Source organism: Columba livia, chromosome 3, assembly GCF_036013475.1.
Source record: "Columba livia isolate bColLiv1 breed racing homer chromosome 3, bColLiv1.pat.W.v2, whole genome shotgun sequence".
NCBI lineage: Eukaryota > Metazoa > Chordata > Aves > Columbiformes > Columbidae > Columba > Columba livia.
In genome coordinates, this window is record NC_088604.1 from 63,631,264 (window position 1) to 63,918,476 (window position 287,213).

The 287,213-nt window shown below is 42.4% G+C and overlaps 9 protein-coding genes and 2 long non-coding RNA genes across 27 annotated transcripts in view; 6 read left to right on the plus strand and 5 right to left on the minus strand.

Annotated features, from left to right (window-relative positions):
* Window positions 1-4,441: 4,441 nt before the first annotated feature.
* LTV1 (LTV1 ribosome biogenesis factor) lies at window positions 4,442-14,570 on the plus strand. Its single transcript, XM_005507679.3, has 11 exons — window positions 4,442-4,826; window positions 6,337-6,468; window positions 6,973-7,161; window positions 8,209-8,296; window positions 9,218-9,338; window positions 10,114-10,363; window positions 11,079-11,206; window positions 12,164-12,303; window positions 12,573-12,625; window positions 13,251-13,451; window positions 14,065-14,570. The coding sequence occupies exons 1-11, from the start codon at window positions 4,824-4,826 to the stop codon at window positions 14,176-14,178; spliced, it is 1,419 nt and encodes a 472-aa protein (XP_005507736.1). The 5' UTR covers window positions 4,442-4,823; the 3' UTR covers window positions 14,179-14,570.
* Window positions 14,571-14,784: 214 nt separating this feature from the next.
* On the plus strand, window positions 14,785-28,511 carry ZC2HC1B (zinc finger C2HC-type containing 1B). 4 transcript variants are annotated; one of them, XR_010471411.1, is made up of 9 exons: window positions 14,785-15,883; window positions 17,218-17,282; window positions 19,290-19,409; window positions 20,633-20,771; window positions 22,788-22,974; window positions 23,667-23,772; window positions 24,598-24,676; window positions 25,583-25,641; window positions 26,264-28,511. XR_010471411.1 is itself a non-coding variant. In XM_021294751.2 (9 exons), the coding sequence occupies exons 1-8, from the start codon at window positions 15,847-15,849 to the stop codon at window positions 25,599-25,601; spliced, it is 690 nt and encodes a 229-aa protein (XP_021150426.2). In that variant the 5' UTR covers window positions 14,785-15,846; the 3' UTR covers window positions 25,602-25,641; window positions 26,264-28,511. The 4 variants fall into 4 exon arrangements, 2 of the variants coding, with proteins under 2 accessions (XP_021150426.2, XP_021150425.2); XM_021294751.2 differs by having other exon boundaries at window positions 22,788-22,912; XR_010471410.1 differs by lacking the exon at window positions 25,583-25,641.
* Window positions 28,512-30,796: 2,285 nt separating this feature from the next.
* Window positions 30,797-78,651, minus strand: PLAGL1 (PLAG1 like zinc finger 1). Of its 8 annotated transcripts, none has more exons than XM_065057262.1 (9): window positions 78,450-78,651; window positions 64,573-64,683; window positions 57,678-57,720; window positions 42,278-42,433; window positions 41,137-41,249; window positions 38,699-38,848; window positions 35,490-35,609; window positions 33,430-33,926; window positions 30,797-33,059 (listed from the first exon to the last, which is right to left on the minus strand). In XM_065057262.1, the coding sequence occupies exons 3-9, from the start codon at window positions 57,694-57,696 to the stop codon at window positions 31,787-31,789; spliced, it is 2,328 nt and encodes a 775-aa protein (XP_064913334.1). In that variant the 5' UTR covers window positions 57,697-57,720; window positions 64,573-64,683; window positions 78,450-78,651; the 3' UTR covers window positions 30,797-31,786. The 8 variants fall into 8 exon arrangements, with proteins under 8 accessions (XP_064913334.1, XP_064913333.1, XP_064913332.1 ...); XM_065057261.1 differs by having other exon boundaries at window positions 78,422-78,651; XM_065057260.1 differs by lacking the exon at window positions 64,573-64,683 and having other exon boundaries at window positions 78,422-78,651.
* Window positions 78,652-81,201: 2,550 nt separating this feature from the next.
* RSPH3 (radial spoke head 3) lies at window positions 81,202-92,646 on the minus strand. The gene is made up of 9 exons (XM_065057267.1): window positions 92,344-92,646; window positions 92,019-92,106; window positions 90,751-90,892; window positions 89,299-89,444; window positions 88,490-88,693; window positions 87,324-87,486; window positions 86,171-86,257; window positions 83,618-83,887; window positions 81,202-81,507 (listed from the first exon to the last, which is right to left on the minus strand). The coding sequence occupies exons 1-8, from the start codon at window positions 92,472-92,474 to the stop codon at window positions 83,625-83,627; spliced, it is 1,224 nt and encodes a 407-aa protein (XP_064913339.1). The 5' UTR covers window positions 92,475-92,646; the 3' UTR covers window positions 81,202-81,507; window positions 83,618-83,624.
* A 10,675-nt stretch (window positions 92,647-103,321) lies between these two features.
* Window positions 103,322-156,827, minus strand: TAGAP (T cell activation RhoGTPase activating protein). The gene is made up of 12 exons (XM_065057268.1): window positions 156,672-156,827; window positions 147,641-147,729; window positions 111,729-111,770; window positions 111,206-111,290; window positions 111,042-111,095; window positions 110,407-110,473; window positions 108,754-108,923; window positions 107,804-107,965; window positions 107,200-107,309; window positions 106,299-106,494; window positions 105,671-105,788; window positions 103,322-105,526 (listed from the first exon to the last, which is right to left on the minus strand). The coding sequence occupies exons 1-12, from the start codon at window positions 156,747-156,749 to the stop codon at window positions 104,349-104,351; spliced, it is 2,349 nt and encodes a 782-aa protein (XP_064913340.1). The 5' UTR covers window positions 156,750-156,827; the 3' UTR covers window positions 103,322-104,348.
* Window positions 156,828-167,415: 10,588 nt separating this feature from the next.
* LOC135579236 (uncharacterized) lies at window positions 167,416-171,056 on the plus strand. Its single transcript, XR_010471952.1, has 3 exons — window positions 167,416-167,585; window positions 168,690-168,809; window positions 170,437-171,056. It is a non-coding gene; the product is annotated as an uncharacterized LOC135579236 (long non-coding RNA).
* A 6,358-nt stretch (window positions 171,057-177,414) lies between these two features.
* On the plus strand, window positions 177,415-188,196 carry LOC135579067 (uncharacterized). The gene is made up of 3 exons (XR_010471413.1): window positions 177,415-177,538; window positions 180,316-180,389; window positions 188,074-188,196. It is a non-coding gene; the product is annotated as an uncharacterized LOC135579067 (long non-coding RNA).
* A 3,851-nt stretch (window positions 188,197-192,047) lies between these two features.
* EZR (ezrin) lies at window positions 192,048-230,048 on the plus strand. 4 transcript variants are annotated; one of them, XM_065057274.1, is made up of 14 exons: window positions 192,048-192,424; window positions 193,117-193,204; window positions 210,724-210,807; window positions 215,340-215,435; window positions 216,252-216,526; window positions 217,343-217,426; window positions 218,063-218,209; window positions 221,387-221,483; window positions 224,605-224,768; window positions 225,681-225,811; window positions 226,492-226,652; window positions 226,984-227,076; window positions 228,016-228,267; window positions 228,608-230,048. In XM_065057274.1, exons 2-14 carry the CDS (start codon window positions 193,193-193,195, stop codon window positions 228,770-228,772), a joined length of 1,761 nt encoding a protein of 586 aa, XP_064913346.1. In that variant the 5' UTR covers window positions 192,048-192,424; window positions 193,117-193,192; the 3' UTR covers window positions 228,773-230,048. The 4 variants fall into 4 exon arrangements, with proteins under 4 accessions (XP_064913346.1, XP_064913347.1, XP_064913344.1 ...); XM_065057275.1 differs by lacking the exon at window positions 192,048-192,424 and adding an exon at window positions 192,559-192,586; XM_065057272.1 differs by lacking the exon at window positions 192,048-192,424 and adding an exon at window positions 192,678-192,992.
* On the minus strand, window positions 224,113-261,536 carry SYTL3 (synaptotagmin like 3). 2 transcript variants are annotated; one of them, XM_065057271.1, is made up of 18 exons: window positions 261,402-261,536; window positions 261,122-261,237; window positions 257,532-258,081; window positions 255,897-256,112; window positions 253,254-253,318; window positions 250,565-250,616; window positions 249,139-249,205; window positions 248,099-248,171; window positions 244,598-244,722; window positions 241,019-241,162; window positions 238,120-238,298; window positions 235,817-235,919; window positions 234,754-234,924; window positions 234,433-234,532; window positions 233,170-233,278; window positions 232,075-232,280; window positions 230,783-230,890; window positions 229,564-230,688 (listed from the first exon to the last, which is right to left on the minus strand). In XM_065057271.1, the coding sequence occupies exons 3-18, from the start codon at window positions 257,639-257,641 to the stop codon at window positions 230,615-230,617; spliced, it is 1,902 nt and encodes a 633-aa protein (XP_064913343.1). In that variant the 5' UTR covers window positions 257,642-258,081; window positions 261,122-261,237; window positions 261,402-261,536; the 3' UTR covers window positions 229,564-230,614. The 2 variants fall into 2 exon arrangements, with proteins under 2 accessions (XP_064913341.1, XP_064913343.1); XM_065057269.1 differs by lacking the exons at window positions 229,564-230,688; window positions 261,122-261,237; window positions 261,402-261,536 and adding an exon at window positions 224,113-224,360 and having other exon boundaries at window positions 257,532-257,836.
* Window positions 261,537-264,180: 2,644 nt separating this feature from the next.
* Window positions 264,181-269,640, plus strand: DYNLT1 (dynein light chain Tctex-type 1). Its single transcript, XM_065057278.1, has 5 exons — window positions 264,181-264,320; window positions 267,283-267,324; window positions 268,505-268,628; window positions 268,845-268,922; window positions 269,219-269,640. The coding sequence occupies exons 1-5, from the start codon at window positions 264,294-264,296 to the stop codon at window positions 269,287-269,289; spliced, it is 342 nt and encodes a 113-aa protein (XP_064913350.1). The 5' UTR covers window positions 264,181-264,293; the 3' UTR covers window positions 269,290-269,640.
* A 3,052-nt stretch (window positions 269,641-272,692) lies between these two features.
* TMEM181 (transmembrane protein 181) overlaps window positions 272,693-287,213 on the minus strand; it is a 38,706-nt gene continuing 24,185 nt past the window's right edge. For 2 of the 3 annotated variants that reach the window (XM_065057276.1, XM_065057277.1), the window contains exons 8-17: window positions 286,520-286,619; window positions 283,349-283,479; window positions 282,688-282,779; window positions 281,786-281,843; window positions 281,001-281,103; window positions 280,852-280,903; window positions 280,095-280,177; window positions 278,889-278,978; window positions 277,399-277,465; window positions 272,693-276,608 (exon numbers count right to left, since the gene is read on the minus strand). In XM_065057276.1, the coding sequence (XP_064913348.1) occupies window positions 276,530-276,608; window positions 277,399-277,465; window positions 278,889-278,978; window positions 280,095-280,177; window positions 280,852-280,903; window positions 281,001-281,103; window positions 281,786-281,843; window positions 282,688-282,779; window positions 283,349-283,479; window positions 286,520-286,619 (855 nt within the window). In that variant the 3' untranslated portion in view covers window positions 272,693-276,529. Of the gene's footprint in view, window positions 276,609-277,398; window positions 277,466-278,888; window positions 278,979-280,086; window positions 280,178-280,851; window positions 280,904-281,000; window positions 281,104-281,785; window positions 281,844-282,687; window positions 282,780-283,348; window positions 283,480-286,519; window positions 286,620-287,213 lie in introns of all 3 variants that reach the window. The other variant, XR_010471412.1, reaches the window with a different exon arrangement.

The following is a 287,213-nucleotide window of genomic DNA, read 5'->3' on the forward strand; positions in this document are numbered from 1 at the left end:
AAAAATGTATCTGAAACATTATCAGCTTAGACTTGCTGGCATTTAAAAATGTACCTTCCACATGTTTAATGACTTTCAAAAGATGTGAGGCTGTGGAGAATCAATACCAATAACTTTTCGGCTTATGCAGTGTGTATTTTACATAGCAATTATAAAATGAATGCCAATACTTCTATTTTGGCAGCTTGACTTAGTGTGATTGAATATGGTAACTATAAAGAAGTGGCTGATCCGATATTGCATTTTACACAGGTGTATTGATACTAATATCTATGAAAGTAAATAACTGGAATTATTACAAATTAATGATAGCTGCTTCTTGGTGTTTTATCTGTACTGTAGTATATACCGAGATATATGTACACACAAAAAATACATTCCAATATTGTCATCTGAAAAACAAAATATTATCTTTTTATACAGTACATATATTATGCTTGTTTTATGGTGTTTTTATTTAACAAGCAAAAAAACAAGTGTGCTGCGTAGTTGTACAGTACTGTAGGGTACTCTGCTGTGCACAGTTCCAAGTGCCTTAGACAACTGTTTAGCTCTTTAAATTACAGATATATATGAATGAATATATATATATATAAAACACTAAAAAAATGAAGAAAATCATCTGAATAAAATTGTTCAGAAAATCTTTACAGAAGATATTTTGTTCTTGCATGTCTAGCAAGTACGTGTGTACAACGGAGTTAACTTCAGAGAGCCATTACTTGTTGGTAAGTGGCCTCCAGAGACTGAATTAAAAGTCTCTCTGCTTGGAAATGAGATGAAGGAAGGTTCTTGAAATCTTCCTTTGAATTTTGGGAGTGCTTCAAATACATCTGGATGTCCTCTTGTGGGTGGTATATTCATGCAGAGGTGTGTTCAAAGATATGATAGTTACTTCAAAAATACAAAGTTGGTGTTGTAGCTCAGTGGTTCAGAGACCTAATTTATGCTCCCAGTTTCTCAAATGTTTTCATCAGCAAGAAGTGGTTTTCCCTAGTTTTGGTTTCATTGACAGCAGATTTGCATCACAATTACACCTACTGCACATGACCTGCACAGCTGAGAGTTCAATCTAGTCTGCAGCATGCCTGCCAATCTTTTAACATTATGAAGTCACTGACAATAACTTTTGCTTTTTAAGTACTAATAACTTCTGCTTTGCAAGTACTAGAAGAAAAATTATTAGCACAAATTTCCTCACATGGAAGACAAGTTGTTGATTACGTTAAGGAAATGCGTGCTTCCAGCATATTATTTTTCAAGTGGCTGTCTAGACAGTGAGACCATTCCAATACCGATGATTCTTCTTCTGTAAGCATAGAAGAAGCAGTTAGCGACCTGAGTGCTTTTGCCCTCAGTCTCTGTAGAAGCTCTTCGCTGAGTTGAACCTGCAGCATCTCAGCAGAGTACACTGGGATGGTTTGCCTTGTAAGGCTTAGGTGAAATTAGCTTAAGTGGAGTCTCCATTTGAGCAACTCTCTCATACACATTTCACATACACGTGATACTAAATTTTGAATGTTGATATATTGTAAATCAGTTGGAAGATTACTCACCCTTAGATATCCACAAAGGAAGCAATATGATGCTTACTGCTAATTCCTCAATCTTAAAACTAATCTCCAGATTACTGTTGGCATACTTTATCAATCTTCTGTGATAAGGGAGCCTGCTGTTTTAATCGCAATGTGAACACATAGATCCTTCCCCTTAAATGTTTTGAATGTAAACACGGTGGGGATGCGAGTTGAAGCAAGACAGAAAACCCTGAGACTTAAAATATTGAGCAGGTAAATTTAATTTACACATATGAAACAGATTATTAGCAAGAGCTGAAAGCAAAAGCTAGTTTTTCCCACTTCCAGACTGACTTGATGCTCCTAGACCAGAGTTGGGGTATATGGAGTGACAGAACTGGATGTACTCACAGTACTATCCTCTGTCACTATGTTTGCCCCTGCATCAGATAAAGGATGGACTTTGAACTTCTGTGGATGCGAGAGCTACCTCAGGGACCTGGAGGCAATAAGGAGCAATCTAATCTACTTTGTTACTCCACAGCTAAAAGTTAAGCACTGTATTTTTAACAGTGAGGTGATTCTGCTCTCGGTTGCTTTGTGAAAAGCTAGCTCTGCTACTCCACCTGTCACCGGCTTTGCAGTATAGTCATACTATAGGAGGCGCAGTCCTGAAAAATCCATTTACAGCACAAAGTCAAAGGCTGCTAACCTTCCTGTACCATGAGGTGTGTACTACAACTTTCAGATGGTTGACAGCAACAAGATACTCACCATGTACTTTTAGGAAGCAAGAGGAAAGGAAGGTCTAACCTTTGCACAGATATGTGAAGAGATAACTAGAATCCTCTTGAGTACAAGAGTTATTTCAACTGATGGAGCAGATCAGTTTGTGCACTTCCATGAGAGTGATGTGACACACCTTGATGGTAAAGAAGCAAGACTTCAGAAGACAATAGCTAGAAGACTGAAAATCTGGACTCTTTCAGAGCTTTAGTGACACCTACTGAATAACAATGAAATCCACTAAAATATGCTTAAAATTAATATTTTAGAGTATACACATACATATATATTTAACTGCATATATATCCACATAATATGTGGATAATTCTCTTGTAATTTTCAGTAACAACCTTTCTATAGTTGCTATTGTCTATATACACACACAAGAACTGCTCCCTTCTGTACTTTATGCTTTCATTTGTGAAATGCAACAAGATGGGTTTACATCATATTCCTAAAATATCAAGCATACTTTTTTTTTTTCTTAGCAAGGAGCGTGTACTTGTGTGTCTGTGTGTTTGTGCACAGGCATGCTATACGGCATAGGTGTAATTTATAGAGCTACAGTGTCACATCACAAGAACTCATGTATGGCGAAACACTGTTAGGTATTATTTACACCTGAGCCTTCAAATTCAGCCTGGATATGATTTTGCTCAGGGCCAGACTGTGAAGTTGTGTGTCAGAGACCCCTGCAGCACTGTTAGTTGAAGAGGCCAGGAGGTGAGTACTGCTGGGCCTCCTGTCTCATACAGGTTCTTTGTACAAGTGTATTGTATCTTATTGCAGTACCTGAGCACTTCTTATTGCAGTGAGTGAAATGATCAACATCACAGAATCACAGAATGTCAGAAACTGGAAGGGACCTCAAAAGATCATCTAGTCCAATCCCCTCGCCAGAGCAGGAACACTTAGATGAGGTTACACAGGAAGGCGTCCAGGCAGGTTTTGAATGTCTCCAGAGAAGGAGACTCCACAACCTCCCTGGGCAGCCTGTTCCAGTGCTCTGTCACCCTCATCGAGAAGAAGTTTCTTCTCAAATTTAAGTGGAATCTCTTGTGTTTCAGTTTGAACCCATTACCCCTTGTCCTATCATTGCTTGTAATCGACAAGAGCCTGGTTCTGTCCTCGTGACACTCTCTATATATTTATAAACATTAATGAGGTCACCCATCAGTTTCCTCTTCTCCAGGCTAAAGAGACCCAGCTCCCTCAGCCTTTCTTCATAAGGGAGATGCTCCACTCCCTTCATCATCTTTGTCGCCCCACGCTGGACTCTCTCCAGCAGTTCCCTGTCCTTCTTGAACTGAGGGAACCAGAACTGGACACAATATTCCAGATGTGGTCTCACCAGGGCAGAGTAGAGGGGCAGGAGAACCCCTCTCGACCTGCTAACGACACCCCTTCTAATACACCCCATCACGTAACCTTCTCTCATCTCCTTCGTTTGGACGGGCGAGACATGCAGCAGTGAGCCCGGCCGCCCTAGGACGCCCTGGGGACTCTGTGCGGAGCCCGGGGCAGGATGGGGAAGACTCCGTGCTGCTGGCAGCACTGGCGGCCTCGGAGTGTCGCGCTGCGCAGCCGAAGCACAAGGCGGCTCCGCCGAGGGCCGGTGAGCAGGAAGAACCGCGACGGCGGCGGTCAGAGGCGGTAACAGGCTGAGGGCTGAGGGAGACACCAACAGGTGGCTGCAAACTCTCAGAGATGCTCTTCTCTCCAGCGCAGCACCCCCTCCACCGCACCGCTCCCCCGGGCTGGGCGCTGTCCCGCCTCCCCAGTCCCCACACGGAACCCACGGCCAGCGCTGCCTCACGTCGCCTGAAGGCAGGCGCTCGCTCGCTCGCTCGCTCCCTCCCCTCGCCCCGCCCCGCCCCGCCCCGCCCCGCCCCGCCCCCAGCCCGGGGGCAGGGGGCACCACGGCCCGGCGGCCGCGCCCCCACCCGCCTCCCCCCCCAGCTGAGCGGACAGTGGCACGTCCCGCAGACCCCACCACGGCCTCTCAGGCGCCCGCCACGCCCCTAACGGCCGCCCCTGGTAGCGGGGTCAGGGGGCGGGGCTCCGAGCCCTAAGCTGCACTCCCTGAGCGAGCCCCGCCCCGCCGCCTCACGGCCTGCGAGAGACGGCCGAGCCACTGCGCACGCGTGTTGCCCTTTGCCCCTTCCACAGCGTTCTTCCATTGCGGCCCGTCGGTGAGCGGAACCATTCTCCACTAACTGGGGGGGGAGAAAGTGGGAAAATATGCCTTCGGAGGGTTGGAGGAAGTACCCTGCTTGCGCACACGGAGCCTCTCCCTTAGTAAAATACTATTTAAGTCTGAGAAAACTCTCGTTGGTTTTGTTACTAAGGAAAAAAATAAGCCCTGTCCAGACTGGCAGCCTGTCGCTTTCCCCCCGCTGGTCACTGGTTTATCCCAAGAGGAAGGCCGCAGCTCCGCGGTGCTGAGGGCCGGTCCACGTGAGAGTTCGCAGGGCCGGGGGCGCCGGTAGCGGCTTTTCCCCTCCCCCCTGCCATCGCGCCATGGTGAGGACTGGGAGGAGGAGGAGGAGGAGGAGGGGGGCAGGGGATAGGGCGGCCGACAGCGACTCGGTCACTGTCGTGCCCGTCCCTTTTCCCCCAGTGTCTGGGTGGAAATCGGGCCGTTTCCGTAGGGGGGTTTGGAGGGCAAGAACGGCCCCTCACCTGTCCGGGCCCGACTTGCGGACGTGCGGCGGGCAGCGGGAGGGGTCGGCGGGCCGGGGAGGAAGCAGGCGGCGGCGGGGTGGGGGCAGCGGGGCTGAGGGGCGGCCTGGGCCGCCCGGGCGGGAGCGGCGGAGGCGTGTGCCGGCAGCCGCGGGGACGGGCGGGCAGGTTCCTGCTCGGCGTCGCGGTGTTACGGGCACCTCGCTTGTAGCGTCGGTCGGCAGCTAGTCTGTTCATGGCGGCGGCGTGTTGTCTGCTTCTAGAACTTAGTGTTTCCTTCCGCGGTTGCTCCAAGCATAAGATTTGAAAGCGCAGTTTGGAGTAGAAACCCAAAACTCAAGACATATGGTGGCAGTTGATATGCTCTGAACTTTGATATAACAAAGGTTATAAAGGAAAAGTTTAGGTTGGACATTAGGAAAAGGTTCTTCACCCAGAGGGTGGTGGAGCACTGGAACAGGCTCCCCAGGGAGAGGTTACGGCCCCAAACCCTCTTCAGGAAGAGACTGGACAACGCCCTCAGACACATGGTGTGAGCTGTGGGGTTGTCCTGTGCAGGGACAGGAGCTGGACTCGATGATCCTTGTGGGTCTCTTCCAACTCAGGACATTCTATGATTCTAACGCAGTATGCAATGCTGTATGCCTACAGTTACCAGGTGAAGAAGTTAGGTTACATCCATAGAGTAGTTTCTAGGTTAAATATACCTGCTATTAACACATTTCGGTGTAAGTAAAGCCAGAAATTTTGGTAAAAGTCTTTCCCCAAGTCAGATGTGCTAACTTGTAAGAAAGATTTTCACCCAGTTAAGAATACTTCAGGTTTTTGCTGATCCAGAATGCAGATATATTTTCAATGTTAGAGCTGTGTCTGTGCATTGGTGCAGTTGATAGTTTTCATGGTTGAAACGAATTACCAGTGTAGGATTATCTATCTAAACAGTTTTCAAGAAGCTGGGTGTGTCTAGGTGTATTTCCTTACCTCAGTTCCCTGTGTTTCTTGGATGAAGTTTGTTTCAGATTCGACTAAGGGTTTAGAAAGTAGTTACTTTGAAATTCTTTTTTAGGATTGTATGTCCGTGTGTATGTGTTATAATCGAATATTTACTGTAGCAATGCATTGCCATTTTGCAACAGAATACAGCTACATATGCTATTAGAACATATGAAATGGCTGTTGTGTGGGGGGTGAGAAGAGTCAAGCTACCACTAGTCTCTTCTCCTTTGTCTCTAAGTATATAAAACATTGCCTTAAAAGGAATACAGTAGCATGCTCCAGGCGAAAGATTCTTTTAAAAGTGCATTTAATATTTCAGTTTTTAAATTATGATTAACCAAATGTCCTTTTGCAGCCTCACAGGAAAAAGAAACCCTTCATAGACAAGAAGAAAGCGGTAACGTTTCACTTAGTGCACAGAAGTCAGAGGGATCCACTTGCTGCTGATGACACTGCACCCCAGAGAGTTCTGCTTCCCACACAGAAAGTAAATACTCACTTCTAATATTGAGATAAAAAATGAGATTAAAAAATGCTGCAGGAGAGGAAAAACAGCGGGTGTGCAATCATACAATTCAAAAACATAGCCTGAGAGAAGGTAGTTTTTAGTCCACCTTATTACAAAGAAGGGGATGTTATAGGGAATTTGATAGTTGTGAGTTAGTATCTGATGGGTTGAGGAGTGACTGACTAGTATTAGGGATATAAACATATTAAAAAAAAAAAATAATTGCCTGACCCACACTGAAAAAACAGGCTTTGTTAGTTTTTCTGCTTATGGAAAACATTGTTGAAGGTTCTGCTCAGACAGCAACCCCACACTGAACCAGGTGGTTACAACATGCTGATTGGCTATGGTTAGGGTAATGAGTAGAGAGGACTACAAGGACGTAAGAATTCAGTCATTCTCAATAGATGAGTTACTTTTCTTTTCGGTAATAAGTTTTAAATGGGCTAAGTAACTAAATATATTTCTTTTTACAATTCTAAGGGCCATGAGGAGCAAAGGAGGGAAGAGCAGCGGAAGTATGGAGTCTTCTTTGATGATGACTATGACTATTTGCAACATCTGAAAGAAGCCTCTGGTCCCTCTGAGCTTGTCCCTTCTCTGCGTGGACAGCAAAGCAGAATTGTTGTCACAAGTGAGGGGCATATAGAAGATGAAATTCAGCGAGTTCCAGTAAGTAGTATTTTTGCTCATAATAATCTTATGCTGTTTTATGGAGTTCAGCATCCTATGGACACATTAAGCATATTCAACAAGTGTTATCATGTCTGATCCATATATATATGATCCTTGTGACCCACTATCAGACTTCCCTACAAATAAAACCAAGAGTTGACAAGTCAAAGTTTATTGATGAACAGTACTTTGCTAGCACAGTGTTAAAAGCACTTTGTGGACCCATGACAAGCTTTTCTTGAAAGAGGTAGCTTACAAAGGTGTTTGTTTGAACAAGCCTTGTGGTTTTTCTGGCATTGGCATTTGTTTTTAAGATTTTTAAAACTTTTGAATGCTCTGAAAGTTATATATATACCAGATCGTATTACTAGTACACCATGTTTTTAAAGTGAAGTGAAACAACCCAAAGGGAATAAAACTAAACTTTTCAATTGGTGGCGTAACTTATTGAATTTCCATTCCAACATGATGTAGCATAAGGAAATTCCACAAGTAGTTTCAAGCAAGGAATTATGAAATTGCTAGTCAGTCACTTTTAATTGTGGGAGTTTGGTTCAAGCAAGTACTGTAATTTTAGTTGAAACCCAATATTCTTAGTCAGAAATACCTTTCAGGTACAGTTCAGTGATACTACATAAGATTTAAGGTTATTTTGGATGTGGGTTTTAGTAAGCTTGTAATAAGCCTTTCAATAAAGGACTAATTTTAAATGTGTGCTAGTGTTCTCCAGAACAAAAAATAAATTATAAATTTCATTGTGTTTGCTGCACAACCATTCTCTAAAAAGCTTCAGACCTGCCAGAATACTGTCCCTATACCTGGAGAATATTGATATGAGGATTAATGCTGCCAACACTTGACCCAGCTTTCATTGTGTAACTTTGAAAATATGCCACCAATGAATATTAAGACGAGTGCTACTTTAAGTAGCTCGCACAGAGGTTTTTTTGGTCACATGCTTATCTGCACATTTTTGTTAATGTGAGTTCAAATGAGAAACTGAGAATATATTGTGATGTTGGCTTTTTGTTTCTTTTTATAAAGGCTCCATCTATTAAGTTGCCTTCTTCAGTATTTGCCACAGAGTTTGAAGAGGTTGTGGGCTTGTTGAATAAAGCTGCTCCTGTTTCAGGTATCCTTAACTCTTACCTTTCTGCAACGTGAGTTGCCATGTAGGTACTAGATGTAATTATGGCTTTGATTACAGTGTCGTATTAGTTTTGGTTTAGAACAGGCTCAATAACAGACTTAAATAATGATGTATAAGAGACCTGTGTTTCAATTGAGAACTTTTTCTGTGATGCACTAATAATAGTTTTTTAGCTTTGCTTGGGCAGGCGGAATCCACGAGCTCTTACTTTTGTGTAGTAAATATAAACTAATAATGGGGGAAAACCATATATAACACTATTGATTTATTACTTCATCTGTTTGAATGGAAGTCTGGAACTGGATTTTCACTCTCAAAATTTACCTTCTTTTCCATTGTTGAGTGATATTTACTTCATTAATATTATTTGGTTGTTACAGGCTGTAAGGACACTTTCATTATCTGTGCTTGCACTGAACACGTTCACTTTACAGCTATCTTTTATAACAGGAACTAATTGTGGTAGTTCTCTCTGTTCTGACAGAAGGATGCTAAAAAAACTTCTGTTAATTGCTGCAGAGAGACATTTTCTGACTTTTTGTAATGTAGAGAATTTTAGGGGCTGGGAGCTCAGGTTGGCAGTTGGTCATACACTACTTTAACTTGGATATTTTTTCTTCAACAATATTCTAAGTAGATTATATTAAAACTTATTTATGAAAGCTTCAGACCTCTGGGGAACATTCTTTTCTGGATGAGGAAAATTGACAAGAGACTGGTGACTTGCCCTGGCTTGTATCAAATGTAGAAGTATTACTGGGGAATTTTGTGATTCTTAGGTTTAATCTTTCCTTAAGTGCAAATTAACAGTCTAGTCAGATTGTTTTTTATCCAGGAAAGTAGCTTCATAATGTCAGGAGAATGTAGGTATTTATGTTTTGGTTTGTTTGTTTAACTTTCTAGGACCACGGCTAGATTTTGATCCTGATATTGTTGCAGCTCTCGATGATGATTTTGACTTTGACAATCCAGAAAATATCCTGGAAGATGATTTTGTTCTGCAAGCAAATGAACCACAGAAAGGGTACATAGAGCTTTAGAACTGTTTGGCATATGTAAATAGGAATGATGCTATTTGTTGTTTCAGGTGGTGGTGTAGAAAGCAAGAATAGTTTCAGATTTCAAATTGAATACTTAGCTGTGGTAAAGGAAAAAAGTATTACCTTGCGTTATATAGGTGGTATCTTACAAACTCAGATTTTCATGTGTTGTCCAAGAGATGGGTTTCATATGTTAGTTTGAGCTCATGGATTATATGTATTTGTTTACACATGCAGTGTATGGAACTATTTAAAACATTGACATCTATCACATGTAGAATACATCAGTAATAATATTAATGAAGGCCAATGGCTGTTTCCAGAACCTTTACAAACACTTCATGTGATACCCCATCATGTATTATTTCTTTAGGTTTTGGTATCATTCTCATCATTCTACAAACAATGAGAAATTTTGCTAGTTCTAATGCTCAGGACTGCAGCTAGTGTTTTTCTTTTTCCACTTAGACGTGTATGGTTGAATGTAAACATAACCTCACTTCCAGTGCACAGGTGTGTGATCCAGCAGTTACCAGAAACGTTTTCAGCTTTCAGACGAAAGTAGCACTATGCTGACTTTGGCAATACCATTACTACTAAACTTGTTTTTCTTTTACTGGCTTGAAAATAGTCACTTTTTATCTTTGCTTCTCGAGATTTAAATACATTATTGTCAAATAGTTTCAGATAATCCAGCATTGGTCAGAGCTGTGAAAAGGTCCATGTATTATTCTAAAACGATTTTATACTTATGTTCAGGGGATCAGATGCTGAGGATGAAGATGAGTGGGAAGATGTGGACGATGACAGTGATGAAAAGGATAGTTGCAGTAATGGTAACAACTATGATTCAGATGGTCCTTTATCAGATGATGGGTTTAATGGACAGACAAAAGAATTTCTTTTTATGCAAGAAGAAACCAGGAGTCGTTTCACTGAATATTCTATGACATCTTCAGTAATGAGAAGGAATGAGCAGCTAACCTTGTTGGATGACAGATTTGAGAAGGTGAGGCAGCTCAAGAATGTAGCTGTTAAACATAAGGGTGTTCAATGCTTCTTTGTCTTTTGATGCCTTTTATAAAGTGGTGTCCTGTATGCCTGTGCAAACTCCTACTGCCTGCAGTAGTCAGGGCATCAAACAGCTGTTCTTTGCACATATTCCGCATTTAATATTGTGTGCACTGAGTGGCTTTTTTGGTGTTGCAGAGTTATTTGCTATTAAAAGGCTTAACACTGATATAGTTAAAATTATTTTCATCACGGTAATGAACATTCATAGTTGGAGTTATACTTTTGTCTGAGAGGCTCAGTTCAAAGCAGCAAATCATGTACAAGTGCCTGGTAAAGACTCACTTCTTTTGCCCTTTCTCCCCACTGCACCAGGTGTACATTCGTGAAATGATGTCAGACCAGTGAAAATATGGTGTAACGTTTGTCCCGAGCAGTGACAGGCTTTTTAGTGTGCAGATTGAAATAATGCATCAGAGTAAGAAACTTTTTCCAGAAGCTGATTTACATATTATTAAAAGATAATTTTGTCATTCCTATGCTGAAAGAATACTGATAGTAAGGAGGAAATCCTACTGCAGATGTGTTTGACAATTTTTCAGCAAATGAGAGGAAAGAAGAGGAGGGCAAATAGAAATGTGTAGATTTTTAATCTGTCAAGCAGGTGCATGATAAATGTGATCTGGCTACAGATATCCACTCCTTTATTTTAGTTTTTTGAACAATTTGATGAAGATGAAATTGGAGCCTTGGACAACGTGGAATTAGAAGGTTATATTAACACAGACAATGCTCGGCTGCAGGAGGTTCTGAACGATTACTTCAAAGAGAAAGCAAAGGAGTATGTATTCCCAGAAGTACTGCTTCACATAAGTAGTTATGTAATTTTGTGTTTATATTGAAAATTTGAGTATGTTATTTCCAGTTCAGGTACTCAAAGATTACACCCCACAATAAAAGCAGCTACGTATGACTATTAACTGTTTTTTAATGCCAGTGAATGTCAGTCTTAGCTTATGAGATTATAAACTTAAGTGGAGGCATTTTGTTGGTTTTTATGAGATTATGCTCCTTTTGTATAATTGTATTGAACTTAGTATAAGTAATATCTAGAGGCATTCTTCCTTTCACTTTTTAGTGTAACTTACCTTTCTCCTTATATGTTTACTTTTTTTTTTTTTTTTTAACAGACTCTGTGGCTAAGTATATTCTATGCTGCTGGTATGCAGTTTATTCCACTCTATACCTAGTTACATGATAATAAACCTGCAGGTGACTGTTGCATGGGTACCGCTCTTCAGAGCACTGCAAAAATCGGTGCTTATAAAGTAACCCTGTGTCATTGTAAGACTTTGTTTTAAAGCAGGTGTTATTATCCCAAACTTAAATGACTAAATATTCCCGTGTTAGTCTTGTGTTTCCTGATGGAAAGATATGGTAATGTGTCCCTCATAGTGAAAGATGCTACTGCTCAGTAGCAGAGTATATAATCACCTCTAGAGCTGTCTTGCTTATGGACTAAAAAGTATACTCTCTTCTCCTGACATTCAGTCACAAATATTGTGTGACCTATGTTTTTGAAATACACAAATAACTTCTTTTTTAACTATGTCTCTTTTCCTAATGTTTTGGTTTATTTGGGGATTGCTTACTTAAGGAAACTTATTTTTGCTGCAAGTTTCATTAGGAAAAGCTGGGTTTGGTTTGGGGTTTTACTGAGGCAACACTGGATTTACGTAATTACACATTTTCAAGAAAAGATAAACCTTATTTTTTTCTTCCCTGGACTTCTTCCAAGTTGTGTGAAATTGGATGCTCTTGAACCCTGTGAAGATGTAGACTCTCCTGTGGATGAAGAAAGTGAAGAAGAAAAGGAAGAAATCGTAACTGTAGTTATTGAGGAACCAAAAGAAAAGTGGGATTGTGAATCCATTTTGAGTAAGTATTTTGGAATTCACTTGTTTGTTCCTAGGATTTCGAAGTAAATGATAGGTGATCTCAGGACTTTGCTGTTTTAGGTAAAATGGTTTATGTTTCTGGATCACAGCAGCAGGAATTCTTGCTAGATAGAACTACTGCATTTGTGGGGATAACATAATTCTTCCCATTTTATATCTTCAGAAACTAAATAGTAGTAGAATTAATAATAAATTTGCCTAATTTCTATTTGCAAGCTTTTCTTCACTACTTTTTTCTTTGTGACCTAGGTACATATTCAAACTTATATAATCACCCAACACTTATTAAGGAGCCATCAAAGGTAAAATCGTTAAACTTATTCTAAGTAACAACCTGGCTTGGGAGGGTTTGAGACAAAAGGGTTTTCTCAATATCTGTCTTTAAAACAAGGAGAGAGCAGAAAAGAGGTTTAGGGAGGGTGCTAGCCTCTGGTATTACTTCTTCACTGAAGGAGGGTTTAGATGTATTTTCTTCTATTAGAAGGAAAATGGACTAAATTCAAAATTTCTGTAATAGCGAGGCAGAAAGATGGAGAACAAGGAACTTGCTTTCTTGTTATCTGTATCTTGTTCCCCATCATTAGAGCACAACTTGATGTTCTGGATGTGTGAGATTTTAAAAGGAAACCTTTTTCTTGAAAGCTTATAAAGGAATATTAAGTGACTGCTTAAGTTCTTTTTTCAGTAGTATTTAAATAAAAGGGAGAAACTTGTTCTGGAAGGGCACATTCTGTTCACGGGTGTGCTTGATTTCTTACTTTGGAATTAATGTGCATTCTTCTGAGGGAAGAAAATAGTATGAGGAAACTTACATGTTTCTTACTGCTAAATCTGAATCGCATGTTTTTATACTGATAGGGCAGTGCAATGTGCATGTCTTGAAGAGAAAGCTGGGGACTGTTAATACATATGTGCTCTCTATTTTAGCCCAAACCAATAAAAATTTCCCAGAAGACCGGAATTCCCCTACACATCTTGCCTCAGAAGGGTCTTACTGCTAAGCAGATTGAACGCATGCAAATGATCAACAGCAGTGACCTGCCAAAAGCATCAACACAGCCCCGTTCCAAAGATGAGAGCAAAGAGGATCGCAAGGCTAGAAAACAGGCAATAAAAGAGGAGCGAAAGGTACAGCTTGTTTTAGATAAAACTCTGCAAAAACGTGTTATATTATCTGAGTTCTGTCTTAATGAACTTTCTTTAAAGCTCATTTGTTCTTGTGTGTGGAAATTAATAGGAAAAGCTTGCTGTTCTTGAAGGACTAATTATTGCTTCTTTAAAAAAAATCTACTGGAAAGAAAGTTAACTTCAGAGTTTTGCCATCTCAATTTCCAGTATGGAAATTTTTGTCTGTTATTGTGGCCACTGTTACATAAATAACTTCAAAAGGAGCCCTCCTATTTCCTGATTATCTAGGGAAGAAAAAAAACACCCAGTTGTGATGTTTCAGGTCGCACAAAGTGAAATGTCTCTGAAAGAAATGTGGAAAGTCTAATTGGCCATGATGATACACTGGTTTTTCTATTTAGCAACAGAAATTGCCAGGATCTTAGAAGCTTCAGCTAATTTGAGATAATAATCCCAGAGGTATTCATATTAATTTGACTGCTAATAATTAGTGCCATAAATAATAGCGTTGTCTAGGTTGCTGCTGTTTTTATGATCTATAACTGTTAATTAGAATGGTTTCTTTTTGTGCTTTATGCCGATTTTATGAATTTGTAATTATTTGTATGCACAGGAACGCAGGATGGAGAAGAAAGCCAACAAGCTAGCCTTCAAAGTGGAGAAAACAAGGCAAGAAAAAGAGCTGCTCAATCTGAAACAAAACGTTCAAGGACTGAAACTGTCTTGACGAAGCTGAAGAACTTACTGTGGAAACCTCCTTAAGTTTTCATTTGTACTGAGAGGGGAACTGCTAACTCACAGCTTTGCCAGTCCTGCTCAGTGGGGCTTATTCAGATGTTACTGTTAAAAGAACCAGTAACTTGTCATCCTTTCTGAAATGAGGTTATACATAAAACAGTGTTATTAGTGATGTCTATTCTGTCACGAGTGACGTAGCAACTGTTGGAAAGTTTCATTAGAGTAGGAATGTATTACAATTTAAAAAAATATTTTTCTTACAAGCTGTCAGTGGACAAAGTTTTATATATATATTTGTTGAATGTATTCAACAAGTCAGCAGAATCCTACAGATTTGATCTGATTAGATTATTCTATTAAATTATTTCAGTTTACAAAACATTTATGTCTCCTCTCCCTTATACTGATGGTTAAATACAGTGCCTTGATATAGCATGGTTTTGTAAGTCAAGGAGTTTTCACTTGCTTCTTAGTTATTTTCTGGGTTGATTATTTATTGTTTGGATACTATTATGAAAGATGTAAAATAACCTTTTGTAAAAGACATGTCTGAAAAGCTGTAGTGTAGCCAGATGTCCCTGTTACCTAACCTGAGTTCTACATTTTCTAGCAAATCTGTTACAACAAGTTTTGCAGGTGCAGTAATCCATGACCCTGACTGTTGCAATTGAAATGAGCTTTGCTGAAAGTACTTGGTCTGATAATTAGAAACATACTGTATGTTGCAGATAGCCATTTTCTTTATTTTTCCTGAAATATTATTATTCCAGTCCTGTATTCAGTTTGGTTTCATTGAAACAAAAGCTTACGACCCACCACAGTTGCTGCAATGACTTTCTGAAGATGAGCAGAGGGCCAGTATCTTTAGGCTTGGTGTGATCTTAAATTTCTGCACTGTGCATGTGAATTATTCTGATAGTGACCAGTCCACACATGAGAATGGAATGAATCGGATTTGTAGTCAGTCCTCCTGTATTACTAAGAAACCCTCAGCTTTAGGTCTTTAGGACTATAGACTGAGGAATCTTTTGCCTTTGGGTTAAAAGTTAACCACTTTACTGGTAAGGAACGCAATAACCAACACATCAGTAGAGTGGCTTGACTGCTACTACGTTCAAGGCATCTTAAATATTCCTTTAATAGTTTTGTGAATACTAGGTGGAGATAAGCTAACAGAAGGACTGATGAGGCCTTTTAATGTACAGAAACAATTCGAAGTACTTGTTTTTATTGGTAAGGGCTTTAATAATATATTTAAATTTATAAAGTAACATGGTTTTGGGAGAAGGAAATAACCAGGCATTTAAGTCCACAGGTCTCTTCATCACTGCTCAGAAAACGAAAGTGTCAATACAATATTCACATCTAGGTTAAGCCTTCATTTTCTAAAATTGTTCAAGAGTCTGTCCTAACTAAATCAGTAGACTAGTCTGTAAGATTAGAAAAAGTTTCAGGGTTTTCATTGAGCTGCTAGCTTTACTAGTTTCCGTCAGTTTCACAGGCTTAAGCAGAGTCTGCATGTGTCATAATCGTTGATTATGTAATTGCTGATGCGTGGTAATGTGAAGTGTGAGTTTTTGAATATGAGGACTGACCACCTCGTCCTCATGGCTCCTGACAACAACACAGAAGAAATTTGAGAAACTACTAAATCAAGATGAGTCTGGTACCAGGAATGGAGTTAAATGAAGCAAGTGAGTAAGAGGTGCTGTTCAGTGATTTGGGTGAAATGTGATACTTGTGATTTACTGAAACGGAAAATCTTTAGTAATAAAACAGTGCACATATTCTTTACTAGTCCTTAACTCACGTGCTGTTGTACTAAGTACCTAAACTTTTGTGACAAATTTTCCTTTTTCCTGATTTCTCATTGCTGATTCAGTAATACTGTGCTTCTATGCAAATGCCTTTAAAAAAAAATAAGTCAAAACTATGAGGGGATGAGAACAGAATAAAAAAGATGGTGGAGAAAAAGGAGGATGCTTGAAAAGAAGAGTATAGTCCAGACTTAGCACAGGCACACGCAAAGATGTTGCTCAGTAACAAAAGTGGAAAGACATTGAAACAGAGGCAATAGAATAAGAGAAAAAGCTTATAAAAATGCTTTGTTCCTCTACGCTTGTAATCCATGAAATGCTGTAGTAACCTTAATTCTGTGCCTTGGAGTATGATAAAATCTAAGGAAAAGGTAAGAAAAGCAGTTACACATCTGCTTCTGCTCAGCAAGACAAGGATTTCTTTTGTTTCTGAGGAGCAGGTAAGGAACACTGAAATGAGAAATCTTTGACTGTATAGGTTACAACTCTCATGAAAAGAGCTCTTTGTTTTTATTCAAGCTGTTTTTGTTTAATAAAGTAATGTCCCTGCTCTGAAATGAGAATATGTGACTGCCATTGGAGTCAGGCTAAAAACTACTTTCCATGTAACTTAAAAACCTAGTTTTTCAAAAATACTGATTTTTAAACAAAAAAATACCCACAACTTTGATACCTACAAAGTAAGATCATCTTGGAATGCTGTGCAGCGTGTCATGGAAACGTTCTGTCTGAAGAATGAAGATTGTGTCACACTTGGTGTGCCGCTTTCTGGGATGGCGGTGGTTCACCCTGAGCCATCAGTGGGCATGGCTGGTTCCTGATGACTGGCAAAGAAAAGGGAATAAATCTAGGTGCAGGCTGCCTGCTCTTGCTTTCCAGCCCCTGCCCTCTCTGAATTTAGGCAGCAATTAACCTGAATACTCATCTATCATCTTGCTCAACCATGATGTCATTGTGAAAGGATATATCTGAACAGTCATTAAAAACAAAAAGCTGTCTGTCATAGTAAAGGAGAGCTTATGCTTCACAGGAACAAGATAAATAAGGTAGTTCTGCAGAAGGGAGCCCTGTCACGTGGCTGTAGATGTACATCCCTTTCTGACAACGAAATCCTGTTTCAGCAAGGGCTTGATCCAAATGCTGACTTTGCTGTAGTTGAGTTGTCCTGTAATGTGTAACTGAGCCTCTTGCATGGTTTGAATTTTACACAGCTGCCCGAAGTCAAGATCTGATTCCCTGTACAACCTGTGGAAGACGCTTCGCCCAAGATGTCCTGGTAAAAAACCCACTTTTTTTTTAATGGGAATGCAATTGCGTTTAGCTGGAAGAGGTGGCAAGCACTGGAGGAGGAGGGGGTGGCTGCTAGAGGAGAAATGGGTTGAAGATGTTGAAAAGAGCAAAGATTTAGTAGCTGCTTTCATTAGTAAACCTGATTAGAGAATTAATGAATATGGACAGAAATATTGTGGCTTAATCTGCAATCTTGTACTGTCTTAATTTACCTGATTGTCCAAAACCAGATGTTTACTATATATGGCATTTAAAGTAACATGTTGTCTCTTGGTGAGACATGAATTACTGACCTGAAGCTTCCTTTGTGTCCCAGGTTTCTAGGCAGAATTTGTTATTTCAGGCTTCCTGGGAAAAACAGACTAATAAACCATCTGATAAGTAGGCCCTTTGACAGCGTAATGTGAGCACCAGGCTCTGTTCCAAAGCTGCTGAAGTGAATGAAAAGATTCCCCCTGACCTCCCTGATCCCCGGATTACAGACTAAATGGGTGGTTGCACAGCTTGCCTGGCACAACCCAACTGGTGGGGTTTTCTGCAAGGGGGGGTGCTCTGCCTGCACCCCTCCCTCCTCAGTTTGTATTACTGATCCTGTGTCTCTGTGGTGGATCAGATCAGCCCTACAACAGAACAAAAAACAAAGAAAAATACACTGGGATGAAGTTGGAACTACCCCATGTTAGTTCTACATTTGGTATCTCTGATCAGATACACAGAGAACATGGTGGTTTGATGTACCAAAATTGTTTGAAAACATAGCTATCTTTTTTGGGGGGTGGGAAGGTTCTTGACACTATGACTAACGTAAGAGACAAGTCCTGTAGTGCCTTCCTGTGCCCTGACGATGCAGGACTGATATGCCCTTGGATGGGCAAGACAGGGGATCTGCTCCCCTCTCAGTCCTGCAGAGGAATCCTCCTCTCCGGTTTGCTGTCAAAAATGTCTAGAAACAGAAGATAAGGACCTGAAGCACAGGAGTAGAAAGGTCCAAAGAGAAACAAGAATGTAGAAATGTGTGTTGTGGTAGGAGGAGATCCTTCTTGGCCCAGCTGAGCCATAAACAAAAAGCCTTCCTCAGGCAGCAGCTTAATTCCTATGGGGAGAGAGTGGATGGCGTAGAAAAATTAATGAGAAGATCAAGAACAATAACTGAGAACAGTAAAGGGGGAGTAAGCAAAGGAAGATAGGAACAGACTCTTTGCCAGCTGTGGATGGGCTCAAATAGATATTGTCTACAGCACAAGGGGGAGGACATAGCCTGGCCCTTGCTTTCACTGTGTTCCTCACAAAGGAGACTGATCATCCTGTTGTAGAAGAGTGATGTGGATGCTAAAATCTGGGACGCTTCTGAATCTTAAAGCCTCCTTTGTTGTGAGGCACATCTCTTCCACAAATTCAGCATTGGCTATCTGCCTACCTAAAATTTCTGTGTGCTTTCAGCTGCAGGTGGTATCCCTACTTTTCCTTCTGAATTGTCAGGTTGTGTGTGCTGGTGAGCAGCTGCTCCCTTCCAGACAGGGGATGTCACTGTTTCAGTGGTGTTGATGGGATGAACGGTGCTGCTGTTTGTCAGGAGAGCCCCTAGTCTGGAATACTTATCTAAACTCAAAGAGCTAATAATGTAAATATTTGCCCCTGGAACGGGATCAGTCTGTTCTCCACCTTGACCAAGAAAGAAAGAAAAACGGAGGGGAGAAATCCAGTGGGACTGTTCCTATTCACAGAGTCAGTGTGTTCTTCTCTGCAATTCTGCTGACCTCCAGCACGTTGCTGAGCAGAACAAACTGGAAATGGCTTCTATGTCTTATTTGTGTTGAACTGCAGCTGTTCTTGGACAGCTTTTCAAAGTTTTGCCAATCTCCTTTGGGAGTTAAGCTGAACCTGAAATAAATACTTCTTCAGTGCCTTGCTCCTGAACAGAAATAATTTTAAAGCCTGTGTAAGGATTTATCATTAACAAAGCATGACTTTAGCACATTTCTTTGCATCCCAGCTGAGACACAATCCAATATGCAAGAAAGTCTTCAACAAGAAGCGCAAGCCCTTCAACTCTTCGAAACAGAGACTGCAGGGAACAGAAATCACCACTGTGAGGAGGCAGCTCCCACAAAAGGTATAGTTAAAATTGAAGCATGTGTGTTATCTCGATATGAAGTCTTTCATTCAGTAACGCTATCGTTTCCTCTGGGGACAAAACCTGGATATTGTGGATGAGTTTCACACATGTGCTTGACTCAGTGCCAAATTCTTTCCTGCCCCTCCCTGTGCTGCTAGTATTTGAGAATATTTCTCTGTTCAGAAGCCAAAGCAGTAGGTATCATGACTACTCTGGGCACATCAGTGTCTCTGCTCTTCTAGGAAATGTTCATTTTAAAGGCTATGAATCAGAGAATCATTTAGGTAGGAAAAGCCCTTTAAGACCATCAAGTCCAAACACTAACCCAGCACTGCCAAGTCCACCTCTAAACCATGTCCCTGAGTGCCACCTCCACAGGTCTTTTAAACACCTCCAGGGATGGTGATGCAACCTCTTCCATGGGCAGCCTGTTCCAATGCTTGACAACTCCTTTGATGAAGAAATTTTTCCTAATATCAACTCTGACACACCCCTGACACAGTTTGAGGCCGTTTCCTCTTGTCCTATCAAGACTTCCATGTAAGTCCTGACAGCTCCTTTTTCACGTAAATTTGCAAGAGTATGATCCGAGATGGTTTGGTACATAAATGTCCCAGGTTGAACCTGAGAGCTGTTAGTAGCACCAAATCTTCCATGGATCAAGCTACGGAGTTTCATAGCTGTTGAACTCAAGGGGTTTAAAAATGTATTTAAATTTAACAACTTATTTACAGAGCTGGAGGGAGGGGAGACTTAAGGTCTCCTGAGGAGGGTAATACACATGTATATATACATGTATAATTTTACTCAGAGATGCCAAATCACAGCTGATCTGGCATCCGTGCAGGCTGCTGTTATAAAATGTCATTTGAAGTCAGTTGTGGAATGGAACAGAAACGCACAAAGGTTTAAAGCAAGAAGAAGAATCTGACGAGGGAAGGTGTTGGTCACAGTATCTTTTCTATTCCCTCTTAAGCACCCTTTGGTCTGACATGACCAGAGAGTTTGTTTGAAGGCATTATTCTTTCGTCCATCTTCTGCTGCTGTCAATAGACAGCAAAGGGCTAAATCAGCTTTCCTACACCTTCCAAAAATGCAAGTTTCTTTTGTTGGTAACATTTTTCCTTTCCCTTGGAGAGGAAGAACCTTCACTTCAAGATTTTTCTCCATCCCTTGCAAGAAGGAAATACAGTTTGTGTCCTCCTTTGTTTCCATTACAGAATCAGCCACAGAAAAAATCTAACTGGAGGCAGCACCATGAGGATTTTATTAATGCTATTAGATCAGCCAAGCAAGTCACAAAAGCTCTGAAGGAGGGCCGCCCCCTTCCACCTCCTCCACCACCAAGCATCAATCCAGGTTTGTGGTCATGTTTATCTTATTACTGATCTTGTACTGATCAGTGCAGTGCAGTGAACTCTTATTATTCACAGCTGGGCTTCAGTTTTGCACCCCCCAGCACAACACAACATGAACATTAATTCCCTCTGTACTCTCTGTTTTTCAGCTGTATTTCTTGGCTTAAATTGAGTAGGAGTGCAGTGCAGAGGTGATGGGGAAGAAAACTAAATACTTTTTAAATTTAAAGGCAGCAAGTTTGGCATTTGATATTACTGCTTTTCAGGGAGAGTCGAGGTGCCTGTTTTCTAGTCCAGGCTGTACCGTGCTATAACAGAAGGTGAAGTGCATCCCTCACCATTCAAAACAACTCTAGTGCACATAAGTTTTCCCATCCCCATGTGGTGGCTTTTCCACTGTCCCCCACCCAACTGTGCAGATAGGGGAAGTCAGTCAGAAAAATATGTGTCTGGTTTACTACTAATACCAGGTGTGGTCTCTGAACAGAGCTCACTGTGTTAGAAGATACAGATCCAAAAAGATGCACATAGAGCAACTATTTCTCATGATTAAGTGATTTATGAAACATGGAAGCAATCTTGGAAAAGGTCTTGGAATCCTGCCTGTGTTAGGAAGGTAGAGGGCAGGAGAGGAAGGGGGGGGGCTCTCTGGGCTCACTTCCAGAGCAGGAATTTGTGACTGATGAAGGCAAAAACAGCTGCCATGATTCCAGCCTTTCTCCCCTTCCGGAGTACGGCAATGCCGTGTAAGCAGCAGGACCCATCTTCCTTCCTTGATTGGGGTCAAGCTCTTCTCTGAATTTCCACTGCTGCATACTTTAATGACCCTGTTATTTCTAGCCTGACTCTAAGGGCATACCCCTCCCTTTCATTCTCCCTTTTGGAGGAAACTAACTTGTGCAAGAGCTGCTGTAGTTGTGGAGAAAGGAACCGGAGAACTGCTTTTTAGGGAAGACAAATCCCTGAGGAGGCTAGTGAGGATGTATATCCTAAATGACAGGATGGGAAAGAAAGAAGATAGATTGTGGGGAGGAGAGAGAGATATTACTCTTCCCTCTCTTCCTCCTCCAAATAGAGCCCAAAGCTTCCCATTCTACCCTGAAGTGCCAGGTACCCTGCCGGCCCCCTGAAGCCAGGCATCTGCTCTGCCTCCTCCTCCCATCCTCTGCATTCAGAACCATTTTGCCCACTTTGCTGGTCCAGGGCTGGCTTTTGGGGGCTGCTTGGGCCATCTTTGCTGGGCCATTATTGAGAGAAATTATTTGTCAAGATGTTGTATCTGTGATATTAGGATAAGGACACTTGGGATGCTCTTGTAAAAGGCATAGGATGGGGAGGAAAGGTCTGAGAATGTCAAGGGCAGTGTGAGGGCTGAATGTGGCTGTGTTGACTCTGAACACTCTTCATTGAGACGAGTAGGACTGTGCCAGTGCTTAAAGCTGCTGAATAGCTTTTAGCTGAAATCAGGACTATAACACTGTCAAAAACAACTCTAGGAAGGACTGCTCTGTGTTTTTCATGATGCTGCTTCACACCCAGAAACCAGGCTCTTGGATGTACCTCAGCTGGCAGGACACAACTTCTTAAGTGGTGTTTTACCAAATAGCAATCTCAATGACCAGTCTTCAAAAGCAGTCTAAAATAGTGGGGTTTGACTACTCTAGGAATTTTCAAATAATGCTTTTTCTGCAGACTTGTTAATTGTGAGGCTGGGCATGGGAATAGGACGAAGATAGTAAAACCTGCTTTTACTAATCCCCGGGGATTTATTTCTGAAAGCAATTATTGTTTGCTAGGTTAATACCGTACGCGTGTATTTCACGATCCAAAGTGCTTCTCTAGAGGAGATTTTTGTAGTTCTCCTTAGTTTGTATTTTGGAGCTGATGGGAACTCACCATGGTCACCTGCTGATGGAGCCAGTTTTTGAACTTCATCTTGAGCGCTCCAGTAAAGCAGAGCAATTCTTCTCCTATAGTGTATAAACCATGACACAAGTTGTTCCTTTCTTATGGCCAGACTATATTCAGTGCCCACACTGCTCAAGAAGATTTAATGAGGCTGCAGCACAGAGGCACATAAAGTTTTGTGAAGAACAAGCTATCCGCCGTGCCTTCGCCGCTAAGACCACCAGACAGGCTTTGGTAAGGCAACACAGTCACACTTGTCTTGTCCTGGAGGCAGATTTGCCAATCTGTAATTTATGGTGAGTAAAGATCAATATAAAACTTGAGATTCCAAGAAAGTTGATAAACTCTTGAGATAAGTGCTGGACATTAGCTAGGAGTTCCCTGAAACTGGAGCCCTTTGATCTAAAAAACGACAGAATATGATAATATGAAAAAGTTGGACAACGATTTTTTCAGACTCTTCTGCAATTAGATTCCTGGGTAACAGCTGTAGGGAAGCAGAAACCTGGCAGCTTTTGCAATAGAGAGAAAGTTCTTCCTGATTGTTAGGGCTCCCTGCGGTTTGCAGGTTTGCTGTGCCCTGGAAATGTGCAGCTGATTTACTCCCTGGTCACTAGACGCAAGGCCAAAGGGCTAAGCCCCTTCGGGAAATCAGAAAAGTGGAGTTGATTGGTAGTATCTTTAAGTGAGCTCCTATTCTATTACAGAAAAAAAAAATGTAAACAGTTCCTTTAGGAGAGGTGTTGTTTTTTTTTTTTTTTTTTTTTTTGGTTGGTTGGTTTTGTTTGTTTGTTTTTGTTTTGTTTTGTTTTGTTTTTTAAGATATTTTAAAATCTTATTACTCTTTTACCTATTTTGGACAGGCAAATTGCTTCCAAGTGGTAAGGGTGCACCTTTTTCCTGCTCCTTCCTGGCACTGCTTCCACAGTGATTTTGTGCTCATAAGCTCCTTGCTAGAGTTAAGTGCAGATTGTGCATCTTTTACTAGGGCAAGCAACCAGTGGCTCAGAGGAAACCCCCAACCTTAACACCTACTGTGTTATCACTTCAGAAGAGAGTACAAGAAGGTGCCCATACAGACAAACCTAAGCCAGGTAACAAGTTAATTTAGTGATATTTATGTTTTTCTTATAACAAGCTCTGATGTATTTGAGGTGGGGGCAGCATTTTCAAAGCAGATTCTAAGCTTTGGAATCCACTTTTCTGATAAAGTTTGAAATTTTTAAAATATTTTTTACAAGTCCAGACCTTGACATGAAATCCTAAGTTCACTTCCATACAATACTTGTTAGAAATGAAAAGGGTCAAAAACTTCCAAGTGAATGTTGTTGATACTGAATGGCCTTCCAGATCATTATCCTGATTCATTGTGCTGAGTGTGCACACAGAAGTTTTCATGTGGGCTGTCAGGAGGGGCTTCTTAGCCTTTTCAATTAGAGGTCCTCAAACAGAAGTGTCTATATAGACCTAAAATATGGAGTCTGTGTATGAGGTTCCTTCTGCCCCATCAAGGACTCTGTCACCTTTAATCTTTGATGTGAAGATTTCTTCCATTTGTATCTTAAGTCCATTTAGATGAAGCATCAAGCTTTTGTATGTTGTTTACTCCACGTGACTTTCCCCCTGTTGATTCAGCCTTAAAATTAACACCACCACATGCCTAGAACAGCTCCCTCTAAGCCAGATACCATGTAGTATGTAGCACTCATTAGTACCAGTAATCATGACCAGTGTTCGTCTACGTTTAGAAGATGTTTTATAAAGTTATTTTAATGGTTATTTGTAGTGTAACCTGTGAATGATAACACATACTGCTCTCCGCATCAGTATCTTTGATCCCTGCATTTCTGCATTTTATGTTGAACTCATGTAGGTTATCATTTTTATGGCTTCTTTTTTTTTTTTTTTTTGATTTGCAGAGACCTCTCCAGGAATACTGCAGAAAACCAGAAAAGCTTCAGATGTACCTCCTGGAAAAAAGGCTTCAGGAGAGTCTGGGTAAGAAATAAATCTTTATTTCAACATTCTAACATAAGAGGACCTCATTTGCTTTTGTGTATATACAATTTCCTGTTGCAGTGTTTGTAGTATGAACTTCTTTGTATTAATTAAAGCAATCAATTGCACTGGAAATTTTTGCAGAGCTCCTCATGTCCCCAGCATAGGCTGCTGAGAAGATTCATTTTGGTGTTAAATGTTGTTTGGTTTAGAGCAACTCCAATTCAAGTAGGCAGTGACTGTGTCCTGCATTAACAGCCATCTTGGGAGGATTTGTTTCTTGATAATGCAAACCTCTCTAGCAGGTCATGTCCTCTCAGGTTGTGCTTCTGTTGTACAAGTGAGGAAGACATCAGTGTTTGTTTCAATAATCACTATGTCAGGTTGACAGTGTGGAGGTTCTTCCTTCTCCCTAGTGTTAACTTTCCTAGACAATGATGTTTGGTTCCTCTACTCTTCAGACAATGCAATCAGGGTTGCTCCCATCTTGGGCCACACAGAGCTGTGTCAGAGCAGCAAGAAGGCCTTCCAGCTCCTGCTTGATGTGGTCGTGGTGCTGTCATACAAGGGGATGGCTCAAATGATCAGCATCTCACACCCCTGTGAGATGCATACCACTGCAGAAAATGAGATCCTGGCAGAGAATGTGGCCAAGATGGATTCCCTGTAGCTGGCAAGCCTGGGAGATGAGCTTCTAAGGATGCTCAGAATGTGAGATAAACAGTAATATGCACAGAACAGTCTGTTGCAGAAGCTCACATTCAAAGTCTTTGCTGGCTCCTATGTGGAGTTTTGCTGTCCTTGTTTGCTGCTGGTCAGTGACTAAGTACCTTCAACTGTGGGGAAATCTGCAAAGTGTTCAGTCCACTGTGCCATCAACTCTACCTACCTGCTTGATTTTGCCAGCTACAGGACAAACTGTTGACAGTACCCAGTGGTCTCATCTGGTGTTCTCCACTCCCCAGGTAACCATGACTCATTACATTGTTAACAGTCACAAGTAACCAAGCAGCATCTTGCATGCCAGCAACAAGGATTTATTGATACCATCACCATTCTCCAAGTTTAGCCACTGAACTCTGAAACTCAGGGCTTGACAGACTTGGAGCGGAGATGCCTCTTTCCCTAGTGACACTGGCGAGTCCAGGTATCACTGGGGTTGCAGTTGCAGACAGTTTACAGAGGCTTGGGATAGTCTCTGCCTGCAGCAGGTCCCCAGGACAGACATCCGCGCTAGCGTCCAAAATATAGGAGAGAGTCCTGTATGTCCCCGGGAACGGTGGAAGTGACTGGCCTGGGTGCGCTTGTAGGTGCTGGGCTGTTGGCAACTGCTCCATTTTTCATAAAACTTAAGCTTCGCAGATGCTTTACAGAGCACTTTTAGCTGAGAAACCAGGCAAGAGAAACTGGCTTTGAGTGGTGCAAATAAATGTTTTCATCCTTAATGTGCCTTTAAATCGCTTCTGGGGTGAGCTCCTCCATCACCTTTACTAGGGATCGAGGTTTAATCTTCTTAAGTAAAATGGAGTAAAATATAAAAGCAAATTGTATATAAATAGCAACTATATGACTTGGTGCTGCTTTCAGATCGCAAATGAGCAACAGAAGATAACAGTGGCTGGTCTGCAAGGCTGTGTTATGGTTTTCTTCTGAAGCACTACAGAAGACCTTAAACAACACAATTTTCCAGCACCTCTTCCACCCCAAGTGCTACAGCTGCCACATTCAATAAAATAAGCAAACTGAAATCCACCATTTTTCCCCTTGATCCCCTGTTTACTTGTGTCAGCTGCCAAAATTTAATTAAATGATTGCGTCTGTGGGGATGGATGTTGCCCATGGTTCATTCAATGCTTTTAACAAAATGTAGGAAGATCCAGAATCATATGACTTTTTCCCCTAATGTTTTGCTTGATACATTGAACAAAATGAAGGAACATTTTTTGAATTTTGTGTATATATTTAATAGAATCTCCCAGTAAACAACAAATGATAGTGATTTGTAAGTGATAAATGCCATGTATGCTGTGCATCAGCTTCAAAGCACTTCAAGTGCAGACTAAAACCAAATCTCATTCTTATCACAGAAACATAGAATGGTTTGGGTTGGAAGGGACATTCAAAGGTCATCTAGTCCAACTCCCCCTGCCATGAGCAGGGACATCTTCAACCAGATCAGGTTTCTCAGAGCCCTGTCCAGCCTGGCCTGGGATGTCTCCAGGGATGGGGCATCTACCACCTCTCTGGGCAACCTGGGCCAGTGTTTCACCACCCTCAGTGGTGAAATTTCTTCCTCATATCCAGCCTGCATCTCCCCTCTGTTAATTTAAAACCATTACCCCTCATCCTATCACAACAGGTCCTGCTAAAATGTTTCTCCCCATCTTTCTTGTCAGCCCCTTTAGGTTCTAGAGGTCTGCAATAAGGTCTTCCCAGACCCTTCTCCAGGCTGAACAACCCCTTTCAGCCTGTCCTCATAGGAGAGATGCTCCAGCCTTCTGCTCATGGCCGTTCTTCAGAGTCAGCTCTTCACACTCCATCCACCTCTTGATGTAGCCAGCCACCCCTCCACCCTTCCTTCCTCACCTGTGCTTTCTGAACAGCCTGTAGCCATCGATCACTGCACTCCAGTCATGGGATTTGTCCCACCAAGTTTCAATAATGGCAACCAAGTCGTAGCTTTCTAGCAGCATGGTGGCTTCCAACTCCTCCTGTTTGTTTCCTATGCTGTGTGCATTGGTGTAGAGGCACTTCAGCTGAGCTGTTGGTCACGTCACCTTCTTAGAGGAACACCCCTTAGTTCCTTTGAGTTATTTCATTGGTGTTTCCTTGTTGGCTTGTATTACTCTCCCACTAAAAACCTCAATTGCTTTTACAAATTGATGGCTAAGATAGAAATATTGTGGAGGCGTATCCTTTTCTTATTTTTTTGGCCATCTGATTTATTACCTTGGATCACTTTGCATAAACTTTCAATGTTGCACTATGTTGGGGTTGTTTGTTTGATTTTTTTGATTTTTTTTTTTTTTTAGCTCAACAAATCTTTCAATTATAATCCATACGGAATGTTCTTGCATAGTAAATGTTTATAGAGTAAATGAAGATGAAAAGTAGTTGGAAACAGCAATAATAAATATCAGACTTTACAAAGTGTAATTAAACTCTACTCTAGGCTGTAGCTAATGGTGTTTAGATATAGAAAGGATAACACTGAAGCAAGTGTAACTCCTACAGCTAGACTGTCTTAGAAACAATGCACATAAAATCAGCCCAAATATATTAAAATGGAGCTTATTGGCCTTTTTTTCAAACCAGGAAGGAGGTCCAGGGCAGGGGCAGGAGGGAGAACCAAACCAACCCCATGCCAAACTGTCTTGTTCAATGTTATCACAGCTGTTTTCTTTTATACCTTAGTAAATGAACCCTCAAAAGTTAAAGCAAATGTTGTGTTTGGGGTCCCCCCCCTTATTTCTCTGTGTGTAGAGCTGTTTGGTATGGATTCAACAGTTCATTTTTCAGTGCCCTACAGAAAACATAACTATAGGGACAGGAATGATGTATTCAAGAAGAGTACTTTAAAATTCTGCTAGCAGAAAAATGAATCAGTCATTAATATATGGAACTTACCATCCTATTTTAGACTGGCTGGGAAAAAACTCTTGAAAATTAGCAACAACTCATTGGTTAAGAAAATAGAGAGTCCCAACAGGAACAGTCGGTAAATAAAACCAAAGTAAAATTAAATGAAACATGGCTTCTGATAGGGGGTGGGAACAGTGCAGGAGTGTAGTTTTAGCTCCTCAACATTTTTTCAGCAGGTTTACATGATTTCTTTTTTTTTTCTTTTCATAAAATGAGTACACTTTTTTTTGTTTTTGATATGAGAGCAAATGCTAAGTTTCTCTATTTTTACAGTATCATTTCATTATAGTTATTCTGTTGTTTAGCTGCCACATATCACACTGGTTTATAACTCCTAGTTACATAGGATAAGCATCTCTCACCAATGCATCTTTCCATGTTTCAGAAGATGCTGAGGTCAGGCAGCACCTCTCTCTTGGCAGCTCAGAGCTACAGTCTGGCACCTTAAAAAAGTGGGAGCCCATCTGGCTCAGTGTTTGCATAATGTTTTCTTTTTAACATCACATTTTAATCCAAAGACAAATAATCCAGTAATTAGTTACATCTCCTATAGAAGCACAAACCAAAATGACAAACTGTCTATTAACAATATATGATCTGGCAGTGCTACAGAATTTGTGGGTTTGCTTTTTTTTTTTTTCCCCAAGTACATAGGCTTGGAGCAAGGCAAGTGGACACAATTGGCATGAACAATGAAAACAATTCAATATGTGAACAAATACACACACCTTTCCAAGTCCGGATGGAAATACAAGCCTAGCTGTAGAATGTGCATGTAACACTGTTCGTAACCTTTTCCCTGTTCTGGAACTTGCCATTTCAATAACTGCTAACTGGGCATGACAATGCAGCACCTGCTCTTCCTCCTGCTGTTGTTATTACAAGAATTATCTTAAAATTCCTTCTGGTTTGCCTTATGTAAAAAATTTTCTTAACACAAAATACCCTCAACAGTGTATCTGAAGAACACATTCTCACATTGACTGAACTAATACGACCTTTACTTAATCCAAGTACTGATAAACTTTTAAGTATATTCAGCTTGTTGTAGTTGTACAGTGTCATTGTAGTTCATTAACAGCAAAACAGCAATCATTTAAAAACATTTTATATTTGAAGCTGTCTCAAAATATTCCTGTGACTAATGGTGGAGAAGAAAATGAGCTCACTCAGGGTTTGAGAATTTACTCTGTTTTAGCTGCAACAGGATCCATTAGTAATTGCATCATCCACTAAAACGAGGATTATTTTTTTTTATAAGCATGGGTTAGTCAATAAAGTAAACTGTGTTTTTTTGATGGAGATGTGACTTTTGCAATTTCTGCTAGTTTAAACACTAGGTTGTTAGGAAATAGACTGCTTTAGCTTATTGAATTATTTGCTATACTGCTTTTTATAGAACTTTTTTAGAAACTGCTTATATAGAACTTGCTCAGCATAAGTACCTAAGTTTGCATAGGCTGCAAGTTGTGAGCTTTCAAACTTTCTGCCTTGTTAAGCAAAAAGGCCCCCAAAGTCTGTTCAAAGAAGAAGACAAGGGAGCTTCTGATTATCAGCAGAAGATGTATCCCTAGATAAAAGTAAAGAAACAGAACAGCAAGTCTAAAAGAAGATGAGATACAGAAGAATGTTTCGACTATTGTCAAGGACTTATTTATCTCCCCAGCTGCAGGTGTAAAATAGCAACTGATGGACAGGACCTAGTATTGACATCCAGTTAAGTAAAAGACAAACAACTACCCACAGAGATAAGAAACAGCCCACCAGATGAAAATTAAGAGATCCACTGAAGAATGGGGAGCCCCCAAACTCTGATTTTACAATTGGCCCAAATTGATGCACAAGGGATAGGAAGCTTAGATTTACAATCGCCCGGGATTTTCCTTGCTCAGGGTCCCTCTTCCAGAGGCACGCAGCTCAAGCTTCTCTCCATGCTATGCTTTAGAAATTATTTATTTATTTAAGAAAAACTTCTGGAATCTGTATCTGCGTGTCTGCTTCTGGAAATCTAGGAAAAAAACAACTTTCCTAACAAGGCGCTAGGACTGTCACACCAAAACACCCTCAACTGGAAATGTACACGGATAGTTTGCTCCAGGAAACAAACGTAAGTCCCCATGGTTCTGGTCTGAAAGAAACAAAGGCTGGAAGTCCAACTGCAGCTGTCCCAAGGCTACTGAGATAAACCCCTGCAATTAAAATGGCCTCAATCACACCCACTAATTTCAGGTGACACTTGGGAGGCAGGTTCATAACCTGGTTTTGAACAGGGCCAAGCATGAGCTCATCACCACAACCCTTCTGCATATGGACATGCCCCCACAGAGGTCTCACCTGATCGCAGGCTCCCCTGGGCAGGCTGCCTGGCCACAGGTGGCCTTCTGTGAAGGGATCCACATTTCGGCTGGCTATGACGAATAATCATTTTCCAGACTAAACAAAGGCCACTTTTATCAACAGAAGTTGAATAAAGGCCTCTTCGGTAGGAAACATTATTTTTTTATTGAGTGTTAAATGAATCAACTTGTTGACCCAATGGGATAACATATGCTTAAATTTAAGCAAATGCTTAAGTGCTTTACTAGAGTGAAAGCCCACTGTCTGATACCTTGCCAGATCCAGCTCTAAGTGAAAATTAATGTTTTGCTTTAACCTTTGAGACAATTCACTTCCCATTCTGAAAACTGCACATGTACAAGACATCAGTTCTTAAACAGTCATGCAGAAGTGGTAGTTATTTCCAGCCCGAAAGAAAAAAAATACATGAAATACACACAGCTGAAGTGCACCTCAGAAAACAAAAATCTAGTTAAATGTAATCACGAAAGTGATCTTCTTCATTTATAAAAAAGTGAAACAGGAGGTAAGATTTACTCTTGGAATGATTCTGATTTAAATTAAAAACTCATAAAGTTCAGTAATTAAGTGCTTAACAGAAATCTATGTGATGTTGATAAATCGTTCATTACATTTGCCATGTGTATAAATTCGCTGTGATTTATGTCTCATTAAAATTATTTTTCCTGTGATTTCCCCCTTCTTCCCATTCACCCTAACCCTATTTCTCCTACTGCAGTAGCCATAGTTTTTTTGTGCCTGTTATGATCCTTTGCTGTCATTGAAGATATTTATTCAGTTGTTTGCCTGAAAGGTAAGAAACAAAAATAGAGAAGGTGTTGAGGGAAATGTTAGTTCTACTATTGTCATATGCTAAAAAACTAATAGTAGTATGAAAAATAGAGCTTCTCGTTTATTAACATCCTGAATTTAACTACCATGTTCATAATGTGCTTTGAAAACATTTGTGGCAGTTTTTCTTAAAAAAAAAACAAAACCAAAAAACCAAAACAAAACAACCAAAAAACCCAAACCAAAACTACCCCATCCTAACAGATTTAAGTAAGAAGCACAGTCTTTAAAAAGAAGGGGAAAAAAACCCGAAACAAACAAGCAACCCCATGGTGATAATTATTTGAAGGCATGGTGAAAATGAGGCAATGTTACAGAATTTGTAGTGGATGGAAAGGAACGAGGAAGATGGTGCAGCTGGTTTATGGCCATCCCACCAGTTGCTAGCTGAAGACCTTGCTGTTGGCCAATGCCATTCAGCCTGTGTGATGGATCCTCGGGACCAAGTGCCATTGTCATGTCCCCAGTAGTGTTCTGGTTGTCACTTGGTGGGAGCTGCCAGAAACTCATCACATGAGTGAGATCCATGAAAGGCAGGCTCGTAGTTTCAGCTGCTGCCTCTGTCTCCTTGTGCATTGGGTACTTGTTAGTATCCCCTACAGGCCCTGAGGAAGCTTCTTCCAGACTGATTTTGTGGAGAGACTGAGGTTCTGGTAACGGCAGGACCTCAGGAAGTTGCATGTTATAACCTTTAACATCCACTTTTATCGGTAGAGTCTTGAGGGATCCTGCTGCAAATGAGGTAGAACTAGGGTCATATTTATTAGGCTGCTGAAGGTTCAGGTTGGCAGGAACGGCTGTGGAGCATGGTGTGGGATGGACAGCTGGAAGGCTGTCTGCACAGCCCATCCTTGGCAAATGAGAAGGTTCCAGAGGAAGAGCGGTTTGTAAGCTTGGCTGGGAATGAAGATGTGAACAGTTGTATTCCTCCGATTCTGAACTATTCAAAATCCCATTCTGCGCGGAGACCCTTTCAGGAAAAGGGGACAGTATGCTAGCATCTTCCTTCAGTCTGAATGGGAAAAGCTGGTCAAGGAGACCCACTGAGTCACCATTCTGCAACCTGCTCTTCAGCAGTTCTTGCGGATGAGTCTTCCTAGTGTGGCGAGTCAAGTGGTCCTTCCGCCCAAACCTCTGGGCACAAAACTGGCACAGAAAGTCTTTGCAGCCTGTGTGAACTACCATGTGCCGTCGCACGTCTTTACGGGTGTAGAAGTGACGCTCACAGTGGTCACACTTGTGTTTCTTTTCCTTGGTATTGCCAGTTGGTTTTCCTGCATGGCTTTTGAGGTGTTCCAACAAAACTTCAGTACCGCCAAACTCCTGGGCACATACCCTACAGGTAAGGTCCCCACTGGTGGCTGCATGAAGAGCCAAGTGTCTCTTATAGCCTAGCTTGGTGTTGTACTTCTTGCCACACTCTTCGCACTTGAAGGCCATCTTGTTAGGGTCATGAGTCTGAAGGTGATTCTTTAGATGGTCTTTCCTGTGAAAGGTCTTTTCGCAGTACCCACACTGGTGAGATTTCTGTGGAGAATGAGTGGCTGAGTGCCTAAGACCGAAAAAAAAATATATATATATTTGCATTTACATTCACTCTAGGACACAGTGCAACTTCAAGACGTGAAAACACCAGCACTCTTGAGGGAAGGCATTTTCACAAGTTCTCAGATTATCAGTAAAAGGGGGCAAAGTGTTAAGCATAAAGCGTAGAGTAGGTTAAAAGTGCTCAACATAATCTTTTTGAGTAGCCCCCGTAATTGAGGGAGATCAGTTTTTCTCCAATTCTACCAAAACAGGAATAATAAAAACTGAAACTTGGGGATTAACTGCCACTAGGACACTCAAGAGGAAAAAGATGTTCTTGGCTTTTTTTCCCCACCCACCCACCCACCAGAAAAGGAGCGCCTTCAGAGCTGTACCTGAGCAGTTTATATTTGGAAATGAAGGCTTTTGTGCATCCGTGCTGTGAACACTTGTAGGGGCGCTCCCCTTTGTGCGCGTAAGTGTGGACTGTGAGCTTGTCAATGGAATCAAATATCTTCCCGCAGAGCCGGCAAGGGTAACTGTCTGGCTGCTTCACTTCTCTTCCCTTCAACAATGAAGACCGGCCATTTCTCCATTTAGGTATAAACCTCACAAGAGCATCACAAGTGCTTCCAGAGCCAGCGCAGCCAAGCTTCGCAGCAGAGGAACAGGAAATGGTCCCGTAGCACTGGGCAATGCTTTTGCCTAATGCTGCTCCTCTTAGTTTCCCTTTCAGTTTGCTTTTTGTTTTTACAGGTCCCAGTTTATTTGGTGATCTGAACCTGGTGGTAAGGACTCGGTCTTTATGGATGCACTCGTGAGATTCTAGCAGAGCAAAAGTTGCAAAAGTGCTTCTACAGCTGGAGCATATCCAAGGGTCTACAGGCTCCTTCTGCAATGAGAACAGAAACATATCTTTCTAAGGAAAGGCCATATTCTTCTCACTGACCCTGTATCTTCTCTTGGGCTTTCTCAAAACCTGTTGTTGTCCCTAGCAGTATTTACTTCAGTGTACTACCACACGACTGTTCAGCTGGAAACAGATTCTCTCTAGGAGTCTACAAACTAGAAAAAAAGAGAATGGTTGGCTAAATAATTATTTCCATGTTTTTGTTTAGCATTTACTGTAACAGTCCCAAGTCCTTCACCTTTGTTTGCTTGAGCTTACTAGATTTCAAAGCCTCTACATTTGCTCCTTTTATGGAATTATTCTTAAAAGTAGTTGGAAATTGTACTTTATCCTTAGACTGATATAATTTATCTGCTATTGCAACCATACAAAAATTGGATGGGTTTCTGCACACAAATGTAGTTTAGCTGTACAGGATTTCCTTATGTTTTGGGCTGGCTCCATGCTTTACCAGACAGTAATGGTCACTGTCTCCAGGAGAGACTTCCTCACTTAGCTTGACACTTGGCATTAGACTTTCTTAAACTCAGTAAGAAACACCTTAGGTTTGGGGATCTCAGGCCTATCCTGACTTAGAGACGTTAAACCAAACATTTTTGGCAAGCAAGGCATTATTTGGAAGCATTATTTCTGTGGAAGTAAGAGCTCTACTGGATTGAGTTGAATTCACTTTTAATATTGACAGTTAAAAAATTCCAATGAAAAACAATTACAAAAAAACCCCAGTCACTGATGAAATGTATTTTCAATTAATATTCGACCATGTACATCTTTAGCTGTCTTTATATTTTACTTCAGCTTCTCATAAACTGTCCTTACCTTCCCTTGCTCTTGAGCTGGCTTGCTCTGAGAACATGGTGAGGCTATGCCCAATCTGTCTTCATCAAGGGACAGAGCACTCCCCTTCCTTACCTGTGTCTGACACTGTGGCCCTCCCACCCCTTCTTTCTGGGGTATTCTCTTAAGCCCTCACATGAAACACAACTACAGGGTTACTTCCCTTCCCGGAGCACCTCTGAATTCCTGGTTCTATCATATTCCCTGTTGAACATTTCCTTCTAGAGCAGGTATCAACCTTCAGGGTCATGATTTCAACACTTAAGAACTTTCCCACCAGTTGAAGCATTCCTATTATCATACAGAGGGGAAGGTATAGGATTAGAAGAGGGTTATTGCACGTGAAGGACTGAAACAATCAGTGCGTTATCTGACCAACCAGTCAGAGCATAAAAAGGGGGAACTGGTGAAAGGCGTCTGAGGCTGAAAACCTTGGTTATATACAAATTAATGCCAATCTCAAGTCTTTCCAACACATCCCATTGGTGCCACTGGCTATATCTAATGTCTCCATTGGAGTACAAGCACAGGAGAAAAAGAGCAGCCTTTCTCTGAGTAGTTGTTCGGCTAAAATTGCTCTTGGCTTTATGTTAGCCCACTACACTATGGTCTACTCTAGCATTACCAGAGTTACATCAAAAGAGAAAGTATGTAAATTGTAATTTACTATGTCTGGTGATGGCTTGAATGGAGATGAGATGTACTTACTGTTACTGGAGGCAAAGGACAGACATCAGATTCTTCTTTAATGAAGACTGCAGAAGCTTCCATAAATTTGGCATAGTCGGCAGCATACCATACTTTCAATTCTGTGTGGGGTTCAATTGGCTGTGAATCGAAGAAAATAGCACATGTCTACTTGTGCCAATTTTCCCATAACAAATAATACTGAAGATTGGTAGGAGGTGTGTGTACAATTTGTGTCCTTACCCAAGCTGCATTCTTCAAATCAGTTTAAATTATTAGAAACTTTATTTAAAGATTCAAGCACTTTTTGAGTATTACCATCCACTAGGGCTTGACACCTTCAGTTTCTAGAAGTAGAAATGCATGTGGACAGAGATTTTGGGGGGAAGAGTAGCAGGAGCGGTGCCTTAGCCCTTATGACCTTTGCTCAGTGAGATCTATTTGTCTGTGGTGTTCAGACATCCAGCAGTCTTTCCAAGCAATATCCCATGCCTATTCCTCCATGTTTCGAAGCCCACTGAACATAATGCTTAACTATAGGGTACAGGCAAAGGAAAAATCCATCATTTGGATGCCTCCTAGATGTGTAACACTCACAAAGCCTGGGTGCAGAGTTGACCAATATGTGGACTGCCGTTCTAACCTGCATGTTTCCACGTGTTGGCTCTAGTGTGTCAGGCTTTACGTGCATGTGCTTTATTGCACCTCTGCCCTCCTCTCATTGAAGTCTTCCCAAACTGGCTTAAGGTAGCCCATAATCTGCAGCCTCCCACCCAGTCATGCCTGCCCAAATCTTTCCTTGGACTGGACTATGACCTCCTCTGACAGATACTTTCAGTCAATAATACAGCAAATAGAAAAAGACAGGAATGATTACACTAATTGCCTAAAGATCCATCAGTTATCTAAAAAATAGGGAGAAAACTTATTTTGAGGTCATGATTTATATGACTTCCAGGCCCTGTACACAATTCTTTTCATCTATAATAAAAGACAACATTGCTGCAACAGGGGTAGGGCCAATCTGCACTGTACTTGTAGTTTTATTTAAACTAAACTAAAATTGCGCCACTAAAAAGAACAAACTAGCCTGGAAGGAGAGCAGCTGACTCTTATTCCACAAAGTCTCACATCTTAAACTGTACTTATTTTTTAACATTGGTGTTGGATAAGCATGGTAGTTGAAAGACAACTTAGTGAATGCTGACAGGTAACTGTGTGTACAATGTCGAAAACTGAACTTTTGAACTCCCAAGCACAAGCCAGCTTGCTAAGTACAACTAGAATGGGTTGGTTGTACATTTTGATAACACCTGGCCTAAAGAGAAGTGGTAAGTACTGGATTCTCCACTCAATAAGAACATGAGGCAACTCCTGTGATCAGACAGACAGCAACAGCAACCGGGGATGGTTTTTACTTCCTTGTAATTCTATATTTCTTTAAAGCACTTATTTCTAGAGACTGCAGTCATTAGGTCAGCGAGTACAGTAATGGTGCTGTTAGCATGACCCTTACATGTAATGTTTGTGTAGCTGCTGGTTCGTGTCACCAAAATCCCATGTCTTTGTAAAATCAGTGGGGAGAGTAGCCAAACCTTCTACTCCCAACTTAACAGGCTTTATTCAAAACGTCTTGAGAAAATATCTTCATAACCAGCCCTAAGGCAGCCTCACACCATGACCAGCAGGGTGTGCTTAAGTGTAGCAGAAGGCTACCACTTTTGACCAGGACTAAACCTATGGGATGCCCCAGTACTGTGAATAATACTGGGACTTAGAAATAAAATGAAAGTAATTCCCTTTGGTACACAGCACAGTAACGTTCCAAGACACATTCCTCATCCTAAAATGCTCTTCATGTCAGTATACAGGATGAACTCTCCATTATGCCAATGAACGGAGTCCTGCTAAAGTCTGCAGAGAGCTGTTTCAATAGTATTTAAATTATACTGGAAACTGTAAGTTATCAGTTCATAACTACAGCTTCTTAGAAAAGTATTTGTTCATGCTTCCCAAATATAGTATTGTTAATCCTGTCAGTTCTACAAGGATACCATGCATTTGAAATCAAATTGAAATCTCAAATGCTATGGACTGCATCAGAATCTCAAACATAGCCTAAACAATGTCTCAGATTAGCATATACTGTTTTACAATGATTTATTTTTTAAAAATAATTATTTTAATATTAATCCAAAAGCAACTACACTTCATGCTACTATAAAAGGCTCTGAAGTTGTAAAATGTAATCACTATTCATTTATTCTGACATCATCATTGTGTGGTAAATATTTTTCTCACTGTGCAGGTGGAGAAACAAAAGTGGAGGAACAAAAGTAAACAATACTATCCCACGGAAATAGTGCAAGTCTTGGCAATGAAATTGAAGTGCTGGATTTCAATCTCACAGTAACTTCTTTTGACTAATATGATATCTTTTTTTTTTAATGTTGCTCACAATGACATACAAGCATTAACTTAAGAATGAAAAAGGAAAACAATGAACGTTCAACATACAGACTTCAGTTACCTGAGTGTACAAAGGAGTAAGTTCTGATTAAAACAAACTTTGCCTGAGAAAGTGGTCAAAACAACAAAAAACAAGGCTCTATGTTCCAGTGTCATTTATAGAGGGTATTTTGTTCTCTCTTCCAAGATGAAGGTGCAGCCCAGAATCTCTAACATAAACCAATCATTTCATGGCAACATTGCAGTATTGTAAGTTCTGCAGTTAAGTCATCAGATTTAATGAGAGTGGAAAATAGTACATAAAGATTACACTTAGCAACCTGTGCCTGAACACCTGGTAATGTGCTCAGAATACAACGTATGTCCAAAAATGTAACAGAGGAAAGGAGTGTGTTTGTTCTTCCCAGGATGAAGTACTGTTGAACGTAACAATGCCAGATAATCTCACCACATACCTATCTGGAACTGAAGGACTTCACAGTATTCGCATTTAAACACTACCATCATGAATTACATTAGTTTCTGCCTGCTCAGTTTCTTCACTACCCACAACAGAAAGCACACGCTGCCTTTTACTGGAAAACTCCATACACTGCTTGCTCTGCTATGGATTCAGTGACATAAAAGGTGGTATGTAATAAAGATTCAGTTGGCAGAATATATTATAATCAGTCTTTCAGCTGTAAAAGGGTTACCCTTTCAGAACCATGGTCAATAAATTTCTGTTTGGATGATGGGTGAAGCAATGTGGGTTTAACTACCTTAACAGTTGTGAAGTAGACTTCTCCACAGTGCTGATAAGCCACAAGGGTCTGTTCTTCTTGGTTCCGGGCTAGCCGGACAAACATCATCCAGTTTCCACAGTCTTCATTGGGAGTGTCCAGAAAGTACTTCCCTCCATCTTTCAATACCTGAAACAAAGGGGGAGGACAGGAGAAAGAACACGGTAATACCAAGTCCTAGATAGAGGTACATTAGTTTTCTTTAACTTGGAATCATGGCTATCAGTTATTTACCCTGTCTTGGTCATATGTTCTTTGAAATCACGGTTGGTTTGAAATAGATCACTCTTAAAGAATACTGAGTGCAAAAGAAAGTGAAGAATGAATACCTGTCAAGGCACCCAGCTACTAAAATAACTGTAGACCTTTGTATGTGTTTCCACTTTATATTTCATCATTTTATGTTATATAGAGATAATATTATAAGAACTAAGTGCAGGCAGGTACAAAGATAAGCTTTAGCCTTAATGTACTTCCTGAGAACTTGATAATCTCAAACTTCAGTGCTGTACTAACGCTACATTTTGCATGGAACAATTGTATAACTTGTGTAAGAAGTCCAGAGAGGTAACATACTATATAATGGCATTTTAACAGTCTTCTCTTTTTCCTCTTAACAATGCAAAAGTAAATATGAATGAACAATTGTGCCAGAGAGATCTCTTTTTGCTTTACTTCATTCTTCCTAGATTCCTTTCCAAAAGAATGACTTTGTGAGGCAACTGCTTCTGACCTCATACAAGACAGTTGCTTTTCTGTAATACAGTCTCAAAACACAGACAGGTGAAACTGTACAAAAACTTGTCAGCACAGCATGTATATGTCCCACTAACAATGTAAGTGAGCAATTAATTGCAAAAAAAAATAAATTACATTCCCATTGCTTCTGGGAGGTACTGTATCTAACTTCGTCATGTTTCCAATTAAAATATCCGCCTGTTGGACAACTTTGGTCACATACTCAGAATGCTGCTAGGGAGAAATCAAGGCAGCTACTGATGTCATGTAGGAAACCTGGGATTCCAGTCTCCTCTTCTGAAGAAACAGTCCATTCATCAGCCAGAGCTGTGCTTATCGCTGCACACTTTTAAGCAAACGGGGCTGACTGATAGGGGGCAGGGTGTGGTTTACAATGGCTTGGTGAAGAGGAAGGAACTGGGTGCTTAGCTCATCCATGCTCACAAGCTTGTTAGAAAAGTACGTTTTCTGCATTTGTAAGAATTAAAGCGTTTCATAAAAAGATGGAAGAAATTTAGTTATGGAGAAGAACAAATCCCCCCTGGTGTCAACATGCCATGAAAATTCCACAGAAGGATAGTGTTACTTTCCTGGCAGACAATTCACATGACTTCCATGAGCAAATGAAGCTTACAGCAACTACTGAAACTATTACTGTGGCTCTCAAATGAAATTACAGAAGTATCTGTATCTATGCCTTCCCTGAAAACACACAGTGTTTTCCAGTCCCAAGCTTCTCAAGAAAGCTCAAATGAAGACAGAAGGCATGTCACAGGCCAGCTGCTGCTGGTCCCTCTCTCCTGGGGGGTGAGTGGGCTCGATATGAAATGCAGGCTCTGGAAGAATCGTGACTTGTCAGGAAGTGCTGGCAGAGGCTGCAGCTTGACCACAGACTCGCAGTATGACAGAGAGGTGAGCACAGGTGTGACCCCGGGCACCAAAATGCAAAGAGGAGGGCGTGGGGGATCATGATCAACTATTACTCTCATGGAATTTCTGTGGGAAAAGATGCACATGCAGTCTAAGTTGGGTTAGCCCCAAGAGGCCACTATTTGTATTGGATAAAGTACAAAAAATACTCTCAGGGTCCATATGAGACAATGGGTATCTGTACATGCAGCAAGCGATGGTACCAGCCCTAAATAACAATGTGACTAAATAAACTGAGTTAGTGCACTGTGTGTCAAAGTTTATATATAATCGCATTGCTAAAGTATTTCCCCACCCCTGTACTGTTCCTCCCTACTAAGCTGGTGACTTAGTGCACATTTCTGCCACTATTGCTAACTCGGTGCACAAATTTTATCCTCCAAGTGGCACAGTGTTAAGCACAAATCTTTTTGGTTTATCTGGGAAGACAGTACTATGCTTGGATACCTTCAGTAGCCATGCCCTGTGAAACATTTATCAAGAAATGTTAGACCAATAGGTAAATATCCCTGGAAATTGTAAGAACTAGAAAGCAGGAAAGTAAACTTCTAGAAAACACAATATACAAGAACATTTGTTACTTCAGGTTATGCTGTGCTACCTAGTAACGTGATTTACACTCACACATATGGATCAGAAGTACAATTAATTAACTAGATCAGTCAGCAAATTGACTGGTTAAAATACATAAATACATATGAACTGTTACAGACACATATGAACTTCATGGCAAGTCACTGGGTTTTTACCTGCAGGACTAGCCTGCTCTCATCATAGCAGGTCAGTTTTGTAGACAGTTGCCCAACATAAGGACCAAACTGTGTTCTCTTCTGTATCACTTTCTTTGCAAATACTCCAAGGACTGCGAATAAAAAAAAAGACCAGTCTAATATTAACACAGACATCATGAACTATTTCTTGTATATCGACAGCTGTGAAAATGGAAACAAATGCATAGTACAGAACTAATGAGTTATTCTTCTAGACAAATAACCGAGGTAAATAATTCTAATGGGAATAGTCCAAAAAGGATGTAAATATATACAGAGGTGCCTAAAATCCATGACAGAATATTAAAGTGAGTATGCAACACAAGCGTGCTAATACTCTTCAACTGGAAAGCTGATGTCATCATAGTGATCTGGCTGTTGGCATAATTTATGAGGTTGTTCTCTCCCAATACAAGTGGAGAGAATCTAAGACACATGAGCTGTCTTGATCATTCTAGTTATTCCCCTGCCTGACACCAATGGTGTGACAAAATAGGCATCTTGTCATTCTCTTTTTGAAATGCAATCTGGGCAGGACTAATTTTACATAGGTAACCTTTGAAAATTTGCACGGTAAGGATGCAGTTCCCTTTTTCAAGTCTGGGCATTGAAATTGCTCTGCCTTTAGAAGGAAACAACAGTCTTTCTATAATACTAACTGAAGATGCTGCAAAAGGTGAATTAACATACTGTGTTCTTTCGAGTGGATGAGGGGTGTTAGTTATTATTTTGTTTCTGACCTCTTATTGAATACTCTTCCCTGTTTTGCATGCTTGGGAAAAAGAAAAAAAAATATGTAATAGTGCATGGCTGTTACTATTAGATACAAATGCAACATTCATTAAACTTGTTTTGGCTGAACAGAGCTAACTGAGTGCTCACAGCTAAATGTCACACCAGCTCTGGCTAATGTCCTGCCATCAGTTTATGCATCAAGGTTACTAGAAATCAGTCATAAAAAACAGTAGCTGAATATGAGCTCTAGCTGTGCTCAGCTGAAAACAGTCTTCATACTGTTAATACCCAAGGATTATGCCTTGGGTTATTTATGAAAACAACCCAGTGTTGGTACTTTTGTCTTCTCTTTCTTAAATATGGGGAAAAGAGCTAAAATACTTACTCTGCTGGTTTCCAGCTCGCAGCTCCAACACTCGCAAAGTGAGGTAATGAGGTAGGGTGAGACGGGCTCGGCTAGGAATAACCCTATCTTTAGCCCTGATGAGTGGTCCGTGGAGTTTGCATTCTCCTATAAGGCTTTTACCACAATCCTCACACCCTGCAAATCCAGAAAAGGGAACCTGTTACTAAAAATGACACACTGCTCTTCAATTTAGCCTCTTCTAATTTTATCACCTTGAGAACACATCTTGAATTACCAATGCTTTTCTTCACATGTTTTACATTAGGTAGTGAAAAGATTATTTGAAAGGCAAAACTGAAGGAGGAAGGTTTGAAATAAGACCTCCAGTTTGTGCATTCTCTCCTATGTTAACTGGTGGATCTTGACCTCCAAAGATTTATACACATGTTCATTGAGACGTGTCACAAACCACGCCTTTGAAGACTAGGATGGCAGCAAAGCTAGAGCTCACAGCATGCACACCTATAAATCAAGGTGCATTCATTTATATAGAAATGAGAAGAGCAACGTTAGTAGCAATAACCAAGGTAATTCACAGAGGTCCGAGAAAGACCACTGTGACTTTGTGACCTGCACAGACTGTTCTTGATAGAATACAAGACCCTCGGTGTACCACGTAAAATGAATATGATGAGTCCCACAGTCACAACACAGTTGCCAGTCACACAAAGGCAGCCTTCCCACAGACTGTGCTGCCAATGGAACTAAGCAAAAGGGGCACGTCACATCTCCCAGCCATCAGTTCCCGATAATGACATCTGTGGGCTGAACACAACAACCATCCAGAAGTCATTAATGAGAAATACCCATCTGCAAACTGACTTTCCCCCAGCCCAATGAGGTATTTTTGGTTCAGTGTAGCTCAAACTGGTTGCCAGGGAAACTCACAGGGAGCAGTGATACAACTGAGCAATGAGACTCTCCAGCAGAAGGTCATCCCAGCGCTGGTGTCACACAGGGCGATGGGAAAAATGGGACTGCTTGCACAAAACCTTTTTATAGACAGTAGAAACCAAACCAGCAAGTCAACAAAGCTTTATGACTGAATTAAAAGGAAAAGCTGCTCTGGGTCACCCATGACTACCTCATTTTGTTTTATTTCTGAAAACTCTGCTGAGCAAGTCTATTCAGTAAGTGACAATAAGGAGCAGAGGACAGGAGCCAGAACAGTCGAGAGAGCCCAAAGAAGCCATGGGACTGGGGCAGGAGATGTGAGGCTTCACCATGAACAGGGACTCGTATCCAAAGGCAGGTCAAAAGAAGTGTAAGGGCTCAGGAGACACTGCCTGTAGAGACATCAGAGAGGGTCTCTGATAAAGGACAGTAGCACCAAAAAGCAATATTCGGGGTAGCTTGAAAAGGTTTCAGTTTGTAAGCACAAACAGGCACTTAACTAAATTACATGCATCAAAACTCTAGTTCAAAATTTCTCCAAATAAGCCTAAAGTGTTCCAACTGAGTTCTTTGGGTTCTCCATCAACTCTAAATGAGGAGGTAGACTCGCATGTTGGTCAGGCTGCAGGCACTGCAATAGTCCATATTTTTCCATTCGGCGACCATTGTAATAGCTTGCTTTTGCCATGGCTCCCAGACTGCACACCTGCACTATGAATAGCTGAAATACATGATTTTTTTTGCTAATGCTACAGATGAAGAGCATGCCACTCCACAGCCATCAGTTAATATGCACAAAAAATAAATAATATAGCTGCAAGGAAGACTTTTACACGCTGTTTTATGTACCTGAAAGTACTTAACAACTAGGCTGCAAGAATAAAAATATTTTCTCAGTGATTTAACTTAATTGGCTTTTAAATAAATTGCTAACAATCTATGTCTACCTAGGGCAACAAAATTTTGAGGGCTTCTGAGCTTACCTAGAATAATAGTGACTTTGTCCCAAGTCAAACAGCTCCTGCTTGGAGAGTCGTCCTATGCAAACTGCCGAAAAACATTACCAAAACCAAAACGGAGACAAAGAACCACTGTTAGAGGAAGGATGTATCTAATCGTAAAGTACACGACCTTATCAATCCATGCCATGCCTCTGTGATTCATCACTACTGAGCTCCTGAGCAAACCTTCCAGCCGTCCCAGGGCAGTGCCCGCCATGGAGGCCCCAGGGTGGGCAGCTCGTGCGAAGGCTGGGAAGGGAAACCAGGGAAAAAGGTTCCCCCTTAAATCCGTCTCCACATTCGGCACTAGTGCCCCGTTAGCTAACCCACCTTGGCCCTCTGCATCCGTGACGTAAAGTCTGAAATGATTCATGTGGTGTGGGTGCTAGGGAGGCACTCCTCCAGAATCAGGGACGGCTTTGCATGCGAACGGGTGCCGAGTGTGCCAGCAAGCTCAGGGGTCCCAGAAACAGCTCCCCAAGTGGCATGGCTCACTGGCGTGACAAGGCTGTCCTGTCAGCCAGCACTGAACCAAATGAGCTGCAGAGCTGGAAGCGTTTTGTAAGCACCTTGCTAGCACAGCTTGGGATTCTGACCTGGCATTGCTGAGCAGCACCTTGAAATATCTGGAGCTGCCCCCGGCTTGTTCTAAGATTTTCTATGTTTCAGCACATGGCATAAAAGAATAACGAGGTGATTTAACTCTTTAACAGGCATCCCGTAATTACATTCACTACGTGGTATTTCTAACCCTACGCCAGCCTGTTAGTACACTGAATTTATTGCACACTAAAAACTGGCACACTAAAAAGTGGTGTACCAGAAGCACAGGACTGAACCACTACATATATAATAACTTTAAGGACAACTCCGGGAAATGCGGGTCTTTGTAATTTCTTGCCCTGAAACTAACAGCGCAAAATCATCAAGTTCACGTTCTTCCTCAGAGATAACTGCAGACCAAGTCATGATCCTTTGTATTTCAATGCTGAATTACAGATGCCATTGACGAAGGAAGGCATGCATTATCATAGCTGCAGCATGGCACCAGTTTGAAAAGCTCACACAGATTTCATGCCCCCTTTTAACTTGACTGCTTAAGTAAAATGTAATTTTTTTCAACAACAGCCTCAGAACACACTCTAACCTGTTCTGAAACATGGAGCATCCAGCTATGGAAACAATGAAATACACTTGGTTAAAAAAATCACTTCCTGTGAAGAAGATTTTTTCTGCTTTTTGTTAAGCACTCTAGTACCTCACTTGATGCTTTTACAGTTTTCTTGCTCCCTAAATTGTACACATACAAAATTAACAGATTTGATGTCATGTGTACAGGAATACTTGATAATATGCAAGCATGCAAGACAAAGTAAAACTGTCTCTGTTACTCTGCTTTGCTGAGATTTAGACGAGCAGGCAATAAGAAGAAATAAATGAGATTCACAGGAACTACAAGCTGTTAAAAAGCAGACAGTGCCATTTACTATCTCTTTAGAGCAGCAGTGCTATATTGTCCTCTATAGGGTATTTCTTCATTCTTTCTGTATGTCTGTGCAATGATTCTGAAAAAGTTCCAAATAATGCCTTTTTAATCTACCTGTATATAAAACTACACAAGCTAATAGATCTTGTGGTTGGTAGATTTTTGTTTTGCTCCCCACTGCAGCAGCAGGGAGGCATGCGTACAGAAGAGCCCAGCACAGATGCAGCCTCCCATCACGTTGCAGGTGTGCAGCCACCACCTCATCCCAGGGACAAGGTGCTCATGCCCTGCGAACCGCCACTGAATGGGCTAAGATGCACATCTCCTGTGCATCCCCAGCCTGGTACCCCTGTGCCTGAATGCACCTGCTCCCACTTCTGCCCAGCCACAGGGAGGCACGGTCGGTTACCCTGCTCTTTGGGTCACCGAAGTGATCCCCACTGCCTGCAGGACGCGCTCCTTCCTACCACACGGGCTGACCGAAACACTGACAGCCCCATTCCCCGGGAGGAGAATGGGCTGAGTGTGGCTCACCTGTACCATCCTCACCATGCTGGTGCTTCCCCCCAGTCCAGGTCTAGGTGGCAGCTCTCCTTGGCTGCAGACAGCAGCCTCAGCGGCCACCGTGCCTTGTCCTCCAGACGGCTCTGGGGCTGGCCACGCTGCACGAGGACCAGCTCCTGTGGCCAGCAGTAGCCAAGCTGGCGCAGCAGCTTGGGTAAGCTGCAGTCAAGCACAGTTAACAAACTCAGGTTTCCAAAACAGTAGCACCGTGCCACCCCCAGAGGCACAAGCCCAGCCTCAGGGAGAGCTCATTAGCGTGGGCAAGGAGCCACAGCCTGTGATACACAAAGTCCGTTCGGCTGCAGAGATAACGGGAGCTATACACAGCCATACTGGGAACTGCAATCACTGTTGTGATAGCTTGAACATACCACCAGCTCCTTAACCAATCAGCGGCAGAACCCCACTTTTTAAAACCAGTCAGCTAAAAGCCAGATGCCTATCAGGCAGTCCTTCCTGCTTTCTCTACTCTCAAGTGAGATTTTACAGTATTTGAACACTCAGTGGCCCATCAGCTGCCCGCATTATGATTTACATGCCCTGTGAAGGCAGAGGTAAATCATTATTTTTAAAATGTCCACTTGGAGCAAAGATGCCTCACGAGAAACAATCACTGGGCTGAGCAGTGCTTGGCATTCGCTGTGCTGTTTTGCAGCATTAGAATTAGCTCCTGTGTACAGAGAGAACAAAGATCAGTGTACACAGCAGTCCAAATCCTAGCCTAATTACAATCATAAGATTTGCATAGCAAACAACAGTAATTTATCCCAGGGTAAAACTGTACTGCTCCGTTAGCCTTGTCAGCTCTCACATAGAGGAACGCTGCATAAATACCTTGTGGACGTTTTCTGTCTAAGATAACGCTGTGTGTGCAGTATACCCATCTTGGTTCTTCTTACACAAAGGTACACAAGGTTTTCCTGCCCTGTGTTTTGCTCTACAGCACTCCTTGCTGGAAAAGCTTGAAAACCTTGTTCCACGACATAATTTATTTGGCAAAAATTCAATGTACTCAATTAGCAAACAGTTAATCCCAAGTTATTTTCCCATTATTGTGGGTCACTGCCACACATTTCCTCTGTAAAAGACGTTTACGAAAGAAGCCTTACATGTCTTAAGCTTGATGTGCAAAGTGCATTTACACAGGAGCTGAAGCTCTTAACTGATTAATAATTCATCCTATTTAAGTTATAGTAAAATAGAACTCACTATAATTACCAGAATTCGTATTAGTTTTATTCAAATCCCGTTCACTTCTGATATTTTGTCATGCTAAATTTTTTACTGACTGATTTTCACTTTTTAATTGTAATAACTGATCCCTAGTCCATTGCAAAAATAAGTGAACATTTCTTCAGTGTCTCCTTTTCATGTCTCTTTTGTCTCATACAACAAAACCTTGTATTAGCAGAGAGTTACAACTGCTCAGCTCCGCATGGAAAAAAAAAATAAAGAAGAAGAAGAAAAAATAAACAAATCAGGAAACTACACTCTGGGCCAACTTCACACTCTGAGCAAAGACAGAAAACTTGCACATTTGTGTTCTACAAAGCACATTATTTGGGAAGTAGATATTTTATTTTCCATAACCCCATACCCAAAATAGCACCCTCCAAAAAAAAAAAAAAAAGAAGGAGGGGAGGAGATTCACTCCTAAGTGTCTAAGTGCTTGAGAGGGAAACTTTCAATAGATTTGAAGCAGTGAGTTCCCACATCTTTGACACATGGAGACCCTGAAGCCTCACAGTCTCTGCATGGTGGCACCAGCACAGGCATGGTGGGACACGCTGCTGGGGCCATACCAGCTCCCTTCTGAGGCCTTGTGCTGCAGAGTGCCCTTCCTGGGCCGGCAGGCAAATGGACCAGAGCCCCTGAGATGCTAGTGGAGGGGGAGGAGGAGTCCTGGTCCTGCACAGGGGTAAGCGGTACCCTGTGAGTGAACACCAACACCTTTTTGGAGGCTTCCTCTCTCCACCCACAGAAGGTGGCCTGCAAACATCCCAGCAATCATTCTTAACATTGAACACATTATACACCTCACTCTACTAAAATGTAAAACTTAAAAACTGAGTTACTGTATTTGGAGACAGAAACGGAGAAATAACAGAGCAAGCATACCTTGCTGTCACCCCATTCATTCAGTCAGACCAGCAGCTCGAGTTAATTCCCTAAACCTGGGACCCAGTGCTGCAGGTGAGCATCCTGACCCAGAAGCTGATCTGCAGCGACACCTTCCCTCACCTCACCTCCATCCTCCCGGTGCCCCTGCCTTCGCCCCCAAGAGGAAAGATTTGGAAGGAGGAAGGGGTACATCCTGGGGTCTCCAGTAGTGAGAGATCATCTGTCAAGGCACTCACTCCTGCCTTGCAGAGGTACGATCCTGCCCAGGACAGCTGTTCTCATGGAACGATGCCACCAGAAGGGAGGCTCAGCACTTATCACAGTGTAAAGAAATCTTCTAATGCACAGCACTCATGCATCTTCCTGGCAGACATGAGTTTAAGTATGTAAACTTTTCAAAACTTGGAAACTATTTGTTATACGAACATATAGATGATAACAATGACTGTGTTACTAGTTCCTAACAGTGAGTAATCATGATGACAGTCAAGCACATCTGGGAACAGTAAGTTTTTTGCCTGGTGATCATGAAGTGCTATGACAGGCTTAGGCAGAAGGAATTTAACCAGCCGCCCATAAGAAGTCATCCTCCCACCAACTCCAACGAGGCTTTCTACCACGCTCCTTCATCTAGCAAATCTCAGGATCAAAACAGCTAGAGAAGCCTCAAGGAGCACAGTGTGACTGCATACAGCAGCTTCAGCAGGTTCCCTTGAAGCCTGTGCAGCAGAAGGATACCGGGGCTCTGCTGTATCTTACAAACTTCACAGCCTGGAAGAAAAAGAAGTTACCTTCACTGTTTGAACACGTGAAAGGGCAGTGACTTATAGGGCTTTACTGCAAACTTAAACAAAAAAAAACCAAACAAACCAACAGACCAAACAGCAGGGAAACTACGTAGGTGTGTTTATCAAGTTCAACTTCACTCTGCAGTCTGAGCAACCTCTTTATCAAAGTTCTTGGTAGGTTCATCCATCTAAAAGTGACTTGAGATCAAAGAACTGATTGATTTGAAGCTAATTTAAAAAGAATAATCTTTTTCTGGTTATTCTCGGGACTAAAATGTACATGTCACATTTGTGGTACACCACATGGGGTTTGGTTGCTATCAGAACCCATATACATACAGAGCACAGTTCAAGTGAAGTCACTTCCCATGGTTTACATGTAATAGCTTCCAATCAGCGTGAACAAAGAGACTTCTCTCATTGCTGAAAGCTGAATACATTTCAAACAATCAAATTGAAAAATGCAGTTGGATTTTTCAGAGTTTTTTTTTCCCCCTTTCTCTCCCTCCACTGGCCTGGTATGAAGTCATATAAAATTAGATCCAGAAACAGGGAAGGAGGTTAACAGCAAATTCACAGAAACAACTGCTATTTTTTATGAGAAAAAGGCTCAATCAGCAAGCCTGGTCCTACAGAATGCCCAGCAAAAGCTTTCTGAGAGCTGAGCCCTCATGTTGTCCCCTGCCCACCTCCCCCAACAGCAGCTGGTCACAGTGCAAGGCTGCAGCTCCGGCTGTGACACCTTCTTGCTTTAGGTCTTCACTCGTACTGCCCAAACTGCACTGCTCCAATACTGCAGACAGCAAACCTAAAATCCCCCTGTCCACAGAAATACAGACAGGCATCAAGAGAGTCATAATCAAACTGCTCCTAAGCACCCTGTGGCTCCTGGGCCACATTTTGGATCCCCCTAATCTACACCTCCCACAGCACAAGTAGCTGTAATCGGGCTCAAGCACTTTTCTTTTGGGGAGATTTTTGGCAGGCCAGTTGATTTATTTTAGTCTCAATCCTTTTATTGGATAATGTTAATGCTGAATCTTCTGTCTTTGTTCTAGCAAAAAAAAAAACCACCCCAAGCACTTATGTCTTCCTAAATGTACGTATGTATAAATACACATACACGCACACGGACACCCTAATCAAGGACATTAATACAGTTGACAGCTTTATTCATGGCAAGTCAACACCACAGTTTCAATTCTGATAAACGAAGTGCAGCAATTCTAATGACTAACGCTTAGTATTAATTAGCTGAAATATTTCCAACCCTTGCAACATTCCCTTAAAAGGGAACTTTAGATTGGGTCTCTCTCTCCTTCACTGGACTTGGTTGTCACTGGTCACCAAGTCCAGATGTCATGTGGATGAGACCAGTGGAGGGCTTGGTGCCAAAAGCGATCCCTCCTTGGCAAACAAGCCCAAATCAATTACTGTTCTTCCACTTGTGACACAACTTTCAACATGGACTTGCAGGAACTTTCCCAGCAAAGATGCTGGCAGTTGGGATATACTTCTAGCATCTTACTGGTGGAAAGAACCAGGCAGGTAGACATGCTTTTGAGAAGGAAACAGGAGTTTACTATGGGACACATCAAGGAAGCCTGGTGTGACAGAGCAAAGAGACGCTGTACTCGTCCTGTGGCTCGAGAACTTGAGGTCTTCAGAGGTAGTTATAACCAAATGAGGCAAGCTACAGCTACCAGAAATAAGAGCACTGTGGAAAAACCATGGGACCCACTTCTGCAGGTATAAGTCCGTACACTCAGGTCTACTGATGTGCGAGTAGCCACATCATGAAAGGAGGAAGTCCGTGTGGAGAAGGGAACACATGGACACTTAGGACTGGTAGGGGCTGAGAACTTGGGAGGTCAGTCTTGAAAGAACACTCCCAATCCATATTGCATTCAGTGGAAACTATGTCTGAATAAAACTGGAAAATCAGTTAACTTCCTCAGTGAACTGTCTAAACTTCCTAGTGGTGTTCCAATTCCTCCCAGATAACAAGAAAAAGTTAGGTATTTTTGTTATTGTTCTGTGGGTTGTTTTTGTTTTGACTAATGAATCCTAAAGCATATGTTTAAAATACAGAAATGTAGGAGTCTTCTTTCAAAAGCATCATCTTTTGTAAATGAAGGGTCATTAACAGCTTAGGAGAACAGCTTTAGCTCTTACTGTGCAGCACCTTCATAACAGAGGACACAGCCAACGACTTCTGTTATTGCTTGCCTAATTTCCAACATGAAAAGGATGCTTGATTCCCAGCTTCTGTGGGAACAAAATGGGTAGGAGAATCTCATCCTTAGCCTTTACAAGCCTGTTAAATTGTCTTCCTCTTTTAAGGCATGAAATTATATCTTTAAAGAGAAAACCAGACATTGGGAAGCTCTGCTGCTGAACAGACACAAAAATGTATTTTTGTGAAAAAAATACTCACGCATGCAAGTGCCATATATGTATTTCCATTTACTTGTTCTCTCTTTCCTGAGAAGGCTTTCAATGGGAACCACTAAAGAAATTATGTCCACCTGAGCTTCTTTAACAAACTGATAAGTAAGGATAATAAAATTGGCAGCAATAGATTAGGCAGCATTTCCCTTACAATAACTATTCTCCTCAGGCATAAAGACAGCCTTAAATCTACTTCTCTAAATTAGATAATTACAAAGTATGTTATTATAGAGTATTATTGGACAATTACAACTGAGAGTTGCAACAACTTGTGGGTTTAGAAAAACATGCAGATTTTTTCTGTGGATGAAGTACTCTCTACTTCAATTGTAATGTAGCTCCATAAAGCCCTGTTTATTCTCCTGTTGACAGTCATCTCAGTTTGAGACTAAATAAAATCCAAACACTTTTTCTACATTTGTTTTGGATTAATTTGTACTTTCTTTAAACTATTTCCAAAAGTGACAAACATAAAAATAACAGTAGTCTCTATTACTAGAATTTAAGCAGCAACCTTGCAAAGCAAAACCGCAAAAAATTTGTTCCAGTTTTCATACTTTACTAGCTTGAAGAATAAGATGAACACATGGTAGAGGTATCACCTTGGGGGAATGCACCATTCCTCAGATATGTATTTGTATAACCCTGGTCATTTAATATGCATATTTACTTAGAGATGTGTATGATCACATATTCCACTTTGTATTTGGTATATCTTACTCTATTGGTTGGAAATCAATTATTTTCTACTCCTTCCCCTTCAATATTGCCAACAATACTCATATTTTCTAAAGATCCCTGATGTTAGAAGAAACAAAGGGACAACTGTCTTGCCAAAACATCCCCATGTACTTCCCTACACCCCTCTGCCTAAACACAGCCCAGTGAGTTCAACGTCAGACACTCTGCCTTGGCTTATTGCCCCAGTAAGAGGGAACAAATGCCACCCTCCATATCACTCAGGAGGCATCTGCTTTCTTCTCCATTATACTAAAAAAGCTCTGATCAATTGAGCTTTTCACGACCATAATTCTTTTCTATTTACACCAGTACAACTATCCAGAAACCTTCACCGGTCAACATTTTCATTACATATCTAGACTATAGCATTAAAATGACCATCAAATATACCTCCTTCCAGCTTAAATGTTAACTTTAAATTAGCTTTAAATTTTAGTGGCTTCCAATGTCTAGCATGTATAAATACACTTATGTGAAGTCATAAAACATTCTTGATACACTTGGATAACCATTATGACAATACACCTCACAAACATCAATACCAGTCAGCTTGAGCTGAATGCCTTTACCTCTTTGTCAAAATTATAAATGCATTTGCTTCTTTTTTTGCTTTTCCCTCTGAAAATATTGGAAATTTAAAAGACAGACACTCAAAGAAACAACACTGACACTCTGCAGTTAGGCAATGTATTTTTATTTTCAGGATTGCAAAGTATTAAGAAGGCACATGTGTAGTCCCAATGCTTCCAAGAAAAACAGATAAGTTATCTGCTGCAGAGAAGAGCAAAATGAGACAAAACTAGTAAGATTACTAGCTCAAAGTCACTCAAAGCAGAAATGCCAGACTGAGGAACACAAACTACTCTGATAAAATGTGAAACTTCCCAAGTACTTCCCCTCAAATTAGTAGATTACTCATAAGTTTTCAAACAGCTGCACACACACACAGGCACTTTGAAGCATGCTCGCTACAAAACACCAGCAATTCCCACTTGCAAAATGGAGATTATTCCATTTTGAGCTTGCCTGTACACTTAAACTGACAAAGGAAGAAATTACATTGCTTAACTTTTTTCTTTCCTGCAGTGATAAAGTTGGCCACACCTGAAAGCTGTAGCTATATGAGTTCAGAAACCTTTCTCTTCAGTCACCACAGAAACTAATATAGAAACTCTGGTGATTTGTTATCCTGTTTTCAGCAGAAGATTTACATATGAATTACACACCAAATTCCTTTGGTCTGATAAACTGTTCTGGACTTGCAAGAAGAAAACACTGCTTCTTCATTATCATCCTCCTCTTGCTATTCTTTGCTGTCTTTACAAAAAACCTGTACATTTAAAACCAGCAAGCATAGTGGTAAGCCCATCTCTTGCCTTGAGTCTACACATAGGAACAGAGGTTTGGAAATATATCCTTACATTTCAATGGCTTTTAGATTCCCAGATTCTCTGCCAGACAGGCCCGCTTGTTAGCCACTGTCTTGTGTATAAGTATTAACACAGTGATTTGTACCAGACAAGAAATCATCTGATGCAATTCAGCTGATTCTCAAAGACATAAAGAACTTCATAAAAGACTGATGTTCAAGACCTGACTGCAAGACCCAAATACCAAATTATTTCCTATTCCTTTTCATATTTGTTAGATAAATAACAAATGGACATTCACAAGAGGCGAGAAACAGCACGAGAGTCACTTAGGTGTTTCCCATTACAGAATACAATTCAAACATTGTTTTTGCACTCAAGAACACAAATGCAAACATTTCATAATTGCACTACATATGGGAAATCAAAACAATTCTTACCTTATTTAAAATGGCATTTTTAGTAAAAAATCAGGCTATGCTAGTACAAGGTGGCAGGAACTGTGCCATCCTCCTTCGGCAGACTTTTCCAAATGCTCGTGTTCAACTAAGTCTAACTCGTCTGCTCTGTTTTGTTTCCCCAAGAGGACCCATTCAGCACCATGTGCCCCTTTTCAGCTGTCAATAAACAGAAGCGGTGAATTCCCCGGCACTTCACAAAGCTAGTTAGGCATAGCCATTCATTTCTCCAGGAAAAACAGGGCATTGATTTCAGCAAATTCCCAGGGAGCAGCTACAACAAAGAGATCAAAGACCCACCTCCTTTCCTGCCTGGCTTTGGCCAGTCCGGCCGAGAGGAGCAGCGACAGGTTTCCCGAAGCGCGGGCTCGAGCCCCACCGACCACCGCATGCTCCATTCACCCCCATCGACTTCCTACGTTCCCGGGACAGCCCCCGGCGCTAACTGTGACAAACCCCTACATTCAGGGAGCATAATGTACTGCACACTAGTTCATCCAAGGATAAAAAGAAAAACAAGCTCCAAGGGAAGTCTGTTGCTTCCCCAACCGGCCGAGCCTCAGTGGCAGCCAGACATTTTATAAACTTCTTTCTCTTTTTTTTCCTTAGCTTCTCCATCTAAAACAGAGATACACTTGCTACTTCAACTTCATCATGCTGAAACTTCACTGGGATGTTGGCTTTTTTGCTTTATTTCCACACACTTCAAGACTTAGCTGCTGGAGTTTGAGGTCGGGCTGCAGCAGCCCTTGTATTGTGCAGCCATGACATTTTCTTTGTGCAATTTGCCCCAGAGTGCAGTGTTTTTTTTTCCTAGGAATCCAAGTGGTTTTGTTGTAGTTTGGTTAGATTTTTTTTCCTTTTTAATTATACATCTAGTCTTCATTAACATGACCTGGAACAAGATAAATAATCCTAGAATGTGACCTTGTACTGAACCAAGGTTTACTGACAGACGATGCTGTGGTCAGGCTTAGGGAATGGGTGTTTAGGCTACGTGTCTACTGCTAAATAGTAAGAACCAGAGACTTCCCTGGTGCTGAGACCACCTGGCATCAGCTCCACATGTCTAAACACTCCTCACTTCCTTCCCTTTCCCCCCACAAACAGTCTGATTACATCCAAATTCCTAACCTGGAACAGAGCCTGGTAGACGTTATCCCCAAAACATACCTTGGTGTTGCTTGTTAGCATAGGCCAGTACTAAGCTCATGGGCTTGCTCTGTACTATTTATTTACATAAAAACAGACATAAAGATCTAGAGCCACTTCACATCTGTACAGTTTGCCACTTTGGCATTCACCTGAGCACTGACATTTTTCCAAGGCGCTACCTGGCTGTCACAAACTCCATGCGCACGTGTACTCCCACCAGCTGGAACCGGGAAAGTCCCCTGAGCGCTGGTACTGCCTCAACACTACTCACATGTCTCCAAGTGAGAAGACAAATGTCTATCCCCTCTAGCATAGTCAAGTAACACAGGAACTACCACAGCACAAACAGCAGAATGTGGAGAAGACCAGGGACAGATAGTAGGGATGACTGACCACTGCACAGAAGATAGCTGAGGACACAAGTGAATACAGAACTGCAGAATTATCTAAGTTGCAAGAGACCTGGGGAGATCAAATAGCCCAGCCTCCTGTTGAAAGCAAGGCCTTAGATTAGCATTACGAAGGACCCTGTCTAGCCATATGTCAAATATTTCCAGTGTGGGAAATTCTAGCACCTCCTGGACAGTCTATTCCAAAGTTTGACTGATCCCACGGTGATATGTCCCGGATATCCAGGGGCATCTGCCCTGAAGCAACTTGTGGTCATCGCCTCTTGTCCTGTCACAGTGCACATTTGGGAAACAGTGCTTTCACCTCCTTCTCCATAACCACCCTTTTTGTACTGGTAGAGCACGGCTAGACCCACCCAAGACTTCTCTTCTTCATGGTGAACACACTCAACTCCTTCAGCCTCTCAGGCAACAACTTCTCTAACCCATTGACATTGATCATTAGGGAAAGTGTGAGAAGAGGTGCTGATGCTGAGCTGAAGAGATAAAAATGAAACCGGCACAGCACAAACTAGCTAAAACAGTGAAACTAGCTTAAACATCTGAGCTGAGGAGTCTGAAGTGATTTTGACTGTACAATTACTCTGCCCTTTCTCCTTTAATGTTTCACTCATAACAGAAGTTTTGCCTGTTTTATACAATACAGCCAGGTATATTACATTCATCATTAATCTTTTAGAGTTCTTCCTGTATCTAAATGGCACTTAAGCATGCCCTAAAATTGCCAGTTTGCAGATAAAGCTCAAAAAATGCACCTTCACAAATAACTTGAAGTACAGATATCACCTCCACAGATAGCTGCTATCTGCCAGTCAGCCACTGATGTTTTTATATTTATTAACTGATTACATTTATTGACCAAAAAAAATTTGTTTCCTTTGTTCCTCTGAGGAAGTATTGGAGACTGATAAAACAGGTTTCTGAAATTCCCCTCTCTTACACTGTACAGTGTGCAGTTGGGCAGCCCTCAGAAGCAATAATAAAAAATGGCAGCTGAGGTGCTGAAAGGACTCCAAAAGAAAGCATGTAGATCAGATCAGTAAGTATAGAAAATGTACTTAATGCTACAGATAGCTTAGGCCGGAGTGAGAGAGTGCAAGTACCGGGGAGACCTGAGCGGTATTTTTTTGTGGTAGTTACAACAGCAAAGTATAAGGATATGCTGCTCGTATATTCTTTGCTGTTGAAAAAGAAAGAGGAATAACCATAGAACGGTTTTGGTTGGAAAAGGCCTTCAAAGGTCATCTAGTCCAACGCCCTGCAATGAGCAGGGACATCTTCAACTAGATCAGGTTGCTCCGAGCCCTGTCCAGCCTGGACCTGAGTGTTTCCAGGGATGGGACATCTACCACCTCTGGGCAACCTGTGCCAGTGTTTTACCATCTTCATTGTAAAAAAATTTCTCTCTCATGTCTAGCCTGAATCTCCCCTCTTTTAGTTTAAAGCCATTATCCCTTGTCCTATCGCAATGGGCCCTGCAAAGATTTCTGTCCCCAATAACAGTGATGAGGAATGAGATTTGGATGTGACTTGGATAATGCTGCCTCGGAAACACAGGAGTTGAAAATTCACAAAGTGATTAAGAAAACCCAAACACATCACTCAGTAGTAATCTGAGATGGTATTTGTGCCAAAGATAGATAAAACACTTTAGACAGAATTGTAATTTTTTAAGTCTCAATGAACCAGTCTGTTCTTATACATGGACCAGATTTTTACAATTTTACTCATATTAAGTCATGCCCTATTCCAAGAATAATCCCGTTGATTATAATGGTAATATTGTTCCACAGATGTCTCAGAAGAAATGCAAATGTAAAAGCAGACTTTATACTTAAGATAAAAGACATCAATCATGACCACATCTGGGAATCTGATAAAAACATATGGTACACACACACAAAAAAAAAATCAGTGTGGGATGATGGAAAAGTACTTACATAGCAGGTCTGTGGACATGTTTACAGATCAGGAAGAGGAAACCTACATAAAATAAATGAAAAAAGAAAGATCAGTTTGCTGAACTAGCACTATTCATGCTAAATCTCATGCTAGTTATCATATACATATTTTTTCATTCTTTAGGAAATGAGGAGGCTGTATCTAGAGAAGTCTAACAAGGAAGAATGTTAATTTGTGAAGGAAAAGAGTAAATCCATCTATTTTGTATTCTTTAATAAATGATTCTTCTTCATTTCACAATGTGAATTGACAATATTAATGTAACACATTTTAATAAAGAGCAGTTCACTGTATCCCACATCTTCTTTAACATTTGTTATTAAACTAGAATTTTCAGGCACTGTGTATTTTACCCCATTGCATGCCATTTTGTGTTTAAGCCTGGTATTCATCTTAAGAGTCCTCATCCTGGCAGAGTCAAGCAGAACATTAACTAGATATTGGACAAGACATTTTAATTGCTCTAGACTTCTGGACACTTCTAACTTGCTGCTGAACTCTGTTCATCTTGTTTCCTTCTTCTGCTGGTTTTTGACTAAACTTTTACTATAGGCACATAGGAGCAGAGTCCGAGTTTTCTGCAGCTATCTGAGCAGTCTCCAACACAGTGGGATCCCAGTAGGTGGATAAGACTACTTGGAGCAACAGAAATAATAATAAGGTAAGTAATAATAAGGGGGCATACAAATAATGGTATCAATCACATCAGCAAATGCCATTTTGTTGTGTCCTGTACAAGTCCTGAACATTTCAGGCAGTGTCTGAAGGTGTATGTACGTGATTTATGGTGAAAACTTGACCCTGACGAAGACAACAGCGTTTTGCTGCTAACTGAAATGGTCAAAGATAACATATTCATTTTTTAAAATACAACAATTTTTAGTAAGATACTTTCAAACTAATTGGAGCTGGTTGGGAGAAACAAGGGAAGAGGAGTATGGAAGATGGCAGTAACTACGACAGGAAAAATGGATGGCAAAAAATAATGAGAACTGAGGAGGAAACAGACTCAAGGGGAGTAAAGGAGTGGCAGGATAAGGTGCATATAGAGCATGATGAGACAGAAGGGAGTCAGTGGTCTGCTGATGAGAATTTGCCAAGAAAGAAGATGTGACTCTGCCAAGATGAGGGAGCTGAGATTCAGCTACCTGCTGAAATCTCGGAGCACGCTGTAGTGCCATTTTCAATTTTGAGAAGATTAAGATTAACACTTCTAGTGAGCCACTGTAAGCACCTAAATTGCCGTCTTAGTTTGAGGACATGCTGTTTGTCCCTGCATGACAAAGCAGCCATGCTGCGCATTCCCCCCAGAATTTACTCAACAACGATGTACATACAGATCATCATTACCTGGCAACATAACAAGTATGCTGATTACACCTGCAAGTTCAGTATTGATAAACTTACATATCCTCATTTATAAGTGCTCAGAGACCTAATCCCAAGATCGTGACACACAAAGTTAGTAAATCAGACTTGCTATCTTACCATGCATCCCATCACAACATAACCAAACCCCCATGGATTTAAATCGTCAATCCTAGCATAAAACGTAATACTTAAAGAAAACATCATTTATTTTCTGCACTTTGAAATTTGGAAGAGTTCTGATGTTGAAAAATAAAGAGCTGCCTGTTTTTTAACTTCCCACATGCTTAAGTGTGTCTTTAAAGCCTATGCTGCCTTCACCAAGCAGAAGACAAGTACAAGATTTGCATTTTAGAGAGTGATTTGCAGTGGGCGGTGGTGAGAAGTAGTTGACAGGTATACTGTAGTCCTTACTCCAGAAAATTCAGATTTTCAACACAAAACTAAAAAGCTTTCTCCCAGCTTTGGGCTGTACACATTCCCCAATATCACTGGGATAAAACTGACAGTGAGCAGCTCAGAGATATTCAGCACGGAAGACACTACAAGGACAGGTGTTTCAACTGGCCATATATAAGCATCCTATGCCTTCTGAGGTGCCCTAGGACATCTGAAGCACCCACATGAGGCTGACAGCTGTAATACTGATTATACAGGAAAATGAGTCCCTCGTGGACTGGTAGCTAGAAGCCAGGCCGGACTACCCAGGGCATCTCAAACAGCACTAGACATTTAGTTTTGGCAAATTCATCAAGTCCTACGGTATTGCCGTTTGCCTGGTTTTAGAAGAAGCCAGGCAGGCTGCTGGTACATCACTTCCGTCCGAGACCAAGGGATCTGCATATGAGGCACAAATCAGAAGTGCCAGCACATCAACCTCCCTTCTGCAACCTCTGTCCTGTGCCAAAACATAATGAGCTGTATGTCTACTGGAGGCAGCTAAACTGGCTTTTGTCTGTGACTGGAACTGTGTGTAGATAGGAGAGAGAAGTGGTAAATGGGCCCACATGCTAAAAGGACATGAACAAGTCTTCTTTCCAGGTTAGATCACCCACACTGACAGCAGGCTTTCTAAGCAGCAAGTCCCCTACCCTGATTTTCATCGGCCAGAAAACAGTTTATTTCTGAGAAAAAACACTACTCTGCAGTTTGAATCCACTCTAGCTGAGAGAGAGGCACTTGTCTGTGGTGTTAATTTCTAGAAATTTAGGCCTCGCAGAGCGAACAGTGGACTTTAGTGGCACCCATATGTGACTGTAGGTATACTGACCTTTGCTACCGTCAGACACAGCTGGCTACATGTTGTCACTGTCAAAGCAGTGCCATCAACTAATAAACATTTCACCCCACCACTGAATTACCAGGCAAAATGATTTAATTTTGTGGGCACTCAATCTGCAGGACAATTATTTGGTAAACAACCACAACACAACAAGCTCTCCATTTCCATACGGTTTGAGTCAGTGGTTCACCTTCATCTCCTATGGTCTATAACAGACTCCTGTCAGGAGAAAGTCCAGCCCCAGCCCACATATCCCCGGCCCCCACATGCCTGCCACCCAGCCATGTTTCAGTGACTTGGTGGTCCACGAGCACCCCAATTAGGGGTTGGTTAAATTGTTCTGTGGTGCCACTTGGGGGGTAGTGGAGGGAGCATGGAGAAGGAGTGCACACACCCCCTGGGACAGAAGGCCATACCTCTTGACACAGAGACAGTCACGGGTCAGAACAACATGAGAGGGGCTCAGACAAAGAGCAGCACAAACACCTGTGAAATAGCTCCACTGCAATCAAAAGGCTAATCTGCTGCTGGGACGGGGGCAGCTACCAGAAGCCTAGGGAGGTTCTCCATTCACTGGTTCTGGTTTTTCAGAAACAGCTTCAAAACGCACAGTAGCAAAGTGCTATTCACAGGTTGGCTCTTCTTTCCCATCCCTTTTGCCCATGCTGACAGGGCAGCCTTCTCCTGTGGTGTGGAGCCAGGAACGAATTGGTCTGTGGCACTGCCATCTACCTGCTGTCCCACACATAATTAAACGCACTTATAGGCAGGTCACCTTGCACAGAGCTTGGCTCCTAACAGTCCTCCTGGGATGTGGTCACAGCTACAAGACTCTACTGCAGAAGACTTGCCACAGAGAATAAGGGCACTATGAAGAGGATAACCATAAATCACTAAATTTTATTTCTCCACAGGCCCTCAAAGCCTGAGAAACGCTCTCTTTTTTTCTCTTGTACTGTCCTCTGATGAAGAAGCATCAGCAGTAGCAACCTTGTAGTGCCCAAGTCCAGCCCTTGGGGACGACACAGAGACTACAGACTAAGAGGGAACGGCTCCATAAGGGCATCCCAGTCACTGCAACACAAGCCATTTGCAGAACAACAGAGCAGTGGGTGCACCAACACAAAGAACTGCTCCTCTTCTAGCAGTCAGTCAGGATGTTACCTTTGGCAGGGTGAGGATAAGCACAGCAAGACTTATTAGTAGAGGCAAGGGTGTGTAAGCAGAAGTAGGACCTCTTCCCTAAGCTGCGCCAGTTCTTCCCTGCAGTTACCCTCAGCATGGACCCAAACCACCTCTCCTAGCTGCAGAAAACCACCACCATAAATCCCATACTGCTGCTTCAAGGTCAGCCCTCTGGTACATGATGGCATCTCTTGCGCACTGTATTGTCCTCCGACCAAGGGGGCCCCAATACATGCAGAGTCATGGCAGTCACTTATGCTGTGCCAACCAGGCACAGTGCCTGGTGGTTTCTGGCCACATCAGTCACTTGTCAATCTAAACTTAGGTGGTTGGCCAGTGGCCATGCTGGCCTCAGTTTAACAGTCTCATTGGCCAATCTTCTGTGTTCATACTCCTTGTAAACCACATTGACCTTAATATGAAGTGTTGCAGGTGTATTGGCCAAGCTTGCTGTGCTGCCCACACAGCCAAAAAAAGTTGTTTCTGGTTGCTCCTAAATACTGTTCTTTCTCATCAACTGATGAGCAGAAGTGGAGCAGAAGCAGAGTGGAGGATGTTTCCCATACATGAATATTGCAGCCCTGAAAATGAATTTGAGGTAAAGCCTTCTGAGGTTCTTACAGGCTTTCAGGTATTAGGAAATTAGATTATGCATTTAGGCTGAATAGGACTTGACAAGTTAAGTATAATAGACGGTTAACAGTCTACAGAAAGCAAAGCAGTGATTACAGGCACACTGGCTGACAAAAAGTGCAATACCTTGTGGTGGTGAAAAGGAGTTATACGCTGGTTAGAGAAAATGACGATGGGTTCTGCACTGGCTATCGATGAGACGGATATGTTCCAGACTATATGTGTGTAGAAGCCAGGCTTTTGGGCTTTTTTTTTTTCCTTAGTTGTTCCACCATTGCCACAAATTTATAGGCTATGCATTCTGTGTTTCAGAAGTGACTGTAGTGGGCACAGCATGGGCATGTGTGACTTGGGATGGGTACACATTGTGGTGATGGGATTGCCCTGGCATGTCCAGGGTCCCCAGTGGGAAAGGCGATGCCTTTTAACCCTCTGCTCTGATGCAGAAGACATGTGAGTAATGAAATCAGCCAGCCTTTTTCCAGGTATGGTCCATGAGGCCCTACACGAGGACTGGGGGTTACTGCCACACCAGAGGAAAAGTGACTCCCACAAGGAAAGGCACAGCAAGGGAAAACAGCCCACACAAGACCTCTGGGGCTTTTCATGATACATATAAGACATACATGAAGGCTGCCAACAATGGTCTTGCTTACCAGTGTTTCACATTGAGAGGCAGCAAGAGGGGCAGCAAAGACTTCACTTTCTACTCCTCCTGTGCCTGGAAAATACTATGATGACATCTGGCTAAGGTTTCTGGATGCAGTTCTCACTCAAAGTCCTTATCTGATGCAGGTCAATGCAAATTTCTAGGAGGATAACACAGTTTTACCAACCTCCACTTGCTTCACTGGCCCTAAAGTTCATCTTCACTACAGACAACAAACTCCACAGCAAGGACGGCCAGGAAACTCCCTGTGAGGGACCTTTGCAATATCTGCAACGTAAGACTACAACCAGCTGTTGAAGACACCTGTCCTGCATGTAATGCCATAGCATTCTCACACGGGTTCATGTGCCAATGCTCTTCCACTGACCTGACTCTCTTCCAGAAGAGGTACACATACCTGCCCTGGCATCATGCCCCAGAAAGCCAGAGGAAAAGCAGGTGTAGATGCGGGAAAAGACATAACAGCAACAGGAAAAGTTTTCACATCGACACATTGACACTGTGGGTGACACCCTTGCACTTTCATCATGATGCCATATCTAGATGCCAAGAGAAGATGCTGTCTGTAAGAGACCTATGCCATGCAGAAACAGAGACCTGGATGATAGCTTTTGAATTATGAAAACACTGTGAGTAAAAACATGGTTGTTCCGAACTAGTCAACATCTGGTCCCACATCAAGCTCTCAGAGGTTATTACAGAGTTCCTCACACCCCTTTCCGCACAAAACTTATGTCAAAAAACAATGACAACTGTCAGAACAGGCACACTCTTGCTAATGATCTGACATTATACAGCTCAAAAATGCACCTTCCTTTCATGCTGCATGCCAGAGAGATGCATTAGTTAACCAGGCACCAGAAGACCAGGAGAATCCTGACACTGTGCAGTCCTCTGTCCACCTTACTCATGCAGCTGAAAAGGGGATGCTGCTATATTTCAGATACCCTGAAGAGCGTCTAGGACAACCTGTTCAGATTCATAACAGCCCCACGTAAAGATGACGTTGTTATCTATGTACCTTTTACCACATATTACCTGAGTAAATGTAAAATGCAAGTGTCATGTTTTAACCCCAGCTGGAAACTAAGCACCACCCAACTGCTCACTTTCTCCCCTCCGGTAGGATGGGGAAGAGAATTGGAAGGGTAAAAGTGAGAAAACTTGTGGATTGAGATAAAGACAGTTTAATAGGTAAAGCAAAACACGTGACTCATTCACTACTTCCCATGGGCAGGCAGGCGTTCAGCATCTCCAGGAAAGCCAGGCTCCGTCATGCGTAACAGTTACTTGGGAAGACAAACACCATAACTCTGAATGTTCCCTCTTCTTTCTTACTGACCCAACTCTATATGCTGAGTGTGACGCCATATGGTGTGGAATATCCCTTTGGCCAGTTGGGGTCAGCTGTCCTGGCTTTGTCCCCTCCCAACTTTCTGTGCACCTCCAGCCCGCTTGCTGGTGGGGTGGTGTGAGAAGCAGAAAAGGCCTTGACCTGTGCAAGCCCTGCTCAGCAACAACTAAAACATCCCTGTGTTATCAACACTGTCTTCGGCACAAACCCAAAACACAGCCCCATGCTAGCTACTATGAAGAAAATTAACTCTATCCCAGCCAAAGCCTGCACAGCAAGTAAAAGCATTTTTTTCAAGATAAGGTTAAGTAGTACTGTTGCAGATGTCTTTAAAATACATAAGCAAAGATGTGACAGGAAAACCACATTTAACCTACTTACACTGAGATTAAATCAGGAAGGACTCTCTTCCCCATTACAGAAATCGGTTGGTGGGGCTTAACTTTCAGCATACTTTATGCCTCAGGTTGCATCCAGCAGGAGCAAACATACCTGCAGGAGACAATGCATCTATTACACAGCACTAGCATTCCACTGGTGTCCCTACTTGTTCTCTTCTGGCTACCTCTAGCACTTGTGATGGGCCAACTCCATTTCTGCTGACACAGTTTCTCTTCTCCTGAATTCATGAGCAGAAAGGAAAATCATAACAATGTAACAATTATTAAAGTATTAATGCAGTACGAGCAGGGGAAAAATTAATACGCAGGGCCAAAATCGCCATTCAGAGACGTCTATGTAGGTTTTCTGAGGTTTGTATTAGTCTTACACGTGCATCCACAATCAGGATTTGGCACACGGCAAGTACAACTCAAACATGTCCTACAGTGAAATTTCATGCATTTTTTATCTACCACATGTACAGCTCCTTATTGGAGAAAGTATTAAACAGAAAATTATAAATCACTTTAAAATTTATCATAGAAAATAGCATGTACTTTCATAAAATTACTATTTTTTTTTCAAATCATGGCATTATATTATAATTATAAAACAGGATAACCCTTTTCCCATTATATTGTTTCTCTTTATTGCATGGGATTCCACATCTTTCCTTGATTAAGCAAAGAACTTGAGCAGTACAACACATAAACACTTGTGTCCCATAACCAGAAATCTGTCACACTGATATTGCAGAAGTTCTTCATATGGAAGTCTTATTTGTGAATGTAAAAAATAATGAAAATCCAAAGTTATATATGGAACATCTCTCTTTTACAAAAGACTTTGCAGATGTAAAAGAATGGTGCACAAAATCATAAGGGAAACTGTGGGTGGAAAAAAGCCATGCGCTCAAGGATACGTTTAATATGTTTACTAAGAATATTCTGTATAGCATCATGATACATTTATAACATTATATGCATCTCTACAGATTAAATGCCTTGGTATGCAAGCAACCAAGAGCATTGTCAGTTCCCAGTGCCTTCAACAGGTGAGGCTGTAAGACATTCTATCGACTGATAATTTTTGGATCGGTTGGCTATTATTTTGCCAAGTTATACTGAGTGTTCAGTTTGGACACAACACCTACAAATTCCTGACTTGCCATTCCCTGCACCAATCAATCAATATTCTGATCTGGTTACAATCACCTCCACATGTAGCGTCATCAAATATAGTCCACATATGCACCTAATCTATCCAAGTCTATTTGCAGTTTAAAGAAAAAAAAAAATCATTACAAGTAAATCCCTTTCATATCTTGTGTCCTGATACCAGAAACACAAAGACCAATAAATTCCATTCTTTGTTTCTAAGCAAGTTTTGCCTGTTCTGAAATACAGCATTGTCTCTCATCATAATTTTTCTGACCCTGTATCACTTGATTTTGGTCTATTCTGGTCAGTGAAATACCTATGCAGACAATGCATCAAGTATAAGTCTTTGCCCATGTCCAGTGCACTGATGACAGAAGAAATGTTATTAAACAGTATTTTTAAAAAGTGATAGTAAGAAAAGGAAGACAAATGCCTAGGGAATGACACCAAATGGTATCTCATGGCAGCCTGCCTTACTGAAGGCTGCTCTGTTGTTTGGCTTTGCAAAGCCCTCAGCATTTTGACTTCAATCCAGCAAAGCATTTCTGCATTTCCCGTATTTCCACCACTGACTCACAGGGAACCATTTATACATGCGAAGAAAATCCCACACTTCATATTCTGCTGGGTCAGAATCAAGGCACCAATCATCCTTCTGGATGCTTGTTTTGTTATGAGAAGCGGTTAAAATACCACCCCTCCCCCCAAAAAAAAATAAAAAACCAAAACACAAAACAACAACACAAAACTTTAAAGTGTGAGTTTTTAAAAAGCCACAGGACCCAGGAACATTCCTAAAATAATTTGCATTCCACAGCAGCGGGCAAAGCCATTTCCATTTCAATGAGAGGACTCTGGCCTACTCACTGCAACTAAGGACTGAACCGGCACAAAACAAACACCGAACCCACTTGTACGAGGTCATGTGAAAAAGCACTTTTCCCTGTTCTCTCTCAATACCTTAGCTAAACTCTTTTCATCCCTGCAGGCCTGCATCCCAGCAGTCATTTCAGGCAGGACACTGCCACTTCTCTCTGCCGGACAGGCTGGTGGCAGGAAGATGTCCTTCCCCTTCCCCACATCCTCCTCCAGCAGCCTTCCCCAAAGAGTCAATAAGCCTCCTGCGGCTTCAAAAAAGGTTTTTCTAAGACCTTGGCTTTAACACTCTCTCCTTTCATAAGCTCACTACAAATAAAACACACTAGCAGCTGCCAGCTTTCCAAAGGCAGCAAGCAAAATCCACAGCAGAGACAGAGGGACTGACTAGCTCCTGCTTGGTGCAACAGCTGCTCCGAGGACCAGAGAGTGGGATACACATTCGCTAACATCAGTGCATTTCAGCAAATCCTAAAACCAGATTTGTCATCTGGAAGCCAACACCTTACCTCACACATCTTGCTTAGATTATGGTAATTTAAAACCTCCCAGCCTCAGATACTCACACTTTGCACATACCTACAACATCATCCAGACGTGTCCTACAGCACTATTTCAATAACATAAAGCAGTGTGTCACGTTGCCGTTATATTATGTAAATATTAATATTAAAATTATTTAATCAAAATTCACTTTCTGAGTCTCGCTTTCACTCTATAGTAACTTTAAATGTCAATGCTGTGAAATGACCACTTCATCCATAAACTACTAAAACTAGGTAAGTTTTACCTGGGAAAGGATTTCAGGTTAAGAATACTGGTATTTATACAGGTATTTTACATGCAACATACCATCTTAATGGCAATTTTAACAGATTTAGCAGCTTTGTCTCTTCATCTGCTTCATAAAAGCCGGAAGTCTCTATACATAAATTATGTATCAAAGCATAACTAATGCTCTTTCAAAATATGCCTCGCTGTTTGCTAACAGCATCTTGACTAGTACAAATGTTTTCTTTCCTCTGTCCACTCCTAGTGGCCTCAGACTTGGAGAACTGCTTTAGCAGTCTGAAGGGAGTAATGATAACACTAATACATCCTCAAAACCCAAACTAAAGCACAAGCAGCAAGGTTTCACTAAGAACTTAATAACACTGAAGGCAGAAAGACAACAGTAGCTGATTTTATTAAACACCACAAGCCTTGCACTGGATAACAGCTGCCCATCACAACCCTGGATTTGTTTGCTGGAACATGCACACTTGGGTTTTCTGCCAAGAGCAGCTGGATTTGCCAAGGGGAAACTCGGCAGCAAAACCATCCAGGTCCTTTCACTCCCGTTCCCACTCGTGGGCTGGCTGGAGAGCGATCCTGCATGAAAGATGCAGTCTACCACTTCATGTAACACGAATGCAAAGGACAGTTATTAAAACTAATATACTGAAATGACAGCACTACATTAAGTCATCAGGGACTAATTCTGTTAGAATTAAACTGTAAATTCAGGAGTGATTTCTTACTTTTCTTAAAGAGTATCTTAATTTTAGAGGTTATATTTTCATATGAGTGCTTAGAATACCAACAGGGCACAACTCCAAACAACCCAAATCCTCCAAATACTGCACATATAGTTGATTAAAAAAAAAAAAATCTATGCATTGTCCAAATATTACTTAGCTATTTCCTTAATTTTTCCTTTGATTATGAAGCCATGTGATAATTCAAAAAATCATCAAATTGTGGCTCACAGGTTATCGCTGAATAAACGTCAATATAGAAGCAGATTCAATACAACGAATCATCATTCATATTCAGCACAGTAACTTGTTTCTCAGCTAAAAGAGAGAGAGAAAAGGTTACTCCACACTGTCAACTACAGATCAGTTGAAACTCTTGTTTTCCCAAACTGACAGCTTCTAACACAGAGTTATAATTAGACTCATGTCTTTCCGAGGTCTGGACTGCAAGACTTCTCAATAACTGTACGGTACACAAACCTTCTTGGGATCCTGTACCGTTTCTTGCACGTTACTTGAACGAGCAGCCAAAAAATGTGGCATTACTTGCACAGTGTTTGTGCTCGTTTAGGACTTCATCCCGCACAGTAATGCAGTCCTACCCCTTTCTCCAGCAAAACTGAAACTTGAATAAATTAAAGGAGACTGGCTCTTGTCTACACAAGCTTCTTTTTTCTTTTTTTTTTTTTTTTCAGTGCAGGGGAATGCAAAAGGAATTAGGAAACCAGAATAACAAGGACAATGCTGAAGAGCCCTGTAGAAGCTGGTAAAGAAAGAGTTCAGCCACTACCTCCACAGAAGGGAAAAAAAAAACCCAACAAAACACACTTAAAAATACATGATCATTAAATCCCTTATCAATGCTACCTTAGGAACTTGAAAATTGGCATACTATGGATTAATGAATGCAAAGTGCAGGCAGATATAAAATATACCGAGTATTTCAGCAGTTCGGCATTTTTATTAGTCATTTGTCTGTACGCCGCTTTTTCAGAGACAATCTTGGGATCTGTTTAACTTCTCCAAGGGCTCAAGTAACATAAGCAAGGAACACCATTTCTTCATTTTAAAGTTATCCTGATACAGAAATGCTTGTTAAAATAGCACAGAAAAAATCCGGTAATCTGTAACCTATCATTAAAAGTTCACCAAGAGGTCATTTGTCCTCATTTCTCCACCCAGTTGCATGACCTCTTCAACTTTGACATTTGAAACATCCATTCAGTATGGTTCACTGAGTTAATGAAAAATAACCCCAAACAACTCGGACGTTTGACATTTGCACCCCAAGTTACCAGAAGGTCATTTGAGTAATTTATAAAACCTCCATGACCATATTCTGTCAGATGTTGATACGGGATGCGTGATTCGCAAATGGAAGAACTTGGGGTTATCTAAAAGTTCCTGCTATCCAGTACTTAGATGGTTTCAACCAATAAACTACTACAGTGTATTTCACGCGCTGCACAATGACACTGCAGCCTCCAACATCCACTACCAAAGCCAATAAAAATCCAATAGATTTCTACCAAATGGTCACTGCTGACTTGCTACCCAGATTCACACTGAGAGCACCAGTGTGATTCAAGAGTCAGCGCTCGCTCTGCTGGGATAAACTGAAGGCAGAAGTCACACTTTCCACAGAGACGTCCTGTAAACTCCACGGATTCAACTTCTGACAGACATCTTTGCCAAAATAAATGAAATAAAAATTACAATGTAGTGCAGTTTAAGATTCTGGGACCCATAATATTTTATTAGAAGTATGACAGCAACCTTAACACTGACACAGATGCATGACAATTTTTGATATTAGGTTGGAATTTAATTCTTAAAATTATAACCTGACTATGGATTTTTCTAAATTATATCATCAATAAAGTAATCAGTGCATATAACTGACCATAAAGACAATTCAGAGACTCATGTAGTCTAAAAAAATGTGTGAATTTGACAAGAAAAAAGTTTTAAAGTAATGCAACCTGCTAATATTTTTACAGATCAAAAAATACACTCATTCTACATTGTCTTCAAATATTTTGTGAACTGTTTTACTGATTTAGGTACAAAAGATTTAAAGTAACCTTATTTCTATACTCTTTTCCATTAGTTTAAGAAGTCGATACTAATTTTTGTAATGCCCTATTTTAAAATTATTTTTCAATGTCGATACTTTCGATGCTGATAAAAGATGGTATAAAAAAAGAGCAAAAATCTGAGGGTTTTTTTTAAGGACCAAGACCCACAACCCTATTTCAACCGAGTCACTTTGATGACCTCTAATATCCTTTTAACACTCTGTAACTCAGCATTTCATCTTTGCTAGCAGTCCAGAGATTTGGAAATATTTGTCTGTATGGGTACTGAGGCCTGCAAAGACTGAAATGTTCTGAGATTCAGGATTTCGTGTTGATAAATCATTGAAACAAGAAGAGCAACTTACAGGAAAAAAACAAATCGGCTATGCTCTTTTAGAAAAGAGGTAAAACCATTTACTCTCCCATTTATCCTTGTTTAGTTATCTTCCTTGTCCATCTCTCTGTTTTGGTCAGGGCAGCCTCTTTGCCCTGTAAATACAATATAGGAAAACTAAATAAATACAGGAAACCAATACATACATGAAAACTAGGATACATTTTTATTAATCAAAAACCTCCATGTACCTTAGTAGACCCAGTTAAAAATCTGTATAGCAAATTCATGCATTAAAAAGGAAGATGATTCCATCCATCACTCACACGAAGAATGTTTCACAGAGAAGAACAGCATGTAAATGTGCACAGGTCAAGTAAAGAGGATTTCCAAGCATGAAAATTATTCTTGTTGCTGGCAGCTGTTATGCGAGAAGTAATAAGGTCCAGAAGCCTTGCTGGGCACAACCAGTGATACAAATGCCATTACAATCTATCTGCAACCTCCAAAAGACCCAAAATGACTCTACAGTCTTTTGTTCTAAGCAAAAATAAAAATCCAGAGCGACGGGTTTCCAAACGAGGACACTGTGAGCGTTCACCACAGTGGAAAGAAACTTTACACAAACACCCCACAATGCAATGGGTTCACAGAAGGGAAAGCGGTGGATACTTCTCAGAACTATAGAATTTCAAGATCACAGATTTTATAGTAAACATGTGCCTGCTTCACTTGCTTATTTGTTTTGTGGGGAAAGGAGTGTTAGGTTTGTAAAAACAAGTGAGTCGTGAACAATTTAAAATATTTCCAGTAAAAATTATTTTTTGTCTGAATATACTCAGCTGGCTGAAACTAAAATATTTAGCAGAAATGTATCAGTTTCACCATTGCTACAGGCTGTGTCATATTCCACTGAAACTGCTGGTTTCATCCTCCTTCATTCAGGATGTAACAGCCTCCCCTCCAACTGGAAATTCTCAGCTGACACGATTTTTCTTACTTTCATTGGCATCCACCCCTGAGGACCACGAGAGAAGTGTGATCTCTTCCCAGTGCCTGGCACCACCAGAATGAGGAAGAGATATTTGGCTGCCAGGTTTCAAAGAAGCAAATGATGCATCCACTCATGTGCTAGTTTTCAAATTTCTCCTCCACTGAAACAGGGAGGAGTGGTGTTACCAAAGTGCATTTGGATTCATTGCTGCCAGCAGCCCTGGTCTTTTCTCGGCTGAGCCCTGAGAATACAAAAAGGTAGTGTTTCAACAGGTAAATCACCTGATTTCAGCAGGCAAATCACCTGCTGCTGTTCCACTGTGAGAGGTATTAAGTCACTTGTTTAATTCATAAGGGTGATTGCCAAGATATCTAAGTGCAGTTGAAGCAGAAGAGAGTTATGTTACTACTTCTTAGCTTGTTTTAATTGCTTAAAAAGGGTTTAATGCCTTTTACTTACTCAACGATGCAGGTGAGCCGTGACTCCCACTAAGATACAAGAAAAAATCAGATCCCAGAAAGCCTCCTGGACCATGTATATAGAGTCTTTTTGCTTTCTAGGACGTTACAAAGGTTGCCTCTCTGCACCGAAAGCTGAGCTGGTTGCTAAGACTAAATGAAAATTGAATTAAAATAGAACTTCTTATGTTAACAAAACAGATCTCTGGGAGTTTTACACCGCTCTTCTGAGTGTTTCCCTTTTGTTTCTTCAATCCAACTTCAGTTATGTTTTTAGTAACTTCTTTCCTTTAGCTAATACTTTCTGGTATTTCATGAACTTTCCTTTGCCTTGCAGTTACCACCTCTTTCCAGATATTTGTTCAACATCACTGCTTCCCTCCCTTTCACACCCTCCTTGGTTCTCTGCATGCCGCATCTGTGGCGACAACTCTGGAGATAATTCCACCTGACAAAGAAGGAAAATCCACCTCCCTGGGGACAAAATAAACTTTGAACTAGCTTAGCTGTGTCTTTAACATGTGCTTCACTGCTCCTTCCACTGTTTTTTATTACAGGAAAATATAATTATTAGATACTTAGTGTCTTCTTTGGGCATCAATCTGTCAAGGCACTGGCAAAACAGAATTTAATGCTTTATAAATCACTCGTTTATTGTTCGACCTTGCAGCACTATTAATTGTAATCTTTTAAAAAGCCGTATTAATTCCAGTGTTACTTATTTCTGTAGGACAGGACAAACCAATGCTATTGATCACATTGTACAGCTGGGTGACTGTAACAACATTCTAGCTGAAGTAAAACAACAAAATTGCACAGATATTTTACAGCCAAAAAAAGCACATGGGACTTCTGCTGTTGCACTTTTCTCTGAAAGATATACATGACACTCTTACAGAAGATACTCTTGCTTATCCTCAAGAGTCCCTCAACACCATTCATAGCAACAGGAACTTGGAAACAACAGGCCGAGTGGAGGAGCAAAGTATGATCTTGCTCACTGCACTACATTTGCTTCCTATTGTATACACTAGCACAGGTTAGATACTGCTACTCTAGTATTCTCCTAAGTGCAGTTCTATTACATGCCCCGAAGAAAAGTAAAGAACATCTACACCAACTTTGTTACCTGTGCCATGATACGAGACGTGGAGCAAATGCTGTGCCCTGTCTTTACTACAGGTATTAGGCAGACTGTATGGGGCACAGTGGCTCCCACTGTGTCTGCACTACAGGACCCTTTAGCCTACTTACACCATGCCCAGGATTTGTATGTCACATGCACACAGTTAACCACAGTGGTGACACCACCCTATGCATTCCACCAGCTGCTAGTCTGCATTTGCTGCAAGTGCATTTCTTGCTACAGTTCTTGAGATGATCACTGGAGAAGCGATGGCATCAGAAGGCTGATGGGAGGCAATGCCTCCCAACAGGATTAATGCAGCAAACTTACTCACCTGGGGATGAACCTTGCCATTCTGGAGTGACCAGTGCTCCCCAGCTGGCAGCACACAACCTTCCCCAACATGGTTGGCGTGGCTGTGAAGACAAAGCATGGTGCCATCTACGCAATGAACACAGTGAGCCATTCCATGCAGCCTGTCTAGGTCATGTAGGTCATCTGCAACACCCCTCAGCACACAGAGTTGACATTTAGCACTGACACAGTTCTGTGTGCAACATACAGGTCTGGGCAGCCATCAGCTGAACTACCTTAACCACGAGCACAAGTTTCCCTTTCAGGAGCCCCACTGCCCCACATAACGCAAAATGAACACTATCACTCCAGACATGAGAAGATGACTGCTATCCTATTGTATCTCAACACACAAAAGAGACAACTCTGCTCTTCCTCAAGATACACATGAAATAGGCAACGAAGAAACATCCTCCTAGGACAGACCCATTCCAACTTCCCTCAGAGCAGGGGAGGAGGAGAGGGTAGAGAAAATAGTTGGGACAGGGAACCCATCCACATTACCCAGAGGACTGGCTCCCAGTGGTTGGGCTGGGATGAACATCAGTACTTACTCTCTGACCCCTGTGGATCAGACAGAGCTGGGAGGTCTTCTTCCCCAAAAGTTAATTGCTGGAGAGTCAGGAGTAGGTGCCACTCACAGCAGACCATGATGATATTCCCCAGATACTCCCTACACCTTCTTTTATACTGCAATAGCAGCACCTAAGAATGACAAGATGAAATACACAGAGTTCTTCTGCACAGGTACTTTTTCAGGCTCCTCACTGATACAGACAAGAACTAGAGTTTTAGTTTGTCTTTCTCTGATATCTTCAAGGATTTATTAGCAACTCAAAAAGCCACATCTTCCTATACTTGTAACTTGAGGCTCTCCAGAGGTAAAAATGACAACAAATACGGATGTTGAGTTATCAACCCAGCATGACTGAACTTACTTTAGACCCTTTTAAAAACCCACCACAGGGACTAGAAAAGGACACTTTTCTGCCTTTTATTCCCACTGCATTTTTTCTGGGGTTTAAGCAAGGGAATATACAGTGTCAATGTGTTCAGGGATATCCTTTGAAAAATCGTGGAAGCTGAATGGGAGAAAACACGGGGAAATAATCAGTGTGATCAAGCTATTTCTCCAGCTCATTTGAACTATAAATCAATGCTTTATGATACAACCTCTGTTGTATCATTATTCCAGCTCGGAATTATGAATAGTTAATGCTATTTGGAAAGCTTAAATTTTGCTACCTCAAGTTGTTTGTGAAACAGCTTCCCCTAAAAGAATCCTCTAGGTGCAGGAAGGAGAAAGATAAAAGCAGATCTGCCCTGTCCTCCAAGACAGAATCAGTGTACGAAGGTATCCTTGATCCCAATTTAGCACTGCAGCTCACGTCACTTTGCAGAAGATCAATCAGTACAGACAGAAAAAGCAAGAAAAAAGAGGAAATATGAGAAGAATATGGACAAAAGCCACTGGAAAGAACTATCACTTCTAGGTTGTAATGTCGGAGACATCTAGAACCCGAAATGCTCTTTCATAGCAAATTCCAAATAGGCCATATCTTTTTCTTCCATGCTTTCTTCTGAATAAGTCAGAAAAAAAGCAAAGCTAGAAGGAAAATATTTATTTTAATATCCTTGAGATATATGTGGAATTACGTTTTATTATCAACTTTCAAGATTTTCCCACATAGAATTCAAGTAGACTGACCTTCTTTCTCTCCTAACTCTTGTTATTTCCTGCTGGTTATCATAAAATAGCGGTATCCTTGGCATCATTTAAAGAGATTTCCTACTTCTTTCCACACACGCAAGAAAAGAACAAACAGTTTCTTCTGGGTTTAGTGGCAATTAAATGATGTGGCCAGCTGTACGGCAGCACATGCTGCAGTAGAAGTGTGTGACTGCTGGTCCCTTGGCATTTGGAGCAGTCTCGTTTGCTTCATGCTTATCTTTGAAAGCAGGAACATCTTAAAATAAAAACTCAGTGGAGCCCGCAGGGAACTAGCTGGCAATGCATACTTTAAATATGCTCTGGTTCTGCAAATGTCTTGTGAGCCAGATTGCTCTTACTGACAAGGACTATCTAGGTGTAATGTCGAGTGCTCAAACATATAAGAACTTACATCAAACACATGAAACTTATCTCAAACACCAGCACAGTCTGTCTTAAGTACAGTGTGTGTATTCACTTACGGGCAGGGTGGTGGCTGATGTTTTTAGTTTTTAATCATCAGCCAAGAAGTTAAGAGTTTGAAGGAAAAGGACAGCAGCTCAAGTCCCAGCCCCTGCAACACAATGTGGAGTAAGTGTGTCTCAGCAGTTGGGGAGGGGGGAAATTATCTTACACTGTTTCCTTTCCACCAAGTCCTGGCAGAAGGACATGCAGGCAGAGAAGAAATGCATGAGCTCACAGAGCTTTACAACAAGGAGATTCTCACTGCAGAGCAGATTACAGAATTGAAAGGAAATAGAAGTTATTGTCTTTAGCTAAAGAGCATGAATCTGTGACCTGCTGGTTTACATGTCTGAAAAATGAATTCAAAACAAGAGCCCGTGTTAAAAGAAAGTCTACTTACAAGTAATGCATTCATTTATCATAAAAATAGAGCAATTTTAAATAAACTTAAAGATGCCAATCCAAGGCTTCAACCTGATTAAACTTGGAAAAGTAACTACATGATTTAACGGCCTCTTCTGCCTTTAAGAAGTAATTATTTATTTTGTTGTGTTTATGTACTTTCTTGTATCAAACTCCCCAAACCTCCCACTACTGTTCTCACTCTGATGCACAGGTCCAGAGAAACTGGTACAGTCCCTTGTATCTTATTTCTAGCTTTTATTCCCATTCATCCCATCTTCTACTTCTTAGACAAATAATCCTATTATCAATTTGCAGCATCTGCACGATCAGAATGATCAGGTTCTGTTTAAATGTCAGGTATACACTTTGAGAGCACTCAACAATTCAAAACACAGTGGCGATCAGCCTATTCAGCGGTTATACTACTCCAGGATCTATATCGGGTCCCACTAGGCTTGCAGATGAGATTTTGACTGCTTTGACTTACGATGCAGGGCAGGTATGTGCACACTACGGGTGAAAAATACACCGCACATATAACAGCATCACAGCTGCAAACATACACTACATCAAATAATGGTCACACAATTTTTCGCCAATCCTGTCACTGTACCCATACTTCTATTTAGCAGAACTCCCCATGTTCCACCCAGAGCCACTTGCCCAGCACAGCCCCATTTTATGTTGCACAGTACGACTGCTCCCCATGCACAGAGGTGGAGTGGAGTTCCGTGCACCGCTTCTCAAACCAGCAGGCACCTGAAGGACCAATGAAGGGGAATTCCCAATGACAGCATCTTTATTTCTCCCCAGTGATGCGTCAGAGAACAATAGAGGTGCTGTACGCGTGGGGCCAGGGGAGTGCAGACCTCACAAGAAAAAGAGACGCTCGTGTCCCGCAGGAGAAGTTGCCAAATCAGGACAGCACCGCTTGACACTTTGTGCCACTTCACACGATCAGACATCTCAGACTTAGCCAGATTTTCTGCTGTGCACTGGAACAACGGAGAATCGGGTGGCATGTGTTGATAGTAATTTCACAACTGCAATACTGAGAAACATCAGTGCTCAGATTGGGAACCTCGTCCTTCCTCATTCTGTCAGAGTTGGATTTGCTAATCTTCTGGAGATAATGCCAAGCACATCCTCTCCTACCACTTCTTGCAAAGAGAATGTACGTACCTTTTGTATTTATTAATGAAGACCCCCATTATCAAGGTGGTATGAATAAACCCATGATAGACAAAGTGGTCACACATGAGTAAGTAAGTAGATATATCACAAACCCAAAAACATAGCTAGGATTCTGTCTTATACAGTCCTTTATAAATTAAAAATATCAGTTGAGGTGGCAAGATCACATTTAAACTCACATCTTAAAGACAGCTACTATGTGCTCTTTATTAACTACTTTAAATATCTTCTACAAAAGCAGTTAGCCTTATTGACCCTCCTTTGCAAGGAGGAACATACTTATTATGCTCAAGTCTCACAGGGAAAGCAACAGCCCTCTGAGAAGAGTTTGGCTGTCCCAAATTCACCTTTCTAGAAAAACGAAGTTATTTGGCTATGGGACACAGACTTTTAACAGCAAAATAAAAAACAACTTAAAGTTAAAATTTAACAAAGCTACACACTTTCAGAAATAATAAATCACATAATGTGTTAAGTTCCTCTTCCCCACAGAAAAAAGTCACATCTCCCGTAGGGGTCAATGACAGCTCCAGAGCTGTCCGCAGCAAGCTGTCACCCTGCCGAAGCGCGACGGAACACTGATGCAAACCGTGCTGCGGCCGCTCCAGTCGGCCCGGATTTTGACACAGGGGTCAAGACCCATTTGCGAGCGGAGGGTTTGGACCGACCGACGCCTTCTTACGCGGCAACAAACCAGCCCGAATCCCAACCTGAGTCTCCTGCCGCCGCCGAACGCCCCTCACAGCTCCACGCTCTGCCGTGAAAGCCCCGCGAGTGCCGTGGGGCTGGAGAGACGCACGGAAGAACGACGAAGCGATGTGCCCCTCCAGCCCCCCGCTTAAACGGCGAGTACTGAGTCCTTTCTGTTCCGGGAGGCGAGAGGGGCTGCAGCGGGCCCGGGGGCGTTAGCCCGTCCTGGGGCTCTAGTGCGAGGCTCAGCGAAGGGACAAGCCCGCGGGACGGCTGGGGCTTGGGGAAAGCTGAAGGCGAGAAGGCGAAAATAGCTAACTAAATAGCGTCTCCTCCTGAAAGCGGACACATGTGGCGCAATTCGCTTTCCTGCGGCGGCGGCGGGCGGCCCACCCAGCCCGCCAGCCCCGGTGCTCGGCGCTGCCGCCCGCCGGAGCGCACCCCCCGCTCCACGGGGCGCCCGGCCCCACACGATGGCCCCGCTCACCTGCCGCCCCCGGCGCGGCCCTTCTCACCTCATGGCCCAGCTCCGCGGGCGCCGCCCGCTTCCCCAGCGCCGGGCCGGGGAGCGCAGCGGCGGCGGCTCCTCCCGTCCCCGCGGCGGTGCGCGGCCCCGGGGAGACGCCTGGCGGCGGGGCGGCAGCGGGCGGGGCGGAGGAGGGCAGGGCTGGGCCGAGGGGCGGGCGGGCCCCGTCCCCTCCCCTCCTCGCCGGTCCGGTCCGGCGGGGCCGCAGCCGCTCGGCGGGACAGCCTGCGAGGAGGGGCGGTTGGGAAAAGCGGGGCCGAAGGGCGGGCGGAGGCGGGCCGGGCGGGGTGGCGCTCCGCCGCCGGTGCCCACGGGTTTGCTCTGCAACGGCACTGCGGAGAAACTTGTTAAAAACGATGTGTAAGTATCCGGCCCGCGGCTTTCTGAGCGCCGATGCCGCCACTGCTGTGGCCGTACGGAGTTGTCCGTACTTGTAAGGATCCACAGAAACCCCCTCACCTGCGCTAGTGGTAGCTAATCACTGCCAAGGAAGGCACCTCACAGCATTAAGAATTTCCTGCACACATACGGATTTTGCTTTGTTATCTTGGGGTTTTGTTGCAGACTTGCACCCTGGCCGGCTGAGAGGCAGAAGGGAGCGTGTGGATCTATCTTGTGGCTGTTTCTGCTTGTACTGTCATGGGTCATCCTTGTGGAGATGCTTCCACCTTCTCCATAACCACCACGATTCAGCTGAGCCTTCTTCAGGCTGAACACACCCAGTTCCTTCAGTCACACTTCCTATGTCAAGTTCTCCACATTTAACCATCACTGTGGCCCTCCACAGGACCCTTTCAAATTTTTCAGTGTCTCTCTTGAACTGGGGAAGACCACAGTTTGGCTCAGACCTCCAGGTGTGAACCAACAAGTGTCAAATAAAGTGGAATAATGGCATCCCTTGAACTGTTGCCTATGCTCTTGCTGACACAACCTGGGACACAGCCTTATTTTGACAGCTGCAAAGGGTATTGCTGTCCAGCTGCTCAGCTTGCACGCCACCAGGCCCCCCCCGACCAGTTTCAGTAGCGCTACACTGCTGCTAAAGTCCAGCCTAATCTAGGACCCTGATTTTAGAGAAGGATGGACCAGATGACCAGGATTGAGAGATGCCTTCCAACCTAAATAGACCTTTCAGTGAACCTGTGATTCAGTTTGTTGTGTTTTGGGAAATGGTAGATAACTTGAGTATTATGTCAAGTCTGTTTAAAACAAATGTATTTGATTGATTAATTACGATTAGTGAAAGTGATAGTGGTTGATCTGCTAGTATTTGCACATTAAATAATCTTTTAGATGTACTCTGTAACTCATCAGGCATATGAGTACTTTCTAACATGATGGTCTTTAAAAAGCTGTTTTTAAAGCAGATTTCGTTTCAATTGCCAAAGCATGATTGAATTATGATTCCTATTCAGTCAAATTACACTATTAGGTAATTTTTAACAGTATATGTTATCTCAGCAGTGGCTGTCAGATCCAGCTAGGACTCTGATGGGTAAAAGTAATCTTTCTGGGGGGGTTTCAAGCATTATTGCGTCAGCCCCTCAGCTAAATTTTTTTTTGAGAAATCATGAATCCCATGGCCATAACAGCATCACATATTCTACTATCATGGCTGCTACAGTTTGCTGTCATGTTTTTTGACTTAAACTGACAGTGACAATATATATATGCTAATATTATCATATGCTAATAGGCAAGGCCTGGGCAATGTGAGAGGGCCCAGTGTTCATGATGAGTCTGAGGAAGAGGAGTGAGGTGACACAAGTGTGTTTACAATAATACTGCAATACAGCAGCATCACAGCTAGACCACTGAAATGTGCTCTGCTTTATACCGGCAAAGCAACCATGGCAGGGGCCTTAAAACTAGATGATCTTTAAAGATCCTTTCCAACCCAAACTAATCTGTGATATTTGTGTGGATGATGTTGGGTGACCCTACCTGTCAGGTCCTCATGTTATGAGGAGGTTTTGCAAAAGGTCAGCACCTTTGGGGTGGAGGAGGGAAGTTCAAACAGCTGTCACTAGTGCAGGGTGTCACTAGTGCAGGGTGTGAAATGTGCAACAGGTGACATCAGTGTTTCTAGGTGTCCCTGTGGCCCGATTGCTGTGGCCTGTCCTGCCCTCTAGTGCCTGCAGCACTGTCTCCCACTGTCCCCTCTCAGCTCCCCCTTGAACCCACACACACCCTCAGGAGATGCTGCTGTGGTTCTGAGCATGGACCAGGAGCTGCAAAACACCAGGGCCGCCCTGGCGCCATGGTGGGTACGGAGCTGGCCACCCCACAGCTTTACCCACCTGTCTGGAACAGCTGCTGCTGGGGACACAGACCAGAGAAAGGGGATTTGGAGGGAAAGGGCATCAGGAGGGGTCCCTGTGGGGAGGTGACGTGAGGGATGTGATGCTCACACCCAGGCTGGGATGGGGTAGCTACCTCAGCCAGTCCCCAAGCCACCTGGCTAGTGGCAAAGCTTGTGCTGCACAGCCTGCGTGTCTGCTGGCATTACCCCAGAGAAGTGGCAGCTACACCATTACCCCATATCACTCTTCCCCTCCTTACTGTTGCTCATGGTTTTCTGCTTCTCCAGTGACCAACAGGATGTGAGGGGTCCTCTGCTCTTCCAACCTGCCCGTGTCTGGAGCTGAATCCAAGTACACGGCTATTAATGGAAAACTGCCAGTGCAGTGTAAAGCTTCATGGCTGTATAGCCTGTTACAGCAAACTCTACCACAATACAATATGCTCAAGTTGTATCTATATATTGTAATTAAGGAAAAATGCATGGCATAAAATTCATTATATTTTTGTGATAATTTAAGAATACATAATAATGCCACAACCTATTTAAACAGAATAATTTGACACTTCAGGTAGGTTTTCTAGCAATCAAACACAAAGCAAGAGTGACAAAAATGAAAATAATCCAGGTGATCACCTTCTTGTAACATTCCAAAAACAAATATTCAAGTCAAGTCCATATTCAGCATTTGTTTGAATCTTTTCAGGAATGATCCAAGGCAGTCCTCTAGGTTATGCTAAGTCTCCTGTAAATACATGACAAAACAATCATTCAGTAATGAGGAATCCTTGAAACTGACATCCAGTGTTCCAAAAATGAGCTGAAACATTTACAATTCTCATAATCATGTCACAAAGATTTTTTATTTCTCTAGATAAAGTTAGCCTGAAGTTATTTACCTGACTTACCTGAAGTCATGACAGAAGTGTTCATCATCATGATAAAAAAAAAAAAACAAAACCAAAACTATGCAAAATCTTGGACCCACTGAAATTAAGATGAACCTCCCACTGACTTCAGTGCTGAAACCAGAGTTTCATTTCAAGCCTTCAATTCCAGTCATATGCATAAAAATAAATTCTTATTAGAAACTTCTAAACAGATGTAATGAGCACCAACTACCTTAATTTCATATATGTAACACATTCATGGATGCTTTGAGAAATCAATCATAAACGAAAAAACAAGCATGCTTTGTTGAAATACTGTCAACTCAACAAACAGAGAAGAAGTTTACAGGGGAGTATTTCAGCTTTGAAAACCATCCATGGGTGTATCTGTCTACAATCTGTACTATGTGACTCCAGATACTCAGTTTTAACATACTCATATTACATCAAACCAGAGTGGATTTGTTGGTAGTTATATCTCATTACTTCTGATTTTCAGCTCCCTCCAGAGAGAGGTAAATACCTGACACTTTCCAAGGGAAGTTTTCTATGTAAGCAATAGCTGCCCTGATTGTCACTAGATGTCCTAGCCCAGGATGGAGGGAAGGTAGGGTCTGCCTGGGAACCGACATGTACAGGTGGTCCAGTGAAAAGTCTGGTTGTCCCTTTCGAGGGTAGGAGATGAGGAACAGGTTTTGTCTCTTCAGGTGTCACTCCTGACATCTCACTCTCAGACTGGGATCTGGCCTGCTGGGTTAGCACATGAATTCTCTGACCTGCAGAGAGGAGGTAGCACAAAGCAGTCTGGACAAGGCGGGACTTTTTCCACAGACGCAGCTAGCAAGGAAACAATGGTGCTGCAGTGGAACACAATTATACTTTTATGAGGGGGAATGCTGTGGGACTATGGTGGGTCCTTGGATTCCCTGATGGAGGGCATGGGAACAGAAATTAGCCTTGAGGATATTAAGGCCTAACCATGAGAAAGATGGGAGTAAAGGAGTATCTGGAGATGTTAAGGATATACCCATGAGAGAGAAGGGAGAGCATTGATGATAGCAAAAATAGCCAATGAGATGTTACTGCTGTAACTTGTAACCAATAGTGAAGATACACATGACTTCATAAAACTATATAAAAGTGCACTTGTGGCAATAAATGGCCTCTACTACTTTCATCCTGGAAGAACTTGGCCTATGTCATTTGTCTGTCTCAACCACGACAGAATGCCCCACTGGTGGGGCTGGCCTGTGAACAGACAGATAGGTGTGGCAGTGCAGGTGCATTTTGGCAGTCATGTCTGGTACCATTTCAAATGAATTAGCAGAACAACTACAAAGGGAACTGAGGCTGGGCTTAGCCTGTGGCTCCAGCCCCTCACCAATACTCCATGATTCGAGAGGCTAAGGAGGATTTTGCGCTGGCAAAAATTCCCAGTTGCAGGTAATTCTTTGAACCTGAAGAGGTTTAGGAGCCTTTGCTCTATTACCTGCTGAGATGCCCATCCAAGTTTGTCAGGAGAGGAAAGACTAACGTGAGTGAAAATAAATTTATCTAAGTGCCATAGTAGCTACCTTTCAAAACAGGGAAAGTAAGGAAAATCTGTTTTGAGAATGTTATCAAAGCACTTGTAAAGGTTATTAGGATCTCAATGCCCTTCTTATGACCTTCCAGCACAGGGTGTGGGACAGCATTACTTTTCAACTGTAAATGTCCCAGGTTTTTTTTGATCGATTGGATTGTATAGAAGGGGATAGAATTTCACTACCATTCACTGCACTAGTGACCTCTCTAGAGTCTTACAGCCTGAAGTCAGCAATGTCAGCATATGGAAAACACAGTCTAATGCTCTGCTATTGCTTAGGTTCACCTCTCAGCATCACCAGGGCACGAGACTTATAAATAGATACAAATACATTTCTTCTTTCAGCTAAGCCATTCATCTCAATTTACTTGATGACTTGCCTGCTTGCTACTCAGTTTCCAAATCCTCTGTTTCTGCTTGATCTGAGTCATGTAACATGAAAGAGATACGTCGTGGACGCTGTGCCTCAGCAACAAGTTTTTCAGTCTCTTTTTCTTCTGTGACTGGTTGGTCATCAGCATCTGTCTCAATGGCCACCTGGGGTTCTATATCTGTTGGCTTGGGCTCTTCAGCAGGTTCCTCTGTCTGATCAAACGGAGGTTGAGAGCTAAATGCATCTAAGCGTTTTTCAACCACTGTACGAATCAAGGCTGAAACAGAGAAAGCCACCATTAAAAAACATGGAAGAAAAAACCTACAATTTGAGATTATTTTATATATTACTGACCTGTAAATTCTTAAACAGAAAGAAAAAACCCACTAAAAATGAAATAATATTTTAATGAGAAAAACCATCCCTGCTGCTGTAGCCTACTTCCAGCCAAATGAGCAGTTTACACTGAAAGCAGGGATTTGAAAGGGTACACCTGGATTGTTTTGTTGATTTCCTCACAGTTGTTCCTCACTTCCAGAGCAGGTCATCCTGCCTGGAATAAGGACTAGCCAGGCATCACACAGCATGAATGGTTTTGGCAGTGGGAAATATTGAAACAAGGGGAGTAATCAAAAGATCTTTCTCTTTCTGAAAAGCAGCTGTAAAGCACCTATTCTTTATTATTATAATAAATATAAAAACAATTTTTGCTGTTTAGCCTTCATCACTTTTTCTAAATATTATACCCCTTCCACATCAAAGAGCACAACAACAAAATAAAAATAATCAACACTCACTTGGATTTACACCATTTAAATATGAAAAATAGAGGCCAGCAATGAAGGAAAAAAGGTTTAACGGAGAAAGCAGGACAATGTACAGGTACTAAAAAGAGCTTCATTGTTAGTTCCTGGGTTGACCTTAGCAAGTAAAAGAAGGAATGGTCATCTCTGAGAGGACAAACATAGCTGCCTTATGCTGTGGGTGCCTCTTTCATAGTTCACAGCTCTTTTATTGGACAGTGACAAAATCAATTATTTAAGTAGCATCTTCGTTCAAATAGGTAAAATGGATCCTTAAGAGATTTTTCCTACACTTCTACATAAGGGGGGGAAGAAGCCACAAACTATCACAGCCAAGGCTGTGTCTGGCTCTACAAAGCTTGGAGAATCTAATTTGCAGTTCCTTTTGCAGAGGTGTTGCTTACTCAACAGTGGGTGATTGGTATATGTCAGGAAATACAGAGGGTAATAGCAAAGCAGGGGCTGCTGGTATTACTTATTGGCCTGCTTCAGGTGCTCTGCGTATTTTAGAACTGGTGCAAGACCACAATATCTGGTTAAAAAATCAAACAGAAATATTTAACATTAATATGATAGACATTCTTGTCAATAGTGAATCCTGCAGCAACAATGTCCTTCGAATGTTTATTCAGTAGTCACATACAATGCTTCTTACTTAAAAGGAGAGAAATTCCTTCCCTTCTGAATCTCTTCTGAAGAGCTACATGAAGAAGTGATCCTTGAGTGTACGTATTGGCACATACATCATAGGATAAAATACCTAACAGACCAGCTGTAATCATACAAATTAAATAATAGCAAAGGATCCTGGTTAAATGGAAAATAAGCCCAGAGGAAACAAACACAACTGTAATTCAAACCCACAAATCACAGCAGGAGGAAAACCATACGAATGAAAGATGTAACACAAGTATTATATAAAAAGTGGTTTCATCTAGGACCACCATGGTCCTAGATCAAACACACATTCATCACAATTTTGTGTTTCTACACAAGAAAGTTTATATTGTTCAGGCATTTCAACTACAGCTCTGAAGACTAATAAAAGAACTTGAATACTTAGCTTGAACTAGCCCAAAAGAAGACAGTTATTTTAATCTATTTCAATAGCAAGGACATGATTATTGACTGCTGAGAATGTAAGCCCTTGTTTTGATGAGAAGTGTTGGTCACCTGACTTCTCAGTCAACCATGGCCTATGATTATTCCTCTCTTCTCCTTTCATGGAGGATGAATGTATTACTCCACAGCTCAGAGAGCTTACACAAACGAGTTAAGAAACCTCTGTGGTATATGCATGACTATAGACGGGATGGGCTTTTCTATTCCCATTGGCGCAATCAGGCACACTATAGAGAACAGCAGAGCAATGATGGCTGTGTGACACTTTAGAAATAGAGATTTTGTAGCACAGAAAAGAACTGGTGCTTTTTAACCATTCTGCTCCTGCCAACTGGATTTCATCTCCCAGCATCACCATATCTCAAACAGTATAAAGCCAGCAGAGAAGGTAGTGCAGCATGACTGCAACTTCTATTATTTCAGCTGAAAATTAATTAGTTTTACAACATTAAAAATGTTTTAATATAGTTTTAGAAAAACTCAAAAAAGACACGTGTCATTGGAGTTCTTGCTAAAATAACACTTGCTACCTTAAACCACAAAGACCCTGTAAATGTGATGTTTATTCTGACTGGGGAAAAGACAATCAAGAACATCAAGCAGTCAAGATTACACTCCAGGATTTGGTAACTTACAGTCAAGCATTGTCCTCCCCAGAACCTTCCTCTCTAGTGTTTCTTCCACTTCTGTCATCAGCCATGGAAGGAATTTTGTCTCAATATCTGTAAGCATTTAGCAGGAAGAAAGGAAAAATGTCTTTTTATTAAGGATGAGCGACATGATCTTGGGGCTGTTTTTCATTTGCTATGATCATTAAGGGATGAATATCCTTGCCAAAACCCACTTTTTTTGCAAGAGCCAGATTAAATCTCTCAGGTATTGTTTGGTTTCTTATCTCCTGCCTTTCTTACTGAGGTTCCTCATTGTTATAGACCAGACTCCTCTCAACTGCAGTGATTTTCAAAAGGGGTCTGGCACCCTTGAAGAGCTAGCACAGACGAGATACATAGTTGTGTTCTAGTGAGATGAAAATAACTATTCTGAACAACTCAGGAGAATAACATTTCCTGCCTTGCTTTCCAAAGACATCTGGCTTCTGGTCTGCTGAAAGCATTTGTTCCCTCTGACTAAAGAGCTCTTGCTTACCCATGTATTTCTCAAATAATTTTATTTGATTGCCGTGGTCCCAAAGCCTGCCCTGTTTGCAAACTACACTTGGTTTCTGCATTTGCCCCACTACTTATTCTGGAGAGAGCATATCCATTCCCAAGCTGTGGTCTGGGCACCTGTGAGGAGCCTGGGGAAGCAAGATCTAGCAAGGTAGCCTATAAGAAATGCCAATGATTCTAAAAGTCACTGATGTACAACTCTGAAATAATTTCCAGGGCCTAATTATAATTGACTAATCTCTCCATTGCTCTGACAATCATTAAGAAAGATTCAGAACGACATACAGATTTCTTTGCCTGTCCTATCAAAATATATTTATTTCAATTTGGATCAATCTTTCTCTCCACTGCCAATCCTAACCACCCATGTATTTCTCTCCAATTCAAAAGCAGCTCTTCCCATTGTAACACTGTCAGGTCTTGCTTATTCTTGATTACTTGTACGGATGACCAATAATGTTTGTTTCAAAAATTTGAGTTTGGAAACTATCTCTTCAGCCACGAATGTACATGAATAAAGTATTGTGACATTAATCTAAATCATAGGACAATATGCTATTTTTTATGGTTGTTTTGACCTTTATATTACTCAACTCACATATTAAAAAAATGCACAAACCTCTTTCTATAGGGTCATAAAAAAACCCACTTTCATGAAGATTGTTGAAGACCGAGGGAATGAGATCAGCCAGGTAACGCTTCGCGAATGCCCGAGCTGCAATTTTCTCTGTGGTCTCTTTCTGTTTTTGCAGCAGTTCCTTGTGCTGGCGTTTGCGACGCTCCTGTCAAGACAATATTGCATGTAAAACTTTCAGGCCTTTAGCCATTACTCCTTTGATCTAGACCTTGAAAAATGATTACAGTGAAGAAGTTATAAATAGCAAAGACAATCAAGAGTAGCAATACTTATGGCCTCTTTCTCAAAAACTTCTCATGTGAACGAGTGCTTGAAAGGAAACTTGTACTCAATCTATGGAGTATTAAAATCCACAAGGACTACAGGGAAACATGTTCCTTTGGTATAGCTTTCTTGATTTTGGCAAGTCTGTAAAATAAGGGTCTTGTAGCTGGCCAAATGAAACCCTTCTCTGATACCTTAGTATGCATTGATCTCATGACTCTTTACTTTATTATTGCAGATAAAACTGATAATTGGCCTTGGAATGAGATGAAGTTGAGTCAGGATTTCCTGAACTTTTAATCTTCACAATTTTATATGGTATTTGTTGTAATTATAGATTAAAACTCAAATTGGTCCAGGAAAGCGTGGAAAAACCACAAATATACAAGGCTTATGAAGAGCGGATAAGTAAGACTTGGCCTGCTATTAGATAGTATTAATATAGCTTAATACTTGCAGATCTTAAGAGGTAAAGGTGCACATATGGTAGGTGTATGCATTAAGTGTGAAAGACTAGGAGGTGCCTCTCTTAATTTCAAGCTCTGTGAATATTTCTTTAGCAGTTATAATGAAGAGGCTTGAGTGACAGCTGCACCAGGTACAAAGGGTACTATTAGGTTTGGCCTCTTGATCAGGTGTCTGAGTATACCAGGTCACTGAAACATGACTTCTCCGAATAAACACAACAGAATGATGCTGCAGCACAAGAGCAAATGACAGAGTGCAGCTGCGTGGCATCAAAATGCTTTGAGGAATATCAAACTTGGCAATAATCTTTTGGCCACATCCATCTCATTTCACAGCTTGTGTTTCAGTACTGGAAATTGTTTTCTCTCTTCTGATGAGCATTCAGAGAGGCCTATTCTTCATTAAGGAAGTCCTACCTTCTCCTCTCTGTATCGCCTGTCCTGCTCTTCCAGGCGCTGTACTTCAGCAAGCTCTGCGTTACGCAGCTCTGCATAGGCGCATTGATGTGCCCATAGCCGGGCCAGCTCTTCTTCCTCCATGACTTCTAGCAAAGCTTGCTCAACCGTCTTCCCAACCAACACTTCCAGGATTGGCTTGACTTCAATGTCAAAGTCAAACAACTGAGGATGAAAGTCAGTGAAACAGAGAAAAATGACCCTTAATCACAATCACTCTTAGCATCTTGGCAAGGAGAAAAGGAGGATGAACAAAGACTTCGTACTGAAGGCAGACCTGAGAAGTGCAGGTGGAGGGGCCAGTGTCAGCTAAGGCAAAAGGTATGCATGCAGCTGGCTGCATGCATACCTTTTGCCTTAGCTGACACTGGGCTAAGTGATGAGTGCGCTGGAGTGAGACACCACACACCCTAACACAGCCAATGTGGGGGCTGCCAGGGAGAAGCAGAGGACACGCCTGAATCCTATTTCTGCTCACCTCTGAGTTCCCAACTCCTTCTCAGGCTGGACACTATTTCTACAAGAGAGAACACTTCTCAGCATTGTAGTTCTTAGCTGAAAGCAGCAGAACCAGCGCACATGGAGAAGCACCTTCATTAATTTTGCGCTTAACCTCACAGCAGACATTGGAACTTTTTTTTCCTTTTTTTGCATATTCTGTAGAGGATAAGGTCAGTCCTTTCTGTTACTGCCTCAGTTATACATCAGAAACACATTTTGTATGGGAGACATGTTTTGACAGCACGTGCAGACCTGGCTTCACTTCATACCTCTCCTTCTTCTATTTGTGTGGCCACATCTTTCCCCGTTTTGGCTGGTATGAAGAGCGGAGTGGGTGGTCTGTCCAAAAATGCATCTGTTTGACACTCTGTATCAATCCCTATTACCCAGTCACTAATCTCTTCCAAATACAGCTCTAGAAAGAAAAGCACAATTAATGCTTTAAGTTCGATTATTTTTATTTTAACTCTCAACAATTTTAATGACTTATAGTGTGAATTATATCAAACAATGCAATAAAATGTCTTCTATAAAGTTAAAAAAGAAAACATCTCAAAACATAGATATGTTTGCTGCATCTGATGCCATGTTCTCTGTAACATCTGGTGCACTTCCTGAAAGGGCATTTCACTTGGTACGTTTCAAAAGTCAGAGTCTAGACCATTTCAGCCTACCCTGCAGAATAAACAATTCTTGGTACACTCAACAGTATAGTACAATCTCAAAAAGGGATAATGATTTCATATCTATTAACAAGTAATATTGAAAGCATATGTTTTTTCTCCATTGTATGCGTCAAATCAAAACACTGGATCTGTTTGGTTTCAAGAATGGTATTCTACTTTTGGCACTACCATAAGTGGTTTTGAGGTAACCACACATCTATAACAACATGTGCTTGATTTGAATTATATCTGTCTCCTACTGCACGGATAAACAACCTGGTTTAGATAACAAAATGCAGATAACAAATTATCTGCGCTAGTCAGGGGGAGGGATATGAGACCAAGACTTCCAGACCAGATTCCTTTTGCATCCAACAGTATTTGAATCATAAAGAGCCACCATGTTCCTTGGAGGTAGTGTAGGAGGTCTGCAGGGCTGGGACAGAGGGAACGTTCAGAAGCCAAGGACCATGTCTGATTAGCATGTACCACAGCTGTTTTCCCAGTTTGTAAGTCAGTCAAATCTGAAATGATTTTCAGAGGGCACAGCAATACATTATACACACCTGATGATTAACCCACTGCCAAATTTTGTTTTTCCTACAAATAAAATTTTCTTACAAATCGGACAGTTTCCTGTTCTAAATTAGGGTATGTCCTCCAATTTTTAGTAGTAGTTTTATTCTTACATATGACTGCACTCTTGAGGAAAATTTTTAAAAACCCTCAATTTTAAGCATATACCAAATTTCTTTGATGACACTTGAAAAGAAAAGAATAAGCAGAGAAGTCTTGACTAGTGGTCGAGAATGTACACTTGAAAACTGACAAACAGAGCCTCTGGGAAAATGTCACTAATTAGCCAAGTTTATAAAATACAAATAAAAATAAGGGGTTATAGAGGAAAGGATTAGAGAACCTCTGATTCTCAAATTCTATTATTCTAACCTTAGCCCTATGTGATTCTACCAACTGTATCATCAATTTAGTAAGTGAATATAAATCAGCGAGTTTTTGTTTTCAAATGAATAATAATAAAAATAATCAGCCTTTTACCAGTCTGCACACAAACATGCTCTCTGCCTTCCACAGGCTCAGGTGTTCTTGATTGCTCTTGCTCTTTTGTGCGCTTTCTAGCCAGTGCTCTTCTCCGTGTTTCCCTCTGCCTTTGAATCTCAAGGGGATCGGGGTGGGTACACTGAGCAGGGGTGAAGAAGAAAAAAAAAAAACACAAACCAGAATACACTATGTACTTGGAAATGATACTGATTTCTCTCTACAGGAAAATGAAGATTGTTGTTTGATTTTAATGCTACAAATCTAGAATATTGGATTTACTTTTCTGTGTATTGACCCTAAAATTTTAGTTACCTTAAAGACTGTATGGCATGAAAGTAATAAGGTATACTAGCTGCCTACATGCACATACTAGTGGCATCTCACACTAAGAGCAATCCATTGCTATTTGAAAGTGGATATTATATACAGAACTTTGCGAGATAATGTATATTAAAATGCCATGTTCTTGCTGACAATTAAGTTTCTAGGTAAAGCTTTAAGGTCAAATAGACTTAAATCAGTTTCTCATATTATGAACAGAACTGTTTGCTAGATAAAAATTATAGGTTCTTTATCGGTGATGAAGCAAAAAAAACCCACACTAACTTTTATATTCAGTACTGTGTATGAGGATTGAAATGAACATCACTTTCAAACTTCTTAAACGGAACGTAAGGGAAATTAACTCTTAAGAAACAGCTACTGAACAACACAAAGTTATTTCCACAAAGTAGCTTCTTATATGATCGAAGTATCTGTATAGAAATATTCTTTGAAAATAAAATCTCACTAAAACATTCACTACTGTACCAGGACAAATAAAATACTTTTGCCTCCACACAAGCAGCTTTTGCATACAGCTGGACCATCTAGTTCTGCTTCTTTAGTAGGGTAAGCCAAAGACTACCCCAAGACCTAATTTTCTAAGAGCTGCTGTTCTCACTGATGACACCTGTGGATGCATATAGTTAACAGATGATGCAGTGATGACTTGTGCTCAGTATCACCACACTAAAGAAATGGGGGGAAAAAAATGAAGTACTTAATGGCAAAAAAAAAATCAGAACTACAGAAGTTCATAGGAAACTAAGTGATTTACAGAAAGACTGAAAACAGTTGCATGCTAGTTTAACTGGACAGCCTGTGACTGTGTGAAATATTTTAAGTAAAATTACAACTTCAGCAGTTAAAATTATTAACAGGAAAGTTTTCCCACCCTATTATTTTTCAACAAAGCTGTAGTGTGGTCTACATAAAACACATACCGCAGGTATGACTTGAAGGGCATAAGTGTTGCCACGCACCACTCTCCTGTCATACATGAGGTTGGCATAACGAACAGGTTCCTTCTGCCTGCAACATGTAGCACAGACAGTTGTGGTTACGGAGCTGCAATCAATAGGTTAACGCCTCAACAGGCCAGAAGGCTTTTGAAAGGTCAGAGGTGCAAGTTCTCCCGAAGGATTCCCCTCCCCCGGGAAGGAAGAACGGCGAGGGAGAGGAACGAAGGGCAGAAGGGGCAGCGGTGCCCGCTCGGGGCGCACAGGCCGCGGGGCTGCATGGCGCGGCCCGCCGGACACCGGCACTCACGGCTCGGCCGCGTCCGGCGGCGCTCGGTACTTCGGGCGGGCGGACAGGGCGCGGGGTCGGCTGGAGTAGCTGTAGGGCACGGCTAGGGCAGCCGCCGCCGCCGCCTTCTCCGAGTCGCGGGTGGGCAGCATGGCGGGGTCCCGGCCCGCAGCAGCGGGCGGCTCGCTGAGGGAGCGGTAACGGCCGCCCGCGCGGCGGCAACGTCTCCAGGGCAACGCGGGGGCGGGGCGGGCAGGCGGCCGTTAGTCCCGTTCCGTGTCAGTTGGGTTCTGCTGTCAGGAAAGCGCTGGAGGCTGAGGGGGATTCAAGGAGGGCGTGTTTGCTCTCCAGGCACTGGGGTGCTGAGGGGGAAGCAATCCCTTTAACTGCCAACGGGTTCGCGCTTGGCAGCGCCGCGCGGCCCCTCCCGGGCCGAGGTAATGAAGGAGTTTGACCGCGAGGTGTCACCGTCCCTCTGCCGCCGCTGTACGAGCTGCTCGGGGGCTGGCAGGTTTCCAGAGACACCGACAGCGTCTTCACCCCGTCTGGCGTGCCACTGAGGATGCAAAAATTGCTGGGAGATCGCAAAATCCTGTCGGATGGTGTGCCGGTGGCTTAAGTACCGATGTTCTGAAAGGCAGCCCAAACAGCTGCACCCCTCATGTTTTTTTTCCACACAAGTAAGGAATTTGGGTACTGTACAATAGGAGATAGGACAATGAGGTGGGCTCTCAGTGCACTATCCCGTGTCCATAGAGAGCTGCACTCCCTGTCATGGCAAATCATGAGGATATGTTTTCAGATTCTGTGAAAAATTTCTATTAAGAGAGACAGAAAAGCTTTTTTTTCTTTTTTTCTTTTTTTTTTTTTTTAACCTGTGTGGGTAGTGATATAAAGGCTTGATTACTTTGGCAAGACTGAGTATATAAAATAATCCATGCCCTTTGTTTCTGAAGTCTTTGGTTCAAATATAATTCACAGGTGAAATGCTCTTTATTTCAGCTCAGTTATGTTACTGTGGCAGATGCCCGTGCTCCATGTCAGCCCTGTGTAGGGAGTCACAGACAAGAGAATTGCAAGAAGCAGAGAGCACTTCATAGGAGGCCTGCAAGGCACAAGGGAAACTGTATAGCAAGAGAAACGTTTAGAAAAAGAAGTTAAAAAAAAACCTCAGCCCAAGCAAACAAAAAATAAACCTACCAAAAACCAAGGCCAAGTGTGGGAGGCAAGGGAAAAGAGGAAGGAGTGGTTTTGTAATTAATTAACAGGCAGCTGGCAGAATCAATACAGAAGTTGTGTTGACTACACAGTTACCAGCTGAGTGGTGGGTCAAGATGATATGGAGCTGCAGGAGCACAGTGCAAGTGTCACTGGGGTGGGTGGGAAGAGCAGTCCTTCAACATTTGCTTGTGTCTGGGCAAGCTGTTAATGAATGAGCAGCTCGGTCCAGCCAAGCCAGAGCACTATGCCCCTTAAATTTGACCAGGACCAGTACAGCCCTTTGATCTGGGAGGCCTGACTTGCTTTTTCTGAATGTTTGTGTTGAGCTAGGTACCTATTTCTGCTTTTGACCTGGGGAGTTGAAATTTGGGGAGACACTTCCAAGCTGTTCGGGACAGTGTCTTCTGTTTGCATGAAAAAATAGCAGCAGTACAGCCTTCAAAAACATCATACTGTAAGTGTCTGGTAAGGAACTGTTTGGGCGTGCTTGATTAAGAACCTCAGAAATTTGGCTGGAATGGACTAGGTAGGGCAGGGAGGAAGTGAGAGGTGTGCCTGTAACCACCTGAGGAAGAATTGCTGAGGAGATGCCTGTTACACACCCTTTGCCCGCAAAACTTGTGAAGATGAAGGTGTTGCGTGGCAGGTTAATTCTGTTAAGCTGGCCCCAGCCTAGTGTCTCACCTGTTGGGTGAATTTGTCATTCACATAATATGTGCTCTGATTGAATGGCAACCACTCTCCTACTTACCTCTGTGAAACACTGTTAAGTCCTAAGTTACCAGTTTAGTGCAAAAGCTTTGCAAGTACTCTATGGGAGCGGCAAAGGTCTCTGGCTTTGCAGGTTAGCAGACCTTTGTAAGTGACAAAGCCATGTCCAGGAAATCTGCTCTTCTCCCTTGCTCTGTTTTATATTGGTTTTTTTTGCTATAAATACCCCATGAGTTTTGGAACATTTCTCATAATCACACAACTGACTGCAACAGGAGCCATAGTGACTGTAATCAGATGGCTAGGCTGCCATTAGTACCCATAGTGACACTATGGTTCATACAGCCACAGTGGCTGTTTCACATATTTGGAGGGTTGTCTGGGACATGCACAGATCTCAGCAGAGGGGGCACTACCTGGGAAGTGGACCTGCCTAGCAAGGAATGAATCAGTTCCCATATGGCAGCTAAGAAAGGTCTTCTGAGGTGCCTTCAGCTGACTTGAAAGCTGTAGAGCAAGGGCTTTGTCTCCTTCCAGGATTGCTGTGTGTCTGTTAAAATGCTTTGGAGCCACAGACTACTTTTTTTATTTTCATGAGGATTTCCTGGCATTGTACATTGCTCTATAGAATGCTCCTTGGCAGTGGGCTTTCTGGATGTGAAATGAGTTTGTTCACAGCAGAGCAAGTGTGAAGGTGTCATCATCTAGTAACCATTTCCTCCAGCACCTGGGATGCATTCTGTAACTGCTGAATGACATCTTGAAATACAGTATAAGGGGTCTACACATGCAGGGACAGGAGTGGGACTTGATGATCCTTGTAGATACTTTCCGACTCAGGACATTCTATGTTTCCATGATTCTACAGTGCTTAGATGGGGCTTTCCTGGGACCCTACCTTGACATGATCAAAGGGAATCAGCAATACTGCACCAGTATGGTATTGCTGGTGTCTGCCAGACTGCAGATGATTTCTTTGCTGCTATTCATAGGCACTATGTTCGATGCATCTCTGATACACAGACATTGCCTACATATAGGCTTGGTCTGAGTACGGAGGTACTTAGTTTTGAAAATTATGTTCCAGCCTGAGAGGTTTGACAGACGGGAGACACAGAAGGAAAAATAAATACCTGAGCTAAACTTGAGTTCTTATGGTGACATCAATATTTTTTTAAGTAGGGTTGTTAATCTTGATATGTAATCATGAATAGAAAAAAATGCAGATCCTATCACTCACGTCTTCAAAACAAAACTTCCTTTTCTCTGTAGCAGCTCAGCTTCCTCTTCACTCCAGTCCTGAGCTTGTGAGGTTGAACAGGACTGGGAAATTCTAGTTCTGAAGGCCTTCATTTCTTCACTGCTAGTCAAAAAACAGTTATTATTATTCACAATTTGCAACCAAAATCCTGCTTTCCCCTACCACTTCACATCAGACTTTTAGCCCCATTCTCCCTAGGTTCCCTTCCTGCCATGTCCCCCACAAGTTTTGGGTTTTTTTTTTCAGTGTGACAAGCCTGCTCTCAGTGCTGGCATTCTTGCCCTGCACCACCATGGACTTCAGCACCAGTGACTGCCGCGATGAAGATAACCCACAAGTGACCAGAAAGAATTATAGCAGGGTGAGAGAGCATCTTATAGGATGGAGCAGTGCACACTTAATTTTAACCTACCATTCATTGGACTGCTAATTGGAAAATCAGTTGTTGGTGACCTTCTTATTTAAGCTCAAATAGACTGTGTGCTGCTAATACCGCTCCTTTCATCTCCCTTCCTTTAACAGAGGTCTCCCAGTTATCTTCATTTTGGCCCAGGAAGCTCTGCCTTAATTTCTGTCTCCCTGTATTGAGGCCAGTTGTTCCAGTGCATTGAACTTGCAGAGTAAGAAAGAAGACTGATCTGCTTCTGTTGCCTCTTCACTGTAGCTTTGGTGTTTGTCCATCTCAGAATAAATTGCCCTTTATCACATCTCTGGGAGGCAGAGCATTGTCATCTAGGTCTTAGTGGGGTTAAACTGCACAGTCCACCCAAAGACTTCTCAAATGCCTTGTCTTCTGGTTTATGTAGTTTATAGGATGGTTATGCATCTGCATACTGTATTATGTAACATTATGTACTCCTTGGAGTACAGCGCTCTGCAAAGTTCTTGAATGATGCTGCGGTTGCTTTCTTACCTCGTGACCAGTTCTAAAGAGAACTGGTTGGTGAATTGCAGGCAGAGCTGTCCAGCTACACTTACAGTGTGAAGTCACAGCTTTATGATGGTGAGACAGAATTTACATCTGGAGGAGTGGGAAGAAAAGTGAGTGCAAAACCTCTTCCTCAGTACAGGGAGGAAGCAGATGGGACTATGCCCTATATATGATGAGGCTGAATTGTACAACCCAGGACTGTGCAGTAAGCATGTGGGAAAGCAGGCAAATCTCTCATCTTTATCATAAGAGTATCTTCTGTGATCCTCTGTCTTGAAGTCTGCTTGGATTTGGCCTTAAATTTTTTTTTAAACACATTTTTATAATCTGCAGCTTTGCCTATGTGATACTGAAGGTGCAAGGTTTGAATTCGGACTGTAGTGTCTGTCAAGGAAGTTGGTAGGAGGTTTGTGGGTAGTATGAAGGAAGAGTTTCAAGCAGCCATTGGATGAGTTCTGTAAATAGCTGGTTGGCTAAAAAGCATGTTTTGTTTAGAAAGTGTGAAATGTTTCATAGAAAGCTTTTCATATTATTACCTAGCAGAGGAAGCAGACCTCAATGGATTCAAACCCTGTTTGGGATTTGTGAACCATTTGCTCAGGCTTATGTGCTGGCACCTCAGGTTAGAAAACTATCTGGGTTTTCCTTTCCCCTTGTAGAAGAACACGAAGAATTTGGAATGGGCTTCACTGAGAAGTGAGATTTAAATTGGTATCTTTATCATCACAAATGGAAAATACTGATTTAAAACAATAAAAGTGATGCTTTCTATAGGAAAAAAAAATAGTAGATAATTAACATTTCTGAGTAACAGAGAGGCAGAAAAAAACAGTCGTTCACCTAAAATCCCTGAAGACTTGCAGCTGGCTGTCTATATGACAGTCAGCTGTCCAAATGAGTTCTCCAACAGAGCCTGCCCTTTCCCCATGGACTTTTCCCTATATTATTGTCAGACTTTTTATTTTAAAAGTTGCTTCCCCTTCTGAATGTTTAGTCTTCAGAAGTTTCTCTGAAGTTTTCACTGTTCTGATGACACATGAGATAAGGACTGACTGCTAAGAAAATTCAGAGAAAAATGTAACCAGAGCGCCTAACCAAGGTGGGTTTCCTTTTCCTGTAGTCAGAAATTGTCCTTGTGGAGACACAGTAGCCACAATAACTGCTTTCTGGCTAATTCTAGCAGCAGCAGCATGTTTTAGTCACTTGAATTTTGCAGCTGGACATGACCAGTTATGGACATGAAACGTTTGCTGGGTTGGACAGCCAACCAAGCCAACTTAAAGTGAACTTGGTTAACTGCATCTCTGAGTTTCCAAGTTAGCTGAATGAGTTTCTATGCTGCTTGCCATCTAAGACAAGAATATTCTGCCATGCAGATGGAATCTGTACCAAAAAAACAGCTTTTCACACCTGCTCCACACAGCTCTGGATGCCCCCTGAGTCTGCAGAGCATGGACAAGCAGACCTGCTGTCTTGAACATATCTTAGGCAGGCAAAATGTCTTGTGCACCCATTGTCAAAGGTATGATTTACACTGAACAGAAATGCAGGATTCTATGAATGACACTGGAAGACATCCTTTTTTTCCCCGAGACAGTGAAAAAAATAATGGATTCAAGGGAAGAAAGGTAGTGTTATTGTCATGGAGTTTTTGGCAGTGAGACACTGTTTTTTTTTCTTGGTCTTTTTTATGAAGGGGTTCCCTTTGCAGGAATCATGTGGGAAGAAGTGTTTCTGGACACATTCAGATAGCAGAAGGGTAAAGCTCCTGACAACCATAATCCTGTCTTCCTCTAGGGAACCCTTGAGCTTGGAGGTCCTGGAAAGGAGGCGTTGAAAACCAGTGGCTCCTAAACTTGAGAATTCTTTTATCTACTGTAGGCTACCAACCAGGATCCTGGGCTGCCTACCTATATTTGTTCAAATTTACCCCTGTGATAGGCAAGTGCTGTGATCTCTTGGCCTCACTATGACAAAAAATTTGTTCTCTGGTTCAAGAGACCTGGTTGGGTGTGATGGGAATCTGAAATTGTCACTTGCATTGCATGGCTGAGGAATGAGTCAGCCTGGGAACAAGCAGTGCTGGTGTGGTGCTGCACCAAACCGCCTGCTCTGCTGTGACAGATCAGCACCAAGACCAGAGCAGGCAGTAGAGAAATAAGAACTCCCGTTCTCAGACTAAAAATAACACAGGTAGGATTTTTGTCTGCTGTGACACTTCTTCCTGTTTTAGTTGGAGACATTTGGTAGCAGTATTACAAGAGGGAACATTATGGTAATAGTGGTCTGTGTCGAACTCCCTACAATACGTAACTGAGTTACAAGGCGGGAATTTTATCATTAGCTTTTAACATCAGTATCAGCTTTTTAACGTTAAAGTATGCATAGTCCAAGCAGGAATCCCAAAGACATCCGTTTTGCCTTTAGTACTACAGGAAAATACAGAGATTGTTTTCTAACAAAAAGGCTGAAAAGATACAATCCCATTACAAAGAATTTCCCAAGTTCTTTCCTTTATTTTAAGTGTCGGAATTGTGGAGCACAGTCACATCCTACAGAGTGGTTCAGTCTCAACAGAAACAGTTCTGGGTGACAAACAGGTTGCCCTACCTTCCCTGATACTCTGAGTTGTGTTTGTCAAAGCAGAGCATGCAGTCTTGTCCTCCATTTACATGAGGTCCAAAGAAGATTGCAAATCCTATTTTATCTAAATGCAGTGAAAGAAATTCTGAAGAGCCAAGTGCACCTGAAAAAAAGAAAGCCAAGTGTCTGTGTTGTAAAGAAGTAAATGCCAAATACAAAGTGTGTGCAGTAATATTCCGAGCTACCAGTTAGTGCAAAGTTGATGGAATTCCTTCCATTCATTTTTTTTTGCCACGAGATTGTACCTCAGTGTTGCAACTTGTCCCTGGGGTATGCAGGTAACAATCATGGGAAGAAAATACAGAAGAAACATCTTATGTAGAGAAATGGTTCTGTTCTGTGACTATGTCCAGTGAAGAACTTTCTTGGGCTGTGTTGTGGCAGATATTACAGAGGGTGTCCATGGCAGTAACTATTCTCTTGTGCATCATTAAGTGGCCAGCAATTGTTCTTCCTGAGGTGTGAAGGATTAATGATGTCCTTAGTTTTCACAGTTGCCAGAAAGAAATGCCCTTCAGACAATAGCTTTGAGAGGAGATCAGATAGGTGAGAAAGCTTCTCCCTTAAGACCTTGCATGTGGAGGCAGCAAAAATCAATGTACTCACAGTGCTTTTTCTAAGAGAACACAAGCAAATTACGAGAAATGTCCCTCACATCTTTGCTTGTGAATCACTTTGGTGAGGTGTTGGGGGGAAATGGCTTGTTTTGACTCATTATTTTAACATAGCTCCAAATCTCCTTCTAAAGTAGCTGACAGCCCATACTTCCCCACAGCAAAAGATGCACAGACACCTTACTGAAATCCCATAAAGTCAATGACCTCCATCTGTGGAAGTTTCATCCTAGAGGCTTTCCGTAGTTACGGCTGTGAATTGAGGTTGTCACTGGACTTTATGAGTTGTAGATTTTCTCCTGTAGCTTGCAGAGATGTTTTCTTCTCTTATTCTGATTCTCTGCATATGCAGAGACTAAAACAAGAGGACGGAATGTGTGGAACTGAAAATAGATGAGTGTTGGTGGGGCTTATTGCAACAATAGTGCAGATATGAGGGGAAAATGTGGAAGAAGTGGAAGAGAAAAACAAAATGGCTCGCTGAGAGAAGTGAGCCTGGGGGTGAAGAGGACAGAAATGAAATTGGGACTTTGACAGCAGGTCCACAGAGATAGATTTGGTTTGGTTCAATTAAAAGATAAAGAACAGGTGATGTGAAGAATGCAGGCTGGGAATGGGGAGGCAGTGAAAATGAGGTAGAGATGAAGAGTCACGAGCGGAAAAGGTCTTTGTCAGGGTTGTCTGTGGTGGGATGGAGCAGAAGGACCCAGGCTCTGGAGGAAGGCAAGCAGGAGGGCCTATACCTGCTCAAGAGAGCTTCCTTTGAAACTTTAGATGGAGCCTAAAATCCCAAGTTTTACTGTTTCTCTGCTGTGAATAAAAGTGTTAGCTTTAGATTACAAAGACCTACATTCAAGGTATCTAAATGTGGCATCAACAAGTGAGGTGGGAGTCTAAGCTCCAACCACAGTCAGAGAAGATTTTAGGGAAGTATTCAGCTTCCTAAATATCCAGACCTGTGTCTACTTTTGATGCCTTAGAAAACTCCTCAAAGTGCCCTAAAATACTCACATGACTGTAGACACCTTCTTTCAGGGAACTGTGTTCCACCTGCACTCAACTCACTCCTGGGACTCCAGAGAGATACTTGAATGCAGACTACACAGACGATGAAGCACAGGCTCACATAAAGGCTTGCATACAGATAATTACATCTAAGTGTCTATTGTCTGCAGTCTGCACCTGGGTGACAGTCCAAATGTTTGTGAAACCTGCACGTATGGTATAGTATTTCTCCCAGCCTTCACTAATGATTTGCCATACAGTTGAAAACAATGTGCTTTTTCTATAAGTTGCTGTCCTAATTCGAGTGACAGAGGTGCACAACATGGAGAAGAGGCAGAGGAGTGTGTTGCTCCATGGGGAACTCCTTTGTTCTTCTGTTGGCTCTTTCAAATCCTAGAAATTCAGACACAGCCATATGTCTAAAGCCTGAGTGCCCTGCTAGGCACGCTGTGCTGGTGAATGCCAGACTTAAAACTTTCTCCATTGCTGCACAACCTTGGTTCCTTCCCAGAGCAGGTGCATCCTGTGAGGAAGAACAGAGTGCATCATGTGACTGAAAACCGCAGCAGGATACAAACACAAGGAACCAAATTCAGGCTGCACCAACAGCCTTCATTCCAGTGTTGCCTCACAAGGCAATGGCTTGGATCTTCCGCTTTAATATCCTCTCTTTCAGTCTTATTTGCCAGGTATGTTTAGAGTGTTTTCATGAAATTTTATTAGAAAATTGGATGTGTGAAGCAAGTGATGCAATGCTGATGACGGAGTAACCTGTGTAGAATAGGAGGCTTGCTGTCATCATTCAGCTCTTGTGCCAAAATCCAGCTCCAGCTGAGCCAGCTATAAATGAGTATTTGATCTTTCTGGCTAAGAAGTCAAAGGCACCTTTTACAAAGGCACTTAGGTAATTCACTTATTGGATATCGCAGTTAAAGAACCTTACTCTTGGAGGTCAGGATAGTTGAGCTGAATATTTAAATGTGGTACAGTGGTCTGGTAGCATAATAAAGCTGTTTTCTGAGCTGGAGGCAGATGAGTAAGTGCTAAAGCAAAGCTCTCTGCTTTCTGTGTCATTCTAGTCTTTTGAGGCTTCCTAAGTGAAGAGAAATCTCTTGTGTGGAGGGACATGACATGAACATAATGCTGACTGAACAGCAAGTCTTTAGAGATGGAGTAAGACAAAAATTATCTGTCAATGAGAGAGTAGATCTCTTTTGGGGTCCGTTTCCATTCAGATTTTGTTTAATTGTGATGTTTCCTGGACTTGAAGAAATGAAAGAGCAAGATGAGGGTGACTAGGCCACTGTTTTAAACAACTCCTTCACCTTACACCTTGTTTGTTAACAATGTGTAGAGCTCCTTTCTCGTCTTTTTTCTCTGTCTCTTGAAGTGCCTTACAAGAAGTTCCAAATGGGCTTTCTTATCCAGGCATTGGAAGACTTAGGCTTATCTATATTGCATCTTTAGAATGCAGGTAAGCTTCCTGAGTGTGATTGTCATGTCTGCCTTAGGATACCTTGAACCCAAAGAGAGACTCTCCTCATCTTTGGTGAAGGGACTGTGCTTATTCTCCATGCATTTTCTGGTGTGGTTACAGAACAGGAAATGAGCAGTTCCTCTTCTTGGGATCCTTAGTTTTGTCACAGTCAAAAAGAATGAGTCACTTATGAAAGATGTAGCCATGTTTGAGTACATTTTGAAGTTTGTGTTTTCCGTTATGTGGCTTCTGGGCCTCTCAACTGCATGTGGTTTATCTCTTCATGGTTGTTCTGCCATGAGGGCAAGACACTTGTGGTTTTTTACAAAAGAAAACTGTAGTTCCCACTCAACACAGGACAAGAGGCAGCAGGCACAAATTAAACACATGGAATTCCATCTGATTGCAAGGAGACATTTTTTTGCTGTGAGGGTTGTCAAACACAGTAACAGGTTGCCCAAAGATGTTGCAGAGTATCCATCTGTAGAAATACTCTAAAGCTGTCTAGGCATAGCCCTGGGCAACCTGCTCTAGCTAATGCTGCTTGAGCAGGGGTCTTGGACAGGAAGATCTCAAGCTTCACCTGTTCTGTCATTCTGTGACTCAGGAGTTGCAGATTGCAGAACATGGCAAATGTCTTTTGCAGCTTGCAGCAGAGCCCTCTCATTCAGCTTGCTTGGAAGCAGAGTGCCACTGCTTGGGGGGCTGAATGAGCTGGCATTTTCTCTAGTTGCAGTCTACCTCTCACATAATTTCTCCTGTCAGGCCAGGTACTCTTCTTCCCCTTTCTCTGTGTCCTGTGAACACACACACCTGGAATACATACCTGAGATGCTGGTATGCTATTTGCTAGTCTGTTCCACTTCTGAAGCAGCAGCACCTCTTTGCAGCTCCCTCTCCACCTCACTGATAACTGCTGTTACATGGCAGTGTAACTTGTTCCCCTGTCAGAGAGGGATTTTGTTCCCAAAATCTAGCCTGCAGCCTCTTACAACAATAGTAGTGATAGTGCTTGTCATGCCTTGTGCATGCCATGTCATTCAAATGGACCTGCAGTACCTGCAGGATAGTGTGAAAGTAGGTAGAGCACATGTAGGGCCTGGGTAGTTTAAAGATACACAATGAACAGTTCAGCATTCATGCAGAAAAATGTTTTATTGTAGTGAAGTTACACAGGAGAATAACGAAAGTCTTCCTGCTCCTGGTTCAAGGCTATGCTGAGCCATAAAAGGGGAGGTAAGTGCTAACCAAAACAAGTTCCTACATGTAAAAAACACATTGCACTTCCAGTCATTTTTACAAGGTTATAAGTTTTTTCTTTGTTTGCTTTTGTTTTGTTTTTAATGAGCTGCAGCTTTAACTATTTCAAGAATGCTTCCTTGCAGGAGTTTTCATTGTTTAGGGTTTTTTTTCCCCTCATAAAGGCATATCTGAAGACACTCTTTCTTTCTGCTTAGCCTGTCCAGTTTGTTTAGACTAAGAGCACCTCAGGCCACATGAAGTTTGCTTGATACATTCCCATGATGACCTTGTAGGGCTTCAGCAGGTCTAAACACAGGCTCAATGTACAACACTTACAGTGGTTAGCGATCAGGTCATTCTTGTCACCAGCAAGCAGCAAGAGGGAATGGCAGCAGATACAGGGCTTTATGGAAGAGTGCTGAAGTGACTTTGATGACACAAAAGCCCTTCCTCGGTTGGGGTAGCTGCCAGCCCACTTCTTAATGCAGAAAATCAGCAAAGCATTGCATCGGCCTGGCACACATGTGTGACAAATGGCATGGAGTCTGTGATCATACAAAAAAGAAAAGGAAGGTGGGACAGGGTTTGGACCTGCCAACCTTTTAATTGTCCTTCCAGGGATACAAATACAACACTGTTTATCTACTACTAACTAATTTTCCCACACAACAGGTTATGTACAGCATATTCACTTACATTTTTACATAATGATACACAGGTCTTCCTCACCACCACCTCTCGTGGTGAAAGAATGTGACACGTCAAGGTGACAGACACTTCAGAAGAGACTCAAGGAAAAAAAGTTCATGCAGAGCTAGCTTATTCTTGGTCTCTTGAAAGCAAAATCTTACAAAGGATGAGCAAGATGTCTATTTTTACAATATTTACTTTGTACAGAGCAAAAAGGAGGGATAGGCTTTTTTAAACATAGGATTCCTTAGCATACTGGATCTGGTCTACCTCAAAAACGGGCTGGCTGCACCTCCGAGCCACATACTCAAGTTTGTTCTTTTGACTGGATTCAGACATGGCTCTCAATCGGTAGACTCCCGGGGTCACAGGTAAACTCACACGGGAGTTTTTTCCCACAGTGACACTGAGGGTTTCAGTTTCCACCTCAGAGTCCTTCACTGCAGAAACTCGGCCACTGGCTGGATCCCTTAGAGCTGTATATGCTGCGTCCTGTGCACAGCTGCTGCATGAATGCGGTAGCAAAGCGTCCTGGTTTGACATCTTTAATCTCATAGATTGAACTGTGAGATTGTGGGAGGGAATTTTAGTGGCCAGGCAGTTTTTAGTAGCCTCCTCATAAGAGGGTGGTCTTCCAGGATTCCTTTGGTCTACCTCTCTGAACACTTCATCAGCTGACCTGAAACGGGGCCTTTGCTGATACACCAGGGGCAACGGCTTGTTGTCATCAGGGCTGTTTCCCTGGACAATTCTGCAGGAGAACTGATCTTCTTTCTTTATGAAGCTGTCTCTCTGAAAACCCATGTTTTTTCCAGGCCCCCAACTCTGGGTTTTTTTTAGCGTTTTCCTGTGGTTTGCAAAAGAGAACGACATGGAATGCCTTTTGATCTCTCTGCTAGATGTACTGCAGTCTTCGGTAGCCTTGGTGGAAAAGGACTGGGGCCTATTTAAAAAGGTCTTTTTGGGACTAGAGGGTGAAACTACTGGGGAGCTGGTGAAGACTGAGCCATCAGAGCTCTCCAGGGAGCAACTGGAGGATGTTTTGGGTAGAGAGTCAGTTGATAATTGTGAAGGTAAGATTGCAAGCCGTTTTTCCAGTGCCTCCAACTCTGGCTGTTTCTGCTGAACTGGAAAATTGTCCTCACTTTTGTTTAGCTTCTGCTTCCTTATCCTGCCTTCCAGGCGATTCTGGAAGGACAGGTCTGGCTCTGAGTACCTCCTGTCCATCGTGCTGATGTCATTTCTGAAATTAGTCAGTGAAGGCGCAGAGGTGCGTCCTGGATGTCTTCTGCTCACACTAGTGCTTCTCCCTTTGGGTGGCTCCATCTGAGAGTTACTAGGGCTGCCTTCAGCTTCAGGATCTGGGCTGTCATAGGCAGAGTCATTCTGAAGAGCAGCACATAGGTGTTCTGTGGGGAGAAAGAACCTGTTAGTTTTTATTTACCATCTGAAACCCTCTGCAACTCTCTGTTTCCACAGATGTATTGCCATATCACATTTAAGAATTTGGCCCAGCAGCCCCAGTCTGTGACACCCCCAGTCCATTCTCATACCTGTGGAGCTGTTGGTATGATCTGATGACTCCTCAGCTGAGACGCAGACAGGCAAGGCAATGTCCTCCCCAAATATTTCTGAGCAGTTGTTTATGAGAAATTCCACCAACACTGTCACCTGCATGCAGAAAACAGTTTATTTCTGTCAAAAGGGCTGAAAACAGGTTAAACAGTCTTTCCTGCTCCTTCCTGCTGTCTTTGTGTGAAGGAAAGCACAGAGCCATGTGGCTCCTGTCAAAATCATAAAATCATATAATGCCAGGTTGGAAGGGACCTCAAGCATGATCTGGCACAATCTTTCCTGGCAAAAAATCCTAGCTTAAAGTCAGTGTGAGTCGCTGTGGAGGATGAGGCCTGATGCTGCAGACTAAATGATCTGCCCCCAATACAAACAAAACACTGTCAGCCACAGCTTCAGCCTCACTGTCCAGAGGGCCCACAGGTGGCAATGCTCACCAGGCACCACTTGCCCTCTGCGTGCAAAGTATTCAAGAGCTGTGATATGACTGAGGGGCATGCCTGATGTCCAGCGGTGCTGTTTTGTTCAGCTTTTGCCATGGCAGTGGGATTCCTATGGTTGGCTTTGACTTGCCCCGAAGGGGGTGGCTGCTTGGTGAATTCTACAAACCTTGTCATTCATCTCCTTCTGCACTTCCAGCGGGAGCGTATTGTCCACCTCTGGGCTCAGCATATTTGGTCCAACGCAGATGGCCAGATTGCTGGAGTCCATCCTGTTGGTCTTGGCGTTTTGGCTGATGTGGTGGAGCAGAGACAGCAAGTGCTTGAGCAACACAAGGTTTGGTCTCGGCAGTTTGTCAGCCACCCTGCGTGAACACAAAAGAAATGTGACATTAATTCCTGGTGCAGCAGCCACACTTCTTTATTTGATCAAGTGTCAATTAAACCCAGACAGATGATGCTTCCTCCAGAAAGTGGCGTGTGTGTGCTTTATTCATTGCTTAGCAGAAGTATCATTCAGAAATCCCCAGCAGCAGCTGAACTTGTAGTTAACTCTAGGATCTTGAATTACAAGGTCTTGACTGAAAGGCAAGCATTACAGCAGTCAATGTCCTTGAGTAGATGAGATGACATCAGGAGATGTCACTGGAGGCTTCCCGAAGCACGTGAAAGCCTGTGGTTGCGCTGTGCACGGCTGAGCACTCCAGTCAGCATCCACATCTGCCCTTTCTAAAGAGAGAACCAGGCTGTTGATCTCCACGTGCCCAACTCCACCAGCAGATGTGAAGGCTCCTTGTCAGCGCCTGTCCCACAGCACAGTGACTACATTAGCTGAGATACTGCAGCCTCTCTCCTCTTCCTACACTACTCATTTTGTAGGGCAATCTCAGATACTCTCAGGAAGTGCTGCTGCTAGAGCCCTCTAACACCAAACTCATGGAGCAATAGCAAGCTGGTATAAATGACAGGCTTTTAAGTGAGATTTCCCATTTCAAGAACTGTCACTGGCCTCTACCAGCCTCTCTAGCACATTGGGGATAGTTGCAAAACTTCCTGGTTGCAGAACTTACTCTTTCAATTCTTCAATTTTTTCCTGCTTGCTTGGCTTCTCTAGAGCTTGCATCCACTTCTCATAGAGGTCTGCTGACAGGAGTTTGGAGGGAATATTTCGGAGGAAGTCCTGGAAGGTCAAAATATTTAGATGAGGTTTTGGACAATACCCCTGAACACAGAGGGAGCATCACTATGACATGGGCTCACTAGGAGGCAGGTTGGCTTGGGGTACCTGCCCTCAAAGGTGATCATCAGCACTAGTGAAGCCGTGGGGACCACAAGTATATGCCAACTACACTTGGTCTGAGATAACAACAGGACCCAGGTCTCAGCTGCTTTTTATTCACCCATAAATCTCAGTATTCCTCCCTGGGGAGGATCCATCCACTGAGGACAAGGATGAAATGAGTTTCCTTTGCGCAGGCAGGAAATCAGCAGCACAACAAATGGGACTGCAAGTAAGGTGGAAAAGTAAGATGCCAAACTTTCCTAAGCTCAAAACATTTAGTCTGGCTTTGATCTGGCTTTAGCTCATAGTCCCACCTAGGTCAGCTCTGGGCACTGAGTGTGCCTGTGCAGATTAGCAATGCCCTCCCACCACTGCAGGTCAGTGGAGCTCACCTTCAAGACCACCGCCAGCAGGTGCACAGATTTGCTTTTTAAATCAACATTCCCGCCTTTGTTTAGGTCCTCCTTCAACTCTTTTCGTGCTTTCTCATTGGCAGCTTTTCTGAATATCCCTTCAGTGGAAGGTCCTTTCATACACAGTATAGCTAGGAGATCCTGCAGGTGAAAAAAAAAACAGACAGGAATGAAAGAACAGTTACTTGGGTGAAGGAAGGTCCTTTAGCAAGTGATCATTTCTTAAGAAACAGAAGAAAAATTCTCTGGAGGTACACTGTGCTCTAATTAGGTCAGTATCCGGTTCTTGCTTTAATTAGATTATGTGGGCAATAACCCAATTTTCGCCCAGCCCACCATTTTTTGGACTGGTAAATTCAGCTAACTTCAGTGGAGTCATCCTTGCTTCCTTCCAGAAGGAAGCAAGGGATGGCTTAAGTGTTGGTTCAAATCTCCTCGCTCCCAAGCCAGGCAAATATTGCTTAGAAGAGAAAAAAGCCTGTATATTGAAAAAGGCAACTCAGTGGGAGAACTGTCACAAGACCGTTCTTATCCAGAAGATAGTGTTTCAGTAGTTGTCAATGACAGTCCATGGGCTAACACTTTTTTCAGGGAAATACAGAAACCCTTGGAAGTTGATGCTCCTGAAAGATTCATTTGAATGATTTCTGTAGAATCACAACATTTATACTAAAGAGCAGATCTTCTGATGTTCCTGATCCTGGGTTGTCTCCATTCAAGGTTACTTCCAGTGAAAGCTGGGTGCGTTGGACAAAACCCACAAACCTGACCCTTTCTACATCTGGCATGGGCCCTGAGCTTATCAGAAGTGTGTGTGGAGGGGAAACACCAAAATCATGCATCTCCTGGGTGCTGCAGCACAAGTAGCAGGGATCCTGCCTCACACTGGAAGCCAGAGGTATGATAATTGTGTCAGCAGGCTTGCTCACCTGAATTGGCTGGGGCAGCGTGTCGTCTTCCCCACAGATGAGTGCCAGTGGCTGGCCAAACAGAGTGATTTTGGCACCCGAATCTAGCTGCCCTGAGGAATTCCCATTGGCAGAGCTTCGTCTCAAAGTAAATGACTGTGATATCACTTTCTTTCTTTTCTTTGTTCCATCTGCCCGAAGCAAAGGGAAAGCAAAAAATCAGTTTAAAAACAAAACAAAAAACACAGTGTGCTATGTGGCGATTCATCTGTGTGCAGTGCAGAGATGTATGTTGAAACAGCTCAAACCAAAAAGGGGGAAACTGAAAGACAACTAAGTTGTTACTAAGGAAACAACTGCCTAAACTGTAAACCTGTGACCATCCCTCTAAGGACACCACCTTTCCTGTTTTGGGTGGGTTTTTTTTTCATATTCTAGTCACTGTTTCTTCTTAGAGTGTGGGAACATACAAGACACAGAAATAAGAGCATTTATAGAGATTTGTGATATTGCAGCGGTTTCTGTGATAGTTATCTCAGGCAGATATATCGCTTGAGCAGCTGGCAATGACAACAATTTTCACTGCGCGGTCTGACTGTGCCCCAGACTTAGGGCAAGAGTGGAACTTTGGGCTCCTGCTTTTCAGCCTCTTTTATGGGCTGAAATTAAACCACATGGCTCAATCTCTGCCAGCTTTGGAGCCAGCTCTAATGACAATGTCCTGCTAGAGCTCGTGTTTTCCCCCTGCCAGCCAGCCAGTGGAAGGTGACACTTGCTCCAGAGGATTGGAGTATCACAGTGGGGCCTCACTGGCTTCAGGGTCAGAAATTTCTTAGCATGAGTTTTGCGCCTGCATCTTGAAGAGGAGGGCATGCTAGGAATTTGGAGATTATGGTTGTATTGGGATGAGGTGTGGCTTTTTTCCCTTTCAGGAACAGTGAGAAAAGGATCCTTTCATTAGAAAACTTTCTAAAGGCATTGCCTTCTGCAAATTTCCTATAAAGGACTGGTCTTCTATTCCAAAATGAGGCTGTCTTATGCAGATGAGAGGTTCTCAGGACCTAGATTTGTGGCTTAGCACAAGTCCTTGTTAGCAAGAGGTTAAAAGCTATGAGAAAGTCACCTAACATAGTGTCATAAGAAATGCTTGCTTCTGATACTTCTGAAAAATCATCTGAAATGATGGTCTGCTCTAAATCTGACCTTGCCTTGCTAATGAGCTCCTCTGGGCTGTTTACAGATGCTGATGTTTTGCATGGCAAGAGAAAACAAGTGCAGTTGCTGCCGCCAAGAGGGTTTCTTTGCTTTGGTGTGCAACTGCTGGTAGCAGTACTTGCTTGCGGTGCCACACCTCAGTGGCCATACTCAAGTGAGAAATGAGCACATTTAGTTTCCCTTGCTGCCACAGGACACGAAGAAATGTGTCTCTGAGGTCCAGGGAACAAAGATACAAGACCTCTGTCACTCTGCTCTGTCACCTCTGCCATGGAGCATAAGGGAAAGAGGTCATTTGCAAGTAAGTGGCACTCCTGGGGTTAAGCTGTCTCCTAGATGGCGCTGAGGGCTGTGGATTGCGCTCAGAGAGGTGAAGCGGGCAGTTTCAGGTGGTTTTGCAGAAGCACCAGCTTGCAAGAATTATATAAGACAGTTCCTCAGTTTGTTTTTATAACTCACCCATTGAGTGGCAAAGTCCGTTTTCAGTATCTACTGGGACCAGCCGGGGGCACTTCTTGGCATCAGCCTGCAAGAAGCATGTTGGAGTTACAGAGCTGCCACCAGCAGCGAGGGCCACCAGCGAGTTGCTGCAGCTCCTCAGAAATCTGTGGGAGGCTCTGGCCACTAACTAGAGCAAACCTAGCTCCTGCTGGACAGGCACTTCAGTCCAGGAGTGACACTGCCCCACTGCCCACCAGAGGGGTTTGTGATAACCCTATGGCCAGCCACCCAGACCTGCCCAGCAGCTCACAACCCCGTGGTCCTTCAGGCTGCTCTTTTGATCCAGAGAAGCCCCAGCTGGACAGAGCCTGCCCTTCTCTGTTCCCCCCGGCACTGGAGATTTCCTCCTAAACTTCTCTGGGAAGCTTTGTTTTCTTTGGAGCCTGCCAGATTCTTGAGCCAAGCTCCCCAGGAGCACTTAGCTGCTCACAGCGATGCCCAGCTTCTTCTGCATGGTGCTGCACAGAGTTGCCTTCTAAGGGCTCTGCCCACTCATAGGCAGCAGGCAGCTCCTGCAGGGGCCACCCCCACTTTGCTAAGCTATCTCACACCAGTACCCAACAAGGATCGAGGGAATCGTAGCAGCTGCTTACCTCTGACTGGCACTCAATCAGACTCTCCATGTTCCCAGCATTTAGTGTCTTTGACTAGGCAAGAAAACAAAAGACATTCTGTGAGTAATTGAATGCTATGGTTTGGAAATCAGAGCTTTTCAAAATCACTCTGTTGACAGAATTGAAACAATAAAGACACTCACAGTATTACAGCTGCTTAACACTTTCATTAGGAGTTTGATTCGGGGAGCTCTGGACACTCTGGTTTCCTTCAGTCCTTTTGTTTGCCTGTTTATTGAACGGGGAATGGACAAAGAAAGAGCTTTGTTAAACTGCATCCTTCTTGTCTTTCTCCCTTGCAAACTAGTCTAGCATTTAAATCTGATCCTGAACCAGCAAGATATTCCACATAAGTCAATCATAAAGCCCTGCTCTGGAAGGCACTCAGCCCTGCTGCTCTATCTGCTTCTTGATTGAAGCAGGAAAAAAAAGCTTCCAATTTTTAATACATGTAAAAAATGAGCAAGTGGTGACAGCTGCATGAGCTTGCTGTTAATCTGCAAACAGAAGTCTAAGCAACACAGACAGGACTGCCCACGAGCTATGCTTAGCAGTGAGCAAACCTCTCCCCCAACTATATTTTTGCAAATCTCTGTACAGCTGTGTCTGGAGCACTCCACCAACTTCAACTGCGACACCACAGATTTAATCCCAGAGAGTACTTACCCAAGGAGTGAGTCCAGCCAGAGCTCCTTCACCTCCCGCAAACTGCAGAGGAAAGGAGAAACAGCATCACTCCCTCACTGCTACTAATCCTTTGGAAAGAGGCAGGCGACTAAACAGTTCTACCCCACATGTGGTGCCTTATATACGGAGAAAGGGCAGGTGGAAATTCACAGGCAGGAAGCAGCATCATGGGGCAGGACTGAGACGCTATGAAATTTCTGGTTTCCTCTTTCCTTTTAGAGGAGCTGCGCTTTTTTTTTTTCCTTAAATAAATAAAAAAAAAGAAGCCCTTGTAGCTGTTATGGATGGAAAAGATGAGCCACTCACCAGGTAAAGGTTCCATTTAGCATCACCAGTGTGAGGTGGGATGTGCAGAGCGGGCTGCAGTGTGGGCAGTTTCTCCTTACCCATAAAGGGCAGTGGGTACCATCTGTCCTTTGACTGCTCATGGACCTTAGATTTTGCAGTTTAAAGATGCATCCCCAGATCAAGTTACACTAAGAACAGTTAAAAAGATGGGGGAGTGGAATAGCCAGGATTCAGAGAAATGTTTTTGTATATTATTTTAACAACTAATAGCAACAGTTTACAGTCTGCAAGCAGATGTAAACACACACTTTGCCAGTGCCAACTAGGTCTTGAGAATCTAAGCATTGGACTTCTATAGAAGAAGTGGTGCTATGTAATAATTTAGTAATGGATGACAATATGTAATAAAGGGTTTTGCTTAAAATATGTCTTAGTAAGAATTATGTGTCCAAGTAAGAAAGTTTAATTCAACAGAAGACATTAAAAAATCCAGAAGAAATCTGTACGTGCTCTCCCTGTACCTTTTCAGGGTCTGTTGCTGACTCTCCCCCAACTTGGGCACACGGGGAACATAAGGACAACAGTACTCACTCTACCAGGCCATTATGAAAATTCACCAATGTTTGATTTTAAATGCATTATATTAGTTCTACTGATTCATTGACAGAGGCAAATTAAAACCTGCTATTCTAGATACCTTTCTTTTGACCTAGTGAAAAAGAGGGGCTAAGGCTGAGAGTTGGGGGTTGGGAATACTCCAGGGATGGATCAAGGTGGACAGCAGACTTCTATAACTGTGGTCTCTCTGATGCTCCCCTTGGTGGATGCTCCATTTCATGTGTGCGGGGGATGAGGCTGTGTCATAGCACATCTCTTTGCAGATGCTCATCACAGCTACATCCGCTGCTGAATTCACCCTGAAAGCTTTACTTTACTTAACCACATCAGACCTAGCCCATGTAGCACTGACCCCGCGTTGTCGTGTGGAAGAGACAGTCAGTGTCAGCTCAAGTCTGGCAGAAATCCAAGGTGCAAAATTCTCTTTTGGTTAGACAAAGATGTGTCAAGAAGGGCAAAAAGAAGAGCTGCCCTGCTTTTGTGGGGGGAGATGCTGTAGGTGACCTTTCAAGGCCTCCTGAGGCCCATCATTTCCATGCTTCTGTAGAGACAACAGACTGTAGTCTTGTTCAGAGCTGAAACTTTAAGGAATATCAATCAATTACTCTGCAGCCCTGTGCATTTACCACTGATCTCTTACTCACTGCTGCAACTGATTTTTTTGTTAATTAGCAGTCCTGTGACATCGGTCATTTCCCTACTAAATTCCATGGGCCAATTCACATTCTTGCAGAAATATTGTCATCTCCTGATAATTTCTTCTGAGGGTCCCTGGTGGCTGTGGCACCCCTGCTGATAGTCCCAGCAGGATTTCTTAGACAAGAGGCATATATTTTTCAGTACGTCTTTTAAATGTATATGTAAGCATATCTGTCTGATAAGTATCTTGGAGGCTTAGGGGACCTATGCAATTCAGCTCTGCCTTGTCCTCACTTCCAGCACTGTAAGCAGATGTATTTCTGAGCTCAGTTGATTGCATAATTAAGACACAGGGTTTGATTGGGAAAATGTGCAACTCATGAAAAAAATGGGAGTTTAATGGGTAGTGATTAGTTCAGCCAGAAGTTTAGATTACAAATAGGGCACAGCTGTATACAGGGCATAATGTTTTGAATTTCCCAGGAGGAAAAGATACAGTAATGGATAATGTATTGATCATACATCACCAGACTGTCCATTGACACACACTGCTGTATCTCTGTCCAATTAGTTCCCATCTATTAACAGTTGTGGGGATATAATGACCATTGTATGTGGAATGTATGTGTATAGGCCTGCTTGCCCATATGGAAAACAATTTGGGGTTTTTTTACCTTCCTGATATAACTCCTTTTTCTCATAGGTCTTTTATGTTGTGTATCACAAACGCTTGATTTGTGCCAAAATGACTTTAAAGCAGCTTATTTCCTTACGAATAAACATGCCCCATCTGAATAGCAGGCATGCTACAAAAACATGGCTTGGTGGAATAATTGTGTGACCACACAGAATGAAGCTTGGCTGCATTTGTGAAAAGCAGTACGTGAGGTGTGCTGGCTCCTGCTGAGCACCATGGAGCTGTGTGCAGGGTCCCAAGGACAGAAGAGCTGCTGTGATGGGTGGGTGAAGGCAGGAGGACCAACACAGCATGTGCTGTCCTCATACCTACCAGCCAAAGCAGCTTCACAGCTTCCTGCACCAGTGTGTGAAGGGTAACACAGATGTAGCTCCCAAAGCTGATCTCCACACTAAATATTAAAGGAAAAGGCCTATCATATGGGATATTTACAAATGAAGGTCCCTCACATGAACAGCTTCTTCCCTCCCTGAAGAGACTGATTCCCTCTCTACCACCCAGCTCTGCTTTGCAGACTCAGAGTTTTGCTATGGTCTGCCCCTTGGCTGGTACAGATCTTATGCCATGATGTGTTAGAGCAATATGTTTATTGTATCACAGTGGTTCCTAGGGCGAGCAGAATAGATGGCAGATGGCTTGGGCACACCTGGAGCAGTTTGCAGTTGATGTGTTTCTCCCAAGCCATCTCTGACTCTCCTTCAAGGGCATGGGGACATTTACACAAAGATCAGGGTGTGGGAGAGGGGGTGGACTTAACAGGTTTTATAGGACTAGCCCATGTACAAGCTTTCCTTCCACCCTGTACATCAGGTTGCTTCCCTCAGTTCTGCTGAGGTGCTTTGCATCCACTGGAGGGAACGCAGGAGCAGGGAGACCCAGGGTAGATCCAGACCTCTGGGGACTGGGTTTGCTCCCCAAGATGTGAAGCATTTTCTTTATAGAAGCCAGGACATAAGATTGTTGACTCTGCTTCCCCCTGGACCTGCGCAGCCCCTCTCCCCTGCCAGGCCATGGCTGCTTTTGTGGTCCACTCCCAAGCACTTTGCCCAGCCAGCTTTTGGAGAGAGGGCTTATCCAGTGCTTGCTGCCAACACAGACCAAATGGTGATTTTCCCTCTGTGAGCTATGGTCAAGCTATGTGTTTTGTCCTCTTTTCTCCTCTCTTGTTTTGCACTGTGGCTCAGTGAAGGACTCCAGACTGTAGCAATGAAGAGGCATAACCATTCAGGAGGAGAAAGGAATCAGGAGCTGGTAGTAAACAAAAGAACAAATCTGCTGTGGCTGGAGAGTCCTTATCAAACCACAAACGGGAAAATCCCAGCCACAGCTCACTTTTGTTTGTTTCTACTACTTTCACAAATGTTTGACATGATGGCTCTTAGTGATGAGGGAGTGTGTGAATGAATCCTGAAACCCTCCTTTGCCCTGTCGCCCATACCAGCAAGGGTGCAGCTGTGAGCAGGTTCAGCAGGACATGCTGGGAGCAGCGCTCCTTTCGAACCCTTGTAGAGCAGCAAGAGCCAAGTTCTGCAACACCGCCACTCCGTGTGGAAAAGGGGTTGTATTCCAGTTTTGTCTTCACTGGCACAACTGCAGTCTCCCCAGGGGAGCAGTTATACCAAAGTAAGAGACTTGTTGGTGCGTTTTGTTTTGTTTTAAGGAAAGCACTACTTGACTCAAAGAACAGGATGGCATGTGGGTTGCTGGGAACAGGTCACATTTCTACACATCTTCTGAAGACAGCTCTGATTTCCTACCACTCCCCAGAGTGTGTTGTGGATTACATAGACATTGTTCATGGTTTGGTCACAGAAAAGAGAGCAACCTGAGCTTTGGTCAGACCAGTCCCTGCCTCCTACCTGTAACAGTTCAGAACCAGACCCATCAACCCAGCTGGTGCTGAACTCCTGCAGTTTTAGTCAGGCGGGACCTGGGCTCATGCTAATCCTTCCTTTGAAAAGTGAAACCCACTGTCAGTTTTTCCCAGCTCTGTTCAACTGATTTCTATTCTTAATTAGATATCAAGTCTAGATTGCAGTATGTGTTAGATTGCACTGTCCTTCTACACGTTGGGTTACTATTGCATAGGAAAAAGTTACAAACAAAAATTAATACTGTAAATACAGCCCAGGGTATATTCTGTGCCCTTCCCATGACACCCTTTTGGTTGCATTTGCTTTGCAGGATGGTTTATTTATTCTTTCATGAGTGCATCCCCCAAGCTTCCCCTAAGTTGGCAGCTATAAAGATTTTACTTGTCATCATGTGACTGGTCCCAATGGGTGTTTTTTTAGTGGTGGAGGACATGAGCATACAGGCCATTTTTTGCAAAGGGTCTGTGCTGGTGTTCAGCTGTGTCTGAATTCAGCTTGCCATTCTATCTCAGTGGTGCCTAGGAATCCCTCATTCCTTGGGCTCCCTGGGATGGCCACAAAGGTGCACACAGGCATCAGGGAATTGAAGTTGCCTATCATTTCTGACTGAGCAGATGCAGATCTAAATCTTTGCTTGCTTACAATAAGCAACAAGATAACAGAGAATACATGTAATTAAGTCTGAATTCTAATATTTTCAGGATTTCTGGTTGAAGGTACTCAAAAAATATTGAAAAGCGGTTTTTGTTACTCCAACAGGTTTCTCACTTATTTGTTTATTTCTCTTGACCATTCACAAATCAGAAACTGAGGTGGTGCTTTTCTGCCAAGTTCATGTGTTCTTTGGGGCAGATTACATTTCTTACTAAATTGAGAGAGGTGTGAATCTTGATTTTGGTTTTCAGGACTAAAGCAAAATGCTTTCTTTTCAATTTTAGTTGATGCAGGCTTGTATTTCTCCTGCTTCTGCACCTTGTGTTTTGCTTGGAATTTCCACATCAAAATGATCTCAGATCTTGAAATAAGAAACAGTGGAAACCAGAGGTAACCTGGATTTCACATTGAATGCTAACTTGCATGTGATTTGCAGGCATAATTCATCTCATTTTCTCACAAAAGGTGATCTGCAGACTGCCAATGGCCTAGCAGCAAGTCTGGAATAAGATCAAGAAAACTTGGCCCAAGTGTAATTTTGGGTCGCATTGTGTATATGTCCCATTGATACAAAAACTAGAAAAGAAAGACCGGCTCAGAAGTGGCAACACCTTAGGATTCCCCTAGCAGAGTGGGAGCTGCTCCAGGCATAGCAAGCACCTATGGCTGTGAGTACAACTGTCACCATAGGAGCCCAGGAGGAACAACCAGAAGTAGTTGGAATTTTCCCATCGTTTGCCTCCACTTAGCCTCCTCCAAGCCCCAGCTGTATGATGGGAATATCCCCAAACTCTTCATCATAGCGATGCATTTGTGAGTTTGTCATTCCTGTGTTGTACCTGCTTCATAAGTAGTAAGTAGAACTGCCAGTAACCAGATCCTCATTACCACTAAATGAACCATGAATGGGAACATTTGGGACCACACACCTGGACTCCATCCACCGGGCAAACACAATGTCAGGCAAAGCAAATCTTTCCAAGCACAACTCCGCTGGCTACAGTTAAACTCCCCTGAGCACGTTTGACCCCGTACTTTGAGAGAGTTATTGCTGTCATGCCTTGTCCTTGTGCATGCCTTGTCCTTGTGCATGCACATCCACACAACACAAAATAAAATGTTCTTCTGTGAAGTTTTGGCCACCCATCAAAACCAAGATGACAAATTCGAAACAAACATCTCCATATTAGCTGGTAATTGCCATATTGTTGCTATTAGCAACATCTGCCGTGTTAGTGTTTCATATAAACACTCTACTTTGGAATTGCTATCCTGTTATAAAGCGTGACAACCTTATGAGGATTTCAGAAAGCAAGTGCTTCTTATGGCACAGACTCTGCCTCCTGTCACAGGGCACCACGAGGCAAATGGGACTGTCACTACTGCTGCAGAGGGGACATGTGGAGGGAGGAGGTACACCATGGGGTAGGGCAAGCCAGCCTTGGGCAACAGCACCAACCAGCACAACTGCAACCAGGGCAGCCAGGTCCTTCCCTCCAAGACTGCAAAAGCATGGTGACTCTTCCAGGCTGGGAACAGGAGAGGAATTCCCACCCTCTAGGGAAAGCAGGACTCAGGAGTGCCTGCTAGTGAGAGTGGCGAAGGGAAAGGAAAAATGCTTTGCGATTGAGTTCAGCTATATCAGCTCTTTGCTGGAGCGGGCTTGGCTTGAAGGCCAGGCTGTTCTGTTCAGGCCTGTGTTCCTGCAAAGTTGGCTATTAATAACCGCTTCTGCCATGCAGATCCCATGCTGCTATGGCGGCATTTGCTTATTCCACTCACATGTGCCTGCTCTGAACCCTGCCTTTGCTTTCGGATCTGCAGTCACTGCACACACATGACAGTAAGGAGCATGTAGAGAAGGAACCTGCATGCCACCACGTCCATTTCCCTGTTTAGTGATGGCTGAAGCTTGAACAGAAGATTTTGTTCTCCCTTTCCACTTCCTTTTAAAGGTTTGTTTGTGCTTTGTTTGAGCCTTACCTTTTATCCCATTTATCAGATGAGTATGTTTCTTTGGGATTTTTCTCTCTGGAAACAGTCACTGTGTGTGGTCTCGCAGTCATGAACTGCCTTATTTAGTATTAGCAAGAAAGTTTGTGCGGGGAGAATATATCTTCAACCAGGTTACCTGATATAGGTGCAAAACCCTTCCTCAGGTCTGACAAGAAATCCTATCTGCAGTGTAAGGGAAAGTTGAGAAGAAATGCTCTGATTTTTACTAGATACATTAATTAGTTACATGGTTACTTGTTCAGATAAGATATGTACCCCAGAAGTACCTCAAAGAAGGGTCTTTTCAAAGAGAGATTGAATCCTCTTACCTTTAGGCACCAGAAGATATAATAATGCTGAGCCAAAAGATGTACAGTCTAACAACGCTGTAATATTTGGGTAAACCAAAGACTATATTGCTACAGGGAGCCTTAGTATTGCTTGTGCAACACTGTGAACCAATCCTGTGCTTGGGTAACTTAATTGAACTTAGTATTCACAGAGTAAAAATGAACACTCATTATCTTGCAAATCATGCCAAACCTAAGATGCTGGTACATTTGCAGGGGGCTCCTACTTCCATTTGGTAGGTAATAAGGCAAAGTTCCTATTCTTACTGCATTATGCACATATCCCCAGAGTTCATCTTTCAGACATAACCCCCTGGAATTGTTATATCCCTAAGCCACCTCCAATGTTATATTCAGCAAAAGCCTTTGCTAACCTCAGACACTGAAATACAACATATCACTGTAATTGACTTCTGTCTGTGCTATTTTAGGAGAGCCAAATGTGCTAGAAGAGGAGTTTGAGAGGCCTGTATTATGTCCCAGTGGTTGTCCCTCCTCCCTGCAACATAACTGTTTGCTTCCAGAACCAAGCATTCCTGATGTTTTCTTGGAATGAGAGTGTGCTGCAAAGTAAACCTGTCATAACTGTGAGACTGACATGGATAAACAATGCAGATAATATTTCTGTACTAACTTTAAAAGAAAAATCCTAATGAATGTCACAAGCGTGGAAAAAGTTGTTACTTTAACAATTGAACAGGCTTACTCATCAAACCTACAGCGCTCCGTAATCCCCCTATTAGGGAATTTTCAGACTAACCAAAAACTGCAATTGTATCTTTGTGCTGGGGTTTTGTGGGTGAACTCCAGGAGATGCTTTGTTTTGCCCTTTGATTTTCCATGCAACATCTGAAAGGCAGCTTCCCTTCTTTATACCTTAGTTTCTCATTAATAACGTGATGAACTGCATAAGGTGCTTTGATAGCTTTTGGTGAAGTGGTACCTACAGGAGATCCCTGTAAAAAGTTTGGCAGCTGTTGCCTCTTCTGTCTCCTATGTGCCACATAGCAAAGATAATATCTAAGTTTTAGCCTTAATGGCAAATCTTTGACAAATGAAGGCATTTTAAATACATCATCTTTGAGGACTGTGTGTTATTTTCTGGGCATTACTTGTGTCCCTTAAGGTCTATGCAGTTCTACTTACCACATTGAAATGTGACAGTCAACTTCTGGCCAGATCAATTACTCACTTATTTTATGCATGCAGCTTATTGTCAGAAGGAAATATAGCAATGTCATAATGAAATAACTGTTTAAAATGGTAACCAAACTAATAATTTTATCTAGATTCTAAGCATGAACTCCCCTCCCTTCATCTAACTTTTGGGAAAGGATCTGACATGGGAATGCCAGCCCACAGCTATCCCCTCTAAGACTTTGGTGTTTAACTTCTCACATGCAATATTCTTTGTCTTCTAATTTTTACTTTCCTATGCCAAACTATCTTTAGCCATGCAGAACTTCTACCAGATTTAACTGGATTTAGTTCTTCGTATGCTTTTAATCTTGGTCTCCTAGTCTCGTCAGCAAGGCTCAGGTGACTGCACTTTTTTCCCAGGTGTTTTTCAGTCCTCTATCACCCGCAATAACTTTTAGTCTCTACAGGAAAGACTGGGATCTGCCCAGCTGGGAAGCATCTCTGTGGAAAGGGACCTGGGGGTCCTGGTGGTCAACATGCTCAACGTGAGTGAACAGTGTGCTGCTGTGGCAGAGAAACCCAAGAGGATGCTCGGCTGCATTAGCAAGGGCATCACCAGCAGAGACAAAGACGTCACTATCCCCCTCTGCTTCGCACTCGTCAGGCCACACTTGGAATACCGTGTTCAGTTTTGGTCCCCACTATACAAAAAAAAAAAAAGCGGACATGCTGGAAAGTGTCCAGAGAAGGGCCATAAAGACAGTCAAAGGACTGGTAAGCTGCTGTGTGAGGAAAGGCTCAGAGAATTGGGCTTGATCAGCCTTGAGAAAAGAAGGTTTAGGGGAGACCTCATCACCATGTTCTAATATTTAAAGGGTGGCTACAAAGAAGATGGAAACTCCTTTTATAACAAGGAGTCAAAAGGAAAAGACAGGTGGCAATGGATACGAGTTACTCTGGGGAGATGCCAAGTGGACACAAGAGGGAAATATTTCACAGGGAGAAAAACCAGCCATTGGAATTATCTCCCCGAGGAAGAGGTGGATTCCCCAACATTGGACACTTTAGAGATTCAGCTGGACAGAGTGCTGGGCCAGCTTGTCTGGATTGTGCTTTTGCCAAGACAGGGACAGGTTGGACCAGATGATCCTTGAGGTCCCTTCCAACCTGGTATTCTATGATTCAATTAATAATTTCAGTCACAGCAGGCAAGTGAGCAACTCTTCCTCAACTCACTGAACTTTCTACGAGCATTTTGGAAATTGGTGGGTGGTGAGGATTTTTTTTCCCTGAGAAAAAGTCATTAAACATCCCTGGGTGGCTAATCAGCATGTGCATCACGGCTACTCAGGCACTGTGCCTGTAGCTCTGGGCTAGCTGTGGTGTCCCTGATGGAAACAGTGTATAATTGTGGTGGGGATCAAGGTCTTTGCAGAGAGGTGTTGCAGGGCACAAAGGACACAACTCTGCAGGAAACATTATATGGCTTGTTCCACTGTTCCCAGGACAGCATATTCAGATTTTCAGGTAAAGATTTGGTGACTGCATTCGGGTTTTGAGCTACAAATATGAGGAAATGGAGGGTGGAAGGTGGTTAGATGGACAGCCCATTCTACCTATCAACAAGGTCTGTGCCAAGGTGTGCTTCTGTCATCAAAAATGTGTCTGAAGGGCTGTCAGAACAAATAAGAAGTTCTTATGCATTCTGCATACAAGAAGTGCTGAAAGTAAGAGGTAGCCGCCAATTTTCATAAATGTCATATTTAATCTTCTAAAAAACCACTGGGATGGTGACTGGAGGGATGTGTGTATGGAGGTATACTTCGCACTCTGTATCCTAATGACAAGCCAAAGAACATCCCTTTCCACCAGTGTGACACCATCTGTGTGAACACTGAGATGTTCAGAATGCATGGAAGTACTTTATCCAGTTCATCACTTTTCCACAAAGAGCACAGATGAGTACTTAGTTGAACACCTTGATCTGGGGTGTGAATATACACGGTCCCAAGACAGAAATCACTGCTTTTTCCATATAATTGATAGATTTGTCCCTTTCCTCTACTGTCATCACAGACGAATGAAAATCAATGGCATCTAGGATCATGTGTCACTTCAGAGCTTGAAATTCCCCTCTTCCATTTTCAGTACACTGGGATACCTGGCCAAGAGACAGAGGCTCATTTTTCACCCCGAATATTACTTATTTTTAACAGTGGGACAAGAATCCAAAATCAAATGTGAACAGTGTCCTTTTAAAAAGCTGAATTATGTTGTACTGATTAAAAAAAAAAAAAAAAAAAGCTTTTATCAACTTGAAAGTAGTAAAGTAGTTGCTTAATTTCTTACAGAGGCGATCTTCTAAAAGGAAATTACAGTCAGACACTGTGGTTATTTTTTTCTCTTCCTTCTCTTTTTTTCTTCTTTATTATTGCTTAGCAGATCCTAGCTTTAGTTCCTCAAAATGTAATTTTTGTTGGTTCTCTTTTTCTGATGTGTAAGATACCACTAGTTATCTACATCTGGAAGTTTTGCAGAATGAATTTTCCCGCCAAAAGATGCCTTCCCTTGCAGCGGTTTTGTGGCTGTTTCTGTATCCGTCTTGGTATAACTGAAAAGGTCCCAATTCCTGCAGCCTGGCTCTCTGTGCACCCCAAGTATAAAATGACACCATTCTAAGTTAGGTCATGTTCAAAATTAACTTTAAATGGAGATAATTGACAACAAGAATGGGAAAAAATCCCAAGCTTTTGGTGCCAGATTGTGGTTTTATGAGAGAAGACCTATAAAAGTCTGCCGTCATGAAATATTCTATCACTTTTAATAAAAATTTTGTCCTCAAAACAGGGAATTTCCATTAGAAACCACAGACTCTTTCAAAATGATGCACATGTATGAGGGCTTTACTTTGTACGGTCAAGGTACCACCCTAGTCTCCATTCCTTAGAAAAGAAGAGAGCACAAAACCAGCATTTGCCCACTTCTGGGATTTTATCTCCTTTGGCATGACTTCTGTGCCATCTTGATGGGAGAAGGCTGGAGCTGGCTTTGGTGGCTGTGGGCAATGTTGTGCTGGGGAGTTACCACTGAGGCTTTGGTGAGGAAGCAGTCAAGGACCAGATCCTCAAAGATACTTAGGGACCTACTGCCTTTTTAATCACATACCCACCCCAATTTTAAATAGGAGTTGGGAAGTTAACAGTCTTGACAGATTTTAGAGATCAGTGTGCTCCTTTTAGTTTTCTCTGCCTCATGACTGCTGTGTGCTGAGCATGGCTGAGATAAAACTAACCTGTGCTTGACCAGTGCTCTTCGTTGTGACCCCTTTTTTTCAGTACCAGGGAAAGGAGGTACAGAGAGTCTACATGATGCATTCCCCAAATAATTTCTGCAGAAAGCAGATGGCTAAAGAATGACCTAAACTGCACCTGATAATTACAGAAGAAGGTGCTTGCCTAGAATGCCAGGTCTAGGGACACAGGGAGAAAAGGGATGGGGATCAGCATCTAGGTTCCGATTAGTCACAGAATTATTGCACAGGAATACTGCAAAACTGGGATTCAGATACAAGTTGCTCCAAATTGGGCTTAGAATCAAGTTTTAGTCAATGACTCATCTATTAAAAAAATATTAGTATGCTTCAAAGATCCACTACCAATGAAAATCTTATGCGTGAAGAGGTTTTATTGTGTCCCTACTGGAGCTCTGCTCTGAATGAACTCTGCCTTGGGCTAACTTATGGGGCCACAGCAAGGTATTTCCTTCACTGTAAGTGGGCACTGGATCACTGAGATCCTTTGTCATGGCTCTACCATGCTGCTACGTTGTATCAACTTTTATCAGGACTTCAACATGTTAATAATCTTGTGCACTGGCAGAAGGCATTCCTTCTCCACAAACTGAGTCCATTAAAAATTATATGAAAGACCACAGGAAAATTAGGAAGGCATCGTTTTCTTTAATAAATAGTGTTATAATGCAAAGTGTAAAATAAAAATCCTACTAAGGTCTTGCAGGAATTCAGGAGGTGTTTGGATCTGCCCATAAAATATTTAATAACAAAAGTGTAGAGAAAACCTAGAAACCATCCTGATTGTGGATAACAGCACTTGCAACTGTCATATATGATTATGATACCCATTTTTGCTATATATGAATCTTACAGTCTTTCATCTGAGAGACCCACAGACCATTCCAGTGTCTTTGCTCTTCTGCATGTGGAAAGCTACAGAGTGATACAAATACCTTTGCATTATTTTCTCAAAGTCTACTCTGCTCTTGGGAAGATAAAAAGTACTAAACATTCTCAAAGACCTTCCCAAGCTTAGGTTGCCTTGGGAACACTTTGTTGGCCTGTCCAAATAACAACTAAGTGAAGGAACACTTGAGGCCAAGTTCCCATCAGTACCAACCCAGCAACAGCAGCAGCTGCCGTGCTGAGGACATTTGACAGCTGTCAAAACGGCTGCAACAGACCAGGGAGATGTGAGATGGTTTAGTCAGCTGAACAGCTTCCACCTGCAGTGTGGTGGGCATGGGGCCCACAAGAAGGAGAGGCAGCCAGTTGACAGAAATGTTGGGTGAGGAGCTGGCTGACTCCTCAGATGCAAATAAGCATCCTTATCTTTGAGATAGTAGCCCTCACTTGCTGCAAGCCACCGTGACTTGTTTTTTGACTCAAACCTTACCATGGCAAAGGGTTCAAGTCCTTCAGCTGGTGCATAGTGGGATGGCTCATGGCAAGGGCACTTGGATGACATCTTCAGGGAGACAAACATATCAAGTAATTATTAGCAGAGAGAAAGAATTCCTTAATACCTACTCAGATATGGTATTCCTTTCTTTTTATCTCTCATTTTCTCTTTTCGTATTGTGGTCTGATGGTGAGGCGGAGTAAGAAATGCAGACACTAGTGAAAGTTACATATAATGATATGCAGAAGTTGAGTAGACAGCAGAGAGTGCTCAGTGAGGAGCAAGCAGCTCTGGTCACCCCCATGTTACCCAACTAGAGCACTGCCCATAGTTGAGGGCAGTGGTAGAATGGAGGTCAGAGACCTGTGGAAGGTAGATGGAAAAAGTGACAAGAAGCAGGAATCTGTCCTCTGGCTTCTCAGCTGTTTATGCATGTTTCTCCATTTACTCTTCAATGCATAAACAGTGGGCCTAGGATGCATGTAAATGATATTAATATCTTTCTCGGTTCAAAAATTTTTAATACATCTCATCACAACCCATGTGATATTTTGTAGGGCATTTTTATTTCTGCGTTGAGATATGCAGTTACTACACAGTTTTATGTGATTATGTTTCCCCTCTATACTGTTCAGTTTCTCTTCTCTTTGGCCTATCCAGCCTGAGATTTTTTCCTGGAAATGGATTCCTCACTAGACGTATTATTTCCCTCATGATTTCCTGGAATACATTTTGCAAGAGGGGCAGTTATTGCTGCAGTTTATGGAGATGTTTTTCTTAGAGGTTCAACATATCCATAAACAGACATCACAGAGAATGATGTTGCAATCAAAATCCACCCTCTGAATTTAACTTTTGCTTTACTAGTTTGCGACAAAAGACAGGAAAATGACCCAATATTAGCAAGTCTATGACTGACATTAAGTGTCTGTGTAGCCTGATATTCCCACTGCTGTTTATTTCAGTGTAACTCTTTAATCTTCCCTCCCAGTTTCTTGATAAATACCTTAGGGGACTGGCATTTTGTGCACTCTAAATAGAATTTTTTTCTGAAAATTTTTAAGACTCAGAAACTTTGCGGGGGATAGGTAAAGGTTTTATCACCCAGCCCTTCATCCTGTATCTGAAAAGATCAGGAATCCTTCACAAAAGAGGGGCCGATGAGGCCAGGGATGTTTGAATGTCAGTCATCAAGGGCTAACAAGCCTAAATCCCACATCCCCTTGGGCCCTGAGCACAGACTGTAGGTTTCTCCTGGAGCACCACTGGTGCTGCACATGCCTGCACCAGTCCAGTCCCACCCCAGGATGAAGGACCACTGCTCCTACACGGGAAATCCACATAACTGGACTTTCCCCTTCTTTTTTCCCATTCTTACTTCTGCTGAATGTAAGGCTGCTGTTCTGGAGTCTCTCCATACCAATATAATGGCTGCTGGGGCTGCAGTGTCAGGATTGTTCCTCAGAGTGGTCAAGGCAACGTCCCATGGAGGTGACCAGGGCTTTTCCAAAGCAGCACATCCTTCTGTTAACTCTCGCGGAGACTGCGCAAGGTTGGTAACAGGATCTGACATGGCAGCACCTGCCCCTATTCTGTACTGTGGGAACTTTCTGTCAATGAAAACAGTTTGGCCAGCAAGCCACAGCTAATGAATTCATTATCTGGGTCCTGCTCTGGCAGCCACAGATAGTTTCAGTCTCAGCTTGCTGCTTGCTAAAGGGTAGGTGAAGGCCTGAGGTACCTCTTACCCCCGATCTCATGGTGCTTCAGAAGAGGGAGATGCTTCATTTCCCTTGCTTATTTGAAGAAAATGGGAAGCAGAGATGGTGAGGGGGTCATTTCCCTGGTGATAGAGAAAGAGGTTGGAGGCCAGGACCGTGGCCATGTCTCAGTGATATGAAAAGGACCTATCCAAAAAGGAACTCTCCATTGCTCTTAGGTCTAACAAAAGGCTGCCATTGGCCCCAGGAATACACAGGTTGCAATGGACAGAGGAGATGATGTAGAAGAAAGGTGTGTTCCTGTCCTCCTTTGACATATTAAGAGCAGAGAAATAAAATTACTAAAGGCTTGTCTGACACAAAGGTGCCTGAAGCTAGAGGACATCTTTCCAGTAGTCCCTTTCAGTCCTGAATCTCTACATCTTGTATAGCTGCCACTTACTGGTGAGCTCTGTCATTAAATAAAGAGAACACAGTGGTTCTCTGGACTTTACAGGCCATCCACGTCTTACAAAGCTGTCATGGCCTGCAGTTCAAGACTGCTGAGAGTAATGGTGCTAACTGATGTTTAACTGGTTTTGACAGCTCTTAGGTGAAAGTAAATCTGCTGTCTTCTGTGACCAAGAGAGACCACTTTCCGCTTGGCAGGAGTACACAAAAGGTGCACCCCTGCACATCTGCCCTTCTCATTCCAGCTGCCTACACATGCCCGCTGCTCAGTGTACCCCCTCCTGCAAATCTGGCCTTGCTGCTGTGGTGCTGCATGCTTACTGCATGGCCTGTTTACAAAGGGGAGAGCACCAATTCAAAATAATGTGGTCACGGTCTAAATACAAACTGGTGCCACTACTTTCACTTCCCACATTCTGACACAAGCCTGAGGCAGCCCACATCAGGTGGCAGATGAATGCTATGCCATTCAAACCAGCACAGCAATGTGAAATGTCACCAAAATTCACCAGAAAGTGGCAACAGGGAAGCTGATGGGCCAGACAAGCATAAGAGAACTACTGCATCAGAAGGTGAATACCTTCTGCTCTTCATACCTGAGTAGTGTCTTCTTACTGCACACAACCCCCAGCCTACTGAGGCCCAGCCTGTCCTTCAGGCAGAAGGTGGTGCCACAGCTGCAAAGGGGAGCAGCAGGAATTCACTTCTAGGTTGCCTCCTTAGGGCAACCCTGGGAACCAACTCTGGGAGAGTCATTTCACCAAGGAAGAGCCTGGGGAATGAAGGCCCAGAAGCTCAGATGGCTGAAATCAACAACAGTCACTGCTGTGAAGACAGGCTGGCTGGCACTGCCATGATTTCTGAACTATGACATATGTCTCCCTTTTTTCCCTCCATCCTGCCATTTACACTAGCACTGGTATCCTAACACTGAAATCACAGAAGTATGATACAAACGTACTTTCATCTTTTGGGATGATACTTATAATCAGTTTAGTGTGTGGCAACACTAAGGCTTTGCTGAAGGAGCACAGACTGAACCCTTATTGCCCAATGTGCCATTCAAACGCAGCACAAAATAACCGCTTTTTCCCCAAGAACAGGTAGTCAAAGGCTGAAACTGAGTGGACACAGACAGTCCAATGGAGCGTCATGAGGAAATGATGAGACATTCCTGTCAATGCAAGAGGTAGTAGGCATAACATCCTTTGCCTGTTTTCCATGTCCAGACTGACACATCTACATCCAAGTTAGTCAACTAGATTCTCTCCATAGTCCAGAGAGAGAACAAGTCATGTCTATGTGGGAAGGAATCCTGCCCTATGGTAGTAACCTAAGAAAAGCTCAGAGGGTTTCTGCAGCTGGAACTGCCTCTTTCTCCCCACCACAGGCTCAGATGTTCAGTATTTCCCATAACACTGTACATGTGGTCAAAAGCATGTAGAGTAGCATAGACAACATGAATGGTAGCACACTTCCTTCAGTCTAAGAGGAAAACTGGAAGGAGCCTATTTTCCATATGAAGAAATAAACAAAGGTGAATAAAAACTACTTCTTGTTCTTCTACATAGAAAAGGGCTTCCTTCAGTTCCTGATAAAGACAGACATTCTCCTTTTGCAGCTCCTAGAAAATAACACCACCATTTTCCTTCCACCTATACTTCTCACATAATAACAGTAGCACCTTGCTTTTAAATTGTTCTCGCCAGTAGTAGCTCTCATTTTGCTCTTTTATGCACTGAGGTGCATCTCATTTATTTGCCCAGGTTGCCTTCATCAGCATAGGTCTGTACCACTCTTATGCCTCCTTATGATAAAAGAAACCTGGGATTTCCATGTCTGATTTTTCTGGACAGCACTGTAATAGCTGCTGTAAGATCCCATCATGCCACCTGGGGATGCTCTAAGCTGAGTTCTCCCCCGCTTTTCCCAGGGCACAGTGAATGCAAAATGTTCCAAGACCCAGACAGTAGTTGCATTTGTGCCTCCATCTGGACCAAGCAAAAGGCAGAAAGGCAAAAAAGGAGCGAGAGCAGAGGCAGACTGCAGTTGTGATTGCACATGTCAGCAAGTGGCTCCTGCGAAGGCTGCGTGATAGCAGTGCCAATGAGAGGAAGTTCCAGCCCACTGTGCATTCAGAAAGCAGTTGCTGATGACATTTCTTCATGCTCTCCTTCTTTTCAGAGAGAAACTAGCAGGTTCTGAGGTGTTTGACTTTTTGTTTGCATGTGGGAGGCTGATAAGCTAGAAGCCGGGTCTGCTTCCTTGTCCTGTACTAAGCAAGCAACCAGGGAGAAACACGTCCCTTTAATCTGACCAGCTATAACCATTTTTAGGCTTGCAACAATCTACACTGGAATATGGAAAGGTGAAAGTTTGCCCACTCTCACCTCACAGAAACCGGGGGCCTTTGCCCATCTCTCTCTTTAACCCTGCTCAGGACACTTGAGAACAAGAGTTTAAGAATACATAAAGCTACAAAATGGGGAAGACAGATAGAAAACCTTCACAAGGGCAACCACAGCTAATCTGCTGAGTAACTGCCTAAAAGGCTCATGAGAGATTTTCTCTGCAAAGCTGGTTCATGTGACCGATGGCATCATATGATCCATGGCAGCTGGTCGGTGTCTTGCCTCAGTGCCCAGTGGCTTGTTGTGCAAGTGTGAAAGTTTTCTGCAACTCATATATGCCCGGTTTCTTTTAAATGAGTGCTTCATTTGCCTGCCAGTCAAGTGACTTAGCTTGGCTTGTGTTATTCTTTTCAAGGTGACTACGTGCCTTTTGCTGTTTGAGAAATTTGCTGAATTGCTTATTCCCATGACCAGAATTCTCCATTTGCTGGAATATGTTGATCATCATTGCCCCACTGGGTCTTCCCCCAGTGCTAAGAAGCCCATCGCTTCTGTCGTCCTCACAGAAGCTGACTGATTAGTGATTACGAACCACAGTATATTTGAAAAAGCCAGAGGTGGGCTTTCAGATTATCTGGTAACACAGAGAAAAGCCTGCAGTTGTCAGATTCATGCTTCATCAACCAGTATTCAGCCAGCCCAAGCTGAGGCAAAATCTTTTTTCTTAGATCCCTGAGAAACTGTTATTTGTCAACACCACCTTTGGGTGACTTCAAGCTAATTTTTTACATTTTTTACTTGGGGCTTTTAACCTTTCACAGACAAATTCAAGCCTTTGCAGACCATCAGAAACCAGAACACACACAATAAGATGTGTATCCACCAGCCCAAATACAAATAGCTCTTATTTTATGTGTCATATTGCCGACACTCATGCAGGTTGCATTTTAACTATGCTGAACACTATCTGTGTTCATCAGTCTGAGTCACTGGGGTACTTTCTCTGTGTTGCCTTGCTCCTGAGGTACCTCAGCATCCCCTCAGATGACAGTCTCAGTTGGTTGCAAGGTTAGCACAGCAGCACTTCTGCCATTCTCCCTTCACGGCAAAAGAGAGACAAAGAAGACAGGCTTTGCAAGGTGATAAAAAGACATGCCTGGGTGGCATCATTCTCCTCCAGGTCTCCTCAGATCCTGGTTGGTCCCTTGGAGTGAGACCACAGACCTCTTAATGTTTCTTTTCTCTGCCATAGGAGGCATCTTGGCACGGGGTATCGTGAGAGACACACACTTGGAAGCAGAGCGGAGGAGATCAGTCAAACAGATCTTCTTTTCAGAGTATGAAACTTAACAGCACTAAGTGTCTTTTGGAAGTATTTCTAACCTGAAAGATATCTCAGCTGGAGCCCAAACCCCAGGGCCAGGAGGAAGGTCAGGGAGCTCTAAATGCTTCTCCAGATATAACCTACCCTCAGCCTGTGTGCTCTGTGCTGCAATCAGTGCAAACGGTCCTTCCAGCCTTGGGAAGGTCTTCCAGGGCTATCAAATGGCACTGGGTACACAGCCACTGCAACAGACAACCTCCCAGTCAGTGCTCTGAGCTGATGGTGATAAAGCGGGATTCTGCTTTTGGAATGGGTGACCATATTTCACTCAACAAGCTACCTTTATTCCATCTAGTAATTCCAAAATGAACAAGAAAACTTGAATTTTGGGGAGGCTGACCTAAAACAGAGCTACCTGAGCATTATCATTGTTGTCTCCTTATGAAAATGCATTGTGTAAAGAAAAGACAACAGGATCCATCCCATTTAATGCATAGTTTGTCTACACAATTTTGTCCTTTTTACTTGGAAGAAAAATACAGACATTCAGGGTAGGTCTGCAGACTGCAGTTACAATTCACATTTGTAACAGTTCTGAGCCATATGGTGCCCATTTAGGGGCACTACCCTGACCTTTCTCCATAATGACTGTTTTAAGGTGTCTATAGAGCAAATCCCCATGCAATACATTAAAACAACCTGAAGGCTTTTGCATTGTGGGCTGATCCTGAGGGTTTGTGGTTCTCTGAACAGCCAATAGTAGTCCCCTTACATTATATTTAAAATGTACTCAAGGATGGGGAAGGCCAAAAATCTGAGTGGCAGAAGCACTCAACAAGAACTCATACCTTGTGAATGAGGCTAGCATTTGTATTAGTTCTGGAGGTCTTACCAGCTCTTTCTTCTACTTCATAATTTTAGAAACAATTTGGGGAATATCCTTTCTTGTGCTATTCTGGAACTTCTGCTTGTAGTTCCAATTGAAACTAAGATCTGTGAAGATGTGTGGTGGTGGGAAGCCCCTACAGGTGACCACAGCTAACCTCTGTATCCAAATACTCATTAGCTCATGGAAGCCCTGACCACAGCTGAATTTTCAGCTTGAGCTATCTCATTGGGGGAAAAGGCGTACAGAAAGCATAGGAATGTAGGAATTGGCAAGCTGGATCAGGCTGGCAAGCCACCTAATCTGGGTTTCTATCTCTAATGGCAAATGACGCTACTTGCTTCAGAAACAGTTACAGTTCTTATGCCTTTATAAGAAGCTCTTTCTTCCAAGCCCCAAGTTTATTGATTTTATTTATTCTCGACAAGAGTATAGGAGAATGCTGATTTAGGTTCTTATTTTATGAGAAATTGTCTGCCTAAACAAAGTGGGAATTATAATACACTAGTAACTACTTCAGTTTTACCAGTACATCAGCTTCTGTCCCTGTGGGCAGAGTAGCAAAATATTGTAAGGAAAGATTGCTGGTAAGGACCCAGAGTGTTCTTCTGGAGCATCTTCTACTCTCAAAATAGAACCAATTAATGAATGTTTCTCTAATCCATGCAAGATGTGACACATATGCCGGCCTTTTGCACTAAGTCTTGGCAGCAGGACTCTGAGCTCACTGTCCTTGAAGGCAGAAGAGCCTTCCTCCCTGACAGAACCTCTGCTTTTTGCATCACTCAGTTCTCTCAATCATATCCAGAGACCCTTGTCTTGGTTGTTCTCCATAAAGCAGCATGCAGTCATGTTAAAGAATGACTAACAAAGTGAATTAATGTGTTCTGCTATTGCTTTAGTCTTTTCACACAATGTAAGCTAGACAAAAACTCTTGAATGGGCTTATAGCCAAAATTCTGGTTTTAATTACTCTGGTTTTCCTTGAAGGCTCCTTAAAGTTATGCTTTTTTAACTCTGTCTGCTGCAAGAAGGTAGATTAAAATGAACAGGCACAGACATTTTTCTTCTTGTTGTGTCAACTGAGTTCCCATTCACCTTCCTCTGCCATCCAAGAAGAGGCCAAGAAAAACAAAGACAAGATTCACAACTGCCAGTAGCTGTACCAGGAAGAAAAAAACAAAACAAAACAAAACAGAACAAAACACCATCACCACCAACAAAAAACAAAAACAAACCAACAAACCCCCAAAACACAAACAAACAAAACAAAACAACAAAACACAAAAACCCAACAACAAAACTAAAAACACCCAGAGAAAGACTGTTGCTCTTCTGTGTGATTCTCAGCAGAAAAAAAAAGTCTGTATCACAGTCTCACAAAAGTGACATTGCAAATCAATTTTAAGAATTCTGTGTGTAGGTATCATCTAGGGGAATTTCTGATGGGATGTCTATCTAATACAATAACTGAAACTTTTTTTAATTACCCAAAGCAATGGAAATGAAAAACTACATCTAAACTGACTGTGAGAAGAAATTAGATAGGAATATATTTAAATCTTTCTGTTCTTTTCAGTCAGCTCTCTCTGGTATGTCACTTCTCAGCAGAAATGAATAGCATTGATGGGAAACACAAGATGCTCTTTGTCCATTTATGAGGCAAATATTGCAATTGAGGCTGAAGCAGCAGGGGTAACCTTCGTTATTTCCCAGACCTTCAGATCAATAAATTAAGTTCCCCCTTGAGTAATTTAAGAAGTGTGGGCTTTATGAAGAAGCACCAACTTGTTTGAATGTAGGAGGAAAGTGTAAAGTCAATGCAGTGTGGTGGGCTGGCTGGCCTCTGCACAGGCTGAATGTTTTGCCTGTGTGAAGAGAAAGGCTGTGCAGGGGTGATTGTGGTGTAAGACTATGGCAGAGGCTCTTTCAGAAAAGCTGGTATTTTTTTCTCCCCTCAGGATTTAGAGCTTAGGCTGATAATTTTACCTGAGGAGAGGGTCTTTCTAAAAACAAAAGCAAATCCTTTGGGCCCTGAAGCACAGAGTCCCAGGCAAAGGAAAATTAGTCTGATTTGTAGTGCATTTCCAAATACATGGCACAGTTACCTGGCTGGGACACAGGAGGATGCGATCATTTTTACTAGATGTATGAGCCACAGAGAGTTTAGATGCACACATACAGAGCAGCTGCAGGGAAAAATAAAAGAAAAACAAAAAACACACTCAAAGCTCGACTGAAAAATAAACACCAGATACCAGGGATCACCATACTTTATAACCCATTCTGTGTTTGCTAGGGTTCAGAAAACCTTTACTTCTACTGCTACAAAAGAGCTGTTCTGGTCCACTGGGCAAATATTTTGCTAAAAGTTGCTAGCCAGCTCTATTTACATACTAGATTGCAATGCATCCAGCTGGCACCAGTTTGGAGTGGCAGCATTTTCTGAATAATAGCCTACGCAGTCTACTCGACTTCTGTTGCATTTTTGTGATGATAAAGTGCTTAAGAAGCATCACTCCCCTCAGACTGCCTAGCCTCCTTCATTTTCCTCTAGCTGCAAAGTTCGCAAAAATGATTAAAAAAATAAAATTAAAAAAAAAAAAAAAAAGAAGAGCTGGGACCCTGAAATGAGCACTTTGCCCAACAAAGAGTCCAGAAGAACATTTATTGTCTGTGAAGCAGATGAAATCATTGTAAATGTTGGACCTAACTTTCTCTGTGCTTTGAACTTCCCTGTAGCTGTCCTAGCAAACCTCCCTGTCTGTCCAGGGAAATTCCCTTTCTGCCTTTAGTATCCTCCTGGATGATTGCATTTCGAAGTTTCTTTAAAATAAGCAGAGCCGCTGGCTCTCTCACCTCCACTTGTATTGAAGGATCTCATTATAGAGTATCTGGACCAAAGACACTAGTACCAGAGTCTGAATGGAGAAGCCCAACTAAAAGAGTGAAGCTGGAGGAGGAGAGCTGTCTATGGCAGAACACAGGTGTGCAAGAGCGGTGGGTATCAATGACTTCCTCAAAGTGTGCACAAGATTTGTACAAGCTCCTGAAGTGAAAGCTCATGCCTTTCATATATAAGCTGGGAAGCATCAGATGGATGATCTAAAAGCCACTCATGAATGCTTAAACACTAGATAAAGAGTCAATCAACTGTTTAGATAAGGTTACTGTGTCAGTATGCTATGTATAGGGAGACTGGGTTTGGAGTCCGAGGGTGGGCACGCTTGATTGATTCTGATGTTGTTGATCTAGTCATTAGCATTATTATTATTAACCTCACTTGTTATAGCACAGGGCCTGGGGCTCTACCAAATAAGGGCACCATGGTGAAACAGAGACCCAGTTGCTGCCTGACCAGGTTATAGCCTGGACACAGCAGATACCTGGGGTCCATGTGTGGAGAAGTTTACCAGTTTGAAGTGATCTGGTAATCCTTTTCAAACAAAGAATCTGGTACCACTTTCCTGGGAAATAGTTTTATAACCTCAACATAATAGCCTGGAGAGGTCTGCCGTAAGTAGGTTCTCTCAAGTTAGGATGGGGGTGGATTTCCCTGGGCTGCGGATGAAGGCAGTGACGTGACCACTTGCCGGGTCTGAATTCATGGGGTGCTGATGGGGCAGCCGCAGCCACTTGACCATGCTGCTCCACCCAGCCAGCTCCATGGTGAGCCCCCACCAGGGTCAAAGTTGTAAATTTGCTGAGGAAAAATAGGTTAGATTTGTCTGTTTGCAAAATGAAGGGATGACTGAAATGGTTTAGGAAATAAATTCTGCATCATGAAAAGCTTAACTGAATATAAAATGCTTTCACTGGAATAAGTAAGGTTTCCTCAGCTGAAAACCAACTATTTGAAATGTGAGTCAACTTCTTGTGCTTCTTCCTCTTTCAGCAAGAAAATCCCCAGCAGCCTGCCAAAAATAAGATTTTGAGCAGCTCTTCGTAAGAAATAGGGCTCCTTTTAAATTTCTCCTTGAAGCCAACATTAAAAAGACCTGTTTGTTTTGTTTGGCGTAGGTCACTAAAAGCAGAGCCACAGATTTAGCCAGCTCATCTGTGGTTGGTTTAGCAGGGCTCCAAACAGAGCCCAATTTTCACTTTCGCTTTGGCTCTTAGCTCACTCGTGCAGAAGTTGAACTTTGAGAAATCCCCAAAGACAAAGCCCAGCTGCAGTATTACAATTAGTCAGGTGCAGGATTTTCCCGTCATCTGTTTATAACTGACTGGAGAGTTTCTTGGGTTTTTTTGTTATTTTTCAAAAAACACTTAAGGTAGGGGGGTTTCAGGGATTATTTTTAGAGATATTATACGAAAGAAAGAGAAGTTTAAGAACTAAGAAAATCTATTTGACTTGACATTTGGGAGACATAATGAGCGTACACGTTTTCATGTATAGAGGTAGGTTTGCTGCTGTCAGAAAAGGGGAGATGGATGCTCACCACTGGGTTTCTGCAAGGCTGCAAACCAGGGCCACCATGGGGCCAGACTTACAACAGCGGATAAAAGCAAAGTGTGGCTGGCTGTACTTTAGTATTGCTGCTTGCCCAAGAAAGCAAGGAATTGTCTCTATATGCCTCTGGATATGTTTTGTCCCTTTTAGATGCTTGTTATTTTCCCATCTTGCAACTGGGCCTTTATTTTGCAATGAAGCAGTGAAGGTGGCATGTCAAAATCATGGTCTGAGCCAGGAGAAGGGCCAAGAGTAAGATCTGGCCTTGGCTTTATAGAGTTATGTGAACAACACTTTGATGAGGCTCATGGAAACTGTGCTCAGGCGAGGACAGCAGGATGGGGCGTATCAAGCAGAGAGATGGTTTTCTTTTTTCCTTAGGAAAACAGGTAACATGGACACATGAGTTCATCCACCATTTCAAGCCGGGAAAGAATCTACATAATCATCTAGTCTGGCTGCATGCCCACACTGGAATTTCAGCTGGTCTATCTGGGAGAGAGCCCCGCCAGCAACGTGTGGCTGACTAAAATACTCCTGCTTTTAGTTAACACATACACCTCCCAAAAGTCTCCTCCCTTCCACCTGGAGATCTCAACCGAGACACCACCATTCACCTTGAGATTTTTTTTTTCCCCATGGTTCAAACTTTCACAATTGCTTATTAACTGTGTGGTTATCTCCACATTTTATTTTTCCCAGCTTGTAAAGCTACCACTTCTCCTAACATTTGTTTCTGCTACTTTCAAGAGCCACTTGTGGCAGCCATTTCCCCTACATGAATGAATCCACACACATGTCCTGAGTCATCTCCTACTTTGTGGTAATCTATCCAGGCTGATATCCTTTGAATTCTCACTGCAGAGCTTTCTCAAACCCTGCAGCAATTTTTATGGCATCTTTCTGCAGTATACAAATCCTTTAAAAAATATAGACCCCAGTGTGTCAACAGTCCTTCAGTTCCAGTACTTCAAACACTTTTCTAAGGTAAAATTAACCTTCTTACTACTGCTAATTGTTTTGTATACACCCAAACGTCACATCAAGCTTTGGGTACACATCAGGTTCCTTATGAGTGGTTGTCTTTATAATAAACAGCTGAAAGATGCTTTAAAAAAGCCACCTCTCCTGGCTTCCAACATCAACCTGAATTAATGCAAGATGTGGCCCACTGGCACACGGAAGGTAAAAGCACTGTGCCATCCCCAGCAAAGCCAGGACTGGGTGCCACAGGCCATGTGGACGCTGGTGGATGAGTCTGTCTGTAGATCCTGGGTAACTCTGTACAGCTGATGTCTTTGGAAATCCAGATTCACACCCAGGCAGAACTGAGCTGTTGATGAATTTCCTGTATATGGATACACAATGCAGAGACTGAATCGCGGATGAGATGGGCTATTTTCATCAAGGGCATTTCCAAGAAGCAAAGGGCTTGCATACAGTAGATACACAGTGAGGATAGGGATAAGGCATCCTCCTAGATGAGCTTTGTGGGATCAGGCTGGGTACAACAAGCTTAGGAAAACAATAGTTGACAGGATTTATATTATTTTTCTGGATTATGTTGTTCAGTAAGAAATAGATGCAATGAGTTGGGCTAAAATTCCTCCTCCTGCCCAGAGGTGGGCAACTTGGTGGGACCTCATTTTGACATGGAAGCAAATGGTATTTTGCTTTTATAGTTACAACTGATCTAAAATGAAATAGCACATCTCCTTATGGACGGGTGTTGCACAGGAAGCACCAAGGAGATACTTCGTCCTCCAGTGGAAGCTCCTCATGTCACTTGCTTTTCACTGGGTACTTGAAATCTCAGCAATTGCCATTTCTTCCATGTACAAAACAAGCACTGTCGCTTCAGGCTGCAGCTTTGTGGGGCTGATTTCCACACTCAGATCTCATTAATCTACCAATACCTATGGAGCAGTGGAACCACTGTGACTGTTCCCCAACACAGGTTCCCTCAATGTCTGAGTTTTAAAAGATGCAGTGAACAGTGGGATGTGAGTGCTGCCTGGGACAAAAGAGGAAACTAGGTCAGTGTCTGAGGATGTAACAGGTTCAGCATCTGAGTTGTGTTTCCATATAAAACCCAAATGTGCAGGCCTATATGCAGTACAGTAGGGTCCTCCGTTGGCTTGAGTGGCCTATAGACAGTTACAATTTTCCCAGAAAGGCACTAAAAGACATTTGCATCTGGCAAACCATGGATCCATCTGTGGCCACAGAACCTCCAGTGACCAGGACTAAGACCAATTTGGGATCAAGTACCTTCCAGTTTGCACTCTTTCGTGGAGGGTTAAGAAGTGCAGATGGATTGTCTATCTCATTTACACCTGGCTCTCATGACAGGTAACACTCAAATCTTCAGAGACTTCAAAGAGAGCAGAGTCAGAGCAATGCAGCGTGAAGCACACCTTCAAGGCACATGAAGATTCTCCTATATCAGCCAACTGCAGCTCCATTTGGTTGTTCCCCATCTCACTCGCAACTTGCCACCTGCCTTTTACTCTGCAAAGCAGGTGACAGGGTCACGTGTGGAATGAGAAACATGAGTGGTGCTCCAGTAACACCCTCCTTTTGTGCAACAAGAGGAGCACACCCACATACACAGTACATGCTGCTTCCTCCCAAGCCCTCACTTGTACCCACTGTGCGGTACCAGGGAGATCAGGGCTGCTGCAGAATTGCAAAGGTTTTGCTGCTTTGCTTGACATTTAACTATTAACCAGTTTTGTGGAGACTGAAGTAAAAGGTGCTATTTGTGGGAAGTGATGTGTAGATAGGAGAAAGAGTAGGAGTAGTAGGTGTCATGCAGTAAGAGCTGTCTGATTGTGTTTATCCATTTCAACCTTGGTTTTCTTAAGGACAGAGCCCTTCTGGGTCCCTTGCAGCCATGTGAGGACGCAGGAACCTGTGCTTGGCTGAACCTGGGTACTAAGCGCTCCTGGGCCTGGGTAGCAGGAGATTGCCTGGCAGTGGAGGCACTAGATAACTGTGTGACTGGGCTTAAAAGCCTGCCAAATGTGAGAGCACAGGCTGGGCGTGGGTGTAAACCCTTTGGCTTCATTCATGCTGGTGGCTGAAATAGACCGTACAGGCTGACTCCATGGCATGGTTTAAAGCTGATCTCCAAACCAACCTGGAGGCACCTCACCTTGCTGAGATGAGACTTGCCCAGCTCTCCTAGCTTCAGTGAGCACTGAAGGCTCTCTGCCAGGGAATGGACACTGCTTCAGGCACACCTGAGCAAGTGCAGAATGTGTTACTTGGCTCAGCTCAGCCCTGGGGTTTATCGTAGCTTTGGGATGGCCCCCAAGCCCTCTATGGCTCATCTTTCCTGTTCTTAAAGGTGCCTATCATCACTGGCACAAGTGGGCTGCACAAGTACATGCCAAGTAAACTCACATTGGGCTAATAACAGGACCCAGGTCTCAGCTGTTTTTCATTCACCCATAAATCTCAGTATTCCTCCCTGGCAAGGATGCTGAGGGGAAAGAGAAAGTAAGTTTCCTGTGGGCAGGCAGAAAATCAGCAGCACAACAAATGGGACTGGAAGAAAGGTGGAAAAGGAAAACACCAAACTTTGCTAAATCTGAAACATTAGGTTTGGCTCTGCTCTGGCTTTAGCTTGGAGTCCCACCTCGGTCAGGTCTGGGCACTGAAGTGCACCTGTGTGGATTAGCAATGGCCTCCCAACACTGCAGGTCAGAGGAGCTCACCTTCAAGCCCACTACCAGCAGGACCCAGATTTGCTTTTTCCTGGAGCTTACATGGGGCTGGGGAGGGCCCAGCAGCCCAGGCACTGCCAGGGTCTCCCATGGACTCAGAGACATGTGGCTGGGTGAAGTGATGGGAGCTGCTGCCAGGATTGCCAGCAGGGCAGGGCCGAGCAGGGCACCTGTGTGCCATGGAAAGGGGCAGGTGCCAGGGCTTGGGACACTGAGGAAATATGAAAAGGTGTTGTGGTGTGTCTTTGAAGAGGAAACACCTTTGTCTTCACGCTTGGTAAGAAGAAACCTTCCACCCCTATAGGGGAGAGAACTGTGGGCAGCCAAGGTGGAAGTCTTCAGCATCCATGGGGAAGACAGGGTTGTCCTCTGTGCCCCTAAAGAAGCCGCATTGCCAGGGCTACCCAAAGAACAGCCTGCAAAACCTGTTCAAGAGCTGAGGTGCTGCACAGGGCAGTCCCAGTTAGAGGAGGCAGACGATGCTGTTATTGCAGACGTAGTCTCCCAAATGCTCTTGTAGTACCAGGGAATCTTGCATCCATGCCTGATCTGTGAAATTAATGGGGAAAAGTGGTTTTGCTGGGTGCAAAAGGGAGCTAAGGAGACTGGGACTGCACCAGGAGCATGGCCAGGTCCTGCCCATGCCCTGGGCTCAGGGGAGAAGACAGTCCTTCATAGTGTCCTCACATGGTGACTGGGGAAACGTCAAACACGGGCCATGGCAATGCTGGCACACTGCATGGGCCTGGCTCTCGGGCAGCCTGGCATGGGGCAGTCCACGTCTTTGCTGTTCAAGTCTGTCACCCTGCCAAGCAGGCACAGCCTGTCCAAGCTGCCCGCTGGGGTTAGCCAGCTCATGCCAGTTTCTGAATGGTGTCAAGGAGCTGATGGCAAGGGCTGGTGGCCCTGGCAGAGCCGTGTTGGGAACACCTGAACACTTTCTGAGAGGGATGATCCTGTGCCAGTGATGGGGAAAGTCCCCAAGAACACCATGTTTGTTAGCAGAGCTGGTGCCCCAGCATGCCCAGGGCTGATGCTCTGCTGGCAGGAGACCTCCATAGACTGCCTCATGCTGTGGAGCAAGGGAAGGTCCTGGCTGGAGGCCCTGGAGGCATCACTAGCAGTGGTCAGGGTTAGCAGCACTCCTGGCAGGCTCAGCAGCACAGGTTCTCCTGCATGTTAATGGGCCGTGTGTGCCTGTCCAAGATTTCCAAGTCCACCAGCAAACACCATGCAGAAAACTGCTGAGGCAGAAGGGTCAGCAGTTAACTTGGTGGAGGCATCAGCAGGGAGTCCCCCCGAGTCAGCCCATGACCACCATCAGACCCTACTGGCTCTCCTGGACCTGGGGTGCCAGCGGTCTGCATGCTGGCATGCTGCCGGCCATGCTGCCGGCCATGCTGCCGGCCATGCTGCCCACCCCGCTGCGGCAGCACTGGGGAAATGCCAGGCATGAATGTCAGCTTGGGGACGCCTACAGCATGTTTCCTTTCCGCCAGCAGACAGGATGTAAGCTGTCACGGGTGTTAATTAGCCCTCAGTGAGATCTGTAATGTGATGCTCCTGATTTTCGTCAGTGCATCTCTCGGTTTGAGGCTATCTCTTCTCAGACCAGTTTTTTGAGAGGGCCACAACACTGGATCCCCCATTCCTCTAACCCCTTTTACAAGCTCTCTTTTCTAGGTACAACATTTAAAAAAAAAAGTAGAATCCTGTATTCTAAAAGCATCCTGTGGGCACCGCAGAGTACTGGCCATTGCTGGATAAAGTTTGTCTGGATGTCTTCAGTACTGCAGGACTCAGCTAAGTCCTAGATGTGTCTAGTAGCAATGTCACACTTGTCCCTCCACTTTTCTTGTGGGACATAGCTGTGTGTATGCAGAAAACGTCAGGAAAATGTTTTCTGGGTTGCCTGAGAGTTTCATTTAGAAATAAAATTAAATTAAAATATTAGCTGTTTAGAGATAAGCTGTTTACAACTGAGGCTTGGACACATGATAAAAGTTTTACTGCTTTAAACAAGTTGTGTTGGTGGAAGCACAGACTGTGCCCCTGCGGAATAACTGTATGGTTCAGGATCTGGCTGTGCAGCAGCTGCTTATAAGAAGTAAGAAAATGTATTTGACTCGACATGTGTGAGACATAACCAGTGTACACGTTTTCCTGTGTAGAAGTAGGATTGCTGCTGTTAGCCAAGGGGAGATGGATGCTCATCACTGGCCACCCGATGAGCGTCTTGCTCCCCAGCAGTCTGCAGGTAACATGGAGAAAGTGAGTGCTACCAGGTTTTCTCCAGCAGGAAATCTTCAGCTTACTTCAAACCCCACCACTCAGCACTGTAATTCACAAGTAGCAGGCTTGGTACGAGATCTATGAAATCCCACCCATGAGCTTTCGCTGCTGGCCCTAACTTCCAGACAGGGAATGGTGACAAGCAAGAACAGGGCAGTAGCACCTGAGGTCCCTCCAGTCATTTTAAAGCTGCATGTATGCCTTGCCGGCCTGGTCCACTGCAACCTGGGCACCTCTTGTCACACCAGCAGTGTGGACTCAGGCTGTCCTGCTGCCGGCTGGCTGGCTGCAGTATGGGAGATGCCTCTGCTCCCAGTTCGCCCCATCAAATTCATCAGATCATGGCCTCCACTGAGTGGTCTTGGAGCCACACGTCTGGGTGGTGACATCAATCAGTGGTGGAGTGATATTGCTTCAAAGCTTGCTTAGCTTTCCCAATGTGAAAGCCATGTTTTTGGTGTTAATTGAATAAATTTGTATTGCAACTTTCATGAGCCTATAACTGATCAAAGGCATAAAGGGGAGTGATGCAGACAAGTTTCTAGAGCTCACAAGAAAGTTAGAAAACAGGTAGAACAAAAGTTTTAAGGTCTCTACCGACAATGATGACATATTTTTCCCACTGAGAAGCTTTTTAGTTTGGGTGATATTTGTAGTGTTGTTTTTTTCAACAAAAACGTAACATTTCCAGAGAAAGCATAGACCTATAATAATGTCAGCCAGCCTCTGAGTTTCTCATCAGAACAGTTTCTATGAATTGTTTTGAACCAACCCGCCCAAGAAGCTGAATATGTTACTTCTGTGTTTATAAATAGGTCTGTTTTCACAAAACTCTTTCTCAAGTAAACTGCTCTCAGTTAAGAACTTTCACAATTACTTGTATTATAAAAAAGAGGGATCCCACATGGATCAGAGTCCTATTATGCTAACAGTTAAGAAAGGGACAAGTCTTACCCTGAAAAACCTCGTCTTTTGGGTTTGTTCCAGGTCTCTGCAGTTCCTGATTGTCTTATGCCTATCTCCAAATGAGTCAGCCCCACCACTGTGTTGAATTGTTAACTACTCCTTTCCTCACCATATGCCTATGAGGAAAGGCAGCATTATTAACCCCTTGTTACAGATGGGGACTTGTGGTGCAGAGAGGTGAAATGTCATGCTGAAGATGCTCTGCACCAGAGCAGGGGGTGGATGTCCACTCTCCCCCCCAAAATGCAACACCCCATCCACTATGCATCCATACAGCTGGTGCTATGATGGTATTACTTTTTTAAATCATTATTTTCCCATCAGTCAGGCTATGAAAGAAAACTCAAGGTACTATCATCAGCTGGTTAAACAAGAGAGCTAAAGCATTTCGCTAGTATAAGCACACAAAAGATGAAAAGTGGAAGAAGAGAGTAAAAGTGAATGACGAGAAAAAGTAAAGGGCAGGAACAGCATAAGAAGTAGTAGGAGGGTATAGAAAGGAAATCGAAGCTACGAGCTGACCCATAAAACTCCACAGTGTTACCAGCAACCCCACCGATTTCACCCTCAGAGATCTTGTTTTGCCACAACCTTCACTTGACTCATCTACACCTGCCCACTTCAGTCCTGTGGCCACCCTCCCACCTCCTTTAACTACAGCCTTCCACACAAGGGTCTCTGCCGTCAGCCCCCAGGCTCTGCATGACTCACCCCCTCTGCATCTCTGCAGATATTTCCCTCAGCTTTCTCCGCTTGGCAAAACAAGTCTGTCACACCATTGAAAAAAAAAAAAAAAAGGCAACTAAATGTGGTTGCATGATGACAGGAATCAGATCTTCAGTGTTGGGATGGGATCCAGCATCTCTGTAGGAGAGTTCAGTACATGCTGTGCCTTCCTGCTTGGACCTGGCTGCCTGGGCAGAGGAAGGAGCCACAGCAACGCAGAAAAGACCACACAGAGCCCAAGCTCCCCAGCTCCTTGTTCTACCAGTGTGAAGACCCCCAAAAGAGATGTTTCTCTCTGCAAAGAAATGCAGCCCTATCATCACTATCAGTCTATAAATCAAGACAATGGTTAATTAAATGACTTTCCAATGTCACAGTAAAAGCTGCAGATCAGACTTGCCTCACTCTCCTGAAAGCCCAGCTGAGTGTCGTCTTCAGTACAGTGCTCCTCTCATCTTTTGCAATTGTGTCTGCACTCATGACAAGGGTTGTTCTGGTTCCACTGACCTCTCCAACACTACACCAGTGGGAAGCCCAGTGGAAATCCTTTGAGGTAGAAATCCTGTCCCCATAGATGTTTGAAGAGAATGCACCTTGTTTAACATCTTTCCTGCCAAGACTGAGCAATGAAGTTAGCACCTAATGAGCAATATTCAAATTCAGCCTCAGAGAAGAATCCCGGTACAAAAATAAACATCAATAGTCAGGAAATACCCTCTAGACAACATCCCAAGGAATAAGTTCCTTCAGGGTCTCAGTTGGCTATGGAGGATGCGTGTTTTAAAACAAAAGGTTTGCACTGCTTACTTCTTGATGTTTGTCATTGATAGTTTTCCAACATATATCCAAAGGATTTCTGATTGGCATGTTAGTTAACAACCAGAAAGTAAGACTAGGAGTATGCTTATGTTACCTTTTCCTAATATGACTGATAATTGCTCAGTAGAACCAGAAACCAGACACTGCAGTGACTTTATCTCATGAGCTAACTCTTCAGTCAACGTCTGGACTAGTTGATTAGAGCGTATCCTGCACTCTGACTGCAACCAGGAATTGGTTTGAGAGCTGGAAGAAACTAGTTTCTAGGCAGTTGAATCTGCAAGATTAATAAACTTATCAATTTTCTGGAAATGACTTATGGTTCAGTTAGTACAATGACCTGCATTAGCGCAGTCAGGTAGTTTGTGAACCTCTGTAGGGGAAAGGGAAAGATTACCATTTAGACTGAGAACAGTCAGGACTGGATAGTTAACAGGTTTGGCAACCAGATCACAAAGGCTTTTGCCTCCACTTGAAATTAATTCTCACTGTATAGTGGCCATGAAGGGTAACGATCCAGTAAGTGCTCCATGTTATTCATATAGTTTCCTGCCTGCACAGAAAAACTCGGGGAAAATTCCATGTGTGACTGCTCTGAACCCTAAAAGGTGACAGCTTTTTGAAGGGGGGTTCCTTATAACAATCCCAACTTGTGACAATTTTCCTGCTACTAAGAATAATAGAAACTTTTCTATTTATGCTTCTGTAGGTTCAGAGGTTCTAGACCGAGTCTGGAGTGTTGCCCAAAATGGCAAAGATTTTTGAAATACAACAGACATCTTTTATTTAAAGGCTGATTAGTTTGTGTTGATCACAGACAAACAAGAAGCTCTTTATACAGGGCTTTGTGGGCCTTCTCTGTTGCTTTGTGTTACAGTGAAGCCAACAGTGGCTTGGCCACCAAGCTGGGAGGTTTCAGGGAGGAACTGTGTCTGCAGCACAAAGGAAGCTGGGTTTAACCTGACTTTCACTCCAGCCTCTTCTGTGCCTCAGAGGTTTTGTGTGCTCATCAACTCAAATGTATTCAATGGAAATGATACTTCCTTTTGTGAGACGAACTGATTCAAGGCCTTTGTTGCCATTAGTGCCATGAGGCAGGTGCCCGTGAAGCCGCTGGGGCTCTGCCCGGGCTGTTCAGCAGGATCAGCACCAGCTGGAGGGATCAGCAGAGCAGGCAGTCTCCCCAGGACCAAGCTGCCAGGAGAGTGAAAACCATCACAGGTCTCGTGGCCACACTGCCTGGAACACGATGCTCCCCAAGCAGCCAGGCAGGCTGTGGCAGCAAAGCTTGGGGCAAAGGGAGGCGGCAGCTGCGGCCGAACTGCTGCTTGGAGGAGCAGCAGCCCCGGCTCTGCCCTGCCCCAGCTCACTGCCTGAAGCACAAACTTGTGTCCCAAGGGCTGGTGTTACTGGTTCTGCTGCTTGCCCTCTCCCTCTTTTTTCATACTGTAGGGTCAGCCCAGTGCTGGCACCTGACATTTGCTTGTCCTGCTGAGATAACTTTAACTGGCTTTGTCTGGAGGGACAGAAAAACATGGGAGACTGCCAGAACACACTTCCCTCCTCCATACACCCAGGCCACAGACAAATTAGCTGCTGGCACCAGCTGCAAATCAGTTAATGGCACAAGCAACAATGTGAGCTACACCATTGTGCTCTTGGTAAATGCTGCCTCCTGCAGAAATGAGAGGGAGGACCCACATTGTGCGTGAAGGGGGAAGAGACACTGGGACCATTTTCCTGCCCAGTTGATTCTGTTCTCATGGACAGAGGTCTGAAAGCCAAAGCCAGAGGCTGGAGGTGGCAGGGACACAGGGCTGGAGGGGGACACAACTGCCCCTCCAACCAGTCACCCATCACCAGCCAGCACAGGAATCCTGCTGCCTCCTTCCTACAAAGACATCAACATCCCCTTTTTGTCTGCAGGCTCCTGGAGTTTGTAGGGCTTGCAGTGGGTGGGAGAGGTTGGTAGTGGCAATAGTCTTTTTCACTTATAGCACCTAGGAAATTACGGCATCAAAGAAAACAGAGCAAGTGGGTCCTGCCTGGGCACTTGTTCAGTATTTGAGTACCACCTGTGCCCCCGAGCTGTAGGATGGTGTAGGTTCTGAGATGGAGCCATATGGCAAGCCAGGAGGTGTCACACAGAGCTGATGCACACACTTCAATCAGGAAATGTTTCCAGTGAGAGGAAAATGTGTTAAACTCAGCCTTTCTCACAATCTGACAGCTCCTGATGTTTATGTCGAGAAATAAATGCAAAAAAATGTGCTCACTCTGAAGAGAGACATAACTGATGAATAATCAACTTCAAGTGCTCATACAGCAAAACTTGCCCCATTCCCCAGGTTAGGAATGCTCAAGGACTCAGACTTTTGCTGCCTGAAGACCCAAGACACCATTGCCCTTTCTGTCTTTCCTCGGTAAGACTTTTTTTTTGACACATAGTGAGCCTACTTGCAACACCACCATGTCCAGTTAGCAGTGCTGTTTGACTAACTGGACTGGGTTTATTAGAGAACAGAAGGGAAGTCAGGGCATTGCAATGAAGTGTCTGCAGTTCAAATGACAGCATTTCTCTGCTCATTGGAAATCAGTTTAACAAAGAAAGGAGGCACTGCCACAAACATCAGCAGAAATTTCCCATTGTTTTGGCTAGGCAAGTCATGACCTGTAGCAAAATAAGGCAGTAAATGCTGTCACACCCAACTCTTCTGCCTATTTTTAAGGCTTTGCTACCCAAAAGAAAGAAAACCAGTTGGAAAGTAAAGGATCTAAATGTTTTGCAGCAGAAACCACCAATGGAGGCTTCTCAGCTGCACAGGCAGAAACTAATATGAACAAAGAGCCAGCACTGGCACTCTTGTCATGGGGTGGGAGAGGTGGGAGAAAGAGGCTGAGCTCCTGCTGGGCTCACACAGGCCTGGTAGGAGGGCGAGAAGAGCAGCTGGGGGCAATGCCAGGAGGTGCAGTTCCCACCGCCTTTCCCCTCCATCTCCTCTACAATATCAGCTCCTGCTCTGCACCCACAACTCTGACAGCTCAGCTTCTCTGGGCTCCACATGTACAACCCCTCATCTGCAGCTTGCCTGGGGTTCTCTAGTGTAGGACACTGACAGTAGCACCATATGATATATACATGGGCAAGCCAAGATATAGCACATTGCATCTGGGCATTAAACATCTGTGCAGGCACTGTATATATGGCACATGATGTACATACCTGGCTGAAGGCAACCATGGCTTGCTCAAACCTTTGCTGAATAACAGTGATGGTGCTGAACTCCGTCGGGAAGGGACAGTCTTGAGGGGCTGAAAATGAGAAATTGATTTGTTATTGTTTTCCACCATCCAGCAAAGTTCCTGCCAAGAAGAGGGATTTGAGCATTTAAAGGAGTCATTGCTACCAAGTGTGTATGGGAAGAGGATAAAGTCAGTTTGTGCTTCTAACTCCTGGATGCTGCCCAATTTCCCCTTGAGTGGCAGGGCTCCAGGCCCCACATTGGTCAGCACAGCAGCCACTGCCTCACAGACCCAACTGGGCATGGCACCTTGGTGGGTGTCTGCTCAAACTAGAGCACCCTCAGCACCAGCATTTGCATGGGGGCTCCTCCCCCTGAGCTCCTTTTATGGGCAGTGGGGAGACATGGGCGCTTGCAGGGCACTGTGCTTCCTTCATGTCCTTTCCCAGCAGTGCCCACTTCTCCACACTGTCTATAAAAGGTCCCTGGAGTAGCCGGCTTGGATACAGACCTCCAAGCTCTAACACAGGGTGAGAGGAGGCTGCTTTCAGGGAGCCCAGCTCAGCCCCCAGAGGCAACCTGGGTGCCCTGCAAAGGCAACCAAGCTGTCTTCAACTAGAGATGGGTAAGGTGTCTCCTGTAAATCCACGGGGGACCTGCCTGCCTCTTGAAGACCTCAAATCCCTCAAATCTGTACTTTGGGACATAGGGCTCTGTGTGGCCACTCGCTATCTGAATGCAAGCACAAGCGCCAGGGAATGAGGCTATTTTGGCAACGAGCGACACAGCAGAGGAGCATCAGAGGCAAGAAATGGCTCCTTGCTGCCCAGCATTGACATGAAACCAATAAAGGACAGGTTAGCACCCTTTGGGGTATGCCTGTCTTATAGAAGTCATATTTGCAGTGTTTTTTTGAGATACTTGAAAAGCAGGGTGATATATTTGCAGACAATTTTCTGAACATTTGGCCCCATTTACTGAGTGGAAAAAGAATGATAAAAAATGCCATCTGCTTTTTATTGAAACTTTGTGCCAACTTGATCAGAATTTCAGCAGCTTCCACCTCTAACTCCCAACTTTCACTCCTGAAAGTTGTTAGCGGCGTACAATCCCATGGGATTTACAAATGGCAAACAAGCCCTACGATCTGTGTCTGCAGATCTTCTCTCCCGGGTGAAGTGGGAAAGTGGCCTCAGCCTTCTGTGGGGAGTCACAGAGAAGAAGGTGACAGTGTGTGTGTGTGTGCACCAAGCACTGCTGCCAAAGCTGGAGGTGAGACAAGGAACTTGAGTGATTTCCTAGGGGGCAGAAACCAAAATGTCATCAAGTCAGTGCAAACCAGCCAAGCATAAAGGGTGGGCACCTGTGTAACACGAAGCAGAGCTGGAGGCACCACGTGCTCCCTGGTGGTGTCAGGGACCAAGCCTTGTGAAGGGTGATGGCGAGTTGAGATGGCTGAGACCACCCCTATGGTGCCCTGACCTGTGTAACCCAAAGCAAATGTAGTTTCCCAGAGGAGATGAGTGATGCTCCTGGGTGTTATCAGCAGAGAAAAATGAAGCAGTAGCAGGAGAAGTCACGTCACTCTCACTGCAGGGAAAGGTGCTGGCACACACGGCCATGAAGCAGCAGTGTGGTGGGATGCTAGAATACCCCTCTCTGCTAGGAACAGTGAAAGACAGGATTGACATTGGTATATTTACTACTGGTTTATACCAGTTTGACACTGGTATATTTACTCCTGTGTCATCTCTGCATGTGGGAGCTTATGTGACAGCAGTAGCTAACACTGCTCCATACCTGCAGAGAAGCTGTTTTCTCAATGCAATGATTGTGTCGATGCTTGTACTATCATGGCCCTTTTTGCTGCCTACTTTTGACAAATACCTTAAAATACACAATTGGAAGTCAAAGAAATTAACATTGAAATTGCTTTTTGTGCATGTGTCTGTATCAGAGCAACAGGTTCTTTCTTTGATAAACATTGACTCATTATTACCAGAAGTTCTTCTGAAGTCAGCTACTTGACAAAAGGTCAGTACATGACAAAGCTCATGTTGGTGTAATGGTGATCACTGCAGAGCACACAGAGTTAAACGTGGTTTTGAGAAAGGTTTTTCTCCTAAGATGCTCTAGGGCATTGTCCTCATACTTGAGCCCACCAGGACTCCAGCTCAGGAGAGTCCTCCAGCTGCATTTTAAAATACGGTACATGTGGGGGTCATGGTCTGTCCATCACTGTTTTACAGCATCAGGATACATCACCAGTCTAGTGATAGAGTGATAGAAACAGCTGCATACTGCAGGGGAAGGGAGGATGAATGCTGACCCAGGTTTTCTCCCCAGCTTACTCCCTTGTATCAAGAGCTCTGACCATATCAGCTTATAAAACTGTCAGTGCTGTCTGTCATCCTGCCTCTGTTCAAACCCACAAGGACTGTTCAGGGCAGACTCCCAAACAAGCTGCAGGTGGGAGGACAGAGACCACTTTCTTAATCTGGTGCAATGTCTGCCAGCAAGTGGCACCGAGAGGTTGGTCAGAAACCCTTTAAGAACCCACCCAGGGCCAGCCAGAGGCACAATCTCTGCAGAGAGGATGGAAGATGCTTAGGGAAACTCAACCTTCCTGAGTGCCGCCTGGGGTGGGGATGGGGGTTACAGCTGGTGCCAACGTGATGCTCCGGGTGCCTGGATTGATGTGTCACCAGGAGGCCAAAGAAAGAGCACTGCACTGCAGGAAGAACAAGTTTGTTCCTCTCCCTGAACCACCATAAAGCAAATTATTTCTGTTACTGCTATTCCTGTTATTCTAGAGTTGCCACAATTTCATCTACCAAGTGTATATAGTAAAGATTAAATGAGCAATATGTTTCAAGTTACATATGTACACACGCACACATTTTGGAACCAGTGAAAATATCAGACCTGGTGTTCTTCCTCTTGCTCTAGACAGGAGGGAGAGCGAGACCTGGCTGGGGTATGTGATGCTGGATGGTCTCCTGAGAGGCTGAGGCATGAACCCAAGTGCCGCCCCCATGGGGTGGGGAGCCACAGCAGGTCCTGCAGAAGCCACCATGCTTTGCAGCAGGGTTATGTGCTTGAGCAGACCAGGTGCGTGTGAGGGACAGAGTCAGTGGTAGTTTGCTACCTCCTTGCAGATGTGGGAAGCAGGGCCCTGGGCCCAGCAGCAGGGGTGGGGTGCAGTTCGTCCTTGATGCACCCATCTCTGGTGTCTGTCACCTGCAGAAAGAGCACCCTGGCTGCCAGCTGAGACAAGTGAGAAGTCCTTCCAAATTATTCCCTTCCTGAGGTCTCTAGGTGATGGATTCTCCTCTCGGTGAATTGAAAACAAATCCTATCTGGACAGGGTGAGAATTTTTCTATCATGATTCAGTTGAAAATAACTAAATCTAGGAAGTGAGAGGTACTGGGATGTGGAGGATCAATCCAATGCGTGCAATGTGTTTCACATAAAAGTAATAAATTTCTTCATCAGGGTCCAGGGTCTTGGAGCTGGCTATTTCCACATGGAAAGTGCATTCCATTTTTATGGTTTTAGAAATTAAATTAATGCCTTATTAGAAGAGTTTGCATAAAAGCTACCACATGGGGTGTCTATTTTTGTTTCCTGGCCTGAGTCCTCATCAGCACAAGAAGAGCTCCATGAGAAGCTCCCACCAGCCCCGTGGGACTGCTGAGCCATCTCCAGCCTTCATGCTTCTCACAGTTATTGGGCATCTTCACTGGGGACCCTGTCCCCTCCCCAGCCGCCTGTGTGATCCCCAGTAAAACCTCACTGCCCTCTCTGGAAATCCCTTAGAAAGCCAGTACAGGTGGGCAATGCCAATGTTGGGTTGGTGGTGCAAAACCTGGACATGGACAGATTAAACCCGCCAGATTTTGTGTTTGGTCTTTAACTTACATGGAGAGGATGGTCATTTTCATTTGATTTATTGAACTGAATTATGTTATGTCATGAAGAAAACTTTATTCACAAGTGTTGCTGCTACTTTGGTGGAAAATATTTACATACGGTTTTACTGAAAGACTGCAGCAGGCACAGAGAAGCCAAATTGACTTTGTCCTGTGCTCTAAGAGCTGGGAGAATTTAAACCCATTTATGCCAGTATTGACTATCAATTACATCATACTTTCTCTCTTCGTGAGTTTTCCTACACTTAACAGAAATATTTTCTTGCATTCTGGAGAATACCACAGTGTCTGCCACAAGTTGAACTCCAGCCTTTCTTGCTCTAGCCTGTAACCTGTTCTCATTCCAAGACACACCACAGATAGCACAAGGATGGCATCTGCAGATTGCAGAATTTTGGATGCACTGGAAGCCATGTCTCCTTCTCTGGAGACATTCAAAACCCGCCTGGACATGTTCCTGTGCGACCTCACCTAGGCGTTCCTGCTCCAGCAGGGGGATTGGATTACATGATCTTTTGAGGTCGCTTCCAATCCCTAACATACTGTGATACTGCGATACTTAATGGAATCACTTACCTGCACCGTGCAAGGGCTTCATCCCAGACATTCACAGGGAGACCTGCCTGAAGACTTGACCATAAGCAGGAAAACAGGAAGGAAAACCTAAAAAGTATCCTACTGCTCTGCAGGCTGAGATGGGATAGAGGGTACTGAGAGTGCTGAAAAACCCTGGCACCGAATTATTTGCTTTTTGAAACAGGCAGAGAAATCAAAACTCCTTTATTATCTCAAAGCACTCCACCAAAAAAACTGAAAATGCATAGTTTAGCCATTCTTCCTTGGATGGGCTAACCATGTGCTGCTGGTTTACAGGCACAAATGCATCACTTGGTTTTACTCATTCAGAAAGCCTTTTGAAGTGCTACCTCCTTCAGAGATATACAGGGACATGATTTTGCCATCTGGACAGACTTTTAGGCTGCCAGATTCTTCAGCCGGCAATGCCAGCACTAGCTGAAAACTAAACCTCTTCCTGAAACCTTGGACTTTTATTTCTTCGGGACTTTCAGAAATGCCTCCACAACTACAAACCTACTTCTACAATCCTTAAGGATGAACCAGGTGAATGTCCTCATGAAAACGGCAAACCCACATCCTTCCTCCTCCTGAAATAATCCGTCACTGGCAGGAGCACAGAATTTTCACATGGTTCACATTTAAATCAGACCTCAGGAGACAGCAGAAGCAGAGAGGGGAGCCCCAGGGGGTTTCCAGGATGTGTGCTGGCAGGTAAAGCCGCCTTTCCTCACTGAGGTTTTCCCAGGGGACACATCAAAATTCCCAGAGATTTTCCTTTCCCTGGCCACATTATTCATGTGCACACGCGGAGGACACTGAGGAAGGGGCAGCTGTGAGCACCCCAGCAGATTGGACCACCAAAGGGGAGGAAAAGGAGCTCCTGGAGGGGGATGAGTCCTTTAAATGAGCTTCTGCCTGGACCTCTCCTCCAGTTTGTCTCTGGCCCTAGGCCAGCAGCAAGGAGGGGACAAAAGCCACGGGGACCACCTCTCCCCCCAGCATGTCCAAGCCTCAACCCCCAGCAGTCACCACAGCTGAGTCATGATCACCCGTAGCCCCCTGCCCATCTGTGAAGGGGAAGGGTCTGGTTCCCTCCCACTGGGAGGTGAGTGGGTGCAGCCACAGCTTTACAAACACCACAGCACAGGGGTCTTGCCCAGGTGGGCACTGTGGAAACGGATGAGGTGGGGTTGTAATGAGGATGACCGAGGTGATAGAAGCAAGGGACCAGATCTTGTTATCACTGTATATCTGGTGTCATTCAGGAAGGGTAAAGGAAATAGAAGAAGGAGGAAAGGGGATAAGCCAGGCAGGTGAGCTCCCATGGCTGCGAGCGAGCAGGAAGGGCTTGGAGCAGGCGACACAGGACAGGAGCATCCAGATGCTCTCCAAGACAGCGCTGCACTGCCAAACCAAACTGCCTGCAGGTGCTGCTGGTGCCACAGCTCAGGCTGGACCCACGGTAGCCAGTTCTGCCCACCCCAAGGCAGGGCTCTGTGCACCACTGGGGATGGCCCGAGGTGCTGCTGCCTCAGAGGCAGGAGCTGAGCAGGGCTGTGCTATTTGGCACGGGCCAAACTGGTACCAGGGCTGGCTCTGAGAGTTTGTGCATGGTATTGTACTTTATAGTGATTATAGAGAGTTATGCTGCGGTGCCAGGGAGGACTGTCAAGTGCTGCTTAATTTACTACTGTAGACATACACTGACTGGACTGTGCCACAGCAGTTTCTGCAGCCAGTCTCACTGCTGACATTTTGGACAGGCAGCCCTCGGTGAATATTTCGCAGTGGCACACAGATGGGTGGCGTCAGCTGACTCCTTTGCCCCACATGGACCAGGGCACCTCTGTACCCCCTGGGACTTGTCCTGTGCCCTGCTGCCCCACCAACCCCCAGCAGTGTCCACGAGACCTGCCCTGCAGGTACTCCTTTAGGGAAAGGGGTTGGTTTGGCTCATTCAGACAGGCAGGGAATGTTTTCTGGTCTCAGTTGTATCAGCGTGGGTGGAGACTGGCCCCTCTAAAATAGGCTGGCCATCCCAAGGAGTGGCTCCAGGCTTATATGGAAAAAAACAGACTGGTGTTTGCCTCGAGCTGGTCTATATTAAAACTCTTTTCCAAAGCAACTCTGTGCTACTAACATTGCTGGAATCAGTGCAGGTACTCTGAACTTCTAACAACACAGCAATAAACAGATTTTTATCCGAAGAGATTTAAAAGCCAACAGCCTGGTTATGGTGATTGATGAGATTTTCTTTATTGACTGTGCAATCAGTGTGATTTAGATCCCCAGCAGGGGCCCTGCTGCGGGCTCTCTAAGAGCCAGCTGTGACAAATGCCCCCCACAAGCTCTGCTGATCACTGTTGCTGTCCCCAGCAGTGGTGGCACTGAATGGTTCCTCCACCTCATCTTCCTATCCTCCTGGTCCTGCCTTCCCAGTGTCCTTCCCTCCCACAGGGCCACTTAGTTGTCTGGCATCGCACCCCTGCTTTCTGAGGTAATAAATTACTGCGGGATGCAGTTTTGGACTGGACTTCATTAACTACAAACACTATCATCCCTTTTCCTGCCACACCACGCAAGCCAGCCACCCGTGATTATCTGCAGTAGATACGCATTTCTCAAGGTCCTAGGGGACCCGCTGGTTTAGGGCAGATGGTGCACTGGACTGATAGATGCATGGGGCTGGGGAGGCAATTCACCCTTCTTGTCTCTGGGGATCATGTCCCCATACAGCCTGGCACTCCTGTGACGCTCCACTCCTTTGCCATTGCAAAGGGTTTATGTATATTTGTTAGCATTGGAAAAGGTGGGATATAAGTTTCGAGGAGCCTGATTTGGTACTGTCTTGTTCTGCTTTCAGACACCATTGGTACTCTGAAAAAGTAGCAGGCTTAATTAAAATAGTAGGGGGTCAGATCCTAAAAACTGGAAGTGAAGACTGAATGTCGAAGTGCAGTGAGATGGATCCAGCCCCATGCTATCTGTGTGAGTGCTGTGGCTGTGTTATTTCTAAAGAAAATAGCATTTTTTTTCAGTGCATATTGAAGAGTTACTTTTGGAAAAAAAGTTAAGTAAAGTAAAAACTGATCTCAGGGCAGCCAGCATCCCAAATTCCTCTGCTAAATAATCACCTACTTTTTGCTGTTTGTTTCTTTGCTATTTTCTCATCAGAAGTAGAAGGTTAAAAAAGAAAGAAATAGGAAGAAGAGAGAGAAAAATATGTTTGTCAGAAATCAGGGGGTTTTACAGTGTTTCTATAGACAAATTTGAACAAAATGTAACCATTATTTGTTGCTTTTTTTTCCCTCTTATCTCTTTTTTGGGGGTAAACTCTTTCTTATCGGAAAATAGTCTGTTTCTGCTAGCAGTCCTAATTTTGAAGAGCAGGAGGAACAATGGAAAACCAGATCAACTGGCATGTAAAATACACTTCCAGGCTTTATATTTGGAAGCTCTGAAGCTTCTACTTTTGATCCATGCATTTCTGTGTAAACAATTCATGCAGAGTCCCTGCTACTAATCACCTTTTTTGTGGAAGACCCTATTTGTCAAAGTGGACAATGTCACAAAGAAATACTGTATCTCAGTGCAGAGATTCAGTCCCCAGCAATTTTCTTTTTGTTTGTCAGCCAGCACCTCGCTCCTGCCTGAGGTCAGAATAAATGACGTAACACTCCCTTCTGGCCTCGCAATCGATGGGCTGGCAGTCGGGGCTCCTCTCCCTGCTGACAGGAGTGGTCGCTGCAGCTGAGACCCCCCCAGGGACCAGGCTTTGGTCCTGGGCTCACACCAGACTACCAGGTGCTGTGGGACAGGATTCACAGCATGCACTAATGTGAAACATGCCTCTTGCAATGATGTTAAACCTCTCCACAACAAGAACAATGATGACAACAAAAACCCCTCTTTCAACTCTTTCCATCACACACATACAGCCAACAAACCCTCCGGTTTTATTTAAACCAATATCCATTAACCCGTGTCTGGGGGGTTTGGTTTGTTTTGTGTCTCTGCTTTCCAGGGCTCTGTTTGCCCTAAAGCGGTGTCTGAGCAGTTTGACCATGCAGTGATACCATCAAGCAGTCTCTCCAAACTCTGTCTCTTGCAAGAGGTGGGGGACTGTAAGTGTGCCGGACCGCTGATAACCTGACCCTGACACTAACGACTCCCATGGCCTCTTTCTAAGGATAATGAGTGCTCTGTGGTCCAGGGCTGGAAGCATGAACCTGCCAAGCCCAACAATACAGGACTGGCCCAGTGCCCTGGGGAGGGCATTTCTAGACTTATGCAAGAAAAGTCTCGGGTTTTGCATTTAGCCAAATTCAAGACCAGACTCAAAGACCCGGGCAGTTCCTCGGCAGTCGCTATCCTCAGACGACCCGCAGCAGCAGTCGGCATCACCTTTAACACCCGGGAAGGCGGGGTGTAGCCCCGCGCCCCCACCCCGACCCGGCCCTGCCCCACTCCGCGCCCCCCGCCCCGCCGCCCCGCACTCACCGCCTCGGGCGCGGAGACCCCGGGGACCCCGCCGCCGCTGCCCCGCCGCGCCGTCCCGCCTGCCCGCGGCCCCGGCATGGTGCCGGGGGGCGGCCGGAGCAGCGCGGGGGCGCAGGGATGCGTGGCTGGTCCGCCTCGGGCGCGGAGCTGGAGCGAGTGAGCGGAGACCCCGGTGCCGGCTCCCCTCCCGCACCTCCCCGCCGAGGGAGGAGCCGCTCCCTCCCCTGGCAGCAAAACCCGAGGGGACCGCAAGGATGCCGAGCTGGGCGCTGCCAGGGCCGGGCTGGCCGAAAAAGAGGAGACAAAAATCAATAGGCATGGGGAGAAATGAAGTGAAAAGTGACTTACAAAGAGAAAAGCCTTCACGGCTGCTGATTTATTGGTGGCGCAGCCAAGCACTCTCTGCCAGGATTATTGCTGAGGCAGCGTGGCAGGTATGAATGTAGCACTGTAGGTGTTGGAAGTAACAAGCACTGATGCTGCGGCCCAAATTTGAGTCTATCATGCATGCAGGAATGAGGGATGGGGCCAGGGGACACTAGGGATAGGGGGCTGTGCTGCCACTAGCCTGGAGGTAAAGGCTCTATAATGCACTCATTGTGCCCACAGGCATTTGCTTTGGTCTCTAACAGACATCCTCAGCAGCTGCCTGGGCACAGGTTTGGGAAATCACCCTTTTAACAGGGATCAGAATTGCACAGGGCTCTTGAGCAACTGGGGTTGACTCTCTACTAACCAACACGCTCCATCTTCTTATTGAAATCAAAGTGACTCAAGCATGAGGGAGCTTCATCAGTTCAAAGTGGGGTGTTTCTTCTGTAGACTTTCCTGTACTTAACCATCACATTTTGCAAGTGACCTGCTATCACTGACCTGTGCTGCTTGGCAGCTGGATATAAGTTTGTTTCAGATAATGATGAATTGCCTTCAGATGGGACACTACCTCTTGCAGTCCAGATATGGTATTTTACCTGGGAAAAAGCTTAGTTCTTTCCCATAAGGAGGACAAGTAAGTGTCCTGTCAAATGTGGGCTGGTTAATAAGAGCACCAGTTTGTCTTTGAGAAAGGGGGAGATGAATTCTCATGTCCCTGACACTTCACAATGCACTTCTTAGGGGGAAAAAAAAAAAAAAAAAGCGGCAAAATATAGCACCTTTCAAAATGACAAAAAGAACAGATAGATACAGTCTCCCACAGAAGCAGCACCTAATCACAGTGGCTCTGCCCATGCTTGCATACAGCTGGCCGCTGCAAACCAGCCACCTTGCTCTGCTGGTATCACCCTCCCTTTCCTGGTTCTGTGTGACCCCATGAGTTCTGGGAGCTTTACGATTTGTTTGGGTTTTTTCCTTTTGTGTTCCCTCAGCTTTACAGCTGAGCACATCTCTTGTATAAAATATTAATAAAACTCCCTCCGTGACATCCTCTGGCAGCCTGCAAAAATCAAGGGGGAAGTTACACGAGGTTTGGCATCATCAGTGCAACTATTGTGAAGGCTCAGTTAAGCCCCTCAGGACATGAATGTCCGCCAGCTTTTGTGGAAGCTGCAATATGTTCCCAGACAACATGATCAGGAGTGATTAATTTTGCATTTACATATTTGTATTTGATATTAGCTAGAGTTTGGCAGATAAAATCATGGCTTGAGACCTTTGGAGAAGTGAGACTGACCATTGCTTTCTGCCTGTTGTTGTTTTGATCAGAAATGTTTTCCAGATCACTGTGAAGGGAAGAATATAAAATAAAAAATATAAAAGACTCGATATATATGCATATAAAATATTGGATAATTTCAGAAAGTGGTAACTGAAGACTATGGTGAAAGGTCGAAAATTAAAATCAGAATTGCTAACATGGTCATGTTATTTCTGACAATTCATGTTTCTTCTGGTGTTTATGCTAAAAACCCCCACATTCTGCTCTGTACAAAGCCTCATACATGTCATCAGTGTAAGATTAACTGTGATGCCTAATTAAAACAGGCAGTCACCAATTAAGATAATAAAAAATTGTTATTTGAAATTCATAAGAGACTGAGAAGTTAAAGAGACACTTATCCAAGAGCTTAACAGGCTTTCATTCGCAGATATTTAAGGAAAAAAAAGTGAAAACACACTCTGGAACGTAGCCCAGTAAGATCAGAGAGGGGTCTGCAAGCTCCTGTGACGCTTCATTACTGAAGTGCCTGCTGCCAGCCAGCCCGTTTCCTTTTGCACTCCATCTGCCACGTCTTGTACATACGGAGATCCCGGCTCTGCTGCCATCACTTCTGCTGCCAGTTCCCCCTCGGGTGTCCCCAGCAGCACTGCTCCAACCACCTGAACAGTGCGGGACCTGCACCACCACCTGGGTTCTCCTTGGGGCAGGGACAGCATTTCACTGACATTCAGACAACATTGCTCACTCTGACTCCCCTCAGGAACTCTACACAATACAGTAATAATAATAATTAGTTCAAGGAATTGATAGCAATTATCCAACCCAAAATTTATTTCAAATTTACTTTTACCATCTGAAAAGCTGACTCGGTCTTCTTTGCCTGCTGTTACTAGGTGAATTAGCTCACAGGAGTACACATGCATGTTCAGGTATATAAACATTTGTACGAAGCCTGTGAGTACATATGAACACATTAGTGTGGTGAGTTAAATTTGGCTGGCTGCCAGAAGCCCACCCAGATGCTTTCTCACTCCCCCTCCTCAGCAAGACGGGGGAAAAATAAGATGAAAAAAAACCTCTTGTGGGTTGAGACGAAGATAGTTTAATAAGAAAAGCAAAAGCAGCATGGGCAAGTAAAACAAAAAGAGGAATTCATTCCCAACCATCAGCAGGCAGATGTCTAGCCATTCCCTTGGAAGCAGGACCTCAGCACATCTAACAGCAGCTTGGGAAGACAAGCACCATAACTGTGAACATCCCCCTTTCCTCCTTTTTGCCCTGAATTTTTATTGCTGAGCACAATGTCACGTGGTAGGGAATATGCCTTTGGACAGCTGGAGTCAGCTGTCCTGTCTGTGTCCCCTCCCAGCCTCTTGCCCACACCCAGCATACTCAGTTTTGGGGGTGCAGGGAAGAGAGAGAGAGAGAGAGAGAGAGATCCTTGACACCGTGTGAGCACTGTTCAGTGGCAGCGTGGTGTCGACACTGTTCTTAGCCCCAGACACACAGCACAGCACCACACAGGCTGTGACAGGGAAAGTTAACTTCCTAACTTCATCCCAGCCAGACCTAGCACAATCTCCATTCCTTACTCCATACCATTTGTGTTTTGCTCATCTCCCACATTATCTAGTACATCTAGGTATCCTCTTACCATCCTGTTCCATCTGCTTCTCATTCCTGAAATCCCCTCATACCACAATGCAGCAATCCAAATAGGTTCACCTCTGTCCTGGCAGTTGGTCTCCTTCTCTTGCTCTAACCAGCCCCAGAGGACATTTGCCACTACCCATGAGTCAGTGTAGAACACTGGCTGCTTTTCTCTTTCAGTAACCTTAAGGGCCAGCTGGATGGCTTTCACTTCTGCAAGTTGACTTGACTTGCCTTCTCCTTCAACGGCTTCAACAACTTGTCATGTCATGGACTCCACACAGCAGCTTTCCACTTCTGATGGCTTCTTACAACACAACAAGATCTGCTGGTAAACAGAGCATGCTGCCTTTCAATTTATGATAACTCATATGGTGGTGCTTCTTAGGCAGGGGTCACCTCCTGGGGCAGTGCTCTGAAATCTCTGCCTTCTGGCCAGCCCATGATCTGCTGCAGGATTCCTGGGTGGCTGAGGCTCCTTATTCAAGCCTGTTGCATGATTGACATTACCCACTTAGTGCATGTAGCATCGTTTGTGTTATGCTTCCTTTGAACATCCAGTGCCACACATGCAATCATGGTGCCTAGAGGAGCTGTGTTTCTACGCCAACAACTTCTGAAGTGGCTCAAACTCCCTCATATGCTGCTAGTATCTCTTTTGCAGTTGGGATACAGTGGTCTTCAGATCATCAATACTCCCAGCTCTAAAATCCTGGAGGTAGACCTCAGGTTTTTCCTGGTGTTTTCTGGCAGAGACACCAGGTGAGGCCATGCTCCCTGGCTGAAGTATAGAACACATTTTACATGGCTGGTCCTGCACAGATGGACTCAAAAGCTACCATGTGAGCTATCTCCTGGCTGATTTGCTTAAGAGCCTGCTGTTGCTCAGGGCCCCACTCAAAATAGTTCTTTTTCAGGCCACTAGATAAAGAGAGCTCACATGCTGACTGTAAGCCAGAATATGCGTTCCCCAGAAACCACAACACCTAGAAAAAATTGTGTTTCTTTTTTGCTAGCTGGAAAGGACACAGTTGTTATCTTAATGATCATACGCATAGCAACGTGACAATGCCCAGCCTTCCATTTTATTCCCAAGAACTGGATCTCTTGTGCAGGTCCTTTGAGTTTACCTTTTTTTTTTTTTCCCTTTACTGTTGAATCCAGCTTTCGGAAAGATACGGATTATCCTTTTCCCTTTCCCAAGTACTTCCTCTGCTGTGTTGCTCCACATGATGATATTGTTGATGTACTGCAGATGTTTAGGGTTCCAGTGCTGTCTAAATCAATGTATGACAAACGGTAGGACTGTGCTTCCACCCCGGTATAGTCAATTACAGGTGCATTGGACAACCCTTTATGTGAAACCAAACTGTGGCACACACTTGGCAATCTCAGTTGTAGCATACAACTTGGCTGCCTTGGACTGTAGTTCATGCTGGAGTCCAGCATGCCTGGTACTGCAGCACTCAGCAGTGGCTTGACTTTGTTCAGCCCACGACAGTCCACTGTTGGCTACCACAGTCCATCAGAGTTTCACACTGACTGTGTGGAACTACCAAAGGCTGTTCAAGTCCTGCTGATCACTCCTTGGCTCTCCAATCAGTAAATCAGATCATAGATAAGAACCAGGGAGTCTCAATGTTATGTTGCTTTTGGTGCAGCATCATGGTAGCAAACAGCACCTGCTGTTCTTTGACACACAGTAACCACACAACACAGGGCTCCTCCAAGAGGCCGGGTAATGTTGGCAGCTGTTTAACCTTCTCTGTAACCATGGCAGCTACACCAAAAGCCCATCAGTACCATTTTGGGTCACTGAAGTACCCTCTCCTGAAGTAGTGTATGGCTAGGATACATGAGGCCTCTGGAATGGTCCCAATGGGACCTCTTCTAATGCCTCAGTTTGAGTACATGAGCTCCTAACTTTGAGGTGGGCTCACCATCCCACTTCCTCATGTCCTTCCCCTGATCATGTGAGAAGAACCAGAGGCTGCCAGGCAGTGTGTGCCTGGGCTCCCTTCCCCTGTGGCTGGAGGGGGGCTGGCTCTGCAGGGTGCCCCTGACAGCTGAGACACTGGCCTATGGGAACAAGTTGGAATATGATGCCAATGATGGTTGGAATATGATGCCGATGCATTTCAGACCACCCTTCTCCACATGGTTTACATACACAGGACATCATCTGAATCTTTGGAGATCTGTTTGTTGTCCAGGTCACTGTAGAAGACTTCCAGCACTGCTAATTCTCTGAAATACTGGATGCATTCTTCTGCAGTAGTGGCAGCAATCTGCTTGCCTGACTGGTGGTTGTAATCTTCCTGTATATTTCAAAGTTTGCCCAAGGTTAGAGACCAGGTAGTTTCCACCTCTGGGGTAATTTCTCTCACTTCTTCCTCTTACTTCCTCGTTGAAGGGCCAGCTTCCTGATCAGACTCTTCCTCAAGCTCCACATCCAGTGCTTCTTTTCGACTACTAGGGCAATTACTGTAGTTGGGGTCTGGGTCCCTATATCAACCATGGTGCTCCCAGATGTGGTTTGAGTCCCTGTCTCAACCATGCTCCTCTGATGGTGCTGAATGGAGGCCTGAGGGACATGGGGAAAGCCCCAGTACAGTGCTAAGAGCTGCTGGATTTCACTGGGGTATATACCAAATAATGCACCAATTCAGTAGGACTGCACACCTGTAGAGGTGTAAGATCCCGAGCTATTGGAGGTGATAACCACCCCAGGCACCTGCCCAAATCCCCACACACACCCTAAAGGCACGTTTCCTTGTCACCTCAGCAACAAACTGTTTCCACTTAACATCAGAACAAAACCTAGTTCAACATAAATGAGAAAAAGACCAAGACATTAACTAAGCACCTTACAAAAGGATGTGTGAGGACCTGGGGAGCCCATGCAACAAAGGTGACCACATCAGTCCTGGGGGTGAAGAGGGAGGTGCAATCAGCCCTCCTGGCACAGGAGCAATACCTGTGCCGGCACCAAGCACATGGCCACTGCTTTTATCAGAATGTTCCCAGGCATAGCTAAACACAGAGATAAGCGGTGCAGCAATGAGCAGGAGCTGAAATGCGCCACTGGTGAGCCCTAGGCTCCATTACATGATATATCAAGTCAGCTCCGTGACCTATGCAGAAGCCTGCCAATTAACTGCTATCACAGCTGTAGTATGTCCAGATTCAAAACTGTTGGTATCTCATACCCCACTTTGGGCAGCAATACAAAGGACTAGTGGGTTGATCATGGCTGGCTGCCAGAAGCCCACCCAGATGCTTTCGCACTCCCCCTCCTCAGCAAGACAGTGGGGGAAAATAAGATAAAAAATATCTCTTGTGGTTGAGATAAAGACACTTTAATAAGAAAAGCAAAAGCTGTGTGGGCAAGTAAAGCAGAAAGAGGAATTCATTCATGACTTCCCATCAGCAGGCAGATGTCCAGCCACTCCCTTGGAAGCAGGACCTCAGCACGCGTAACAGTGGCTTGGGAAGACAAACACCACAATCTTCCTTTCCCTGAGCTTTTATAAAAACATTTGTGCAGCTTCTAATTTGTGTGTTGTTTACTGTGTGAAGCTCTGCAGATTGGATGAGAGGGCTGGGAATTTTGATCTGCTGAGCCAGTGGCAGGGACCCCACAGTGAATGAGTGTCTTGCTTCACCTCTGTGTGGGACCAGGGGGTTGTGTGTGCTCCTGTGCAGTGGGTCCCTACTTGGGCAGAGATTTAGCACCAGAGAGCACTTGACTCTTGCACTGGGCCACGGGAAAGCCTTGTGCCTGGGGGAAATGCTGGCTGCAGTGCTGATGGCTGGCAGCGTGCAGCACAGGTGAGGCAACCTGCACCTGGGTTATTTGTTCAGTGATCCATTGGTCCTTGAGGGACTCTCCTGAGGTTTATTTCCAAGCCTGGAGTTCACCTCATCCCCAGACGGATGTTTCTGTTAGTGTCAGCTGACAAGGTAGGGGTACATCATGAACCATATCCCAAGCTGCTATGTCAGGCATTGCAAATGCTGTGAGTCTGCATAGGCCAGGACATTTCACAACACCTGCTCAGGAAATGTATCTTGAAGGGGTTGTACACTTTGGAAAAAAGGTACATCTGCGTATTTTTCTTGTCCTCAGCCCTGAATGGCAAGAGCTGCTTGCAGAAGAGTCCATACTCATGGTCGGGAATGAAAAAGGCATCAGGTGTTGTGGGATGGGATGAGATTCCTTGCTGAAGGACCATCTTCCTGATCAGACCCTTCCTCCTCCTGCACTAATCAATGGTATGGATCTGTCGAGCTGCGCATCTAGTGCTTTTTTTTGACGACTAGGGCAATTACCATAGTTGGGGTTTGTGTCCCCATCTCAACCATGGCGCTCCCAGATGTGGTTTGAGTTCCTGTCTCAACCATGCTCCTCTGATGGTGCTGTATGGAGGCCCGAGAGACACAGGGAAAGCCCTTTAGGCTTTGTCCCTTTACGTGAAAGAGCACCAGAGGAATTGCTGGTGGATCCTGAGCAAAGAGACAGTGGAATGTGGTCTTTCTGAAAACATTGCTACAAGTACACCACATAATGTAGAGCTGAATGTTTGCTGAGTGATCCTTCCAGGTCTCCATGAGGAGAAAATGTTAGTCCTTTATGTAGGCAGTTACTTAGCCAGGCCTGGGGCAGGAGCAGTGTGAGGGTCTGCGCCGGGATCTCTGCTCTTGGGAACGCCGCCAGAGGTGCTGGAGGAGAAGAATCACCAGCTGCACCTCTGGGACTGCAAACTAAATGAGCTTAATGTAGTGTGTAAACATCGGGTTGGTAATGAGCCCACAGTAATCTGTGTTTTTCAAGGCACAGCATGCATTTTTCGGGTGGTTGTCCAGTGTTTAATTTTGTTTTATACATGCTGCTCTACATGCAGTTTGGGTTTGTGTCTGTGTATTAAATTTCAGATGTAAAGCAGTAGCCAGAAGGGGGTGTCCTGTCATTTGCAGTGAGCTATGGGACTGGATTTCCATGTGGACAGTGTCCCTGGACATAATTTCCAAGCTTGAGCTCTTCTGAACATTTTACCAGGTATTTTGAAGCCCATGTGGGATATAAGCTTTTTAAAGGATCTGCTCCAGAGAATAACTTCTGGTTTTCCGTGGTTTGATTCTGCCACTTCCTTCTTCCTCCTGAAAATTGGAGAAGAATTTCCATGAGAACCACAAAACACAAAGCAGAAGTCCAGCATCCTGCCTATCTGTGTGTTAAAGCTTCTGCTTCACTCTCAAAGTGTCCTGGAGTTGTGCTGCACCATTTCTCCCACCTCCCAGCTGAGGAACCTCATGATGGTGCTGCAAAGCTGAAACACCAAAATATGGCTCCCATAGCAAAGAGGTGACAAGGGTTACTTACTGGGACACTTGAAAAAATGCTTGAATATAGGCAAGGAAATGTATTTTTCCTGCAGTCTCATTCAAAGGACAAGCTGAAACAGTTCAGATGAACTTTTTGAAATGGTTTAGTCCAGGGCTGAGAGATGGTAGTACTCACCAGCTGCAGTTAGAAAGCCCTTAGCATGGACTAAGCAAGGGACACGTGAACACAGAAGGGTGTTGGACTAAGTGATTTTTAGAGGTCTGCAACTCCGTGATTCTGTGATCTTAGTGTGTACTGTGTAGGGTGACCCCAAGTGTTCGTTCCTCATGTTATGGGTATGACTAGACTTTGCAAAAGGTCAACACCTTTGGGTTCTATCAGAGGAGGGAAGTCCAGATGGCTGTCACTAGTGCAGGGTGTGAAATGTGCAACAGGTGACACCAGTGTTTCTAGGTGTCCCTGTGGCCCGATTGCTGTGGCCTGTCCTGCCCTCTAGTGCCTGCAGCACTGTCTCCCACTGTCAACTTTCGGCTCCCCCTTGCACCCTCAGGAGATGCTGCTGTGGTTCTGAGCAGGGACCAGGAGCTGCAAATCCCAGGGGCTGCCCCCGGGCCTGCCATGGGTGCAGAGTGAAATTGGAGGGGTCAGCGTCAGGAAGGGCTCAGTGGGGAGGTGGGGAGATCACCCACAGGGGTGGACAGCTTCCTATCAAACACAAAGACAAAGTCATTTCCATCCAGCTGACACATCCAGAACTGCATTTTTCCTCAATGCTCAAAAAAACACAGCTGGCAGAGCAGCAGTCAGGTGCTTTGTAGTGCCCAAGCCCTGGCTGTGCAGACCCATGTGCAGACAGCAGCCGTGTGTCAGCCCCCATTCCCTGGGGTGCAGCAGCCCCTCCAGAGGCCCAGACCCACCTTCATTTCTGTGTCCTCTCAACTCCGGAGCTGATGGGTCAAACAACCACAAACACAGAAGTGTCTTTTTCAAAAGATTCTTGAGAGCCTGAACCACTTTTACACTAAGCATTCAGCGGCAGAAGCCCATAATCTTTTTGGAGAGAATGTCCCTGGCCTTCTCCATGTTCCCATTCCCCAGGTTCACCTGGCACTGGCTACACAGCCCTGATTTAGCCATGTGTCTCTGAGTCCTTCATAACCCCCTCAGGGACCCTCTTTTCCCACCCCTCACACTCAGTTTTCCTCACCCCTCACATTCAGTTGCATCTTAGGGGATCCTCATGGTTCCTGGGCTGCCGAGCCACCCCCAGCCCTGTGTGAGCCCTGGGAAAAAGCAAATCTGTGCCCTGCTGGCACTGGGCTTGAAAGTGAGCTCCTCTGACCAAGCAAGCAGGAAAAAACTGAAGAATTGAAAGAGTAAGTTCTGCAACCAGGAAGTTTTGCAACTATCCCCAATGTGCTGGAGAGGCTGGTAGAGGCCAGTGACAGTTCTTGAAATGGGAAATCTCACTTAAAAGCCTGTCATTTATACCAGCTTGCTATTGCTCCATGAGTTTGGTGTTAGAGGGCTCTAGCAGCAGCACTTCCTGAGAGTATCTGAGATTGCCCTACAAAATGAGTAGTGTAGGAAGAGGAGAGAGGCTGCAGCATCTCAGCTAATGTAGTCACTGTGCTGTGGGACAGGCGCTGACAAGGAGCCTTCACATCTGCTGGTGGAGTTGGGCACGTGGAGATCAACAGCCTGGTTCTCTCTTTAGAAAGGGCAGATGTGGATGCTGACTGGAGTGCTCAGCGCTGCACAGCGCAACCACAGGCTTTCACGTGCTTCGGGAAGCCTCCAGTGACATCTCCTGATGTCATCTCATCTACTCAAGGACATTGACTGCTGTAATGCTTGCCTTTCAGTCAAGACTTTGTAATTCAAGATCTTATAATTAACCACACAGCTGCTGTTGGGGATTTCTGAATGATACTTCTGCTAAGCAATGAATAAAGCACACACACGCCACTTTCTGGAGGAAGCATCATCTGTCTGGGTTTCATTGACACTTGATCAAATAAAGAAGTGGAATTAATGTCACATTTCTTTGTGTTCACGCAGGGTGGCTGACAAACTGCTGAGACCAAACCTTGTGTTGCTCAAGCACTTGCTGTCTCTGCTCCACCACATCAGCCAAAATGCCAAGACCAATAGGATGGACTCCAGCAATCTGGCCATCTGCGATGGACCAAATATGCTGAGCCCAGAGGTGGACAATACGCTCCCACTGGAAGTGCAGAAGGAGATGAATGACAAGGTTTGTAGAATTCACCAAGCAGCCACCCCCTTCGGGGCAGGTCAAAGCCATCCACAGGAATCCCACTGCCATGGCAAAAGCTGAACAAAACAGCATCGCTGGACATCAGGGTTGTCCCTCAGTTGTATCACAGCTCTTGAATACTTTGCAACAGAGAGCAAGAGGCACCCGGTGAGCATTGCCACCCATGGGTGCTCTGGACAGCAAGGCCAAAGCTGTGGCTGATGGTGTCTCGTTTGTACTGAGGCAGATAATTAGTTTGCAGCATCTGTGTGCAGGTGACAGCATCAGTGAAGTTTCTCATAACTGCTCAAAAATATTTGGGGAGGACACTACCTTGTCTGTCTTTGCCTCGGCTGAGCAGTCACCAGAGCACATAAACAGATCCACAGGTATGAGAATCAACTGGGGGGAATTTCATAGACTGGGGCTGCTGGGCCAAATTCTTAAATTTATTATGGGAATACATCTGTGGAAATAAAGAGAGTTGCAGACGATTCAATATGTTATTGTACTGTTTTTCTACAGGAATACTTCCCAGAAGTTCAAACTGACAATACTCAAAAGACAAAATTAAATCCCAATGTTAAACATCTGCCTCAAGCACATTCTGCTACAGATGTGCTGATGCCTCAAGGATCTTTCTGGCAGGGCTCAAAACAGAGCACGATTCTTCAAACTAACAGATCCAGAGGTCTCTGGTTTTGCACTGCTTCTTAGGATGAACAGGCTATGAAAAGAAAGACAGATTTTCAGCATAGCTGATATGCTATCTGTGTCCTTTTTGCACTTGTCTTATCAAAGTTAACTCCTCCGTGAGCTGTTTATTCTCCAAGGTGAGCTGAAACTTAAAGCTCTAGACACTGGCTTCAGAAGTCTGTAGAGTGAAACGTCCTTTTAGGAGCCATATTCAAGAAGAGCAGCAGACTTTACAGAGAACATGGCATCAGAGCATGCACAGATGCCTGGTGTATGTTTTGAGCATTGAGCTTTGGTTTTGGCTTCACAGTAGTCATTTTACTGTTCATTTCTTGTTTATTGTTTGCCTTACTGAATTGCCAGGTTTAAAAATCACAACAAAGTCCTGCATCTTTTGCTTTGTAGAGCTACATTCAGAAGAGCAGCAGGAGAAGTGTACATAGATGTCACGAAGATTCTTTTCCGGACAGAAAATCTTCTCTGTTCTTCACCCAAGAAGAGAGAGGAGGACATGTGGCCATGCAGGTACAAAAAGGAGAGGCGTAGGTCCTCAAGCACCGTCAAAACAGTGGCTGTGTTAGGGTGTGTGGTGTCTCACTTCAGCCCACACATCACTTAGCTCAGGGCTTTATCCAACCGGGTCTTGAAAACCTCCAAGGACAGGCACTGCACAGCTGCTTTGAGTGACCTGATGCACCACCTGACTGACCGCAAGGTGAGAAAGGGATTCCTCAACCCAAACTGAACCTCTCTTGTTTCAACTCGTGACCATTGTCTCTCATCCTCTTGCCATGCACTGCTGGGAAGACCTTGGCTCTGTTATTGTCCTGACCCCCTCAGAGGCGCTGGGGAGCTGCTGTCAGGTTCCACTGCAGCCTTCTCTGCCCCAGCTGAACAGGCCCTGGTCCCTCAGCCTCCCAGCACAGAACAAGTGCTCCAGCCCCAACCATTTTGGTAGCCTGGCACTGAACTCCCTCCCATTGATGACAAATCCTTCTTTTTGTGAAAAAAAAAATAACCCCTCAATTAATAATATAGCTTTTTGCAGCACCACTGTTCTGTCCGACTTTGTGTTAAGCCCCTCCGCCTTCACTGGTCTTTTTAATTTGTCACATTATTCAAGTTATGTATTTCAAATTGGGAATTTAATTGTTGCCATGTTCATTGATTTGGAAGGGCTGTAGGGTCTGGAATATTTACAAAGGCTATCTGTAGCTGACAGTAATAAAATAAAGAACAGGTGTTCTGCTTTTCAGACACACCAAATACTTTGGTGGCTTCCTTCGTTCCAGTGTTTCCCACCATCAAAAAACACCATGCTGTGTACAGGCAGGTTCCTGGTTAGTCCTTGCTCCATGCATGGAGCATGGTCATTATATGGCTATGTCAGAAAGAAATACACTTTGGGAAATATAACTTCGTTAAATACTTCCATTGGGATTAGACATTTAAACTCATACATAGCCTTCAAGATTTAAACTGAGTTTACTGTCTATTACCACTAGATGTCACTGATAACACTAAAGTGCATTTGCCTGTGATTAAAGTCTTCCTTCAAAGGCAGGCTTGCACACCCACCTATTGTCCACTGTTTGCACCATGGCCACGGGTGGTTGACACTGCAGACATCAATTTTGTATTTGTCATGTGGAGCTTATTCAGTGTAAAGCCCTTCCTAGCATTGTTCATGCTTATCATGCATTTCGGGTTGTGTAATATTTTTGCCGGAATCTCCATCGGTTGGATGGAGATAGGCTTAGGGTTGGGTAGATAGGCTTCCCTAAACATATAGTTGTGGGAGCCACCAGGAGACCAGTGGCAGGCTTACTGATGCAACCTGGTGAGGTACCAAAAAACATGCTTTCCATAGCACCAGGTCAAAACCAAAAACCTGAAATGGTAATAAAGTTCTACTTTCAGACTTGTACCAAAATGGTTGTAGCAGGACACAGAAGATTAGGCTCATCCTAAAAAGACCATCATGAGGCTTGATGTGGCTGATACAGAGGGGATGCCAGCAGCTGCCCTCACCCCCTTGCCCAGGGTAGGCAGAAGGGACAGACCTGGCCAGGCTGGGCTGGGGGCCCAGCAGGGTGCCAGGAAATGCCTGACAGGAAAGCTATCATCACTTTTGCCTCTTCTGTCCTGACAGCCTCTCGTGGGCATCTCAGCAAACAACGAAGCAATGGCTGCTGTTCCTGAGGCTCTTCAGGTTTGGAGAGTTACCTGCCACGTGTGCTAACCCAGCAGGCCAGATCCCAGTCTGAGACTGGGATGTCGGGAATGACACCTGAAGAGACAAGAACCTGCTCCACATCTCATACCCTCCAAAGGGACCTCCAGACTTTTCACCGAACCACCTGTAGATGTCGGTTCCCAGGCAGACCCTGCATTCCCTCCATCCTGGGCTAGGACATCTAGTGACAATCAGGGCAGCTATTGCTTACATAGAAAATCTCCCTTGGAAAGTGTCAGGTATTTACATCTCTCTGTAAGTGGTTGAAAACAAGAAGTAATGAGATGTAACCACCAACAAATCCATTCAGTGGTCTGAGGACAGTAGATTTGAATTTGTTAAACTGTCTGCAGTTGGATGGTTTGAAGTTAAAATTAGGCTAGCAGACCACAGACACTTTCTAAAGCTGGAATATTCCTCTGTAAACTCCTCTGTTTTCTAAGTCACAATAATTCAACATACCGTGCTATATTTTTCATTTATCATTAATTCCTAAAAGTATCCAAATACATGTTAGCTGAAATAAAAGTTATTCATGCTCACCATACCTGCCTGTTAGTATTTGAGAACAATTGCTCAGTTTCTTTTGATGACACACAAGACAGAAGTCAAAAGTTGGCAGTGAAAATTTGGTTTAGGTATTGAAGTCAATGGGACCAAGATTTCACACTGGTTTTATTTCCACAAGGATGGAGATTCCTGTCATGACTTCGTATAATCAGTCTCATTATGTCTAACTTTATCTGGATTAAAAGAAATAAAAAAGGACATTAGGATGTGGGTTGTGAGAATCGTAAATGTTTTAGATTCTTTACTGGAATGTTATATGTCAGGTTTAGGGATTACTCATTACTAGATGTCTTGTCATATCTTTACTAGAGATTTAGCACCACTAAGAGGATTGCTGTAGATATTTGTGAAAAGATTCAAGCATCCAAATGCTGATTTAAATATTTGTTTTGGAAATTGCCCAAGAGGGAAGTGGTCCACTGGAAGATATCCATTTCTGCCACTTCTGCTTTGTGCTTTATTAGCTGGAAAATTTAGTTGGAGAGTGATGGATTGATGTATTTAAATTGGCAGTGACTTTATTTTTATTCTTAAATTGCTACAAGAAAAATTAATTAATTGTATCCATTGCAATAATTCAGGAATATTGGCTTATGAGGGACCAAAAACATGTTTAAGAGAAATTTCAAAGCTAATATATCATATTTCATTTTCACATAACATAAAAAGTGCTGTTCAGGAAGTCTGTGTCCTTGCTTACTTGAAGTGATGTAAACAGTACACAACTATAGAAAAGAAATCGGGTCTAGTCATATCTAGAAAGACATGCTCCTGATTTCATAACAACATTTTTTAAAAAGCAGAATGCAAAGAATTTGTTTCTTTGTTTGTTTATGGTATAGAATTGTCAAGAGACTGTAAGGTCAGCCTAAGGTGTTTTAGTGTATGCTGCTTGGGATTTCACCCTCCAGCTGGTATAAGTAACTAACTTCTGGAAAGTTACTTCAGAAGTTACATTTAGATATTTACTTCATTAGACTTTGCAAATAAAATCCAAACCTGTAAATCACATCTACACTTTACAGTCTGCATTTAAGAAAACAAATGTGCAATGAAGATAATACTACACTGTAAAAATTATCTCACAATAAATTTGCAGAATATATTGGAATAGGGGAACCAATTATTTAGCCCTAAAGTATGGTGCAATCTGTGCTCTTTTGTCAACAGCTAATGGCTGTGTTTGGTAAAAAAAACCTCATGAACCTGTTTCCATACTCCCTAAATACAATATTTGTTTAATGATAACAGTAGTGTGAGCACCAGGAATGCTTATTTGATGAAAAGTATTTCTTCACATGGATAAGGTGTACTCAAGTTTAAAAGAAAAATATTACAGCGGCCATCCCTGAGGCACCTTTTGCAAGTGACTCTCTGCTGGTGGAAGGACATGACTGTGCTCTATAGTCAGCCAGGCAGTCATGGTCCTCTGGCTGAGTGGGAATTATTTAAGTTCACCATAACTTAAAGACAGCGATAGCATCAGAATTTACAGAGAAGCCTGTCTTGCTCCCATGCCTACAAAAATTGCCATGCACTGACCCAGAGAGTGCATCTTGCTAGTAGAGTGATCAGCGGTTGGGCATGTTCTGCTGCATTTCCTTCCATTTGCACTGAAGCGTTCATCAAACAGGTACGGGCAAGGATAGTCCTCAGAAGAATCACATACCCTTCCTCTCTTCACAGCTCCTTAGGGGAAGGGTCTTCTCCCTGGGTCATCCATCCTGCCCTAGGTCTGACACACTGGATTTCCATTGTGTTTAAAATAAGTATGACAAACTACAGTGGCAAGAGAGGAATCGGGGCTTTTTCAGAAGATCTGTGCCAAATATTGTTCAATATTGAATAGTTTGGGTTGGAAGGGACCTTCAAAGGTCATCTAGTGCAACCCCCTGCAATAAGCAGGGACATCTTCAACCAGATCAGGTTGCTCAGAGCCCTGTCCAGCCTGGCCTTGAGTGTTTCCAGGGATGGGGCATCTACCACCTCTCTGGGCAACCTGTGCCAGTGTTTCACCACCTTCATTGTAAAAAATTTCTTCCTCATGTCTAGCTTTAACCTACCCTATTCTAGTTTAAAACCATTACCACTTGTTCTGTTGTAACAGGCCTTGCTAAAAAGTCTGTCCCCATCTTATACAATGGGATGATCATACTCCCACTCCCCATGTGATCTCTGGGCACTTCCATTCCTGACCACTAAAATTAAGCTTGTCTATGGAAAGAAAACATGAATATGGACAACTGCCTCTTCAATGGGAAATGTGTACATCAGCCCATCTCCCTCTGGCAGCAAGGTGGGAACAGGGAGCTATCAGTGCCACACAAGGCAACTGTATCTCTCTGCTAACAAGGAAAAAGCTGAGGACTGAGCCCAGCTGACTTCATTTCCAGTTTCAGAGCCTGCTGTAAACCCATGGTTCTCAACCCCTTCAACCCCGCTTGGAGATACCACATCCTCTCTGCTGAAGGCACCACCATACACGGGTGTATAGCTGGGGAACACCTCTGGCTGTCACCAAGCAGCCCCCCATGCCTGTTCTGCTATGCTGACATCTCACTCTTCATGTCAGCCTTCAGCATCAGCGGGTTTGCAAGGTCAAGTCCCATGCTCTTAGGTAATAAAGACGAGCATTGCAGATGCAGATCATGGAATTTTTAACTCTGCAGGCAGGTATTGCTGGTATTTCACAAGTAGCACATCTGGCTAATTCTGTCAGCAAATGAGGACCAGAGAGAGCTCCATTGTCTCCTACTTGGGATGTTTATATGAGCAGCAAACTTTCTGGCATGTGGCTCTCTTCAGACATACAAATTATTAATATTTATATCAAATAATTGTATAGGAAATACAGGCACAGACCAGTGCTCAGCTTTAGGCAAACACACAGCAAAATAATCATCCAGGCCCCAGTCAAAGCTACAGGCAAGAAAGAACAGAGATGTTCAGAGCATAAGGAAACACTTAGGTATCACAAATGTTTATTGCAAGAATTGTTGGTTTTGATGGCTGATTAAAGACTGTGGGAAAAAGAACAAAAATAAAACAAACAAACAAAAAAAACCCACAGCACATTGCATGAAAAGACAGTTAAACATAGAGATGACTGTGCTGGGTCAGAACAGCAGCAATTCTAGTCCAGTCCTGGACTCTGTCACCTAGAGCTGCCAACAGGAAGCACTTAATGATAGAAGGAAGACAGGGGAGGCTGCTCCCCAAAACACATCCACAGGATGCGGATTTGCACCTCAGAGTTCCTGAATCAGAGATGTTTGTGTTGAATGTCCCTGCACAGATTTTTCTTCCATGACCGTGCCTAATTGCTTTTTGAATTTCTGACATTCCCAACATCCTGTTGCAATGAGTTCCAAGATTTAACTGGGTTTTGTGTGAAGAGGTGCCGCCTTCTGAACCTGCCACCTCGTAATTCCATTTGATGATTCTTCTTCCCCTCCAGCTGCTATGTTAAGCATTTCAGTAAATACTTTTCCTTGAATACAGGGGCAACTTTGTAAAAAACAGAGAATAAACTTCAGATAATTCATCAGCTGTGTGAAAGTATCTGTATACATAATTATATAAAATATACTGCATGGTATCCTCCCAAACAGCAACTGCATGCTCTTTATTATGTTACCAAGTTCTCACAATAAATAAATAAATAAATAAATAAATAAATAAATAAATAAATAAATAAATAAATAAAACCACCCTGATGATCCTACGGCAGATACCTTATCTAATATATGCAGTATATGTGATTAGTATGCTGAGAACATGTGTGACACAACTACACAGCGCAGACCAAAAACTGGCATGTATTTCCACAAAACCAGTACAGTTTGAGCAAGCAGGAACACATCTAAGTGATCCACTGCAATTCCAGTACTTGTAGTATTGAGCACAGCCAGGAACTCGGCATATTAATGTTTTCTTGATCATATATTAAAGATAAAGCAAAAATCTTCAAATGGCAGACCATTTGCTTTCATTATCAGTCATGTTTTAATACAGTTCTCCTCTACTCACCTTCATATGATGCATCCCCATCTTTCCCAAAGGGAAAAGGGATAAAAAGAAAACCTCACCTTACGTTTCTCCACTGTTGGGTATGGGTTTATGCATTCATTCTGCATGCCTGAATAGGATTGGGACGCCTGAACAATAAACCCCAAGCGGGACAGGCCTGCATCTTTCCAGCAGTATCTCACACAGAAAGTGCCAGGCCCTTTAATACCCCTGAAAGCATTTTCTGTTGCAGCCTGGTTCAGACTAATGGAGGAGAGATGGAAGAATATAGGCCAACACGATAAGGTTTATCACTCCACTTCCTCTGCTGCTAGCAGCCAGTCTCCAATCTTAAACAGATGTCATTTTAAGAGCAGGCACAAGCCATGACTGCCAGGAACAGTGCTTTTTCACAGGGGCATGACACGGGCCACCCTCAGTTACTTCAGAGAGAGAAGGAGCACACACTTTAAAGGAAGAAAGCAACTAAAAACAGCAGGAAGAATCACCGAGTCCTTGAAGGGAGACGAAGGGACAAGTGCAGGCGCTAAGGCCCCGAGGGTGTCAACGCTCTGTCCCAGGGCCACTCCCGAGGGCGTGGGACGCGCCCCTCTCCGGCGCCGCCCGGCCGGCCGGCCGGCCGGCCAGCCAGCTCCCCGGGACATAGGCCGGTAGCCATGACGGGGAGCACGGAAGGAGGGAGCGAGGAGCACAGCGGTTGGAGTAACGACCACACCACCCCCACACCTGCACCAACGGCTGCCCGCGAGCTGCTATTTATAGTGCGCTATTTTAATCGCGCCCGCTCAATGGCCGCCGCCCCTGTGACGACGCCGGCTCTCCCAGGGCGAAGTCCCAGCGCTCCCCGCCTTCCCCTGGGTGACACGGGGGGCGGCCGGGGTGCGGCGCCACTGGCGGCTGCGCGCATGCGCAGGGCACTTGGGCCAAGGCGTGGGGCGGGGGTGCGCCGGCGCGCCGGCGGGCAGCCTCTGGAGGCGCTCTCCGCAGTGGAGGCCGTTCCCTCAGCGTGCTGGGGAGAGAGGCTGCGGTTTCCTTCCCAACTGGAGATGTGGGAGACACGGGTTGTCCCTGCCCCGAGGCTCTCTGCCACCTGTGGGCCGTTCGGCTCCCAGCTCAAAATGGCGGCGGGGCTGAGGGGAGGCAGCGCCTGAGGGTGGAATTGCCAAGTGTCTGTGGGCAGGTTGGTCAGCGACCTGTTTCAGGGGTTGTGTCCTTAGCCTTCAATGCAGAAGGGGAGAACACCCCGTGATGCTACTGTGGCTTGTCTGTCCATGTCCTTGCAGCAGCAAAGGGGATGAAAGGTTTTCAAGAGCAGCTGGGCTTAGGCATGAACCTCAGGAGAGGTGGGGTGGGAGGCACCATCTGCAGCGGTCACAGGTGGCTTAGGTGTTGGTTGAGGTCTGAAAGTATGCAGTCATACCTCCACATACCCCTGACGCCAGTGAAATGAACCTGCAGGAAGTGGCCTGGTTGTGTCCATCTCGAGATGTGGAACCTTATTTTGACTTTACTTATTTTGGTCTCTAGATAAGAGCATCCTCACATCCCCACCCCTCCGTGACAGAATGACCCAGAGTCCAATGGATCAGGTCCCTGTGGATTTGTTAATTTTTTTTTTTGGCATATAGCACAAGGGCTTTGTGAACATTTTATGAATGGGTTAAATATGTATCCAGGACTTGGTGCCACTCACAAATAGCCTTCAGAACACCTGGCCCATAAAAACAGTCATGCTCTGTTTATAGAAACAGTTTGTGATTATGGTTGGGATGTATGCTGCAGCCCTCATGTCTCCAGTAGGCCTGCTGGTACACCAGCATGCACCTGAGATTAAAGTTGGAAAACTCTGTTGGAAAAGATGGAAGACCAGATTGCCATTTCATGTGGTTAAAGAGCTCAACAGTGGTGTCAAGGTCCAGTTGCTTGGTGTTCTTACGTGGGTGTGGATGTTTCTCCGGTTCACCAAACTGTATTCAACTAAAACAGCACTTTGAGAAAGTTGCAATTGCAAGTATTAGCTTAGCAAATGTAGCATGAGACTGAACACACAGTGCTAATTGCCTCCTTTAAGCGTAGCATCCTTGGAGTTCTTGCATGTAGCTCTCACGAGGATGATGCAGAAGTCAAGCCATGTGGAGGTGGATGTTGTGGGAAATCTCCAGTTTTCTACAGCCAGTGCATCTTCAGGCAGCCAGGCAGGTTGGAAATGCAACAACATATTGGTGTGTCCCTGAAATACTCATTTGCGTAAACCCTTCGTCTCCCACAGGAATTTGTCTGTGCAGGCAAGATCTGTGTTAATCTGGAGCCTGAGCCAAGACACTCGTGGATAGCTCCTGCCAGGTGGTTGGCCTACCACATGCTAAGCACACAGACAAGAAAGAAAGACTTTTTACAGTTTTGTCTGCTGACAGCTATGGTAAAATATTAATTAGTTGGACTTTGACTGGTTTAGTTCACACTGTTTCCTGATTTGGACCACATTTTTGGCAAGTGGAGTGCAATATATAAACTTTGCAGAAGCTGTTTCTGTTTGTCCAACTCTGTTGAAGGATTTCAGAACTTATGGCTTAAAAATTATTCTCAGAAGTATTGAACTGTTTGAAGATTATGCTACTAGTTGCCTGATAATGCTTTGTAGTTTCTCAAGAGCAATCCTGGTCATACATCTTTGATACATATATTTAGAGGTGTATCATGGTTTATGTGTATTTACATATGAAGCACTGTTGAAAGAAAAGCAGAGAAATGCATTCCTCCCAGCATATGCTGCCTGCTAATTCATTAAAAGAAAGTCTTCCTCTTCCAGAAGGCAGTTAACTCAGGAATTGCCCTGTTCTGTACTATAGCAGTTCCCAGGCTGTCACATCTGTACCACTGTCAAGCTGTATACAGCAGTGTACTATAAAGTTTTACACAGCATTTCATAGAGCTGGGTGCTTCCATCGCTGTTGATCATATCTAGAAAATGAAATTTTGTTAGTCTCTTGCCTCACACATTCAGAGCTTGATTACAAGTCCATCGAAGCCTATGAGAGTCTTCTAAGAATTTCAGTATACTCAAGAATGTGCCCTCGGTGCATGAAGATTCATGGAATTTTTTATAAAGCCCACTGCGAAATTGTGGTTACTGGGGAAAAAGTTTAGGAGGGAGCAGAAAGTAAAGTTTGCAGTTTTAGTATAGATCTGCCTCATGTCTGGTTAGCTTAGTCCATGTCATGTGTCTTGCTTTGCTTTATCCAAACAAAAATAAAACTATATTCTGTTTTTATAATCATCTTAATTTACAGACAGTTTACAATGATTGAAAAGTCAAAGTTCATTGACAGTGAGGCTCCTGAGTAGGCAACATCATTTCAGTATTATTCCTCAATAAGTAGTTTTGGAAAGATCCACACTTCTCAAATGTTTTAATTAACCAAAGTTTAAGAAGAAATTCAAGATTGTATTATCAATTTATAAATCTGTCAACTAGGATCTCTCGAAAGCTTCTATTTGGATGCAAAGATTTTATTGCCTTCAAGCTAACAATATCAACTACCTGATAAGCAGAGCACTTCTGCTAATATTTGGAGATTAAACCTTGACTGCTGGGTTTATGCCCTGTCCCTGAAGCAAACTGATTCTCCAGGCTGCCATTGACTTAACTGGGAATTAAATCAGAATCTGTGCCAAAAGTAAAATGCAAGTATTTCCCCAGCATTAGAAGAGTGAATCTGCATTGTTAGTAGAGGTGTGGATTCATGTGGGTTTTATCGCTTAAATGTCATAATTGTAAGTTATTGAGATGAGCAGTTTTGCCACCACCGCAAATGAAAGGCATCATCAAAAATGTCAGTGAAGTTTTGCACTCACTGAATCTCATCTGCTGTGGGGGAAGAAGGATCCATGAGTAGTGTTTAAGAATTACATAGATCCAGTTTCTGCCTTGCCAGTGCCTTGGTCACCAGGGCAGTACACTGCTCAGAGTTTACTGAGATTCCAGAATGACAAAGAATGAACTGTAATTGTTAAGGAACAGCTTGTAATCAAGAAAAGTATGGGAATGATGTTATGGTCATGCAAGATGTTCATTTTAGGTTACAGTTGTTAACACATTTTCATGATCAATTGCGTAAAATCAGATTATACCTGCCTCATTAGTAAACATTTAGTAAAGCACAGGGAAGTGTAGACTGAGCAGTAGTGTCTGCCTTTGCATTCAGAAGGCTCTTTTAAAAGACTACGGTAAAGGGGTGCTTAAATAAAATCAATTTTCCACATGCAAAAGATTTCTTACCAGGCTGACCAAATTCTCATCAACTTAATGAGAGGCTTAAAATCTGTTTGCAAAACCAATGTTGTTGTAACTGTTGCTGCACAGGAAAATAATTGCATCATGAAAATGTGAGCTCCAGAGTTCAGGGAAACAGTGCACAATTTTGCAGAAGGGAACACAGAGGTCATTTGGTGTGTGTGCTCATTAAGGAAAGGAATTGCACCGGAATGTGGGAGGGTGGAGAGTAAAAATTCAAAGCTCCTATGCCTGCAAGGAAACAGGGCAGTATGTATGCCACAGTGACTTACGATGTACAGACACCTATTGAAATTATTCTAAAAATGTTAAGGATGAAGAAGCCACTAGAAGTTGTCCATCAGCTCTCCCTGTGCAGATTAGTCAGCTATTATCCCTGAGCAGCTACAGGAATGCCTGCTGGACCTGTGCTTCTTTCAGGCTCCAGTTCAGTCAGACTCCTAAGTATCTATACAGGCTTAAACAGGAATTGTAAGTTTGCTGAATTCTGGAGGATGCTGTTTTCAAGGATGAGCTGCAGTCAGTAGCCTCACAATGAGACACAAACAGTTCACGTACGTGCTTTAAGGCAAAGAAAAAACTGCAAATCTGAGGGTCTTGCAGATCTGAGTCTCTGTCTGGGTGAGTTCTGTTTTCTGTTCAGCAGTGAAACTGCACTGCGAGAAACCGTGTTACATCCATGGAGAAAAAAAACTATTGAATAATGTCGCTTGAATCCTGGTCTGTGATTTAGGGAACAAGAACACGGGAAAATCTGCCTCTCAAACACAGGCAGATAGGACAATACAGGGGTTGTACAATTATATATTTATAAAGAATTCTAATATTTGGAGAGTATTTTAAGGTGCTTATAAGAAATCACTCAGATGCTGGGAAGTAATCATGGTCCCTTTTGGTTTCAGGTGCCCATCCTAGGCCTGCTCCTGGCTGACTGAAATCCATGAGACTTTTGGAGTAAGGCTGGGGCCTCTCTAGCGTAAGTATGAAGCAGAAGTCCTGTGGAAATAATAGAAACACTAAGTTTTAAAGAGCATGTTGGGATCATTTTTGGTTCCTCGATTTTTCATTAGCAACATTGATTTATTTTCCCACTGTCACGGGCTGGTAGCAGTGCAGGCTGGGGCTGGACCACAAGTGCTTAGTTTTCTCTGAAGGGTTGTGTTTGCTCACCCAAATGTGCCACTACTCCCATAGAAATGCAGTACTTAATGCAACTCAAGTGTTTACATAGCACTATTGTAAAGCAGGCAGTAAATTACTTCCTTTATGGATAGACCTGGGGTACATTCTGCTCACTGCTGTATTAACTGATTATTAATAATTAATGAAAAATAAGACATGAAGATAGTAAAACCAACTTGTTTTGCTATTAGGATAATATAATGCTTACTGGCTGCGGTAGCAGGCCCTTTCCATCCCGTGTGCACTGCCCCATACACATGCTCCACTGAAGGTCCTTGTATTTCCCACAGGAGTCTGTTCTCAGCCCAGAACACTTGGAACCAGCTCACCTTGTTTATAGGCAGTTTTTTTTATCAACCACATTACACAGAACAAAACTTTCAATCCTATAAGGCCCAGCCTTTGTTGTAGGGCCTGGATGGGCAATTCCAAGGAACCGTCACCTGATAAACCTTCTTCCTCGTTGCCAGCTGTCCTTTGATAAGAGTGTTTCAGGCAAATTCAAGATGCGCCACACCTTACTTCCTTACTGCGAACAACAGGGATCACCCCACTCCTCACCCCATCGTGCTCTCCTCTCCCTCCTCACCTCGGGGGAGACCCAGGGCCCTTGGTGCAGCCACCTCCTCAGATCCCAGCTGGGGTGAGGCGTGAGAGCTCAAAGAGGAGCGAGGAGACTCAAGAGGAGCTGAACAATGGTGTGGCTTGAAGGGGCACTATTGACAGGCTGTGAAAGGAAACAGCAGGCACTGGGTAAACAAGTATTGGAAAAGCAGCTTTAGGTTGGAGGATGCAAAAGGAATTGCTGAGCAGAGCAGAACAGACAGGCTTTGAGGGCTCTAGGAAACGGCACATGGGTGCTGAGGACCATAGGTCCAAGCTGGAAATCTTGTGTAAATAATAATCCTAGAAGGAGGAGTAAAGAAGATACTTCAATAGTTCAAAGAGTAGATTCCTATTTACCCTCTCTCTGCTTGTGTGATATGAGCCAAATCTGGCTGACCTCGATCACTTGAGCAGTGCCACCAAATGCCATCTCCCTAGTCTTCCTAAAGGAGCAAGAGGAATCTGTGCATGTCAAAGCCAGATATAATTAATGGGGGATTGGACTTGATGATCTTCTGAGGTCCCTTCCAATCCCAAACAACAAACATACTGTGATATATAGAACACATATATATAGAATGTGTATAATGTTACAGAATACATTGCAAAAAAATACAACAGAAACCTGAGAATCATTATGTTAAAGATCAGACTAGATGGAATCTGCTATTTTGAAGGATTTCTCCTCTGTATCCAGGACAAACAACACACGTAGACTTTTAGCTTCAGTTGAAAACTAACAGGGCAGCTGTTCTGACCAGGACTGCTTCAACTTTCCCCTAATTACTCAGATTTTTATAATTGCAGAACCACTAATGTGTTCCATTTATGTAATCTCAAATTTTCTAAAGAACATAGAACTCACCTCTTCCACCTCTACTTGTGTTTAAGTAAGACTGCACAAGAAATCAGGTAATAGCACTGTGGCTAAAAGTAGAAGAATCGGGCCAGTAAGCTCTATTTCTAAACTGGCACACACAAAATCTTATGTTTTATAAGGCCCATAAACAACTGAATTACTGCGATCCTCTGATCAGGCTGACAGAATCACCCTGATTCTGACCTCATACAAGTGCAAAATAGTTTCTGACTTTGTCCCTGTATGCTGCGTGCAGGTCTTTGGATAATACTTAAACCATAAACACAGTTCAAGGTTATCATTTCACATTAACAAGGGCTGGTTTAGAGAGTAATCTAAAGTAACCAATTAAGAATTACAATGGGAGCCTGTCATAGTGAAGTCATGGAATTTTCTTCACTAAACCTCTCAACTACAGGCCTGGTCCCACTGTCTTGACCCTGAAGGGCTTTGATATTGGGGCAGGATTGCAAGCTTGAGTCCTGGGGGAAGGGGCTCACTTACAAGCATCAGTAGTTTGCATTGAAACAACTTGCTGCTTTCATTCTCTTCTCTGCAAGCAGGGTTTACTGCAGCTGAGTTTCCTGTGAGTGCGTTCCACAAAATTAATTATTGGGTCTAAAAATGACTCAGTTACCTTTGTGTTACCTTTTTCCTAAAGTTCTGAGACTGCTTACGGGATGTGAGTTTGAATCCATCTGGATACTATATATGTAGCATTGAATTTCTTCTCAAGGGAAGGTTGTTCTTTTTTTTTGTTTAAGGATACTCATTACAGAAATAGTTTAACTACATGGAGTTGCTGCAGTTGTTTTTCCCATGCATTAAAACTTTAAACAAAAATGTTACACCCTAAATTAAAAAACTCACTCTCAGAATTTTACAGCCATGGTAAAAATCAGTGGTTAGACATTTTTGAGCCAGGAGAGATAATTTTCATTATCTGCCTTGTCTAACATGAAACTCGGGTTGTCAGTCACGAATTCCAGTAACTTTTGTTTAGGGCTTTGTTTGAGTTAGATTGTCCTGCTGAAATTTAACACCTTCAAAAGCAAACAAAACTTACTTCTTATTTAAGCCATTATTTACTCACCTTTGCTGTGTGGTGGCATTTGAAACACAATACTTAATTGCTGCTTGAAACACAGAAAAAAGAGATGGTTTCAAATACTGCACATTGGCAACCATGGGGAAAATGGTGGCCATAATCTTACTTGAAACAACACCACTTTTTCAGAAGTCCTGCACTAATGAATTGCATGCTGCGTTTTAGGGTAATTCCTGTGAAGAGGGGTTTTTTGTTACATTCATTTTTTTAAAATAAGGGTACAGACTGAACTCTGAGACAAGAAAGAACTTTGTGCCAGAGTGTGTGCTGCTATCTAAGGAATATAGTTCCTTATCTCTCTGGATTTGTACAGCACAGCTAAACACACTACAGTGATGAGTGAGCAGTTATTTCAGGTGACAGGGTGGAGGGTATAGAGAGCAATGCAGGCAATGAGCATGTTTAGATACATGGAAGATAACACTGTATAAAATCATTCCATGCTGTGGCATTGCTTATGGAACACCCTCCTACATGGATCAGGAGAGTTGCAATCAATTAGAACGCAACTGGAAAAAATGCTGCGTTGCTAGAGATGGTTGCGCCCAGACAGAAATAGCATGGGTGAAGCACTCGTGAGGCTTGTCCATGTTGCTTTCTGGGAGCACCTCAGGGGCAGCACTCCGCGATGCCCCTGAGCCCCCCAGGCACATCTCCTCCACAGAGGGTCCCCACCTGTGAGCTGCTGCCTTTCTGTGCAAGTGTTGGGCTGTTACCCCACCCTGCCAATCAGCTGCAGACGCACACCCTGTTTTGTTGGTGTCTCTAAGGCCCTTTTGGCATTTTTCTGCCACACAGTGCCCGGCGGGTGAAGGGAAGCTGGGCCAGCGGCCAGGACTCCCTGTTTTCCCACTCTGTGCTGCTGTCCTGCCTGGCAAAGCAGCCATGGGGGCTGGGCAGGGACACAGCCCCGCAAGCCTGGCCTGTCATGGCTGTCACTGCTGAGCCCTTCTCGCGGGCTTTCACAAACAGGCCTCAATGAGCAGCTTCTCCACAGACAGTGGGCGAGAAGCCACTCGTGGCTCTTGGCCCTAAGCACTCAGACACGCTTAACTGAGGCCATGACTGGGTCAACTGGGTTTTTGACACACTGTGTCAAAAACAGGCCATGTTGCCTGGTATGGCCTATGTGAAGCCCTTATTGTAAAAGCATCCCAAGTGTTCACAGCATTTGGCCTTAAAACTGAGCTCTACGAAAGAAGGACGTAGCTGACGTTGGACTTTCACCTCACTCTCCATCTGCCCGAGCAAGCAGATCACAGTCAGGGAGAACAAAGCAGTGCAACCCACTTTCTTATAGGAAAATGCTACTCTTAACAGCATAGCAGGTCTTAGGGACAATGTGGTTCAACCCATCTACAAGGTGTCTCCAGCTCTTGTGCTCCTGGTCTGTTATTGCCACCTTGCCTTAAATTGTGACATGGTCTCTCTCAGATCCAGGCTGAAGCTGGGGCTGGCTTTGGAGATAATCCAAGCCAAGTATATGAAAGTCTCTGATGGACATGTGTTTGCACTAAACCACCCAAAGCAAAGTCCATAAGGCCAAATGACATAGTTGGGAAAAACAAGACAAACTTATTTGATACAGAAACTCTACTTCATGTCTGATTGCTGCAAGAACAATGGTATTACTGCTTCAAGACAATTAAACCTACTGAGCTAAACAATTGAGCTAAACAATTAGCTCATGAACCACTGGCTCCAGTGTCACCAGATCCTCACCTTCAACTGATACCAGGTGAAGGGACACAGCACCCCACTTCTGGAGTCCAACAGCACCTCACCCTTCTCCTCCCACACTGTAAGCACTTGAATGTCAAAACAGTGGACCAACAGATGTGGCTATATAGGCGTTGCTTGCAGTTGGAGAGAGGTCATGCAGATGAAACCATAGCACAGAAGGAGATCATACGGTTACATGTTATTGATTTCTCCCCCTCATCTTTTATTTGTCTTATATTAAAAGAGAGCAAATAATTCATCATGCCACCTTTAAATCATAATAAGCTTACTAAGTAAGTGTAACACCAAGCTGAGCCATGTTCTGCCTAGAAGCAAATAAGGCTGTGTGAAGTCCTGGTTACCTCTGAGGCAGTACTTCAGCTCTGTATTGAAGGCTCAAATGGTACCGATTTAGTACCTAGGTCCTGAGCTACCTGCTGCAAACAGGTGAAATTCACCTGCTATTTTAAAGGTAGCACGATGATATTATTTTCCCAAGTGTTTTGAGGAGTTGCTAGCCAACATGCTACAAGACTTGCTGTTTATCTTTAGTGTCATGCGTCAGAGGCAATTACTTCACAAACTAGGTGTGTCATTGGGAAGCACTGAAAACTCCCTTTGTTTCGGGTTGCCTGCATGCCTCAGTGTGGCAGGTGAGCAGTAATCAACCCAATCCCCTTCTCTTCCAGCAAGGCCTCACAGAAGTTATTTGGTTTGGTAGCCTCTTTGTTTCTGAGTTACTGGCTTTAAGGCAGCTGGGGCTGATTAGATAAGATGACTGTGTATCTGCAGCCTTGACATAAAATGGATTTAGCTTGCCCTCAGTGTTCAGCAGGGTTGTTGAAAACTAATTAAGGATATATGTAGGCATTTGTAAATTGTGTATGAGCTGTTTGCTATGAAACACAAATAGCTTTTTCTCATGAATGAATATTTAATGGAGGTACAGTTCCAGGTAAACCCTTGCAAAATATTAGAGTTAAAATTAAAGTCTGGTGAAAGTAGGCAGTGTTCTGCTTTGTTTAGCAATGTCACCCTGCTTATACCTGCCTTGTATGTGGTACTGCATCTTTATCAGTGCCTGCCTGTTTCCAGCATTATTGTGTTATCACAGAGCAAACAGAGGATTTCCCAAGAGATAGGTGGATTCTTGCACTTCAGACTCTAGCTTAGTATCTTACTCATTATATTCTAAGGTCAAAATTACCCTCCTTTATCTGCAAGAGAAGTCTCCACTGTATATTCTCTCCATATTCAGCATATTGGAGTTCTCTCTGCAGCCTGCTCTGCCACTGGACAGTTGCAACTTGAATGGAACAGACATACTTTTTGCTCCTAATGGTGCTTGGAAATGTTCTTGTCTACAGCAGAAGCAAGTGTTGCAGAGTAGGAGGGCTCATGTATGACCAGTAATAAACAGCAGTGCCAGTATTACGTATTTTCTGTTTTTCTTGCTATTGGATGCAGCTGTTAAGGCTAACCAGCCTCATGCTACGAAATAAACCTGATCTCTAGTGTTCAAAGGGGGAGAGCCCTTGTTGCATAGAATACTTACATAAAGCTAGGCAAAATATGGGAAGATAATCTGAAAGAGACAGTCCTGAGTGGAAAAACAGGGTAGAGTGATACTTGGGACTTTCCAAACTTTACCTAGTCACCCTCTGCATCTGGCAATCCTTTCTTTTTCAATTAGGGGTAAATAAGAGAGAATGGTCTTCTATTTTGATAGCTGGCACCAAACTGCACAGTAATGCAGTTTATATTGCTGACTTAGCAGAGGCAAGAGCCATACTGGATGTTTTATCCTGTCTCAGTATTTAACTGCAAATTGCATTATAGATAGTGCATCTTCTGAAATTGAATGAGAAATACAGGTATCAGTCAATGCAAACAGTTTTCACAACTGACACTGAAAGAGCTCCTGCCATGAAGAGAAACAGGAAGTAGAATCACTACCCTTCAGTCTTGGGACTGGGATTTAAGGGCTTTCTAATGTTACAGACATGATTTGAGAATCAGCAGGCGAAACTCAACTGCTTAGTTTATGCTGAAAGTCAAACAATGTGGTCCTGCTGATCTCAAAAGGTGTGAGTCAGCATCGTATCACAGGAAAATAAAATGTACTCTATGTCCCTTAATTGTACATTGAACTCTGCACTCTTATTTTAGCCCTGAAATTCTGAATTTTGGCACTCTTTTTTAAGTTGAAATAGCTTATTATTTGTATTTTTGAATTCTTACGGCCTCATTCCCACCGTGAAAGTGATACACATGTCAACAGTATGTATAAACATAAAACAACTTGGAGTAAAAAATCTCCTGTACACAGACTGATGAATTATTTTTCCCTCCATTAACCAGTGGGCATTTATTTTGCTTCCACCTTCCTTACTCTTCACACCTGCTCTGACTGCACATCTGTGCTCCATTTGTGAACCACATGAACTAAGTTAGTTAACATTATTTGACCTGCTGTTTTTGTCAACACTGTCTTTATACATCTCTAGTTAGACTAAAAACAAACAAACAAATAAAAAACCCCACCAAAAACTAAGAGAGTTGGTCCTCATAGAAAGAGTTCAGATTTGCAGAGGGTATTTACAGTATATGGCACTCAGCTCTGCTTTTAATCAGTCTCCAAATAAAAAAGCACAAAGGAAGATATCAAGGTGGAATAGAGATTGCTTAACCAGGGGAACTCCCTTCCTTTTTCCTTTCTTATCATACACATTAAGATCATTATTCCATTTTGAGACGTAAAAGCTGTGTTGCCCCTGGTTTCCATTTGCTTTGAGTCTTGGACAAACAGGTCTGGATTTACACGCGTGGTATAATCTCCACAAATTCAGTATGTCTTGAACTTCATTTGTCATTTTACACATTTTTAAACAATGCTTTGTGACATGATTGTTCTTTTGCAATAGATTCAGAAAACTCTCAGTGCTTTTTTCTATTTTTATCTTTGTTGGTAAGATCAATAATTCATTGTGGATTTCAGTTACAGAGATTATTACCATAGATTTTCCTTCCCTGATGACATGTATGTTTAAACCTGCCTTTACTTTGACTAATATTTTATCTATATTTTACCTATCACTATGTCTTGCCTTCCACATCCATTGTAAATAATTTCTCAGTCTCAGCATACTCAAAATGTAAATACCAAATTATGTTTTGTTTCAGTCCAAAAGAAGATTTTATTGCACACTTTGCATCACTCCTTGTGAAAATTTCTTGTGGAAGAATGAAGAATGTGTTACTAGAGTTGTTGAAACAACTCTCACAGGAAGTGAAAGCAAACTGGCCTTGGGACTTTTCGGAATTTTTGCTGAGGAGCAAAAACACATTCACAATCTTCCTTTAAGTTTTTGTCTCTTTATATGACGGGTAAGAACAAACCAGATAAAAGCCTGAAGTCTTGTCTGCTTCTGTTTTCTTCTTAATCACATTTTTAAACAATCCTTCATTTTAATAACATTTAAAAATAATCCTTCATAAACTTCATTATGCATACATTTCTCCATAACATAGCATGTCCCCATAGGGCTCCATAATGATCAATCAGGTCAGGTAATCCCAAGGAATGCTTCAGGGTGCAGCTGGAAAATAAAATAAATGCAAAGATAAACGTCTTCCAGCATGTAACCATTGGATCATTTAATGAGGTTTATTTCCAGGCATGAACTCACCTAACCATTTGTTAGAATAAAATGAACTTGTGGGAACCCATGCTTATTGGACAAATAAATAAATAAATAAATAAACAAACTAACTAACTTAACTTGGCAGCAGCTTCTCATTTAGGAACAACTGAAAATGAGGCACAAGCTTTGTGCTCTTTTACCTCATATATCCCCTTCAAGAGAAACCCAGAGAATGTGAACAGTGCTTTGTTGGGAAATGCTGGTCCACTGTGACCTGAATTTGTCGGCTCTTCAATAAGCTCAGTGTGGGTAGTGGGGAAAGAGCTGTCAGTGCAGACAGAACTAGAACTCTGCAGGTCCTTGGCCACTCTTCCTAACGTCTGACATTTCAGGAATTATAATGCCAGAATTTCAGAAACTGCAATGGGGAATAAGCTGCCTATTCAGTCATGGACAACGAAAAAAAGCTACTGTCAATACTACTGTATGGTTCTTTTTCCTCCTGCAGCTCTTCCAATTTACAAAGAAAATCACCCTCTTGACTGTCCTAGATGAGAGCAAATCTAATTAAATCTATACAACACAGCTCAGAACGTGACATCCTTTCCTTTAACTACTATACTGAATGTTCTTTCTTTTAACTGCTCCACTAAATGCACGGTCTGTGAGTTGTCGAGAAGACAGAGTTAGCTACTATATATTTCCAATTAGTAAAAAAGCCCTGGAGCAAAACTGCAGAAAAAAATTATCTGAAATTCTGCAAAACTCTTCCAGCTGTACCTTGCCAAAAAAATCCTAAACCTGGATGGAGCTTTATGGAGAAACAGGGAGTTCAGATCTGCCTCTCGTTAAGACTATTGTTTTTCTGTGAGTGACAAGAGTGGTGTTTTTAGGGCACAAGATTCAATGTTTCCCAGTTCCAGGATGATCCAGCTCAGGAAGTATTTTGCTGGTGAAAAATTGGCTGGCATCAAGGCTGTTAAGCAAAAGCCACTTTATAGCTATAAGAGTTGCTTGAGCAAATGGTGGCACATACTTGGAATTCATAAATGTTTTACATAAAGTTGGAATGTTATTACCAATTAAAGTAGAACAGGAAAATTAAATGAGTCTTCTCTTTAAAACAGGGAAGGCAGGCTTGATGAGGATGACTTAACACAGTGTAGTTAGGGGTCACTGAGGTCTGGGAACTGTTACAGAGAAGAAAACAGAAACTGGGTTCTGCTACTGACCTGCTGAGCAATTGAGATCCTTTCATCACCTCCTCTGCCTTAGTAATTCCTGTAAATTGTTAGTAATGCTATCCTTTTTATAAAGCATATTAAGAATAAGTGCTGGATCAGAGCATATCTTAATCCTCTAACTTAAAGGCTTCATTTTGATTTGGGTCTTATGCTCAATTGTGAGGTCTGACTGAAAATGCCGTAGTTAGGGTGGCTATAAAAGCTCTCTCTTTCTTAGCTAGTGACTAAATCTAGAAGTAATCAAGTTCCACGGATTTTTCATGTGAAAATTTCCCTAGCTTCTACATTTGTAGCTGTTTTTTAATATATTTGTATTTCTGCCCCACACTGTCTTCATGAGGGTTGATTGCTATGTGCCCATTTCATATCTCCTCCAATATTCCCTCGCCCAGATGCCAAAGGGGATTCGGTCTTTAAGCATTCTTAGACGGTGCTTATCAGTATTACATATGGTGCCAATGTTCCAAAATTCGGGACACTCTCAGGAAAACCTGATGGCTTTCATCCCCGCTCTGGAGGAGAGGGGAGCTAGCCTGGTTGTACTGCATCTGCAATGGATGAGTAGGGTTCAGTATAGAAGTGAAGAAGGGGCTGGCATTATATACCTTCCCATCCTTATAGGGGGAAGCTGAGGAGAAACACTAAGTGGCACAGGAACCCAGCTATAGAAGAGAGTTTTGTACTGTCACGAAGACACCTGCTGCCCCACCTAACCCAGCATTTAATAAGGCACTGTGCTCTGCAGGCAAAAGGGTTTGAAAACACACCTAGCAGAAGGTGAAAGCCCAAGAAGGAGATGAAGGGTCTCTAACACATACTCCAAGCTGGTAGTTCTTCTGGTTCCTTCCGCAGAAGACAATTCTTCCTGTGTAAGCTCAGTGTGTTCATGGCGGTTGGTTTTGGGTGGAGAGGTGTTGTGTAAGCTGGTAGTTATGGATACCAATGGAGGTATCTACCTTTCCCCATGTATTGCAGGTGATTGTGGGAGAATGGCAAAAGGTTTTGTTCTGTGGCAAACAGGAACCTAAAGATTCTATGTTGCCACAATTATTAGTCACCTAAATTCCTCTTGCCTCTAGGTCTGTGTGGTTAGGAAGCCACGGTAAGTGCAAGAAAAATCATTATGATGTCTGAGCCCATGCTGAGCTATGGACAAGAAAGGATTTAGGAAACTGAAATCCCCCAGGATAGAAATGGGCTTCCCATTAGATCTGTGCAATACCCTGTTTCTAGGGTATGCAGATACACACACTTGTTTTGGCTTTTCTTTCTTCAATCACAGCCAAAATCTGGATTTTAAGACTAAGAAATTAAAATATCTCATCTCTATCCTTTTCTACTCCCCCAAAAAATCCATGAATACAACTTAGGGTTTTGAGTAAGAGCTGCAAAACCTGAGTTCTTAAAGCGCTCCTTACTTGGAACAGTTGTGCCTTGTGCTTGGGAGCCCACCCAAAACACTGTGATAATCCCATCTGGTCCATCCCACTGAATAAGGCATGAAATCCAGCATAAACCTATTGTTTACAGAAGAGCATAGAAACTCTCCTCACAAATTGTATTTTTGGTAAATTAACCTGATGCAAGTAAATCTCAGTGGAATTGTTTCATCTGAAAAGGGAGGACATATATTTTTCCCAAATATATTTGACCCCATGACCCTTCTCTTGGAAGCTGTTCTGCTTAGACTATTTCTTCTCACCTGCTGTTGAAAGCTGCCGCCCCCATGGCTCAATTTTTATGGTAAAGCCTCCTCTAATCCCCAAGGATTATGCAACAGGAAGGGAATATAACCGTGAATTCTCTCAGCCTCCGATTTGGCTGCCCTCTCCTTTCTCTCACAGACCAGACACAGTAGCGATTCTTTTATTTTAACGAAGCACCACCAGTTGCTGCCTAGGGGACTCTGGGAGGGAAGACACCATTTGGATCTTCTCCAGTGCAGGAACTGTATTGTTGGGGCTGGCCTTTTTGTTACCATCCCTTGATATTTCCCAGGCTCTCCCCTGCCCTATATGTTTTCCATTTAGTGGGTTGTTATTTGCCTTGTTCTCTGCCTCCCTGTTCCCATCCTACGCCTTTTCTGACCAAGCAGTCAGATGCTGCCTGAAGCGGGGCTGTTGCAGACAGCAGCGTGGGTACAGGCAGCAGGATTTCCTTACTCTTACAGCTCAACCACATGCCGTTGCCGGCACAGCGGAAGAGCTGCGTCCTACAGGCCGTTGCCCATGACTATGTAAATACAATGTGCTCTTACAACCAGCCAAGCACAGAGCTGCTGTGGGAGGCCAGCAGCTCCTACGGAGCTGACGGGTACTCTGTCTGTAGGAGTGTGTTCATGAATGAAGAGAGAGAAGGAACAAGGGGCAGAGGCACAGACTTTGTCGTCTTTGTATGCCTAGAAATTGTTAGACTACTTGCATTATCTTTTTTGGTCTTGAAAGATCAAGGCCAACTGAAGTGTGTCTTGCTTTCTAGTTTTTGAAATTAGACGGATTTCCAAACTTTTCCCTCTTCCTGCCATTGCTGAAAATGTGCTCTAATACACAAAGCAATCCTGTGTTTTGTCCACCTTTGGACTTCAAGAAACTCACCGACTGTTACCAGCGATAAACGCAAGAAGCGCCAGAGCCAGTACAAGAAACGGTAACTCGCAGGGGCACTGGGTGAGCCCCACGCACGGCAGCCCTCCCTCCGGCTCGTCGCCTTCCCCTAAGCTGAACATCTTCCCCGACCCATCTGCCGGCTTGGGAAACGCCGTCCCCGCCGGGCCGCACCGGGCGGAGCCCTGCAGCCGGCTGGCGGCAGGTGCGGGCGTGGCGGCGGGGCTCGCCCGGCGGCCATGTTGCGGTGGGCAGGGCGGCGGGGCTCGGCGCCCGGACTGAGGGTCTCCCCGCAGGGGGCCGCGGGTGGGGGACACGGAGGAGAGGCGGCACAAGGAAACCGCGCCGTTGTTCGGCTGTGCCCGGCGAGTTACCGGGGGCGGCGTGCGCCGCCGCCCCCGCCCACCGGCACCTGTTGCCCGACGGTTCGCGGGCAGCCCTGCCCGCCTCCCACCCTACTTGGGCTCGAGGCGGCTGGAGGCTCCGAACCTGGGTTCTCCCTGCGCCTTAGGGGCGTCGAAGCAAGGCCAGCGGGGGTGCCCGGCGGCTGGGCGAGGCCGGTCCCGCGCTTGGAAAGCGCCGGGGGGAGCGGCGGGTAATGGCCGGCGGCGGTGAGTCACCGCCGCGGCTCCACCTGCGTACTTAACGGCCGCCGGGCGGCCCGCGCCGCACTCGTGGGCTGTGCTGCCGCCGTGGCCGGGAGCGGCTCCTTCCTCCTCCTCCTTCTCCTCACAGGGCGCTCGGCTGAGGCGAGGCAGACGCTGCATGAACGTTTGTCTTGGGAGCAGGAGAAGCACCAGCAGCCTTCAAAATGCCGAAGCCGGTGAGTGGGGCGCAGGGGGAGGAGAGCGCTCTGCGGGGCCGTGTTGGGGCTCGCCCGAGCCTGGCCGCCTGACTGGGCGGGCACCTCTCGGTGCCGCGGCGTGGGCTTTTCCCGGCGCCCTGTCGCCTCCGCGATGGAGGGGCTGAGCCCGAGTCCTCGCCGTGGTCACAGCCCGAGCTCCGTGTACTGGAACGGGGCTTTACGGCGGGAGTTCTCCGCGCTACGAGGAGGCAACGGCGGGCACCCCCTAGCTCACGGAGACGCTCCTGAACCAAATAAGCGGCTACTTCAAGCAGCAGGAATAGCTGGAGCGGCTCGGCGGGTTTGCTTCGGGTGTTGCGCCGGAGCTGGAAGGGCCGGGCGGTGGGAGCGGGGCCGCGGGCGGGCTGGGGGTGCCCCTCGCCTTCCGCACCCCCGGATCTGTGCTGGGAGAGATCAAACGGTGCATTACAGCTGCCCCTGCCAGTACTCCCATACTGGAAACATACAGACAGACCTCCCGGGCAACTCTAAAGAGATTTTTATGACACTCCCACTTATGAGAGATGGCAAAAGTGCATTGGCTTCCATTTGGTATTTGTATGGCCTGTGTATGTATCTATAGGAAGCCTGTATGTCTCTGTAAACACAGGAGAAACTTTTTCCCTTGCTTCATGATCTAAAAACTAAACGCCAGGAACTTTTCATGCAGTTCCCCACAGGAGTCTTTAACAGTCATATATTAAAAAAAAAAACAACCTGTTTCTTCTTTTTTTTAATTGAGCAAACTTGTCTATCTTCAAACTTGGCTGTTTTTCATCTCTCCTTTTCTTCTTGGCAGTGCCTCCCCTCATTTTCCTGTGGGATTTTTTCACTTGTTTGGTTTTAAAATCTGCTACTATTCTGCTAGTTAGAAACAACAATTCCCTTGAGGAGCTAACTGCCTAATGTAAAGCTTTGAGCAGTCATTGGAGTAGATGCACTTTTGAACTCTGAAGAGCATAATCAGGACAGATTGTTGCTATCTATTTTCAATAGAGGCAATATTTTTTTTTTAAATGCAGTGCAGTAAAGGACTTACATGAGTATTAGCTATACCCTGTGAAATGGGGAGTAAACAAGCTTATCTTTATGGTAATAAGCAATTGATGTTTTACTACCATAACATTAAAGTTAGTTTAACTTAAGCATGCCTTTTTTTTTTTTATGTTGCATTTCTGTAAACCTACCAAAAATACACTCAATCCTTTTAAGAACTGTGAAGTCTTCGGTCTCTCTGGGTGTATTTTATCAGTAGGAGACCTGTCTGTAGGTGGGAGAGAAAATACACAGTTTACCAAGCATGGATATAAAAGGTTGCGTGTGAAAAATCTCTCTCTGCCTTGTTAACCATTTGCTAATTGCAGAGTGCTTTCTTGAAATATCCTGGTCAGAATAATCTGAAATCCTGGTTTAAGACTAAGTCGTACTGGAAGCTGTGGATAGGTGTGGAAAAACTCTTTAATCTCTCCCACCAAAAAAAAAAAAAAAAAAAAAAAAAAAAAAAAAAAAGTCATGTTAATCCTTTTACCTGCATGGCTATGTTCGTATATCCCTCACAGATGGTGATTTTCGTTTGTTTCTGGGCTGATTAGCCAGTGAATAACAAAGGTAGATGGTGTAAACCACCTTCCAGGGGGAAGGACAGTTGCACTCTCATGATTTCTGAGATGTGATGTGCTGGCTGGGATTTATGGACGAGACTCTGTGTTGATAGTTTGTACAACAGCAGCACTTCTTTTTAATCTGTTGTTCAGTAGGGCTAACTGCCACCTTACTGTAAATGGAAAAGAGGAATTTTGCAGCTGTTATTCTAATAAAACACACTGTTTGGTCTGGCTGCTTCAGACTGAGGCAGGATTTGGAACCTTCCCAACCCAGCTCATTTGTTCTTAATACAGCTAAATAGGATTCCTGTCAGTTTGCGGGGAGCAGGGGGGAGGATGTGTTGTCACTTCAGAGGTAGATCTGTGCTCAGGACGAACGCCATAGCAGCCTTTGGCATGCATGAGGAATGATAACATAAACTCTGGGGACACACAGGGAGGCAGTTTTGGTTTCTGATGAGTATTTGACATGGGTACTAAATATTTATTACATACACTTGTTTGCATGTGTCTTGTCTGCTTGGCATAAGTACATATGATATTGCCTGGCAGGCTTCATGCTTCTATGGGTGAAGTTTGACAAACTGATCATCAGTTGTCATCTTATCTTGACCTGTAAACAAAAGCAAAACTTTGGCAGCACCCCTACTCTCCCACAAAGCCCTCTAAGGTCAAACCTTTACATGAAGCTTTTGTTTTACCAAAAATATGCAAGCACACACAAAGCTTACAGATAGTGTTTTGGATTTATTATTTCACAATGAACAAATATGAAGTCCTTTAACACTAGAACATTAGTGATTTCGTATTTTAATTGAGTATAAAAATGAAGTGCTAGAAAGCCAATTGTATCACAAATTCTGTGACAGCATTTATTTACAATTAGTTTGATCACATGCATGTCTGCATTGCTTAAAATAAATTCTGGCAACAGTCCAGAAAATAATTCTGAAATAAATATATTTGTTAATATAGGCAAGTGTTAATTTATAATTTAATGCCAGTTAAAAAGTAACAAAATCTCTCTGAGGTGAGCCAACTTGCTGTACCCAGTGCATAAGGTATGGCTGAGAGTTCATCAACAGTTCAGGTACATAATTTCCATCTTGTCTGTACAGTGGTTCATTAGGCTTCACAGGTGATGAATTATTATGTAAGGAAATGCAAGAGATGTCATCTTGTCCAAATCTTGCTGTGCTATCTGAAAACAAGTGAAATACTAAATAAACTCATTTGCTCAGCCTTGCATCTTTTCATTACTGGAGTGTCTGTGTGCTCTCTGCATTTTTCCTAAACGCATGTTCCTAGTTCATTTCTGTTTGACTCATTGAATGGATGGTGTTTTAGCTGAATTATATCCTTTTGCAAAACAAACCAATCTAATAAATTGTGGCTAGAGCAGCACAGCTGTTGGCTAATGAACATTACTTACAGGAGAAGAAGGAAACATGATCTCCGGTCTGTAGACCTGTTAATTTGATCTGACCTACCAGCATTCTCTGTTACTTTATCAAAGGTGGATTTTTTGTTTGTTTCCTCTTGGGGCAGGGGGGGAACTTAAAGCTTTACAAGAAATGAAGCCTTTCCTTGCATATAGGTTGCATGTGTCTGTATCCAAAAGACACAAATTCAAAGCAGAACTTAGAGAAGGGTTTTGGGGTAACTAGAGGCAGAAAGCCACCTCATGATAAGATGGTGCTTGGCTAGCTTAGCCTGGTAGAATTTTAAAAGTCACCTCTTTCTTCACCTGCTAAAAAAATGTAAGGGGCTTAAATGCAAAAGAGGAGGAAGAACTGCTTTAAGCAGAACTTGTAGTTTAGAAGACTTTTAAACAGTAAAGCAATTAAGCATGGTGGACTTTTTTTGTGGATGGGGTTTCCCCCTTGCCACCCTTCGCCCTGTTGGTTTTATTAGGAGACTATTCCAAGACCTAACATCTCTTAAGATAAAATTTGACAAGGATACAACTTGATGCTGGTGTCTGTAGGAGTAGGGAATTGGAACGGATGACTCAAAAGGTTTTCCCAGCCCTGTGTTGTTAATTATGTGCTAGTGTGTGCTAGGCATTAAGTCGTTAGACAAGTCCTCCATACCTGTTTGATGTTTAATATACATGAATTCTGGAAAAATAACTTGAAGGCAGCATGCAAGTCGTCTGCAAAACTCTTAGCTGTCTGTGAACAGATTATGGTATTAAAATTCAACAAGTTTATCATAAGCCATGCCAAAGAGACACCAAGTGTAGTGACAGGATTTTTTTCTAAATAAAAATAATACTAATTGTTCCCAGATTCTCCCAATTGATTATTGACTGGTTATCTTTTAACTACACATAGCAGTTATATCTCTGGGTTCTTCACAGCAGATTGCTCTAACTGGACTGAAAAATATTTTTTCATATCCTGAAGTGCTCATAATTAATTAAAATACTCTTAACTTATGAATAGCTATAGATTTGGTCAGGAATAAAATCTTAATTCTTTCCTTGTAAGTACCAATTACATTACATCAGATAATATGGTGTACTTACTTGATACCAGGAGGTGTATACTTTGGTGCAAAATGGAAATGTAAGGGAGCTTCCATTTGCCAAATGTGATAGCTCCCACTCATAGCTGCAAAAGGAAGGTGGAGGATTCTATTAATAGTGAATTTAGGGAGTAGTTCATAGATGACTAACGTTTTAAGAGAATGAGCTCAGGGTTCTGCCAAAAACCTGAATTACTGCATGAGCTGAGTAAGCATTTCTGAGGGCACTGTGTGCTTTGGGACATTAACTGCTGCAGAGAAATCAAGGGTGTTAACTGTTATGTTAGTCACTACTTAAATAATTTCTTAGCCTTCTTAAAGGGCAGAGTGGGGGAGATAAGCCTTCCTGTTCTTCTCCCTCCTTCCGCCCACATGGAACGTCTTCTTCTGTCCACAAAAAAAAAAAGCTGTGGTATGTCAGGACTTTCTGAGAATAAGACTTGATGACCACTGAAGATTCCCGCATCAGAGTCGTTCTTGTTTGGCACAGAGTGTCTGAAGAGCATTATGCACACTGTAAATCCCATAATCGCTCATTTGACCTTGAAGGAAGGCAATGCTGCCTAAGATCACTGAACCACGCTGCAGACTGTGTTAAGTAATGTATTTTAGCTGTGTTGTGTGCTTGCTTTGAAGCCTGGTTTCAGCATTAGGTAACATTTAGTCTGAGTGGAGAAGTACAGCTCTTTGCAGGAACAACCAAAGTCTCTGGCTTTTACTGAGCAGCGTATGGGAACCTTTCCCCTGGAAAAAGGAGAAAATTCTTGTTATGTGAGGCTGGAAACACGGTGTAGCTCAGTGTAACAGCTAACCTTATTGTCTCCATGGTGCTCATCTATTCAGGTCCAGATTTTGTTTCTCTTTCTAGTTCCTACTGTGTAGTGGGGAAGTAGTTGCCTGCTTTCTCTGCATCTCTTGTCATCTTTGAGAGAGCATGAGTAGCAGTCGTGTGCTCAGCTGGGACTGATGAGCACCTGGTAATATCAGCCACCAATTAAAATAAAAATCCTGAGTCTAAGAGTTAAAATGCAGGATTCTCATCTTGTAATTGAGTAAGCGAGATAAATTGTTGCTTGATGACCAAGGACTTGTATTTGGCTACTTCCTGTCCTGGCACCCCAACACAAGGTCTGTAGCCTTCTGCTAGCTTCAAGAAGGGAGTAGGGAATTCCCGTTTGAGAGAGGGTTATTGTGCACTTGCTTCTCCCTCCCACTTTATTTTTGTTGTGTACAACTCAAAGGCATTGCTATCATGGTCTCTTCCTCTTAATTTTTGCATTAAAATGTCCTTGTTTGCTGTGGTGGTTCTAACCTCAGCCTGGAATGTGTGTGAGAAAGGCTCCTCTGGGGATGCGAGTGGATGGACACTCAGTTGATGAATCTTGAGCAGGCTAATGAAATGGGTCTACAGCTCCTCCATTATACCAAGAGACCATTGTTCTGCAGGTGCACAGAGCAGGTGTGTGAGCTGCCTGCTACCTGAAGCTGTAGAGGTTATAAAGAATCTCACATTTGTATTGGGGTGCCTGAAGTTAACCTGTGCAGAGGACTTCTAAGTCTGTACTGTAAGATCTGGGCTTCAGAGTTATTTGTGGGAGCTGAAGTTATTCTTTAACATTTAGCTGAATACAATGTAATTGTGAAAGCTTAGCTTGCTTGACTTGCTGTCTTTGTAAGAGATAAGCGATTATAGAATGTTCATGGTGCACAAAGTATATGGTGTGAATTGGTGGGTGGATTTGCATAATTGATATTCGATGATCTTTGTGTGGAGAGAATAGTTTTCCCCTTTTAAAAACTAATACAGCCATGCAGTCAAACTTCTGAAAGTTACTTTTTCTGCCCCCTCTGTGCTCTGGGCACACTTTTGGAATCACTGGTGCTTATTTGTTTGCCATCACACTTCTATACTGAAGGGCCTGTGAAGAGTTTCATCTCGGAAGCCCACAGGCTGTTTTAGGGCTCTGGAAGAGGTATTTTGCCCCCTCACAATCATTTTTTCTGTATCATCTATAACTTCTCAAGAGCAATCTCGTCGTGCTTAGGTGACATTCCAGGACTTGCAATGACCTACCTTTATCTAGGAGCAAATAGTACCTGTTGCATACTGTTTGAAGTACTTTGTTGGGAAGCGTAAGCATTGTACTGTGTTGGACGTAGATCAGGTTATCAAGCTATCAGAGGTGGTCACCTCACATAGTCCCACTCATAAATTTCATGAATGCCCCATGGTACATTCCAGTGAAGTCCATGAGGTAAAATGGAAAAGCCTGATTGCGGAACAGGTAAAACAGAAGGGTGGGGTATTAAATCAGTAAATCCCTCTTTGACTAATGGAATCATATATAGAACACAGAAAGAACGTACATAATTACTGGGGCTTGTGTGAGTTGTTACACTGCCATTTCTCCTTAAGTAAATGGAGTTCATGTTCCGTCTGTGCTTTGACTTCTGTAAGAACAGGGCTGGCCTTGCTGGGTCAGGCAGAAAGCCCCTGTAGCCTAAGTGTATAGCTCTGATGTTGGCCAAAAGCTGATGCCTGAGGAAGAGCATTTCAAAGACATGCACTGTTGCATTCCTCAGAGCTGCTGAGGTATTGGAGGTTGAAAGTTCCTATATAATGAGTTACTAAATGGATTTCTGTGAACTTGTCCTGTTTCCCCTTGAAACCATGTGAACTCCAGCATCTACAGTATGCTTTAACAGAGGCTGTCCTAGATAACCTTCATATTGTTTGGAAAGTTATCTACAACACTCCTTGCTAGAGCACTATTTGAAAAACGTTTTTCTTGTTTAGAGTGTTGATGCCCTGTAATTACACTGTTGGTAGAGCAATGAACACATGGTCCTTGTCCATGCTCTTCGTGTAACTTACATGCTCTTACATTGTAGCCTCAGTTAGTTTTCTTCCAAACTGAGAAGTCCTAACTAGCTTAGTTGATCCTTGCATGGAAATTATTCCATGCCTTTGAACATCCTTGAGCTTTTTTCCAGTTTGCACCTCATGAAAATAGTGCTTTGCATCCTGTGATGTCTCCATCTGGGAAAATTAGAGTTGTTGAGAACACTTCTCCAGCATTCGGTTCTTGGTCCCCTTAAACTCTCAGGGCATAATCGTGTGAGAGAGTAAGTCATAGAGTCTCCTTTTGTTCACATAGCCTGTCCTGCTCCAGGATACTGTGCTGCTCTTCCAGCAGTGTTGCACTGACAGGCTGTGTTGTTGCCTGGTCTCTAGGTGGGTGTCTGTCAGACTTTTAACTCTTCGGAATGGCTCTGGGTTTTCCATGCAAGTTGCTCTCTAGAAGCTATGCCTCTGCATAAGCTTTGGAATAAAAGGAACCAGTATTGGTGCATAGATTCAGGGGAAGCTCTGAGGCTATTATATCTTTTATTTTGTTTATTCATGCCTTCAGACCCTGACCCTGTTTGTTGTACCTTGGTACTACAAAGTTTCAGCCTCTGCATAATTGTTGTGTGCCTGTTTCAGAATGAAAAAGCCAAGCAGAGGTTGGAAATGGTGATTGTGTTCTAGATCAAGACTATAAGATACTAATTCATTTTTTTTGTTTTCCCTTGTGAGGATTGCAGAAAGATCATATCACTTCATGTAGCAAATTCACATAAATATTGGAGATGTTAAATTGTTTAAAAGATTCTTAAATATAGTAAACCTTGAGGTCTTAAACATTTTTATTATCTGCACTTGGCCCCATTCTGATGTTTTTGATGGAATACCACAAAAATTTGTCTGATTAATTGTGGACTCTGAGTGACTTCTTGAGATAAAGCTTATTTGAGGATTGGTTTGGGGGCTTTCTTCAAACTTCACGTGTAAAGCCTTAGTCTCGCAACTTCATTGTGTTTAATTAGACGAACAGCTGTCATGATAAAACAGCCTGTGTATGAAGAAGTTTGATCCAGTGTCCTGTAGCTTCCCTCTGTACTTATATTATAGGTACAAAAGATCTGTTGTTGCTGCAGTCTGTGTTTGTAAATCCATCCCTACACCCTTTGAGGGCAAATGGCTCATCCAGCACCCGTGCTGTCTTGAGCCTGCTGTCACTGGCTGTGTGTTACTTCTCTGAAGAACAGACTGCTGCTTGTACACAGATACTCCAGCAATGCTAATGGAGTATTATACAGCATCAGGGAGTCTTTAAAGTGAATGTTAATGTATTTCAACAGAACACCATAAACCCTCCTGGTACTTCCTAATCTTGTCTGTGTTCAGAGTAAACCATTCCTACCTCTCTCAGAGAAAGTGAGAGCAAGTGTTTTGCATGAAAAACATTTGGGCTCCCTAAGTGTATGGGGCTTTGTTTAAGGGCAATATCCTGAGGCATTTCGGGCTTAAACTGCATTGCTTTATGTCTTGCCAGAACACAGGGCTGTCTCTAGGTAATTTTAGACTTAAAAATTGGATTTTAACATTTTTAAAAGGCCTTTTTATCTCAGTTTTTCAACTTTTTCCTAACTCGAGGCAGAATGATGCAGTTCGCTTGTTAAGAAAGAGTTGAGTGAAACTTTGGTGGGTGGAGAAAGACTTTTCTCTGGGAAGAGTGCTTGCTTGGTTTTACTGTTTCACTGAGCAATTAACACTAGCTGCACAGAGCTGACCACGGGTGGAGAGCACTGGATGTCTGGCCGAGGTCTAGTCACTTGGGAGCCAGTGCCGTCAGAGAAGCAGGGTCACATGCACTCGCCACACCTGCGTGAAATCTTCATGGTCTTCTGGCACGCAAAGCATTATTGCTTGACCAAAGATAAAGAACTGATTTACAGCCATGGCTGCTTCTCAGCTTTTCACGCAGATGCAGTTATATGCTGACAGAAGATATATTAGCCTTCAGTTAAGGGAACTGAGATAGGAGTGTAATTTAGTATGGCATCTTCTTCTGCACAAATAAACTGAAAATGTTTGAATTTATGCCCTGGGATTATTTTCATGTTTGACTAGAAGGAAGGTTTTGTGCTATCTCATGAAGAAGAGTCAAGTGACCTGGCTGCAAAAGCAAACTCAACAAGTTGGCTTACTTGTGATGTCTTTGTGTATGCTGTTGGGAAGGGGAAGTTTGTTCTGAAAATTCAGCGTGCTTTGGTAAAACTGGAATTTCTGGATGACTCCTCAGACCTGGGTATTCAAGGTTTTCCTGCCCACATGAGCCTCCCCCCACCCTGCTTCATATCTGGCTTTCAGATTTCTTTTCAAAATTATTCTTGGCTTCTCCTCAAAGTACTGCTTCTCTTTTCAGAAAAGCTTCCATGTAAGTTGTTAAGCTTAGTCACCTTACATGAGAGCAGCAAATACTTGGGCTCCTGTTGCCCAGAGTAAACTTAAGAAATTTCAGTTAAGTACAGTTGATACAGCTGTTGCTCCTAAAATACTGAGGATTGCTACCAAAAAACAAATGGTTGTACAAGCAGTTGCATTGAAGTTGTCTAGTAGTTAAGGCTAACAACTATGCTGGACAATTTTGAAGCAACTACTAGCTTTCTAGATTATTATATACAACTGTACTTACCCTCAGTGGAATTGACCCCTCTCATGGGAAGGTGAGGAAGGTTTTAAGGAGCAAAGACCTGCCTATTCAACTCTAATTTTACCTGTTGCAAGTGCAGTAGGACCTACATCTGCTTCATAGACTTGAAGGAATTCCAGTGGAACGTGACTTAATGCTCCCATTTATTTGCAATGAGGAAGCAGTGTTTAACACAATGAGATCTGAAATGGAACACATCCTTCAGTTCACAGTCAGGTCTCTGATTTAAGACAGTATGCTGAGAAACTGAGTCAGTTAAATCAATGCAACGGGCTTGCCTTGTCAGCCAAGTGGATGCCAGCAAGGCCGGCCCCTATTCATGTTTTGTGAACTGATGAGGCTGTTTTCTCCCATGTCAGCAGACTGTGTGCTCCGTGGTGTGGAAGGCAATGCTCAGGACTGCTTTGCTGTCCTGCCACTGCCCCTTCTGAAATGCTCGGTGTTGGGAAGGGAGTGCAGAAAGGATTCTGGCATGGGAGCAGGGGAGGAACATGTGGTTGGTACTGAAAGGCTTTCTTCAGTGTTGTGCTGTACATCTCTTTCCCACTGTCACAGAAGTCAGATTCTCCTTCCCACAGAAGAGAAATTGTAGGTTTGTCATTTGCCTTCTCATTTTAGCTTCTTAAAGATCCCTTAAATCATAAAAATGTAGCACTGTCTACGACTTGAACCTATGTTGTCTCCAGGCTGCATGGAAGTGGTTATGTAGTATCCCAATATCTTACCACTCCAGCAATTACTGTTTCTTTTACTGTTACCCAGCCTGCAAAATAAGAGGGCTTTTTAGTGTTTTCTTCATTGTGGGTTTAAAAGTTGCTGTCTTCTCTATAAACCCTCCATGTTTCACACGGCTTCCATTTGGAAGTGATCAGTACCATGCTAAGAAATCAACTCCAGTTTGAAACAAAAACAAAACAACAAAAACTGTACCAACCCCAAAACACCTGACCTCCAGATTAGTGTACACTTTCCTTGATTAACTTGCTCCCTTCCAAAAGAAGCATTCAAATTTGGGTGACAGCATTCCAGCTGGCAAGTCATCAGGCAAGCAGAACAGAACAGTCACCTCCTGTAATGCTTCCGCTGACACCTACACTCAAGAATGTGATTTTATTTTTTTTTTCCCCTTCTATGCAATAGCATCACACCAGGAAACATTATGTTTTTCTGGGGATTATAATAGACCACATCCTTGTCTACAGTCCTGCTGTAGTCCATTGTTTGCAAGCCTGTAATTTGTTAATCTCTTCATCTGCTTCTTGTCCATTGTCACCACTCCAAGTGTAACACCTGTCACTATTTCTCAGACCTACTAAGATCTTTGAGTTCTACTCCAGTTCTCCTAAACAGTTTTTTAGTTCTTGACTGGGTGCTCTTTGTGGACTTGTAAGTGCACTCTGACTTACAGGGATCATGAGAACATTTCAGTGCATTTTCTTACTCCTTCCACCCCACCACACACATCCCCCTTTCAAGGCCTTGACCTGCCATGAACAAGTAAGAATACGTGTCCCTGCAGTTGCTCCAGCAAGAGGAAGATGCTGAGCCCCACTGGAAGATTTGCTTTGGCAATCCTGCAGCAGTGAATGGAACTGATTGTTGACTTGAAACTCATGACATTGTCTCCTGCTTTGAGACATTTGGAGAATTTAGGTGCACAGCTTGTCATTCAATTTTAATTTCACATGGCTCATATTTGTTGTATGCCTAGCCTATGTCATATGGCACCACATCAGATATGTTACTAGATGAGATTTAATCCATCAGGCAGGTTATTCTGTCAGAGAAGAAACAGAACTGGCTGCAAGTGCTGTGTTCTTGACATTGAATCATAGAATATCTCAAGTTAGAAGGGACCCATAAGGATTGTAGAGTCCAACTCCCCGTTCCTTGCCGAACTACCTAAAACTAAACCAAATGACTAGCTGTCGTGTTTAATCCAAGTTAGCAATATAACCGTGATAGCTGCTTGCTCACTCTCCCTCACCCCCCAAATAGGGGAGAGAATGAAAAGGGAAGGGAGAAACTTGGATTGAGATAAACACAGTTTAATAAAATAACAAAATACTAATACACTACTAGTAAATATATATATATAATAGAAATAGAATATAAAAGATACTCAGTGCAATTCCTCACAAACTCTGTCTGCACTGAACAGCCCATCCTGCAGAGAGAAGAAAGAAAAAGGCAGAAAGGCCCAGAGGCCTCTGCAAAATGGCAGGATGGCAAAAGGCCAAACTAAAGAAACTCCCAATCACGACTCACCCAAACAGATCTCCATCCTGACTGTGATAAAAAGAGAGCGAAGAGAAGAGGAAGCTGGAAGATCCCAACTCTCCTTAAATGTGAAGCATGATGCTAGTGGGATGAAATCCTCGTATTGATCAGTCTGGATGTCAGTCAAGCTCTGCCCATCTATGCCCCCCTTTCTAGCCACCTCACACCTGTGGACAGAGTACTTAAAACATCCTTGGCTCTCACACCAGAGCAATTGAAAACATTAATTCTGTGCTGGGGTGTTATCTTCTTGTTCTCAAACTAACTTCAAACAATGACTGTGCTAGCTATGGGAGAAAAAATGTTTATAACTGCCATATTGGAGTTTTTCAAACTGTAGAAGAGAAGGCTCTGGGGAGACCTTGTTGCAGCCTCCCAGTACTTAAAAGGGGCCTATAAGAAAGATGGGGACAGACTTTTTGGTAGGGCCTGTTACAACAGGACAAGGGGCAATGGTTTTAAACTAAAAAAGGGTGGATTCAGGCTAGACATGAGGAGGAAATTTTTTACAATGGGGGTGGTGAAACACAGGCACAGGTTGCCCAGAGAGGTGGTAGATGCCCCATCTCTGGAGACATTACGGGCCAGGCTGGATGGGGCTCTCAGCTACCTGATCTCGTTGAAGATGTCCCTGCTCATTGCAGGGGGGTTGGACTAGATGACCTTGGAAGGTCCTTTCCAACCCAAACTGTGCTATGATTCTATATTCCTTCAGCACAAGCACATCCATGTGCTATACAGTTTGAGTATGTGCTAGGAGCCCTGACAGGCCTGCACGCGGTTTTTCACAGTATGTGCTGTGCAGGTGCAGCACTTCAAAACCCCATTTTTGTTCTGTGCTATGTGGTTGATCTGCTTACGTGTACTAGCGGCTTGCCTGGGGTTTCCAGACATCCAGTGACTGAAGAAAGAAGGCATGCGTATCTAGGCTTCTCCATTATCATAGGGCTAATTGCCACCACTTGGAAAGATACTTTACTAGCATTTGCGCTTGTAAACCTGCAATTTGAAAGGCTCTTGTCTTTATCCCTCCTTGGAAAGAGGAAGAAAACATTCCTGAGCATTGTCTGAGGCATTTAGAGCTGCATAATGACATGCAAAAATTTAAGTACTAGTTTGTCTGTGTATATGGATAAAAGTTGGTATTTACTGCCCTTTATCTTATGGATTCACTGGAAATAAACTGTGTGGTATTTTTGATGACTTGCACAATTTCATAGTTTCACTGAAGTATTTTATTATGCAAGTGAACTTAAGGGGTGTTGGATTTCATGCATCAGCATGCAAAATATCCATGGTGGCTTACTGTGAGGTCTGTGTGAACTTTTTTCTTTTCCACCTGATGTTTTACAGTGGAGCAGTTAAATATCAGGAGGTGGATGGTCAACTTCAAAGATGCTGTGTTGTCTGCAAAAAGAGACAGATTCTGGACCAACAGGCTGTAGCTTGAGAGTCAGACTTTAGGGAAAAAACTACCTGTGCATGCACAGTGTCCAACACACGTGGAAACTGCATTTATGAGAGGGAGGGATTGAAGAGGCAGTCATATTTTGTTCCTGTCTAGGTCTTGGATCTTACACAGAGAAATTGAGCTGTTTGGCAATGTGTTGCCTCGTTAAGAGACAATATTTTCTGAATGTTTTTCAAATGGCACTTTAATTTTCCAATTTAGATGCATGGTGCATGGTCTCCAAAAGGCTGCAGTGTCTCATGGTTTGATCTACTGACTTAACATTAGAAGAGATGTTGTCTAAACAAAAAAATAATACTAAATGCATCAATTGAGGGCTCTGCTAAAGCAAGGAAGATCCCGTTCTAACTACTTTAAGTTCTAGTACAAGACCTTTCTGTAGTGTTATGATTATTTAAACTATATTATGAAGTTCTCTTCAGGTCCATCTTTCATTTTTGCTTTCACTGTCTTGTTGCAATTTGAAATGTAGGTGACATGTTACAGTCTACCCCCAACAGTCGTGGAATTAGTGCTCAGTTGTTCAGTATAGTAAGGTCTTAAGTTTCTCTTGTCTCTTACGATTCATGGAGCTTTTTTTCCTTTTAATGTGAAAGGCATTGCCTTTTCAACAGCACTTTTTTTCCCTTTTGGATCAAATTTGTTAGCAATTTTATGCATCCTAAGACACAGGAAGATTAAAACCATGCATTCTGTAGTGTTTTTGTACACACAAGCAAACCTCCTAAGGCCTTATTTGTCATTAAGTCCTTTAGTCTCAGGCATGAAAGTATAATTGTGAAGTGTTAAGGCATCAGCCTATTGAGAAGGAAGTTGCACATAACATGCCAAAAATCCTGGACTGTAATATGTATTTAAAAACTTATTTGTTGTATAACAGCTGTGTGCTCTACTCCCCACTCCAAGCATTTGTGTTCTGAAACAATTAAAAACTGCTTCCTTTTTGGATTTGGCCAGGATTTGGTAGGGATCTTACAAATGACCTGCCTTGCCTATGCAGGCTAAGCAGGACTTCACTTGTGAAAGTTGTCTCAACTGTCTTGCTCTTTTTTGTTGCCAATAGAAGTTAATCTGAGTTGTTCCCTGTTTTCCTCCCCAACAATATATTGAGTTGGTTAGCACCTTAGGTTTTGATTTAATTGTCTTGGCGCCAAGGGGAGTTCCACGTGGTCAGAGATGAATGCCAAACTTATCTTCTGACAATCTAACAGAGAAAGATTTCTTCACACTGTCTAAACCAGGTTTTCAAGTGGGTTAAGCTCTGTTTGCCTGCTTCGTTACTAGCTTCTCTGTGGCGAAAAGCTTGTGTGGAGTCGTCACTGGACATCCATTTAGAAACACTGTTAAAAGCATGATGTTCTTCTTGAAATCAAGGCTAAGGTTTGGAGATGAGAAGCAAGAGGACTGAATATGTCAGGAAGGAGACTTGAAGGATTTTTCCAGGCCGCCATCAACTCATTGAAGTGACACCTGCTAGAGGCCTTGTCCCTTCTAGCTCTGCCTGCCATGTGGCTAGCAGCTTGGCTGAGGGCACAGCAGGGGATTGCTCTCTATCCTGCTGGTTGTTCAGCCCCCTGAGAACACAGAATTTAATCTTTACCTCGTGCCCCAAGTGTCCTTGAAAGATTTTGGATAACCAAGCAGTCATGTTCCTATGTGCTTATGGCTTTAAATGATTGAAGTAGAAAGCAGATGACTTCATTTTTTGGTCTTAATACTAAAATCATTCTTAAAAGAGGTAGCAGGGAGATGGATATAGTATTAAATATCTTTGTAGCTGATCCTTTAGAAAGGGGACTATATCCAGAAGGGCTTTCAGGGATGGAGTAATACAGGGTATTCCCCTGGACTAGAGAGCCTACTTTTTTTTTTCTATTAGCAAATAACCACTAAGGAGATAAAATAAAAGATGAGTGTACTGGTGCTAACTGGAATTCTGTGCTCAGACAACATCCTGCAGATTTTCTGGTAAGGAGTGGTAAGGACATCCTTTCCAACTTCTTTATCTTGTAAAGTGATACTTATTTTATACCCACCGTGTTGTTTCAGCCAGAAGTACAAATAACTTGCACAATACGAAACTGCGGATTATGAGCATATGCTTTCTTGAAGAGGGTAGAAAAGGATTAGAATATGATTAGGGATTTATTGTTGAGAAGGGATTAAGCAACAGGAGCTTTTTAAGGTCACATCTTCAAATTGCAGTCTTGCTGTTCCTGAGAATTCCTGAATTTCCCCTATGCTGGAAACACTGTTTGGGAAACCTTTGGTTCTGAAGGCACAGGAAGAAAGCCTTAAGCATACTTCTGTGCTTCCTTATGAAACCCAAATGCTACAACTGGGAAAGGGAGCTCTTAGAAAACCTTTCTTGCTTGTTCTTTTTTGTTACTTTTAGAGGAATTTAAAAAAATCACAGCGTAAAGGACACTGCTTTAGAAATGCAGCTTGAAAGTGACAGGGCATCTAAGCAGTCGTGTTTTCTGGTTCAGTTCTGGGGTTCCCTGACTTGGAAACTGCCTTCAGTCATCTTTCTATAGGAGGGTCCTCTGTCATCTGGGGAAAAAGTGGGAGGAAGAAACAACTCTATAGAGGCTGAGACACTTCATGCTTTCCTTAAAAAAGGAATGCAAAAATTTCTTATATTTGACTGAAACTCACTGAGACAACTTGTATTATTCACAGTTCTGTGTTAACTGTAACATTGTTTTACCTGACATTTACCCTGGACTTTAAATACATGTAATTAAGTGGCTGGAAACTGCTGCAGTGTCAAGGTTTTGCAGTCACCAGTTCTATTTCTCTTCTGCCCCTTCCTCTCGTTTCTTCAAATGGGTGTTTCTGCGCTAGGCACCAGTACCACCGCTCTAGCAGGCTCTGCTGGTCTGTTACCTCTGGCTTTCTGTAGCCTTTATAAAATGCTAGTAAATGTCAGAAAATGTCATGAAATTATCTGTGTGTAGTTTACCTATTGTCTGTCCTTGTCTTTACATGTCCACTTTTTCTTCTTTTTCCTTTAAAATACCAAAATACAAATCTAACTTGTTAGTTGAACTATACTACACAATTATCCCAGTTTGGTTTTAATTTGTTTTGTTTGTGGTTTGTTGTTTTGTGGTGTGGTTTGTTGGTGTTTTCTGTGTGTGTTTTGTTTGGGTTTTTTTGGGGGGGGGGGAGGGTGTTAGGGTGTTTTTGTGGTTTGGGGTTTGTTTTTTTCTCTATTAATTTTGAGACATAGTATAATTTTGCAAGCAATATAGTCTTTTGTCGTTGGAACAGTTGGGAGATAATCCTTTCTTGATTTGCCATTTTGATGATCCTTATGCTATTCCCTGCAAGCCTGGTTACTGATTTTGTCTCCACATAACCTGCTAAATATACTTTTTCTAGTCATTAAACACTCTTGCCTACAAATAGCAACCTCTGTCTTGCAGTCTACATCTGCTATTGTAGTAAATCTGCTTATGTTGTTTCTTCGCTAACAGCAATGTCTTAGTGAACTTTTGCCCTGTGGTATATCAGCCTATAACCTCTGTTTTTGCGTACTGAGTAGATTTTAGGAGTGGAAGAACAAGCGTTCATTGGGTTAATGCTGATTGCTTTGTGAGAATAATCTGCAACCTTTTGCCTTTAAAACCTCAGATTAATTCCAGCTCTAATATAAATGGCAGTTAAATTATAAGTCTTAAATTTAATTTAGTCATTAGGGTCGTTCGTAATCCAAGGGATGGCCTGCAGGCAGCTATGCCATGCACTCATGGGAGCCTTTATTACACAGGATTTTAGGCCTGGAAATGGTCAACTGAAAAATGCCCTCTTGTTTAACCAGAAGCTCAATCCAATCCTGTGTTGAGTAGGAAACCCCACAAAACAATCTGGATAAGACAGCAAAGTCAGTGCCCCAATTAAGTTTGCTGTTGTGATAACACAAATCTAATTGGGGCTTAAGTGTGTATATTATAGTGGTTCCGGTAATGCATCAAAGTGTGGAGACGGTGTTGTACACAAAGTACTGTGTTAAGACCAAGAAATAGCTTAGAGTACATTTTAAACAATGCTTTTTGTTTTTCTCCTTAGATCAATGTTCGAGTTGTTACCATGGATGCAGAGCTGGAGTTTGCCATCCAGCCAAACACGACAGGCAAACAGCTGTTTGACCAGGTCAGTGGAGGGTTGGTACGGGCTTTTTTTTAAACTTGAAGTATATTTCAGACTACAGTGTTTTCTTAAGACTGAATTCCAAACCTATCTTTCTTTCTTCTCTCCACCTCCTAATCAAAGGGCCCTGCTTCAATCTAAGATCTTTAAATTCCATCATAATAAAAGAAATAAGCAAAAAATGCTCACAGGTATGTTATGTTCCAGTGAAACTTGTCTTCCTAGCAGTGCCGGGTGATGAAGCATAGTATAGGATCTAAAATGTCTGGACAACATAGATAGTGTGCAAAAAATGCACCTCTTGCTTTGAAACAAAACTTAGCTCTTATTTATTTCTTAAATTCTAAAGTTGAAAAGTTGTCTGTGTGCATAAAATTCTGTAGAATCAAATCCTCAGATGGCTGATGAAGGTGTAGGCATAGCTGTGCTCATTCAGGAGCTGAGTTGGAGGTAGCCACTTGCCACAGGTGTTTTAAGTTTGCCAGACCACTGAAAAAAACAGAAAAGTTTGTGATATCCATGCAGCAACTACATCAACAGGCCTTGTAAGAAGCCCCCGTGCAGCAGGATGGAGTAGAGACTTGTCCAGCCTGCCTCTGGGCGTTCCCAGGGCATGAGTAGCCAACACTTTCCTTCCTTTCTGTTATTCTTCCTGCTACTGCATTGACTATACAGGTCTGTTTGGAGATGGACCTACGAAGAGGTCAGGTAAAGACAACTAAAATAAACAAAGGCCACTGGTAAAACATTTTTATTCTTGAGTAGTTTGTTCTTATAAAACTGAAACAAGACCTAGATTTCGGTAGAAAAAATGAACTTAGTGTTCTGGAATTTAAAACAAAACAAAAAGCAACAAACAAAGAAAAAAAAAAAAACCCACAAAAAAGAAAACACACAAAACCAACCCAAAACTTCTAGATATTCCTGCTGGAGCCCTGAAAACTAAGAACTGATCTGTGCAGGCTTCAGTTACATGTATTAAGCTGTTTATGAAGTGTTATGGCAATTCCTTTGCATTTCTCCCCTGTCCCTTGCTTGCCTTGATAGCAAAGGGCAGTTGAGCTTTAACTCAGGTCAGCAGAACTGGCTAAACAATGTTAATTCCTTCTAAGTTTTTCTTGGTATAATTTCTCATTTCAGTGAGTTAGCTAGAACTTGCTAGGCTTTGTGGCAATCATGCACATTTCTAGTCAGAAGTACTTAAAAAACAAACAGACAAACTTGGATGTAGTGAAAGGAGACAAAATCATAATAATTGCATAACTCCATAGTACAAAATTTAGTACTACAAACTGTGTTTATTGTTAAATGTAACTTTAATTCCTTTTTATTATTACTGATATGGGATAAACATCAAGTATTCATTGACTGGAAATTTGGTGAAGTGTGTATGAAACCTGCATTTGGTGTTTGAACCTCCATTCACTGCTGATCACCCTCGCATCAGGGTAATTTCGTCCCCCAGTCCCTTCCATGTTAACCCCAATCAGAGAACAGTGGTTTCATCTCTGAGGGTACAGCAATCCGAATGACTAAAAACCAGGTTTTTGAAAGCAGTGCCTTAAACTGACTGATCTAAGTACATCCCATGTTCCTTACAACAAGGATTCAATAAGGACTTTTTGTTTTCCCCCATACATTCACTGATGTTTACATCTGTTTAGAGTCAGGATCATGTCTCTGGCAAAAAAGAAATTAGTTTCTTGACCTCCACCCAAGAAGCACAAAATCCTGAGAATGAGGAAAGAGACAAGATGTTTCAGATCCAAGATACTTCTAGCTTGTTGTCCAGGTATTTCTGGACTTCTGAAGACTCTGCTTGTTGCAGCACTTATTGCACTGTAGGGATTGAATATCACCTCATGAAGGTTTGCTCCTTATATCCTGCAACTCGGGTTTAAAACCTGTGATTCTAAATTCTTTTCTGTAGTTCATACCTTGTTGGAGTGCACTTCTGCTTATCAAGAGAAACCTAAGATATAAGTGTGCAGTGCAAAACCAGGAAGGGTGAAGACTCTGCTCAGCTGCAGCTGCTCTGACATCTTCACTTCTGCTGTGCAAGCCTTTTACTAGACCCTTATCTTGGATGGAGTTTACACTCAGATTAGGCATATGAAGTCAACAGGTTTTTGCAGGTATGGGGAGTGGCCGAACTTGAACTGCAAAACCACTCTGGGGGGAAAAGGGCGTTGAAGAAACAGGCTATTTTTAAAAACCACAAGATGATTTATTGGCCTGCTCTCAGCAATCAAAACTTCTCTGGCAGTGCCCTTGTGCTTTAGGCTTTGATAGCTCAAGTGTATCCTGCGTGTAAGTTGAATTATAACTCCCTTTTATAGAAAGGGGAAAACAGTGGAAACCTGTGAATACTGAGTTCAGCTCCACTCAAGCCAGACCTGTGCAGAGTTCACAAACCATTTCCCAGAATGCAGGCTAAAACATTCATGTCTTTGTTCTTCATACTAAAATGCAAATAGTCAGATTGTGAAGTTTAGCTTAATTACTTTCTCTGTCCTTGCCTTGAGGTTTTGGGAAAAAAAACTTGAGGGGTCATGACTTCTGCAAGCTTTCTGACTTGATTTATAGGAGAAGTGTATTTTTTCTGTTGTAAGAGACCTTCAGAGATGATGGCATGATAACTACTTGATGTATGCAACCCTATTTTACCAAAGTTGCAACACTTATTTGTGCAACAGGAAGTATCACACTCAACATACCCCTGCTTTTCTGCTGCATTAAGTAAAGTCTTGTTCTAACCACTCTAAAAATATGTCTAGATGTTAGAAAACTTGGCTGTTCTGTGGTGAAATAAGCCACTTTGGGGGAGAAGGGAAAAAGAATTTTAGTCAAGGAAAGGCTGAAGTACATGCAGACCCCAGCTCTTTTTTAAAGAGTTTGTGGGGCTTGGGTTTTTTTTTGTTTGTTTGTTGGGTTGTTTTGTCTTAACATAAACTCCAGTTAGTTATAACTAGTTACTTATGATGCTGCTGAAGTAGAATATATACAACATAGCCTACTTAAGACAGACCGTGTCTAGCTATGAAGCTGTCCCAGTGCCTCAACTAGTAGGCACTGACTCCTTTACCATTAAAAATTGTATTTGCTTAGTGACATTTTTTCATACTACTATGCAATTTTCTGGGTCTGCTTATACCACTAAACTTTACAGATTGCCTGTTATTCAACAATGCCACACAAACAGTAATGCTCAGCACGTTAATCAGGATGGTGCATTTTTCCTTCTCTCCGTTACCAATCCTGGGAAGATCTGGCTTCCAGGTACAGACTGCTGGCTTCTAGGTCACCAGGAACAAAATCTAAGGGATATTACAGCAAAAACTAATTGAGTATCCTAAAATAATTGTCTCAAGTTTGCTCTTCAGCCAGAGCGCCTGCAGCAATACTATAAATGGGGAGGGTGAAACAGATCCTTGTTTGACATCTCAGACCTGTTGAAGCCTGTGTAACTGCACCTTCTCCACTCTGTCATGCTTTCCTAACTTGCAAAGTAGTTTTAAAAAGCTCCAGCCTTCCACTCGTTTTGGCTCCTTGTGCTGATGCCCACATCACTTTTTGAGGGGCTACTCTGCAAATAACGTGAAGGAAGCGATCTGGATATGTGTGTAGTGGATCCCTTCAGACCTCAGCTCTGTCTAGAGCACAACTTTATAGGTAGGTGAGCTGGCAGCAAACTGCTGGGCTGTAAGAACAAGCAGTCAGGAGAAGGAGGTTGGGAACTTGTTAGGCTATCTCTTCCGCAGGGGAAAAGGAACGTGTCCAAACAGGACTACTTTCACTAGTAAATGTGCCATCCAGTCAACAAGGGTGTTTCTGGATCTTTTGTGTGGTTAGTATTTATAATATATGACATGAAATAAAATTAAATCTGTGCTAATGTTGGGCGATTAATATATTTTGTCCTTCAAAAACTATCTCTGCATGAGTTTGAAAAAAATATACCCTTGAGAATACTTGAAGCTTGGTTTAATTCTCAGAATCCCCTAGGGAGCTTCCTGCAGCAGCTGTGTGAAACATCCCTCAGTTGCTTTCTTTGGCAAAATAATCTTTGGTGACTGACAGGCAGCAGCACTTGAGCCATTACTAGTTGTAGTTATTACTAACAGCATTACAGACTCTCACCAGCAGCTTTGGTGAGGGAAATAACTTGTCTGCTTAATCAAGCACAGTTTTAAGAAGGGCCAGTAGACAGAAGCAAGCAGAAGCTGCACCTGCTGCCAGGGTACTAGCTGAGCAGTTGATGCTCTGTTGCTTGCCCCATTTGTCTCTCCCAGTTTTCCAGGTTCCCAGAATCATCTTCTAGGAACTGGGTGGGACAAGTAGCTTAGAATATGCCATTGCTGTCATCTACTACAACAATTGTATATCTTTGTCTACAATATGAAATTAAGATATGCTGGATGAGTACATTTATGCTGTTACCTGCACCTGCTGGTGATGTGGGACTTGAGAGGAGACCTGGCGCTCAAGTCAACTGTTACCTACAGTGTTTTTTTTTCCTGACCTTTATGTTGCAGGTGGTTAAAACCATAGGTTTACGAGAAGTGTGGTACTTTGGTCTTCAGTATGTGGACAACAAAGGATTCCAGACTTGGCTGAAGCTTGATAAAAAGGTAATAGACTTTGGGCTAACTGCTGAACAAAGGTTAAAGCTTCCCTGATTCCTGATGTGTTATTGGCTGCAACTTTATAAACCTTGTAGGTGTTTTTGATTGTTCGTTAATTTTCTTAACTCCAGGGTTATTTTTAGAGAATACTTTGTCACCTCCATGAGAACTGCTTGGATGAGGTGTGGCATGGTGGAAGTTTGCCCCTTTTTTTCTGTGTGAACTGTAGGAAGCTTTATAGCACTTGTCAGATGTACAGCAGCAGCTTGATATGGTGCTTTGTTGGGTCGAAGCAGCTGTTCTTGCTGTGTTTGGAAGAACAGCTTGGCTAGTAATGGTTTGAGTCTCTGCTTGTGCAGGATCAGTTGTTGCACTAATCAGAAAGGTGGGTCACTTCAAGGCTGGGCAATTGTAACAGTGCAGGTGCCTCTGTGTTCTTGTTTGTGGACTTGCCATTCTTCTGAGGATATGAACAGTTTTTCTTGATGGGGCGATCAGTAACATCCCTGTGTAATGTCAGGGGCTGTTGTCTGTTGAACACGTACAATATTGGATGGGTTTGCCGTCTGATACAGCGTGGTAAATCGTTCTCCAGTGACCAAGGTTTGCTGTGCAAGCAGAATTTTACTGACACAGCTGGAAAACATAATTCATCTCCCCTGTGTTCTCATATCAGTAGCAGCCAGAATTAAGGAATGCCAGCAATGAGTTGCCGGTCACTTGCCTGTTAAGGCAAATGGCCCAAATCCCTTTTAATGTGTAACAGCATTATATTCTATTGTTTGCAACCATGCTAATTTGTGTTGTCGCATCTGTCCTCAGGTTTCAGCTCAAGAAATCAGAAAGGAGAATCCCCTCCAGTTCAAATTCCGCGCCAAGTTCTTCCCAGAGGATGTGGCTGAGGAGCTGATCCAGGACATCACGCAGAAGCTCTTCTTCCTGCAGGTGAAGGAAGGGATCCTCAGCGATGAGATCTACTGTCCTCCTGAAACAGCTGTGCTTCTTGGCTCCTATGCTGTGCAGGCCAAATTTGGAGATTACAACAAAGATGTGCACAAGCCTGGATATCTGAATTCAGAGCGTCTGATCCCCCAAAGGTGAAGGAGTTGGTTGATGCATTCTCCCATTTTGGGGTGGGATTTTCATGTTGTTTTTTTTTTTTGTTTGGTTTTGGGGTTTTTTACAAGTCAAGAATTTGCATTCTACTTAAATATGAAGCGTTTCATTGAAAGCATGATTTTTTTTTTTTTCCCATTTAGTTGAACTGTATGCATTTGAGTGTTTTCGTTCTTTATTTCTATCTGTCATATTAGAGTATGTTTTTGTGCTTGGATTGGTGAGGGAGAGGAAGAGTACTTTTGAATTCAGCTTTTTTCTAAACATTGCTGCCATGCTGGTAACTGATGGTTACCAGTCTACTTTTTAGGAAGATAAGAGCAGCATTCAGTCAAGAAAGTGTCATCCCTGGAGGAGGTTAGGTTGTGCATCCTTAGTGGCATGTCTTGAGGCTGTGTAGTCCATCCCCACACAGGATAAGTGTCTGTTATCAAACAAATGGCTTCAGTTTACACTTCTGATGACACTACAGGGTTTCTAACTCCAGGAATGACACCAATTTTTGCCTTGATTTAACCCTCTGGTGTCTGCAGCGTGTATGTGATTCTTTTGCAGTGTTCTGCATACTGCTCTCACGTCTCGGATCAGTGACCAGAAAGGCTTGCAGAGATCTTTTTGTTTATTATGAACTTTGCTTCACAGAGTACATCACTGGGCTGAGTAGTATCTTTGTCTTGGTTTCAGTTAAGGCTTCCTGGGTGGGACTGATTTTTCAGTAAGACTGTAGCAAAGATCGACATCAATGGATGCTGCAGAGCACAAAGTCTAACCTTGCTAATTTCTCTTTCTTTGTGTAGGGTGATGGACCAGCATAAACTCTCCAGAGAGCAGTGGGAAGAACGGATCCAGGTGTGGCATGCTGAACACAGTGGCATGCTCAAGTAAGTGTTCTGTATTGGTCCCTAGGCCAGTCACTTTGTCACTGGTTGATTACCTTCAGCTTGCAGTTCTACAACAGGCTTTTGAAACAGCCTACAAGACTCACCTCTGTGTGGGAACTCTTGGTGTATATTTTCTAGTCCAACGTCAAATCACATGGTAAAACTCAACAGGATTTTCACACTTATGCTGAGAACAATCTCTTGGATGGCTTCCTGAAAATCCTGAAGCGCTAGGCACGGTGTGTCAGTGATGACTCTCAGCGGAAAAAAAGTACAGGTGTGCGTGTAACCTTAAGTTAATTCAAAAATGTGCACTGGCAGATGAGGAAAGTTCAGGTACTAAACCTCTCCCAATGACTGTACCTTGAGACAAAGGTGAGTGCTGGAAGAGATGAATGTTGCTAATTTCCTGTCTGGAAATACTAGGGCTTTGTAAATGAGAGTACTGTGTGTGTTCGTAGTTGTAATATCATAACTCCTAAAGTGAATCCCAAATGTTGAATGTTCTGTTTTAAATCTTGTGTTTGATATGTTAATTTAGGAAAAGTTACTTGTTTTTTTTTGAGGACTTTGTGCTTTCTGAGATAATCAGATAAATGAGAAGCTAATGTCTGCTCTCCTTCCTGTCTCAACCAGAGAGAATGCTATGCTGGAATATCTGAAGATTGCTCAAGACCTCGAGATGTATGGAATCAACTACTTTGAAATCAAGAATAAGAAAGGAACTGACCTTTGGCTGGGGGTTGATGCCTTGGGACTCAACATCTATGAAAAGGATGATAAGTAAGACCTTTTTTTTTTTTTTTTTTTCACTTCTGATCTCCCAGAGTGAGGGCTGGTGTGGGAGCCGAGGGACATTTCTCATTTACAGGATCAGGGCAAAGTTTAAAACTTGCTTGCGTTCCACTTTTGAATCAATAGGTGAAGCTGTGCTAGGAAATGGGCTTTTGTTAATATGCCCTTTATGCTTTCATTACTTCCCTTTCTTTCGTAGCCTGCCCAGCTAATGCTTCCTACTATATAAAGAGGGATGTCAGTTATACAGTGCCATCTGGTAAATGTGCACAGTTGCAGAGCTGAACCCTGAACTAAAGAGTTTACCAAACTGTTCCTTGAGTTAGGTTGCCACGTATGCAAGCAGAGGAGACAATATGAGAACCTAGAGAGGCTGACATATCTGCAGTGTGTTTGGACATCCAAGGCCATTGCTGTACTGAAGTTAATGATAGATGGGTGTACAACTGCCTAGTTTTAAAAAAGACAGATTATGGGGTGGACACGAAACCAAAGCCAGATAACACCCAGAACCCAGGGAGGAGTTGATCTATATAGTTACCATGAACAAGGAATGAAATGAGGCCTTGCTGAGGTATGTATGCATAGTTTTAATCAGCCCTTCTGGTAAAGGCAGAGCCATTATTAATTGGATAGTAGGTGGGAAATGACAGACTACATCTATAAGTAAACATAAAAGGAAGATGAGAACAGCTGTGTCTAAGCCTACTAGTCCTCTCTAATACTCCACAATTTAAGGATTGAAGAGGAGTTAAAATAGACATTTTTTAGATGAAGGGTTGCTGTCTAGACTGCTGCTTTTTTTTTTCCCCTACATTCCAAGTCTTGGTTTCATATCACTAATCTATAGCAGACTATCATTGTAATTTCACCTGTTCTACATCTTTGCCTCCAAAAAGCTTTGAATGCAACCCAAATGTTAATTGGAACTCGCTGGGGCTTCTGTTTAGATGACAAAGAGAAATGCAGTCTTTTCTGCAACACTAATATGTGCTGTCACCCATAAAACAAGGAGTGTCACTTGAAAGAAAAGTAGTTTCGCTCATGTAATACTTCAGTCTTGAATGACTGGTCTTGCTATGTAACCATGGTCACACAAACAGGTTTTTCGAGCTGCAGAAGCAGACAGAATATAGCCCTTGACTCTGAAGAGCTATCAAGAGCGTTTGCAAAACAAATACAGAGCTGGAATAAATTGCTTGTTTCTGCTGTAACTCTTGCTACTATGTAATTAAGTCTTTTGAGCAGATATAGAGACTAGAAAAATGGTAATTTGTACTTTACCTCTGGTTTGTGTGTGCAAAATTTGGGGACTGGGGCAAAGGTGAAAAAGCAAAGATTTCATTGTTGAAGTTCAACCTGAGCAGAATGAGACTCTGCTATGGTTGTGCAAGCCTCCATACTCCAGTGTATGTCAGTGTCACACTTCGAGGCATTTTCAAGCTCCTTTTTTTAATGCAGTAAAGAGAAGAGCCTGCAATAGAATTTATTAATAAGTGAATTATTTTAGTTGTCTGTCATACTGTATTATCTAGGGTTGAAACTCTTAAGACAGTATGGTAGAGGCTGGAGTAATTACTTAATCTTAGTTTAATCAAATTTCTTTACAGTTTTTACTTAATGTTACATACGCACACACGAACAGTTGCGTAATCTTGCAGTTGAGTTAAAGGTTATGGGATGGTAAGTTCTGAAGAGGATGTTAATTCTTGATGTCTGATTTAAAACTAATCAAGTTTGTTGTTGTGTGCTTGGGCCCAGCGAAATCATACTATGTAGTAGCTTTCCATCTTTGTGACAATGAGGTACGTTCTTCCAAAATTGCCAGCTTTTTCCTTATCCAATGAACTCCATAGAAAAGATTCTTACAGAGCTCAAGTAGTTCACCATGATGATATACACTTTGTCTAAGTGCTAAACATTAAATACTTCTGTCTTCAAACCATTTACTAGAAATAATTATCAGCACTTCAGTGTACATCAGAGACACACATGTTGGAGGGGTTAGATAGTAACAAGATGATGTCTTGCTGGTATTATCATTTATGTAAGACAAAATTCTTCATCATGAGCTGCCTTCTCTAGAGAATATACCCTCTCTTAATAAGAGAAGAATAAAAGAATAATAATGTAATATTAAACATAAAAATTGGAATATTTGGTTGGGGGAATTGAATAAATTAGTTACAGTCAAATATGCAAGTCCTTGTAATGTTGGAACTTACTGCAGAGCTGGGCAGGTTTGTAAGGGTGAAGTACTGGAATAGCTCAGAAACATTTGATCTCATTAATAAGTTGATGCTTTTTATATGCAAGAGTCCAGAGAAATTAAAGCAGAGGAAAATCTCAGATGATTAGTGAAGCTTAAAGAAGTAATTTTAGCCAAAGCAGCAGACCTGAACTCCTCGGCAGCGAGGAGGAGCGGGGAGTCTGACTCTCGCCCCTGCTTCATAGGGCTGCTTTCCAGTAGGAGAGAGCCACGTGGCACAGCTTCTTGCATGACCAACATATAAAGTTCTGCTTCATGACCAGTGGGATGGGCTGAAAGAGCAGTTTGCATGGAAGGAAAGAACAGGGCTCTTTGTTGCCAGCCTTGCCTCTAATCTGTGGGAGAAAACAAAAGACAAGAAATCTGCTTCTCCCAACTGTGTTTGTGCTTGTCCAGCACTTGTAGTAGTGAAGGCAGCACAGAGCCGACTGGGCTGGCTGTGATGCAGCAGGGTAGAGTTCTCTGTGGGTGCGGGAAGGTGTGGGGAACAGCTGAGTTACTTTGGCTTATGCCTCCTGTGATGTACAAGAAGCCTCCTGGAAGCACAGCACATACGCCTGAAGTCTTCACGCTGCAGGTTTTAGGTCATGATTTCAAAGAAATGAACTCAAGGCAGGTGTTTGGTAAAGCTGGGTGTGTGGCTTTGGTAGAAACCATCCCTATTGCAGAGCCAGAGGTCAGCAGGGTGGCTGGTCACAATGAGGAGAGACTATGAGGGAGGTGACTGGACATCTTTCCCCATTTACTCCCTGTGGGGTTTTGGTTCAACTGCTGTCTTCTCTCTGTTGGGAGAGCCATGTGAAGTGTTGCATCCCACAGAGTCTGTGTGTTAGAAGCAATGTGGGGTAAAAAATGTTCATTGCAGCATCTCTTAAAAATATTTCTCTGCTTTCCAGACTGACTCCAAAGATTGGGTTCCCTTGGAGTGAAATCAGAAACATCTCATTCAATGACAAGAAGTTTGTTATAAAGCCTATTGACAAGAAGGCACCTGTAAGTATATCTAGAATGGATTCCTGGATGCTGCATATGAGCAGCTAATACTGTTTAATCTCAAAATAGTCTTTGGAGAGGAGAAAGCTATACAGATTTCTAGATGCAAAATGAGCTTTAGTATTAATATGTAGGGTGTATTTGGAGCTGTCTGGTTTTCTGTGCAGCATAAATAAAGGGCTAATGTTGGTATCTAATGTAGAGAAAGACAAGGATTTTACAACAGCAGAGTCCTTTTTTCTGGGTAGCCTTATGCTTAAATCTGAGATTCTTTGCTAGTTCTGTGAGTCTTCTGTGTAGCCACAGACTGAGACTAGTCCTCTCCCCATTTCTTTCAGTGCATGGAGGCAGATGGGTAACTTTTTGTTGTTGTTAATTTAAAAAAAAATCATTAAAGTCATTGAAATGCTGCTGCAAAACTACATAGATACATGTGGCTTCACATCTGAATACTCACTGCTCGCTTCCATGTCACTGAAAGAGCAGAAGCCAGTTAAGGACCATGGTGTTCATTGACCGTCTTGAATACCAGGGTAAATGGCAAGGGTATGATTTCTGTGGCAAACTGAAATGTGAATGTTGCTTCTCAATACTTACAAACATGTTTTCAGATTTATTTTAACGAAGAATTAGCAACTTACCTTGACCTGTGGAGAACATAAAAGTGGAATAACTGGTGTAGGTGGATCTCATTTGTCAGTCTTCTGAAACTATTGGAATAGTTAAAAAAGGCCTCCTTCTCTTCCCCCACCCCAGTACTTGGCCTTGGTGGGTAAGTCCAGCCCTCAGAAATAATGAGCAGTTTAATGCTCATAATAATGAGTGGTGGTTTATAAATCTCTTTAACAGGAAAAGATCCTCCCAGTGGTTTAAAGGATACTCACGTGGTGTGTCGCAGGGCTTTCCTCCAGGTTAACAGCCTGGAGTGTAGGGGAAGAGGAGCTTCTTTTTGTGATGCTGTTAGTGAAAAAGCAACAAAGCTCCTCAGATATAGAAAGCTGGTTGGTCAGGCGTGCTCCTCTCAATAGAAAGGCCCCTTGGACATGTTGTATGCATTACAAAGTTATTAACGTGTTTATGGGTCACAGCTTTCCATCCACTCCCCAACAGTAAATCTGAGTTTGAAATGGGAGACTTGCAAGAGACTGATACAGAAAGCCATTAACACTGAAAAACTCCGTTATGTTTCTTTCCTCAATTGTCCTTTTCCCTCTGGGTGGTGTTATGTTTAAAGCCAGAAAAGAAAAGAAATATTTATCTGGACGCTAATCCAGGAAGTTGTCTGGACCTTTTCATACACTTGTGGCTCCTTTTTAAAAGGCAAGCATTATAACAAAAGCAAAATACTGAGTCCACCCAAGATGTGGGTTGGAAGCTCCACTTTAATTTGAAGGATTCTACATGTTGGTGTTTAAGTGGACATTAATGTAATGGGTAGAGTCCTGGGGCACCTTGCCCAGAATAAGCTTTTTAATTTTTAGGCCTCTCTGCCCACATACTCCAACATCTTCAGCTCGTTTTCTTTCAGGTATCAAGCTGTGATGCTCCCAGTTCTATGAAACAAGAGGGAAGCTGGGGATGAGGAAAGGGGGGCAATTCTTTTATCTTCTTCTGTGAATGTTTTGTCCCTTGGTCATGGCCTTAAATGACAAAGGCAAGTGCGCTGTCCGTGCCCTCAGTATTTACTTCCACATAGGTGAACCTTGCCTCGAGATAGGACCTGGTCATCATAGCGTACCCAAACTGCTTGCTTTAAAAACCACTTATCAGAAGTAAGAGGCTGGCTGAATAGCTGAAGGTACAGCTGGCAGTGCTGGACCTGTGCAGCTCAGAATGGCTCTGGCAGGACTTGGTGGGAGAGCACAACACACCGTGCTGATTGCATCTCTTGCAGTTCAGAATGCAAATTACGAAAATGCACTGAAGAAAATGAGTCTTTGTCAGCATATTCATGTTCATCTTAATAGTACTGGGATCGCTTATCATTGCTTCTGTTTTTTTCCAGAGATAGCGACAACTTGTGCTTCTGAGCTCAGGCAGTTACAAACATGATCGCTGCTGCTGTGCAAAAGTGTAGGGCTTGTGTGTGCCCTTCTCAGTTCCACCTCTTGCTAACAGCGAGGCACTCCACAGGGCGCTGTGCTGAGGAATGGTACTGGTTTATGGCGGTAATGTGGCAGCTTGGCCACTGCCCATATCACTGTCCACATAATACACAAAAAAGGCACAAAGATGCAGTGGTTTTTTCACTGTGTAAGTTCAGATTGCATTGTAAACATATGCGTGGTTTTAGACTCAGAAATATTGTCAGGTAATTAACTTGGCCCTCTGTATCCCTTTCTTAGCAGGCTGACTTCTAGAAGATAAAACACAGTGTGTAGTTTCTGTAAAACCTTGGTTATAACACAGACAATAAGAAATTTGGGGATGTTCTTTTTGCAGAACCAGAAATTTTGGAAATACCTTGTGTTTTGTTACTGCCTGCAACCCAGTGTTCAAAATAACCGGTATATTTGGTGGTTGAAAATAAAATAGCTTTCATTTGATGCTTTCATAACAGCCTAGGCCAACTCAACTAGGAAATGCCATGGAGATGAAAGAATGATATTGGAAGGTATTTCTGCATGGGTGGGGATTTCTTTTCTTTCTCTGAAAAAACACAGATGATGCCTCAAATATTGATTCAAATAGATCAAGCAATTTTTACAAAGTTACTTGAATAGTCTGCAGTACATTTTTAGTTTCATGCTTTATCTTTCAGTCACAAACCCATGCAAACTTAAAAACCAAGTACTCAATACCAGCGGTCTGTGAGTTGCCGAGATGGTTGCCTGCCAATCCAGAATCTTCTGCAACGTTTCCAAACTCCACAGTTTCCTTTAAATGGAAATATTTGAGACTTCTAGAAAAAGCATTTTTTAGAGAAAATAAATAGAGTAACTTGTCAATTCTATGTAGACTTGAAATGGATAATATAAATAACAATTGTTTTGGCTTCAAATGATGTTGGCAGTCCCTGCTGCTACCTTTAAACGGCCTTTGGCAAGATGATCTGTCTGCAGCTAGCTGGGAGAAGAGAAAGCCTGCTTGAAAAACTGACTGTGCTGTGTCTCTCTTCTAGGACTTTGTGTTTTATGCCCCTCGTCTGAGAATTAACAAGAGGATCCTGCAGCTCTGCATGGGCAACCATGAACTGTATATGCGGCGCAGGAAGCCCGACACCATTGAGGTGCAGCAGATGAAAGCCCAGGCCCGCGAGGAGAAGCACCAGAAAAAACTGGAAAGGTGAGCGTGACTGTGGAGAGCGGGGACAGGGTGGCAGAGATAAATGACACCACACTGCCGGGGTTCAGCAGGCCGTGGTACCTGCGGGGCAGCAGCCAGTAACGTGGGTTGTGCTTAGGTGAGGTATGAGCCATCCCATGTTCACAAGGCCTGTGTGTGGCCCCAGAGCTCTGGCTTACAGGGCAGCAGGATTGTGTTACTCCTCTGGCTCCGGCCTGTGGCCTGCTCTTCTGAGTTGCAAGAGAAGTGTGCAAGCAGAGGTGCAGCAGGCTCCTGTGTGGTGGTGCACAGCTAGAGAGGGGTTCTCCTGGCTCTTGAGTTTTAGAGCCTGATCTATGTGTTAGACCATGGGATGGTTGGGTTTAGGGGAGGTACCTTCACAGGGCGCATGTGTGTATGCTGCAAAGAGAGAAGAGGGGACTGGGAGACCTCTTACAGGCAAGGAAAAAGGATTAGCAATTCCATTGGACTTCTACCACTGGCTGCAGGTTGCTTATGATTCAAGAAATCGTGTTGGTTTTCTCCTGTGTTTGTGGCTTGTTTGTCTTCATTCCCTCAGTGCTCTTGTTTTTATACCCCCTCAACTTTCCCTATGACAGAAGTAACAAAATTAAATCTCCTCTGCTGTGCAGTACAGAGTCCTGGTTTTCTCTCTCTGCATCTATTAGCTAGTTGGTGCTCTAAATTTCTGTGGTGGGCAACAAAAATACAAATGTTTTTATGAAATGGGGGTATCCAAAACTGAGCAAAAATTCTGAAGTGATGAAGGAACAAACTGTATGTGTTTGTTTTGTGGCTCTGGTTTTGTGGCAGTCACTTCCATTGAACTGCTTGGAGAGATGCCCAGCCAGCTTTCCTGGCTGTAGCTTCGGTCTGGAAGTGAGTTTCAAGCATGAAATCTGTTTCTAACAGGGAACAACTAGAAAATGAAAAGAAGAAGAGGGAGACAATTGAGAGGGAGAAAGAGCAAATGTTGAGGGAGAAGGAGGAGCTGCTGGTGAGGCTACAAGAATATGAGGTGAAGACTCAGAAAGCAGAGAAAGGTAAAGTACTTGTGCTGACTGATGAGACCATGTGTATTGTGCTCCACAGAAGGGTTATATGTGTCCCTGCCTGCACCTACCCTAAATCTGATGACATTGGGATCTCTTGGCAAGGTGTACTAATATCTGCCTACGTGGATAAATACAGACATGAACATGCACTGCTGAGATCATCCAAAGCATGAAAGTAGTATAGAATCTGCTGATTGTATTATATTTGGGAACTAAAGGGCAGAAACTCTGCTTTCCTCTGTTGCCAAGAGCGTTTCAGTTGTGTAGCCTCTTCCAGCAGTGAGCAACAGTTCTGCTCTCAAGAACTTTGTACTTCACTCCTAACAGAAATAGTACTTTGGGAAGAAATCTTTCCAGTGAAACAGAAGCTTCTGTTTCAATGCACAGATTAGCACATTGGAGACAGCAACATCTGATCCTTGCAGTAAACTGTCAATTCAGGGCAGCAGAATCATGTCAGTGTTACAGATTTCAGTGCAAAGACCTTGCAGAAGATTTCATTATAATGAGCACCTGACTACTTCTAAATTCAGTTACTTAATGTATTATGCAAATAGTTACTTTGAGGTGCACAGTGAAGGGAGTCAAGTGCTTGTCGTGACTTGTGCAGTTAACCCTTCACTTTGACCAGACTTATGGACTAACTGCATTGATCTGTCTTTTTCCAGAGCTCTCGGATCAGATCCAGAGAGCCATTCAGCTGGAGGAGGAAAGGAGACGAGCCCAGCAGGAAGCAGAACGCCTGGAAGCTGATCGTTTGGCTGCCCTGCAGGCCAAGGAAGAACTGGAGAGACAAACTATGGACCAGATAAAGAGCCAGGAACAGCTGGTAAGACCGGTCATTTTGAGGATTAGATATACAGGCATGTTACTATGCCCTTTGAGTAAGGCAAAGCATTGGTCTCCGGGGAAAAACATAGTGCCGTGAAGTACTAGGGCCTGTGATAGCATCATTGTGTTACTGGTTTCTGTCATGAGCCACCTACTTCTTGTTCTTAATTTTCTAGTCAGTCTTTATTACAGTGGAGTGTAACACTTGGGTCTTGGGTCTTTTCTCAGTCAGCAGTGTTTTGTTGTTGTGTTTGGGGTTTTTTTGTTGTGTGTTTTGTTTTTTTTTTATTTTTAAGAGTTCTTATAGTTCAAGCTTTATTATTCAACAGGCTACAGAGCTTGCAGAGTATACAGCCAAGATTGCACTTCTTGAAGAGGCAAAGAGGCGTAAAGAGAGTGAGGTTGAAGAGTGGCAAATCAGGGTGAGTATTTGCTTTAAAGCTACTCTGCAATTCTATACTTGAGCAGAGTGTACCGGGGTGCTTAGCATTGTATGACTTCTCTGAACATGTGGAGACAAACATCTGTACACCCACAGAGAAGGGGAGACTTGTAATGAGTGTGCAGTGTGCCTGCAAAACACCTTTCTTCCAACAAGCCTTCAGTCACCATTCAAAGTGGAAGCCTCTATAAGACCTAAAAATGTGCTCATTGTCTTGGAGCCATGGAGGGCAAGGGGTCAAGTATAAATGATACATTTAATGCATGATGTAATGTCTGAAAACATTGCGTCAGTTGAGAAGGCACTGCAAATGCCGCTGCACTGCAGGTCCCAGTCTTGAGGAGTGTGTGCTGTTGTTAGTGGCTTCCTGGTGCCTGGGTCGGGAGAGTTGAGTAATTTGATGCACTAAAACCGAAACTAAGCCATGCAAGGCCCGAAGTGCCTGGTGCTCCCACTGCCCTGTAAGCAGCGCAGCAGGCTGCAGGGGTGGGCAGAACCACCGAAGCAGCCAGGGAGCTGACTGCCTCATGCATAACTGCATTAAAAATGCCAACTTAGGAAGCTGAGTTCTTGCTCTTTGGAACCCATATTTACAGCCTACAGCTCTTCAGATGGAGAACAGGATGAAGACAACTGTAGCTTCTCTCAGAACTATTTTTCCTAGACTGTGTTTTACTGGAAGAATATTCTTTGTTCAGATCCCCTCCACACTGCACAGTGGATGATTATAGCATCAGTAGCAAAGAAAAAAGATGTTCTGTGTAAGACCTTAACAGAGGTCAGCTGCAGGGATTTAATTCCTTCTTTCTTGCTTTTCATAGTAGATTGATAAAACTGGGAAGGATAAGCACTGAAGTGTTCATTAAGCTGGTTCAAAGCAAGAAATGCAGGAAAATATTTTTTTCACTCTTTCCCAAAGGCCAAGGAAGCCCAGGAGGATCTGGTGAAGACAAAGGAGGAGCTACAGCTGGTAATGACTGCTCCGCCTCCACCCCCACCGCCAGTCTACGAGCCAGTGAACTACCATGTCCATGATAACTTGCAAGATGAAGGATCTGAGTACTCTGCCTACAGTGCAGAGTTCTCCAGTGAGGGGATCAGGAATGACCGCAATGAGGAGAAACGCATTACGGAAGCGGAGAAGAATGAACGTGTGCAGAGGCAACTGATGGTAAGACAATGTTGGGAGGAGGTGGAGTAATTGAAACAATCATTCCTGGAAAACAGGTCATTTGACCGTTTGGTTAAGTGTACAAAGCATGACAGTTTCTCTTTGTTTACATTTCTTGTAGGCACTTTGAATTAAATATGAGGTATACAAGGATTAGTCTCATTGCTCAGGTGTTGAGATTACTTACATCACCTATAGTGTTTATGGAAAGCATATATTGTATCCATATCACTGATCTGGCCAGTCATCTGACAACCATCAGCTCTCACCAAAGATCACTGCTGTCGTGAGCCAAAAGCTTTTCTTGTATAATCTGTATTTAACGCTTTTTGTATTGCAGGCGCTGACAGATGAGCTGGCCCAGGCTAGAGACGAAAATAAGAGGACCCACAATGATATTATCCACTCAGAGAACATGCGACAGGGACGCGACAAGTACAAGACGCTGCGGCAGATCCGGCAAGGCAACACCAAGCAGAGAATTGATGAGTTTGAGGCGATGTAACGATGCTTATAACAAGAAGGCGGGACTGTGGGAAAGGCAGATCTTAATGCTGTGGTGTCTTGTTTTTTGTTTGTTTTTCCTGAGGAGGGGTGACTGTATGACATTTAACAAATGCTCTCTAAACCCAGAGGTGTTTGAATCTCCCTTTTATTCCATACCTTCTGTTAGATTTGGTGTAGTTAAAAACTTATACCACTGATCCTGGTACCTTGCTCATGCCTTTGCCTAGTGCCAAAAGGCCTTATGTCATATTTCTCTTTAAGCAAGACAAATTTTAATAGGCCGTGCTTCTAGTTGAAGATACGTGTCCTGTGCAGGTGCTGGATTCAGCTTGGTCTAACAATAAGCAACTGTGGGTGAATTTTGTGCCATATGCCTTTGTATTATTAGTTACATCATAAAGTCCAACAGTTGAGAAGACAGGTTGTCGAACTGGAGATCTGCAAGTACGTTGTACACTCTATTTTTCTTCTTTGGTCTAGATGCCCATGTTTTCCCCCCACCCCCACACACATGAGAACTGACAACACCTCAGAACCACTTTGTGTAGAAATTAGGCTTTTTCTGGTTTTTGTTCTCACCTGGAGAAATTCTGCAGTGATGGCTCAGAAGTGTGGCATGGGGACACTGACACCCTCCTCACGTAACAACTAGGCAAATACTCTGGAATCTAATACACTACTGTGTTTGCATTCCAGCTTCATTACTGATCAGTTATAGTGTAGTATTTATATATATATATACACAAAACATGCAATATGTGCATGCAAGACTAGTTTAAAGGGAAATAGTTTTGTTCTGTATATTTTGTTACTTTTCAGATTTAATAAGACTTGCATCTGTAAAAATGCCTAAACACCACTGTAGTCTGATACAGTGCAGCTGATTATTTGCTCTAAAGCATTATTTGTAAAGATCATTTTTTACTTAATAAAAATTGTTATATGTACACATGATCCAATATATACAATTTTACTGCACCTATTTTTCTAACAAATTTTCTAATTTTTTTAAACGTTTGATTTAAAGTTTCAGACTCCAAAAATGAAGGGACTGCTTGTTTATATCACAGTTGTATTCTCTCTAGCAGAGAGCATTTTTGTGACCATTCCTTCCCCACTTCCTTGAAAATCTGTTAGAAAGTGAGATACACTATGTTGTCAGCTCTTCTCTTCCATTTACAACACCTATGCTGCTTGATACTTGAGTTGAATCTTGTGTGGTTTTTTAATTTGCAGCAGCAAACATCTAAATAAAAGATCTGCAAAGTAACAAAGGACTTGGAGTCAAGTGTTTCTTGTGCAGGGTGCATTTTGCGTTAGGTGTGCTACTGCACTTTTAGTTCCTGAGCTTAGCATAAGGACTTAAGAGTTTGAGATGCAGAGATCCTTAAAAGCCACACTGACCTGGAAAGGTCCCTCACTCCTCCTGCTGAGGAAGAATTTACACATTTTAACAGGTTTTAGGCACTGTGATACAGCTCACATTTGTAAGGCATGTGGCCAGAGGTTCTTAGGGTAATGTGAAGTAAAAGTGGCACTGTAGATAATTCTGAAGCACAGACATGTTAGCATCACTCACATGCAGCAAGTAGTTAAAGATAAGCTAGTTTTTAATTCTCTCTGAACATGTATAAAAAAAAAAAAAAATCACAATCAGAACAAAAGCATGTTAACTTTCTTAAGGTAACAGTTATTTTTTCTAAGAAGTATTCCTGGGATTAAATTACTGTTCTGCAGTGCCCAGAAATGGAAAAAGCTGCGTATCATCTGGCTGGTGTCGCCTTGTCGGCATTTCAGACTGAGTTTGTCACTCCTGAAGAAACAATACGTTAAACTCCATCTACAGACACAGGTAACAAAGTCTGTTCCTCAAAAGATGGAGCAGGTACTGTTGCAGTGTACCTTTCCCCAGACCTGAAAGGTATGTGCCACTTGAGTTTAAAACATTACACACAGGGAAGGAAAAGTTGTTGCGCAGTGATCTCTCATCATTTAAAGTTTTCCTTACTTGAATGCAGTACAAGCGTAAAGTCCATCCATGTGTTTGGGCTGTGGAGCATCTCCTGCCATTGGAGCACAGACTGAGAAACAAGGTCTGTAGAGCCAAATGATTCCTCTGCAAAAAAGCAAAAGGAAAGGTCACAGAGTTACTTTTCACTTGGCCTTACCCAACTTTTGGCCCAGTTGACTAGGAAACAACCAACCTGCTTTTCCCATTTTTATAGCAATTTCAGCTGTTCTGTATCTCCAAAGGGATTAATTGCAATAAATTGCAGTTATACTTTTGAAACATTATTTACACTTTGTTAAACTAAGATCACTCTGAGCCTGCGGCAAAGAAAGTTTTTGGTTGTATGACCAAATGCAGCGGAGCAAGCATGCACACTAAATACAGCAGCATGGCACGAAACCGCCTGCTTCAGTTCATCTCCAGTGACTGTAACACTTTACTAGGCTTAGGGCTGGGATAGTTGTCTTCACTCAGAAGCAGGTAGTCCCTGCTCTAGCAAAAAGGAAAATGCTGGGACAGAAAATCAAAAACAGCTCCTGAGGAAGCCTGCACAGCACTAAGTTATTCCTAGTGATAATACTCCTCCAAAGTGCACATTGATACCATAATGCAGTGACTGAGCCTCAGTCTTTTTGAGCCTTTTGTCTTGAACACTGAAACAAAGCACTTAGGCTCTGCAAAGATGGGGTGAGAGACTCCATCGGGCAGCTTTCAAGCAACAACATTTCCCTGCTCAACTACCAGTTAAACCAGGCCCATTCAAGGAGCAGAGGGTTTCTCAGAAATTTCTCAGCCTTGTGAAAGGGGAGGTCACTCTTACATTAGAATGGGGCCCAAAACTCAGACATGCAATAGCCGGTTCTGAGCAAGTTTCACTTTCTCTCCCATTGATCTGTAGATGTAAAATAAAAAGCACAAATATAAGCAAGGTTGGAGTTTATTAGATCATTAGATCTTGTGCATCCTTTTGATGAGATAGTGTTTAAAATTAGCCTAGTTGTAGAAAACAGCTCAAGGAACAATTCTTAAAAATTACAGAGAGTTCTAGATGAGTTGACTCCACCCAGCTTTTCTGTGCCTGTCTTTTGCATGGCCAGGCTCTGACCCTAGAAGTTACCATGCTACCAAATGACTTTCCTGAAAGTTCTCATTGACAACCTCAAGCTTCTGCACAGACCTGAACTAAAACATGCATCAGTCCTTGCAGGATCAAAGCCCAATGATTGCAAGTTGCTTAGGACAGGGGCTGGACCTGTATGTGTAGTGATTTTTAGTGATAAATAACTTACTTGCACCAAGCTTGGCTCCTCCTAGAAACTGATCACTTGAGCTGAAAGCTGACTGGTCCCAGACAGTCAAGTGTAGACATGATTGCTGTAGCTGAGCTGGGGTAACACCATCAAAGACAAACAAGTGTTTCCACTGGGGACAGGTTTCTTTCTTCAGGACAGGAGACTTGCGCTTTACCTCCACTTGGTCTGGAAGGATAAGACAACTTCCCCAAAACAATGAGAGTTCAGTGAGGTTACTGATTTCTCAACCAGAAAATGGAACATTTGCAGTAATCAATGAGGGCCCTTTGGTTTGCCTTAAACAGCAAAAAAGTTCAGCTCAAGTGCAAGGCAGAACATGGTCCTAGTGTGTTTATCTTGGGGCTTGCTCTTTTTCCTGTCTGCCTTCGATGTAGGTATAACTCTTCTGGGTCTGCTTTTCCTCCGCTGTCACTGACTGCTGAGGGAGTCTTTACTCCCCATACTGCCCCAAACCTGCCTTTCAGTAGATAAAATGCTCACCCATTTCACTGAACAGACATTCCACAGCAGATGAAATGGCTTTATGAGAGGTTTTAAGCATACCTCAGTATCCTGCTTCCAATGGCATCTGACAGTAAGAAAGTAAAATGATCCCACATACAAACTATCAGTGCACTGAAGAAAAATTCAGTCCCCTCCTCTTTTAAAATGTCTAGAATGAAGGGGATAAAAGTTTCCTTTTTAATGTATCCAAAGCGATATTCAATTCTGCAAAGGCATAACTGAAAAGAGGAATGAAAATACCCTCTTGATTTGTACTTCCTTTTTTCTTTTTTTCCCCCATCCTAATATCTAAAAGCAGATATTAAAAATCTAGAGTTTACTATTTTAAGTGACATCAGTAAGTTCCGAAGTGCCATTCAGGACTCAAAGAGCAAGTGGGACCTGTCACCGCCCTGCTGAGTGCTGCTGTTATGCAGACACTCAAATGTCACCATTACCAGGAAGTGTGACTAAGAATGTGGACAATGCCACTTTCACATGCCAGTCTTTGATGAAAACATGTTAATACATACTTCTGTACAGAAAGTGAGGGACATTTTCTGTTGAAATGTTAGGTTACATACATACCCTTTAACAAATGAGTTTGGCATTCCAGTAGATCTCAGCATGGGCAAGTTCTTTGCCCCAAATATCATAACCTGAAGCTGGCAGTTGGGAACTCCTTGCTCTTTTTTTCCTGAAACAGGAGCATTCATCACATGAAATAACCAGTTAGTTCAGCTGATAACTTAAGATGCTGCTATGAGGAAGTAGGAACATGGCTAAACAGTACTACTGAGGTAAGGACTCATAGTGCTGTATTAGGATCACTTGAAATATTTTAACCTGCTTGAATGGTGTGTGATTCCTTAAAAAAAAAAAAAAAGAGAGAGAAAGCAATGAGTAGCAGGTTGCTTTGTGATTCTGATTCCAAACACAGATTTCTGTTGTATTTGTGAAAAGTAAACACAGAGCATTTCTCTGAAACAAAGTCAGAAGCAGGAGAAACAGCCAAACCCACAGTGTGATACCGCTCCTCAATTACAGCTCTTGTTAAAGAGCAGAGACCCAGTGCACAGACAGGCACAGAGAAAAAGATGGAAGAAAGCAAGCTGGGAACTTTGGGGTCATTTGCAAACAAAAAGGGAACAAAATTAAGCCAACAGCTAATTAGATCATTCTAGTGCTCTGTACCTATTGCTATGGTCCTGAACACAGAGAGCATTAGTAGAGCTCTGAACCTTTATATACCTCACTGTGATCTATGGAGGTAAGGAAAATGAGGTTGTCCTGTCCCTCCCAAAGTGCGTATTTCATCCCACCAGCAGGGACTTGCTCTGACACGCTACAGCAACACTTAACGTACCTCACAAGTCTTTCATAACCAAAAACTGAATCCTGACTGTACATTTGGAATGTAATATCTTCCAAGTGAAACACTCTTTCTAAAATTAAGCCACTGGAGGAAGCCAAAGGTGCTGGTCTGGTACCCTTGCAGCCATTTCCCTTCCACTTTTCCCCTAAACTGGCAATCTCTACCTTGGGTAGTAAAACTGCTGCATCATCTCCAGAATAAAGCTTACTAGCAACATGACAGGCACAAGGTTGCCAAACAGCTGGGTACATCATACTGCTGCCTTTATAACGTGCAGCTTTTGTTTGCATTAAAAGGAACAAAAAGATGAACTTGGCAAATATCTGGATTTTAATTAATATGAAATACAATACACCACAAACCACCATTTGCAGTAGCTGTTAAAAACCCCATAAGGGAATATTATACGGACACATTGTCAGTCCTTCACTGATCTCAATTCTTTTCTAGCCAATGTATGCTAAAATGTCACATACCTTCAAGCTGGACATTTTTATACTGGGCTGGTACTGACAGTCTTGCAGACACGAGGAGTTCTCCACTGTACTGGATAAGATCATCTTCAGGCTTTTCAAGCTGAAGAAAGGGACATACAGAAATCTGCGCTACCGCAATCATTGTATTCCACATCATTCTCACAGTTTGTTTACATTTGCAACATGTCTTACTAGTGGACTGGATTGACCACTTTTTTCCCCTCAATGACCTCAGAAGGGTGATCTTTTTGATCGGTTTCACTATTATGATTAATACATACTTCTGTTAAGATACAACTAAGCACAAAAACTAAGAATCACCTTGGGTTTGAGCTGGTACCAGTTGAAAAACTGCATCGAGTTATCTTCGAAATTCCATGTTGCCAGTGGAATCACCACTTCCCCCAAAAACACCCTGTATTTGAGTGCTCCTGCATGCCACACAGAGATCTGAAGCTGCCGACTTCCCAGCTGTGAGTATTCAATCTTGTACTAGAAAGATAAACAGCACTTACAAAGCAACACACAGGATGAATGCAGGCCTATGCTCACAGACTCCTCAAAGGAAGGCCAGACGTGGCACGGCCGAAGGGATCTGGACACAGACAGAACCATGTTGTCTGAAGGTGCTTTGTGATTTGCATATTACCCCACTACTTAAACACTAAATAATGCTCGTCCAAAGATGAAACGAGATTCCAGGAATACCTTGGCCTGCCCTGCTAAAGATTTGGATAATTTATTCAGAACTTTAAATAATTCCGGACCATTTGGCTTTTTGGCTGGTTGGTTTTGTTTTGTTGGGGGGCGGGGGGGGGGGGGGGGGGGGGGGAATAGTTGTTGTTGTTGTTGTTGCAGTTGTTAATTGTATTTTGTATTTCTGTCTTACATTCCTAGCACAATTTGGCTGCTGTGGAGGTCAGTTCAAGATCAAGACACCTAATGAAGGTGCTAAAACTTCCATTCTGGTTGGTGGACATCTACTCACTGCAGTCAGTAGGGACAAGGAAGTAACTCAGCTGACCACTAATTAAAGCCCTGATCCACTCCCAAAACATAGTTAAAGCCCTTCGAGGGAGTATTGGGTGCCTGTTCCTGAACATACAATTAAAAAAAAGCATCTGTGAAAGATACTTTGCTTTTGTCACAACTCAGAACAATACTGGCATATATTAAGGGTGTTTTCATGGACAAAGGCAGACTTTTCTGATGGTTTGCAATTTACCACTCTAACTCCGAAAGCATTTTCTCTTGTTTGGACTGAAAAACCTGATTTTTTAAATTATAGTTGTCAAGATGATTCTGAACTTGTAGGATTGTATATTACAAAAGGACATGTTACCATAGAAAGGCGCATTTAGCAGAACGCAATTGCAAACAGTACCTTCAAAGTCTCATCGAATTCTGGGTCCACTGTGCTCTTTTTGACAGCTGTCTTCCGCTTACTCCGAGGAGATTTATCAGGAAGTAAATAAACTTTAACATACCTTGTAGATCGAGAGAAGGACATGCAGAAAGTGAACAGAAGGGGAAAAAAGAAAAATCAAACTAAGAAGAAAAAAATAATTATGAGAGGAGATTTTTTTTTTCTTAATTCTTAAGCAGTTGTATTGATTTTGTCATTTTCCAAGCAATAAAATGGCAAATTGTGATCTATAGCCTTTCTTAATATAAGCAGACATGCTAGAAGGATCCCTGTATATCATCCAGCTAATGTGTTTCAATCCTGTTCTAATTGGGAAAAGCATTAGGATCTGAATAGGAATATTTTGTTTTATTAGAGGCCAAGAGTAAGAAAAACAGCAACCAAGGAAGTCACCTTGTCAGTTGTAGTGGCAGCTTTATGATGAAAACACACAGTATATTACGTGCTCAAAACCAAAATTCACTCAATTTTAGGATCATTGCTGCTTGGTCACGAAGAAAATTTCTCATCTTTACAACATCAAGTACCACGTAGCAAAAAAAGGTATAGTCATACAAATAATACATAATCATTGATAACTCTTACAAATGTTAATCATTATAACAGCCACTAAAAGAAAAGTGGGAGATCCTCTAAAGCGCTCAAAATTGCCTTAACATTCATTCAGTGAAAATCAACACATTTTCTTCAAGCTGAGTTGGGCCAATATCAAGCACCAATGATTCCTACCCAAAGCTTCTCATGTGTGGGTCACATGCACATTAATATTTAAATATTCCCCTTACCATGAGTTCAATGGCCTGTATTTGTCTCATGGCTTCAAAACTAGAATGTTAGCAATAGACAGTGCTTGCTCACAGCTTGGCAGGGAACAGAGTAATTGTTAACATAATACTAAATATTTTTAAACTGTACTTGTATAATACATTTCAGATATTATGATTTAAAGCAATTTTAAAACAGCCTCTTGATTAACTTACTGGGGTAAGTCAGTTGTATCTCGTATCGTCAGTGCAGAATTTACACATCTTCCCTATTCTTTCCAAACTTATCCATAGGTAAAATTACTTTTAAAAATATTCAGGTACCAGAAGTTTTAGCCCCTTGCTCTATTATCCCAGATCAATTTAATTAAAAAGCAGCCAGCCAGACCTCAAATCAGTCAACAAGCTGAATAATTCAAGAGGTTTTAAACAGTCTGCTCTTCAGCAAGTGTGTCATGTGAGTACACTGACTGCACTTTTTCTGTTGGCTTGGAAACCAACAGAAATATGTAAATATATACCGGTAGAGAACATAATGTTCACTACACAGCACTTCCCACACTGCCTTTCAGGTTTCCTGCAACTCTTTGCCTGGCTGAATTACCCGGGGACTTAAAGAACATTAAGCCACTACTGAAGTGCCCCAAAATTGCCCTGTTTCATGAGCTGCTGTTCCAGCAAGGCTCCTTGCATCACCAAACTCATCTTTATGAATGTCTTCTGCAAGATGTGCAAGAGCAATCTTCCCTCTGGGTGAAGGTGATTGCAAGTCTGCAATTCCAATGTGGTCAGCTCAAGTGCCCAAACTCGCTGTGACAGGAGGAGCAAGAACCAGTACTTAGGTATTCTACCTGGTGATTTTCTACGAATGATTGCTGCATGGTCAGGGAGGATCATTTAGTAATAAGTAGACAAATTACCCAGTCTTAACTATCCAGCCAAAAACTTCTGTGGTGTATTTTATCCACAGAAGAAGGTGTTTCTTCCTCCTACAATAATCCATAATTATTAAACAGCTGTGCTGCAGTATCTGAAATGCCTATTCTTATTAGAGAAGATGGAAGCACAGTAGCATAGCAATAGCAATCGCCCAGTGACCCACAGTGAGTCAGTAGATTAATTAGGAACATGACATCTCATGTTTTAGCCACTTATGCATTAATTTTGCAGGCACAACTTAAGAGCTAAAATCTGAATAGCTATTCTCGAGATCCCAACGCACTCAGGAGCAACACAGATGGTTTCTCTGGCTGGTCACACACAGGGAAAGAGACAGTTACTAGCAGAAATTGGTGAGAATGGAGTAAATGCTGGCATGAAACTTATTTGTCTTACAGTGTGTAGATGTAAAAAAGGCTGGTATATATGTTGAATGTTCTGAAAGTGCTAATATGTCATACTATCATATATCAATCAATTTCAACAACAACATACATAAGTATCTTTAAAACAGAGTATTTTCCTTATTTTTTTCCTTCTTCTGTACAAAATACTTACGGGTTACACTTTTTCTTCTTCTCGTCTCCATAAGCCAGGTTCCTGCATCCCTTGATGCAAATTTCTAAGATGCACGGTTTGAAGACATATCTTATGGCAAACTCTATTTCTCCTGTGACACTAGCCTTGCCAAAATTGCCAGACTCGGTGCAAGTGCTGTTAAGGCTATACAGACTCCCCTAAGAAAAGACAAACATTTAAGAAAAGTAGCTTCACATCAAACAGGGCAAAACATTTATTTCCGTCAAAGGTCAGTGTCTTTATGGACAAGCTGGCAGAGCTACTGCAAATCACAAATATTTCAGGTAACCTGTATAAAATTTTGTTGCTTCCGTAACAGCTCTAAACATTATGGCTGTAATTGCAATTCTACTGCTTTGCCTTTTTGTCTTCAGTAAGATCTCTAGGCTAAGAAAATGCTTTCTTAGATAACTTATAGATCTAGAAATTGTCTCCACATAAAACTGCTATGTGGCTTCCCAGGAGTAAAACAGGCTAAGTGCCTGAAAGGAAGAGAGTGAAAAAAACCTCTGAAATCTAAGAACATACAAAACATCGAAGTAGACAGTTTTCAATACATAGGTCATAGCAGGGAACACTATCAGGGCATTAGGTTCGATCATGTATTAGAGGAAAAAAAGCAGCCTTGCACACCCAGGAAATATTCTACAAGATCCTCCAGTTTCATGTAAAAATGACATGCTCCATACTGCAGCAGACAGTTCAGGAAAGATTAAAATAGAAAGACAGCCAGTTGTCCTATGTTGGTGCATTAAAAAGGTGTTTCCTAGCTCACCTTAGCCACTTTGTTCTGCTTTCATCTACTTGCACCTATGGGGCAAATGTTTGGATGCTGTGCAGCCACATAGAGAAACAACATTTGTGAACAGCATTTACAGAAGCCATCAAAGTGCAGTGAAGGAAGAGACTACATGTAACTTTATGGCGCTATCTAGCCTTCACTGTAACAAATTAACAACTGAATCAAAACAGTTCAGTCCCCATTCATTTAGAATTATGTTCTGCAAGGTGAGCCCTAGAAACTTTTTACATAGCATATATCCTGAAGACACAACTGTTGTTATGATTAATCTCACAGCAGCATTGCCCTAGATTGCTGAGATATCTGTGTTAGATCACTCCTTCCTCCGTAAATAAACACCAACCCACACAGGACTGGTTAACCAAGGGTTCTGTATTGCACAACTCAGCAGCCAATAGTGCACAGTAGTGTTTATAAGATCATATCTCTCTTCCATGCAGATGCTCTTATTCATTTGCACAGCTTGCCAAATATTCATTTAAAAATTCATACCAACAGCTTCATTAAAGAAGCTATCTCCTCTATCTTCCAAGCTCTAAGTAAGAAAGAAACTTGACAAAAGAAGAGTCAGAGTGCTTACTGAGGAAGTCAAAAGAAGTGTTAGGACTGTTCTGACCTGACACTTGTTGCATGTAACCTTGCCCCCCCCACAAGACACACAGCAGTGTAATCAATCTCTCTTGCAGTTTTGTTCAGCTTTTCTCTTTCATTCACTGACATATTTTTATCTATCTGACCAGAAAATGGTTATTTTCTACCAAAATCCTTCATGACAAAGGAATACAAAGAGATTTTTATCTTAGCTCGTATGTCCTAAAAACAGTTCTGCAGAAGTCCCTCATATTTATTCCATGGAACTTATTTATTTAGAGAGGCCGGATACATGTTCTGATTACGATGTTTGGACTGAATATTGCTATATATGCCTCCCACCTGATCAGGAGTTACAAACATTCAATGTAGAAATCACTCATCCCTTTGGTTCAGTGAACAGGGATTTAGCAATGACTCCGTGTATCGCACTCCTGCTGGCATGGCTGGAAGCAATGCCACCTGCTATTTTGGGAGATACGTTTCCGTGGAGCAGTCATCAACATCCCACACTTACCCACAAAAGGAAGTTTAATGAAACTTGGCCTTCCACTTTACAAGACCGTAGAAAATGTTTCACTTTTAAGCCTGGACTGTTTATAAACCAGTTCAAATGATTGTCATCAGAATCACAAATAGCATCCAAAACTTTCATCCATTTGTCAGTTTAACACCTCAGACTCCACAGTGCAGTAAACTATGGGAGTGCACCAGGGTCCTTGTGTATGTTTTAACTCCTCTGCAAAGTGAACAGGCTGGTTTAATTTTGATTCCCTAAAGTCATTTTAGTTCTGTTCTTTACAATATCAGTCATGGATTCTTTGGACACTTCACCCTGCTTAACCTCATCACTAATACATAGAAATCAGCTTCTGCAGGTAATCATAGAGACTTTAAAGCATGTGCTGAATGCATTTATAACTGGCTTCCTTCTCTCTCATTTGCAGTATTCAAAATGCCATCCATCAGAGGATGATTCAGTGCCATCCCCTAAACCTATTAACTGCTTCCTGGGTTTCCATCACTGTCAGCTTCCTCTTCATTCACTGACATTCTGACATTTGAATTTCCACTAACATTTCCATTATAACAGTTCTTGCAGAATAACAAAACTCTTCAATTAAATGAAGTTTTAAGAGAAAAAGCAAGCTGCTAGGTTAGAAAGAACCATGTTTACAATACTAACCCTAATATAAAATGTAAAGAATGTTAGTTGCATTTTCAAAATTCAGAGGAAGATGATCTATCAGTTATTAATTATTAATGGGTATATCCATCTATCAATCATCCATTACTAATTTGATTTAGCTTATACTGCAAAAAGTTCACACAGTGTTACTGTGAGGACCATGTTGAAGGCAGCCAGTCTTTCTTCCTTAATTTTGTAATGTAAGCTAAACTACACCTACATTTTGCACAAGATCTTAGCTTTTATATTTGTCCCTGTCAGGCGCCTGTTCTGTTTTGCTTCACCCTTCAACTTACATGTTTTCCACCATCACAGAAAACCGCATCACTTGTGGGACTGGTTATTATGTCTTCTTCCTCCTTGCAGTTCCTTTTGGTCAGAATATCACTATCATTTTGGGCACCAGCGATGAACTGTTGAAGACTGGGTGTACTTTTAATCTGTAAGAAATTCAGCACATAATTTCTTTTAATTTAAGAAAAATGTCCTGATTTGTTCAGGAATGCTATCAGAAAAAAAAATAAATCAGTAAATATTTATAATTCACTCTGATCAACATCACGCGGGTGGCACACTTTCAAAGACAATGTAATAATTTAAAAGTTGATTTACAACTCTGTCATCTCAGCCAGCAGTACATTCATTATATTAATAATTTTCTAAAAATCAACATACCATCACCTAATCTAAGGATCACTACCATAGCAATTACTAACAGCAGTCTACTAATAACACACCAAAGTAGCAATATACTAATAAAAGGCCTAATACTAATTAGCCTTTAACAAAACAGTAATTTTGCAAGAAAACAAACAAATCTTGCCTTCAGGAAAATAAAAAAAAAAATAAAAGAGTATTCTGCAATATGCATGACACATGTCTGTGTCTATCTATGCAATAAAGAACATATGTTGAAAGATACTTCAAAACAGAAAGAGACTCACAAGTTCTTAAGTTCTTATTTAGCTTTGATTATAGCAAAAGTTCAAATTTCAGAGGTGTTCTTGACTTTGCTTTGACTAAGTCCATTTGCCTTTCCAATTTCCCCATGAAAACCCTGATAATTTTGGAAAATTAAGATATATTATAGCAAAACTCCCCAAGATCTACCTTAAGCCACCTCTGTTACCAATAAGAACAGTTAATAGAATGAAGTGCCAAAAGACTAATACACATGGCTAGAAATACGCTGAAAATAGATTTTAGCTCATTCTGGCACACCACTACCTCTGAGTAATACAATCTGTGAAAAGTATGTTCACAGTTCAGTGGGTAGGAAAAGAGTGAGGTAAGAAATTTTACAGGGTTAAGATGTAAGAAAATAATTTCTTCCAAAAAACTGTATAACAGGGATTACCTGAAAGACTAGAAAGAATATAATGTGACCAAATCAACTAAAAGATTGGGACATATTTGCATAGAAGAAACAGATAATATATATTTAATAGACCTGGGAACCCTACCTGCACCATCAGCAGAAAGCGGTAAAGAATGAGGACAACAGAGGAGACAATATATTGAGATTACTTCTGAAAAAACAGGATGTGCAAAATCCAAACCAGTACATTGTTACTACAACACACAGAAATTGTTATGTGCAGCCCAGCTCTAACGTGGGCAGCAGCCTGGATCTGCTGTCACGGGAAGGGCTACCCACAGCTGCCCACGCACCACAACCAACCCCCAGAGCTTGTACATGCTGCTTGTTCCCCCAGTGAGGCAGGTATATGAACTTTAATAAACTTCAAGATTGTGATGGTGAGAGCCCATAGAAAACTTTCTAAAGCCAGATTTTACACTGGCTGGTAGCTTTTGCCATTGGATTGATTATTCACTATTACTGAAGTTAAATATAATCTCTTTCAACTTCAATTTGAGGGAATCAAGCTCAAACCATACCACAGATTTGGCAAACTTACTTAAACACATCTTGCTCTAGAGACTGAAGTGGTGCCCCAGTCTTGTGCTCTGCACATTCAAGATGGCAGAGTTACAGTTAATACTTCCCAGTCATTCCTAAGAGATAAAATGCACACTTTCTAGGGGAAAACAAAATAAAACAAAAACACCACACCACACCTGTTTCAATTCATTCTCCAAAAATGAAAGTCCTTTCTGGGGTGGAAATCACAACAAGGAAGATTTCCACATCATATTTTGTTACAAATTTGAGTAATTAGTTGTTTTGCAAGTGTAATTTAAATCAGGTTCTGTCCCTAAGCTTAAGTCATAGTTCAAGTAAGGATGCAAACATCTACCCTTATTTAATGAAAACAAAGATGGAAAACAAAAAATAAATTGAAGAAAGATACAATACTGGCATTGACAGAGATTAACAATTTTAAAAATCACAGTAAAGATACAGAAAGCTCTCATGTAAGTGCAGAGGCAGACAAGCAAAATTTCCATCAATATTAAAAAACCTAAATGGCAAAGACGACATTCACAAGAAAAAAAGACAACAGTAACTCCAGTAAAACTAAAATTCTAGCTTTAATATAGTCTAACTGGTTTGAATGAAACAAAAGCTCCCTGATTCAGAGAAACAGAGCTCTGACAGACAAACAACATGGAAATCTTTCAAAATCTGTAATGCAGAAGGTGGACATAAATTAAGTCCTCAATCTTTAAACTGGCAATTAAAACCCCACACAAATACTCTGGAATCTCCTACTAATAGATTTCCCAAGCCAGAGAATCTATACCCATCTTTTAAACCTGATGGGCTGTGCATGATCAGCATGCAATGAAGCATAGCTAATATTCATATTATCTCCAACTCTGATGTTTTTGGTGCATTAAGAGGGGTGCTCTGCCAGTGGAATAGAGAAAGTAACACTGAAATGTGGTTTGTCACAATGGAAGCAGCACTTGGGTAGTTAATAACTGTTACCAATTTTATTTATAATACAGTTGCATACAAAAACACCAGAACTAATTTCATAGAGTTCACAGGCCTTGCTGGACCAATTCAAACCATCAGCCCATGTGTTCTGACATCCTGTCTCTTCCAGTTATCGCCACCTAATGCTTCAGAGGAAAGTGCAAAGAGTGCACCAAGGGAGCTGTGAGTAATATTTGCCATGAGGTCTGGCCCAAAGCAAAGGCTTTTCTCAGCATCTAATTCAGGCACTTAGCAGACCACATTTACCTCATTCAGATGAAGAATAAGGCAATTCAGTAAGTACCCACTATGTGGAAAATTGAGCATGGACAAAGTTCAGTTATTTGAGAGGTGAAAGTGTACAAAACAAAACAGTCAGTGTAACTTTAAAGCAGATCTGTGACATCATCTTCAGCCCTGCACAATTCGTGGAAAAACTGATGACTGGATTTTTCTCAAACTTCTCAAGAAAATACTGAAAGCTAGAGACTGTAACCAAAGCAAAAGGAAAAAGGAAGTTGCCCAGCAACTAACAGCAGTCAACATTTTCTCCTTGCCAAATTGAAAAGCCCTCGGAAAGTATCACGATGGGTTTTGGATGGCCATAGCTTGGTCCTATTCAGTAGCCAGAGGAACAGGACAACAGACAGAGCACTTCCCTGTAGGCCCAGCAGTCACACAGAGCAGACATCAATCAGCTTCAAGAGACTGCGAGCGCCTGAGAGCAAAATGACCCATCCTCCTCCTCCCTCTGTGGAGTTCTTTGTAAAATCTCAGTCTCACATTTCAGTTCTGGGCTGAAATCAAGTGTGCAGACTCAGTCAAAAACCTTGTGAAGAATAAGAGTTCTGGCCGCAGTCAGTGAACATCAGCTAAGCCCTGCTCATATAATACAAGTAAAATTCCACTGTGTAAGTCATTATTCTTGCAAATATGTTCCATTCCTGAAACAGCCCTCATGGTTACAGACTGTGTATAATAATATGGATACCCTGCTTGTAATGTTGATGGCAGTGTCAGACTGGCTCCTCCTTTGCTTCCTTCTTTCCACATTCTGCCCATAATCTGTGGTTAGGAGGCATCTGTCAGCCATGTCATTCTGGGACTTAGAAATTTCTGAAGTGAAAATAAAAGACAAAAGTCACTATAACAAACATTGCAAGCAATCTGTAAATTTATAGGTCCATTACGTAGCTTTCCAACTTTTATTCTGCAATTTTAGTATTGATCTCCTAAGACTGGGAAAGAGATGAGAGGGTAAGTGTTCATCCCAGTTTGTATAATTATATATTGCCTAACTAAATCTTTCCTGCTGTTTGAACTAGAAATTAAACTCCTTGTTTCCTATCATTATAGCTGCTGCAAGGAATTGTTGTATGCTATCAAATACAGTTTCCTCACAGAAGTAGCTACTAAAGACCCTATATATAGCTTGATTTTGAAAAAGCAGTTTGGTTTGATTCAGGATAAAAGCAAGATCATGATAACAACATGAACCAACCCAGCAATGGAAATTAGAAAGCAGAGTGTATTGGAAAGTATTTAGAAATTGATCCAAAATATGGATGAAAGGAGAGATGTTACATACTCTGGCCCCCAACCACCTATAACTTTAAGAACATGAGTGGCCCTCATTGACTTCATGACATTACTCATATGGATAAGCTTATGTCCATAATTAAGTACCTTACTGAATTAGCACTTCAGTAACATCTAGTTTATTATCAAATAAATCTATAGGACAATTACACATTTAGTGCACCACTTTTTGCTTCTTATTCCTTGGGGTACAGTCAGACTTCACTTAAAGGGAAGGGCAGCACTCACCCATGATTTTTGAAGCTGAAAACTAGCAGGCTTAGCAGCATACTTTGTTGTAAATCCCAGGTAGTCTCTCATGAAGAATTAATAACTTATAAGTGGTACATGAAATAGCTATCGTATGTTTAATTCATACAGAAGAAATAAATATTTCTCCCACAGCGGGAGCCTCTGTGGAAGAACCTCAGACAGCAGACAATATGTCATTATGGCATTCAAAAACAGTGGCACTCTTAAATGTGATTTTTAAAGCTATCTTGGGTTAATTTTTTTCCTAGCAGCAATCAGTCCTCAGATGTTTACTGTACTCTGTGTACACCATTAAGGCATCATGTGACATATTCACAGGCAGGCTCAATTAAGTCATCTCTGACTGTAAATGAAACCAGGTTTTTAAAACACACAGTGAAATCAGAGATCATAAAAGAGACTGGAGTGAAAGATCTAATGGAATAGATACAATCTGAGTAGCTTGACCAGCAGTAGAAGCAGAAACACAAGCTTGCCTCACACTCTTAAAACAAACAGGTTACAGAACAGGTTACTGTGAGAAAAAAAAAGATTGTTCAGTTTTCATATCTATTCCTCCTTTCACTTCTCTACCCAATTGGTCAGTAAGACCAACACTATAGTGCCAAGGGCAATTTTGCACTGCAAATAAAACTACAACCAGCAACTCATTTTACATTCACCAAGTGGCAACCACTGGATTATAATCTCCTGTTCCTGCCAAGCCACACTGGAACAGGAGGTAACAGCATACAGAGCAGGCTGCACAACAGCAGCATTGTGTTACACGTGCTAATCCTTTGTTCCTGCTGCTCTCAGATGCACACACACACTGGCTCCAGTGATAGAATCAGGAGCACAATGAGGTTTTCCAGGTTTATTTACTGCAATACACACGAGCTGGCTGTACTAAATACCTCTTCAAACCAGGACATTTTTATCTAGAAAAGATATAGAATACTAACTTTAGATACTCGTGACCAAAAGCATTTATCAGCACAGTATCAAGTTACATTAAGAGGCCACATTGTCTGAAAAAGCTGTTTTCTTAAGAGGCCCCAGTCTTTCTCTCTGTAAGACTTCCTATACTTTTAATTATTTACTTCAGTGATTGCAACAGCCTGTTATTTTTTCACAGATTAAAAGGTTCTGCCTTAAGGATGATAGCACCTGAATGGGGTTAAACATACAGCTGAACTGAGCTGACAACTTGCTGCCATCCCCTCTCTGCAACCACTGTTCCTCCCTCCTCAGTCCCTGGCTCCCAGCCACATGGCCCAACACCCTCTGTTGTACAGGCTCCAACACATATAACCCACCTTGCACCTATTTAACTCACTAAACTGGTGAAAAAGTATCTATATGTTTTGTCTGGGTTAATGTTCTGCCCTTTTAATTAGTAAAATAAGTTTCCAGAGGAGTCCAGAAATACTGGTGCTAATTCAAGTTAAACAATAGCACCATAAGGCCAGAAACAGAGAGAAGACAGGCATGGGGGGAGAAGGACCTTCCTTTTGATAGCTGTGAACTATTAAATTAGCTTGCTTTAGTCCTGACAGTCTTTACCAGTAACTGTGGGATATGACCAGGCTTCAAACTAACTAAATTACCTTGCATCCAGTTCTGTGCTACTTCAGCTCTCTGCTTCCAGTAACAAATATCCTACACCACCCTACATTACACTCCCATTGAGGACAGACAGCCATTGTGTCCCTGCATAGCTTTAAAATGTGTTCACGCAGGCACAACAATAAATTTGTGTACTTAAAGGAGAACAGGTCTTTAGGGTGAGTGGAAGAAGTTAGAGGAAAGACCAAATGAGAGCTAAGACAAGATGTACAGGGAAAAGCAGAAAAGCACTAAAGCCAAGTCTATTTGGGCCTAATATCACATTTGCAGATGTCTAAGATGAAGCTAGTAAGAAAACACTAAGTTTGTTCAAAGACATGCAAATGTGCAAGCCCCTGTAATCTTCCTAAGGCTCAGAGGTTGTTTCCTTCTGGTCACTGATGCCTTTAATTTGTTCTTCACACAGGCTGTCTGTCCTCAGCGTAGTTAGCCTTAGAGGTGCATACACAGTCTGCACCCTAAAGAACAGCAGGCAGCACAAATGTACAGGAGTATCCGAATGAAAGAAGAGTTGTTAGGACTGGCTGGCTCTTTGAATAAGCACTGAAAAAAACCCCACAACTAGACAGACTCCGAAGAAGGAGGGAAGTTCTCTTGAAAACTGCCAGTGAATGAAAACTCTACTTCCATTACATGACAGATACTTCGACACGGTCAGCTGGGTTTCAGTCAGATAGATAACACAAAGATCACTACAGGAGAAAGTGGTTATTACACTGTACTAACATGAGTGAAATATACTGCATCTGAATACCCAGTAAACTTAAAAATAACATTATACGGTCTTTTCACATCTTTACAGGAAAGGCATTCTGAGTTGATATCATCAGCTTGTTAAACAACTAGCAGAATACTGAAGGAGAATTAGACTTACTGTATTATTTTTCAGGTTGGCTCAGTCTTGGCATTAGTCACTTCAGACACTAGTCAATGCCCTTTGTTTATAACTATTTTTTGGCGGGTACTTTGGCCAAAGAAATTGAAACATTTTACTACATTACTCTAGAATGACAAAGCGGTGAAAGCTACTTACTTTTTATATGTGTTGTGAGAGACAAAAACAAGTTTTCCACGGATTTATTAAAACTTTTAGACTGTCTGAGTTCCTGCAAATGGGAGATTCCAAGAGTAAGAAAACACAAAATATTTGCTGTTTTAAAGTTGCCATGATCACATACCTACAGATCACATAATAACCAGATGGTAAGGCTGCAGCCCTTTGCTCAACTCTGTAGACAAATATGTTGATGTGCTTGAAAACTGTCACACCAATGTATGAAGATGGAAAATGATCTTTACAGTTCCATACTTTTGATATACAAGTGGAACTCCTTGAAGGAAGATCACATAGCAATTTCATAAATACAACTAATTACATCACTGATTTGTTGTGATGTATTTAACACTTCAAGTAGAAAAGTTCTAACTAGTACAGATGCTCCTGTGCCTCTCAGTCAGAGAGTTTTCATCAAACTCCAGGTAAGCCCATATTAGAATGTTTACAGAACTGCAATGGGCTTCAAAATCGTGGCCTCAGGACCCAGGTCAAAAAGAACTGAAATAGTAAGTTAGTGTGATTTCAATGAGTTCTGAGCCATGTCCTACTATTCTGTCCACTAGAAATTGTACTGCCAAGGCAGCCATCAAATCCACTGTTTTCCACTCAGTAATGAAAGTAACACATGGAATAATCACTTTATAAATGCCTGTTGAACATCATAGGATGATAGGATCTTTCTGGAGAGGACCTCAGGAGATCTCAATCCAGCCTTCCTGTAGTGATGGACCAAAAAACTGGTGCAGTATTCTAATGCCAAGTAGAGAGGGTTAATCACTTGCCTCATAAACTAAAAACTAACTGAAAACATCCCTCATTATAGACTCTGACTTTTGTCTCCTACTCCTAATGTAGTATTAAAAAAAAAAAGTCAAGTGAACATAAGGCAGCATTTATACTCTTAACACAATGCTACAGCAGTTGCTGTTCACTGCATTTCTGTGGCTGGCCTTTTCATATCAATGACAGTCTAAGAATTGCGTGCATTTGCATATTTTGCAGATATGTATATTTACCGTCACGTTGCTTCCTGCTGTGGATTCTGTGAAAGGAGGCGGAGTTGGAGGCACAACAGAAATTTTACTAGAAATTTAAGAGACAAACAGTGTAACAATTAATATATTATGCTAAGAGATGGCTAAATAAGCCATGTTTGTACACAGTACCTTTATTCCCTGTCTTTCCTGCAATCTAAAAATCTGGGTTGAGATCCCGCGTCTTTAAGAGCTGCAGCACAGGCTCACTCTCTGTTTGTAAGAGTTAGGACTACCTTTCTATCTTCTCAATTTTGGGCTGCTCGAGGCAGATTTACTAATTTAAAACAATCACGAAGACCTATTTTAGAACAGGCTTCCAAGACACTGTTAAAATACAATTCCTGTGTAACGCACCCCAGCCCTGTTTCAGAGATGTTTTCAGAAAACAGTCATCTGTATTTACAATACTAAAAAGATCCTTTCTTGCCTGGGCCCAGAGCTGTTAGAGCCCTTTTACAGCATTCCAGCCATTTACCTGCTGAAAAGACCCCTGGTTTAAAAAAAATTAAAATAAAATAAATAAATTAAAAAAAAAAAAAAAAGTTTTCTGACAGAATCTGTTATCAGGGCACAACCACAGACCCTAAAGGCAGCCAGCGAATTTCCTTTTCGATTCTCTCCTACTTTAACCACACCTAGATAAAAGCAAGGCTTTATGCAGCCCTGGTTAGGATCATATCTAGCTGAATGTAAGTTTCTGTCTTATGCAGCTATGCCTTGACAGATAATTATAATAAAATTGAGGCCGTGTCTTTGTATATTATTTTACTTCCAGAAAAAGTAAGAGAGTTTCTTTTATACAATATAATTTAAGTATACTGTTATTACATTTTATATCACTAGTAAAAACTTAGGTATCATCTTGCTTAGGTCTCAAGTCAAAGTATTTATTCAGAGTAAACTACATTTTTTACTTGTTTTAAGTTTTGGTGAGCAGATATGCCTTACCAAATTCAGAGCTTCTTGTCTACTGTTCAGCCTAAAGCTATCAAACCAGCAATATCTCCCATTGAGCAAATAATGATGCTGTTGCTATTATACCTAGTAAATAATTCTCATCTCTGATCATTTAAAAGTAGTGTGTATATTTGAAAGATAATGGTGTAAGTGGTTATGCCAAAAATATAAGCAGATATAACAACAATACTGCACACCCCTTCATTTCACGTAAATATGAAACCATTACTCTAAACAGCACTCTCTTTTGGACTTGAGACCCTTTCTATGGATTGCTGAGAGATAAACATGGTATTTTTTCTATGTTTTTATCATCTCTACTCCAAAAATATTGAATTTGTTTTTCATAATAAAAATATACAAACTACTGGCTGGTTTATAACATAGAATATATCACCTATACAAATTCTCAGTGTCCTAGGATGATTTGTTCTTTTATGACTCTTACCTCAGCTCCTGATAAGACTTCAAGATCTTTGCACCAACTGTTTCATGTCTGCCTGTGAAGGAGAAACAAAACAAACACCCAAAGGTCATTTAGCAACACAGCAGATACTAAGGCCTCAGTGCCTTTTCAGGAACTGGCCTGTATTTACAAAAGCTCACACACATGCAAGCCAGGAGTGAAATCATCTCCCACCTGACATACCAGTGCACATGCCAAGCAACACACAAGTCTCTCCTGTATCAAACTCTATTGTGTCTCCACCTTCTCCTCTCGCAGTTGACACCAGCTCTTCACAAATGCTGAGAACAATCACGTACAGCTGCTAACAGGCCCATTCCTATGAGTTGCTAAGTGCCCTCAGCCTCCTGAGGTCCAGGGGCCCACAGCACTGAAGCACACTTTAGCCATAGAACTCAAACACTATGGAAAGCTTGAAAGTGTGTACAAGAGTAGGCACATGGTCATCTCTTGCATCTTATGAAAAATTCTTTTCACTTTTCTACTAGATACCTGAACAATCATGAAAACACATGACTAAGCTCATAAACATAAGTAAACCCCTTTGCTAAGGCCATCACTGTGGGGAAATAGCAACCATGTCACGTTCCTCAGGTGAGCAGCCACATGGTGTAAAGAACACCGAGAGACAAGCTCTCCATCAGGCACAAACAATGAAAACTCATAAAAACGTAGTTTGTTCCTGAGTGATTTCAAACAAAAAGAAGACCAAATGCATGTAACAAATGGCCAACTGAAAATATCTGAGGTGGCTTTAATCACTAATCGTTGCTAATACATAAAGTTGCATGTAATCCATGCTTTGCTGAAAATGTCATTAATTATAATGTATTACCTACATATAAGTAGCAGACCCCTGTGGTGGTAGACACAATAATCAACTTATTGATGTTACAAATTTCGATCAGAACTCCAGACTTGAAGCTCTGTTACTAAAAGTAATATTTGGTATCTTGATTTTTTGCAGTATTAAATTACTTCTTAGATTTTTATTTTTTTTTTTTTTTTAAGTCAGGAAAGGCAATCTATCACTTCCACGAAAATATGATTTTAATTCTTTAGGTAAAAGTTAAACAAAATTAATAAGAGGCATACTGAGGTAACTTTTTTTTTTACTCTGCAACATGAGAAAACTCCACTGTAACATGTATTTTTTCAGTTAGTGAATACTTCACTTGTGTTATATGTTCACACCAAAAGAGGGCACTGTCTGTCCAGGCTTGAAGGATACATAACTACAATGGTGGCTGTTTTTCAAAGGTTGCCATTTTTAAATCCCTTTAATTAAATTAGTTGGTCTAATCAAAAGGATCTAAACAAAACATATTTCTCTCTACAGGCTTATCTTCTGTACATCCTTTGATCTTTGTGCATTCAACTGTGTTAACAATAGACTAACTAAGCAAAATGCTTCATGTGCCAGCAAAGCTTTGATAATGCAAGGTGAGAACTCATCTATTTTACTGGAAAGAGGGACATTCAATACCTTGCAATATCGGATTCAGTGTCTGAGAACAATATAACATTTTCCAGTAACTGTGAGAAATTGTTAAAAATACCAGCTTTAGACTAACTGGAAAGAATATGAGGGAAAAATTACTAAAAATGGTTATAGAATACCACTGTGCTTTAAAAGATCAGTCAACTAATACTTTAAAATCAGAAATTCTATTAGCTAGAATGGAATTCAGTGAAATCTTTTAAATTCTAAATGAATTGTTTAGCAGGAACTGTAGCTCAGTTTCTTAATATTCTACCTGCTATATTTCATGAATACCGACTACCAAAAATTTGCCTATGTTCTTCCATTTATAAACTACTTCCTGTTCAAGTTTCCCAAGGGATATTTAAGGTCCAGTGCCTTCCTTTTTATCAGATATTCTTAAATCTGGAGAGGATGCAGATACTGGAAGTGAAATTAAAACTAACATCTAGCTACAGTCAGGCACAAAGTTAGACAGTTGCTGGTCTGAAGTGGCGCATGAAGGAAAGAGGAAGGAAATCCTCTCCACCTCATTAGTCATTGTAGGTGAAACTGAAGACTAACAGCCCCTTGGCTGGTAAAACACATAGGGCAATCAATCCACATCCTCTGTAATTTCTTTTAGGGTTTTGTATATCTAATTGCACTGAAAAGTCCGAACACAAGGCAATGGTGCAGCTGGCTGAAAGTAAAGAAACAGTAGGCATTTAGCTCTCTGTTGGTTTATAGCTATAGATGATGTGGGTTTTTTGGTTTTTGTTTTGTTTTTTCTTTCATTCCATTCTGTTATTTCCTTAAGCTTTAGAATTTTCTCGTGAAAACAATTGGAGTTTTAACTTTGACAAACAATGGATGCAAGATCATTTCCTTCCTGCACATATATTTTAACATGTCTGTATTTATTTCACGTCATTGTACTTCTTAGAAGCTTTACACATCCATTAATTCAAATTGATATGGCCAGCAATTTTCTTATTATTAATTCAAAACTAATTATACTTTTAGGTACACTCTGCTAGTTCGTGTTCATGTTTTATTTAGCGCATAGACAGATGCACTGTATGATAATTTCTGACAAGTATTTCAGCAAGTGGAAGAAACATTAAATATAGTGGCAGACTACATTCTATGTTTCACCTAGATGAAGACTACACATTACACAGCAGTTTATGGTGTTTCAGCAATTACCTTCCCCTGGGTATTTCTTTGCCCGTTCCTCAAAAAACCATTCACCGGTCTTTACTTTCACATCTCTGAAAAACAAGCAGAAGATATTTGAACCAACATTTTCCAAAATGTGTTTCTTCAATTATTTGATAACCATTTAACAATCCAACAATCCTTCTTAAACCTACCATAAAACTAGAATTTCATGACTGCTCACTCTATTGGCTGATTTTGCTGCAAACAAAGGATCCTTCCCTTCCATTATTTCTTTTTTTCCCTTTTGCTATGTAGGACGGCCATGGAAAGCAGGACATACTGCTCCAAAGCTGGGAGTCCTGGGCCTAACTCCAGTCTTTCTACCCAACTCATGTAACAGCCCCAGGCACTTTTGCTGACACCGCTGCTTGCAGCTACAACCCTGTCTGAGAAGCAGGGCAAGTCAGTGAGAGGACATGCTCTCACACAGAACTTAGGGTGGCCACCAGGAAGCAATGAGCTCCACAACCCTGATGCTGTGATGGCTTCATAGCCCATCTCTATTTTGCAGAGATTGATATCAATGATGGCAACATTATACACAGGCACCAGGAATATTAAGCTAAGCTATGATGATCAAATGTGTGAGAACAAAGCTAATAAAGAAATATCCTCATCAGGTAAAACACACTAACCTCCTTCATAGAAATACCTTTCTTTCTAGACTCCTAGAAGACAGAAGTCCTTTAAAAAGCACACTGTATCAACTCCATTCACATAAGACATGCCTCTTCCAGGTGAAAGATACACATTCTGCCAGTCCACAAAGCTTTTAAAATTTACTATTTTGTAAACAACAAACATTCACCTACCTCAGCTCTTCCACTGAGGCATTTAAACATATTCCTTACAAACATGACCCTAGTGTCTAGGAGAGAATCTCAGTAGTGCTGCTGCTGCTAATGTTTTGTTCAGGAAAAAATACTATAGTGGTAAACAAGACTCAAAATGATGATTGCTTAGGACATGAAAATCAGCTCTTACATTTCTTAGTTGTCCTATTTTTCCATCACGGGAGTAAACAAAAGGCACTAATAGCATTTACCACGCTGCTGCACTCCCACCCTTCTTGACAGTTGCAGCCTTGATGTAAAACTCACTGAAAGCAACAGGAGTCTGACTAATTTTAATGGACTTTGCATAGTGACTAAACAAGATCAAATGTGCTGTCTCTTTGCCATAAAGAGAATTTTAATGACAGCTGAAGAATTCCTTTATATTAGCAAGGAAAAAAAAAAGTAATTTCCTCAAGAAATAATAAAAATGTCTTTCAATTAATTTAAATAATACTTTAATGGTTTTACCACTAAATATCTGGACAAGCTTATGAAATAATTAAGGGTGTGCAGCACTATACAAGGCAGCTTAAAAACTAACTACTCTATAGGGGTTTTAACTCTGGCCACCAAATAACTGGAAACCAATTTAAGAGAAGAGGAAATGGGGGAGGTACCTAGAGGAGAATATGGAAAGATAATTTCTTAACCTTTCCATTTAGTGCTTGTAGCATGAAGCACAGATAGTGAAATATATGCATTAAAATTTACTAACTGGCTTGTATCAGATATAGATGGAGCTAATCTGCCTATTTTATGTATAAATAGTGAAATAAACTGAGGATTTGGAGAACACCTTTCTAGTGATAGTTTATAGTGTCTTTCAAAACATAGAAAATTACTTCAAACTAATAGTAGAAATTCATTTACCTTAAGACTAATACCTTACCTTAGCTTTCTCAGGCTTATTTAAATCTCATTTTGGCATCTTAAGAGAGAGTGAAGGGGCGCACTGGTCTTGTGTTGGCAGAAATTAAAATTTCATCCAAATCCTCACCCTTTATACAGGGATATATATCACCCTACACAGCTGTTGATTCACTTTTAAAACTACCTTTCTTTGTGTACATATTATTTTTCATCAAAGGTGGAAATATAGCTAAACCATTTGGTTTAGAAAGATTCTGATGAACAGGAGGAACTGTGCTGGAGTTTTTTTGATATAAAAGTTGGACCAATACAGTAAAGACCATTTCCTGGAAAACAAAACCAAGGTGACACAGCAAAAGAAAAACCAACTAAGTCAATGTAAACAAATCTGGATTTCTGGTCACATTTAAACTATTCCTGATAATGTTATTAATACTTTTTACTTCTTAAATTTATATAAAACATTACTTCCAATTACTCATCCATCTAGGTTCCTGTAGGATGAGGCAAAAAAAATTATTATGAAATTGTCAAGACTGGTTATACTAAACCAAAACACACCACTTTCAGTAACTTGTTATGATGCACTGGTTCAGTATTGAGCCAGGGGAAAGAGTTATATTTAAAGTTCAGAAACTAACACTTGTTCCTATGCTTTGCCATTATAATCTTTTTCACACTACCTCTGGACTACCTTGAGAATCCATTTTACCAAATACAGGAAGGGAAATCCTGATTACATGACACATAATACAAAATTCCCACCAATTTCATTGCTACCAGGACTTCATCCAGCTTTTTCAGGCTGCCAGAGGTTTTGTTTCATTAATTGTTTAAAGCAACAGATACACAAAAAACCAGTGTGCATCCACTGGATAACCAGTGTAAACTGGCACTTACCCAAGCCATCAAAATTCCTTACCCATGAGCATAACAAACAGTGCATTTCCAAAGGCAGGGATTCAGGCAGATGCGGCATTCGGAGCACACTCGGTGGCTGCACCCATTGCATACTGCACCTCTGTTTATCAACAATCCAAGCGATTTCTGACAGCGAGCACAAGATCTCTCCCGGTATTCATGGCTTGCATTTCTTGCCCCTTTCCACCGAAGCTGCTGCAGCTGCAGTTTCAGTTTCCTAATCATCCCAGTTAAAACAAACAAACAAAAAGTAATTAGACCAAAACCCCCAGGTAAGTCACAAACTAATACCCTGGTTGTGCAACATCATTACTATTCCCTCAAGTCTAATCTCAACTGGGTACTGTCTGAAGGTTTCTACACACAGCTTTTTTGCACTATGGCTGTATATACAACCACAACTGTACATCCAGACAGAGTAACAGTCCAGTATAAATGGGATTCTGTTCACATCAGTCATGCACACTCAGGGCAGGGCACCAAAATCGTGCATGCAAGTGATTATGCATTCAGATACAAAACCCGAGACTAAATGGTGCTCCCTTTCATTTGATGATGTTTTTTATCACATTTAACCAAGAATCAAATATTCTATCAAGTAAAAATAATCATAACAAATGCCTCATCTGGAAGTTAAATAAAAGCCACAGACCAAAATATTGAAACCTCTCCCTTTCGTCAACTTTGCTTCCGTTACATATACCAGTAATCAAGATCTATGTTTTTAGTTGTTAGCTATAACATCAACAGTTGTTAGGGAATTTCTAACCAATTCAGAGTTTATAACCCTTTACTTACTTTTCACAATTGTTTAATAGTTTCATAAATGTTTGCTGTAAACAAAGTTTAAGTTTCTACATTTAAGAGACTAAAAATTTCTAACTTAGCAACATAAATATCTTGTTTTACATGGGAATGCAATGTGACAAAGCAGGGTACAAGCTGCAAGGAAATCCTTGCCCTAGCTCTGACATAAAGCAAATAAATGCTGGAGGATTATCCCATATCCTTCACAACTAAGATACTTACATAGTCTGAAGTAATTAAATAGAATCCTTTTCCTAACTGATGACACCTATTGACACTAGTAACAATCTCCAAGACAATGTGGTGTGCTTGTTACCTGTTGTATGTGAGAAGGGACAGTGATGGATTCAGCACAGTGTGCACAGTATCCAGTTCTTAACTCCAGTCTTGGCACAACATAAGCTAAATAAGCCAGACAAAGATCTGAACATGTTCTGTGTTACCAGGACTACATAGGCATCCACAAGAACATGATGAGAATGCCATAAAGCTTTCACAGGAAAAAAACCCAACCAACAACAAACAAACAAAACAAAAACCACCAAACACAGGCAGCTATTGTACTTTCTGTGAAGGCTAGAAATATAATTCCTCAAGCAGATTATCCACTGAACCGTATTTGCTCATTTTACTGTAGATTAGTCAATGGTATGGTAAATTTAAGAGGCTTTGGATACTCCTTAGTTTTCCCAAAATAAAAGGCATACGCTAACAACAAGTAAATAAAAGAAATACATTTGGAAGCACAATGAAGAGGAAGAAGAGTAATTCTAAGGAAAAAAAAAAAAAAAAAAGAACAGAAATACAGGAATAGGGGAACAGCAGATACCTTATTCTTTCTTCCTCTATTTTTCTCACCATCTGGTCACGGTACAGGACTTGTAGAACAGCCTCTCGCTCCAATTCCTTAAGGAAGTTTAGATTAAATTCACAGGCCATTTTCCCCAAACTTCGCTTATTTTTCAGACTCCTGTCTTAAGGTTCTACTACACCCAGAATGATGGATACTAGTTTATAGAGTACAATGTGGTCTGAGTGTTTACTAAGTGCTTGTGCTCTTACTTGATTGGTAATGTGTTTCACTCCGTCATACCCTTGAAGGGAAAAATAACTCTGTCTTCACACAAGTCATCACTTAAGTGTGTCTGCTATGAACTATTATCAAGGTCACAGCAGTCTTGTCTTTTTCACATGAAAGAACTTCTTGTTCTTTTTTTCTTTTTCTTGAAAGTGGTTCAAAAGAAATGAGAGCTTGCAGCAAGATCTCAGATAGGGCTTTAACTGTCACCAGATGGTGGGACAATTCTCAAAAAGATGATGAAAAGGAGTGGGGGGATCAGTTTGTTTTATTTGGTCTTGTAGATTTGGGATTTCCAGGCCTACGGAAAAAAAAAAAAAAACAACAAACAAAACACAACATATTATTATCCCTTCTCCTCACTTCTTTGGGACATTTCAAATAACATGTGAAGACCACATTTAGCTACAGTCCGACCTTCTGTACACTAATTTAGACACAGGAGAGGTTTCAAGACAGTTCTGTTCTTCAGTTAGTCTCAGCATATTGCCCATTAACACTTGACCATGTACCTTCACATTCTTTGTATAATCAACATAAAACAACCAATAAAGAAGCTAAAATCGGTTTTGAACACAGGCTTACAGGCCCCATACCAGCTGAAACAGAAATGCCCTTTTCTAATCTCATCTCACTGAAAAGACAAAACATCTTCTCAAGCCTCAGAGAAAAGAGGGCAAGACACCCTCTAAGAGTCACTTCTATCAACTGCCTGTGTCTGTTGAGTCTAGATAAACAGTTTCATATCCAACAATGCTATTATCTTTGTTAATACACACAAACACTAAAGAGTTAAGAGATATACTGTTTCCAGCTCAGTGCACTAACAATTTTTGCCCCAAAATATTGATGTTAATGTACAAATTGTATATAATTAAACAGACTCACAACTGTATTTTGAATATATTCTGTGACCTTAACTTTCGTAAAACTCACAATAAAATAGAAAATAATTTTAATATACTTCACAGTGAAGCAGAGAAAGAATATTAGTATTTAGTCTAATTCAGTTTACACACCATATCGAGTTTTAATACTACTGTCCAGTGTGCATTGCAAGAATGGTAAGACAGTTCCACTAATGGTACACTAAATACCAAAGATGTGTATATAAAAACTGATTAAGTGTTTCAAACTTAATCTGAACTAAATCCATATAGTCAGGCTCTAGGCAGAACATCTAAACACTAGGACAGAAGGGTAAAGATTTTCCAGGGCAGTTACTGATGCTTCACTAATGGACCTGAGCTGAGAAGCTCACCAACTATCTACATTGCTGGATCATTATTTTAAAACATCTTGAGTTTTAAGTTTAAATTGAAATAAACAAAAACCCCAAACAAACAAAAAGCACTCACCACAACAACAGCACTTCAGATATATAGAGACAATGTATTTTTGTAAGTGCAGGAAATTACTTTATATACAGCTTGCCTCAATTAAGTTACTTAATTTCACACAGACAAAGCAGGAGGTGATAATTTGTATTTATAAACACTATGCATTACATGCTTTTATATCTTTCGTGAAACCCTTCAACAGACACCAAAAGGACAAAGCATTTCATAGAGCACTGTTAACAAAGAGGGGGGAAAAAAAAAAAAAATTGGTTTCCTGTGGAAACAAAAGAGACAGATATAGGCATAATCATATTTTATTTCCTTACCGACTGCAATTTCACAGGAAATTACTCAGTTGAAACCTAAAAAGCCTGAGCAACTTTTTAACATAATATGTCATCTTCAAAGGCCCCTGCATATTTCACCTGCTTTCATCTTTTACCTCAGTAATACCTCCCAGAACTGCTGAGCATGTTCAGAGTCTTCACTTAAGTCAATACAATCTGAAAGAGCAGTCAGTACAAGTACGGGGACCTTTGCAATATACAGGATACCAAAACACCCATTACAGCAAAATTTATGTTTTCTGTAAACTCCTAGGATTTTCAAAGGTTAGTATAACTACAACATCATCAGAAAATCCCACTGAAGCATCAGTAAGGGCTAGCAAATTCATGATAGTCATTATTAAACGGATCCAATAAAACCACTCGAGTGATCTTAAGGAAAATACGTGAGCGTCTTACAGAGCCATTAAGAACGTGCCACTGTAAAACAGTTACTAAGAACAACATCTGAAGTTAAGCAAGCACAGAAATAGTTGCTATTTGATATCTCCAGGTCAGAGGTTTTTTCCCAATCTTCAGTTTAAGCTCAGAATGTTTTGTCATTTTTCTCTTGCACATTCAAAGACAGCTCAAAATCTAGCTTAATGATGAGGTAGCTTTAAAAAGAAATTAAATAATGTATCCTCCAAAATGGAAGATAATCTTTGTGCCCCACAATAGACTTGAGCTTGTAATCATTTTGCAGATGTGTTCACATTGGACTGAAAAGCTCTCTACTGTTGCAAAAGAAGAGCTTTCCTAGCATCTAAGCTATCTGCATTAGGTTAGATTTTTGGCAGTAATAAAGAAGTAGTGTTTTCAGTAATGATCCTACTTGAAAGGAAAAAACAATCTCAAAAACCTTCACAGATGCCCTCCTTTCATGTTTACTCATTGAATCAAGCCAGCTAACTGTTTTACAGTCAGCTAACCTCAAAGCCAAGCTTGTTCTATGCAAAACCAAAAGCAACAGCAAGCTCTTCAGTAAATACCATAACACTTCTCCCTTTTCAGCACAAAGGTCACATAAAATATTTTGTTCAAGCATTATTTTAAACTATGTATTTAAAATAACCCAGTGTCAGGCACCTAGCAGGTGGATCAGTAGCTTTTTGAAAAATATCATCTGAAGTTTCAAAGCCATCATAAAGAAGATGGGACGACCAACATGGACACGCCTTAGGAGAGGGAGACTCGCACGCACGCAGTGCAATCGCAGAAGACCACTCTTTTCTCTTTTATATCAGACTGAAATAGTATGTAGTTACATCCTACCTAAGACAAAATTGTTTGCAAAAGAGAGCTTATTTTTTAAGTTTTTGAACTTAGAAATGCCTAACTTAGCAAGCTTTTTCTCAAAGCAATTTTGCATGTAATGTATCATTGGTCTCCTTTCAAATCCTTAAGCATTAGCAAAACAATGACAATTAAATAAGTATAAATAAACTGATCTTCTAAAGTCATAGCCTTCATTGACTTGAGATCACTGGATTACTTCATCCATTACCACAGAAGATTGATGTAATACATCAGTAGCTAGGACCCTGATTAAGAAGGTGCAAAGTAAAAATCACCACAAAAACTATTGTAATTTGTGGCTATTTTCTATTCTGCAGAGGCCAATCATATAAATTTATTCTTAGTTAAGAAAACTGCAAGCATTATTTTATACTACCTGGCTGCAACGGTTGAATTTCCACATCCTTGCATACAAACATGCAAACTGCTTATAAGTTCTTTGATAACATTTTACCAAAGTTAGATCTTGTGATTTTAATTATATCTCAGCACCTAAAGTAAAAACAAACAAAAAACACTCAAAAACCAACACAAACACTTAAGTTCCAGTTGTGGTCTTTCCATGAAATCCTTGCAGTTTAAAACACCATCCACCACTTTAAAAATGCCTCTCCCTTCACGATATCATGTAGAATAGATAAAAACAGTGTCCTTACCTTCTCAGCAGCCATTGAAGAAAATATGTATGGAAATAGATTGCTTTTAAGAGATGAGCAGCACTCTTATTACTTATTTATCTTTTCTTAAAGAAAACTGGTGGCTGTTCTCCTCCCCTTTTCCTTCCTTTGTGCACCAAAATTAAACTGACGCATATACAGAGGAGCATCCCCAAAACAGCCAAAAGCAAACACAGTCAAAGAAGAGCTCTAGTGTTACAACACTTTTTGCCAACTCCACGATTTTGTTAGAAGCAAGAGCAACAAGCAATCAAAGAGAAGTTGCTCATTTTTCTAACATCAATAAGAGACTCAGCACAAGAGACTATAAAAGCTGACAGATACCATCAAAATATGCTGCCTTCAAGCCACGCACAGGAAGAGAAGTGGCTTTGAGTTCTACATCATTTCTTTTTCTGATACTATAGATGTGAAAATACTACTAACCTCAATGCCCTCAGGACTCACACAGAAAACTCCCTTTGTATTGTAAACTGTTCGTTCTTGGAAATAAAATAGTTTTATATTCAGGTCTGAATGACAAAGCAATTACTGGAGATCAAAGTACAAAAGAATTCATTTTTTTATGCATCTGTGAAAAGAACAAAATTATTTTACCTCACAACTGGAAATCTGATCTCAGATAACAATTAAAAGTTAAAACATCATTTGGATTGGATATCCCAATTCAGCCTGCTACAGAACCAAGTGTAAATAATGAAGTCCAAAATTACTTCCAACTTTTTTCAAAGTCTGGTAGAGAAGAGAGGCTGGTTTTGCAGGTCAGTCTCCTTTCTTGTTCCTGATTCTACCAGATAAACTGCATTTACAATGCAGAAGCCCTTATTAATGTTTTGGGTGTTTTAAGAATTATTACTTTTAATTAAAATTAAACAAAGCACTACAATTATATTCACATGGCAAAATTGAACAGCCTGCAATTTTATAAGCTCACGAAGTTAAATAGGTTCAAACATTTCCACCTGTGTATGTCAAACTTAATCACCTTCATCTGCATCACTGAAGAGAAAGCAACTGTTAGTGGGGCATAGAGCAATGCTAATCAGATAATATTTGGATGATTTAGGCCTTCATTTTAGGCAAAACTTTAAATGAAAGACCAGAAAGAACCTGAGGATGAATTAGTAGTACCACAAATCCAGGCTGAGGAACTTTAGCCCCACCATCAGCTTTCCCCTAATACTTAACCAAAGCCCTAATTGCCACACTTTGAACTCATTGTCATTTTCCCTCTCACTCTTGTACCTGGAACACTGCTGCAGCATTCTACACATGCTAAGAATACAACCAAGTTATATCCCTTTTATTCTTTCGCATAAACAAGCACCACTTGTTCAGCCTTCCCACAGGCCCCACTGTTTTGTCCCAGTGAGAACAGGGCTCCAAGCAGGGCTGAGGGCGAGCTCAGCACCCAGGTGCAGCACTGCCACATCCCAGTGGGAGGACAGGGCAAGTGCTGCCTGCAGGGTGCCCACACAGTCCCAAAGTGAGGTGACGGGTCATGGTCATCTTCTTCAGGAGGAACCAGAGGCGGGGCCTGACGCGGGACTGGGAACAAGGCCAAAATGTAGGGCTGAGGTCCAGCCCAGAGGCAGGCCCGGAGCAGAGGGCACAGGGGTGGAAGTCAATGCTGAGGCTGACCAGGGCAGCTGAGGCCTGTCCATGCACCCAGGCCCTGAGGCTGCAACTCCCTCAAACTTCTTGAAACACAGCAGTTAAAGCTGGACCAGTATTTGCTCCTTGTGAGGCCTTATTGCAGAGAGTGCAATGGAAATGCTGCTCCCCACATCCTGCAAGCTATTTGTCCATTTACGCTCATTTTTAACAGCACCATATGAGAAATTGAGGTAAATTGTACTTAACACACCTCCCTACTCTCTTGTCTGTGGAACAGCTACTGAGTGAGCTGGTCCTGCCCTGCCTGCATTTACAGAGCTGGTTGTTCCTGCTTCAGTGCAGGCCTTTGCGCTTGCCCCCATAAGTTATTTTCTTCTTGGCTTGGACTATTTCTGCAGTTCATCCAGGCCACTCTGGACTTGAACAGCATCTTCTGTTGTTTACGTGATCTCTCAGAGGTTGGTATCACCAGCAGTCTGGGCAATGTGCAAACACTGCACAAACAAAACCCATAAAATGTGAAAAGCATGCCCTTTAATTTAATTGTCTGGATTCTGATTCTGGCTGCTAAAAATAATGGGGTCTGCTTAGAACTCCAAGGATACACATATTGATCATGTCTTTTAATGTATTCTTCAGTTCTTGGATGTACATGACATACTCGGGCCTTGTTTTCAATCTCTGTTTCCAGAAACAAGATACAGATGCTCCTTCCCAGTGCAGGACCTCTGGGATCCACCTCCCCGCAGGCACGCCCACCGCTCACGAGTGGCAGGCTATCTGTGTGAAAAACACAACCATAACAAGCAGCTTCCTCTCTGTCTACTCCGGGCCCCGGGGCGTGAGCGGCATCCCCCCGCCGCGCTGTCACTATGGCAACCCCGCCATCTTGGCGGCCGCCGGGCGAGCCGAGCTACCCCAGCAGCAACCGCCGCGCTCCCCGTTGCTACGCGCGCGGCGAGCGCATTGCGCAGGCGTTAGGAGGGCGGCGGGCGGCCGGGGGAGGGGGTGCGTGGGGCGGGGGGGGGGGGGGGGGGCGCTCAGGAGCGCGCAGGCGCACTGTCAGCTGTAGGGAGCCCACGCGAGGCGTGGAGAACCCGGCTGCCGGACCCTGCGGGCAGCACTGCGCACGCGCCCAGAGCTGAGCGGGCGGGGGGCCGGGGGCGCAGGCGCACTGCGAGCAGCGGCCGGCGCGTGGTGAGGGGGGGGCGGTGCCGGGGTGTCGGTTGAGGCGTGAGGGGCTCCAGCGGGAACATGGACGATTTCCAGTCGGCGGAGGAGGTAACGCACCGGGGCGGGAGCAGGGGCGGACGCAGCTTCGGGGCTTCTACTTTCGGGATGCTGCGGGAGGGTCTTAGGCTATACCTGTCCGCTCCGGACCCCACCCCTCGATCTCCCCCGGAAGGGCCCGGGGGTTTTGGGAGCCTTCCCGGCCCGCATCGCACCGACCCCCTGCCGCCCTCGCTCGGGGTGACGCCGGGCGCTGGCGGCGTCTCTGAGCCGCGCGTCCTGAGCAACGGTTGCAGACGGGCCCAGCCTTTGTTCCTGCCGCCCGGCTGCCCAGGGCTGCTGCCCGCCGGGCGGGCCGGAGCCGTCCCGGGAGCTCGCTGTCCCTCTGGCCGTGCGAGCTGATGTGGGTGCCGGCCGGGTCGGTGGGCCAGCCCAGTGTCTGCGTGTCGGGTGTGCTCTGGGCGTTGACCCCCACGCCTGCTTCTCCCCCGAAAGCTGCTGCTGCAAATCACAGAGAGGAATTGCTTGAGGGGTATCATGGTTTCTGGCTTCAGCGACAGAATGAAGCAGTGTGCTGTGGTAGACGGTTTACTGCTACGGCTTAGATCAGTGGAAGACTCGAATAAGCTATTTTTGTGTAGAAAGAAGAGTTCAAGCAGATAGTCTGCATGTTACACGTGCACTGATGAGACATTATAGCCCTTAACGGAAGACACAAAGTTGGATAAATTGAAGGTCTTTATCATACTAAATAACTACCCAGTGCATGTTGCTCTTGCAGAGGAACAGTTTTTCAGAGCTGCGACAATTTGCTGCATTGTTCTTAAGCAGCGGCACTGTGACTTGGTGAGACAATAGCAAAGCACCATGAGGGCCAAAGGTGTGTCAGGCTTGTGCTATTCGAAAAGCCTTGTCCTGATTGCTGGGCCTGGCCTGTGTTATACAGTTACAGATATTTTTAAAAGAATTATAATTAACATCCTTGAACATCATTCTTATAGCTGTTTTCAAAAAAGTCTTCAGAATTACTCAAAAATGCTCCTTTGCAATTTGTATTTGTTACCTGGGAACGCCCCTTTTAAACAAGGTATTGGAAACATTGCACTTGCTTTCCTGGGAACAGTTCAGACAAATCACAAAACTTCTAATTTTTTCCCTCTTTATTTTATAATACAAAAAGTGTTTATATTATCTTATTAAAGGGTGGAGCACTCTTGTGTTATTTGGCAACTTGATTACAGCACACAAAGCTGGATGTGGGGACTTTATATTCTGTTTTGTCGGGCATCTAAACATATACACACTCTCATCCCAAAACAGGGAAAAGGTCAGGAAGTAACAGCAACTCTAGAACCAAATTCTCAAATCTGTCTATGGCTCTTCCCTGCTTGTTTCAGTACAAATTAATTATATAAATACATTTGAGAACTTGTGTTGGATTTAATTCAGTTTACTTTGGTGAACTGCGTTTGTGCTCACTAAAAGTGTTTCTGAGCAGACTGCTAGACTTTGTAAAGCAAAATCTCTATATGGTTTATCAACTTGCCTGACAGCTTCATGTCTGCTAGAATGTCTCACGTGTATTCTTAACTTGTGTTCTATGGAAAAGGATATTTTGATGATTACAGTTCTTATTTGGTTAAATGCAGTGGTACATGTTAGACATAGGCACTTGTAATATTCAGTATGGTGAAATGTATATTAAAATTAAAGTAAAAAAAATGAGAAATTAAATCAAAGCTGAAAATAAAAGCCAGTTTGCTACAGCACATAGAAGTTTTTTAAAAATGGTGAAGTCTGTGAGCAAGTAAGTGCATCTGAACAGTTACAGAAAATGCATTGCCTGTGTGTCTCCTGTGGCATGCTGGTTTTTTTTTTACTGGGGAGAACACTCGGCTGCTCATGTGTCTCTGAATGTTGTGTGTCATGGAACCTGACAGACCATTCAACTTCTGACCAAAGGTTTATGAACATGGTGTTGAGATTCTCCTGAGCAGGTGTAACCGCGTCCTGCCTGTACACCCAGATTGTGCTGGTATCCGTCTTTGCCAGCTGGAGAAGCTGACAGACCTCCCAGTGACGACTCAGTCAACATAGGCTTGATGAGGTTAATTTTGAAGTCATTATTCAGTCTTCTGAAATTAATGAGTTTGCTGTTATGTGCACGTCTTGTGCCTGATTCCTTCCCTCTGATTTGTGTGGTGAGGCTGTGCAGTACCAGCAGTACGAGTGTGGTGTCAACCTGGCTGTCGCCCAGCAGGACCCCTCTGTTTGGGCGACTGGTTGTAACCACCTTATATGAAGGTAGCAATAGCTGGGGGACTGAAACAGGGAAGCCAACTAACCATACAAAAAATGGGTAGTAGTTTTAAGATTAGTAAAATATTGGGGCCTTCTCTGTCCCCATTCCACATGCTTACTCTCTTCTCCCCAGGCCCCAAGAGAAGGCTGAAAGTGGTGAGAAGTTCAGTGAGCTAGACAGAACTGAAACTGCCTTTTGGTTTCCAAGGGACAGTTTTCTTCTTATCCCTGGCTGAAATTGGCCTGACAGCTTTTCCTTGAGCTGTGAATTGGTGTTTTGCCCGCATCAGTGCCCTGGAGATGTCATTTCTGATTAACTGCAAGCTGTGCCTGCACACTTGAGGTTCTCTCTGCAACCCCACCACGAATCGCAGACATTAATGCTTATTGTAAAATGAGAATATATATATATACAGAACTGCTATACATACTATTTTAAAATACTCTCAAGTTAAAATTTTAAAACTTTGGCTCAAAAGGCCAGCTAATATTAGTTAATCTGTTAGTTTTCATTACTTTGCTAAGAATGTTAACTTGACTGGGTTCAGGGAGCCAGAGTATGTATGAGCAAGCAAAGGAAGAATCAGTATCTTCTTACTGTAAGGACTCTGGAAAGCATAAATTAAGCTCCTAGTGCATGTTAACAAAACCAGAACTCTGTAAACATAAGAATGTGTCCACTGATTATTTAAAATTCTACTTTTTTTTCTAGACTACCTTTGTTGTTGATGAAGTCAGTGCCATCATTAAAGAGGTAAACTAATATTTTAGTTTTGTTGGTGTGAAAGTATAGTATGTTGTATGCTGTGTGCTAAAAGGCATTCAAGCAAATCCAATAACTTATATGTTATAGATTTCTAGATAGGTTGCTGTCAAAGTGTAACCAATTACATATTTTAAATGGAAATGATACCTAGCTTTAGTTGTGATATGTATTACAAATCCAAAAGATAATTAAAATAATTTTGTATGTTCATCTTGGTTGCATTGTATCCCTGTTAGAATTAGAGAGAGATTTTATGTTTCATTAACTTACAGGGGTTTTTATAGGCCATCTGCATATGAATGTTACTGTGTTCTTTTAAGATGCTTTTCTTCCAAGATGAGTTCATGTTTGTTTGAAATTATCAAACTGTTCTTGTTGCTAAGAAACATTAGTGTCCTGTTTAGAAAATTCCTGTAAGGGTTTGGTTTTTGTGTCCAGGATTCCTCTTGTAGAGCAGACTAGTGCAGTCTTTCTCTTGTTGCAAAACAACTGTTTTGGTCAGATTTTGTAAACTGAATACACATGCTTTAATACATGCTCCTGTCTCTTCTGAATCTGAAATAATTTTGTGATTATTTTTTAAAATAATTTATCTGAGGAAAAAATATATCAGTGAAAACCATGCAGCTTTACTGTACTTTTGTTTGTATTTCAAAGGGGAAACTATTCTTGTAAGTAAAATGGATTATTTGGCTGAAGGCTTCTGCTCTATTAGTAACCAGCAACTACATGGGTCTTTTGATTTTTATTTGGGGTTTTGTTTCCTAAAAATTATTCTGCTGAAAAATCAGAAGTTTATTTCCATAGAAGAACATGTGTGAGTGAGCTGTTGTTGTGTGCATTTTTTCAGTCTCTTCAAGATTGTTTAAATGCAAGACTCTCTTCATAAGTCTGGCTTCAGGACATTGGAGTAGGAATTGCAAATAATCAAAACATCACAAAATGGAGAGAGGATAGGATTTATGTTAATTTCCCCATGGTTCAATCTCTAACCTGCAATTTTTTAATAATTGAAAACACTTCCAACAATCAGTATGGCCAGGCAGCATGTAGGATTCTTTCTATGGGTGTGGGGTCTCATCTTCAGTGTTCCATGTTGGAGTAGGTTAATGGGTGCCTGGTAGATTGACAACAGTTCAACTTATTTTACGTGTTTGTTGCCAAATAGGCCATAGAAAGTGCAATAGGTGGCAACGCCTACCAGCACAGCAAAGTGAACCAGTGGACAACCAGTGTGGTGGAACAAACACTAAACCAGCTCACAAAGCTGGGGAAGCCTTTCAAGTATATTGGTGAGCTCAACTTTCTCTTTTCTGTTGAAGTTGGCACAGGCAAGTGCACTGATGGATAGTGGGTGGGGGAAGATCTTAGCAAGAACCATGTCTGTAAAACTACTCATAAACATGTTTATATGCATATGTATGTATGTATGTACTATGCTAAGCAAAAATGTAGCTATATGTTAATGCTAGTGATAAATTAATAAAAGCTTCTCTACTGACTAACAGTGACCTGTGTGATTATGCAGAAGAATGGTGCTGGGCTACATACAGCAAGCTCTTGCTTCTGGGACAACTCCAGTGATGGTAAGGAGCACAACTTTTGGATTTTTCAGCTTGCAACTTTAATGCTAGTCCCCTTAAGACTAGGCAGCGTACTTTTCTTTTTTTCCAAATGCTATCATTTTGGAGTAATAGCATACAGTTTGGTATTTTTGCCACTTGGTTGCGATGCTAACTTTGCTCTACATGGAGTGCTTAGCTGTTGTGAAAGCTTTATTCTTAAGATTCTTGATGTGAACAATTACAAACATGCATATAGGGGCATGCATTTAATGACTGTAAGTTTCTACTGTCTCTGAAACCCTTTTTTGTATTTGTAGGAACCTGCACTGTGAGATGGGAGAATAAGACTATGTACTGTATTGTCAGTGCCTTTGGACTTGCAATATAATTGCCTTGGAATCATTCATCTTTCTCTTTTCTACTCCAGAACTTGATTCCGTCTCTACTCAGACTGTGAATACACTGAACAACTTCTGTTTTTAATGTACTTTTAAAGTAACTTTTTTCAAACATAGAAAGGTGAAAACATGCTGTTACATGGTTTATGTTTGTACTTAGCGTCATACCAGTGTTGCCATATTGTCTTAACACTTCAAGACCTTCACTTCAAGGTGCTAATACTGAAATCTGCTGCAGTGTAAACACTTTCTCTGGATTTCTTTTTAAAGACCAATGTAAATGAGACACTGACTTTCACACTTTGTACTTTGGGTTAGCATTAAATTATTGAAATTCATAACCACTGGTGTGACTTATTTAAACTTAACTGTTTTGTTATTAAAAAAGAAAGTTCCAGTTCTTTTATTCTCTCCAAGGTAGCTGAGGTAGATACCAGAATACAAAGCACTTCCATAATTTTGCCAAAGTCACCTCAAAATTGCAAGAAAGTGATATGATGTTTATCAGAAAGTAATGTGCATTTTTGGGACCTGTTTAATCTGTGTGGTATTTAGGGCATGGAATGATAACAGAAATAGCTGTCGTCATTGAACAAAGTCACATTCTAGAAGCGCTGGGCAAGCTGTACATGGGTCATCATTCACTACTGTAACCAATTACATGTTAGGTGCTGACTTCTACATTGATTTTGCTGATGGTGAGTGTGATGAGTTCTGATAGTTAGTGAAACATGATCTTTTCTGAAAGGGGGGAAAAAAACTGCCTCAAGGCGACATGACTAAATAACATGTCAGTAAGTCTCTGCCTTCTCGAGTCAAGTTTCAGAGGAATAGCAAGCAAAACAAGTTTTCAGCACAGGCTTGGATAAGATTTTATTTGTCAGCTAATTAAAGAAATAGGAGCATGCTGTGAGTTTCAGACTGCCTCTGTGAACCGCTGTGCTGCTTCTGTAAGCAGTAGCTCACTGCTAGTGAAGTTGAAAGAATGAGTTACAAAGCAAGTATGGGCTAAAGTCAGAGTGACCTGCGTTTGCTTAGATTTATGAAGCCTTGTCAAATATTTTCAGAATCTGGCTCTCAACTAAAGCTGTCTAGGAGGAGATGACTGCTGATACAACAGTACGTTTCTGTGAACTGCAAAGATGTAATACTGGAACATAACAGTAGAGGATTTATTTTTCATAGCGCACACAGGCGTGTTCTCTGCGATAACTCGGCTTATCCAGACTGTAGAAAACCCTGTGTTAAGCCAGGCTTCAACCCTCTTCCTTCCTATCCATTTCTGCTGTCAGTAGGGCAAAAAAGTTGTCTTAATCAGCAGGGTTGGGCTTGGTACATTTGAGACTTTTAATTTAGCTGTAAGGCTTATGTATTTCTGCCAGCATACCAGTTTCAAAACGTGTCTATAAAAACATCTTCACTACAAGCCACTTCTTTATTCTAGCAAATGTCTTGGTGAGTGCTACAGGGCTATACTGCATATATATACTGTGGATTATATACCTTAGACTGATTTCTGTAGCAGAGAGAGTTTTAGCCTGGGTTTGACTGGAAACGGAATGCTGAGTGTTCAGTGTCAGAAATGATGCAACACCTGCAAAAAGAAAATATTAAAACAAGACAGATTGAATAAAGTGCCTGAAATAGTCATCAGGGTGAGAGAGAAACTTGTCATAATGAGAATAAATCTTTGATCTCTGAATTGCTAAGGAAATTTTTAATCTGGATGGTTGGATGCTTTATCTTCTTTACATCAGCATGCCAGAATGCTGCTGGTAGTGTAGTACCTACTCAGCTAATTATTTGTGTAAAAGAAATAGTTTCCTGCACTTTGAGTCTTTACTTTTAGAAACACTAAGCTTCTTGCTCAAGCTATTCAAACATTCCTTGTGCTTTGTTCGTATTAAGGCTAGCACATCCCTTGGGGTTTTTTGCTGTCTCTTGGTTGATGTGTGTGTTGAACTGCAGAAAGAGTGTTCAAGCCACTTGTCAGTGTGAAAGCTGTAAGGGAGGATTAAAACAGAAGTTGTGCTGCAGAAAGGTGGGTATAGTTTTATGGATTGTTTTACATGTTGAGCAATAACCAGTGCTTCTGATGTAACAGATTCAGGGTTACAGAAAGGGGTTTAGGAGTTGTGGGGTTTTGGGGGTGGTGTTTTTCTGGGTGTTGGTCTCCCCTCCCATGAATTTATGTAGGGCTTTTCTGTAAAATGCTATAACCATTGCATATTACAGTGTTCATGTTGTGCAGTTATGAGTTTTACATTTTAATTCTCTTCAAACACCTTAGTTTTAATCACCTTTTTCAAATACTGCTGGCCAGCTTAGTGCCAAATAAAGCATTAGGGTGGCAAGGTTTCAGAGTCCTTGTTCTAGGTAATTAGTTGGCTGTAAAAAAAAAAATTAGCACAAGCCATTTGACTGGAGTATTCAGGAAGGTAATTATGAAATCAGCCTCTGTTTCCTGTCTGTAGCTTACAGCCACAGCTCTTCATATGACCACAGCTATACAGAACAGGGGCAAGTCAGCCCTGATCTGGAGGGGAGGCGGGGGGAAGGGGGTCATCATTCACCGTAACTGCAACAAATGAGTATGGCCTATCTTCACCATTAACTATTTTAATTGTAACCTAAGGAAATGGCTTTGGAATTAGCAGCTGCTGGTAAATGAGCACTGCCATCTCCAGTATTAAAGCAGGAGGAAGTTGTGTATCCATTTGTGCAGAGACGTTTACAGCTGCTTTATTCAGCACACAATGAGATCAGTCTTGAGTTTATACAAGGAATGGCATCACCCCAAGTAGAGGATGACATGCTGATAACTTTTGCAGACTTTTGGAAGATACAGCACTGTAAGAAGGTGACAAATGACATCAGCATCTCCACCATCTCTAAACCAATTTTTTCATTATTCGCCAGTGGGTTGAAGGTGGGGCAGACCTTCCTGGGCGTGCTGAGAGGCTGCATCATTGCAGGGTAAGTAGGAGAACTTGCATCTGACGGCAGCTAACATGAAGCATGCACATTTGGCAGAAAGGTAGTGAGGACTAACATTCACCAGGGGAGTTTTACTGCCAGTGTAACCGCAGCAGCCTTGGCAAAGCCACTGTTAAGCCATTTGAGAATGCCAGTTCCCCTTTGTAAATTGGCTAGCGTATTTCTTAGGAAAATTAGCAACCTGTCCTTCCACCTTCAAGCTCAGGCAGGGTAACAAAAAACAAAACATAATTCCCCAGTTAATCTGTGCTGACACAGTCTCTTGGATCCCATCCTTATGCAGTTAACCAAGTTTAAATATGCATAAGAAAAATACATGTAAACTGAAAACGTGTAAGTTATGAAAATGCTATGGTTAGTCATTCATTAGAAAGAAAATAAAACCAAGATACTATATAAAGATATAAAACTTTATTATGAACATATGTAACAATGATTATGCACATGAAGTCTTCCAAGAAACTCAATACCCAATTTTGGTTGAAGTAAAATATTTTTTCCTTCATATTCCATATTTGCATGAAGTTTTCCAACAGAAATTGATAATTAGCTGTCATTAACACATTTTCTAGACACATAAAATACTTAACATGTCCTCATGCACACTTTTCTCAAAGCAGCATTTAATTACAGCTTCTCATTAAACAGAGCATTTATCTTACACATTTTTATACCATTTTGGTACACAATTTTCCCATTATTTTCATTTTACATATTTACAAACTTCTAAAAAAATTTACAGTAATGCAAAGTTTATTACTGGCATAAGCAAAAGGAAATAGAGGCAAAATTAGGTGACTGTGGAGACAAAAGTTGTCTTCTGGCTCAGATCCTCACATTTTGTCCAGTATTAGTGCCCTGGGTCTGTTGCACTAGCTGGTCCTTACTGGCATTAAACTTTATGCCTCCTATTCTTTGCCAGTCCTAGGAAAGTTTCCAACCAATTCCAACACCAACTGTATTTTTAAAGCACATACTACAGAAAATTGTTGCCATGAATGGCTCATACTCAATGACTACTGATTTCTTAAAAGGCCCTCTTGATCATTGTGTGCGTGGAAGTCTTGCAGTTATTTAATAAGCGGTGTCTCCTGAGAAAGGACACTGTGCTGTGGGGCTTTTTTGTATACTTTTCTCATTTTATACAGTTCCACTAGTGATGGAAATACTTAATTACTTTAGCAGTAACGAAAGGAAAGCCAGGCTAGTTTCTTATCCAGACCTCTTCTGTTTCACCCTTAGGTTACAATACTGTACACTCGAAGATGAATTTATGCCACCTACTCCCGAGCTGTTTACAATCCATATTGTAGTATTCCTCAAATACTGTCTCTGTTTGCCAGTTGTGGAAATAAGAAGAGTGAAACTGAGATTTCTTGCTAGCAAAGCTATTTCTTCATCTGCTTGACTGCTTCTGCCATTTTACTGTATATTGAATTTGATGCGACAGTGCTTCGACCAAGCTACCATTATACTCTAGCACTTCTGAAATACAAAGCTATTTTGCACGGCAAACGTTGCTTAAATACAATCTCTAAAAATTAACAAGGAAACTATTTTCTCACTATTTTCATAGTGAGATGCTTAAACTTTAAGTACACATTTCCCATTCTCAGCTTTCCTATTTCCACTTGGAATGTAGTGATGTTGAAAATTAAATACAAACAAAATAGCAAGTGAAGAGGGCTGAGAACAGCTTAGAAGAAAATCTTCATCTTAAAGTTAGATTAAAAATATTTTCATTAGTCAACAAAATCCCAAAGCATGACACTGTATTTCAGGGTTAACTGTAACAATCAGTTCAGACTGTGATAAGAAACATTAGTATACTTTGCACATTGGTCAAATCAAACATTTTATCTCTTCAGAACAATTTAGAACAGAAGTAAACAATATCAGAGCCAAAAAGGTCTGAATATTTAAGGATCATGTAAATACCAATTTTGAAGACCTAATTCCTGTGCCTACTGTTACTCCAATTAAAATCAAAAGGACTTGGGGTTATGCAAAGGATGCCTAGTTGGCTCCCAAGTGTGACTGCAAATTCAAAGGGTGTAAGCCTCAGGAGAGTCATCTGGGTACAGCAAAAATGAGAATGGGCTCTCCCTCTTTTAGGATACAAAGATCATCTCCCGTACTTGTTAAAAAAACAAAACAAAACAGAACCAACAAAAAAACTCCAACAAAACAAACAAACAAAACTCCACAACTGTGAAAGGGAGTGCTGAAGGTACAGCTTACTACAGTTATCTGAGGGGAAAAACAAAAACATCCATACATCACTAACTTGAAATGCTTCTTTAGTGTCTTCCTATATGTTCTTCTAAACTGACACCAATTAATTAACAAAAGGAAAGGAAAAAAACCTTTGCCTCCTCCCCAGCAATTTCCTTGCTGTAGCCATATCATAGTGCTTTGGTTTCTAACAAATAAATGATCCCTGGTACAGAAAGTTTGAAATTTCAAATACTTTCAAAAAGTTTCAAAGCTCTACATAATTTTATCAAGTTTTCTCTCACACATACAGTATCTTACCACACTTGTCTTCAGCAGAGCACTGATTTAATCTGAACTGCTCTATGATAGCCAGGAGGCAACCACATGAAGCAGCTCCTTTGGTCCTCTCCGAGCAAACTGCTACCCTGTGAAGTCTCCCCTTCATGTTCTTCAACAGCTACCAGGAGGTTATTGTAATGGGAATGGTCTATAACAGTTTTTGCACCAAAGCAGAACAAATCTTTTTCCCCAATACAATTCAGTATGTCTAATAGGACTTCATTGCACTCTTCTGCTTTAAGCACTTCAAAGATGAGCACAATTCCCTAGCATACGCCAGCACCATTTCCTGTCTAATATATTAACAGTGCTTTTGAGAGTCTCCTACAGCAGCAGGGCAGAAAAATTTTACAAGAGTAAATCACAGTTACGAATCCATGGAAAAAAAAAAAAAGCTGCTTGCAGACAGGTGAAGTACCTGAAAACAAAAATAGTTGGAAACAAACAGTATCCACTTAAATAAAGAACTGAACAATGGTGTAGGAGAAAATCAACTTTTAAATAGAGAGGCAGCAGCATTATACCAGGAATACTGAATTCCCGTATAACTTTGTTCCAGCACAGACTGGAATACAGGTAATGACAAAATGTGCTAGTAAAAGTTTCAATCAGTACATGTGGTGAGTGTTGTATGACAAAGGAGTTGAACTATGCACAGGACATTCTCAAAAGCTACCTCTCATGCACATTCAATACATCAGCAACCACAACTACAACCCTACATTCTAGGATGTAGATCAACTATCTATTAATACAACTTAAGGAAAAATTCTGATGTAGAAAAAGCCCCCTAAAATGAAAACTTTGGAAATTTGAAATTGTAATTCTCTATGAAACTTTCATACTGTATTCCCTGTAAGTGTAACAATCTCCTCCAGCATACAAAAAACCCAGAAAGAAGAGTACTGGCTTCCTTCTGAGACTTCTTGCTGCCTAAATATTTCCATTTGAAAGGGCTGTTTTTAAAAAAAAATAAAAAAAGGCAAAACACACACTTCTATCGTGGCAGTAAAGCATGTTATGAAACATATTTGACAAATAATTTTGCAACACCGAGGCTATTTTGGCTTACTAGAACTTGACTATTTGCACATATCTCTCACAAATCTGGTAAGCTCATTTAAATGAATTATAACAATTGTCTTACTTCTATATCACTTCTTCAAAGGAAGACTGGACAGCTTATGAAAAGCGTAAAACACTTCATTTCCAGCCTCCAGCTCAAAAGACCATGGTAGAAAATGGAAAGAGAAATGAGGCACTTCGTACAGCAGTGGGCAACATATAAAAAAGCTAACACAAATGCAACGGAGGAATGACAGTATGCTGTGCATAATTCTCAAACAAAAAAAAAGCAGCAAGGAAGCAGCTTTAAAATCAGCACATAATCAGTGACACTTCTAAATTGACATAGACTTAAAAGATTTTAGTCCACAGACATCCCGCTATCAGGAATTTTATAAGACATAAAAATGTGGGTTTCTTAAGTTTTCACCACAACCTTTTCAAGCATTCTTTTTTTCAGTTTTAACTTTGTAAACAGATACAGGATGTCCTTCCTGGGAGTCGGTGTTCAGGTGACAGCAGACTGTAAGGAAGCCAAGGAAGTTATCCATCTAGGAAAACTTTGAAATTGGTTTAATTCCAGTGGAACAAGTCTGTCTGTATAAAAAGTGATCAATCACTGTCTGATTCCTCTTTATACTTGGCTCTAATAGCTTGGCCGTTCTGAAGTGGCATTTCTTCATAGTCACTCCTGTGAAACAGATACTGGGTAAAACTTCTGATAGGAAGGTCCAAAATAAACAGGAAAATTCTAAACTAAACTGAGGCATCAAATTGCTATTTGGGTGAGAAACTGGTATGTGTTTGCCTTCCTTGTTGGAGATACGAGCAATATATATGACATCTCGCCAGGGGGTGATGCATAATGAAAGTTATTCCACTAACTACAAGCCACTTTTCTCAAGGAATGGCATAGAAGCAAGCTGGTACTACCACTACACATCTACCAAAACAAAGGCAAGCCATCTCAGACAATGCATATAGCGTGTCTAGCACAAACTTGGCTCAGTCCTCACTATTCCGTAAGAGGTGAAACCATCAAGGGCAGATACTGAGTTTGTTTATTCTTATGTCAGCAAGTGATGGACACTTAGAGTCATCCTCCTTCTCTGAAGCATTTACATATGAACTGCCTCTTTACCAACTCCACCTGACTCCTGCAATCATTCCCAGTTTAAAAGGAAGTCCTTTCCTTTCACAGCTCTTGCTGCCTGCACTCTGTGACCTACCAGCATCCTGATACTTTCTTACCTGTTTGTATCAGTGCCATGGCAATCCCTTTTAGAAACCAAAGAAAGGAAAAACAAAAATGTGCATTCTTATTGCATTTCTGCTTCAGAATAAGGCTATGTTTCTGTTCTTTAGGCAGAATACTTTCACTAACAACTTACAAATCCTTCACTTATTTAATGACTATGGAAAAGAACATTACAAAAACAACACACAAAATGTAACTCTCCATACATGTTTTATCATCTTACCCATAAATCACATCATCATCTGAATCATTCAGCATAGAAAAAGCAGGATTGTCTTTCAGCTGTGATTCTGGAAAATACAAACAATGGCTAATTTAGTACATTAAATACAGAAATGTGGTTGTACTTCCAACCCAACACTGTAGCAACAGACTCAACAACTTCCAAGGCAGCCACAACTACAGTTCAACAAAACTATATCCAAACAGGAATTATCTCCTTTAAATTCTTTGCCCTTCAGCCATATCATGGTATTTATTCTTAAAAGCTAAAGAGATGACATAACTATCTCATCTTGTTTTCAGATAGATATTCTCCATGTTGTATAAAATAATTTCCTCCCTTATGCAATTTCCTATGTCATATTATTTCAGCCTGCACATACAAGTAATTAGGTCAGACTTTATTATTCTTAATCATTATTCAAAAGCACAGGCTTCTTTAATGTCTTGGTTATTTCTAAGCTACAAACATAGTAGACCAAAGTTGTAATCCTTTGTATGCAAGTCAATGATTAGCCAGTTATTTTTCAATCCTGTGATAGATGAAAGAAGGACTTGTACCTTTGTGGTGAGATGAAAGGAAACAAATACTTTCCATTGGTATTTATGACAATTCCCTCTACCTTGTTTTAAGGCCTTCATTTCTTGTGTATTCTCTGCTGCTTAGCTGTAGTTCATAATTATATGCAAGTAAAATACAATCCAGCAAATCAGCATAAAATCTTTTTCCTGGCAGTCTCTTAATTTCTCCCTTCTATAAATTAATACTTCTTGCAAAAGAACAGCAAGTTTCTAACTTTATCCTCACCCAGACATTTCTCTTGTCTTAATGGAAAAATAGCATTCTTCTGTAACAGTCCCATCCATCTCAACTCTAAAAAGTTTAAAGAAAGGACCAGCTCCACTATTTAGTGCCTTCCCCCTGCATATTTCTCAGCATGCAAGATGTGATTGGACAGGGTGCCACATAATGTCATGTAGGCTCCCTTTCCCATGAAAGGCTGGACCAGATGATCTTTCCAGGCTCCTGTGCAGCCCTCTCCTCATAGCAAGTTCCCTGAAATTCCTCCCATGTTAGAGATCAGCTTCACTTCCACTTTTCTAATAGCACGTTACCTATTTCAGAGTCCAGTCTGCCAGCATGCCAATGTTAACCTTTGTTAGAACAAAGTACCAATGAAGTATTGTTGCTCCTTAAGGATTGCCTGTGAGTCAGTGCAAAACTTAGTGCATTATATGCAAATATCATATTGACAACAAGCTTGATCTAAGTGCATAAGAATTCAAGTCTAGCTAATCACTTGTATGCATTTTATCTGTTCCTTTATATTTCCAATACTAATTTGCTCAGGAGCAGTGCAGCTTCTGCTTATGTTAACTCAGAGCAAACTAAAACAGTAACAAGAAAAACAAAATATAAAGATATTACACAGTATCTGTTAATATGCCAGGTCTTGTCATACAGTTTGCCAGACAGCTGCTTACACTTACCATATAGTGCATTCTTTGAAGGGGAATACACGAAGGCTAATGTGTAGAGATAAAAGTTCAATAAACCATAAAATGATAAGAATTCTGCTGGTATTAAGTGTCAAGGATATTGCTCGATATAGCTCCATACATACTAACTTTGGAAACAAGACCCAAACCATACATAAGCAGTTTCAATTGAAAGTATGTTTACCTCACTGAAGTTTGAGATCATAAATGGCTAAACCAAACTGAGTGTTTTAAATTCAATGACAACTAATGTACTCAAGCTATTTCAAGGTAAAGCTCCCACTGAAGACAAAGCTTTAACACAAGTAACATTTGCTGAGATGAGGTCTACTCTTGAGTGGTGGAGCACACAGTAAATTGAATAGTTCTGCCTTCAATGGCAAAAGAAAGCCAAGTAAGTGGTAGGTCTTCAGGTGAGTTTTTTATATTGTTGTTGTTTTACTTATAAAAAACATTCTTCCTTGGCACAGTGATTGAGAAGGAAGGAGAAAGGACTATCTGTAGATAGAACTCTGAATGTGGCTTCTTTTCATCACTTTGGGAAAATACTAAAGGTTTTACATACAGTTTTCTACTAACTCCCAACACATATTTAAGTTTATCAGTAATCTGAGCAGTTGCAGTCACACAGGCACTTTCAGAAAGTAGAATGAATTAGGATCTCATGGCTCAGGTCCAGAAATACAGTTTGTAATCCTGTTGCCAACAGACATCAGAAATAGTCTCTCTCAAGTCACTGAAATTCTCTGCTATGACCTCTTCCATATGTAGACTTGGACCAATACAGAAACACATTTTCAGTCACTTGTAAACTACTAATTTCTCAGTTATTTGGGTACACCCCATGCCAACTGATAGGTATACAACAGACCGAATTCATGCAGCAAATACAACCAAATCTGTCACAATAACTTGTTAAAATTACTTGAATGCACACATATCTACGCCTTCATTCCTTCTGAAGAGCATCAGATGAAGTTGTGATTTATGTGATGTAAACAAATTAGACTGAAACTGTCTCAGCTCACAAAGAGCCATCACAAAATGCTGACATGAAACCTCAATCAAAATGGACTGAAGTTCAAAAGCCCACCTGTAAGTCAAATGTTTCAGTCCTTACGTACATGATTTTCAAATACCTTCTGCATGAAAACAGATTAACATTCCTACTTGAGCAGTATCACCACACAAGGATATAATTCTGGTAGTGAGTTGACAGCTCAGCTACGAAGTTGTCCTGTAGAACTTGTGCTCCAAAGCGTAAGTAGAGAATAACAATGCTGTGGGAAAAAAAAAAAAGATAAACCATATAGGTATACTGGCTCTTTTTAAACCACAACACAACATTGAAATGGTAGCTTGATAGAAGAGTGTATGAGAAAATAATTAGGTTAACATGCTCACCATTTATTTTAAGAGGCATTTGCTTTCTTAATTCTAAATTAAGAATAATTCTTTTGTGACTAAAAGTCAGCAGTCAGCTCAGTAAAGCAGAAATAAAACCCCATCATGGTCTGTTTCCCTCAGATTTCATCTACTACAGACAATCCAAGGGTCAACAGTAATTTGAAATAACTGCTTGGAGTAGGGGAGACAGATATTAACAATAATCTAAGAAACTAATTCTAAACTTCTGCTTTGACTAAGTGAAGCTTACAAAGCACCAAAAGAGGTGAACGGTGCACTGTAGGCCACTCAGCAGTACAGAAAACATCTCTGCTAAGTGAACCTCTAAGTCTTGCAGTGTATTACTCTGGTAACAGAAATAACAAAGTTAGCTCTAAAAGCCTCCAGAAGGGTTAAAAACTTAAGAAATGCTTGTCATAACAATATATCAAAAGACATTCCTCAGTTTTATTGACAATTTTACTATTATAAACAAAATGTATTCAAAGCCCTGAAAAAAAGGTTATAAAAGTTACAGTACTGAGAAATGTACTTTGAAAAGCCTTACCTAATGACAAGCACTACAAAGGTCAATGCAGTCAAGAATTTTAACCTGAGATCTGAAAAAAATTGAGAAGAGTTGTTATTAGCAAATTTACCGCTACATCTAGGAGAAGCAAGCCCGGTTGGGGAAGAACCAAAAGAAATATTCCTTACCAACATAAGGCATGTTACGAAGTTCCGAGCATGCCCTCACTATCAGGAACAAAAGGTAGAGAATATACGTGGTTGCCACGACAACGAAGAAGATTTTCATTCCCTGTAAGAAAAGTGTAAGGTTTTATTATTTAACAAGATTTGGTTTATTTCTTCTTCCCTCAATAGAAATAATTATTTCCCAAATCACAACATAGAATGGTCAATTTATTCACGGAAAGTAGGCTTATGAAAGGAAGTACAAAACAAGGATTGCTAAACATCATGGTAGATTTTTGGGGAATGTAAAGAATGGATGTTTAACAGAAGTAATTATTTTGTTCACTGAGTTCACAGGGAAACTAATATCAATTATTTTCTAAAAACACAGCTCCTTAGAACAATACAAGGACCCCTACAAATCAGATCTTCCTTTACAACAAGAGAGTCTGAAATTTACTGGGACAGAGGATTTGGCAGGAGTAAAGATGTACAAAACTAACTTAATAAGAGGCTTAAAAAAGACTTTATTTCAATGCCAACAGTCATGAGCCCGTGATTAAACTTGTGGTGTTGTCTCCAGATTTGCAAGATAATTTACTTTTCTCATTGGAATGAAGCTCAGTATGGCCTATGCACGATCTAAAGCAAAACTACAAGTACCTTAGTCAGAGCAAGACCCTCTGACCAGCTATCATTGTTTTCTAATTTGTGTTATAGACTTTTAATAGAAGAACAAATACCACTTCCTTTTATTGCCTAATTCCACCTGACAATTTAATAGCAAGAAAACATTTCTGACTTACCTGGAAATTACCTGTATCAACCCTGTATTGATATGTAGGATCATGCACTTCATTAACACTAGAAAAGATTCAAAATGAAAAAGTGGCACTTACACCAGTACACAAGGCAAGGTCAAAAAGCCACACTGACTGAGAAACCCACTAACAAAGAAAAGGTTCAAAGTTACTGGACAGAGTTTATAACTAAAGGTTTTGGCTCTATAATTTGGTGCAATACCATCAATTCCAATAGAATCATGACAATTTATAGTACATAACATCATTGTTCTTCCCAAACTCAGCCTTGAAGGAATTTGGAGGATTTCAGTTGTAAGCATGTCTGATCTCCACACTTATTTTTTAGAAAACGTATAATCTTGTAAATTCCTACAAGCCTTCAGGATTTAGTGTTCAACTTTTATCCTTGGTGGTAAGAATGATGCTTAAGAAATAACTGCGGTATATAAGCCCTTCCCTCATAGCAATTCTGCTAATAGGGCATTAGCATGAGCATTTCCTGTAACTGCGCTGCTTTCAGCAATGTACAACAGCACGGAGAAGGTTAGAAGGTATCTTCCTTCTGAGAAATAAAATCAGAGGTAAACACTTGAGACTAAAATGGTTTAGAAACTACAAATGTACCAGAACTGAGAGTTTTCTGGGTGGGGAATAGTGCCACAACAGATTGACAAAGTAGCAATTTCTAGATCTCAATCCAATTTATAGAATTATGTATTACTAGATCAGCCATGGGGAATTCTGTTTTCAAATCAGTCACAATTTGCAAAACAGAAAGATGTAAGAATTTGAACTCCATTCCTATACCATAATCAGAGCATTAAGAAACAGATATCACTAATTACAATCTTCTCATCTTGAACACTCTCAGCTTGTTATTTTGCACTAAATTTTAAATTACTTACGTTTGCCATATTCCCAGTGTAACAGAGGCCAGCCACAATAGTCCAACAATAAAGAATTTGGGCAGATAGAAAGTTAAGCACTTCCTTTCCCCCTGTGGAGAAAACAACGGTCTGGTGAAGGAGTGAACCCACATTTGAGATTTCATTCATTCTTGACAGAATAAAATAACTATCATCTTTGTTTCATTCAGCATGAACTCGATTAAGAGACTCGCCTTCTGCATTTTTAACCTGCACAGCTGATTACAGAAGACATAAAATTGTATCATAATTTGTGTTAATTAGATGCAATAAATTTGGAGCATGCTGTTTATAATGTCCCACATATTTCACTGACACTGCAAATACAGAATACTGCTCCAGAATTCGTATTTATCTTATGCAGAGGTTTAAAAAAACAATCAACCACCATATACAACAACAAAACCCTGCATAATTCTGAATGTCTTGCAATAGTTTAGAGTGGAATGTCCCATCAATCTCATTTAGATAATCTACTTCACAAACTGTTTTTACACGAAAGCTTCATGTATCACATTGCACATTAAGAATGAAATAAATGTGTCTTTTAAAACACTTTGGTTTCATTTCTGTCACCTTTTGAGAGAACTGAAAAAACAAGTACTGTCTTCTCAGTTAGTAGATAATGCTGCACCCTTACCTGTACTCTTATACCATGGTAGACACAAAGCCAGAACAACAACAGTGCACACAGAAACAGTGACTGGAATAGATCATCCAGCATTCCAGGAAACCAGCTGTTCACCAGGAAAGAAAGGGGGAAAAATGGATCTGTAACAAAATAAGAATAAAAAAAAAAATTCAGCAGAATGGAAAAGCACAGTCTTCTTCATAAAAAAAGTAAAGCAGAATGTGTCTTCAGAGGAACAAAAAACCCTAGATTTTTCAAATTACACCAGTAAATGAAATTGAAATTTGCTTTATCTTAAAGTAATTGACAAATAAAATGGTGCCTCCAGCAACAATCCTTTGTGTTGTACAAATAATTTGAAATGGTTGCCAACATTTCTAGAAGATTTCAGGTTTTATTAGACCTTCTACTAAACCACTGTTCTTGGTGATGACCTAAAAAAATCATCATAGGCTGACTGAAAGACAAATATTATTTTGGGACTGCTAGAGAGTGCTAGAATTTGATTACTAGACTAAAAGTAGCCTCCATTTTTAACTAAAGCACAAGTATCTGAAAAATGAAGAAGTAAGACTTAGCAGACAAACAAAGAAATTGCATTTACATGTCACTATATGAAAGGTTCAGTATGGGGTTGCAGACACCTCTTCCAATCAACAAATAGAGTTGACATTCACGTGGCTGAAAAGAATGAAATCCACCTACTCATTATACCCTTGAATTTGATACACTTGAAAAGGGTTGTGGGTTTTTTTGTTTAGTTCACAGAATCACAGAGTGTTAGGAAGGGACCTCGAAAGATCATCTAGTCCAATCCCCCTGCCAGAGCAGGAACACCTAGATGAGGTTACACAGGAAGGCATCCAGGCAGGTTTTGAATGTCTCCAGAGAAGATTCCACAACCCCCCTGGGCAGCCTGTTCCAGTGTTCTGTCACCCTCACTGAGAAGAAGTTTCTTCTCATATTTAAGTGGAAGCTCCTGTGTCCCATTTTGTACCCATTACCCCTTGTCCTATCATTGGTTGTCACCGAGAAGAGCCTGGCTCCATCCTTGTGACACTCACCCTTTATGTATTTATAAACATTAATGAGGTCACCCCTCAGTCTCCTCTTCTCCAAGCTAAAGAGACCCATTTCCCTCAGCCTTTCCTCATAAGGGAGATGCTCCACTCCCTTAATCATCTTTGTTGCCCTGCGCTGGACTCTCTCCAGCAGTTCCCTGTCCTTCTGGAACTGAGGGGCCCAGAACTGGACACAATATTCCAGGTGTGGTCTCACCAGGGCAGAGTAGAGGGGAAGGAGAACCTCAATCTACTAACCACCCACCTTGTAATACACCCCAGGATGCCATTGGCCTTTCTGGCCACAAGGGCACAGTGCTGGCTCATGGTCATCCTGCTGTCCACCTGGATCCCCAGGTCCCTTTCCCCTACAGTGATCTCTAGAAGGTCATTCCCCAACTTATATTGGAGCCTGGGGTTGTTCCTGCCCAGATGTAAGACTCTACACTTTCCATTGTTATATTTCATTAAATTTTTCCCCACCCAACTCTCCAGCCTGTCTAGTCTCGCTGGCATGTCAGCCACTCCTCCCAGCCTGGTGTCATCAGCAAACTTGCTGACAGTGCACTCTATTCCCTTGTCCAATTCACTGATGAATATACTGAATAGTACTGGTCCCAGTACTGACCCTTGAGGGACTCCACTAGATACAGGCCTCCAACTAGACTCTGCCTCATCAACCACAACTTTCTGGCTTCTTTCTTTTAGCCAGTTTGCAGTCCACCTCACTACCTGCTCATCCAGACCACACTTCCTCAGTTTAGCTGTGAGGATGCTGTGGGAGACTGTGTCAAATGCTTTACTGAAATGAAGACAGACCACATCCACGGCTTTGCCATCATCTGTCCACCTGGTTATTCCTCATAAAAGTCAATGAGGTTGGTTAAGCATGACTTCCCCTTGGTGAAGCCATGTTGTCTGCCCCTAATGACCCTCTTATCCTTGATATGCCTTGAGATGGCACCAAGGATAAGTAGTTCCATCACCTTTCCAAGGATGGAGGTGAGACTGACCGGTCTATAGTTACCCAGGTCCTCCTTCTTGCCCTTTTTGAAGACTGGAGTGACATTTGCTTTCCTCCAGCCCTCAAGAACCTCTCCCATTTCCCAAGACTTGGCAAAGATGATGGAGAGTGGTCCACCAATGACTTCAGCCAGCTCCCTGCACCCGCGGGTGCATCCCATCCGGACCCATGGATTTATGGATGTCCAGATGGCTTAATTGCTCCCTAACCCAGTCCTCATCAAACAAGGTAGACTCATCCATTGTCCTGCCTTTCTCTGGGGCCTCAGCGGTATGAGGCTCCACAGGATAGCCTCCAGCAGAGTAGACAAAGAAGGCATTCAGTAACTCTGCCTTCTCTGTATCTTCTGTCACCAGGGCACCCGTCTTGTTCATCAGTGGGCCTACGTTGCCTGTAGCGTTAGTTTTATCTGCCATGTATTTGAAGAAGCTCTTTCTGTTGTTCTTGACCCCTCTCACCAGGTTTAATTCTAAGGAGGCCTTAGCTTTCCTACTTGCCTCCCTACACCCTCTGACAACATTCTTCCCAAGTGGCCAGCCCCTCCTTCCATGATCTGTAAACTCTCCTCTTCCAGTTGAGCTTGCCCAGCAATTCCCTATTTAAACAAGCAGGTCTCCTGGCTCCCTTCCTTGACTTCCTACATTTTGGGATGCGCAGATCTTGAGCTTGGCAGAAGCAGTCCCTGAATGCTAACCAATTACCTTGGGGCCCTTTACCTTCAAGTATCCTTGCCCACAGGATTTCCCCTAGCAATTGCTTGAAAAGGCCTTGAAAGTTGGCCCTACTTAAGTCCAGGGTTGCGATTCTGCTTGCTATTCTGTTCCTGCCACATGAGATCCTGAACTCCACCATCTCATGGTCGCTGCAGCCAAGGCAGCCCTCAACCTTTACCAGTTGACTGGGGGATTTTTGGTTGGTTGTTGTTTTCCGTTTTGTTGTTTTTTGGTTTGTTTTTTTTTAATTAGTTTTCTGAAGCCCAGAAAACAGCTGCTTATATGTTCAAGGCCAAATTCCATTCTGCCTTCTCTCTCTTTCACTCTCTTTTTAATTTTTTTCTTTAAAGGATCTTTTCTAAAAATTCCAGGATACAATTACCATTGTAAAGTAGCAGGAGGGGAAGGAGGATGGACATCCATTTCTGTTCAATACCCCAGTCTCTCATGGAGAATTTCCGCAGGGAATGTGCAAACAGACACTATAAAACAACAACAGTTTATAAGTAAGGAATACAGCCTTGATGGTTTTACCAGAGCCAAGAGGTAACACAGTACATTGCAAATGCTACTTCATGAGGACTTTGCCACTGAGAACATAGTACAACAGGAGCCACATATCCTAGCTTCTGCTTCAAGTTTGCTAGCTTACCCCTATGCAAATTACTTAATCTCCCAAGCAAACTGAGAAGGAAAGCAGCTAGTACTGCATAAATCAACAATGTATGAAAAAAAGTTGCCTAATTACTGGTGACACACTGTCAACAACCTCCATTTAAACACAATTTTTAAAAAAACAGATTCCATATCACAATCACAGTTACCTGCTGAGTGTCATCATCTTTGTGATAAAAATGCTATGCAAGTGTTCAGTGCTTTTGTGTCCTTACTCTGAAAATTCTGCATTTTAGATTTCATGTTGGGTTTTTACCAAACATTTTTTCCCCAACATTTTTCTTTCCCAGGGGCCAAATGGGGTTGGAGGGCAGAGAAAATCTAAATCATAGCATAATTTAGGTTGTAAGGGACCTTCTGGAGGTCATCTGGCCTATCCTCACACTCCAGGAAGTGACGAC

Bases quoted from the DNA above. Each gene is read 5' to 3' on its own strand.
- ZC2HC1B (XM_021294750.2), top strand. From the start codon at position 15,847: ATGAGTCTGGTACCAGGAATGGAGTTAAATGAAGCAA. The intron at 17,283-19,289 runs GTAAAAAACCCA...TTTGCATCCCAG, and splicing joins GCTTCGCCCAAGATGTCCTG to CTGAGACACAATCCAATATG. The intron at 20,772-22,787 runs GTTTGTGGTCAT...TCTTATGGCCAG, and splicing joins ACCACCAAGCATCAATCCAG to ACTATATTCAGTGCCCACAC.
- DYNLT1 (XM_065057278.1), top strand. From the start codon at position 264,294: ATGGACGATTTCCAGTCGGCGGAGGAG. The intron at 264,321-267,282 runs GTAACGCACCGG...TTTTTTTTCTAG, and splicing joins ATTTCCAGTCGGCGGAGGAG to ACTACCTTTGTTGTTGATGA. The intron at 268,629-268,844 runs GTGAGCTCAACT...ACTGACTAACAG, and splicing joins GAAGCCTTTCAAGTATATTG to TGACCTGTGTGATTATGCAG.
- EZR (XM_065057274.1), top strand. The intron at 210,808-215,339 runs GTCAGTGGAGGG...TTTATGTTGCAG, and splicing joins GCAAACAGCTGTTTGACCAG to GTGGTTAAAACCATAGGTTT. The intron at 221,484-224,604 runs GTAAGTATATCT...TCTCTCTTCTAG, and splicing joins CTATTGACAAGAAGGCACCT to GACTTTGTGTTTTATGCCCC.
- PLAGL1 (XM_065057258.1), bottom strand. From the start codon at position 54,563: ATGCGGTGGTCGGTGGGGCTCGAGCCCGCGCTTCGGGAAACCTGTCGC. The intron at 41,250-42,277 runs GTAAGTATTTTA...TTTTATTCGCAG, and splicing joins GCGAGCTGGAAACCAGCAGA to TCCTTGGAGTATTTGCAAAG. The intron at 38,849-41,136 runs GTAAAAACCCAG...CCTTTGTTTCAG, and splicing joins AGAGCAGGCTAGTCCTGCAG to GTATTGAAAGATGGAGGGAA.
- TAGAP (XM_065057268.1), bottom strand. From the start codon at position 156,749: ATGCCGGGGCCGCGGGCAGGCGGGACGGCGCGGCGGGGCAGCGGCGGC. The intron at 105,789-106,298 runs GTTTGTAGAATT...TTCTGCATGCAG, and splicing joins AGAAGGAGATGAATGACAAG to GTGACAGTGTTGGTGGAATT. The intron at 105,527-105,670 runs GTATGAGAATGG...TTCTCCCCACAG, and splicing joins TCATACCAACAGCTCCACAG to AACACCTATGTGCTGCTCTT.
- SYTL3 (XM_065057269.1), bottom strand. From the start codon at position 257,641: ATGGCCTGTGAATTTAATCTAAACTTCCTTAAGGAATTGGAGCGAGAG. The intron at 235,920-238,119 runs GTAAGTATTTTG...TCGATCTACAAG, and splicing joins AAGAAGAAAAAGTGTAACCC to GTATGTTAAAGTTTATTTAC. The intron at 230,891-232,074 runs GTAAGTTATTTA...GCTTTTTTGCAG, and splicing joins AGGAGCCAAGCTTGGTGCAA to AGGAATCATTTGGCTCTACA.
- RSPH3 (XM_065057267.1), bottom strand. From the start codon at position 92,474: ATGCTGCCCACCCGCGACTCGGAGAAGGCGGCGGCGGCGGCTGCCCTA. The intron at 88,694-89,298 runs GTATGAAGTGAA...TTTCATCCTCAG, and splicing joins CACAAATAGAAGAAGGAGAG to TTGTTTGACTTTGACATTGA. The intron at 87,487-88,489 runs GTAGGACTTCCT...TTGTCTTGACAG, and splicing joins GGCGATACAGAGAGGAGAAG to GAGCGTCGCAAACGCCAGCA.
- LTV1 (XM_005507679.3), top strand. The intron at 6,469-6,972 runs GTAAATACTCAC...TACAATTCTAAG, and splicing joins TTCTGCTTCCCACACAGAAA to GGCCATGAGGAGCAAAGGAG. The intron at 9,339-10,113 runs GTACATAGAGCT...ACTTATGTTCAG, and splicing joins GCAAATGAACCACAGAAAGG to GGGATCAGATGCTGAGGATG.